The sequence below is a fragment of the Felis catus genome, chromosome A2 (genome assembly GCF_018350175.1).
Source record: "Felis catus isolate Fca126 chromosome A2, F.catus_Fca126_mat1.0, whole genome shotgun sequence".
NCBI lineage: Eukaryota > Metazoa > Chordata > Mammalia > Carnivora > Felidae > Felis > Felis catus.
The window spans coordinates 7,282,714-7,516,965 of record NC_058369.1 but is presented as its reverse complement, the minus strand read 5'-3'; the positions used below and the strand labels follow the sequence as shown (position 1 = coordinate 7,516,965).

The following is a 234,252-nucleotide window of genomic DNA, read 5'->3' as shown; positions in this document are numbered from 1 at the left end:
CCCCTCTTCTCCCGATTTGTTGCTTTTGCTGATTTTTCCACACTGTTCTATCAACCCCACTGTGCACCCAGGCCTGCTTCCCATTTATTTCCTCTTCCAAACCTCCTTAACTCAAGAATGCATATGGTAACACCAATGCTATGTGTTTTCCTCTTCCTGAAAGTCCCTAATTGAGAACACATTTCCCAGCTTGCCTTGCAGTTAGGTTGGGGCACGTGCCTGGGTCTTGGCCAGTAGGATGTGGGTAACCATACAACCTCCTGCTTGATCCCCTGAGTTCTTTCAGTCCGTGACGGCCTCGGAGATCACATCTGTAAGTAAGAGGAGGGTCTCCTATGGAACCAGAAAGAAAGGAGCCACCCTCCCTGAGATACTGCTTGCAGGAATACTACGAGGAGAGGTCCATCAATAACTTGATTGCGTTAGGCCCTGGAGATGTTGAAGGGTTGCTTATTACAGCAGCTATTATTAATTATCCTGACGAACCCAGCAAAGGAATCCAACTTTTACTAAAGGTCAGCATGGAAGCGTGCGTGCACACTGGGAGGTCCCATTGCAACAAGGTCAACAACTTAGAATTTTTTTTTTTAATTTTTTTTCCAACGTTTATTTATTTTTGGGACAGAGAGAGACAGAGCATGAACGGGGGAGGGGCAGAGAGAGAGGGAGACACAGAATTGGAAACAGGCTCCAGGCTCTGAGCCATCAGCCCAGAGCCCGACGCGGGGCTCGAACTCACGGACCCCGCGAGATCGTGACCTGGCTGAAGTCGGACGCTTAACCGACTGCGCCACCCAGGCGCCCCAACAACTTAGAATTTAATATGCAATATCTTTGTTCTTGAAAGTCCCCCCACTGTAAATTTGTCACAGCTGGTATGTTTCCCCACCCCCCCCAGCCTGGATTTCCCACAATTCTGCTGCCCTCCGCCATCTTTCCCTCCCTGACACCTCCCTTGTCTACCCTCTTCACTCCCTTCCTCTAAGGCTGTCTACACTTAGATCAAATTTATCTCACCTTCTGGGGCACCTGGGTGGCTCAGTCGGTTAAGCATCCAACTCTTGATTTTGGCTCAGGTCGTGATCCCAGGGTCGTGGGATCGAGCCCCACGTCCGGCTCCATGCTGGGCATGGAACCTGCTTGAGATTCTCTCTCTCCCTCTGCCCCTCTCCCCCTGCACTCTTTCTCTCTCTCAAAAAAAAATTTTTTTTTAAATCTCACTTTCTTACAAAGAACCATTCACAACATTTCTTGCAGACCACATCTTCACACCCACGCAATCCGTGATTAGCTCAACCAACACTGTTAATAATAAGTGACCACTGATCGACTATCTACATGCCAGGCAGCGTTCATCAAATGTTTCCCCTGGATGAATTTATATATTTTCATCACAACCTTTGAGGAAGGTTCTGTTATCATCCTCGTTTTTTTTAGGTAATGGAACTGGGGAACAGAGAGAGTAAATTGACCAGAGTCTGGAGCTAGAGATTTTGCTAAACAAAAAGCCGTCTTCTCCTTCAGGGGAACTTTCTCCCATTGTTTTAAAAAATGGCATCTAATACACAGCCCAGGGTTTACAAACACAAGTCAGCCCGCTTCTGGTTTCGCAACTCCAGTCCCACCCCTGGTGCAGGTGTTCTGGAAGGGAGGAACAATTAATAATGTAATGAATACTCTTTGATTAGCTAAAAGCTGGTTGAAGAATTAGAATCTCAGCCCTGCTAAATGAAGGTAATTGACAAAGGTGTAAGGAGGGAATTGTGGATCGCATGTGTATTTACCCAGCATCGTGGCCAGCACCCAGGCGGCTGCTGGGAAAACCCCCAGCTGATTTGCATATTCAGTGGCCATAATTAATCACAGCACTTGTGCTTCCTGAGCGCAAGTGTTCTGAACTGGGGGCGGGGCAGGGCGGCCAGTGTGAGAGCCGCCTGTGGCTTCACACATGGTTGTAGGGGGTGGGTGGAGTAGCGGATTTAACCCAGACGCACACGGCGTTGGAAATAGTCATGCTCCGTGACATACACCGACCAAGGGCCCACAGAATCAGACCCTCGTCTTGTCCCGCCCCAGATCCCCAGGCGGACTCAGAGAGGCAGTCCCACGTTATACCCAGCCCTACACCTCCAGCCGGTTCCAGACGTGCTGACACGCATAGCAGGCCACACACACAGTTGCACACACCCAGTTGTGCCTGGACACACAGCCAAAGCCCACATCTCACACACACACACACACACACACGCACGCAGTCATGTTCATAAACCCACACTTAGATGTGCAGCCACACCTGAGCCCCCCGTTGTCAGAATGCGAGCTGCTGCATCCCGGGGTCTGCCAGGCAGGCAGAGGGACACACAGGCCCACACAGGGAGACCTGCCATCAGCACGAACTGCAGGCACGGGCGCAGCTAAACTGACGTCATGCACGTTTCGAGGTCCCCTCCCCCACACCACACATTCATCCATTCGTTGAAGCACCTGCTCTGTGCCAGGTACTATTGTAGGGTCTGGTGATCCAGCAGGGAATAAAACAAGGGTCTGTTTGCCCTCGTGGAGTTTACACTCGAGTGGGGCCAACAGGCAGTAAGCAAATACACAGGTGACACTTCAAGTGGTGCTATGAAGAAAAAGAAGGCAGGGGCGCCTGGGTGGCTCAGGCGGTGAAGCATCAGACTTTGGCTCGGGTCACGATCTCGCGGTTTGTGGGTTCGAGCCCCGTGTCAGGCTCTGTGTTGACAGCTCAGAGCCTAGAACCTGCTTCGGATTCTGTGTCTCCCTCTCTCTCTGCCCCTCCCTTGCTTGCTCTCTCTCTCTCTCTCTCAAAAATAAACATTAAAAAAAAAAAGAAAGAAAAAGAAGGCAGAGAGGAGGACAAGAAAAAGGTGTTCTTTGAGACAGGGTGGTCAGGGAAGGCTGCCTGGAGGAGGCATCCTTGAAGCAGAGGCTCGCACAGAGAGAGGGAGGGTGCTTTGCGACTTCTCACCAACACTGACAACAAGGTACAGATTTACAAACGGGCATGTGCCATGCAAACTTACAAGGGCCTGTCCCCACAAGAGCGGATGTGTGCCCTTGTGTCCAGGGTGCCCCAGACACCAGAGTTTTCTTTGGAGAGTGTGGGCCTGTACCTTAAAGGGACAGGGGAGATCCTAGGGAGACAGCAGAAGCTGAGCAAACAGAGGACCAGATTGATCTTGAGAGGCTGTCCTGTCCGTTCCAAGCTGGTCTCACGTTTATACATGCTTCTCCTCCGCCCTTGGTATATTTCTTACTTGATTTCATTACTTCTGTGTTAAAAAACGTAAAATTTACCATCTTAATCATTTTTAAGTGTACACTTCATTACTGTTAAGTACATTCACATCGCTGTGCGACAGACGGACCTCTAGAAGTTTTTAATCTTGTAAAACTGTATCTCGGTCCCCATTAAACAACTCCCCGCGCCCGTCCCCCCAGCCCCTGGCACCCACCACCTACCTTTAGTGCCTATGATTTCCGCTATTCTAAGGACCTCATACAGGTAGAATTATACAGTATTTGTCTTTTGCGATTGGCTTATTTCACTGAGCATAATGTCCTCAAGGGTCCTTGTAGTATGTCAGAATTTCCCTCTCTTTTAAGGCTGAATACTATTCCTTTGGATGGACATACCACATCTTTTTATCCATCAATAGACACTTGGGTTGCTTCCAACTCTTGGCTGCTGTGAATAATGCTGCTATTGTGAACATGGGTTTGCAAATATCTCTTCAAGACCCTGCTTTCAATTCTTTTGGACCTATACTCGAAATGTGTTTGCATGGGGGTGCGTGGCTGGCTCTGTCAGAAGAGCGTGTGACTCTAGATCGCGGGGCCATGAGTTTGAGCCCCATGTTGGATGTAGAGATTACTAAAAAAAAAAAAAAAATTAATGAGCTTAAAAAAAATTGTTTGCACAGAGGCATGCACCATATGATAAGACGCACGGGTCTTAAGTGTTCTGTGTGATGAATTTTGACGACGGTCTACATGCCCTAAAGAAGATATAGACTGTTTCCAATGCCCCCAGAAAGTTCCTCGTATCCCTTCCCATGACCCCTCCAAGACACCACCTCTTCTTGGGTACGTTTCTAGTGTTACAAAGCCAATGAATGAAACATGGAAGGTGTATGGAGGCAGTGTGGTATCTTGGCTAGAGCCAAGTCCTCTGGTCCGGGTTCAACTTCTTCACTGGGGCAAGCGTGACCTTCACTGTGCCCCACAGTCTCCACAGCTGTGACGACGGGGTGCCCGAGAGCATCTAAACGTCAGGCTGTGTGAGGGTTAATTACTTAAAATAGGTCACTTAGAGCAATGCTCTAAGTCATGCGGCAAGTGCTGTAAAAGTGTTGCCGTTATAAAAAATACACGTGGGGGGAACTTTATGATAAACACGTGCCCACCGCCCACCCTAAAAAATAAAACACTGCACGCACATTTGAAGCTGTTGTACCCATTTCTGCCATCATCTGCCTTTCTTCCCCCCAATTATGGGTAAACGAGTGTGGAGAATTAAGGTGTTTAAAAAATGTGACCAAATATACCTCACATACCCTTTACCCTTTAGCCATTTTTAAGTGTCTCGTCTGGTGGCATTAAGCACGTTCATGCTGTTGGGCACACATCACTGCCATCCGTCTCCAGAACTTTGTCCTTTTCCCACACTGAAGCTCCGTCCCCATTAAACGCGATGCCCCGTTTCTGTCTTCCCTTGAGTGCGGGGATTTCTGTCCTCAAGAGTATTTCCCGGTGTTTACTGCACGCAGGGGGGGCTGTATCCATGGGTGATGCATAGTTTGGCAGGTTTTGAAACTATCTCTGACTGTTACAATGTTGAAGACGCTTTGGCAACTTGCTTTGTTAGCTCAGCCACAGGCTTTGTATCTTCTCCATCTAGACACAAGTATTTCTGCAAGTATTTCTAGTCGTGTCTTTGTAAGTGCTTCCCTCAGCACGGTTATCGGTTATCCGTGGGACTCACAAACTTTTAGGTGCTTTCCATTTTGTTCCTGTTCAAACATCCCAGCACGTGTCTTTGGGCACAAGGATAAACGGGTCTGGGGTGTATGAATATACATGAATGGAAATTCTGGGTTATGGGGAAGGTACGTCTTCAGCTGTCCTGGGTACGATCTTCACACTGGCTGCCCCAACCACACTCTACCCCTTTCCACCCACCAGTCTTCCAAGCTTCCAAGGCTCCCTGTTGGCCCCGAGTTAAAGTACAGGTCTTTGTACCTGGCAGCTCTGGCCTCACTTGTCACCGTCCCTCACCAGGAGAGCTAGCCTCCTGTGCTTTGCTGCCTCAGGGCCTTTGCATCTGCTCTTTTCTCTGCCCACTGAGCCCTGCCAGTTCTTGCTCAGCTTTTGGCTCTGAACCATCCTGCCCCCAGGCCAGATCAGGGCTCTCCAAACATGCTCAGAGAACTCTGCCCATCTGTTCGTGCACCAAACTCTCAATTATTTTAGGGCAGGAACTTTCTTGTTTGTAGCCACAAATCCAGTGCAGGTGAGGCCCGGGGCCAGTGGCGTGTCTCTACTGGTGGATGAATGGAGAAGCCAGGGCTGCGCAGAGACCTGAATTCCAATCCCAGCTCGACCACTTCCTGGCTGTGTGACCTCAGGCTAGAAGCTTAACCTCTCTGAGCCCCTCACTTGCCTCTCCTCTGAAACCCTTCCCAGGGCTGGTGCAGGGGTTGAAGTGAGCCCCAGCCAGGTCTGGCTCAGGGTAGACCCCTCTTGGTAGGAGCTGCTGTGATTCGGAGCCAAGTTCCGGGCCTGTAACCTCAGATTAGGGCCTTGCTTCTTCCTGGCTTGGCAGGGCTGGGAAGCGATGCTGGGTCTCCTTGTCCCGCCAACTCATGCCTCAATTCCCAGGCCGGTAATGGGAACCACATGCGCTGGACACAGGCCCACCCGTCCTCCGTCCCCCCCCTCCTCCCCTAGAGAGGCCTCCTTAGTCATTCTGTCCACCTCCCTCTTCCCACAACCTCATTCCCACGCTGCCCTGGCCTGGGGTTTGCGTGTCAGAGGGTGTCTGTGCAGTGTTGTAGGTCTCTGCGGGTCCCTGTGTGTGTGTGACGGGGTCTGAGGCGTAGGTCTGTGGGCGTGTCTTGTACAAGCTGTCTGCCTCTGTTGTGCGTGTGTGCTTGTGTGTGAACTACCTGCCTACTTTGTGAGTCATCTGGTAGGTTTGCACACGTGTTCCCGTATGAACTGTTGTGCCCGTTTTAGGAACCTCCACACGGGGCTGCGTGGTTGTGGTGCGTCTGTCTTCATGTGGCTAAATTGTGGATTTGTGGGCGATGAGTTGTGGATTTGTGGGTGAACTGCATGTCCATACTGGGGAACTATGTGTGTGAGCTGTGTGCCTGAATGGTGGGGTTTGTGTATTTCTTGTGTTGGGGGTCTGTGTGTGTGTTGGGTCAGGTGTGTTCGGGGGATAATTGTGGCTTCTTGGGTAATTGTGGCTGGTTCCTCTCCGATGTTCTTCCCCCTTCTGACAGCAGATGTGTGTTTCTGTGGGCCCTTGAGCTTGGGATGTGTATATCTGGCTGTGTGTTGCATGTGGTTGTGTGTGCTCGTTCTGGGTGACACCGTTGTGTCTCGGTGTGATGTGCCTGGACCTTGTATCTCAGCACAGTATCCCTGGGTGACTGTGTGCCCATGTCGTGTGTTTGTGTGCCAGTTTGGGCAACTGGGGACAAGTTCCTGTTCCCACAGCTAGGTCGTTCAGTGTGTGTGTATGTGTGTGCATGTGTGGATGCTTATGTGTGTGTGTGCTTATGTGTGGGTATGTTTGCATGCGTGTGCATGTGTGTGTGTTTGTGTGTATGTGTGTGCATGTGTGGGGTGTGTGCATGTGTGGGTGTGTTTGCATGTGTGTGCATGGGTGTGTGTGTATATGTGTGTGTGCTTATGTGGGTATGTTTGCATGTGTGTGCATGTGTGGGTATGTGTGCATGTGCGGGTGCTTATGTGTGTGTGTGTGCTTATGTGTGGGTATGTTTGTATGTGTGTGCTTGTGTGTATGTGTGGGGTGTGTGCATGTGTGGGTGTGTTTGCATGTGTGTGCATGGGTGTGCATGTGTATGTGTGTGTGCTTATGCGTGGGTATGTTTGCATGCATGTGCGGGTGCTTATGTGTGTGTGTGTGGTTATTTGTGGGTATGTGTTCATGCGTGTGCATGTGTGGGTGTGCGTGTGTGTGTGCCTGCCCGTGTGTGTGTCTGCGTGAAGCCTGGAAGGGAGGGAGTCCCAGTGCTGGCAGAAGCTCCCCAGTGAGAAATGCCCAACAAAAGGAAAGAATGGGGCTGAACCATGGAGGCAGCCTGCAGGGAGCCCCCATGGATGAGGGCTGACCTCAGGAGCCTCTCCTGGGACAAGGAAGGAGGGCTGTGCTCCATTCTGTGCGAGCACTTGGAGGTGTGGGATTGGGAGCCCTGGACCTGGAGGGCATTGGAACGACCCCCGTGAAGATGCATGGGCTTGGAAGGCCAAGATGCAATGCTTGACTCCCCTGGGAGGGGCCAGGCCTTCTCGACGCCATGTGAAGACCACAGGGTCTGGCCCAGGTATCCCCTTGCAACCGCAGCATAAAGAACCTCATGTCAGCAGGCGCCTGGAGGGTCAGTTGGTTGAGCATCCGACTTCGGCTCAGGTCATGATCTCACGGTTCCTGAGTTCAAGCCCTACATCAGGCTCTGCGCTGACAGCTCGGAGCCTGGAGCCTGCTTCGGATTCTGTGTCTCCCTCTCTCTCTCTGCCCCTCCCCTGCTCTCTCTCTCTCTCAAAAACAAAATAAACATTAAAAAATAAGTTAAAAAAGAACTTCATGTCTGGAGTCAGACATGAACCGAATTGTGGTCTTAGCTCTGCTGTACGTCCTCTCTGTGGCCTTCATACAGTGTCTTAAGCTCTCTGAACCTCAATCTCTCCATCTGAAAAGTGGGACAGAGGCAGATGATGTCAGTGTCTTGCCCATATCCCCTTGGCCGTGACACGTTCCTCTGCACACTTCTGCCAGCCTCAGGGCTCAGTCCACATACTGGCCAGGCCAGAAATGCCGAAGAGTGGGCACCCCTGGGGACAGCCCTCCCCCAGTGACATGCAGGACCTGGAGAACAAACGGCCACCTCCCTTGCCCTCAAGCAGGACAACTGCGAGGAACAGATTCCACACTCTCTCCCAAGGGTCCCCAGCAGGACTGACCTTCGGTTGCCTGTGTGGATTTGACAAGAAAGGAAAGACGCACAACAAATAACCCAGTTTTGGAGATGAGAAATGGAGAAAGACAGAATCTTGATGATGTCCCAGGACCCCTGGATCCAGCCATGCCTGAATCCAACTACCCCTGGATTTTTTTTTTCCGTGTGAGCTGATATTCTTTTTTTTGTTGTTAAGACAGTTCTAGCTGCCTTTCTGCTACTTGCTACCAAAGGACCTCTGAGTAATAAATATACAGAGGGATCCGCAAGAGCAAAGGCATGTGTAGACACGCATGGCATAGATTCTTTCACTCATTAACTTCTTGATCATCTCCGTGTCAGGCCCTGTGCAGGGGGAAAACAAAGCTCTGGATGTTTCTTCCTCTGGCTAGACTCAGGAAGGGTCGCAGTAAAGACAATGGCCGCCCAGGCACCAATTAGGAAAAGCCAATGGTGAGCTGGTGAGAGCTGGCAGGGACCAAATGCTCCTTCGTCCTGCCTCCATACATCGTGGAGGGCAGACTTTGCCCAGAGCCAGACCCTGAGTCACCTGGTCCAGCGGTTTTGCCGCATGAGGTCTCTCAAGAAGCTGATCTGTCTTCACTGGTGGTCCACAGTCCTGATCACTACTCTGACCACACAGGAAGGTAGACACCATGCTCATCATAGCATTGACCGTGGTGCTGACCTTGAAGTTGACAACAGTGCAACCAGGACGCTGAGTCTGAGCCTGATCAGGACGTGACCTGATCATAATTTTGACCTCGGCACGGCCAGGTCACTGTCCAAAGCAAGGTCAGAACAATGACTACAGCATGACCAGGACAGTGATTGTGACCCTGAGGACATTCAGCCAGGAAACTGACCATCACGCTGACAACAACACAACCAGGAATGACCCGTAGAGACCACAGAACTGACCACAATGCTGACCCCAGTAGAACCAGGATGCTGATGGCAGCACAGATCCCAGTTCAATAGGACATTGACCACAGTGTGATCAGGACAGATTGCTAGTGACCACAGCTGTGGCCGTGACCACAGCATTGAATGTATTGGGCAGGGTCCAGTGAGAAAAACAAAGCTCACACCAGGTGGTTCAGCAACAAACTTTCACATGGGGATTTAGCCACAGAGACGTTAGTTAAGCTTTTTTTAAAGAGTAAATGGGAGAAGTGGATTGATTCTAGAGTGAGTAGCAAGCCACCATGTTCCCAAGAGCTGAAGTAACTGAAGGGACGAAGTAGTTAGCAGAGTCCAGAACCTGCCACCACCTGATAGGAGTTGAACCACCAAGGGGACTCCGGTCCCAGTGGGGCTGAGACCACAGAGGAGACACAACAGCCACTGCCAGAAACACTGAAAGGAGGGAGAGGGGGAGAAATACTCTGGCTTCTTCCCACCCCCACTCCCCACCCCATTGGCTGAGCCTCGCGGGATGCAAGGGAGCCTGGGAAATGTAGTTTGCAGAGGCCACACCCCTGAAACAGCAGAGCTGGGGAAGGAGGGGCAATGGACCTAAGGACATACTGACCAATGTCAACTGCATAGCACAGGCCATGCTTGACCATGACAATGACATGAGCCCAGAGGATGTTGTTCATGGTCCTGAAACAGCTCTAACAAGGGCACCACTCTGTAGTAAGGGGACGTGCAGGGCCTCCCCTCCCCCCACTGTTAACCACAGCCCGCACTCGGTCAAAAACTTATAGGTTCCACTAACCAACAACATCCCTTTTCTTCTCTACACCTACTGCGGGCTTGGCCTGAGTTGTCAGCAAAGGGCAATTTCCCATTGTTATTTTTTTTTAAGTCTATTTATTTATTTTGAGAGAGAGAGAGAGAGAGAGAGAGAGAGCAGCATGCAAGCAGGGGAGGGGCAGAGAGAGAGGGAGAGAGAGAATCCCAAGCAGGCTCCACACTATCAGCTTGAAGCAGGACACAAGGTTGGAACTCGTGAACTGTGAAATCCTGACCTGAGCCTAAATCAAGGTTCCGGCACTCAAACGACTGAGCCACCTAGGCACCCCAGCAATCTCCCATTTGGGAAAGCAGGTAGAGGGATGGATGGGATATGGGATGCCTTCCCTGACTCGGATTCTGTTCTGTGTCCCACACCCCATGGCCAATTTCCTCAACTCCATGCTTCACTGTGGTAACGTTCTCAGGGGATTGAGGGCCGGTTGGGGGCTCTATCTTAAGGGTCACAGATGTCTCCCTACAACTCCATGAGGAAACAGGTCTCCTGAGAGAAGGAAAGCTCTTTGGTCACATGGCCAAGACGTGACAGGACCAGGGTCAAACCCCTGTCCATTGGACACCATCCTCTTTCTTGCTTTGACAAAAGCACCCATAGCGTGTTATCTGCCTGGCATACGGTAGGGTCAGAGAAGTGCCAGGCCTCCCCACCCCTCTGTTATAGCTGATTCCTCTGTAACCTGACGGGCTTGCTCCCCAACCCCCCCCACCCCCACCAAAAAAGCCTCTGACAAGGAAGGGAAGGAAGACGACTGCGACTGTGACTGCGGAGAAGAGGGGGGGAGAGGCAGAGAAAGGCTGGAGCCTGGACCAGGACGCCCTTCATATGCAAATGGCTTCTCGTTGGAGGCGCGTGAATATTTTGATCCTCTCGGGATCTGGGGATCTGGTCTCCCATCTTGGGCCATGGAAAGGGGGGTGAGAAACTCTCAGGTGTGGCAGGGGAGGGGGACTTTGAGGAAGAGGGGCCTGGAAAATGGGTGGGAGGGGGAGAGTGAAAACAAGGTACCCCGCTTTGGGGGCCAGCCCCCCCCTTGGCCATCCCCAGCGGCCGCAGGTCTAACGGTCTCCCTGTTTTTGTCTCTCACTCCTCCTTCCATCTCCGTTCCACCTCCCTTGTCCCGGCAGTGACCCCCTTCCCTCAACGTCCCATTTCACAGGCTCTGCCTCAGTTTCTCTGTTGATTCTTGAGTTCTTTAAGGAGGGGGCCTCTCACGTTCTCTTCTTGGTTGTCAGGCCTTCCTCTTACTCCCCCCGCCCCTTGACCCCCATCCCACCCCTGTTTTCAACGTGGGAAATGTCCTGGGAGGGTGAAATTTACAAACACGTGACGGAACCCCCTCCCCCATCCCCGTGACCCTCCCCCATCGGGCCTAGGGGACTGCGGGGCCTGGTCCCCAGCTCTCCTCCCCAGTGCCAGCTCCTCCCCCTTCCCCGCCCCCAGACCCACGCTGGGTCCGCGCCCGCAGACGAGCTGGGGGCGGGGCGGGGGGCGGAGCCCGCAACAAAGACTAGGAGCGCGCGAGGGGGGGCGGGGGTGGGGCGGAATCCCGGCCGCCGGCGAGGCGGGGGAGGCGGCGGCGAGGGTCGCCCCGGCCGGGCGGGCGGGGTCGCGCGAGGTGGCGGTCCCCGCGCCCAGGCGCCGCTAGCGCGGGCGGGGGGACGGGACGCCGGGCCGGGGGCGCGTCATGTGGCCGCTCACGGTCCCGCCGCCGCCGCCGCCGCTGCTGCTGCTGCTGCTGCTGTGCTCAGGCCTCGCCGGACAGGTAGGGGCCTGGCGGGCAGGTGCAGGCGCGAGGGGCTCCAGGAGGGGAGAGGGTCCGAGCGGGTCCCGGCAGAAACGCGATTTGGGGGCTCCATAAGCCCCCCCGGGGCTGAGAGGGGCGGGGGTCGCAGCGGGGGAGGGGCTGGACGTGCACCCCTGCTTGGGGGGGAAGAGGGGCTTCACATCCAGCCTCAGGCTGAGATGCCTTGGGGGACAGTGTGACCCCAGCTTCAGGGCTCTCAACCTCTCATTGCCCCGGAGCCCACACCCGCCATCTCACTGGGGCTGAGTGGGGTTGCAAGGGCAACTTCAGGGGGCCTTGGGGTGGTGCTTACCCCACACTTCCCCCGTTACGGCAGGAGGTGCCCGAATTCTGCAGCCGCCCCCCCCACTCCTCACCTGAACCCCCAGTGTGGGGAAGGGGGCGGGACTCACGTGTGAGTGACTGACGGGGACGTGTGTGAGGTGTTGGGGGGCTGCTGGGTAAACGTGTGTGTCTGTGTCACGGCTGGGTGTGACTGAGAGTTTGTGGGTTGGGCTGTGCGCGAGTTGGGGGTGTGATGGGAGAGGGTGTTTGTACGTGACGGGGGGTCTGTGTGTGACAGCGGGAGGCTGTGGCCGGAGGGTTGATGTGACTGTGGGAGGCTTGGGAGCCTGTCACCTGGAGTTGTGTGTCCGTGTGACTGGTGTATGGGAGCGAGCGAGGACTGTGTTCATCCCGGCGGTATTTGGGCCACTGAGCTGTGTGCGAAGGTCTGTGTGTGTCCCCACGATTCCGTCCATCTGCCTGGGGGTCGTACAAAATGTGCGTGAGCAGGTGTGTGGCCGTGGAAGAGTCTGGGGTGACAGTGTGCTATTCTGCGCCTTTGAGTGAATCACTGTAAAAGGGGAGAGAAGGGGCGCCTGGGGGGTTCGGTCAGTTGAGCGTCCGGCTTCGGCTCAGGTGATGATCTCGCGGTTGGCGAGTTCGAGCCCCGCGTCGGGCTCTGTGCTGACAGCTCAGAGCCTGGAGCCTGCCTCGGATTCTGTGTCTCCCTCTCTCTCTGCCCCTCCCCCGCTCGTGCTTTGTGTCTCTCTCTCTCTCTCAAAAAAAAAAAAAAAACAAAAAAAAAACCATTAAATTTTTTAAAGGGGAGTGAAGAGCAGGGGGTGTGTGTGCAAACGTGTGCATCCGTGCGTGTGTGCGTGTGCGCGCGCGCTGGTGCCTTGTGCACTCCCTTCATGCTTTCACAGAAAGAAGCAAGCCTTCCTCTCCATAGTACCCCCATCTCTCCGGCAGGTTTGAGGGGCCTTGCAAAATGTGGGGGGGGGGTCCCGGTTTTCTTCGGCTATCGGGAAACCTCGTTCCTCCTCCATCTTGGAGGTGGGAGCCCCCTCAGGTTCTCAGATCTGTAGGAGCTCAGAGGGAAGCCAGAGTCTGAAATAACAATGATAATACAGCTAACGTTTATTAAGTGTTTATTATGTGCCGGGCGCTGTTTCAAGCACACAACCGGAGCGAAGGCGTTGAACCCCCCTGGCACCTCCTAGAGCACGCTAGTACTGCCTCCGTTTTACAGATGGGGAAACTGAGGCACAGAAGAGTGAAGTCATTATGTCGAGCTCAGATAGCTAGGAGTGGCAGAGCCAGGATTGAACCAAGGCAGTCCGGTTCCTGAGCCCACACATTTACCTTCTTGTTAAATAATTCACTCCATGGGTGTAGACAGCGGCTATGTCGAAACTAGAAGAGTTTTTTTTTAAGGTAGAAGCTCCGAGGGAAAATAGTGCTGTACCTTCTCTTTCCTGGTCAAGAGAAGAAAGGACTCAGACCCTTATCCCCACCCCAGGGGGCGTTGTGAAGGGTGGAGGCCAGACTCTAAATAGGATCTTCAGACAACTAGGAAAGGTTGTGGGGTCCCAGGGACCCACATCCTGGCTGGGTACGGAAGCGTGCTCAGTGCCTGGCTTCAGTCCGCACACGGTAGATACTCAATTGATATGTCAGCCAGAGAGAAGTAGAGAGAGACCAAAAGAGGCATAAGGGTGAGAGAATGCTGGTTAAAAATACACCAGGAGTGAAGGTGAATTTGGCTTCCAAGAAGGATCCTGGGGAACCACCACCTCGGGATTCTCCCGCACCCCTGCTAGCCCCTGGGGAACTTTAGATTTCTTGACCTGTCGCCAAGGTCGGCTAGGGGCGCAGGAGAGTGCAGTGAAAGGTGCTTGGGGGGGGGGGGTTAAGTTTACAGACCCCAGAATGGGGAGGGACTAACATGGGGATTCTTGGAGGCGGGGCCAAAGGGGGCTGCGTGGGGGCGGGACCAGACTGGGTTAGGAAGGCGGGGCTAAACGATGGGTGGAGCGGAGCTAGACTGAGGTTATCGGTTGGGGCCGGTGGGGGGGGTCCTGCAGCTGGTTGCAGTGCCTCCAGGCGGCCACCATGGGCACTACAGCGTCATATACTGGTCTCTGCCCCTCGCTGCCCACCCAGCCTGGCGCCCCAGAGAAGGAAGGGCCCTGAAGAATGAATGCTCTGTCCCCTCTCCACCTCCCCCACCATTTCTCCCCATAGCCCCCTTCTCAGTCCCTGATGGCCCCTGGGCTCCATGAATCCAGGCTAGAAATCCTTCATGTGTCCATCCAATCAACAGATAGGAGTAAGCACTGGGGATATAGCCATGGACCAAGTTATCAAATCCCTGCCCTCCTGGAGCTGATCTTGTGACACGAGAGACAGGCAAGAACTGAACAAATATATAATACAGTGTCAACAATGAAATGAATATGTAAAATGCAACTGGCATGAAGAATAATGCATCGGATGAAGGGGATGAAAGAGTGATGGTGTGGGTGGCTATCTGAGCAGGTGTGGTCCAAGATAGTGTCTCTAAGGAGGCGGTACTTGAGGTGACCCCTGAGGGAGGTGAGAGAGGATGCTTTCTGAGTACCCAGGGGAACAGCATTCAAGGCAGACGGAACAGCAAGTATGAAGGCCCTGATGGGAGAACACCCTGGGATGTTTGAGGAGCAGCAAGGAGGCTGGTGTGTCTGGAGAGGAGTAAGTGGAGGGGAAGGGGCAGGGGGAGGTGGTGGTGGTGGTGGTGATGAGGCCAGGGAAGCCAGGAGGGGGCAGACCAAGTGGGAACTTGTGGGCGGTAGACAGGAGTTAAGATGTGACTGTGAGAACAGGAGAATGGCCCCTGTCAGAGGAGCCATCCATCCATCCATCCATCCATCCATCCAGGGTCTGTTCATGTGTTCTGGGTCCGGCCTGTGAATGCTCTGGAGACTACCAGATAGCTTTCCCTGTGAGAAAGAGGCCCACTTCCTAACACCTGGGGAGTCCTCCCTAAGATCTAGCTATATTCTTGGCCACTGTCTGGGTTTGAAGTCATTTCTTCCCCGGGGTCCCCATAGGATGGGAGGGGGGGAGTAGTTCAGTTTGTACTGCAGACCTCAGGGCCTTCGCACTTGCCATTTCCTCTGCCTGTGACACCGTTCCCTCCCTCTCCTTCTGTTTAAATGATACCTCCTCCGAGAGGCCCACCCTGACCAACCATCTAAAATGACCTTCCCGTGGCCCCTCTCTGAGCTGTTACTCCTCTTTTTCTTCATAGCCTGTCACTACCTCTCCACTCATTGTCTGTCTCCCCCTCGAGCGGCAGCTCATCAGGGGCCAGTGGGCTTTGTTGCATCTCCAGTGCCTACAACAGAGCCTGGCACACAGTAGGTGCTCAACAAATATCTGTTAAAATAGAAACTTGAGTGACTGGATGGATGAATGTCCCTCCTCCTCCCACAGGATCTCTTTCTTTCGGAAACAGTGGGACTCTTGTACCAAAGGAGGGGTGAGGGAACAACTATCCCCTCGGGCCATCCTGTATCCATTTCAAGTCAACCACTGCTCTTGGATCGGAGGCATCAGGAAAACCCATCTTCTTTATCTGTGCCTCAAATTCCACCATTATAGGGCACCACTGTTTGGGGTTAACACGCTGTTCTCCTGGGCTCCTTTAGCAAATGGAAATGTCCGGTGCTCGCTTAGGCAGCACATATACTAGAAAATGTAAATGTCCCAGGTAGAAGGCAGCAAAAGGAGGTCTTGAGGGCACTCAGAAAATAAGTGAATTGGACATTTTCTTCCTGGGGAAGAGTGGGGTCAAGCCTGGGCCCAAGATGAAAGAGCTGGGCTGCCACCTAGTGGTGAAATGAGGTTTGTGCAGAGATTCTGTGTCCCCGTGGCCATGGTGAAGGTGTGCAGGCAGATGTCCCGGTGTGTGTAACTGCCCTGGCCAACTGAGGTGTCAGTGCAACTGAGGCACTAGTCTCAGGTGCAGAACTGTAGGGGGTGCCCCCCAAGAAGTCAGAAACCAAGATAAATAATATCTTAAGAAAATCAAAATTGATGTAAAAAAACATCTGTGATACAAAAATGTCAAAGTTGTAAATAAACGTGGGAACTAACCCTGCACTTGAAGGACTCAGCTCTCACTTGTCTCACTCTGCCCTTGGCTCTATAGGAGTTCATCTGGTGTGTGTGTGTCTGTTTCAGAACAACGTCCTTGGCATTGACCAAGCTGGGCATAGGGACATGCGTGTGCCATAATCACATCCGTGGATATGTGTTCACAGTGACTCTTTTCATATGGGCTGACCATGTGCACATGTATGGATTTCTCACGAGCCTGGCATCAGGTGTGGGCCGTGGCTTTGTGTCCCTGCAATTCAGTGTCAGGGCCTTGGAGGCAGTCACTTGCTGTTTTCACGTATTCGTGCACTCACGTGTTCATTTAGAAAGCGTTCATTTGGGGGCGCCTGGGTGGCGCAGTCGGTTGAGCGTCCGACTTCAGCTCAGGTCATGATCTCGCGGTCCGGGAGTTCGAGCCCCGCGTCAGGCTCTGGGCTGATGGGCTCAGAGCCTGAAGCCTGTTTCCGATTCTGTGTCTCCCTCTCTCTCTGCCCCTCCCCCGTTCATGCTCTGTCTCTCTCTGTTCCAAAAATAAATAAAAAACGTTGAAAAAAATTAAAAAAAAAAGAAAGAAAGAAAGCGTTCATTTGGAGTCTTCTGTATTTTGAGCCTCCCACTGGACACCAAGGTCTGGATGATGGTTTGAGCCCTCACGGGGTGGGATGTGGAAGATTTAGCTTCTCTGAAGCTGAGTCTAGCTGTGCTGGGGAGAAGGGAGTTGTGACAGGAGCAGGAGAACTCGTTCCCGTGTTTCGGGAACTCTTGTCCGAGAATGCGGATATGTCTTTGTGCTGAGTGGGAGGCTGGCGTATCGCACAACTTCATCCATCCGCAGCTCAGCCGCAAACCAACGAGAAGCCAGGAAGAACAGAGACGAGTGAGAACAGATTCCATGGAGTCTGTGTGCAGAAGCTTATTTGTGTTGCTTCTGGGAGCCCCCGGAGGCTCTCGGTGCCTGTTGACTCCTACTTTACACGTAGTTCTAGCAACCCCGGACAGCTCGCATCGAAGCCCTGCTTAGCAGACGAGGAGACAGGGAGTCACAGCGTGAGAAGAAAGAAACCAAAAGGCAAAGACAATTGAAGCCATTGGAAGAAATGGCAAATAGCCCCTTGCCTTTTGGGCCCTGAAAAAGTTCGGGTTGTTTCCAAGAAAAATACATGATAAACCTGATTCTTTCTCTTCCTAAAATCTGTATTAATTCCCGTGTGAAAGACACCAGGCGAGCCACTGGGCATGTGGAAGGGTGTGACACAGCCCATTGTGGGGGTAGTTTTCAGGATTAAGGAAGTGTGTGTGTGTGTGTGTGTGTGTGTGTGTGTGTGTGTCTTTCGTTTTTTTTTTTTTTAATTATGGCAAAATACACAGAACATAAAATTTACCGTCTGAGCCATTTTTATGTTACTTAAAAAAATTTTTTTTAGCCTGTTTATTTATTTTGAGAGAGAGAGAGAGCATGAGTGGGGAAGGGGCAGAGAGAGAGGGAGAGAACGAATCCCAAGCAGGCTCCACGCCGTCAGTGCGAGGCCTGCTGTGGGCTTCGATTTCATGAACCCACGATCCATGACTCAAGCCAAAAATCAAGAGCTGGATGGATGCCTGAGCGACTTAGCCACCCAGGCGCCCCTCCGCCATTTTTAAATGTGCGGTCCCCTAGTAGCGTTAGGTCTGTTCACATGGTTGTACGACCGTCCCCACCATCTGTCTTCAGAACTCTTTTCGTCTCCCAAGACTGAAATTCTCCGTCTTAAACAACTCCTCATTTGGGGCGCCTGGGTGGCGCAGTCGGTTAAGCGTCCGACTTCAGCCAGGTCACGATCTCGCGGTCCGTGAGTTCAAGCCCCGCGTCGGGCTCTGGGCTGATGGCTCAGAGCCTGGAGCCTGTTTCCGATTCTGTGTCTCCCTCTCTCTCTGCCCCTCCCCCGTTCATGCTCTGTCTCTCTCTGTCCCAAAAATAAATAAACGTTGAAAAAAAAATTTTTTTAAACAACTCCTCATTCCCCTCTCCCCCAGCCCCTGTGAACCCCCTTCTGCTTCCTGTCTCTATGAATTTGATGACTCTAGGTACTTCATGTAAGTGGAACCAGGAGATATTTGTCTTTTTGTGAATGGCTTCTTTCCTCGTGTCAGACCTCCCTCCTTTTCTAAGGCTGAATGCTGTTCCACTGCATGGATTTATCACATTTGGTCTTGCCGATTGTGCTTCGATAGACATTTGGATTGCTGTTGTGCATAGTGCTGCTGTGACGTCGGGTGCAAATATTTCTTCGAGACCTTGCTTCTAACTCTCGGGTGTGTACCCAGAGGTGGGATTGCTGGCTCATATGATAATAACATGTTTACTTTTCTGAGGAGCGAGAAGTTTCCCACAGCGGCTGCGCCATTTTAAATACCCACCAACAGTGCACGAGGGTTCCGGTCTGTCCACTTCCTCGCCAGTGTTGTCGTCCCCACTTGACTTTTTGACTTCAGCCCATCCTGATGGGCTGTGATGTGACCTCTCATTTTGGCTTTGATTTCCATTTCGTGAAGAGTTAGTGGGGCGCCTGGGTGGCTCAGTCGGTTGATGGTCCATCTTCGGCTCAGGTCATGATCCCACGGTTCGTGGGTTCGGGCCCCGTGTCGGGCTCTGTGCTGACATCTCAGAGCCTGGAGCCTGCTTCGGATTCTGTGTCTCCCTTTCTCTCTCTCCGTCCCTCCCCTGCTCACGATCTGTCTCTACCTCTCAAATATAAAATGAACATTAAAAAAACTTTTTAAAGAGTTAGTGATGTTGGGCTTTTTCTTATGTGTTTATTTTTGTTTGTATAGCTTCCATTTGTCCATTTTTTATGAAAAACTTTTTTTATACTTGGGAGAGAGAGCAGGGCTGGGGCAGAGAAAGAGAGGGAGACAGAGGGTCTGAAGCAGGCTCTGGGCTGAGAGTAGAGAGCCCGATGCAGGGTTCGAACTCAGGAACTTTGAGATCATGACCCGAGCCGAAGTCAGATGCTCAACTGCTCCACCGACTGAGTCACCCAGGGACCCCTCCTTTGCCCATTTTTGAAACCAGGCTGTCTGTTTTTCTTTTGGTTCAGTAAAAGGTTTTAAAGCCAGGAATGAGACGGGGCTGGATTTGTGTGAGGGCCAGAGCCTCTGGCTATCACGCGGAAGACACTGGAGTGGGAGAGTAAAGGCATGAAGACAGGATCACCTCAGGAGCCGACAGGGCCTGAAGCCCACTGGTGGCAGCCAGAGGCCGAGCGGAACCAACACTTGGGCCATGTTGTGCCTCTCGCTGTCTGGGGTCTGAGGTCCTTGACAGGGACAGACGTCTCCTTCCCAGCCACCTCCTGGAGAATTCTGAGCCAGGCGGGAAAGCAGAGATGACGGGAAGGGTGTGGGGCTCTGAGTCTTCCAAGGAGAAGGGGAGACATGTTTCAACACCATTTCCAAACACTTGTCACCGGACCCAACGCTGAAGGCGGGCACAGGCTAGAAGATGGATGCCGTTTGTGTTCTGAGGCATGCAAAGCCGTGTATGTGTGGACGTGAATCCGTGCCTTTCTCAAGGGTGCCTGAGTACCGTGGGGGCCAGGATGGCCTCGACAGAGGGCACGTGGCTGACTGCAAAGGACGCTTAGTTTTGCTTGGTTTGCGTAATTTGCTCTTCTACCGGAACGTTCTATCATGTTTACCTGCTGCACCTCAAACAGGGATGGAACTTATGTTTTCATACTTGATACCTGAATTCATATATTTGAGTATGTTTTCTTTTTATTTTTTAAGTTTATTTATTTTGAGAGAGACAGAGGCAGCGTGAGTGGGGGAGGGGGAGAGGGCGGGAGAGAGAGAGAATCCCAAGCAGGCTCCACGCTGCCAGCACTGAGCCCGATGTGGGGCTCGAATTCAGGAAACCGCAAGATCGTGACCTCAGCCAAAACCAAGAGTCAGACGCTGAACCGACTGAGCCACCCAGGCGCCCCTGAGTAAATTTTCTTCTTGACGGAAATCCTATCTACAGAGCAATACACAAATCACAAAGGTGCAGCTTGATAAACTGTCTTCAAGCGACGTGGTGCTCACCGGCACCAGGTAAAGAACTAGAACTTTTCAAGTGTCCAGAAGTCCCTTCGTGTTCCTTCTGGCTGCCACCTGTTCCCCAAGAGTTACCGCTAAGCTAACGTCTCTCACAATTGCACGGGTTTGGCTAGCTTTATAACCTTTTTTTTTTTTTAATGTTATTTTATTTTTGAGACAGAGAGAACAAGAGAGAGAGAGCAAGAGAGAGAGAGCGTGCACATGAGTGTGAGAGGGGACAGAGAATCCCAAGCAGGCTCCGTGCTAACAGCACAGAGTCCAGATGCGGGGCCCGAACTCACGAACCATGAGACCATGATGTGAGCCGAAGCCGGTCGCTTCACCTACTGAGCCACCCAGGCGCCCCGGCCAGCTTTATAACTTGAAGGCATGAAATATGTAGTTTTGGGGGCCCGGCTTCTTTTGCTTAACATTATGTTTGTAAAGATTCCACATATTACTGTTTTGTTTTCGTTGCCTGTTTTCGTCACTTGATGACATTCTACTATGTGACTCTCCCATGATAGATTCGTTGTACTGTTTCTGGGCATTTGGGCTGGCGAAGTTTCTGGCTGACACGAAAGGTGTGGCTATAAATATTCTGACGCTGTCTTTGGTGAACGCTCATTCGCATTTCCATTGGGTATTAGTAAATACTGATTGACGCATTGAGTCGTTGCAGGGCTGGGTGTCTCCAAGCCTGTGGTCACACTTTTGTTGACCGAACAAGATGTCGCCTAGTTTTATGTATGTTTCTGTTTAAAAAACACCTTGTTTCTTTCTTTTTTAAAATTTTTTAACGTTTTTTATTTATTTTTAAGACAAAGAGAGACAGAGCATGAACGGGGGAGGGGCAGAGAGAGAGGGAGACACAGAATCGGAAGCAGGCTCCAGGCTCTGAGCCGTCAGCCCAGAGCCCGACGCGGGGCTCGAACCCACGGACCGCGAGATCGTGACCTGAGCTGAAGTTGGACGCCCAACTGACTGAGCCACCCAGGCGCCCCACACCTTGTTTCTTATATATTGTTGATTCATTACGTCTGACTTAGGCTCCGGTCACGGGAGCCTCCGGTCATGGTTCGTGAGTTCGGGCCCCGCATCAGGCTCTGCGCTGAGAGTGCAGAGCCTGCTTGGGATTTTCTCTCCCTCTCTCTCTCTCTCTGCCCCTCCCTGCTTGTGTGCATTCTCTCTCTCAAAAATAAATATATACACTTTTTTTTTTTTTAAACAGAGCTAAAACAGGAAGGCAGAGTATGGTCGTATTGGACTTCATTTGGGAACCCGTGTGTTGCTGACTCCATTTTTGCCCCTGTGGGCATGTCCATGAATGACCACCAAAGCCCCAGGAGTATCAATGTGGGGGTTACAAATAAGTTGTCATGAGTTGGTGAGTTTGCCAATATGGAATCTGCAAATGATGAGTCTCAACTGTATACAATGAGGAGAAGAATTGCTGAGTTGTAGGAATGTGTGTGTGTGTGTGTCCAGATTTTGTATCCGTGTCTGTATCTATCTATCCATATCTTACATAAATTAAAATTAAGATATGAGTGGGGCGCCTGGCTGGCTCAGTCAATAGAGCATGTGACTCTTGATCTTGGGGTTGTGGGTTTGAGCCCATGTTGGGTGTACAGATTACTTTAAAAACTCTTTAGAAGAATGGGGCACCTGGGTGGCTCAGTGGGTTAAGCATCCGACTCTTGGTTTCAGCTCAGGTCCTGATCTCATGGTTCATGGGTTTGAGCCCCACGTCGGGCTCTGTGCTGACAGCTCAGAGCCTGGAGCCTGCTTTGGACTCTGGTCTCCCTCTCTCTGCCCCTCTCTGCCCCTCCCCCACTCACACTCTTGTCACTCTTTCAAAAATGAATAAAGATTCAAAAAATCTTTTAAAAAAATTGAGTTTTCTGTTGTATATAAGGATTGCAAATCTCTTCTCCTACTCTGTGGCTTGTTTTTTCATTCTCTTAATGGAGTTTTGATCAATGGGCTTTCTCAACTTTTAATGTTATTTTATTTTAGAGAGAGAGAGAGAGGGAGAGAACGTGCGAGTGGGGGAGGGACAGAGGGAGAGAATCCCAAGCAGGCTCCACGTTCAATGCCAACCGGATATGGGGCAATCCCATGACCCTGGGATCATGACTCAAGCCAAAATCAAGAATTGGACGCCACCCAGGTGCCCCAGAATTTCTTAATTCTAATGTAGTTCAAATAATATTTCCCCTCTTTAAAGTTAGTGCTTGCTAGTGTCCTGTTTTAGAAATCTTTGCCTACCCTCAAAGTAATGAAGATATTCTTCTACATTTTCTTCTAAAAGATTTTGTGTTTACCTTTCACATTTAGATGTACAATCTATACGGAATTGAGTTTTGCACAGGATGTGAGGTAGGGATCAGCATTTATTCTTTCCCCTGTGAATAGACCCAGTTGACCGTGCACCATGTAAACTCTGGAGCTTGACTGTCTGGTGTAGTATCCTGGGGGCCTTTGGGAAATATCTTAGCATCTCAGTGCCTCTGTTTCCTCATTTTAAAAATGGGAATTATAATCCTATCTAGTCTTGTAATCCTGTCTACTTCTACTCAGTGATAGTCTGAGGGCTAAGTGAGTTATGACATGTAAATTCCTGCAAATGATACCTAGTACACGATAAAGTACTCAACAAGCCTTAGCAACCACTGTTAGTGTTTCTGACCGTTGTGAACTCTTCCCCTCCTGAGAATCTTCAGGTGAAGGGAAAAAACATTTCTTTCTGTAGCTCCTGGTCCTGGTGCACTCAACTTGCTCTAATGGTATACCATGGACTGAGAGTCCTATAAACCACAGACATTTATTTCTCACAGTTCTGAAGGCTGGAAGTTCCAGATCAAAGAGCTGGCAGATTTGATGTCTTCTCGTTCTGTCCTTACACGGTGGGAGGGAGAGAGAGCTCTCCGAGTCTCTTCTATAAGGACACCAATTCATTCATGGGGGCCCCACCTCATGACCTAATCAGCTCCCAAAGGCCCCTCTCCAAATACCGTCACATTGGGGGTTAGGTTTCAACATAGGACTTTGGGGCGGGGGACATAACTATTCAACCTGTAGTACTCTCCAACACAGTGCTTAGAGTGAGAATGATGATGGAGAAGAAGGGATACTTTCTGGAGATATTTCTGCATCAAGATCAGGGGGCATTGGTGCTGGTTTGGATGGAGTAGGGAAGGAGAAGGAAGGTTCATGGGGGCACAGACTATACTTTTGGGTTGTTTTAATATTTATTTGTTAATTTTTTTTAAATTTTTTTTTCAACGTTTATTTATTTTTGGGACAGAGAGAGAGCATGAACGGGGGAGGGGCAGAGAGAGAGGGAGACACAGAATCGGAAACAGGCTCCAGGCTCTGAGCCATCAGCCCAGAGCCCGACGTGGGGCTCGAACTCACGGACCACGAGATCGTGACCTGGCTGGAGTCGGACGCTTAACCGACTGCGCCACCCAGGCGCCCCTATTTGTTAATCTTTTTAATGTTTATTTGTTTTTGAAGGAAAAAGAGACAGAGTGTGAGTGGGGGAGGGGCAGAGAGAGACAGAGACAGAGAATCTGAAGCTGGCTTCAGGCTGTCAGCATGGGGTCCGGTGCAGGGCTTGAACCCACAAACTGTGAGCTCATGACCTGAGCCGAAGTCGGACGCTTCACCAACTGAGCCACTCAGGCGCCTCGATAGTTTCTAACTGTGGATCTATTTGGGCCAGGACCAGGGTGAGGCAAGCAAGGAAGCTGGGGCACAAAATTTAAGGACTCATTCTGACATCAGCACAACTGTAGGGCACCTCAGGGAGAGGGCTTGCAGGGGAAATTTAAGAATGCCCTCTTAACAGTTTACATGCCATGAAATCTACCTGTTTCAGTGTGCAATTCGGCGACTTTTTAGTAAATGTGTGGAGTTGTGCAAACGTCACCCCAAGCCAGTTTTAGGACATTTCCGTCACCCCAAAAAGATCCCTCATGCCCATTTGCAGTCCATCCCCCCTCCCACCCCCAGTTCCAGACAGTCACTAATCTAACTTCTGCCTCTGTTGATTCGCCTTTTCTGGACAGTGTGTGTGTAGATGGAACCATACAAAACACGGTTTTTGTATCTGGTTTCTTTCACTTAGCAATATTTTCTTTTTAATTTATTTTAATTAATTTTTTGAGAGAGAGAGAGAGAGAGAGTGCTTGCACTCATGAGCAGGGAGGGACAGAGGGAGAGAGAGAATCTCAAGCAGGCTTCACGCTCAGCACAGTGCCTGATGGAGGGAGCTCGTTCTCACAACCGTGAGATCACGACCTGAACTGAAATCAAGATTGGATGCTTAGCTGGCTGAGCCACCCAGGTGCCCCAGCAAAATATTTTTGAGGCTCATCCACGCTGTAGTGTATATCTGTAGTTTGTTCCTTTTTATTGCTGAGTAACATTCCCTTGTATGGGCGTACCACAATTTTTTAATCCATTCGCTAGTTGATGGGCATTTGGATAGCTTCGTTCACGATGGAAAATACTTGCGTGAATATTCACATACAAGTCTTTCCATGGACGTATGCCCTTATTTCTCTCGGGCAGACGGAATTGTTGGGTCTTATGGTAAGCTTCTGTTTAATGTGTTAAGAGACTGCTAAATTGTTTCTCAAAGTGGTCGTAACATTTTATATTCCCACTAGCAATGGGTTCCCATTTCTCCACATCATCACCAGCACTGCCTGTCTTTCTGATTGAGTTTTTGCTGGTGGGTGTCGTGCAGTTAGTTCTGTGAGAGACAAATGGAAATGCCCACGAAGCTGATGGGCAGAGGGGTCTGAACTCCAGTTGGAGAGCTGAGCTGTAGATATACCTTTGGGAGCCTCAGCCACGGGTTCATTTAGTCAGTCAGTCAACAACATTTTTTTGAGCACCTGCTATACACGTGCCAAGCACTATTCTAAGCCCTGGGGTTTCGTTGTGAAAAATACAGGCACGTAGGTGCCCTTGTGAAGTTGAAAGTCTTATGGACAAGACAGATCATAACAAAAGTAACGTCCCGTGGTGATCAGTGCTGTTCAAGAAAATAGAGCAGAGTAAGGGACAGAGAGTGGTGTGGACTCATATCATCAATGAGGTGGCCAGGGACGGTCTTTTCAGAGTGGCCGTGTCACTCAGAGTTCAGTGAGGGAAACGAAGCACTCTAGGTGTTTTCAAAAGAGGAAATTCAATACAGGGAATTGGTTAAGTGTAAGATGGAAGAGTTGAGAAGCCGAACTGATGGGATGATCAGGGAATCCAGCAATAAGCCACAGCACAAGGCTGCTTAAGGGACCCGATAAATGGGTGTTGTGGTGAGGAAGGAGCTCTTGTGTGGTTGTGGGACCATGGAGGGGGTGTGGCCACTGTAAGAACACACCACAACCCCAAGCAGAAAGAGAGGGGAGAAATACCTTGGCCTCTCCCCTCCTCCCTCCCCTCCAGTCTCCTTTCAGTGCCTCCCTTTGGGTGAACCTAACAGGAAACCAGTGTGCAAGGGAACCTGGGAAATGTAGTTCTCTGGAGAAAGGTAGGGCATGGCTCTGACCCACAGAATAATAAAGCAGAGATATAAATGAAGTAAAGAGGCAGCTATATGCGTATCTGTGGTAATAACGTTCTGGGTAAAGTAGAGAGCAAGCAGGGCACAGCAGGTACAAAGGTCCTGAGGTGGGAGTATGCCAGATAGAACCAAGACTTTGCGAGTGGGGGGTGATGATCCAGGCCCAGTATACAGAATGAGAGGAGTGGGGACCCAGGACAAGACCCCGTGAGTTGCAGACATTTAGGGAGAAGGCAGGAGACAGAGAGGTGGGGGCAGAACTAGGAAATAATAAAGTGTCTCCGAAATCAAAAGAGAAATTACTTTTAAGAAAGAGGGAATGATCCGTGAAGACTAACCTGTGAGACTAAATGAGGCTGTGGGACTGGCAAATCGGAAGGCCGCCGCTGCCTTCAGTGAAAGGAGTTTGGAAACATTCAGGAGGTAGGAGGTGAGGGAGTGGAGGCAGCAGATGCAGATGGGAGTGTAGACCACTCCCTGGAGAAGCTTGACAGCAAGGAGCTAGGGTAGTTTCCCACAGTACCCATGGTGAGAGAGTGAGAGGGTTATCAGTGGGTTCCAAATCCTCTAAGCTGGGAGACCTTGGAGCCCAGTGGTTTTGGAGTCTGAAATCAGACACACCTGGGTTCAAACTCTGGGCCCCCTATTTACCTGCTGGGTCACCTTGAGCTGGTCCCCTCTCCTCTCTGAGCCCAGTTTCCTCACCTGCAAATAGGGAGGTTGCAGCCGGTGCTCAGCCAGCACATTTGCAAAGCGTTCAGCACTTGTAAATGTGAGCTGTAGTACAAGGAGGCAAGGACACATCTCATTTTTTAGAGCTTATCATCAGTCGCAAATAATAACAATGGCAGCGACTGCTTATGAAACACCATGTCCCAGACACCCTGCAAAGTACTTTAGAAGCCCGTCTTCCCCCTCCGGACCCCACTTTCCTGCAGCTGGCTCTCCTCCAACCACACTGGCCTGTTCCTTGAATACTTGTGTTCCTGCCCCAGGGCCTTTGCACTTGCTGTTCTTGTCTGGCACTCTTCCCTCGGATATCCCAATGGCTCCCTCCCTCACCTTCTTCAAGTTTCTGCCCAAGTGTCACTCCGCAACCCTCCTGGCTAAAGTTTACTCTCCTATTTGGTCTGGATGCCCCTTCCTCCCCATAGCCTATATATTTTACTTTCCCCTCTCCTATCTCGTCAGTCTCACCCCATGTAAAGTTCAGCAGCTCCACAAAGACGGGCATTTTTTATCTGTTGTTCACAGTGCCTTGCACATAGTAGATGTTCAATAAATCTTTCACTTGACTCTCAGGACACCCTAGCCCTTTACCACCACCCACATTGCAGGTGAGGAAACTGAGGCGGAGAGGTCTTTGCTGGAGGTCACAGAGGGTCAGCACCTGCCTCTCCGTGTTAAGCTCAGAAAGAAGGGCAGTTCAAGCCCCCTACCCCCTTGCTCAGCGCTTGTCCCTCGGCGAGCCCTCGGCGAGCGGCCACGGCCGGGAAAGGCCTGAGTCATCGCCGCCTCCAGACGGCGGCGGCCGCGGGCTGCGGGCGACGGCGGCGGTGGCGGTGGCGGCGGCCGGGGCGGCGGCGCGAGGTGATGCGGGGACGCCGGGAGGGGGCGTGAGCGCAGGGAAAACAGAGGAAATTAAAACCCGCCGGGCGCTCCTCGCGGCCGCCTCGCCACCCCCGCGGCAGGCTGGTGCGTGGGCGGGTGGGGGCGGCTCTGCACTCCCCCACCGCGGAGGGGGCGCACCCCCGAGCCCCGGGGCCGCGAGGCAGGTGCGAAGTCTCAGTTCCCCGCCCCCACCCGAGTTCAAGTTGCGAGCGGAGACCCGCCGGGGACTTGCCTGCACGGGGCCGGCTCCTCGCTCTCAGCCGCCCCGGGTTACGATGCCGCCCCTCGGTGCGGGGGGGAAATCCTCCCGCTGCCGGGGTGACCCCCACCCCCGCCACCACTGCCGCACCTCCATCCCAGCATTCGCGTCTACCGGCTCCGGACCCGCCACTCTGGGCTTCCCTGGTCCCGAAAGCCCCGAGGGGTCCCCAGAGTGGTACCGGGGGAGCCCCTTCCCCTGGAGCGAGGAGACCCTGGGCTGCCCGTTCACGGGCGCGCCCTAGTCTCGCCCCCACGGGCCCCCGACGCCTGCACTCCCGGGTCCCAGCGAGCCGGGGTCGGCGTCCTCACCGTAGGAGGGTGGGGACTTGTGACTCCGGCCCCCTGCCAGCCTCTGGGGGGGGGGGGCAGGGCGCTGGTGGGGGCCGCGCGCTGAGCCCCGGAGGGGTGCGTGGGGGCCGAGGGCTCGGAAAGGGGCGGTGCGCCCAGGGTGGCCCCGGAGTGCCTCGGGGGGCGGCTGGGGGGGGGCGGGGGGCGGGAACACCGCTGGGGGGCGGGGCTGGGAATGCCGCGGCGGTGGGGGTGGGGCAGGTGGGGAACGCCGCCGCGGGGGGCCCCCTCCCGCCGCGGGGCGGGAAGGGGGGGGGCGGGAGCGGTCCCGGCGGGGCGGCGGCGCGGCCTGGGGAGGGCGGGGGGTGGTGGGGGGGAAGTCTGGGCGCCCCCCGCCCCCGCCGGGCTCCGGGCAGGAGCCGTGTGACGTCACGGCGGCTGGAAGTGCCCGGCGCGGAGGCGCGGGAGGGGGTGGGGGGGGGGGTGGCCGAGCCGGCGCTTTATAAGCGGAGCCCGCCAGGCGCGCGGAGCCGCAGCCCGCGTCCCCGAGCCCCCCGGCCGGCCCCGGCCCCGGCCCCCCAGCTCGCGCTCGCGCCTCCGGGGCGGCTGGGCGGCGAGGGACGGAGCGCCAGGCGGCGGGCCGGAGAAGGGACGCGCGGCGGGCGGCCGCGGGGCATGAGGCGGGGGCGCGATGTCGGTGCCGCTGCTCAAGATCGGGGCCGTGCTGAGCACCATGGCCATGGTCACCAACTGGATGTCGCAGACGCTGCCCTCGCTCGTGGGGCTCAACGGCACCGTGTCCCGCGCGGGCGCCTCCGAGAAAATCGTGAGTGGCCGCCGCGCGGGGGGCGCTCCCGGGGGGGCGTGGTGCCCGCGCCGCCGCCGCCGCCGCCGCGGCCGCCGCCGCAGCCCCCGGGGGCCCCCGCCCCCCCCACCCCCAGCTTCCTTGCGCGCCCGGCCGGGGGCGCCCTCCCGGGGGGGCTGGGGGCGGGACGCGGAGAAGCCCCGGGACCCCCAGCCGCCTCCGCGCCGCTTAGTCTTGTTATTATTATGACCGCTTCCCATTAGCAGTGAGCAGTGTCCGAGCGCCAACGGTGTGCCGGGCTCGCTCGGCCCGGGGCGGAGGCGGCGAGGGCTGCGGAACCGAGCCCGGTCCGGCCGAGTGGGGCGGAGCGGGAGCGGAGGTTCCGGGGGCCCGGGAGGGACCTTGCCTCTGAATGCGGGAGCCGCGGGCTCTCCGGGTGTCTCCACCTTCCGGATCTCTCCACCTTCCGGATCTCTGCCTGTCTGTGCATCTCTGAGTCGTCCCGTCTCCCTCTCTGTCTTTTTCTGCCTCTCTCTGTCCATTCTTTTGCCTCTGGTTTGCCTCTCTCTGTCTCTCCCTGTCTGTGTCTATCTCTGTTGCGCTGTCTCTGACTTTGTACCTATCTCTTTTTTTTTCTTTTTCTCTCCCCCGCACCCCCGCCACCCCGCATCTCCTTTCTGGTTACCTGCTTCACCATGTGCTGAATATTTATCCCCAGAACTCGCACTCTCTAGGAGGCAGACGGGTCTCAGACTTGGGGGGGCGCCGGAGCGAAGGCTGACAGTGCCCCAGAAGCACGGGACTGCCCCTTCCCTCATCCCATTCTATCCTCCTCTGTCCCCTTCATCCTCCAGCTTCCCTGGCCACAGAGCTTTTGGGAGGGGTGGGTGGCAGGGAGACTCCATCGTGATCACTCCCGGTGTTCCTGGTGACCTGGGGAGAGGGGTCAGCCTCCGCTACAAACTTCCCTCAGCCTCGTCCAGACTTGGTCCTCCCCTCCCATCTCTTCCCCTCTTCAGTCTGTTTGCGGGACCCCTCCCAGTAGGTGGGACTGGGATGCATGGAGCTCCCTCTCCTGCTCACTGTTTCCTTAACTTCGCCAGCTCCCCCGTTCAGCCCCCAGTGGCCTCCACACCACGTCCTTCTTTCCCCTTGTGGAAAAGAAAAGAAGTCTTTGCTCCCAAGGGTTGAAGGCAAGTGGAGATCGGGGTGCCGTGCCCTATGCCCAGGCTGTGCCCAGCTCCTGGGGGGGGGGGGAGGGTGCAGTGGCACCAGGCTTGGCACCGGTGAGGGCTTTCAGTCCGAATCCTCGGAACTGAAGCCAGCGTGTGAAAGTGTCTTTCTGCGTGTGTCTCACATTGAGGGATATTATGTGAGTATATCCTGGAGCGTCTTATCCAGGCCTGAGTTTTGGTGTGTGAACAGTGCTGTGTGCGAATTGAGGGAGGAAGTTTATGAGCTTTGCCAGCGTGAAGGTCCACGTGGATCTTCCTGTGTGTGTGGAGGTGTGTCCCAGAATGCGTGTGAGTGTGTCCCTGAGTGAGTGTGTCTGGGTGTGGATGTGCCTAAGTGTGTGTCTGCAGTCTGTGTCCCAGACTCTGGGTTGCGTGTGCCCATGCGAGTTTGGACACGTGAGTCTGTGACAGCTCTCTTGCTCTTGCCTTCTGAGGGGGAAGAGAGGTGGTGTCTCATTGAAATCAGAAACCAGATTCCCCTCCTCCACCTTCAGAGAACATGAGTCTGTGTGAACGTGTGCGTGTAACATGGGCAGCATCCGGTGTGTGGGGAATGTGTGTGTAAGTGTGGAAGACTATGTCTCTAAGTTACGATTTTGTGTATTGCATGTGTCTGTGCACCTGTAAGTGTAGACACGTGTGTCTTTAGAAGTGTGTGCACATATGTGGAAGCGTGTACCTATGAACGGTGTTCGTGCCTGCCTTGTATGCCTGTGGGTGGATTCCCGTGTGAACCGTGTGTTTTCTGTAAGTGTGTGTGTGTGTGTGTGTGTGCACACGTGTACCCAAATAGACCTGGTCTCCATTCTGGCCCGTCTATAGCTAATGGGACCACAATCCACTGCTTCCGTGAAATCACCTGCTGAAAGGTAGTGTTTCCTCCCTCCACGATCCCCTCTCATCGTCCCTCAGTCTCACTAAGCCTTGCCGCAAGCGCTCTGTGGAGTGAGGTGCCGGGGGACTTAGGGGAGGACCGGGGAGGGCACGGTCACCTGAGAGCACTCTGGAAAGCATCCTGGGAGTCTGGTAGACTGAGGTTGGAATCCACTCTCAGCCTTCTTGTTCTATGACTTGCTCGTGACTCTGGGCGCCCGTGACTTCACCACTCGGAGCTGCGGTATCCCAGATATAAAATGGGAATGATAATTCCTACCTGACAGGACTGTTGACAGATCTACAGTCCAGCTCGCCACCCATCCATCCTTCCATCTGTTTCTTCTTCATCCATCCATCCATCCATTTTGTTTATTCAGCAAAACTATTGATTGCCTCCTCTATGTCAAGCATGTTTATGCCTAAAAGCCCCAGGTCAGTGGCTGACAGAGTAGATAATCAGTTAGTGATAGGACTCTAAGTCAAACACATCTGGGTTCGAATTCTGGCCCTGGGCTTTACTACCAGTATGCCCTTGGGGGAAATTATTTAATCTCTCTAATCTTCAATATCCTCATTAGTCAAGGAGAATCTTAGAGTCCCCATTAGACCCTAGGATCCATGAGGACCCACGGACGACATCATTAGTGAACCCTAAGGCCCGATGCACAGTAGGCCTACGATAAGTATTTGTCAAGTGACTGAACCAACAATCACATCTTCGTTAGGATTCATGGATTCCACCTTCAAATGGACACAAATGGCTGGGTGCATGGTAGGTGTTCAGTAAGGAGGAGTTGCTTGTCGTTGTAGCCAAGCACATTGGAGGCACAGGATAAATATTTGTCAGGTGTCTAGATCAAGAATCCACCCTCCTAAGGACTGAGGGGAACATTTGAGATGCTCCATGAGAAGGAGTTGTAGAAAAGTGTAGACCACCAACATGGTTTAACTGAACCCAGGTAGCGAAATCCCCAGTCGTAAGGCAGAAGATTGGATGCTGATTTTGACTTGATAAAGGGCCTCAGTGGTGAGGTGGGGGTGAGCCCAGACCCTCTGGCCATTCTCATCTCGGGCTCCCCCTCCCCGATTCGTTCTGGAGAGGCAGCTTAGCATTCTTTTTAAGAATTCTAAGGGTGCTGTTCCAGGCCATTTCTGGAAGGATGCAGGGAGGAAGCTGCCACCACCACTACTCCCTTTGGCCATCTCTCAGCCATAAACCATCCCCGTGGGATGGGAGCCTTCAGCGGAATGACTTCTCACCTGGGGGTTGTAAATCCAGAACCAGACTAAGAACTGTCAGCCCCTTGCCAGCGGCTGCTGTCATTACTGCACCCGAAGACAGTTACCTGGATCTTCTATGTTATGTCCTTGCCCATCCACTCACCGCTCTTTAAGGGCTGGAAAAAGGAAGGGGAGAGAAGAGTTGTTCTGTGTGGGGAAGACCCTTTTCCCCATGGGAGGAATGGGGAGGGTCTAAGCAGCCATCCGCAAGAGGCTCTTTGAGGACTTCCTGCCAAGAACCAAAGCTCAGAATGCGTGTCTTTCCTTGACAGTTTCCCGTGGGGGTGGGGAGTGGGGGGAAGGCCCCAGATACTTTGTATCAGTCAGGACAGGTCAAGTTACACTGTGGTAACAAGCAGCTGCAGTTCTCAGTGGTTTGATACAACATAGATGTATTTCTCCCTGGCACTATGTATCCATGGTTGGCTGGAGAACTTTGTCCATAGTAGTCATTCAGGGACCTGGGACGTTGGAGGCTCTGTGGCGACATGATCATTGAAACAGAAAAAGGTAGGCGCAGCAAGCCCCCATCAGGTCTTAAAGCTCTACCCTGGAATGTTACTTTTGCTCACATTTCATTGGTCAACACAGGTGACATGCCTAACTTCAAAGAGGGTGGGAAGTGTGGTCCTACCATGACCAGAACAGAGAGGAGTAGGCAGATATTTGTGAACAGCCATAAATAGTACCCCAGCCTGCTCATCCTTCCCCCCTCTTATCCTAAGTAACAAGAATTCTTAGAGGGTACCTCCATTGGTTCGTTCGCCCATTTATTTAACAAATACTTACTGAGCATGTACAATGTGCTAGGCACTATTCTAGGTGCCTGGGATATAACAGTGAACAAAACAGACAGATATCCTTGTCCTCAGGGCACTGGCATTCTAGAGCAGGGACAGGGAGAAATAAATAAGTATATAGATAAATCTTTATTTTAGATGGTGATACATGTACTATGAAGAAGCATAGAGCAGTATAGGGGGAGTGGAGTGTGATAGGGGATTATTGTAGATGGAGTGACCTTTCTGAGTGGGTGGCAGTTGAGCAAAGATCTGAAGAAATTGTGAGAGGGCTCGTATCTAAAGAAAGAGAGTTACAAGTAGAGGGAAGAGCAAGTGCAAAGGCCCTGGGGTGGGCATATGCCTGACATGTTGGAGAAACTGAGGAAACCAGTGGCCGAAGCAGAGTGAGCTAAAGGGGAGATGAGGGCAGGGAGGTGGGGAGATGGAGGCGGTGTAGGGTGGGGAGGGCAGGGAAGTGGGGGAGCCTTGTAGGGATTTTACATTTCACTTGTAACTCCTCATGCTTTCCTCTCCTCTGTTGTGCTTTTAACTTTCTAATATACTCCACATACTTGACTTTTTTATCTTGTTGTCTGGCTCACTGCCCCCCCCCCCATAATGTCAGCTCCCCAAGGGCAGGGATTTTTTTAATTAATTTTTAAAAAATTTTTATTAACTGTTGAGGTGACTGGGAGGCTCAGTTGGCTAAGCATCTGACTTCGACTCAGGTCATGATCTCACAGTTCGTGAGTTCGAGCTCCACCTCCAGTGCTGGCAGCTTAGATCCTGGAGGCTGCTTCAGATTCTCTCTCTCTCTCTCTCTCTCTCTCTCTCTCTCTCTCTCTCTCTCAAAAATAAATAAACATTAAAACAATTTTTAATTTTTGTTAACTGTCGTAGCCCTGGTGCCCTGCATAGAGTCTAACAGCAGTAGATATTCAATAAATGGGATCCCAGGGAGAGTTCTGAGCAGAAGAGGGACAGGCCTTGGCTCAGGTGTTCAGTTTCCCTCTGGCCCCTGGGAAGAGGGAAGACTACGGGGGATGAAGGCAGGAGCCAGAAGACTGGGGAGCAGGCCACTGCACTGGTCCAGGTGAGTGATGATGGGGACTGGACCAGGATAGGGGCCAGTGGGGTGGAGAAACGTAGGCATATTGTGGATTTGGCCCCCACCTCCCATATTTACCTGCTCCTAAACTGTGGACTTCCAATTTCTGCTCAAACGCTTCGGAGTGTGAGGGAATATTTATTGAGCTCCTACTTTGCGCTGGGAAGGGTCCCAGACTATGGGATGTAGAGATGAATAACATCTCTGGCTTCAATCAGTTTGCAGCCTCCTCAGTACTTGTGACACAACATGGTCTGTGTGGTGAGAAGACTATTTCTGGAATGTTATGGGGGTTGCAGAGGAGGGCACTGAAACCAGCCAGGGTGTGCAATGGAGCTATTCTGGAGGTGGTGATACTCAAATCGAGTCTTACAGTTGAGAAGGAATTGGCCAGGTGAAGACAGAGCGAGAAGGAACAGCATGAACAAAGTCTTAGAGGTCATGGGCGTCCTGGTGAGCAGGGAGAGACCAAGGAGTTCAGAGTTCCTGGAGACAAATGTGCCAGGTTGGGAGGAGTGTGGCCAGAAGGGTCCATGTCACAAAGGGAAGGAAGGGATATCTGGAGGGGGTTAGAGCAGAAAAGGTGTACGAAGTTGCCTGTTTCACTTCTAAAAAGACCCGTAATCATTAGAAAATCCTTCTAGATTGTGTGTGTGAAATTTGCCTCCTCTGAACTTTTGCCCACCTCACTGGAACCAAATCTAAACCGCTTCCCCTGGTCGAACTTATTAAGCCTCAGTTTCTTCATCCATAAAATGGGGATAATGGTGGAATGTTCCATATAACGCTGTGCTCAGTAGGGTACCTGACATACGGAAGGTGCCTATAAAGGTTGGTTATTGTAATGATTATCGCTAGTATTACAAGACCACACCTTCCTGAGTCAGGTCTTGGACCACTCCTCCATCCCTCTTGTGTTCCTGCCTCTGGAACTTTGCATTTGCTGTGCCACCCTCCGGGAACCTCCTCTAGCCTGCTCAGGTCCGGGCTCAAATGTCACCTCCTCAGAGAGACCTCCTTTGACCACCCCAGCTAAAATGTCCCCACACTGCTATTTGGACCTGTTCTATTTTCTGCCCAGCACTCATAATTATCTGAAATCATCTTGGTAATTGTTTGCCACCAACAGAATAGAAGTGCCATGCAAGCACTTTGTTCCTTTTGTTTATCACTGGGATCTTCTCATTTAGGGCTGTAGGTACTTCCTGAATGGTCTCCGTTCTTTCTGCCCCCGTGGGACAGCCCCCCTTTCTGCCCCCTTCTTCATCCTGATGACACCTCTGAACTTTGATGACTATTTCTGTGATTCCTGAGTCTTTTCCAGTGGATCGGAAGCATCTGTTTCTTAAAGCTTCTTTTCATGTGTCCTTGTTTCTCAATCCTTCTCTGTTTGGATGGATGTCCAATGAATGTGCACTTTGCCAACTTCCCACATAAAGATATGGGGTAGTCTTGCCACCAGAGAGCACAGTCATTCCCAACCAGCAATCACTGAGTCCCTCTCTATGCCAAGTCCTGTGCGGGGGGTGGGGGGGCTGGGAATAGAGCAATGAACAAGGGAGACTGTCGCTTCCCTCTTAAAACTTCATAGGGAGACATTGTGAATGTGGAAGTGGTGCAAATGGCTGTGTAATCACAGTTTGTTACGGGTCATGAAGGAGAAGATATGGAGCCATGAAGGCATGTAATTGGGAAGGGGTGGTCAGGGAAGGCTTCTCTGAAGAGGTGACATTTGCCCTGAGACATGAAGGATGAGTAAGAGTTGGGCAGAGACAAAGCTGGTAAGGTGGAGGGAGAGAGGCCAAGAGAACAGGGTGTGTGAAGGTGTCGGGGTGGGGACGGTAAGTGGTGTGTCTGAGGATGTGGTGACATAGGTAGAAGCCTTAGCCCACTAGGTGTTCCTGACCACCGCCCTAGACCCGGTCTACCTGGGTCTGACGCCAACGTAAGAAATGGTTTGAGGTGCAGCCTTTGCCTATCCCGTCAGCACCATGGACAGCCACTAAGGGAGGGTGGTCTAGGCCTTGGGGCCACTTGAGTGTGGCTAAAATAGTCTTCTTCTTCCAGAGGGATGCTCTGGTTTCTGCCTCTTGGTGTCTTTCGTGCCCCCAGCATCATTCTCCCCTCTGACTCTGGGCAGCTGACGCCTTTGTGAAGCAACAGTGGGGAGCAGTCCCAAGGCTGGGCAAGGAAGAAAAGCAGCCATCTGGGGGAGGTCCGGGCGCTTTAAGAGAGTTTGATGTGGGGTTGGGTCTGTCTGTGTGTGGGAGTAAAGATGCTACCACCTATGGGGGCAGGCTGGTTCCCGATCTTGTTTTTTTTTTTTAATTTTTTTAAACTCATTTTTAGTTTATTTATTTATTCTGAGAGAGAGAGCAAGAGCCAGGGAGAGGCAGAGAGAGAGCGCGAGAGAGGGTCCCGAGCTGTCAGCTTGATCTCACGAAGCATGAGATCGTGACCTGAGCCGAAACCAAGAGTCGGACGCTTGACCAACTGAGCCACCCAGGCACCTCTGATGCTTCATTGCTGTTAAATTCTGTCTTTTGAGTCTCTGCTTCTGCATTCTCTTTCTTGTATCTTTGTCTTATTAACTGTATTCCCCTCTCTCTGTCTTAACTGTGTATTTACAACACATGGTTGCCATTCAGGAAATGTTTGTTGAGTGGATGTTGGCGATTACCTCTGTCTGCCTGTGTCTCTTTGTCATACTCTGTCTTCTCTCTATGTTTCTGTCGGTCTCTAAGTTCTCTCTGTGTGTCTCTGTCTTTGTCTCTGTGTGTTTCTTTGGTCTCTGATTCTGCCATCTCTGTCTCTTGGCGTCTCTGTCTCTATATCTCTTTCATCCCCATCTCTAGGTCTGTATCTCTCTGTCTGCCTCTGTTTCTCTCTCTCTGGAATCCCATTTCTATATCACCATAGTTGCTGTATCACAATCCAGGACTCTGACAGGGGGTGGGGAAGAGACCAGGATTCTCAGACCTGAGAAGGTTATTGAGACAGGACAGAACCAGAACGAGTGTTGGGTGCGTTCAGGATTCAGTGAGTGGGACAGGATGAGCCAGACCAGCACGAGCCCTTGAAGGCCCCAGAGGGGGCCCGGGGTGTCTGGACCCCTGGGGGGGGGGGTGGTGGGGATTGGAGCCAAGCTTTAATGGGAGTCCAGGGTGGGCTGTGGGTGGGTGCCCAAGCTCCAGGTGAGCCCCTTTCCTCCACCTCCTATTCGTACTCCCCCGCTGCCACCTAGGAGGGCCTCCCTCTAGGACCCAGCCATCAGGCCCCAGCGCTGGCTCCAAGATGGAACAGCTGTCTGGGCTGCAGCTGCGGAAGCTCGTTTTGAACAAGGGAGATGATTGCAGGGGTGATTGGGGGAGGGAGAGAGAAGGGGAGGGTGGCAAGGGCCAAAGAGGAATCAGGCTTGATTGTTCCTGCTGCTGCAGCGGGTACTTTGCCCAAGAGATGGGCAGACCAGGCACGGCAGAAAAAGGCAGAGGGAGGTCTGTCTGCCCAGCCACGGTCCATCTGTCCCCACTTCTGGTCTCCCTGTCGTGAAGTTTCTCCGTCTTCCTGCATTTCAGAGCCTGCCACCCGGCCCTGAGGGTGTTGTTTCAATCTCCCCTTTGCCTGTTGCCCTACCTCCCGCCCCGTGTTTCAGTTTTCTCATCTCTCTCTGCCCGTATCTCCCTGTCTCTCCGCCCGCCACTCCGCCTGGATCTCTGTGTCTCTCTCCGAGCCTCCCCGCCCGTCCCTTGGTGCAGCTGTCATTGTCAGAAGCACGACTAGGGTTCAAGCAGCCCTGTGGATTGCTCTTTCTTTTCTGGTCGTTTCTGCAATACTCAGGGGCTGGAGACAAATAGAGACGGAAAATTCCCAGGAAATGATGGGATCGTGTCCTTCAATAAAGGGATATTTACAAAGATATCTCAATTAGGACTAATTAATTAAATGAGCCACTTCCCCTGCCCTCTCCCCCACCCTGTGGTCCCGAAGCCTCCTGGGAGAGAACCAGCCAATGCGTAGATGGCAGATTCTGGTGCTCAGGCGGTGTCTCAATGTTTAATTTATAACAGCCTTCTCCCCGCCGCCCCATCAATCCATCCGGAAGGGCAAGGTGGCCACGAGTGTGTAGACTCAGGGGCAGAGGCTGGAGACCTGCCAGCTTCCCTGGAGCCTGCTGGGGCGTGTGCCTGTCGGTTGGAGACCCACATGTCGTGTGTGGCACAGTATGTTCGAACGTGACAGGGAATGTCTTCATGGCAGGTATGCCCCTTTGTATAAGGAGAATCGGATGGCTGCTGGTTTTGTCGGGAGCCCATGGGGCATGCTGGAGCAGGTCAGAATGTGTCTCCCACATGGGACTGTCCGAGCATAGCGCGTCTGAGCGTGTCGGGGTGCAACAGGGGCGTGTGGAGCACAACAGAGGATGTGGCCCATGACAGGACCTGCCATAACATGGCTCATGTCCTGTGCTATGAAGGTCTGCACTTACAGGTTAGACATCTATCCCCAAGGGCATGGCAAGATACATCTTGTAGGCCTCCCTGGCAGGAATAGCGGAGCAATGACAATATCTATAGCTTCCAGGAGGAGCTAGCCAGGGACCCCTTCAGCTATACACTCTGAATCTCCCCAGCCCCTTCAGCACTGGTGGATCAGAAGGGTTGACTTCCAACTCTTATTATTATTATTTTAATGTTTGTTTATTTTTGAGAGAGAGAGAAAGAGAAAGAGGGGGAGGGGCAGACACACACACACACACACACACACACACACGAAATTCTAAGCAGGCTGCAGGCTCTGAGCTGTCAGCACAGAGCCCGACACGGGGCTCAAACCCACGAACCGCGAGACCATGACCTGAGCCGAAGTCAGATGCTTAACCGACCGAGCCACCCACGTGCCCCAATTTCCCCAACTTTTGATGTACTATTTTCACCTCTGTGGCCACCCTTCCCCAGTGCATAGCGTCAGAGTCCCCACTTCCCCCTATTGCTGTAGTCCTACAGTTCCCTTCGGAGTGCTTCTCAGCCTCGCCTCCGCCTGCCCCTTCTCACCCCACACAGAGGAGTTATCAATGAGGAAGGAAAATGTCGCTTCTCAAGTTTTACTTTCTAGTTACAAAGCCCTCAGTATAATGCTCAGCCTGGGATTGGGGCCCTCAGTGTTATGACTAAAAGGATGATTCCATCTTCACATAAAGACAGGTTGGATGATGCAACCCTCAGAGTGATGCCCAACAGGGTAATGCAGCCTTCAGTGTAATGACAAGTCTGTTGATGCAGCCCTCAGTGTAGTACCCTGATGAGTGATGCGGCCTTCAGTACAATGACAGATCTGGAGATGCGGTCTTCTGTGTGAGTGATGCCAGGGTGGTGTAGGGACCATAAACATAGCTCGACAGGCGCTGGCTGGGACACTCGGTGCAGTGAGAAGGAAGAGGAGTTTGCTCATTATAGTGAGTGCATTCTCTGGCTATTCCAGGAGGCCAGGATTCCCCAAAGCTGCTGGCTGTGGCTGGCTCCATTAGCCCTTGTAAGTGGCATGTGACCTCAGCAGGACACCAGGTTTATTAGTAAAGCATAAATTCTGCAGGAATATTTCAGGACTGACTGCAATGCTAATGAGTTAGTCAGGGAGACCTAAGAGTGCGGCTGACAGAATATACACAGATGTCAGTTCCTACTGAGAGAATGTTGATGGATACAGGTAGACACAAACGGACATAGGGAATTAGGAAGAGCATGAGTATTCTTTTAAAAAAATTTTTTTCAGGGACGCCTGGGTGGCTCAGTCGGTTAAGCGTCCGACTTCGGCTGAGGTCATGATCTCGTGGTTTGTGAGTTCGAGCCCCGCGTCGGGCTCTGTGCTGACAGCTCAGAACCTGGAGCCTGCTTCGGATGCTGTGTCTCCCCTCTCTCTCTGCCCCTCCCCCCACTCCTGCTTTGTCTTTCTCGCTCAAAAATAAATAAACATTAAAAAAAATTTTTTTTAATTTAAAGTTAATTTATTTTGAGACAGAGTGGGAGAGGGGCAGAGAGAGAATCCTTTAAAATTTTTTTAAAGTTTATTTAATTTAAAGAGAGAGAGAGACAGAGCGTGAGTCGGGGAGGGGCAGAGAGAGAGGGAGACACAGAAGCTCCAGACTCTGAGCTGTCAGCACAGAGCCCAACACGAGGCTCGAACCCACAGGCTGAGAAATCATGACCTGAACCAAAGTTGGACACTGAGCCACCCAGGCGCCCCTAGAATCCTTTTTTTTAAGTTTATTTATTTATTTTGAGAGAGAGAGAGTGAGAGAGAGAGAAAATCCCAAGCAGGCTCTGCGCTCTCAACACAGAGCCCGACATGGGGCTCGAACTCACCACAAACCATGAGATCATGACCTGAGTTGAAATCAAGAGTCCAGTGCTTAATCAACTGAGCCACCCAGGCACCCCGGGAAAGAGAGAATCCTAAGCAGGCTCTGTGATGTCAGTGCGGAGCCCTACGCGGGGCTCGATCTCACGAACCATGAGATCATGACCTGAGCCGAAACCCACGATCAGGCGCTTAGCTGACTGAGCCACCCAGGTACCCCTGGTATTCTTGAATAGACGCAGATGTGTAAGGTGTGTGGCTTCTGGGTCGACCTGCACATGGGGTCACACAGAAGGTCATGGGTATTTATAGGGAGGTGTTCACCTGGGTGATTTCACACGGTGGCAGAGCTGTTTGTGGGTATAAGTGATATACATTTACATATACGTCTGTAGAGCCACACGTAACCATGAATGCTCGAGGAAAAAGCAAATAGACACAAGTATACCCAGGGTACACGTAAAAAAGAGCAGCTATGCAGATTGACTTGTGGGCTCATGACTTGTTCACAGAACATATGGGAGTAGAACACTTAGGAACGTGTCAGAGTGAAGGGACTGTTCGTGGCCATGGGCGACAGTTGCTGATGCACATACACTTGCACTTGTTCACTGCCGCGCACCAGCATTTGCCTGGATTTTCGCTGCCGTGCACTCTATTATGACTAGTCACAGATGTGTCCAGATGTTCCATGTATGCCCAGAACATAGATGCTCACAGGTGCCTGTAGACACACACAGATGCCCACACAGAGAACTCCTGTGTATCCTAATACCCACATGCTACTATTTAGGGAAGTCAATGACCAATTCTCTCCTCCCCCTTCCAGTTCTCTGGACTGCTGGCAAAGTGAGATCTCAAAGCCAAGACGACTGGCCTTGGAACTGCCCCCAGGCCCTTTTCGGAAGAACAAGGAGGGGAAATCCAGACAGTCACATGGGCACCAGGGTGACCCGGCAATGCCATCCAGGAATAGAGTGCCCTGAGCCCAGCCTCACTCACCAGACGTCTCAACTGAGATTCTCCCCTGCCATCAGAGATAATTATGGTGGCCAGTGCTGACAAAGGGCTTAGAATGCCTGGGACAAGGCAGAGCTCAGTGAATGTTAGGGACCATCATTATCATTGGATAGAATCGTTATTACCATTATGAATATTCGCCTTAAAATGCAAAGAGATCCCGGTTCTTTGTATCCAGTTCCCCAGCCTTTTCTGTCATCCCCCCTGCCTGTCCTGTCCTGGCACCCACAGCAGTGTCCCTCCGGCCTTCCAGCTCCACCTGTTTCTCTCCTGCTCTCGCTTGAGAGAGTCAGTCCTTGAAATCCATGGTTTCCTTTCTCATTGGTTGGCTCTTCCCTGACATCTCTGTTTATTCTTATTTGCCTCTAAGCATCATGGTTTGATCTGTCTGCCTGCCTGGGGTGGGTGGGTGTCAGAGAGTGTGTTTGGAATAGAAAGCCCCTTAAAATGGCCTCGTTTAAGAGGACCTTTAGGTAGGGAATGTAGGGAATCTCACACAACCCAATGCCTGGGGCTCCAGGGCCTTGGAAAGCCATCACTCCCTCACTCACTTATCACTTCAGTCAGCAAATATTTACTGTGCACCTACTATGTGCCGGGTAGATAAGACGGGACACTTGCTCTCATGGAGCTGGCATTTTAGTGACAAGAGACCAGAAACAAGCAAGAAATTGTTATCCTGTAACCGCACTGTGCAGAGAGTTAAAACAGGACGAGGGATAGTGGCAGAGGCAGGGTTACTTTGGACTCAGGAGAGAGTCCCCACTCTCCTGTCCCCCTCCATTCTGGGACCCCCTCGCTCCAGCTCTGGGTTTCTGTAGCCCCTGATCCCCCGGGCACCTTCACCTCCAGGCTCCACAGCATTTATTTATTTATTTATTTATTTATTTATTTATTTATTTTGACAAACACAGAGCACTAGTGGGGGAGGGGCAGAGAGAGAGGGCCAGAGAGAATCCCAAGCAAGTTCCACGCTCAGTGTGGAGCCCATCCTAGAGCTCGATCCCACAACCATGAGATCATGACCTAAGCCAAAATTGAGAGTTGAACACTCACCTGACTGAGCCATCCAGGCGCCCCAGCTCCACACTTTTTAATTGCCTTGACCTCCGTGTTCCAATTCCATCTCCCTCAACTGGAGAACTTGCCTCTTTCAATGTGTATCAGGAATCCACTTGTCCAGTTGGCTGAGACTGGACGCCTCGGGCACCTGGGAACATGTGGTTATGGAGGTGTCTTTCTCAGTAGGGATTTTCAGGTAGGAGCCTTCTTTTGGAAAGAGTACTGGGAGGGGAGGTCATGATAGACACCATCACCTACGCATTCATTCATTCACTGGACAGACTGAGTGAGTGCCCAGAATCCCGGGCACTGTTGTAGGTGCCGAGACGCAGCTGTGAACAGGATAGATCTGTTTCAGTCTTGTCATGTGTATTTTCTACTGGACACACAACAAACACGTAAGCAAACAAATAAACAAGTTCGTGTTGGATAGGCAAGCGCTGTAAAGAAAACAATGAGGAGACGTGAAAGGAAGTAACCAGGGAGCCTCATTTTGTCAGGACGTCTCGGTAGGCTCTCTGGGGAGGTGACATTTTTTTCCATCTTTAATGAGATATAATTGGCACATAACATTGTGTAAGTTTAAGGTATACAACAATGTGATTTTATACACGTGTATATTGTGAAACGATCACCACAGTAGGGTTATAATTACCTTTGTGCGTGCTCGCGCACGTGTGTGTGTGTGTGTGTGTGTGTGTGTGTGTGTGTTTGGTGACACTTCAAGATCTACTCTCTTAGCAACTTTTAAGTATATAACACATCATCGTTAACTATATTCACCATGCTGCACATTAGATCCCCAGAAGTTATTCGTATTATCACTGGAATTTGGGGGGAGGTGACCTTTGAGCAGAGACTTGACAGATGAGAGGGAGTTCGGTCATGGAAAGTGTGCGAGCAGAGCGTCCTGGGAGCATGAGCTAACAAGTGCAAATGCCCTGACATGGGAACAGGTTTGGTGCCTTTCTGGAAAGACAGGGCGTGGGTGGCTTGAGAGAAGGAGGGGATGGGGTTGTACAGGTCAGCAGGGTCCCCTGCAGACAGGGCCTCACAGGCCAAAGAGAGTTATCAGTTTTTATTCTAAATGCAACGTGAAACCGTTGGACAGTGGCAGAGGGGAAGAGTGCCATCATCTGACTCATGTTGTTTAAAGATCCCTCTAACTTCCTTGTTAGGGAATGGGTTTCAGGGAGTGAGGGTGGGAGTGGGGAGATCAGGGAGGAGGTAACTGCAATAGTCCAAGCAAAAGCCAGTGGTGGCTGGGCCAGAATAGAAGCATCCAGAATGGTGAGCAGTGGGCAGATTTGGCATATGTCTTAAGTAGAGCCACCAGGATTGCTGATGGATGATATGTGAGGGATGAGAAAAAGGAACATAGGAAGGGGATGGTAGTTGGAGGGAAACATGAATCCTAAGGAGAATTTCTAAAAGAAGAAGGGACCAGATGTCCTCTGGGTCACCCTGCCCCTTAATAGCCAGGAAGAGATAATGGTCTGCACCCTGTTTTGTGCTCTGTGGAAAGCCAGTGTCTTCCCAAGATTCCCTCCATCCCAGGGGGGACCTGTATTCTCTTGGTCATCCCTTATCTTTGACTTCCTGCTTCTGCTGAATTATTATTCTCCATTTGGCATCTTGTGCCCTTTGGTGTCTGCTCTGACCTTTACATAGACTGAGAGTTCAGTCCTCAAGGTGATGGAGAGCCTCAAATGCCAGGGCAAGACAAGCTTGATCCTGAAAGCAGTTGGGGCCATTTTTCTATCCATGTATTTATTCAACAAGTACTTCTGAGGACCTAATATATACATCACAGGAGAGAAGATGGTGAGCCAAGCAGACAGAGTACATGGGGCTTCCTTCAAAATAGGGAGACAGGTAATGATCCAATATTCACGAATAAATATAAATGGCGGCTGTGATAGCAGCTAGGAGGAAAAGATCCCTGGTGTTATAGGAGCTTCTAGTAAGGGGATCTGATCTAATTTGAAAGGTTGGAGGAAGCAAGAGCTGGGATCTGAATCTGAGAGCAAGGGTGCTCTGGGCAGCGGGAACTGCTTATGCAAAAGCCCTGGGGTGAAAGTATGACAGACTAAAGAAGACCTTGGAGGGGAGAGACTGTGTGGGATGAAAGAAGAGGTAAGTAAAGAGTAGACCCCCAAGGCTTCATTAGTATGTTAAGGAGTTTTGTCTGTATCCTAAGAATAAAGGGAATATACCGATGAGGTTTGGGTTGGGAGGATGTTATGATCAGATGTGCATTGTGAGAGTTCCCTGAGGTTCTCGGGTGTAGAGTGGACTTTCAAGGGAAAGGGTCCATCAAGGTAGACCAGATAGACTTTCTGAAGTGTGAGGGTGGGCCATTTGGACTCAGTTGGACTATTGAGTGATAGACAATCATTCAGTCCATAAAGATGAACAACCATGCATGAACACAAAGTATTGAGGAGGTAAAGTCAACTAGACTTGGTGAGGGAATAAAAATGGGGGAGAGGATAATGCCTGGGCATCTGACTTGGAAGCAGTGGGAGGGGGGATGCTGTGAGGATGATGAGAGTTAAGCTCTGGAGAGGAGATCTTGCATTTCATTTGAGTGTGTTGGGATTGAGATGCTTTCGAGACCTCTGAGGGGGTGGGGCAGGTCAAAGAGTCAGAGGTATAAATGGGTTTGGAGTTCTGAGGACATTTATGCATGCAGGTGGTGATGGAAGCTTGGCAAGGGGAAGTGGCTCTCAACTAGGAGGCAATTTCACACTCAGGAGACATTTGGCAATGTCTGGAGATGTTTCATTGTCACAACTAGGAGGAGGTACTAATGGTGTCTAGTGGGTGGAAGCTGTTAAACATCCTACAGGGCACAGAATTGTTATCCAGCCAAAATATCAACAGTGCTGAGGTTGAGAATCCCTGGTCTAGAGTAACACTCAACGGCTAGGTGGAGGAAGATAAAAAGGAGGTGCGTTGAGGTAGGAAGGAACCATGTAAGCATGTGTCATGGCATCCAAGGGAAGGAAATGTATCAAGAAAGAGAGAGAAGGCAACAGAGTGAAATCCTGTGGAGAGGTCAAGAAAGATGGCGGGCTGAAAAGCATCCATTGGATTTAGAAACATGGAGGCCTTTGGTGGACTTTGCAAGAGTTGTGTTGGCGGTATGATGGGGTCAGAAACGAGATAGGAATGGTGGAGGAGGGAGTTCAGAGAGGGAGGAAATAGAGGCAGTTAGTGTAGGCAACTGGGAAGAGGAGAGAAGTGGGAGACAGATGGAAGGAGGAATCAAGTGAGGCATTTTAGTTTTTTAATAAGGGAGGCTTGAGTTTATTTAAAAACTAATGAGAAAGTTCTGCCTGGGAGGGAGAAGTTGAATATGCAAGGCAAAGACAGGATATTGATTGTATAAGACTCCCAAGACAGAAGAAAAGGGCCAAAACAAGATTAGCTGCATGAACCTTACGATGAAGGACAGCTCCTCCTCTGTTACAGGAGGTAAGGACCAGGAGGGGGAAGAAGTTTGCAAATGATGGCAGGAGAAGAGGGATTCCATGTCATGGCTCTTAATTTCCCTGGGAAATCAGGGAAGGTTGGAGGAGAATAGAGAATGTATAGTCTTTCTGCTTCACCCAGGTTGCCCTGTGATGGTGTGCCGGCCCTCCCCATGGTACACAACCATGAGGAAAGCCTTCTTCAAAGTCCCCTCTTGAACTCCTGGCCTGAGGTGTGACCTCTGAGCCTAGCGAGAGCTCATCTGGGGGAATGTCCAAGTCCAGGATTTATGAGGTAAGACTTGTGATGGGTTGTCGTAAAGTCCCCCATTCTTGAAGATTAATGCTGTTTATAATAGTCCATCAAGAAAGCCTTGTAATAATCCTTGAAGAATACCCATAAAATCCACTTTGATGAATTTTAGATAATGGTTTCAGAAAAATCAAGTCCCCCTACCCTCATTGATCCTGGAGCATGACAGTCAGTTGCAGTGGACATCCATCCCAGAGGCCTGAGCTCCAGGGGGGGGCAGTGCTCCGTGAGTGGGGAGATGCTGAGAAGAGGAACCTTCAGCTAGTAGATTTCTCACCCAATTGTGAAGGTCGAGCTCAGGCAAGGTGAACCCATATACTGAGATAGATCCGGGGGAAACTGAGTTTTGAGATAGACCAGGCTCAACTTGGGTTCCAAGACTGGGGATTAATTCAAGTCCTGGGACAGAACAGGGAGACACCCCTGAGGTCTTAAGATACTCCATGGTTGACTCTGAGACAGATGAGGGTCAGGCCCAAACCCTGGGTAGACAAAGGCTGAACTTGGGTCCAGGGATAGACCAAAGATAAACCTGGTCCCAGGAAACCAGGAACAAATGCAAGTCCTGGGTGAACCAGGGCTACAGTGGAAGCTTGAGGTAGACAAAGCCAAACCCAGGTCCTGGGATAGAGCAGAGCAGAGCTAATGACAACAGAAACGGAAAATAGGCTTATCTTGGGGGAGTTGAATTACACACTCACATCAGGTTTGCCCTGTGGGGATCTCTCTAGTTGTTGGGACACTTCCCTGAAACTGTTGGGTCCCTCTGTGATTAATGCCCATTGCACATGACACGGTGTGTCCCAGGACTAATAAGAGGAAGTGAATTATTTTCCAGTGTAAGGTCATCCTAGGACCCGAGTTTGAGCCAGTGCAGGTGCCTGAGCCCGGAAACACGCTCAGTAGAGCCGACAGCTTGGGAATGCCCAGGGTGGCCGTCCCTGCCTCTATGTTGATGGTGGCCACTCTGATGCAGACTAGAACAATACCTGCATTCCACACAGGCCCGTAACACACAGGGGCTCACACATTCACACTGCGGTAGACACACACACACACACACACACAGCACCAAACCCACGCCTGTGCCTCAAACACACAGCCACATGCCTTGCACGGACATGGACAGTGACACAGCAGCCACACACAGATCCTCGGGCACACATACACGCTCTCGGCTAACCTAGGCAGCACGCTCAGACGCAGCCTCCCACACGATGACATTTTCACATCCGTGAAGCGGCAAGATTCTAGAGGGAGTGTTGTGCTCTGAGAACAGCGCCCCCTGGAGGGTGTGTCGTTCAGTGCCTCGCCTTCCACGTTCACATTCCCCCCCACCCCCCAGGTGCAGTTGAGCACACTCTGACTCATCCCTGCTTTATACACGCATTTGTGTAAGTGCATACACTTGCTCATGCTCACACACTCAGGCTTATAAAGGGCTATGCACAGCTGTGCGTTCTTGGCCACACAGACACAGACGTGCCCCACGTCCATCACACTCATCAAATGAGCTCGTGCTGCATGCAGTTGACGGGGGGGGAGGGGGGGGCGTCTCTGCCTTATGTGGTCATCTGGGGACCCCAGCTGACAGAGGCTTCTCATCAACACGCACTTCCAGGTCATGCACCGGCTCTTAACGCTGTCACCGGGAAGTCACTAATACTCACACGGCGTTGGCTAAAGGGAGTCACGGGGCCACACTGGGGAAGCACAGTTCTATCTGGGCCCGAGAGAGAAGAGGCGGGAAAGTTGTGAACAGTTGTATTGACTGCCCCAGTTTCTAACACGTCTAGAGAGTTACACACTCACACACGCACGCTTGATCTCCTCCCGTATGGACCAGTCTTTATGACCCGCCCCTCTCCTTGGGACCAGGCAGGGGGCCACACATGCCCTCCCCGTGGTTTGCCTGCGGAGCTCCCTTACCTCCTGGCACATCTGAGGGGCCTGCCCCTCCCTCCTGAGCTGGGGGTCCCAGGGTAACGAGTTTCCAAGCCAGAGCTGAGAAAACAGCGCAGACACCTTCTCTGCCCCCGGAGTGGGCGGTATTTTTCCACAGACACTGGGAAAGAATAATAATAGGCATTGGGAGATCTCTGTATTGGCTGAGAACCTTCCTCGTTTTGCCAGCTGCCGCTTGGAAGGGGAGCCCCGAGGGGAGAAGGCAAATCCAGAGAGACCCCCGTTCTCCCCACCCGCGTGTCCTCCCAATGCCACGGGAGACCCTCTCCTTCCCCTCACGGTCCACCCACTCCTCCTTTCGACTACTTAAATATTCCGAGGCAGGAAGCTCATGAATATTTATAGGGGCCTGGCAGTGAGAGAGATAAAAAAAAAAAAAAAACATTCGGAATTTATGAACCAAGATCCGTCTATAAATAACAGGCCTGTGGCTGATGGGGTTCTTCCCTCACCCACCAATTTCCTTTAAGTTCAGTTCCAACCCCAGCCAAGCCTCCCAGAGCTACCCCTCCACACACGCACGCACACCGCCTGGCTATGGGTGCACAAATCTCCGTCCTCCAGGACACTGTCACACACACATACTCACACAGCAAGGACGCAGACGCGCGTTTGCACCTGCCTGCGGTCTGGCCCACTGCCCCCCTTCCACACACAGACACTCACATGCAAAATCTGCTTGAACGTGTCCGGGGCGGCCTCCTGTGTTCACATTCAGGCAGATACAGCCCCTCGGGCTCAGACCAGCACACACAGTCGCACACACCATAGAAACGCCCACGCTCCCAGCTCCTGGGCCTTCCCATGGCTTCCCTCTGGGCCTTGGTTTCCTCGTCTGCGTAAGGGGAACACTGAGAGTCACTGCCTCCTAGGGTGGCCGTGCAGAATTTAAAAAACTCACAAGCCAAATACCAAGTACCTGTTGTGTGTAAGGTGCTATTGTAGGTGCGGGCGACCCAGCAGTGAACAAAAACAGATAAAAATCATCCCTGCCTGGCATTCTGGAGGGAAGAATGATGGCACACGAAATCAGCGCACAGATGAGGTAGTGTGTCAGAAGTTGGTAAGGTAGAGAGGGGGTGGGTAATGCTGAGACACTTATAGTTTTGACTGGTGGGGGAGCCGTCCGGGAAGGGCTCTGGAAACAATGACATTTGAGTAAAGATTTGGAGGAGGCGGAAGGACATTCCAAAGGAATAGCCAGTCTTGAGACTTGAGATAGAAGAAGCGGGCTTGAGGTGTCGCAGGAACAGGGAGGAGACTCCTGTGACTGGAGCAGAGGGAGGGAGGGGGAGAGAGGGGTAGGGGGACAGGGCAGGGAGGGGACGGGCCCTGTGGGCAGTGGTGAGGATTTGGGCTTTTACTCAGGGGAGGTGGGAGCCATGGAGGGTTCTGAACAGAGGAAGCATATGGCCTGACTCAGCTGCTCACAGACACCCTCTGGCTGCTGCGGAGCGAGGGTGGCCGCAGGGGGACCAAGGCAGAGGCGACTGCCCTGGGGAGATGAGATGGGGACAAGGGAGAAGGGAGTAGATTCTGACTGTAAAGCTGTAAGAGAAAGAGGTAATTAAAGCTGTCTCTAAGCGAATGCATTCAATAATTTGTTCTTTAATTCCAGAAATGTTTATTGGGCACGTACTATGTCCCAGGCCCTGTTCTGGTTGGAGAACACAGCGATAAACATCCCTGCCCTTGGGGAACTGACGGTATCTTGGGGGAGACACGCAAGAAGCAAGATACATTTTAATGTAGGATCGAGGGGTAGTACATTTTATGTGCAAATTGTAGCAGAGCGAGCCTTGCAGAGCGATGGGGGCTGCCCGTGGAGATCGGCCGTACTGGGCAGGATTCGGGATGCATTTCGAAGCGAGAGCCGCTCTCAGGATTGGCAGGCGGATTGCATGTGTAGGTGGCAATGACAGAACTTAGTGCCTGGGTGTGAATGTGAGCTTGCGAGGGACACCCACGTAAATGCCCTCTTACGTTGCATGTTCATTGTTTGCCCCCGTCTTAGGTTGGGTTCCTGAGAAGCAGAACCTGAGACGGGAGTTTGGAGCATATGGTTAATTGTGGGTGGAGGGTGAGGAAAGTAGAAGCGGGCAGGGGATGGGGGTCTCAGGTACCTTCCAGGCTCGGCCTGCTCCATGGGGGCGGAGGTCCCTCTGGAATATAAATTGGACCACTGTAGCAATGGTATCAGTTCCGTTTTGGCTGCTCCTGGGGGTAGGGAACCCCTCCCATGCCTCTCCAGGGTGTGGTGACTCCCAAAAGCCAAGGGCAGGTCTCCAGAAAAGGTCACAGGTGCTAGCTGGGAGCTCCCACTCAGCACATGCAGGGTGGGTGTGCCCAGTGAGATCGGGGCAGAGGCCCAAGAACATCTCCTGTACCCCCAAGGCTCCAACGAACAGGGTCACAGGAGCACCAGCCATTTATGCCAATCATAGTGCGGATGTCTGTTCTCAGCTCTCTCGGGATGAAAATCAGGCCAACTTGGCACTGGGGCTCCCCTGATACAGCTGAGATCCTTTCTGGATTCATGAACTGCGGAGACTCAGCCTTCCGCTTCCTGGACTTGCCTGGGAATGGCAGAAGGGAACTGAGAAGAAGAGACGCTGCCCCGAAACAGGTCGGAATAGCTCATTTAATTCCCCCCACAGTCCTCTCGAAAGACGCTGCTATTGTACCCACTTTGCAGATGTGGAAGCGGATGCGCAGAGAAGTTAAGTCACTTGCCCAAGGCCACACAGCTAGCAAGCAGAGGAGCCAGGACTTGAACTCAGGCTTTTAGGCTCCGAGGTTTGTGTGCTTCCAAGCTACACTCAACTGCCTTAGGCCCCATGACTCCTTCAAAACCCAGAGCCCTCGTATCCATCCTGGGAAGGAAGGAGGAGAAGGGAGGTGAGCCCGAGAGAATGGAATAGAGGGTGTGAGCGGAGTGGAGGAGAAAGAGGTCCCATGGGAGACTCGGAGTATGCAGGAGGCATTTGTTCATCCGTCCGTTCGTTCGTTCATTCATTCATTCATTCACGTCCTGATGAGGCCTGCCTACTCTGTCCAGCTTGTGCTGGTATTGGGGCCACAGCAGGAAAGTAGACCAGCCCTGCCCTTACGGACCGCACCGCCTAATAGGACACAGACACACCCACCCGGGCAAGGAAAGGTATAAAGTATAGGAACCTTTTGAGAGGGAAGGGGTAGGGAATGATGGAGGCACACACAGGAGGGGTCCATGATCTGTCTTCAGGGACAGAGAAGCTTCCCGGAGGTGGCGATGTTTGCTCTCAGCCTTGAAAGATGCACAGAGTTGGGAGAGTCGTAGGGTCACCTGTTGGAGAGTAACAGAGTAGAAACACCAGCATCTGTATAACCCCACAGACCTGAGTTTGCGGTTCTAGCTCCACCACCTAATACATGAAGAAGCAGCATTGTAAAAAACAAAAGAAACTGTAGAAATGTTTATTGAGCACTTACTCTGTGCCAAGTGCTGTTCTAGGCACCGGGGACATGGTAGTGACCAAGATATGAGGTGTTTGTGCTTGTATGTTTGCTTCCTCGTGGAAAGGAGCCATACCAGCCAACAAATTATATATAGCATGGTGTCTGCCATGAGAAGTGCCAGACAGGGAGATGAGGACCGAAAAGGGCTTCTTTAAGGAGGTAATCAGGGAGTGCTTCCCTGAGGTGGTGACTTTTAAACTTGGCTCTTAACTATGGACAAGGAGGATTCAGCATTATCACTGTTCCTTCAGACTTACTGTGGGGCATGAAATGGGACAGTTGACTTAGGCAAGTGCTCTGTAAGTTTGTAGCTTGGTAGTTAAGACAACTTTAGGGAGAGGCAGCATGGGGCCATAGTCCTGTGGGCTTGTTATTTACCTGGTGTCCCTTGGATCTGCTCCTTGCCCTTCCTTTGTTCTCTGTATTGCGGGACAGTTGACCCCTGAAAACTACATCTCCCAAGTTCCCTTGCTCACTGGCTTCCTGTTGGGTTCAGCCAATGGGAGGCTGTGGTGGCAGTTGGAGGTGGGAGGAAGAGAGAAGCCAGAGGATTTCTCCCCCTGTTTCTTTGCTTCGGGCGGTGGCTTTGTCTCGTCCCTGGGTCCAGCTCCCGGCTGCCATCCACTCAGGCAACCACAATTCCTGCTTGGTGGTCCCTGCTCCTGGGCTCTGGTAACACCCCTCCTCCTTTTGCCCCTGCTAACCCTGAAGTTTCTCGCATTTACTCTTTTTTATATCATTTCGCTTTCCCCACTTCCTCTTTCAGCCTTTCTGGCTCCTCTGTATCACACTTGCCCTGTTGTATTCCCTCAATGGAACCATCTAGCGTGGCCTCTGTTCCCCCTCTGTTCCACAGCAGTCTCTGCCACTTGACTCTTCCTCCCCAACCTTCAGTTTATAACAGCCTGACACCACACAGCTGTTGTGAGATGAATGGGGACAATACTCTCAGTAGCTGAGCCTACACGGTCCCCACTGTGTAGGGTTTGAAGCTGTGCACACGGACACTCATTTACGTCCACAACAATCCGACGAGGTGGGTGCTACTGTTAGCCCTGTTTTACAGATGGGGAAACCGAGGCACAGTGAGGTTCAAGTCACTTGCTCAGGGTCACATGGCTAGGAAGTGGCACGAGGGGGGGTCCCTCACACAAGCATTATGCATGTAGAGTGCTTGGCACACAGGCAGTGCCTGGCAAGGCTGATGACAATAATAATCATTACATGTGGAGCTGGTCTCTGGTTAGTACCGAGGCTGGAGGTGATGCTGGAATGCCACCTGGGACGGACACCACAATGCATGCTGATTGAAGGCTCTTCTGGGACTGGCCACCTGGCAGAACAGTCTTCAGGATCCTGCTGGCTCTCGTCCCAGACCTGGAAGAGAAGGGGCAAAGGGCCTCTCTCCGGCAGCTTTGGCTGGGAGCAGCTGCTCGACGCTTAGCTGGGATCGATTTCCCTTCAAGTGGCCCATTCTCGCTAACAAAGGGCTCCGGTGACCCCGGTGGCTGTCGCTGCCCCCTCCCCTCTGAGAGGGGGACGTGTCTCCCGGCTAGAGCTGTTTTCTGTCTTTGAGATTCATTTCTTTGAGAGCCCTGGAAAACTCACAACGATGGGCCAAGTCAGCCTTCCGATGTGCTCATCTGGTGAATTTCTCTGCCTCTCTGTCTTGCTCTGGCCAGTCCGTCCTCCATGATGTTCCTGACCAGATCCTTTCCCTACTCACACATGGTTATGGGCTGAACCGTGTCCCCCCCACCCCAGACTCTCTCTCCTCTGCCCCCCTGTCTCCTGTGGCTGCCGTCATTGGCCAGGCTCCATTGAATGCTGGAGGGCAGGGGATTCTGGGAGGTGAGGGCTGGAGAGGTTAGCCTCCCAGAGCACAGAGAGGAAGGAGGAGTGGGGCGAGAGGATCCGGAGAGACCAGCAGAACACCCAGCTCACCTCCCGCCTCCCAACTTGAGCTTCGGCACCTCATTGAACAAGTTTCAAGTGTGCCACACGTCTTCCTACCAGAGTGGAACTGACACGAGGGTGGGGATCTTTGTCCCATTTGCTGCTGTGTCTCCAGTGCCTACAGCGTGCCCAGCACATAACAGGTGCTCAGTAAATACTGGTGGGATGCACAGTTGCTCTCTCCCCTCCAGGTCTTTGCCCACACTGTTCCCTCTGCCTGGAACCCCCTCACTCACCCTGCGGAATCCTGCCCATTCATACTATTTAGCTTTGGCTTCTTCCAGAAGGCTGTCCCTGAACCCTCAAAACCAGGCTCCATAGCCAACCAGCCTCTGCTTACAGCACCCTGTACTGCCCCCAGCATGGCACTCGCCAAACTGTTTTATAATCGCCCCTTCACTTGTCTCTCAAATATTTTAGCTCACTTACCCCTCAAAACACCAACATTGTCATCACCTCCCTCCCCTTTGAGAGATAAACAGACTGAGGCTCAGAGAGGGTGAGTAATTTGCCCAAGGTAACACAGGGCCAGGATTTAAATGCAGACTGTCTGGTCCTCAGATACTGAGCTGCCTTTTTGTGTTCCCTGTCAGCACCTATTCGCTTATTTTTATTCTATGATCAATTTCATTGCACTCGTGTATTACATTGCCTGTGTTAAGCCATTCGAATATATTAACAACAATCTCAATAACATCTCACTACCATTCTTTTCTTTTAAGTTTATTTTGAGAGAGAGAGAGAGAAAGAGCAGGCAGGGGCGGGGCAGAGAGAGAGGGAGAGAATCCCAAGCAGGCTCCACACTGTCAGCACAGAGCCTGATGAGGGGCTTGAACTCACGAGCCGTGAGATCATGACCTGAGCCCAAACCAAGAGTCAGATGCTTAACCGACTGAGACGTCCAGGCGCCCACATCACTGCTATTCTTAACCCCATATTACAGATGGGGAAATGGAAGCTCGGGGTGGTTGAGTCACGTGCCCAAAGTCACGCAACAAAGCTGGAACTTCTACTCAAGTGACCGGCTCCAGAGTCAGAGCCTTCAACGACTATGTTCTGTGGCCTCACTTTGGCTGGAGGAATCGAATGCCTTTGCGACTCACTCTTTGAAACCCCGGAATGTGTGTCAGAGATGCAACCAAGTGGCAAAGGGTCTGAACCCCGCATTAACTTGCCGCCCGCAGGGACATACACGGAGCCCGTGGAACTGGGTTTTCAGGCAGTCCCGGCACCTGGCTGCCCCTGTGAGTTATTAGCTGGCAGGTTGGTCCCTTGTCACCTCCCGGCCACGCTCTCCAACCTTCAAGGTTTCCTCCCTCCAGCCCCCACCTGGGAGCCTCGCAGCAAACACCTCCATTTTGTGCAGGGGCGTCCCTGGCGGTGGCATGAAATGTCTCAGCCAGCCACGGAAGATAAATTTCCCCCACGACGACCTTTTCCACGCGCCGACGGATTGATTTCAGAAATCCATCCCCGGCCAATGTGCCGAGCCCCAGCCCCCGCCGCGGGCGCTGATGGCTGCAAATTTATGCCCAGTCCAGAAATTGAATTCCTGTAAGTCGAGGGAAGTGTCGGAAAAGCTCACCCAGGCTCATTTTTACTTCTGACAAACTTCAGGCGAGAGATTAAACCCCAGCCAGTGTCTTCCAGCAGCAGGGGCTGTGGTGGCGGGGAAATGACCTCGATGGGGGCATTTTTCTCCCATCCCTGCTTTCAGCTTGGCCTGCCAGGGCTGAGGAATAAAAAGCAGTCAGACCCCCAGGCCTGGGCGGTTAAAGGGAATTTCCATCTCTGCCCTGCTGATGTTAGAAAAGGGGCATGCTCTGTGTACCCGAAGGCAGGCCCCTGGGTCCCCATGGCAAATACTGAACCGTTCAGAGGGATGGGAAAGAAAGCTTCTAATTCGTCTCCATCACCAGCCAGCCTCCTGCACCAGCTCCTGAGGCTGGCTCAGTCTCGGCAACTTTGTGGTTTTTTTTTTTTTTAATGTTTCTCCATTTACTTTTGAGAGAGAGAGAGAGAGACAGAGCGTGAGAGGGGGAGGGATACAGAGAGAAAGGAAGACACGGAATCTGAAGCAGGCTCCAGGCTCCGAACTGTCAGCACAGAGCCCGACGTAAAGCTCGAACTCACGGAACCGTGAGATCATGATCCGAGCCGAAGTCAGCCGCTTAACTGACTGAGCCACCTAGCCACGTGTGAAATTCTAATTAAGCTTCCTGGGCCTGGGACCGAGAGGACATCAAAGTGTGGATGATTCGCCCCAACCCCCCACCCTGCCCCTGCCAGAGACCCAAAAGCCGGGGAGGGAGAAGCAGAGAAATCGAGTGACAGATCCGGGAAGGAAGAAACCCAGCCTGCTATAAAGATCTCTCTCACTTGCCTTGAAAAACGAGACATCTGATGCAAATGTAGCCGCTTCTATTTGGTACAAAACCCCCTAAATATTAAAGAAATAGATCCTTGATGTCTACAAAGAAAGGATCAAAAAGGAACCCTTCTGAAGAGAGAAGAGCTTTTATTTCGCTCTGAACTTTTCTACATCTAGCCTCTGGCAGAGATGCCTACAGAACACGGGGTGTGGGAGAATAAAGAAATGATTGCCATTCATGTATTCATTCATTTAGGAAGTGTCTGTGAAGCAGCTACTGTGTGCCAGGCATCGGGCTGTGTGCCAGGAAACCACAGGGAGAAATCAGGACCCGGTTTCTGCCCTTCAAAGCACAGGGGCATGTGCAAAGTCCTTGACCACTAGTCCTCAAAACTGGCAAGGTCCTGAGAAACAGGGAAAGACCGAGAAACTATCACAGAACGGAGGAGATGAAGGAGCTGTGATAACTAAATACAACGTGAGACTCTGGGCCAGAAAAAGGACATGAGTGGAAAAACTAGGGAAATCCAATAAAGCCTGGAGTTTAGTTGTAGTGACACACCAGGGTTGTCTCCTTCGTTGTGACAGGTGAACCGTGGGTATGTAAAAGGTTAGCATCGGAGGGAATTGGGTGGGTGGCGGGCATATGGAAGCTGTCTGTCCTATCTTCACAACTTTGCTGTCAATCTAACATTATTCCAAAATAAAAAAAAAATTAAAACTAAGTCAGCAGGGGACATGGAACTATTCTAGAACATTGCTGGTTCTGTGGGTTGATATAAAAGTTCCTACCGACTGGGCACACACTATATGCCAGGCACTGTGGTTGACTCTTGACATGTACTAACTCCTTGTCCTGATGACAACTGTGTGAGGCCTGGCTTTTATGATCACAGTGTTTAGATGAGAAAGCAGAGAGGTTAAGGAAGGCACAGAAGGATTGGGCTACTTGCCCCAAGCCGCACAAAAAGGAACAGATTAGAATTTGGACTGAAGCAGCCTGTGTTGTAAAACTCTATGACTGCCTGTATTAACGTACTAACTGTATTACATGTATTAACTGAGCAGCTATTATTCTCTTCAGGGTCTGACTAAAGAAACAAATCTTTGAGGGATTTTATGGATTTTAATATGGGGAATTGTTTACAAACATGGTGCAAGAGATGCGAAACTAAACAAGGGATGGAGATGAAACCCAGAGATTAACAACAGCAGACAGCCTCTATCCCCCAGGACTTGACGTCAAGTAGAAAAGGTGATACAAACAGAGCTTGGGAGTGGAACTGTTGGCGGAAGCTTAAGCCACAGAGGAGATGTAGCTATGGCTATAACACAGGAGGCAGCAAGGGGGGAAATACCCCTGCTTATCCCTTTGTCCCGCCCTCAGATCATCCATGAATTCCTTCCATTGGCTGCATCTTCCTGGAAGCCAGAGGGCAAGGCAGTGTGGGAAATGTAGTTCCCAACCATACAGAGCAGGGGCAGTCATCAAGCAGCTTACGCTTAAGTGTGTTTGTGTGTGTGTGTGTGTGTGTGTGTGTGCGCGCACACACACACGTGCGTGCACTCAAGAGTCAGAGGACATTTTTAATCTCCATTTTACAAGTGACAGAGGCCAAGTGATCTGCTTAAGAACTCACAAAAACTCAGGGGAGGCTGAGAATTCATCCAGGCTTGACGGGGCAGGACTAGTGACTAGCTTTATATGGAGGGCACCTGGAGCTATGCAGGGTTCAGTGTGGAGGTGACCTGTTGAAAGCCAGCTCTGGCTTCTCTGGGGAGAATGGATCAGAGGTATAAGTCTTGAGGCCAAGCTTCTATGGAGGGAGAGACTTTTCTTCCCTGAGCATAGTGACTAAGCAAGTATTTGAGAGTCTGAGAGGCCAGCATCCAGATGCGAGCTTGGATACTTACCAGCCCTGTGAGTTTGGACATCTGACTTTCCTCTCTGTGCCTCAGTTGTTCCATCTGTAAAATGGATCTGGTGTTAGTGCCTACCTCATTGCATGAGGGGAGGCTATAAGACTTCGTTTTTGTAAAGCAGCTTAGACGAATGTCTTAGTCTGTCCGGGCTGTATAACACAGGTAGTATAGATGCGGGGCTTAAGCAACCAACAGTTACTTGTCCCAGTTCTGGAGGCTGGGAAGTCCATCAAGGTGCCGGCGGATTCGGTGTCTGATGAGAGCCAGATTCCTGGCTCATAGCATCTTCACGTGGTGGGAGGGATAAGGGAACTCTCTGGGGTCTCTTATCAGGGCACCGATCTCCCTCCCATAGGGCTCACCTTCAAATACCTTCACACTGGGGGTTAGGTTTCAACACATGAATTTTAGGGAGACAGAGAGACGTTCAGCCCATAGCAAAGGGCACGCTCTACAAGAGTTAAATAAACTATGAAACCTCAGTGGCTGCTCCTCTCCTTCATCCATTCCACGATTTAAATCCCATCTCTCTACAGGCAGCATCCAAATGCACATCTCAGACCAGACTCTTGATTGCCACCCCCCCATCTGCCCCTCCCCCTGCCACAGACCCCCTTCTCCAGCCTTCTCCATCTCAGTAAATGACACCCCCACCACCCACCCTGTTGTTCGGCTCCCCCATTTTCCTTCCACACTCAGCAAATCCTGTGAGCTCTGACTTGTCTGTCCCCATGACATCTACCCTGGGGAAGGCGCTCATCATGGCTCACCTGAACAACTGTGCAGTGAGCAGCAAGTTCAAAGGCCCTGGGGTGATAAAGACTCAGGAGTCATTGAGGATCTGAAAGGAGGCCTGTGAAACTCAGCAGGCTTAGGAGGGAGTTGGTTCCCTCCCAGAAAGCCCTCTTCAACTAGGGTGTTCTTGAGTGTTGGGGGCGGGGTGGAAGGGACTTACAGTTTCTCAAAGCAAGCTTCTCTGATGACTGGCATGACCCTTGTATGAGAACTTGTAGCCTTGATGCAAACCTCTGTCCATAAGCCCTACTTTTAGGACTGTCTGCAGGGATTCATGGTGGTTCCAGCACAGTCTGGGCCACACTCGGAGGGACGGAGCTGAGTTTGTAAATACTTGCACAATGCAAGCCTTCCTTGGACTTGAGTGGGGGAGGTCAGTCGAACGGAGAGACCTGTGTCTCTTCCTGTATTTCCCAAGAAAGTCTATGTCATTGATTACTGGTCCACACTGGCACTATGATGGCAGAGCCCGAGACGTCCTGGAACATAAGTCCTGGCTTGACAGGGGCTCCAGGGGTGCTGAGGGCCTCCTGCCAAGGCTTGGGGGCCTTCCGAGGGTAAGACGTTGTGCTGTGCTGCCGGCTCGGATAGCCTCTCAGGACAAGGCGGGTTAACTGCATTGAGAGTGAGTGAATGAATGAATGAGCTCATAGTCACCACCAGCCACAGGCTGTCACCGGCAAAGCCCCAGCTGCTTAGGCTGCGGAGACCCAGTTGGCATAGGTGAGCTGATAATGTCCTTAACACCTGTCACGCTTATCACTCAGGGGGGGCATTTGCCCAATACCTTGGGGTCTGACAGGAGCAGTCTGCTATTATCTCAAGCCCTTCAAAGGGACGTGGCCCCTGTCATGGCTCAGACGCGGCAGACAGGCATGTCCCTGATTATTCATCACGGCCCTTCTGCCATCGCGGCCATCAGGGAGAAGCCATGCCTGCTTCTGAGCCTGCCCGGTGTCTCTCTCCAGCCTGACATCACAAGATCCCTGATCCCTCCCTAGGACAGACGGAAGCTAGTTTGGTGGCAGAAGGGGGAATGGATGGTGGACCTATCAAGAAGTTTGCTCTCTGTCCCGCTGGCCAACCACTGTCCGATTATCCAACGAACATTCAGTGTGGCCGGCCCGGGGGATGCAGTTGATGACAAAGCAGACAGAATTCCCCACCCCCATGCCGGTTCCCGTGCAGGGGCAGAGGCAGGCTTTGGGCTAGTGGTCACGCCCGTGAGGTCCTAATGGCCATCGGGCTCAGGCCCTGAAGCAGGACTGAGAAGGTGCGACGTGGAGGTGTAGACCGTGGAGTCAGATGGCCTGCGTTTGAAGCCCAGGACAGTACAAGAGACTGTGACGCTCTGGGGAAGAGATTTGAACCCTCTGCCCCAGTTTCTTCCCCTTACCAAAGGCAGAGAACGGCAGTGCCTGCTGGTCACCTACTTACAAAGTCCCTAGAACGACGCTCGACATAGAGTAAGAAGCAGAAATGTTAGGGAAAGCCAGCCCAGGATGCCTTGAGAGGTGGGTGACATGGGGCAGGGACAGCGAGACTGCTTTTGGAAGAGACATTTATGCGACAGCCCCAGGAACGGGAAGAGTTAGCCCGGCTGTGAGATGGGGCAAGAGTGTTGACGGCAGAGGGTGCCGCCAGGGCGAAGGCCTGGAGGCGGGAAAAGCAGGTGTTCGGGCAAGACCAGAGGACGGGCCAGAGACAACGGCCGTGTCACCTTGTTGCTTGCTGGCGTAGGAGATGCTCCAGGACAGGGGGCCGACTGAGCCACATGGGGATGAGGACGGAGCAAGTGTCTCTGCCCATCTTCCATGAGGCTCACTCCTCTCCAACATCGGCCTTTCAACTCTTCATCATCCTGCAGCCTCCGCCCCAGCTCCACGGGACTTTCCCGGGTTCTTCCGGATCATCTCGGTTCAGTGCCTGCATCAAGGTCAGACCATTTTGACTTCAGGAAGCTAGCAAATTGGCTTTAGAGTCATGAGGGTAATAATAATAAGGGCAAATACATAGCACTTACTATGTGCCGATGACTGTTAACCAGTTGCTCGCACAAAAAGCATGAATTCATTGACGCTTCCCACGAGCCCTATGAGGTAGGTACAATTACCGTGTCCATTTTCCAGATGAGGAAGCAGAGGCTGTGCATTTAACAGAGGTTAAATGACTTGCCCAGGCCAGACAACAAGCGAGTGGCCAAGTCAGGACATAGACCCAGGCAGCCTGACCCCCGGACTCTGCGGTCAACCACCGGGCTCTTCTCTACCATCTGAGTGGGAGTAAGAAACAGCCAAAGGAAATGAGTTGTTTCTGGATAAGTTTTGTTTTCTTTTTTTTTTTTTAAGATTTTATATTTTTTTAAGTAATCTCTACACCCAACACGGGACTCGAACTCACAACCCCGAGATCAAAAGTTGCATGCTCCATGGACTGAGCCAGCCGGGCGCCCCTGTCGTGAGGTTTTTTAACTGGAAAAATATGCAATGTGATATTAGTTTCAGGTGCGCAACAAAGCGATCTGATGATTCTATACATTATGCAGTGCTCACCCCGAGAAGTATAGTCCCCATCTGTCCCCGTCCCACGTTGTTACAATATATTGACTACATTCCCTGTGCTGTACTTTTCATCCCTGTGACTTATTTATTTTAAAACTGCAAGTTTGTGCCTCTTAATCCCTTCACCTATTTTGCCCACCCCCCCTTCCCCCCCCCCCCCCCCCCGCTCCTCCCCAGTGTAAGAATGTTGTCTGGAAAGATCCTGGTGCCATCACAGGGACTCCTTTTTGGGAGGATCGTGGGAGAGATCCTTGCCTGTTCTTGGGACCGAAAATAGTTAAGCTCGCTGCTAAGCAGCTGGTGTGCTTTTGTTTCAGGACACTGGGAACCGCATAAATGACCAGCTTTCCCTTTTTGAGCTGGCTGCTAAGGAACCTAGAGCCAAATTTATGGCTTGACCATATGCTGGCTGTTCGGGTTTTAAAGGGATGAGTTTTTCTTAGCCTAATTTTTGGCTCTGTCTACCTCCTCACTTTTCTCTTTCTTCCTCGTCTCCGTTGCAAAAAAAAAAAAAAAAGGGGGGGGGTGGGGTGGGGGGGAGGAGGTTGAAAAATCTTTCCAAGACCAATATGTGCTCGCTGTAGGAAACTTAGAAGATAAAATCAATCTGAAGATGACGATAAAAATCCCCGCTGATCTCCTGTTTTCACGGCTGCATAGTATTCCCTCCTGCGCATACACCTTACGTTTTGAAATCAAGCCCCCTGCCCTCAAAGAACTGCAGGGAGAAAATTCTAGGTGTCCAGTTTTAAACAGCGCTTTAATGAGCATCGTTGCAGCAGTCATGTGCTTGTCCACACGGTTTCCCTGGGCCAAATTCTTAGACTCGGATTGGCTGGGTTAAATACACAAGGAGAAACCTGGAGGCTGTCGCTCTGGATTGGCAGACGGCCCTCCAGAAACATCTAATTCCTACTCTCCTATCTAATTGGAGCTATCGTGTGGTGGTTTACATACCCTCGTAAACCACTTGCAGTCCCTCTCTGGAACAAGGCAGGGTACAAATAAATATATATGCCCCAAGCCACTTCTGCCTCCTGATTAAATTACCCAGCCTCAAATGCAATAATATCCTTGTCTTATTAAGAGGCAGCCGCTAGCTCTGTTCCTGTTGGGTAAACCCCGGTAGCCAGTGCTCCACGGATGGCTGGCCCGGGATCCTGTAAGCGATCCTTCCGCCCCTGGAAGAGCCAGGAATTGTTTTTGAACCAAGATGTAAGTGGCAGAGCCGTAGGCCGCGATGATGAGCCAGGGTGTGACAGCGAGAGGAATTTTTCCTGCGTGTCAATCCTGGACCTGTCACGGGGGACTGCTGCTTTAATTGGGGCACAGCATCCTTGGTGAAAAAAATCGCAGCCAGAAAAGACGATTTGAGAAGCGGCTCCTTGAGCGCATAGCTTACCCGCTTAGAGCCCATTAGCAGGAATATTAAACTCAGTACCAGCAGCTCGGCCAAGAGAGCAGCTGGCTTCTCCAGTACATTTGCCCCCGCAGTGGTGAGACAGGCCGCCTGACTGGAGGTTTCTGTACCTGGACGGTTCCTGGGCTCGCACACCTGCTGTTATAAGCATTTTTCTTAGGGCAGGCCCTTCTCTACCCCTACGACTGTGCCCTCCACAAGTTCATGACCGAGGTTCTGAGCTAAACCCAGTCTGAGAGAGCTGGCCTGCGGACTCTCCAACAAGGAGCCTTCCAGGACTCCAGTGGGTCCCGGGGACATGAACTTGACTGCGTATTTGAACTTGAACCCGCCAGGCAAAAGTCCGGGTCTCTGCTGTGCGGAGGTTTGGCAGCCGAGCCTCAGGCATTTAATTACATTGCTGCAGAGAACATTTCAGCGAGGTGCGTCCAGCGCAGACAATTATTTTAGGAAAGCCGTGGAGGCCTTCCCTCCTTGCCACTTAAATCTTGCTTCTCTTTTAGAATTCAGTATTTCATATGTTGAGAGAAAATGGCTTGTTTGCTTCAAAGGACACACTAGGAATTGCAGAAAGGAGATGTTAATTATGTTGAACCGGCTGCTTTGTCTCTGCACAAATGAGAATCTTAGGAGGGGGGTGTTGTCCAAATGGCTTGGGGATCAGAGCCAGGGGAACATGGATGGGGGTGCTTAGTCTCAAGTCCTTCCTTCCTTCCTTCCTTCCTTCCTTCCTTCCTTCCTTCCTTCCTTTCTTTTCTTGTTTCATTGTAAAGAACTAGACTTGTCATGAAAGGAGACAAGGCTAGTTTCACATTCTCCTGGAACCAAGGGACAAGGTGTTCTTGGATCGCCCTTCCGGTCCTAGGTCAGGCTCCCTGCAGAAGCAGAGCTGGTGGGGAGGAGTTGAGCGTTAAGTATCCACCTGGGGGGTGATACCGGGAGGAACCAGTAGGAGAAGTGAGCCGGGAAGTGAAGGACTCCCGTGCAGGGTGAGCTAAGGAACAGGGTGTCCCCGTGGGCACCGGGGACACAGCCCTGGAAAGCTGTCTGCGGCATGCATCTCAGAGCTCTCCTACGGGACAGGCCAGAGGGCTACTGGTCTCTATCACTGGCTCCTATGTGTGGCCTCGTTGGGGACTGCTGGGTGGGAGGGGCTTCTGCTGCGTGCCCAGTGCAAAGGCAGAGCAGGCTGGGACTTACATACAGAGGAAGCCTTTGCAGTGGGGGATTCTGGTGTTTCTGTAGTTAAGGCCTGGGAGGCTTGAGTGTTGGCTTCCCGCCCCCCCCCCCCCCGCAATCATACCTGCATGCAAGGAAGGCTGGGTGACTTCACTGCTCCATGGGGGAGGCGTGGACTGTTAAAAAGGGGAGTTCCCCCCAGGGGCGCCTGGGTGGCCCAGTCGCTTAAGCATCTGACTTTGGCTCAGGTCACGATCTTGTGGTTCGTGGGTTCGAGCCCTGCGTCGGGCTCTGTGCCAACAGCTTGGAGCCTGGAGTCCGCTTCAGATTCTGTGTCTCCCTCTCTCTCTGCCCCTCCCCTGCCTGCTCTCTGTCTCTCTCTTAAAAAATAAATTAACATTTAAAAAATTTAAAACTAAATAAACATTCAAAAAGGGGGACCCCCCCCAACCTCAAAAAGCGTGTACATAAATAAGGCACAAAGAATATCTAATTACAATCATTTCAGATGGCGTTTATGAATGGCTTACTTTTCTTATAAATTAGTGGGGGAGTCAGGCTCATCTGTACAATTACATCAGTCGCTCACTTTACAATAAGCTTTAAAAACAAAAAAGACTTCACTGAGTGGGAGAGAAAAAGGTGGGCTATTAGCTGGTGTCTCCAAGATTGCTCGTAACTCACGGTCTGGCTTATCTCTGCTACGGCTCGTGGGAACAGCTTCTGTGGGGCGATCAGTTAACCGCTGTCCAAATGAACAATTATTGTGAGGCTTTGTTTCTCTGTAAAACACTGGGGTTTTATGAGGACTTTTTCCGGGTATGTAGGAACGCATCCTGGATAGGACCACAGTCTTTCATTTCCCACCTCTCCGGCTACCACCCGTCCTTGTTCGCCGGGACCGATGCAGTCTCATTTGCCCTGGTCTTCGGCCCTGGCCCCCCCGTCTGTCCCCAGCAACCGCCCCCCCCCAACCACCTGTGTCTGTGAACACCTGAGTCAGGTGACATCCCTTCTCGTTCAGAACCCTCTGTGGCTCCCACCTCACTCAGAGGAAAAACCAAAGTCTTCCCCGCCAACCCACAGGTCCTGAAGATGCGGTCCTGCCCCCTCCCTGCTCTCACCCCCCTACTCACCACCTTTCGCACTCTGCTTCAGCCACGCCAGCCTTTTCCGTGTGCCCCGAACCTACCAGGCGTGGCCGTGCCTCAGGGCCTTTGCACTTGTTCTTATCTCTGCCTGGGACCTCCTTCCTGAGATATCTGCATGGCTCGTCCCTCACCGGCTTCAGGTCTTGACTCAAATGACACGTTGTTGGAGCCACCCTGACGTTGCAGATTCCCTGTATGGCACTCATCACCCTTTAAATATTTGGCATTTACTTGCCTATTTCTGTCTTTGTCTAATGTAAGCTCCTAGAAGAGCTTTTGTGTTTGGGCATTTTGTTTACTGCTGTGTTTTCAGTATCCAGAATGGAGCCTGACACACAGTAGGAGCTTAACAAGTGTTTGGTCGAACAAAGGAGACCGTACTTCCCTGATGAAAACAAAAAGATTGGGGCTTGTGACTAAGTCTGGTATGTTCTGGTGAAACTCCAGGGGGCCTGATCTGGGGGCCACCATGTTCCATCCTGTGATCACTCACTTCTTTTCGAACCCTGTTGCTCAAACACGTCCAGATATTGATTTGAATTTGTGGTGTCAAAAGTGTCCCCTGTCCTTTCGTTTTCCCCTGGCTCACTCTGAATGTCCCTTCTCTGAGGTACCTCCTCTGAAATCCCAGCCTGACGAAGACCCCCGTTACTTCCTGCACTTTCTTTGGAGCATTGACTGCAGTGAGTGGTTCCAGAAGTATCCGTGGATTTTCATGTTTGATGTCTGTTTCCTCCATCCATGGACAACGGACCAGATATGTTTTCTTTACCCCTCTTTTCCTAGCCCTATCCCAGACCCTATGCCAGGCCTAAAATAGGCACTCACTAGGTATTTTCTAATAAGTGTAGAAAATTTTGTAGTTCCCTGAAGCACATTAGCATTTCAAAGGCTCTGATAAGTCCTGCATCAAAGGAACACGTTTCACGGAGCAACACACAAATTTATTTGATAACTGAGCACGCCTGGAAAGATTGCTAGTGTTCTGAAGGAGCATGGCTCAGGAAACGCAGCCGTGCCTGATCCCTGAATTATATGAGCATCATAAATTGACCTGAAATTTATTTTTTTTTTCCGTTTAAAAAAAAATTTTTTGAACTTTTTTTATTTTGTTTTTGAGAGACAGAGAGAGAGAGAGAGAGAGACAGAGCAGGAGTGGGGGAGGGGCAAGAGAGAGAGGGAACACCAAATCCGAAGCAGGCTGCAGGCTCTGAGCTGTCAGCACAGAGCCCGACGTGGGGCTTGAACTCAGAAACTGCGAGATCATGACCTGAACTTGAAGTCAGACGCTTAGCCGACTGAGCCACCCAGGCGCCCCAACCTGAAGTTTAATTTAGGAGTCTGAAGTGATGCCTTCTATTCAAGGGCTCGGAAGTCTCTGTGAGGATTCTGTCGCCCTCTCGCCATTACCTTATCTGGGCTTCTCAGGAGCAGGGGTGGAGGGTGGGGATGACAACAGTATACCCAGAGTCCGTGTGTCACAGTGGGCTGGGAAAGCAGAGAGGGAGCTCCAGGTTTGGGGATCAGTACAAGTGGGTCTGCGTCCCACTGACGGTTATGGAGGCAGTGCTGTGTGTATGCGAACACGTGTGCGAGGATGAATTCCTGTCTTGTGGAAGGGCTCGAATCCCACAACTCCTTGCCGCGTTCCTGAACCGCCCCCCCCCATACCTGTCTCATCATCTGGCAAATGGGTTTCCTTGAGGAGGGATTGAGATCACATGCACCAGGCGCTCAGCATGTGGTCCAGCACATTCCAGGGCATCTGTCGTTTCCCTGGGTCCCCTTTCTCCCCCAGCATGGGCCGGGGGAATCCCCTATCGGGCTCCTGCTCTCTGACCCCCCGACTTCCCTGCAGACCCTCTTCCAGAGCCCAGAGGAGGGCTGGCAGCTCTACACCTCGGCCCAGGCGCCCGACGGGAAATGCATCTGCACGGCTGTGATCCCCGCGCAGAGCACCTGCTCCCGCGATGGCAGGAGCCGGGAGCTGCGGCAGCTGATGGGGAAGGTAAGAGCAGACCGTGAAAAGCGCTCGGGTCCCACCCTGCCCTCGGCCCCCGTCCAGGTCAGCTGGGGCCAGATCCAGCCGTCCAGATTGTTCAGAGCTGGTGGATAACCCGGCTGCCCTCCAGGTGGATATTTTCTTCTTTGGAGGCGAAGCTGAGCGTTGCGTGGGGAGGCAGCATCCGAGTCACCAGACTCGCCTGCTAAAAAAGTGTCTTGTGTGTCCCTTGGGGAGGGGTCTCACCCTCCAACCCCAAGAGGTTTATGTAAGATTCTATCCCCTTGTGATTGGGGCTGATATAAAACAGTCCCCATTCAACCTCCCCCGCCCCCAGGACGCTCTGATGCCCTTTAGGGACTGACTGCTGTCCCTTGATAGTATCCAGCTGAACTGCTCACTAGTCAGCTCCGATGTCAGTGTTGAAAGGGACCAGCTACCTCTCGTCATCACCCTATAGACGAGGAAGCTGAGGGTTTCGTAGAGAACGGAAGAGACCCTGGTCAGCACTGGAGTCTCCCGGCCACTAACCCTGCAGGATCCTGGCCCTGCCCGCGACACTGGAACTGCCCTCCCCGCCAGTTTGGGACATCCGTGTGGCATCCCCTGATTGTTGACGATGGCTCTAAAAACGTTCTGTGGCGTCGGGGTGGGCGTCAGGCTGTTAGGTTTCTGAGACCTTCCAAGTGTCATGTGAACAAGGGGTTCAGGAGAGTCTGTGTGTTGTGACAAGCAGCCAGGATCGTCTCTGAGTTCACCTTAGGCAGGGAGAAGTGGGAGCTGGGGGTCCTCATTCTGGGTTAGGAGAGGCTGGGGCAAGGGAAGCTGGAAAGTACTTGCTGAGCGTCTAGTTTAGGCCAGCGCCGGGCCCCGCTGATTTAGCTGTGGACAAGCTAGACGCGGGGCCTGCCTGTGAGGACCCCACCTGAAGGAGGCAGAGGGCTGGAGCTTCGAGTCTGTGAGAGGAAAGGGGGCTGGTGGCCGCAGTGGGAGGACATGAAGAGGAGGCAGGTGAGGAGGGGGGACCAGCCCGCAGGGCCCGCAGGGGAGGGTGATCCCGTGTTCCTTTCGCAAAGCTCCCTCTGGCTGCCGGGTGAAGAACTGACTGCTGGGGGCCACAGTGCAAGCAGGGAGATGGGGAGGCAGGGAGGCAGGGGAGAGAGGTGGGAGCTGACGGATCGCCTGGGCGTGTCATTGGGAGGTTGCCGGTAAGAGCAGGGGAGGCCGTTGCCTGGGTGTTTGGCCTCTGGCTCCGTCAGGCCCGGTCTGTGGCATCTCAGGGGGGCTGGGAGGACAGGAGTCTGGCTCTCCCTAACCCTCCCAAGCTCCTAGGTCCAGAACGTCTCCCAGTCCATGGAGGTCCTTGAGCTGCGGACGTACCGTGACCTCCAGTACGTGCGCAGCATGGAGACCCTCATGCGAAGCCTGGACGCACGACTCCGGGCAGCCGATGGGTCCCTCTCGGCCAAGAGCTTCCAGGTGGGTCCTTCTGGGTCAGGTCAGGAGCCAAGGAAAGAATTGGGATCAGCGCCCATTACTTCTGAGAGTAGTCATGTCTGAGGAGGACCAAGGGTAGGCTGGGATCTAGGGTCTAGTAGGGACCAAACGTCAAGAGCCAGGGATGCATCAAAGATAAGGGGTGAGGGGGTGCCTGGGTGGCTCAGTCGTTTAAGTGTCCGACTCTCGGCTCAGGACATGATCTCGTTTTGTGAGTTCGAGCCCCGCATCGGGCTCTGTGCTGATGGCACGGAGCCTTCTTGGGATTCTCTCTCTTTTCCTCTCTGTCGCTCCCCTGCTCATGCATGTGAGCTCTCTCTCTCTCTCTCTCTCTCTCTCTCTCTCTCTCTCAAAAATAAATAAATAAATAAATAAGGCGTGAAGCTATGGGTCAAAGGTTGGGGTCAGGTCTGGGTCAAAGGTCAGGGGCTAGGATCAGTGAGGGTTCCGTGTTGGCGGGCAGGAACTGAAGGACAGGATGTCGGAGCTGCTGCCCCTGAGCTCAGTCCTGGAGCAGTACAAGGCGGACACGCGGACCATCGTGCGCCTGCGGGAGGAAGTGCGGAATCTCTCCAGCAGCCTTGCTGCCATCCAGGAGGAGATGGGTGCCTATGGCTACGAGGACTTGCAGCGGCGGGTGATGGCCCTGGAGGCCAGGCTCCATGCCTGCGCCCAGAAGCTGGGTATGCCTTGACCCTTGACTTTGACCCCTGACTTGCACGCCCAACCCTAATGCCACCCGTGTGCCCAGAAGCTGGACACGGTTTTGACCTCCAACTTCTGAACTTTGACCTTTGACTTCCCTACCCAAGGCCCAAAATAGACCCAGAAACTGGAAATGGCCCTGACTCTTGACTTCCAGTCTCTAACCCTCAACCTGACTCCATCTTGGGACCAGATTTCTGGATCCTCCCTCAGGCCTGGTCCCAGCTCTTCCCGGTTTGATCGAACCGCACTGTCCTTGCCCTGCCTCTTCCCATTCTCCACCCTCATCGGCCCTGTTCCTGCCTCCCAGGCTGTGGGAAGCTGACTGGGGTCAGTAACCCTATCACCGTTCGGGCCATGGGATCCCGCTTCGGCTCCTGGATGACCGACACGATGGCCCCCAGTGCGGACAGCCGGGTGAGTGACTGTGCCCACCCCAGGGGTCAGAGCCTGCGGAGACAGCCTGTGACCACCCACAGGTGCCCAGCAATTCCACACCAATTCTTCTCTTGTAGCCTCAAGTGTCGTAAGATCTCCGGGGCCCTTGACCCTCCCCTTGACTGTCTCGTAACCATCAGGTGACCAAGGGCCTTCCAGCCCTGAAAATCGCCAAGTCTGTTGACCTTTGGACTTCTGGTGGCCCCCATGGTCACGACTGCCTATCACCTCTGACCCATTAACCGGAACCATCCATTAACTGCCCTAGTGACTGATACCGGTCACGAGGTGGCCACTGAGTGTCCCGGATGAGAGGTGGTGAACAGCCAGTGCCTCACGATGATCACTGGCCTCCCAGGGATTATGGAGGTCCAACCGAGGGGTTAGGAGGTTGGGATGGGGAATCACACTTGGATGTGCATCCCGCTGCCACTAATTCTTAGAGAGCCTTGGGCAGGTTCCTTAAGGTCTCTGAGCCTCGATTTCCTTATCTTCAAAATGGTCGTGATGCCGTTGGCATTAAGGGTTTTAAAGTGCTTATTAGCCCAGCAGTCTGCCCCAGGGAGGGCCATCTCGTGGCTACAGGGGTTGCCCACCGGCAGTGAGCGCAACTGACCTCATCACCCGAGGGCTGTCCGGTAACCGCTCACCGTCCCGTCTCCGATGACCGGTGAATTCCTGGGCCCCGAGAGTCACCAGGGGCTGCAACTTCCCCTGATCCTTAGGTAGCAAACACCATCCACTCGGTGTCTGTCTTAAGACCGGTGGCGGGTCCCGACCGAACGATCCTGCTACTGGGGCTCTGAGGGGTCATGAAGGGTCACCGGACATCCCACGGCTGACTGATGGCCACTCAGCGACTGCTGATCCCTAATGACCGTGGGTGGTTCCCGTGTGGTTGCTGGGGCCTTCGGGTCCCTGGCGGTGGTCCCGCAGCGACCAGCGGCTCTCTCGTAGGTCTGGTACATGGATGGCTACTACAAGGGCCGGCGGGTCCTGGAGTTCCGCACTCTGGGAGACTTCATCAAAGGCCAGAACTTTATCCAGCACCTACTGCCCCAGCCGTGGGCGGGCACGGGCCACGTGGTATACAACGGCTCCCTGTTCTACAACAAGTACCAGAGCAACGTGGTGGTCAAGTACCACTTCCGCTCGCGCTCTGTGCTGGTGCAGAGGAGCCTCCCGGGGGCCGGCTACAACAACACCTTCCCCTACTCCTGGGGCGGCTTCTCGGACATGGACTTCATGGTGGACGAGAGCGGGCTCTGGGCCGTCTACACCACCAACCAGAACGCGGGCAACATCGTGGTCAGCCGGCTGGACCCGCACACCCTCGAGGTCGTGCGGTCCTGGGACACCGGCTACCCCAAGCGCAGCGCTGGCGAGGCCTTCATGATCTGTGGCGTGCTCTACGTGACCAACTCCCACCTGGCCGGGGCCAAGGTCTACTTCGCCTACTTCACCAACACGTCCAGTTACGAGTACACGGACGTGCCCTTCCACAACCAGTACTCCCACATCTCCATGCTGGATTACAACCCCCGGGAGCGGGCCCTCTACACCTGGAACAACGGCCACCAGGTGCTCTACAACGTCACCCTCTTCCACGTCATCAGCACCGCCGGGGACCCCTAGGGGCCGCGGCGGCTCAGGCTGCCACACGAGGGCCGGGGCCCTTCTACCCCACCCGTGTCCCTTACTCTTTGTCTCCGTCCTGCCCTCGCTCTCCCCTGTCCCGTACGTTTTTTTCCTCTCCCTCCCGTTTGGCCGGGCTTTCCTTCTCTGCCTCCCCGTTTCTCTTAGTGCATCCTGTCTGTGTCTTTTCTCCTTTGTTGGTCTCGAATTTTGATCCTTCACTCTTTCTGCCTTTTTATTAGTGTCCGTCTCTTTTCATTGATCTGACTCTCCAGTTCTTTCCCTGTCTGCCTCTCTGTCTCTCTCTTCCTTCTTCCCCTCCCTCCTTGTTTCCCACTCCTTCCCCACTCCCTCACTCCATGCCCCGCCTCCCTGCCCCCCACTAAGAGTTGAGTGCATGGATCGGTTTCTTTTTTTATTTACACTCGTTCTTCCCGGGTTGCTGGAATAAACGGGACCTTTGACATTTGATGCTTTCGTTGCTCTGTTGTGTCCAGACGGGGCAGAGGAGGCCAGGTGGAGGGAGGCTCAGCCCCAGCCTGGAGACCCATCCCAGCTGGGCCCCCCTGTGTCCCATGCCACAAGCTGTCTGTCCCAAGCCCAGCCTCGGGGTGCGGCAGAAGGGGGGCACGGCTGGGCGAGCCCTTTGGGAAGACGGGCGAAGAGACCCCCATCCAAAGTTGCTTTGTTCGAAAACAATTTGTTTCAAAGCAATTTGATTCAAACAACCGAGAATTCTATCACAAAGATGAAAACAGGCCTCGGATGAATATTCTCCATCACTGGTTTTGCATCACTGAGCCATCTGGCAACTTTTTAAATGTGTGTGTGTGTGTGTGTGTGTGTGAGAGAGAGAGAGAGAGAGAGAGAGAGAGCGAGCGAGAGAGGGAGAGAGATTTTTTTTTTTAACAATTTGGCTGCTTTTAAGAATTTGGGTATGAGAGAGTGGGACACAATAGTATTTTTCCTTTTCTCTTTTTGCTTTGTGATTTCAAAATCATTTTACATGAGTTGCACCTGTTCCTAGTTCACTGAAAAAAAGAAACAGCCTGAAGGCGCACTGGGTACCTTCAGCCGACACACCCACACCCTACACCTGGAGCCCATTTACCTGGTGGGGGCTGGGGTATCGATGGGCCTAGAGCTCCTGGAGGGAAGGATGGGAAAAGCTAGGAAGTACGGGAGGCAGGAAGGTTCATGAGAGGGAGTTGAAGAGGTCGGAGAAGCAGAGGCCCATTCCTTAGGAGCCTTGGTAATGTGACTAAGGGTGGGGGCGCCGGGGGAGGTGTTGGGGGGTGGCGTGCACAGAAGGGAAAGAACAGATGAGGGCTTTATTTTAGCCAGATCCCTGGTGGCCGAGGTGAGACAGACTGCAGGAGAGGGTAGAGTCACCTCTGGGGCGGGTGATTGGGAACAAAGGTCGTGCTGACCACCACCCCACGTTCGCCCCACCACACGGCCCCCACTGAAGCCAGGGAGGAATATTACGCAAAGAGCCCCCACAGGCCTAGATCCCAGCCCACCGGGACCACGGAGGAGGCGAAACCGCTCTTCTGGGAGCTACCCCCCACCCCCATCTCTAATTAATGACCTCTGATTAAATCATCTCCGCTCCATGCTGCCATCTCCGGGAACTCGGGACACAGGGCCATGCTGCGAATGAAACCAATGAATAATAAATGGGACTGCCTAATGCACTCATTTAAAACCAATTTTTAAAGAAATCTTCAAGAAAAGCAATTAATTTCCATTTAAATTGACAAGTTTGACATTGAAAAAGAACTGATTCCCAGATAAGCCCACGGAGAGGCGCTTTGTACCTGCTTAAAAAAAAAAAAAACAAAAAAATCACAAAAAAAAACACAGGGCTGGGACACTTAGGTCCCCTGAGCCCCCGCCCCCATACATTGATTTGGAGGCAAATCCCTCAGATAGCTCACAGTGGGGGCGGGCAGAAGTTCATTGGTCTCTCCAACTCCCAAAGTAAGGTTGGGATTGAGGGCTGCTGAGTCTCTGTCCCAAACACACACAAACCTGGAACCGGGCACAGAATACCGGGCGGGCCGTGGGTGTCTGTCCCGTCGGTACGCCTGTCCTCCGAGTGATGCCCAGAGCGCCTGGCGCCCTCTCCCCCTGTCACACACAGAGGCAGGCCCCAGCACTCCTGCCGCTTGTTTGTAGCTTTTGTGCCAACCAAGGTAGGGCAGGAGAGGAATACCCCTCCTCCCCAGACCAGGCCAGGATCTGTGTGCCTTAGGCTGCCTGCTGCCAACTCTGGCTTTCCCCCTCCGGACGTGTGCCTGGCCACCCTGGAGAAGCTTCGTAGCCCATCTCGTGGCAGTGCCCGCGTCACCCTGAGTTGAGGTGACCTACTCCGGCCCTGCCACATGGCCACAGAAGCAGGAGCTGGTGCCTGTGGCAGGAGAGTGGAAACCACCCCCGTCCCCAGGGCATTTGGGGCGGGGAAATGCCCAACTAAAGGGCCAGGAGGGACGAATGCACCTTCGTCGTTCCCAGAAGGCCTGGGATTTACAGCCCCACCTGCAGGCAGGAGGCAGCGGGTGGGAATGTGCAGCAGGTGAGGGGAGCCACAGCCTGACACTGAGCCGACTCCGGGCACGTTTACTTAACAGCCATATTCTTTTGTTTGGACAAAGGGAGGAGGAGGTCCACGGAGGGGAGTGGTCACATCCAGTTGGGGGGACTCCCAGTGTCACCCAGGACACACACCTAGGGATAACTAGAGTCACATGGCCACACACACACACACACACACACGCGCCCAAAGTAACAGAGAATGCCACAAAGACCATTTCCCTGCCAACCCCACCCAGGAAAACACATCACACTCCCCAGCGGTGTCTCAACCCACCCCCTCTCCACACCCTCCCCCCTGCCCCGCCCTCTTTCCTGCCCCTTCCCAGAGGCTCTGCTGTCTCAGTGGGGTGGGGGTGGGGGTGGGTGAGCCCTCCGGGACCCCACAAAATTGTTGGTGCAAACGAGGGACGGGCTGCTGCCTGCCTCGTGGCCCCCGCAGGCGATGTTAAGATTCTGCTTGGAGGTGCAGCCAGCCCGCCGGCTCCCCCCACAGCCTGCCAGAGCCGAGGAAACCCATTAAACCTTCCTAATGACACTCTGGCAGGCAGTGAGCAGAGAGCGATCGCTCCAGAAACCAGCCAGATGGGAGTTGGCCCAGGTGACTGTTTATGAGACACAGTCTCGGGGGCCTCCCTTGGGGTCAGTAGGGCTGGGCAGGCCTTTATTTTGCTCAGGTCCCCGAGCCCTGCTAGCCTGCCATCCCCCACCCCCCGATCCGGACTGGTTCCCATTAACTGAGGGGGCAGAGTGGGTGAAACCCACAAACCCCCTGAATGAACTGGGCCCCCAGCCTAGGCCCTGGCACAGGGGCAGCTGTGAGGTGATGGAAACCAGGGGGCCACACCCGCAGGCCACCGGGCAGGTGCGTCCACCTGATGTGCCACAGGGATCCCCTCTGCTCCCAAGACAGCCTTTTACCCACGGTCCAGTCCAGGGACGCCCTCCTCCAGAGGGCCGGGCGGGACGCCCGCTCTCAGAGGTGCCCGGCAGTGGCCCTTCTCCCTTCCCGCCGGTTCCGTGTTGCTAAGGTAACAACATCTGAGGAGGAGGCAGGACCCAGGAACAACCTGCCAGAAGCATTTGCGGTAACAGGGAAGCAGGCATCAGGGTGCTGGATGTAATCTGTTCTATTTAGGAGCGGCCTGTGGAGGGTATGGGGGTGTGTGTGTGTGGAGGGCACCCAGCGCAGTGGGGGCGGGAGGCTTCAGTCTGGCTCTCCAAGGATCCCCTGCAGATCCCCAGCTCCACCTGGGTCTGCTGCATGCAGAGATGTGGGGCCAGTGCACTGCTCTTGCCTTCTAGAACATTCTTGAACACCCGAGTTCGAGGACCACTGGCGCTGACTGGTGTCTTCCCCGCTAGGAGCCCCCGGGGCCCAGGATGAAGAGGAGCTTCTCAGGGAGGAAATGCAGCTTGGACACTAGGGACGGCGGAACAGGACTGCCACTCCGACAGCTGCCCCCTCGCCTCAGCGGGGAGGGAACGAGACACAGGACAGCAGAGCAGTGGTTCCAAGTTTAATGGAGGGCAAGGGGGGTGCTGCACTGATGCTCAGCGAGGCCCCAAGGCGGCTGGGCGGCCCGGGCCCCAAGTGGAGCATGTGCTTTTTGCAATTGAATAGAGGAACATAGCATAACCAGAAACAACCGGGGGCCTCCTGCCCCCATCCTGGACTTGGGTCGGGGGACGCAGGGGGCAGCTCAGCTGACTAGGCCTTCTCTTTGGGACGGGTCACCCCCACCCCTTCTGTCTGGGAGCCTCCCCACGCAGCCGCCCTTCTCAAGTCAATTCCTAAAGGGGAGAGGAGTCTCGCAGGGACAGCCCCAACTGGGGGCAGAGAGGGAGCCCCCAGTGGTGAAGAGCTCCCCCACCCCCGGCCATTTTGGGAACAATAAATACTGTGACATTAGCAGGGAGGGGCACCTGGTGGCCAGCAGGGAGCAGCAGGGTCCGTGGGCCCAACCACCCGTCTAGCCCCGCCCTACCCTGCAGGCCGGGCCTGGGCCACCCACACCCCTCACTCCGTGCGCAGGATGATGTGGATGCCGGAATCCGTGAACACGGGCCCGCTCATCTCCCCCGTCCGCAGTGCAAAGGAGGCGTCTTCAAACGGCTTCTGCATCTGACCTGGGGAAGCGTGAGGGATGGGGCGTGGGGGTCAAGACATGGCCGCGGGCCACGACCGGGCAGGGCGGGCAGATGGGGCTCCCACCTGCGCCGAGCCTCCTGCTCATCCATCACGCGGTTTACGGCCCTGTCACTGTGGGGCGGCAGGGCCATTAAGAAGCCCCAGGAAGCCTGAGGACAGCATGAAGGATGGCAGGCAGAGGTGCTGCTGTGCACTCAGAGACACATTTCAGTGATGAACTCACCTCCCTGGGCCCCCCGATCCCAGCCCCCGCCACATCATCTGTCCTGCCTGCCTTGGCTCACAGCCCCTTGCCGACACCGCCCCCCTCCCGCCTCACCCCATCTCTGGCCCGGCCCTGATGCTCTGCAGACCCCAGTATGGAGGGGGAGAGGAGGAACAGGAGGGGGTGGTGGCTGATCTCCTCTGTTCCTCCCGTTGCACTGCCTGAGCCAGACAGGCCTAAAGCCAGGGCTGCTACCCTCCCCTCACCCTCCTCCCTTCTCTCCTGCTGTCCCCACTCCTGAAGGTGGTGTTGGGAGGGGCATTCTAGGGGACAGGCCCTGGGGCGCTCAGGGGACTCAGCCTTATACCCCCAACAGGAGGAGAGTACCTACCTTACTGGGTCCCTGATGGGGACAACTGCACAGAGACACGCAGACCGACCCCTCCACCCCAGGACTGAAGGACACCAGGCAGGAGGCTCTGTGGCCCAGCCACCCCCAAGCAGGGCAACCACTGAAGCTTGAGGGATTGTGCTGCCACCTGGTGGAGCCTCAAGGCTTCTGCAGCAGGGACCGCCCCTCCCAACCTCTACCTGGCTAGGGGACCCCCACTGATGGGACAGAAGCCCCCCCAGAGCTCGGCAGTGCCCATTCCTTGCGCACCTCTGCTGAAGGCACCCAGGTCTCCCCTGGCCTTGGCCGAGCTGCAGTCGCTGAACTGTGAGGCCAGAGATTCAAAGTCTTCCTCTCCTGACTTGATCTTCTGGATGTAGCCTGTAGACACACACGAAACGGGGACACACAGGGAGACGGCACGTCAAAGGCAGGCTGGGACGAGGTGGAGGGCTCCAGATGGAGGGCGGCATGCAACCCCTGCCCTACCTTGCACACATGCACATGTGAACACTGGCCTCACACACATCCACGAACGCCTCCCCACCCCCGACGTGTGTGCAGTCACACTGTCCAAGAAACGGTGCCTTCCACATGTGTGCACACCCTGGCCCTGCAGTGGCCTCGACAGCCATGCTGGGCTCGCCCCCATTCTTCCACCCCCGCTGTCACTTCCACCGCCTCCCCCCACAAACAGGACATGAACACAGCATGACCTCTTCCTACCCTGCACACATACATGGGGGAGGACAGCAGAAGGCTGGGCTGACATTGAAGAGAGATGCTGGGACCCAGGCTCCCCCTCCCACCCAGTCCAAGATCCCCCGGGGGCAGGGATGGGGAAACTTTCTAGAGACTTTTAGGAGAAAGGGAGGAGCCCGGGGGACCAGGCCAGCTCTGCCACAGGAGCCAGCTAACTCCTCAGCCCCTGGGCCTCAGTTGTCCAATGTATAGAAAGCGGGATGAAGGTCCAGGCTGCTCACTGGGGCATTGTGAAGAGACCACAAGGCAGCTTAGGTGGGACACGTGTTGTTCACGTTGACTATGGCCCCAGAGGTGGCTGACACAGTTCCCCCAGCTGCCCCTAAAGGATGTGTTGGCACCAGGCATTGGATTCACCCTCTGTGGGGTGTGAACTGTCCCCACTGGGCGCCGACTCTCCCTGCGGGGAGAGGGAGGCCGGGGGCAGCACAGCGCACCTGGGTGACTCACGTGTGGGGTGCAGAGCGCGCGGGAGGACTGTGTGTGCACCGTGGGGAGGAGCCCCCAGTCGCTGTGCAGTCCAGGCAGGAGCTCCTGCAGCCAGAAGCCATCCCTTCCTCCCCTAAATGCCTCCCTCCTGCTCCAACCAGCTGGCCTGGCACATGAGTGAGTGCTCCTGCTAGTCTGGTCCCTGCATCACCACCACCCCCCACCCCACCGCGGGTGCAGCCACTGGGCGGGGCCCCCAGGACATCCAGCCCCAGACCACCAGAATGGCCCTTCACCTCGAGCTGCTCCCACGTGGCTTCCCTGACAGCTACTCTCCTGGGGACATTCCACACACCCACCCAGCCCACACCGCAGGTGAGGATCACCTGTCCTACCTGCCAGTGCGTTTCTGAACACCACGGTGACACTCCCTCCACTGATCCTGTCTGAGCGCCAGAGACACTGCTGATTAATCTCTCTCTCGTGCACTGAAGCCGAGACCCAGGCAGGGCCATCTGCCTGACGCTGAGCTAGCGCAGACTTTGCGAGGACCACGACCAAAATACACAACCATGACCACACACGTATCATTCCATCTTGCTGCACGTCAAGGCAGCGACCGTGTCCTGGAACCTGATCTGCCTGGCTGCTTCCACGGCTGTCCCCACCACCCTGCCTGTCCCGTGTTCCTGTCACTCTCGTCATGTCCTGACCATCCCTTTGCCTCTGAACCATTAGCCACTTTCCGGCAGGCCACGGCGACACACAGCACGGTGCCCGGCACGGGGACCTTGACAAATGTCACTTGCTGTCACAATTCTCCCTTCTGTGAGGGCTGTGCATCCCAGTGAGAACGCTACCCCTATTTCTGTCCGATCTGCCCATCCCCGGTCTCCCTCGCCCGCACGTCTCAGTCTGGTCCGGCCGTCAGTGTGGTACGCTGCCTGGTCAGAAAGGCTCGCCGATGTCACACAAGCCCCACCCCCTGGAGGCTGTGGTGGCCTCTGCCTGTACCGCCCTGGTGTGGTCGAACACGTCCCTGGGGCGGCTAGGGGGCCCCCTGTGCCAGCTGTGTCCATCCGTGATCCAAGCTGAACCGGACGTCACGAACACAGGCCTCCTTCTGAATTCCCTGGACTTCTGCTGATCGTTCCTTGCCTCACCTGGGCAGCCTCAAGATTCTGCCTCCTTTCCTTTCTGTGTGGACCCCAATACGCTGGCCGGAGAATCCTGAGCGCGGTGCTCCCCGCTGTACCTGCCTGCCTCCGGGAAGCATAACTGTCCGCACAGGCCCCGCACCTGCAGGGCCAGGCCCAGCCCCCCGGCCCAGGGCGAGCCCCTCCTTGCCACATCCTCCAGCAGCTGGGGCCGGGAGTCAGCAGGGATCCCGGAGACTAGACGGCCTGGCCAAGGTACACATACGCTGAAAGCGGCCTAAAAATCTAATAAAAGGCAAGCTTTTACCCGCCACCATTCACAGCACCCAAATCTTTCCCTGGCCAACCAACTCTCAGAAAACATTCTGCTTGGACAGGAGCCTTAAGTGACTTAAAAACAAAACAAAACAAAACAGGGGCGCCTGGGTGGCTCTGTCGGTTAAGCGTCCGACTTCAGCTCAGGTCATGATCTCACGGTCCGTGAGTTCGAGCCCCGCGTCGGGCTCTGTGCTGACAGCTCGGAGCCTGGAGCCTGCTTCGGATTCTGTGTCTCCCTCTCTGTCTCTGCTCCTCCCCTGCTCGTGCTCTGTCTTTCAACAATAAGTAAATGTTAAACAAAAAAATTAAAAACAAAACACTCCTTTCCAATCTCCCCTTTCTAGAAGTTGACCTTCAGGAGTCTGGCCCACAAGCCAAGATGCGAGGGAACCCTCAGAACCCTGTGCATCCCCTCAGCTCAGTATTACCCCATCCCCCATGACGCCCCTCCCAGTCCTGCCCTGCCCCCAGCACCTCAAGGCCTTTGCTTAATGGTCTCCTCCTGTCTGCTGTCCTCTGGCCTCACTGAGGAGCCTTTCCTAAGACCCCCACTGCATGAGGAAGCCTCCGTGCGTTTACCAATGTCCTGTCTGTGGTCTGTCAGTCACCTCATACTGAGAGGGCAGGGCTGGGTTGGCCTTGCTCACTGCTGGGTTCCCAGTTCCCAGCTCTGTGCCCAGAACAGGTGCTAATGCTGAAGAAATTCATGAATAAATGAGACAGAAACAGGCCACGGGGAAGGAGGGACAGGGATCCCCCTCAGCTCTTCAGGCAGAAATGCTGGAACCTCGTGTCTTTTTTTTGTGCATCTCAGTTCCAAATGCTCAAGAGGGTGAAAAGGAAACCCTCCCCTGCCCGCCTGGCAACGCCCTGGCCTAACCTGCCCACATCAACACCCCTCACCAAGACGGCACCCATCCAAAGGGGCTCCAGTTGAGAGCGAGGCAGACCCAGGGGCAGCCTCTCAAGGACCTCCCAGTCTGGAGTGGGGAACTTCCACCTGCTTCAGGAAGGGCAGATCAGGAGCCCCGGAAACCGTGTGCACGACAGCAGGGCACCTGTCGCTGCTGACAGATCACGGGCTGGCCGGCTCAGTGCGTCTCTGAGGCTAAGGAGGGTAAACTCTGGACCCCAACTGTTGCATTCAGACCTCAGCTCTTCCCATCCTGAGCTCTGTGACCCTCTGTGGGGGTGACTGCCTCTCGGAGCCTTACTTGCCTGGCCCGTAAAATGGGCTGATTACAGCAGCTCCCACCAGAAGGGCTACCAGGAGGGGTAGTTACTGCTGGAACAGTGGCTGGGGTGAAGCAAGCCTGACAGTTACTACTTGTCAGTCCATATGTCAGGGACTGAATTGTGTCCCCCCAAATTCATATGTTGAAGCTTCAACCCCCAATGTGACTGTATTTGGAGATGGGCCTTCATGCAAGTAATTAAGGTTAAATGAAGTCACAGGGGAGGCCCCTGATCCCATAGGATTAGTGTCCTTATAAGAAGAGACACCAGAGAGCTCCGTCTCTCTCTCCACACGTGCACACGCCAAGGAAAGGCCACATGAGCGCGCGGCGAGAAGGCAATTGTCTCCAAGCCAGGAAGAGTCTTTGCCAGAAACTGGATTGGCCAGAACCTTCATCTCAGGGGTGCCTGGGCGGCTCAGTCAGTTGAGTGTCTGATTTCAGCTCAGGTCATGATCTCACAGTTTGTGGGTTCAAGCCCCGCACTGGGCTCTGTGCTGACAGCTTAGAGCCCGGAGCCTGCTTCAAATTCTGTGTCTCCCTCTCTCTCTGCTAACGCTCTTTCTCAAAAATAAACAAACATTGGGGCGCCTGGGTGGCTCAGTCGGTTGGGCGTCCGACTTCGGCTCAGGTCATGATCTCGCAGTCTGTGAGTTTGAGCCCCGCGTCGGGCTCTGTGCTGACAGCTCAGAGCCTGGAGCCTGTTTTGGATTCTGTGTCTCCCTCTCTCTCTGACCTTCCCCCGTTCATGCTCTGTCTCTCTCTGTCTCAAAAATGAATAAATGTTAAAAAAAAAAATTTAATTAAAAAAAATAAACAAACATTAAAAAAAAAAAAGAAAAAAAAAAAAACCTTCGTCCCAGACTTCCAGCCCCAGAACTATGGCAAATAAATACCTAGTCTGTGGTATTCTGTTAGAACACCCCGAGCTAATACACCATAATCATTTAGGTGAAAGTGAGTGAATAATGGGGTGGCCTCTGACTCTAAAAAGGTTCAGGGACAAACTAGGGAAGGGGCCTGGACAGAGAAAAAGGTGACAGGATTAGGTCTGCTGTCCCAAAAGACCCAAGATCCAGAAGGAGGAGCCCAGGGAGGCCAGAGACCCAGCCTGAAGCCAGCACCCACCCCACACCTAACTAATCCATTACCCAGTCCTCCTGATTCTGCCTTCTCAACTCTCCAGAATCTGCTCCCGTCACCCCTCCCTGGCCCGTGAGGTCACACTGCTCGGAGCTGCAGGGCCCCCAGGCCATCCATGCAGGTACATGCAGCCAGCCCCTGCAATACTCCTGAGTCACTGACCTTGTGTGGGGACACTAGGTCAAAGGTGCTCACTGACCCTCAGACCCCGGGTGTGAGTATGTTTGAGGGGACTGCTGCTCACACCGGGGCCTCCCTGGGACCCTCAGGGACGGGGAGCAGGTGGAGAGGGCTTCTCCACAGCCCAGCCTCCTTACACAAGGACACTGGCAATGACAGGCAGCTGGTCCTCAGATCCCTGACAGGGCCTGGCCGTAGCCCAGCAGCTGCAGTGGAGCCGACGCTGGGAAAAGGTGCCTCAGCAGAAAATGCGCACACTGGTTCTTACTGCGGGCAGCCCGTCCCCTCGGGGCAGTGGGGGAGCGCCGGATCTAAATGGGTACTGGTGAGAGTCAACCCCAAATCCTGATCTCCTGATCACCCGGACCGAGCCCAGGACGCAGGGAACATCCACCTTCACGAAGAGAAAACCGGGCCCCGACACCCCAAGCTTGCTGACACGGCACACCCGAGCGTCTGGTTACGAAGCGCACCGCGGCCTGGGCCATCTCACTGCGCTCTCCTAACGACCCCCCGGGAGCCTGTGCCAGCCCCCCCCCCCCGCTCCAAGACGCCGAGTCAGCAGGCCAGGGTCACCGGAGGGTCTGCACGCTGAGCGCACCAGGCTCCCGAGCCCCTGCCTAGACCTCCGCGCCCGGCCACGCGTGCCCGAGTGACAGGGGTCGTGTGGGGACAGCAAGCGCCAGGCACTGAGCCCAGTGCTCTGCTGGGCAGTCAGCTGCCGGCCCCTGGATCTCAGGCCATCCTGTCTCCATTCTACAGATGATGCAGCTGAGGCTCAGAGAATAAAGACACTTGCTCAAGGCCTCACAGCTGGCACCAGGCTCCATCTCCGTGTGACTCCGGGACGGGCCACACTGCTTCTGACCTTACCCTACTCCCACCCAACTAATCCGTTACCCAGTCCTCCTGATTCTGCCTTCTCAACTCTCCAGAATCTGCTCCCCTCACCGCTCCCTGGCCCAGCAGGTCACACTGCTCGGAGCTGCAGGGCCCCCAGGCCATCCGCGCAGGTACGTGCAGCCAGCCCCTGCTAACACCCCCGAGTCTGCGCCAACTTAAGGTTAGGCCCCAGAGCCCGGCTACTTCCTGGGAGCACCTCCCAGTTACCCCTTTGCCAAGGCCTAAGCTGACCTCAGCACCCCCACCCCCACTCCCACCACAGTATCAGCCCACCAGGCACACACTCATCCCTCCTGGAGACGGGGAGGCACCCTCACCTGCCCCTCCTAGGCAGTCCCCAGGGTGTGACAGCCTTCCTTCCAAGCTGCGCTCAGATCTCCCCGTGCCCACCTGCCTCAGCCTCCTGCCATCTCTCGCCAGGATCGTCCCAAGGGTCTCCCTCTCTGGCCTGGGTGCTCTGCTGAACCTGGACCCTCTCACAGTTGCCCCCAACAGCTCTTCCTCGGGCTCCTCAGATTTCAGGAGTCCCTCCCCGGACTGCGCCCCTTCCTGAGTCCCCTCCGCCAGTGGTGGCACCTCCTGTCACTCGATCTCCAAATGCCTATTACCTCTTGCCCACTCTCGTGGCTCCAAAAGCCTCAGGACAGGGACCATTTGAGCTGGGAGGACTCGAGAAGTCCCCTCGTGATTCTCTGGGCTTTCCCCACCTACTTCCTCTGCTTCCCCTGAGGCGGGCAGACCCCCCCTCATCGCTCACTGCTAGACCCAACCAGCTGGGCTCCGGGCACCCCCGGCCTCCCGGGCCCTTCACCCTCCAGCCACACAGCTCTCTCCTGAAAGCAAAGCGTCACAGGCCCAGCCCCCAGGCACATGGAGCCGTGTGTTTCCTGCCGTCTCCAGAAAGGACCCAAACTCTTCAACTCATTCAGAGCCCTCCTCAACCTGGCTGGGACATGCCCTTGAAGGGTCTTTCCCCAGAGTCCTGGCTACAGCCTTGCCCTAGGCCTTTACTTCTGCCATTTCCTCTGCTAGGAATCCTTCTCGCTTCCTGCTGCTTCCTGAAACAATGCTGTGAGCAGGGACTCTAGGCCAGGCTGTGTGTTGAACGCTGGGAATATGGTGGGAAGAAAGCCAGTCCCTGCCTTCACGGAGCTCAGTCCAGATTCTGTGCATGAACTCTGCTTCTCTCTATAATGCTGAGGTAGGAGGCTCACAGGGGCCATGCATGGATCGTGCTAGACACCGTGGGGGGGGGGGGGGGGTGCGTGGGTTTGGGTAAGTAATATCCTATAGGCCAAATACTGGGATGGGATAGTAAAACAGCCAATACTGACCAAGTGTGCACTTGGCCAGGCCTGGGCTAATAACAACCACCCTAATGACCGCCAGCAACTAGAGAACATTTCCTGGACACCAGGAACTGTTATTCAGGCTTTACTGCATTAGGTCAGAGTGCTCACAACTACCCTAGGAGATAGGTTCAATGGTCAAAATACTCATTTTACAAGTCAAAAGACAGGTTCAGAGATGTTAAGTAACTTTCTCAAAGTCACAGAGCCAGGGCTGGGGCAGAGCCAGATGGGAACCCGGGCTGTCTGGGTCTGGGTAAGGCACTGGTTATATGGGGTAAGAGCAGCCCAGGAGGGGTCTGGGGTCTGCGGTGGCAGAGCCTGGATGGATGATAAAACCACACGCGAGATCCAGACCGGCACCACCCAAAAGAACTTGCCGTAAGGATAGAAATGTTTTCTATCTGCGCTAAGATGGCAGCCGCTGGCCACATGTGGCTACTGAACACCTGAAGTGCAGCCAGTGTGAGGAATAGTCTCTAATATTAGTTTTAATTAATTTAAGTGAAAACAGCCTTGTGTGGGGAGTGGCGGCCATACCCAGCAGCTCTACACCAGGGTTTACAACTTATGGCCCCTAATGAGCTAAGTTCTGCTTTTGTAAATAAAGTTTTATTGGCACATACACAGCCGTTTGTTTACATATTATCTCAAGCTGCTATCAGTTACAAAGCAGAGCCGTATGCCTATAAAACCTAAACTATTTATTACCTGACCTTTTAAGAGAAAGTCTGTCTGCTCACTACTGCTTAGACCATGGAGGAACCATGGAACAGAGACAGGAACAGCCTCTTCTCTCAGGGCAGAATTAATTAACCAAAGTCTGCCAGCAAGTTCTAAGCTGCTACCTTTCCAACCTCTCTCCTGACCCACCCACATATGTGCCCCAGAACCCTGATCGATGACATTACCAGCAACAATAACTCCCACTGGCCAAGGGCCCACCGTGCACCAAACACTCTCACCTCACTGAATCCTCACCATGGGCCTCAGAGGCAGGTGTGTGACGGTGCCCATTTTACAGAGGTGAAAACTGAGTCTCAAAGGAGGTTGCACAAGTCCCCCAAGGTCACAGAGCTTATGGGGCATGGCTACCATCTGAACCCGGGTCTGCAAGACCCCAAGGCTGGGCCCTCCCTTCCTAACCTGGCTCACCCTCCCAATGCCAGAGAGAAAGAAAAAGGAGAGACAGCTGGGTGGGCGAGGCTCAGGTCGGGTACAGGCACTTCTGTGTCAGCCAACGCTGACGGCTGAATTAGCTGGGGTGATTTCCACAAGGCCAGCTCTGGCCCCCAAGGAGCGGAGACCCCTCCACCCTCCACACCCCCCCCCCAACCCGTTTCCAGCCCTGGTCACCATTAATCAGCTCCAGGGCCTCCTCCTTGGTCCTGGTGATCTTCTCCTGCCGCCAGGACGAGGGCCGCCGTGACTGGCTGTGCTTGACGAGCAGGTGTGAGCATCGGACCCTGGTGGGCTCGCCCTGTCCATTTTTGCCGCCGCTGCTGCTGTTGCCACTCGGCCGCTCCCACTGGCTGGCGTTAGTGATGTGATTAAAGTAGTACACCCTGCCTGGAGTGGGGGGGGGGGGGGGGGGGGAGGAATTCAGCTGGGACCCGCTCACAGGACGCCACCCTGAGGCCAAGATAAGGGACTGGCCGATGGGATGCCTTCATGCAGCAAATCCACTGTGTCCTACACCACGTGCCACTGGCCCCCCAGGGAGCTAACATTCTAGGTGGGGGCAGAGAGGCACCAGACAAGCAAATAAGACAACATCACAACTTTAGTTATTGGTAACTTCAGGGAGGAAAATAACCCAGGGTGACAGAAGAGAGGAAGCCAGGGGGACACGGAGCGGATCGGAGCACGTACTCGGCAGCCAGACTGCCTGTCCAAATCTGGCTCTGTCACTCGCTGGATGAACTCCCCTCCCCGGGCCTCCACGTTCTCAACGCATAAAATGGAGACACCGGTACCCGCCTGTCGGGCTGTTCGAAGGGAATGAGTTCGCATCTGTAACATGCTCAGGATAGTGGCCGGTACACCTGAAGAGTGTGATAGCTATAACCTCCATTTTAGAGACGACAAAAACGAGGCCTCCCTTTCCCCATCTTTGGTAACGCTTCCTGAGTATAAACTCTGCTCCAGGAACACCGGGTTGGAGGCAGAAATTACACCCAGGGTGTCAAACACAAAAGCTCTCTTCTTAATCCGTACTCAGTGCACAGTGCTGCACAACTAGGGACCGGCACGGCTGGGGGCCAGACATTACCCAGGGCCTGAGGAGCATGAAGGAGTGAAGGCTGCAAAGAAGAAGACTGAAGTAGGACCCAGTAGAGCCCAGGCACCATTCCGGGGGCTGACATTTTGCCTGGGCTGCGTGGACAACTTGCACCTTGCACCAGGAAGAGCTGAATGTCACCCCTGAGGAAGACCATCAGGGAGGGAGGGGGCAGGCAGAAAAGGCAAGAGAGGGGGCCCAGAACTGGGCCGAGCATCAGATTCATCACGAGGTTGCAGCCACAGAGCGGGGCTGGAGCAGGCTGGGTGAGAGCTGAGCCACTGACCGACTCTAAAACCTTGGCAACGGCCTCTATCCCCCCCGAACCTTGGTTTTCTCATCTGAAAAGAGGGAGTGAAGCGAAAGAATAAGGACATAACTTCATGGGGTTAATGTGGAGAATAGTGATGGTACACGTGAAGCGGTCACCAGAGTGCCTGGCATTCAATTAACAGAAATAACTGTGACTGCAATTTTTATGGGTTATGGAGGCGGTGCAGTGAAATGCTGGGCCTGATCCTCAGGAGTTTGCGGTGACAAGGGCAGGGGGCTCTGCAGTCAGACTGACTGGGTTCTAATCTAGCCCCTGCCCCCCTGGAATGAATGACCTTGGGTGAGTTCCTTAAGTTTCCCGACCTCAGTTTCCTCACCTGCAAAATGGGGATAGTAACTACCTACCTCCTACAGTTGTGGTCATTCAGAGAGCGAGAGAGAGAACACACTTAAAACACCTGGCACAATGCTGGACGGTGAGATGAACGCGCCCTGTTATTGATATTATTATTGTGGATAAGCCTGAAATCGGGCTCCCAGCCCAGGGACCATCCTGAGGCAGAACACCACCGAGAGGATATCGCAGACTCAGCATTAGGTGGGTATGGCAGGAATAGGCTGTGCACCCGAGGCCGAGCACCACCCTGGAGCCACGCCCTGAGCATGGGGTTGGGGTGTCCTTCCCCAGGAGTGTCCCCCGGGCCCAGCGGGGTGCACAGGCGTTCCCCGGGGACGTCAGGTGCATTAGGCCAAAAGGTGTCAGCCGGATGGGCAGGGCTAGGGCCATCACCCGGGGGACTGTTCCGGAATCACGGGCCCTTTACCCCCCCGGCAGCGCGCAGGGTCTCTCCGGGCCCGCCCCTTGCCTCAGTTTCCTCCGGCATCCCCGCTCCAGAGGTTCGCAGCCCCCACGGGGCGGGCCCGGGCCGTTACCCTGGGAAGACGCGGAGAAGCCAAGACCCCACGGGAATCGGGCGGCGGCGCTGCGCCCGAGGGGCGAGCTCGAGCCCTGCTTCCGCGGGCCCGCGCGGCCCCGCCCCAGCCCCGACCCCCGCGGCACCTGAGCTGCGGCTCATGCGCTTCTCCCAGCCGGGCGGCAGCTTCTCTTCGTCCGCCATCTTCCCTCCTGCCGCAGCGCCCGCTCCGCCTCCGCCGCACCGCCTATGCCGCCCGCGCCCACCCACCGCCGCCGCCGATTGGCTCGGAGCTCCTCGCATCGGGGCCTGGCGACGATGCTCATTGGGCACCCCAACGGTCCGGAGAAGTGTTCTGGCCTCCTATTGGGTAGCACCAAGACTGGGCGGATCCTCCCCTCATTTTACCTGGGTCCCGCCCCCGTACGGCCTCACCTCGGTCCCGCCCCCTTCCTCACTCGGCCCCTAACTGGTAGAGAAGGGAAAGGAGCCCGTCCTTCTCAACGCCCTTTGGCGAGCTACAAAGAAGTCCCGACCCCATCTTTTGCGTCCTTCGCCACAGGCCCCATCCGATTGGTCCCTGCGTCAGTATCCCGCCTTCCTAAACCGTTCCCGCAACCCCCCATGCGGAAGTGCCTGGGTGGTTTGGGGGTGACGGCAGCCCACGAGGTGTTTGAAAGAGTTGGTGCTGCCTTAGTTGTTGCCATAGCGACGTGGTCGCCTTGGTGATGAGCCGCGAAGAACCCAGAAGCCTAAATTTGGCTCCTCCATCCTCCCTCTACCCACCTGCTTTCTCCAGATGTCCAAAACTATCTTCCCACCTCTCTCTCTCTCTCTCTCTTTTTTTTTGGGGGGGGGGGGGGGGCAAGGCTAACCCTGTCCGATGCCACTGACCCAAACATCTTCTACTTCCTTTGGAACCTACTTTACTTAGGTCCTTGCCTCTCAGTCTGGCTCTTGCCTCTGTCCTGGGTGACTGGTGGGTGTTGGCATTACCACTTAGCTAGGGACACAGGAGGACCCGCCGATAGGAGGATGGTGAGCTTGGTTTGAATCCATTTAAAGTTGAGTGTGCACCTGTGGGACACTGAGGAAGTGCCTGAGGACGGGCTGGAGACAGATATGAGAGGCACAGACACCAACAGGGAAGAGTACGATGATAGTTCATCTGGAACTAGACCCATGTGACCATTAAAAAGAATGGGGCGCAGTGATATGAAATACAGGGAAATATGTCTACAAGGAACCTGAGACAGGATGTAGTAGGTTAAGAGCATTGAGCCAGATTACTTTGGTTCAAAGCCCAGCCCTCCATTTGCTATCACCTTGAACAAATTACTTAACCTCTGTGCTTCAGCTTCTCCATATGCAAATGAGGATAAGAAATAATATCAGGGGTGCCTGGGCGGTTCAGTCGGTTAAGCATCCAACTTGATTTTGGCTCAGGTCATGATCTCATGGCTCATGGAATTGAACCCCACGTCTGGCTCTACAATGAGCATGGAGTCTACCTAAAAATCTGTCTCTCTCAAAAAAAGAGATGATTTTCAACTTAGTGCAGAGTTGCAAAAATAGTGTAGATTTTTCATATACTCTTTACCCAGCCATCTCTTATATTAACATCTTACATAATAATAGAACAGAGGTAGGGCACCTGACTGGCTTAGTCGATGGAGCATGTGACTCTTGCTCTTGGGGTCATGAATTCAAACCCCACATTGTGTATAGAGTTTGCTTAAAAATAAAATCTTTAAAAAAGTAAATAATGAAACAGAGATCACCAGGGGTGATTTTGTTCCCCAGGGGACATTTGACAAGGTCTTAAGACATTTGGGGTTGTCACAAATGGTAGGGAGGGAGATGCTACTGGCATTTCGTAGGTAGAAGCCAAGGATGTTGTTTAACATTCTACAAGGCACAGCATCCTCAACAAAGAATTATCCAGCCCCAATGTCAACTGTGCCAAAGCTGAGAAACCCTGCCTTAGAATAATGATCAAACATTTGTAAATACAATTGGAAATCAACATTAGTACAATACCATTAATTAAACTAAACTCCAGAAAAGAATTTCCCCAGCTTTCCCAGGATCCACATTGTCATGTCTCCTTAGTTTCCTCCAGTACATAACATGTAGGTCTTCTCTTGTCTTTCATGACCTTTGATACTTTCAAAAAGCAGAATGTCCCTCATTCTGATATTTTGTGGTAATAGGGTTTGTCTGATATTTTTCTCATGATCTGATTGAGGCTATGTGTTATTGGGAAGGATATCCAGGGACAATGTGCCCTTCTCAGTGCATCATACCAGGTGATCAATGATGTTGCAGTGTATTACTAGTTGCATTAAGGCATCTTTTGCTGCAAAACAAATTATCCCACAATTTAGTGGATTCACACTAATATTATTTCAGTTTCTATGGGTCAGGAATCCAGGCACAGTTTAGCTGGTGTCAGCAGAAAAGGCTGTGGTCTCATCTGAAGGCTTGACTGGAGCAGGATCTACTCCCAAGCTCCTTCATGTGGTTGCCTGAAGGATTTAGTTACTGAGGGGATGACAGACTGAAGAAGAGTTCCTCACTAGCTATTGGCTAAGGGCCTCTCCGTAAGGCAGCTGGCTTTCATCAATGAGCAAGTGAGAAAGCAAGAGAGCAGGCAAAACAGAAACCACAGTCTCTTTGCAACTTAATCTCAGAAGTGATATCCCATCACTTTTGCCATGTTCTATTTGTCAGAAGCTAGGTCTGGTCTATGCTCAAGAGGAAAGGGTTACACAAAGATGTGAATACTGGGACAAGAGGATCATTAGGACCATCTTAGATAAGTCTGCCTACCATTCGTGATGTTATTAACTTTGATTGATTGGCTAAGGCAACTATTTTCCTTTTCGTAATGAATTACTTTTTGGGAGATACTTTGAGACTGTGCAAATATCCTACTTCTGCTTAAACTTTTGCCCACCAATCTTAGCATCTATTGGTGTTTCTGGTCTACAGTAGTTCTTACTATGGTGATTTATTTCCCTTTTTCCTTCTACATTTAACTGGAATCTTTTTGTAATAAAGAGTTGTTCCAGGGCACCTGGGTGGCTCACTCAGTTGAGCATCAGACTTCGGCTCAGGTCATGATCTCATGGTCTGTGAGTTCGAGCCCCGCGTCAGGCCCTGGGCTGACAGCTCAGAGCCTGGAGCCTGCTTCAGATTCTGTGTCTCCCTCTCTCTCTGCCCCGCCCCTGCTCATGCTGTGTCTCTCTGTCAAAAATAAACATTTAAAAAAATTTTTTTTAAATAAAAGAGTTGTCCCTTCTCCCCATTTACATATTAAATTATTAAAAAAATTTTTTTAATGTTTATTTAGTTTTGAGAGAGACAGAATGTGAGTGGGGGAGGGGCAGAGAGAGAGGGAGACACAGAGTCTGAAGCAAGGTCCAGGCTCTACACTGTCAGCACAGAGCCCGATGTGGGGCTCGAATCCGCAAACCGTGATATCATGACCTGAGCCAAAGTCGGATGCTTAACTGACTGAGCCACCCAGGCGCCCCTATATATTCAATTATTTATTGATACCAGCATGGGCTCAAAGATATTTGTTTTCTTCTGTTTATAGTCCGATACTATCATTATTTTGTTGTGCACATTGTTCCAAATTTGGCCACTGGGAGCTCTTTCACAGGTTGGCTTCTGTGCCCTTTCTACATGCTCTCATCCTTTTTATTTGAGCACTTCCTACCTCCTGGCACCACAAGATATTCCAGGCTCAGCTTGTATATTCTCTGTCCCAGCTCTGGAACCAATCACTTCTGCAAGCCTTGGTTCCTTTCATTGGAGAATGGTATTTAGAAACCAAGATCTAGGTGCTGGGTATGTCCATTGCTACTGGGGTGTCACTCATTTGGGCCCAAGTGGATAAAGCAAGGAAATATATGTGTATACATAGGTATCTGCACACTAAACTACAAACATGAGTCCATACTGCTGCTTCCCACTCTAATCCAGCCTCGCAGGGCTGGATTATTCTATCTCCTTCCGTCCCACCTTGTTTGTAACTTCTTTCTCCAGCAGTGAGAAATCTGGCTTTCACTATCTACAATATATTTCTTTACCCCTCTGTTCCACCCTGTGTTTATGTATGTTCAAAAGTCGTTCCAGAATTGCTCAGTCACAATGCTGTGAGGAATTTATTTAACTAGAGTACAGTGTTTGTGTATAATTGTTTTTGTCTTTAGCCTTACAGTATCCAGTCAAATGCTTTTTCCGAAGTTGTTTGGGTCAGCTCCTTTCTCCTCACCCCTTTAGGTGTAGTCATGTGATTCACTTATAATACAGGCTGCATTCCATCTTTCCTCCTACATCTTGAGTGACAAATGCAAAGTCCTGCAGCCACAGTTCCAGACAGGGGAGTTCCATCATCACAAATCCCTCCTACTGCCTTTTTGTGTAAAAAAAGCAAAACAAGCAGATATCGGTAAAAAAAAAAAACAAACTAATGAAGAATGAGATAATTTATATAGAAAGGTGAAAACTAAAGCATAAAAAACAAAGCTACTGGGGTGTCCAGCTGGCTCGGTCAGTGGAGCATGTGACTTGATCTCGGGGTCATGAGTTTGAATACCACGTTGGGTATAAAGCCTACTTAACAAAAAAATAAAGCACTGAAGAGTGTATATCACAGAACACATAATTATCCCAATTGTATAAAAACTACAGGTTGTATTTCAGATTTCTGGATTCACTCAAATATGTTAACAATTGTTACTGGCGGGAGGGGTGCTGTTGAGAAATAAGAAACTTAGGGGTGCCTGGGTGGCTCAATGGGTTAAGCGTCTGACTTCGGCTCAGGTCATGATCTTGTGGTTTGTGAGTTCGAGCCCTGCATCAGGCTCTGTGCAGACAGCCCAGAGGCTGGAGCCTGCTTCGGATTCTGTGTCTCCCCCTCTCTTTGTCCCTCCCATGCTCATGCTCTGTCTCTCTCAATAATAAGATGTTAAAAAAACCCTTAATTTTTAACAAAACATTTGGATTGTTTTTACAAGCCAATATCAGCAGTCATCTTTTAGCTATCAATTTTTAAAAATTTTTTCTTAATGTTTATTTTTTGAGAGAGAGACAGAGACAGAGCCCAAGTGGGAGAGGGCAGAGAGAAAGGGAGACACAGAATCTGAAGCAGGCTGCAGGCTCTGAGCTGTCAGCACAGAGCCCAATGCAGGGCTCAAACCCACAGGCCATGAGATCATGACCTAAGCTGATGTCGGACACTTAACTGACTGAGCCACCCAGGCACCCCTCAGCAGTCATCTTTTAAAAATAAAATTGGAAGTTTTATAAATGCATTGGAAAAGACCTGACCTCAGGAGAGAGAATGGGGCTAAAAGGGTTTTATTTTCAGCCTGTACTTTTCTAGCGGATTTGAAATTAACAAACAACCACCTTGTCAAAGTCTGATATGTTTAAAAACCTTATTGGGCTTTTTTTTTAAATGTTTATTTATTTTTGAGAGAGAGAGAGAGAGAGTGTGTGTCTGTGTGTGTGTGTGTGTGAGTGGGAGAGGAGCAGAGAGATGGAGGGAGACACAGAATCTGAAACAGGTTCCAGGCTCTGAGCTGTCAGCATGGAGCTGGAGGCTGGGCTCGAACTCAGGACTGGCGAGATAATGACCTAGGCCGAAGTCAGACGCTTAACCGACAGAGCCACCCAGGCAACTCAGGTTTGTTTCTAAATAAACAAATATGGGGAGAGACAACTCTAAGAGTAGGAAGAACAAGGTATCAGGAAACAGAAATGTGTTGTTGTTTGTTTATTTTTGAGAGTGCGTGTGGCCAGGGCGGGGGGGGGGGGGGGGGGGGGGGGGAGGGGGAGGGGGGAGGGAAAGAATCCCAACAGGGGGCCAAAATCAAGGGTCAGATGCTTAATCGACTGAGCTACCCAGGTGCCCCAGGAAATAGTTATTTCTGATGTCAGGAGGGAGGGGAGTCCTAAGAAGGGAAGTGTCTAATGGAGACCAAGGCGAGATCATCCTCCATGAACTACAGGCCAGCAAAACAGGCGGCTGGCAGGTCCACCTCCCAAGAAGCTTGGTAATGAAATGAAGGGAGGAGGCAGAAGACTGGGTGGAATTTAGGGGGAGGGGAGGAGCAGTAGGCTAGACTCGGACATGTTAACGTACTGCAGAAAATCACCCAGGTCCATAAGAGTGGGGAAAAGGGACAGGGCAAGTTTCTGGGTGAAGCTCCTGAAAAAGGATCCAGAATGCAGCTCTGGGGAAGGGCCAACATCGACCTGGGATCTGTGGCCCAGGGAACACAGATGGGGTGTTTGGTGTCCTGTCTACTCATACCTGGGGGAAGGCTGGAGACAGGTGACAACACTTTGTGCCAGACATCCGCTATTTTAACTGCACTGTCTCTGAGATGTGGGTGCCATCATGGTGCTCCTTTTTAGAGCAGGAAACCTCGAATCGAAGAGGCGGACTTCCCCAAATCCCACCACTAATGACCAAAGTTCAGCCCCTGCCACACTCTGTCCTCTGGGATTTCAAAAGTTCAGGACCTGTGGATGCTCAACCCTGCTTTAGCTCATCTACATTTCACAATGAAGTAAACACTCTCAGTTCGAGTTTGGATAAGGAAATGAAGGCTTCGAGAAGTTAACTACTCTGCTCAGGATCACTCTTGGTGGCAGAGCCAGGATTCCAACCATAGGTGGTCTCAATCCGGAACCCGTATTCCTTACTACTACATCCAGTGTCCTTACCCAGACACTTGCTAATCTATTAGGATGACAATAATCCCACGACCTCTTACACAGACCCATGGCAAAACCCAGAGCTGCGGGTTGGGTCACACCCTGTTGATCCTGAACTCTCACCGAGCAGCTGCATAGAAAGTAGAGTGACAACCAGATGTCAACCCTCCCCATGTTAGATAAGGCCTCGCTCAAAGAGGACAACAATGATGCAACTTCTAATATTTTATTAACAGGAGTTTTTAAAAACAAGCATCCATACCAGTGTGGGGATGAGGGTGGGAGCAGAGAGGAAACAGGAGGGGAGGGATGGGCAGCAGGAAGGAATTCTGTTCTATTGGTAATAAAGCTCCAGGTTCATCCCATCGTGGATTTCATCTGAAGTGAAGGTGTTAAGGAATTCTCACTGTGGGTTCCAGCTCCACCCCCCTCATCTTGCACACATGGGTCAGAGTGGCCTGAGGGCCCAAGAAAGGCATTTTGAACCGGGTCATTTTGATTTGGAAAGAATCCAAACCATTAAAAAAAAAAAAAAAAAGAAAGAGAAAGAAAGAAAGAAAGAAAGAAAGAAAGAAAGAAAGAAAGAAAGAAAGAAAAAAGAAAAGAAAAAAAGAAAAAAAGAAAGAAAGAAAGAAAGAAAGAAAGAAAGAAAGAAAGAAAGAAAGAAAAAAGAAGAAAGAAAAAAAGTTGATGCTCCTTTTGCACCATAAACATGCCTGAGTCTCACTCCATCCTGGCCTCCTGTCCACACTCAGGTAGAGTTCAGTAAGAAACATGTTGACCTTCAAGTGTCTTCTAAGCCAAGTCAAAATATTTCACCACCCACCCTCCTCCCCCCAAAAAATAATTACATGGCTCCCATTTTCGAAATGCTTACCATGTGCTGCGCACTAAGTTAAACGTTTTATGCGCACGATCGCACATAGATTCCAGCACGGAACAAAGAGAACCAAGTCGGGTATGCAGACCCTTCCTCAAGAAGTCACACAAAGGATACAGTCCCCCAGGGACACATGGTCCTTAAAAATCGTGTACCTGTGGGATAGAAACCTTTTAGACAGAAGCCTAAGGTGGCTTTTCATACTAGAGGCAAGCCGAGGAAACCCTGCCCAAGCAAAGGGCTGCCTGCAGGGCTCTGGAACCCAAACCTCTGGACTGATCCTGTCCAGCGCCCAGCTCTACCACTGTACTTACCACTTCTTCAGGACGATCTTGTTCCAACGGGTGCCAGTTTGGGCTGCGATTAGCTTCTTAAGGTCCCCGATGGTGTCATCAGTGCTGGGCGCAGAGGAGTTAAGGAAAATGGAAGGGGGAGGTAGAACGTGGAAGAGGACATTCCAGGGCTGAATGCAATCTACCAGGACCCCATCCGCCCCCTCCCCCAGGAAAGTCCCCCTACAACACAGACTGAGGTGCCCCAGGAACCACTGCCTCTCGGCCGCCTGTGGATACTTGCACTTAACGCGGACCTTCTTCCCTAGACGGTCGTTGCAAACAACCTCGATCATCCTGTCTGGAGCTACACAGGGCGCGGGGTGGAAGGCAGCAGAGTCAGGGCTTCAGGGGTCTCCCAGGACCCAAGACCCCGGGTTTGGGCTCTATGTTCACCCCTCAACCTCCCAGATCCGTGTCCTCCCGGGCCTCCCAGTCTCAGGACCGCGGACCCCAGGGAGCCGCGCCTCCCCTCTTCAGGTCGCCCGAAGGCCCGGCCTCGCCTCTCGCAGGGGCACAGACCCTTGATGGCCGGGTCCCACCAGCTTTCCCCAACTGCGGACCTCTCTACCTGGCCCCTGACCTCGAAACGCTTGGAATCCGCCGACGCCACAATCTCCTCTCTCGAAGGCGGAACCCCGGTCAGAGTCGGAAGCGGAAGTGAGCAACCGGAAGCGTAGGTCCGTGCTCCCTGCTCAACATCCCTACGACTTCTTTCCGGTCCCAGGCGCAGGGTGGGTTTGCGGTTCCCAGGAGCGGTGCAGGGTCCCAAGGCTGGGTAGGGGGCACCTGCCGTGGGTGCGTGGGGCCCCGTCGGCGTCCCGGCCCGTGCCTGGTCGGGGAAGGGGCGTGGAAGGAAAGCCAGAGGTCAGGGGCCGGCGCCCAGCTCGCTGGAAGCCGTCGGTTGGGGCCCCTTAGATGTGGGGAGACGCCGTCTTGTGTGGCTTCTGGTAGGAACATGGGGCGGGCGGGGGGGCTCGGGGGACATCCCGTGGGGGTAGTGACCTCCCGTTTTTGAGCCCGACGAAGCCTCTTAATTGCAGCTTCGGGGCTATGGGGAGCCTGGGTCGAGTCATGCGGTCACCTCGTCTGGCCTCTTCGCTCACCCCTCCGTTTGGCTATCGCTCCTGACCCCCCCCTCCCACCCCACCCCCCCAAGACACCTGGGCGCAGACCGCAGTCAGTAAGCAGAAACGCCGCCTGATCTCGTCCTGGACGCCAGCACTTAGAATGGAGTCCAGGTTGCACGCCAGCCTGTCAACACCGGCAAGTAAACTGAAAACGGCACAAGGGCAAAACCACCCACGTTTGTGTCTTCAAGAAAGGACGCTCCCGCCCTGCAGACAGCAATTTGTACCAGATCTCAGCCTTGCCTTTCAGTCTCGAAGAAGCCCCTGGACTGGTCTGATTCCCCAGAGCTGGTGGGACAGGGGGTACCCTTCTCTGAGTTCGAGCAAACAGCTGCCAATGGAACTGGTCAACCGTTCTTTCTTGGCAGACAGGGTTTTCCCAGTTTGGTGACCCTGGAGGCATTCGCCCTGAAAATGAGCCACCACTTCTGATTTGCCCAATCCACCTTCTCAGACTGGGCTATGAGATTAGGTGGGAGACGTGAGAGGTCATCCTGTGGAAAGGGCAGATGCTCTATGACCCTGTGTGGGGCTGACCTGGTGTAGGGAGCTGGCCCAGGAGGTCCTACCACAAACACTAGGTTCAGGGGCCTTTCTGCTCAGAGCTTTGACCTGTCATTCCTCTGAGAGCCCTTCTGAGTGCGCTTGAGAGGGGAGGGACTCTGAATGGAAAACTTACTCAGATTGGAGACACAGGCTTTGGATTTAGATGAGTCAAAACCTCAACATTACCGCTTTATATTACACTGTATGATCTCAAGGAATACAGTTACCCACACTTATTCTTATGTTCCGCATCTATGGAAAGGGGATAGCAATTCCCAGCCTGGGATTGTAGTAAGAATGGGTCTTGGACCAGCCTCTGACAGTCCTTTACGAATTTACACAAGGGGCACCTGGGTGGCTCAGCCGGTTAAGCTTTTGACTTAGGCTCAGGTCATGATCTTGAGGTTCCCGCATGGTGACAAACTTCAAAAATAAACTTCAAAACTTCAAAAGTAAACATTTTATTTTTTTTTTAAATTTTTTAAACATTTATTTATTTTTGAGACAGAGAGAGCATGAACAGGGGAGGGTCAGAGAAAGAGGGAGACACAGAATCTGAAACAGGCTCCAGGCTCTGAGCTGTCAGCACAGAGCCCGACGCGGGGCTCAAACCCACAGACCGCGAGATCATGACCTGAGCCAAAGTCGGACGCTTAACCGACTGAGCCACCCAGGCGCCCCAAAAATAAACATTTAAAAAAAAAGAGTGAGACACATAATAAATCGTGTGTGCATTTTTTTAATTTTAATTTTTTGCTACTATGAACAATGCTGTCTAAGCATTTGTGTCCTTTTTTTTTTTTTAATGTTTATTTTTGAGAGATAGAGCATGAGCAGAGGAGGGGTAGAGAGAGAAGGAGACACAGAATCTGAAGCAGGCTCCAGGCTCTGAGCTGTCAGCACAGAGCCCGACATGGGGCTTGAACTCATGGACTGCGAGATCATGACCTGAGCCAAAGTCGGACACTTAACCGACTGAGCCACCCAGGCGCCCCCCCCCTTTTTTTAAATTAAATAAACGTTTATTTACTTAGAGAGAGAGAAAGGGCAAGCAGGGGAGGGGCAGAGAGAGAATACCCCAAGTAGGTTCTGCACTGTCAGCATAGAGCTCGATGCGGTGCTCGATCTCATGAACACGAGATCATGACCTGAGCCGAAGTCAAGAGTCAGATGCTCAACTGACCGAGCTGCCCAGGTACCCCAACACCCTTTGCTTTTTAAAGCAAACAATATCGGGGCGCCTGGGTGGCTCAGTCGGTTGAGCATCTGACTTCGGCTCAGGTCATGATCTCGTAGTTTGTGAGTTCGAGTCCCGTGTCGGGCTCTGTGCTGACAGCTCAGAGCCTGGAGCCTGCTTCAGATTCTCTGTCTCCCTCTCCCTCTGCCCCTCCCCTGCTCATGCTCTGTCTCTCTCTGTCTCAAAAATAAATAAAACATTAAAAAAAAAGGTTACAAAAAATAAAGCAAACAATATCCTGGAGATTGTTCCAAATAGCACTGAAAGACCTGCCTTTTTTTTTTTTTTTTTTTTTTTTTAGCAATTTGAGATCCTAGACATGGGATTGTTGAGTCCAATAGAGGCTGCAATCTGATATTGCTAAATTGCCTTTGAGAGTTTGAATCAAGTCTGCCCTTTCTGCAGGGTTGAAAGAGTCCGTTTCCTTACACCAAGGCCAGTGTGGGTATTTTCTGTCTTCTTCATCTTTTTTAAGCTGATAGATGGAAACATTGTGTTTTACTTTTATTATTATTATTTTTTTTAGTGTGTGTTTATTTTTGAGAGAGAGAGAGACAGAGCATGAGTAGGGGAGGGTCAGAGAGAGAGGGAGACACAGAATCTGAAGCAGGCTCCGGGCTCCGAGCTGTCAGCACAGAGCCCGACGCAGGGCTTGAACTCACAGACCACGAGATCATGACCTGAGCCGAAGTCAGATGCTCAATCGACTGAGCCACCCAGGTGCCCCATACTTTGTATTTATTTATGGATAAGTGTGAGCATACAGATGTATTATTTTTTAGCTTTACTGAAGTACAGTTGATAGGCAAAATTGCACACATTTAATATTTACATCTTAATAAGTTTTGCATGTTTTAAAATTTTTTAATGTTTATGTATTTTTTAAAGTTATTTATATTTAGGGGCACCTGGGTGGCTCAGTCAGTTAAGCGTCCAACTTTGGCTCAAGTCTTGATCTCATGGTTCATGAGTTCGAGCCCCACATAGGGCTCTCTGCTGTCAGCACAGACCCACTTGAGATTCTCTATCTCCCTCTTTCTCTGAGCCTCCCCCGCTTGTGGATGCGCACGCTGCTTGTGCACTCTCTCCGCCTTCCCCAAAATAAACATTAAAAGAGTTTATTTTTAATAATCTCTACACCCATTTTAGGGCTCAAACTCAAGACCCTGAGATTGAAAGTCACATGCTCTTCCAACTGAACCAGCCAGGAGCCCCTATTTTGCATTCAAAAAAAAATTTTTTTTAAGTTTATTTTGAAAGCGAGAAAGCGTGAGTAGGGGAAGGGAGAAAGAGAGGAAAGATCGAGAATCCAAGCAGGCTTGGTGCCATCAGAGTGGAGCCTGACAAGGGGCTCGAACTCATGAACCAAAATATGACCTGAGCCGAAGTCAGTGCTTAACGGACTCACCACCTAAGTGCCCCATGCATTCCTTTTTAAAACAGTTTTCAATGGGGCGCCTGGGTGGCTCAGTCGGTTGAGTGACCGAGTGACCAACTGCGGCTCATATCATGATCTCACAGCTCAGGTCATGATCTCTTAGCTCAGGGGTTCAAGCCCCGTGTTGGGCTCTGTGCTGACAGCTCAGAGCCTGCAGCCTGCTTAGGATTCTGTGTCTCCCTCTCTCTGCCCCTAACCCACTCGCATTCTGTCTCTGTTTCTCTCAAAAATAAACAAACATTAAAAAAATTTTTTTTAAACAGTTTTCAACATCTCCAATTTCTGCACCTGTGTGTATGTATTGAAAACATTTATTGCCATTATAGGCTCTTGGGGATGTGATTTAGCAAAACCTCAAAATTAAATTTCACATGCCCCTTTGACCCATCAAACCAGCTCCTGGTTATTTATCCAATAAAAATAAAAACATGGGATATATGTGTACACGTACATACGTATATAAAATAACGGCTAGCTCCAATATTGTTTGTGGTAACAAATCTGGAACAACTTGAATACTCCTCAATACAGGAATGTTTGAATGAAATTCACTGCCCTTATGAATTGCTAATTTAAAAATGAGTGAGGGGCGCCTGGGTCGCTCAGTCAAACATCTGACTTTGGCTCAGGTCATAATCTCGCGGTCTGGTCCGTGAGTTCGAGCCCCACAGTGGACTCTGTGCCGACAGCTCGGAGCCTGGAACCTGCTTCAGATTCTGTGTCCCCCTCTCTCTCTGCTCCTCCTCCACTGGCACTGTGTCTCTCTCTGTCTCTCAAAAATGAATAAACGTTACAAAAAAAAGTTTAAAAATGAGTGACGGGGTACCTGACTGGCTCAATCAGTGGAGCATGTGACCCTTGATCTCGGGGTTATGGTTTCAAGTCCCACGTTTGGTGTAGCGATTACCTGAAAATAAAATCTTAAAAAAAAAAAAAAAAGCGTGATATGGGTCACCTGGATGGCTCAGTCGGTAGAGCATGTGACTCTTGATCTCAGAGTCGTGAGTTCAAGCCCCATGTTAGGCATGGAACCTACTTAAAATTACAAAATTTAAAATGTATCTCCAGGTTGTAAATTTAGGACCCACGTTGGGTGTAGCGATTGCTTAAAGTATTAAAGGGGGCACTTGGGTGGTTCAGTTGGTTAAACATCAGACTCTTGATTTCGGCTCAGCTCATGATCTCAAGGTTTGTGAGATTGAGCCCCGTGTTGGACTCTCTTCTGACAGCACAGAGCCTGCTTGGGATTCTCTCTCTCCCTTGCTCTCTGCTTCTCCCCTGCTCTTTCTTACGTGCATGCACTCTCTCTCTCTCAAAATAAATAAATTAAAAAAAACAATAAAACATAATCCTAGGCGCGCCTGGGGAGCTCAGTTGGTTAAACATCTGACTCTTGATTTCCACTCAGGTCATGAACTCACGTTGTGGGATGAAGCCAGGCATCTGGGCAACATGCTGGGCTTGGAGCCTGCTTGAGATTCTCTCTCTCTGCCCCGCCCCCACAGAAGCACGCTCTCAAAAACAAATTAAAAAAAAAATTATGTTTTTATTTTTGAGAGAGAGACAATGAGAGTGGGGGAAGGGCAGAGAGAGAGGCAGAGGAGACAATCTGAAGCAGGTTCCAGGCCCTGAGCTGTCAGCGCAAAGCCCCACCCGGAGCTTGAACTCACGCACTGCGAGATCATGACCTGAGCCGAAGTCAGACGCCCATTTACTGAGTCACCCAGGTGCTCCCAAAATGAATGTTTTAGAAGTGAATGATATACAGTTGGTGGGAGTGTCAACTCCCCCTCTGTGGAGAACAACTTAGCACTATCAGAACGAAAAATTGAACACACCCTTTAACAAGCTGTTTCAGTTCTACAAATTTATTCATGTTCATAGGCATCAAAAAGCATTACTAGGTTTAAAAACAAGCTAGGGCTTCGCTCTCCTTTAGGCCAGCCGCTGGTCGTCCCGCCCCAACCCCGCGGTCAAGGCGCCCCAATGCTTGAGCGCGCCTTCTGGGCTTGGTCTTGGGGTCTGTAAGCCCGGCGCTCCCAAGACTCGCCGCGCTCCGGGCCCGTCACCGCACTTAACGCCCACCCGGGGCCGCCAGTCAACAACCGAGCCACTTTTTCCAGGCTGGATCCCAGTCCCCAGCCCCGCCTCGAGCCTTGTTCCCGCCCTTAATCCCGCTCCGTGGTTTAGTTCCAGCCCCTAGCTCATCCCTGGGTCTCCCGTCACCGCCCCAGGCTTGCTCTCGGGTCCCTAGTCACTGCCCCGTTAAGCCTCCGGGCTCTGCCCTAACCTCAGCCCCGCCCACAGCCTTGTCCCCGCCCCTGACCCCGCCTCCGGGTGCGTCACCGCCTCAGCCACGCCTTCCGGGCTCAGGCCTGGTTCCCAGCTTGTCCCCTGCGCTCCATCCAGATAGTGGGCGGGTCTGTCGCCGGGGCCCAACCCTGTCCCCGCGAGAGAAAAGCTGAAACTCTCCGCCGGCTGCTGGAGGCGGCGGCCTCCGCCTTGCCGGCACCCCCAGCCACCCGCCGCCTGCTGGCCCCCGGAGGGTGAGATCGTGAATCCCCTTACAGCCACAAGCGGAAGTGCGTGTCGGCGGGATCATGGCGACTTTGGCGGACCTGCCGGACTCGGTCCTGTTAGAGATCTTCTCTTACCTCCCCGTCCGGGATCGAATTCGCATCTCCAGGTGCGGCCCCGCCCCGCGGGTGGGGGGAAGAGCCGGGCGGGGGGAGCCCCCGGAGATGCGAATCCGGTCCCCGGGGGGCCGCGGTTAGTTTTTTAACGGCGGGTCCCCTCCCCCCAGGGTTTGTCACCGCTGGAAGAGGCTGGTGGACGACCGGTGGCTCTGGCGACACGTCGACCTGACTCTGTACACGGTACACGGGGTCGACCGGGCGGGCATGGGCCGCGGTGGGGTCTCTGGGCCGCAAGGACCGCTCCTTGCACCCTAGAGTTCGAGCTTGGCAGTCCAGGGTGCATCCCGGCAGCGTCCCTTAGCTGCCCTTCGGTGACCTCCTGGCCTGTTTCCCCATTTCCAAAATGAGGATAGCCAAGATCGTTCAGGGAGCTTAGAGCAGTGTCCGGCGTACGGTGAGCCTATGACAAATGCCTCTTGATTACATTAGCCGTTGATGAGTTTTTCTGGAGAAATCATTCTCCAGATTCAACTTAATTTCCAGAATTTATTTACTGAGTATTGCAACTGAACCTTTTCCACGTTTTCCCATTTGCATTGTATTTTTCTTGTTTTCTTATGAACTATTTCAACAATACAGAGAAATGTATAGAGGATAATCTGAAACAACTATGTACTTACCACCTAGATTTAACCCATTTTAACCTTTAGTCATTTTCTTTTTTTTTAAGTTTATTTAGTTTGAGAGAACAGAGCGAGCAGGGGAGGGCAGAGGGAGAGAGAGGGAGAGAGAATTCCAAGCAGGCTCTGCACTCTGAGCGTGGAGCCCAACCTGGGGCTCAAACCCACGAACGTGGGATCATGACCTAAGCTGAAATCAAGAGTCCAATGCTTAAAGGACTGCGCCACACAGGCGCCCCAAACTTTTGGTCATTTTTGCTGCAGATCGTGTGAGACATACCTGCAAAGACTTATGTATATGCATATGCATACATCATTTATAGATGTATTCACTGCATTTTTTGAAACCCTTCTCAGAGGTAACCACTATTATAAAATGGATTTGTAGTGTTCCTTTCATGTTTTTATTTACTTCCTGTGTGACTACCCATAAGCAATATTCAATTTTGTTAATGTGTTTCTAAAGTTGAAATAATGCTGTTCTGTCTAGGTAATTAAATGCTATTTATTATATATCCACCGATGGCTTTATTTACACAACATTGCTTTTGACACATGTAAATCTAGCTCATTCCTTTCAACTTGTTAAGTGAATATACCACAATTTGTTTACCTGTTTTCCTGTTGACAGACCTTTAGGTTATTTCCAACTTTTTACTCTCACAAACAGAGTTATAAAATAGTGTCAAACTTCACTGTGTATATGAATCACCTGAAGATCTTGTTAAAATGCTGATTCTGGGGCACCTGGCTGGCTGATTCAGTAGAGTATGTGACTCTTGATCTCGGGATTGTGAGTTCAGGCCCCATGTTGGGTGTAGAGATTACTTAAGAATAAAAATCTTAAAAAATAATTTAAGAAAATAATAAAATGCTGATTCTGATTCAGTGAGCTGGGTGGGGCCCCAGATTCTGATATTCTAACAGCCCCTCAGGTTTTATGCTATGCACAAATTTTACACTATGCAGTTTCTTTTTTCTCTCTTCTTTCTTGTTTTATGTTTATTTTTTGAGAGAGAGCGTGCAAGCAGGGGAGGGGCAGAGAGAGAATCCAAAGCAGGCTCCATCCTTGCTATCAGCACAGAGGCTGATGTGGGGCTCAAACCGTTGAACTGTGACACCATGACCTGAGCTGAAGTGGACACTCAATGGAGCCACCCAGGCACCCCTACCGTCTTTTTTAAAAAAGGTTAAATGCACATACAATGAAATGCAAGGTGCTTCCACTTACATTTTGTTTGTTTTGCAGTAATTAACTTCCTGGGGTTAAGTTTTGCAGTTTTCACCGTTACTAGGTTGTGATTTTTGTTATTATTTTTTTATGCTTATTTATTTTTGAGAGAGAGAGAGAGCAGGGGAGGGGCAGAGAGAGGGAGACACAGAATCTGAATCAGGCTCTAGGCTTCAAGCTGTCAGCACAGAGCCCAATGTGGGGCTTGAACTCACGAACTGTGAGATCATGACCTGAGCTGAAGTTGGACGCTTAACCGACTGAGCCACCTAGATGCCCCTATTATTATTATTTTTAAGATGGCTTTGATTTACTCTGGACAGTTGTAGCCTTTTTCAGTTGGGCTCTGTGTTGCTTATTCCTAGTGGCAGTGGCCACGAAGAAAGGGATAAATGCTGGTGACTTGTTCTGCTTTCTTACTTACAAGGACCCCACTCTCTTGCTGAAGACAGATCTGTTATGATCTTCCCTTTTCTCTCAGTGCTTTTGTTCAAACCTAGAAGTCAAAACGATGGGGTTCACTTGGCCTGTTACTCCTGGGGAGGTGCACGGTGAGGTGAGGCTGGCAGGGGTCGGGCAGAAGCCCAGGGGAGCACTAGTGCCCCAGCTGGGGCTGGTCCGTCTCCAGGCAGGCAGGGGCCTTGGGATAGTCTCCGTATCTCTCACCCTGTCACCCCCGCCTCTGGCTCTTACAGATGCGGCCTAAAGTCATGTGGCACCTCCTTCGCCGCTATATGGCATCCCGGCTCCGTTCCCTGCGGGTGGGCGGCTACCTGTTCTCAGGCTCCCAGGCCCCCCGGCTGTCCCCCGCCTTGATGAGGGCCCTGGGCCAGAAGTGCCCTAACCTGAAGCGTCTCTGCCTGCACGTGGCTGACCTGAGCATGGTGCCCATCACCAGCCTGCCCTGCACCCTGAGGACCCTGGAGCTGCACAGCTGTGAGATCTCCATGGCCTGGCTCCTCAAGGAGCAGGACCCCACCGTGCTGCCCTTGCTCGAGTGCATCGTGCTGGACCGGGTCCCTGCCTTCCGTGATGAGCACCTGCAGGGCCTGACGCGCTTCCGCGCCCTGCGGTCGCTGGTGCTGGGCGGTACCTACCGAGTGACCGAGACAGGGCTGGATGCGGGCCTCCAGGAGCTGGGCTACCTGCAGAGGCTGGAGGTGCTGGGCTGCACCCTCTCAGCTGACAGCACCCTCCTGGCCGTCAGTCGCCACCTCCGAGATGTGCGGAAGATCCGGCTGACCGTGAGGGGCCTCTCTGCCCCCGGCCTGTCCGTCTTGGAGGGCATGCCAGCCCTGGAGAGTCTGTGCTTGCTGGGCCCTCTCATCACCCCAGAAATGCCTTCCCCGGCTGAAATCCTCTCTTCCTGCCTCGCCATGCCCAAGCTCAGGGTCCTTGAGCTGCAGGGGCTGGGGTGGGAGGATCAGGAGGCCGAGAGGATCCTGTGTAAGGGGCTGCCCCACTGTATGGTCATCGTCAGGGCCTGCCCCAAAGAGTCCATGGACTGGTGGATGTGACTGCACCACCCATCCATGTTGGCTTTCATGGGTGAGCCCCAGACCCTCTGGACAGCACCTTGCAGAGGGCCCGTAGCCAGGTTGAGAGAGCCCAAAGCCACAAGGTAGAACGAAGGCCTTGGGGCCTCCGGACAGTTGGAATCCCTGTTTGCCAGTTGTTTGGCCTCTGTGACATCAGCCAGCTTCTCGGAGGGCCTATCCCCACATCTGGAAGTGGGGAAGATCATAGCTACCTCATGGTTATGTCGCGAAGCCTTACTCTTTACCAGCCCCTGGGCCAAAAAGGTCCTCGACGATGGGTCATTCTCAGGAACAGAATGGATACAGCAGGGTGGGGTTAAGAGTTAGGGGGAGCTGAGGGCCAGGGCCCCTTTAGGAGGCCTGGCAAGACTATCTATGCATGTGCACCCCCATGCTGACACGCCATTGATACACGAGGGATGCGATGAGAAAGCCCAGGAAGACTTCTGCTTTGACGATTGAAAGTGTCAGTGAAGGTTCTCAGTTGTACTTTCGGTATTTTGGTATTCTATATTTTCAAATTTTTCCACAATATATATTATTTTGCTATTAAAGAAAAATAATTTTTTTTTCCCAAAAGCATTTGGTTTATTCATTCAACAAACATTTCTTGCCTGCCCACTATTTTGCAAGCACTGGTCGAAGCCCTGGGGCCGCAGCAGTGAACAAAACAAGACCTGAGCAGATGGCAGGGTCGACCTCCAGGTGAACACATTGATGGGATGGTCTTAGAGACTGGGACAATTAAAAACATTTTTTTAATGTTTATTTATTTTTGAGAGAGAGAGAGAGAGAGACAGTGTGTGAGCAGATGAGGGGCACAGATGCAGATGAGGAGCAGAGAGGGAGACAGAATTTGAAGCAGGCTCCTGGAGCCTGGAGCTGAGCTGTCGGCACAGCGCCCGACGTGGGGCCCGAAATCCCAGACCGCAAGATCACAACCTGAGCCGAAGTCGGAAGCTTCGCTGACTGAGCCACCCGGGCGCCCTGAGACTGAGACGATTTTGAAGTAGGCTCACATGATGGAGGTGCCTGTGCCTGGTGGAGTGGGTGGGGCAAGCCTCTCAAGTTTGGAGGCCTGAGGGGTGAGGAGGAACCCCCTCTGGGAAGTGCGGGGGGAGAAAGAAGGCCAAGACACTGGCGGAGATAGGGATGAGTTTGACCTCTTTCAAGATCAGGAAGGAGATCTGCGTGGCTGAGGGAGGAAGAGGTGAGCAATAGGAAGCGAAGTCAGCTGATGGGGTGAGGTTGGAGGGTCCCCACAGGTGGCACAGGCTTTAGGGGGTCAGAAAGCAGCAACTCCTTTTCCTGCCCGTTGAGTCTGAGCCACTTGAAAGATGCAGGTGGCAGGCCGATAGTGATCAGGAGATGAGTGTCGCTTCTGACCCGAGCTGGGGAGGAGGGCGTGTATGAACACGACAGGATCACCACCTGCCCACTGGCCCAGCCTGCCTGCTCTGTGGTGGGCCAGAGCCAGAAGAGAAGATGGGGTTGAGCTGATACCCTTGGTTCCTTGTTCCAAGCTCACTTCTCAGAGGACCTGGCTGTCTCTCTCATGCTTTCCCACTAGGGGGTGGAGGAGAAATTCTCCATCTGGCCATCTGAAGACTATGGTTCGAGTGCTCCTCCAGTGTGGCCACGGTGAGTGTCTACCTATCCCGTGCTGATCAAATCTGGCAGCTCCAGGCCAGGGCACCTGGGGGACTAGATTGTTCCAGGCTGGGGCACTGGTACTGAAGAGGTGTCTTTCTCCCGGTCTCACCCGATTGCAGTGACCCCTTTCTGGGCTTAGCTCGGAGGGCTGGTAGGGTTATGGCAGAGCCTGACCACCGCCTTCGTGACCAGGGGCCAGGGGCTTGAGGATGCCCTCTGTTATGAAATGTACCTGAGATCTGTTTTAATCACACATGGTGGGGGCGCCCGGGTGGCTCAGTGAGTTGAGTGGCCAACTTCAACTCAGGTCATGATCTCACGGTTCGCGGGTTCAAACCCGGCGTCGGGCTCCGTGCTCACAGCTCAGAGCCAGGAGCCTGCTTCAGATTCTGGGCCTCCCTCTCTCTCTGCACCTCCCCCACTCATGCTCTGCCTCCTTCTCTCAAAAATAAATAAACATAAAAAAATCTTTTTTCAAAAATCACGTACGGCGATGGACACGGAGACACGTGTCTTTGGAAGAAAACTTTATTACAGTAAAACCTTGGTTTGCGAGCACAGTTTGTCCTGGAAACATGCTTGTAATCCAAAGCATTTGTATATCAAAGCGAATTTCCCCAGAAGAATGGAAACTCAGATGATTCATTCCACAACCCAAAAATATTTATATAAAAATGATTACAATACTGTAATATAATACAAAATAGTAAAGAAAATGCAAAATATAAATAAAAAAATAAATTAACCTGCACTTACCTTTGAAAACCTTCATGGCTGGTGTGAGGGAGACAAGAGAGAGGAGGGTGATTGTGTAGGACGACCGACTTTCACTATCACTAATGGAATCACTGCTCTTGGCTCCATGGAATCTTCTTCTTGTGCAACTTTAACAAGGAACTTAGCCAATGACACTTGCTTTTGCCTCCTTCTGAGGATTTCGCCGAGATGTGGCATCGCATTGTCATTAAGCAGATTCCTCGCTCCAATTGCTACAGCCTTATTCGGGTGGTGCTTTTCTACAAAATCTTGCACGGTTTCCCACGTTTTACACGTCTCCCTAATCTCATTGGGGGTGAGGGATTCCTCCGCCTTTTCCTCCTCCTCCTCCTCCTCCTCTGCAGACGAGATCTCATCCATAACCTCTTGCTGTTGCTTGCAATGCGGATCCATCAGCCATCAGTGGTCAGCTCCTGGCCATGTTCCTCCACCAGCTCTTGAATGACATCCTCATTCGCCTCCGGTCCCCCCCTTGGTCTTCCCCAAGGACACAATTTCATCGACCACCGGTGGCTCCAGTTCATGAGCAAGCCCCTCTAAGTCATATCTAAGAACACAATCAGGCCACAGTTTTCTCCAGGCAGAATTGAGGGTTCTCTTGGTGATCCCATCCCAGGCTCTGTCGATGATCTTGAGGCAGTTCACGATGTGGAAATGATTTTTCCAAAACTCTTGGAGGGTGAGGCTTGTTCCTTGGGCCACCTCGAAGCATTGCTGGAATAGTGCTTTAGTGTAAAGATTTTTTAAAGTTCGCAACGACCTGCTGATCCATGGGCTAGAGGACTGGAGTGGTGTTGGGAGGAAGGAACTTGACCTTAATGAACTTGAATTCCTCTAGTAAGTCATCGTCGAAGCCTGGAGGATGAGGAGGGGCATTATCCGTAACCAGCAAGGCTTTGGGTGGCAGATTCTTTCCTAAAAGGTACAGTACTTGTGATTCCCAAGAGGAGGGAATGTCTCACAGAGCCATTATGGGGAAAAACCATAATGGGGTCCATAGGAGGCGGGAGAAATAGGAGGGAAGCACAGGCGTGAGCCTTTCTTATGGTTTTTGCAGGAAGAAATAGGCGAGGCAGGGTAGGCAAGCTGAACAAGCTTAGAATTGGCTACTTTGAATACTTTTGGTGGGCTCTAGGCTCTAGAGGCCGTTCCTAGTTGTCTGTTACTTGGCCCTGGCGTGATTTAGGGCAGAGGAAATATTGGCTTGCTGTGTTAGGGGTGAGATAACAGAGGTAGTTGGATTGGCTGGTTTGCATATGAAAGTGTGCTCGAAAGCAAGTTGTTTCCTATCTCTAGGAATTACCCAACCCTCAGAGGGGTGGTCCTGAGCCAGGTTTGCAAGGCCCTAAGGTGTCAAAGCATCACAAAATATAGAAAATTAAAAAGAGGATGAATACACCCTCCATTGGAAGTAAAGGGCAATCGCAAGAACTAACATTTCTCGAGTGTGTATTTTGTATCAGGTACTATGCTCAGTCCTTCATGCATGGACTTTTACCCGCAGCCCAGTGAGGAAGGTACAGAGGAGGAAACTGAGGCACAGAGAAGTTAAGTTGCCCAAAGTCACACAACTAGAGAAGTAGCAGAACTGAGTAATCTTAGCCTACAGTCCTAACCATTAGGCAAAACTGCCTAGCTGATAGGTAGCAGTTCTAAAAGCCTGGCCCAACAGTTGTGCCCCATCAGGGAACAAAGACTAGACATATAAATTTTTGTGTAGCTCTACTGAGGTATAATTCATAGCAATAAGCAGCACATATTTAGGTGCATAATTTGATCAGTTTTGACACATGTGTATCTTGTCTTTTACTCATTATGATGATTTTAGGATTTATCCAAGCTCTTGTAGGAATCAAAACTTTGTTCCTGAGTAGTATTCCATCATGTGACTATAATAGCATAATTTGTTACCCATTCACCTTTGATGGATATTTGTGTTAAAGCACATATATCTTGTTAAAATAATTTTTTCTGATATAACAAATAATATATGCCTGTGAAGAATTTTAACAGTACAGAAAGGGTACCTCTTTCTAATCCCAGGCCCCAGAGGAAATCACTGTGAGAAGTTTGAGGTAGCCTTCTAGAATTTTGTCTACTATTGGGAGTTTGGAGAAAAATCAAAGACATTAAAAACCATTTTTTTTAATGTTTATTTTGAGAGAGAGAGAGAACGCAAGGGAGGAGTATGAACTCATGAACTGTGAGATCATGACCTGAGCCAAAGTTGGATGCTTAACCAACTGAGCCACCCAGGCACCCCACCCTGCCTTTTCTCCCTCTTTCTTTTTTTTTTTTTTAAAAATTTTTTTTTTCAACGTTTATTTATTTTTTGGGGGACAGAGAGAGACAGAGCATGAACGGGGGAGGGGCAGAGAGAGAGGGAGACACAGAATCGGAAACAGGCTCCAGGCTCCGAGCCATCAGCCCAGAGCCCGACGCGGGGCTCAAACTCACGGACCGCGAGATCGTGACCTGGCTGAAGTCGGACGCTTAACCGACTGCGCCACCCAGGCGCCCCTTTTCTCCCTCTTTCAATAACCCTTTTGAATGAAGTCTCTTTACCAATGTCCAGAATTATTTTTCACAATGATAAAGAAACAAAAATCCCTTGGGTCATTTTTGACTCTTTATTCTAAAACTACACAAATCCATTAGCAGATAGCCATTGGCTCTGCCTTAATTTTAGCACCAGAGTGGATTCCACTCCCTCCATTCTCCCCAGCCACCTTTGTCCAGCCATCTCCATCTGTCACTGGGATTATTGCCTTAACTTTCTAATGGTCCTCGCTGATTCTATCTTTTCTTCCCTAGAGTCACACAAAAGACGAAGAGAATTTCATTTTATTTATTTAAAGTTTTTTAAATGTTTATTTATTTTTGAAGGAGAGAGAGACAGAGCATGAATGGCGGAGGGGCAGAGAGAGAGGGAGACACAGAATCCGAAGCAGGCTCCAGGCTCTGAGCTGTCAGCACAGAGCCCGACGCGGGGCTCGAACTCACGGACCGCGAGATCGTGACCTGAGCCGAAGTCGGACACTCAACCAGCTGAGCCACCCAGGCGCCCCAAAGAGAGTTTTAAAAATAGACATCAGGTCATGTTGCTCCTGGAGCTCAAAACTCTTCAGGGGCTCCTCCATTGCTCTCAAGGTAACACCCACAATTCTTAGAGTTGCTCGGATGGCCTTGTATGATCTGACTTCATTGCTTCTCTGACTTCACTTCCAATTAGTCTCCAACCTGCCCGACTCACTTCAAACATTTTAGACACTGGACTTCTGATGTTGCCTACTTTTTAAAAGTTTATTTATTTTGAAGGAGAGGGAGAGAAAGAGAGAGAGAGAGAGAGAGAGAGAGAGAGAGAGAGAGAGAGAGAATCCCAAGCAGGGTCTGCACTGTCAGTACAGAGCCTGATGCAGGACTCGAACTCAGAAACTGTGAGATCATGACCTAAGCCATAATCAAGAGTCGGATGCTTAACTGACTGAAATACCCAGGTGCCCCTCTGCTGTTGTTTTAGAGGCCAAACCTCTCCTACCTCAGGACCTTTGCACTTGTTCATTCTCCAGAAACTCACACTCATTCCCTGAATTCCTCCAACCAGATGGCTGGGGGGTGTACATGGTTCTGGGCCTTAGTTTTCTCATCTGTCAAACTATTCTTTCTCTTTACCTCAAACACCAGGCAGATATAACCAAAGGTATAGTGGGAAGGGAAAATGCTTTTCAAAGTGAGAACTGTTGGGGTGTCTGGGTGGCTCCCTTGGTTAAGCGACCGACTCTTGATTTCGGCTCAGGTCACCATCTCTCTGTTGGTGGGATGGAGTCCCACGAGGGGCTCTGCACCGACAGCACGGATCCTGGTTGGGATTCTCTCTTACTCTCTCTCTGCCCTTCCCCTGCTCTCTCTGTCTCTCAGAAATAAATAAATCAACATTTAATGTGAGAACTGTTGACCTTAAAAAAAAACTTGCTTTTATCAGCAAAAGATGGGCTTATTTAGGAACAGCAAAAATTTGCAACCCCAGGCCCAGGCAAACCATGGCAAAACCATAGGTAAGTCCCCACAATAAAGGAAGGTAGCTCTTTTTATAGAGGAAAAAGGGGGAGTGGGGAGGGGCTTTTATAAATTAAAAGTGCATTGGAATAAATTGGGAGTTTGAAGTATAGTGGCTTCTCATTGGCTGAGCTGTTGCTGGGGGAGGAAAAAGCTTCCTTCCTCTTGCTGGGATACTAAAGGAGTACTTACTTACAAGGTCCCTCTCTTCCTGTTGGACCTACAATTGACTAGTGCTGGGCATGAAAGCTCTCCCTGCTGGTCTCCCAACTCCATTCTAAATGAGGTTTCCTTTTATTAGTTTTCACAAACCTTTCCAATAGGGAAGTAAAGTTTTATAGTTGGTTTCAAGAGCTACTTGAGATAGAGTGTAATACCCTCAATCACCAGAAGATGGCAGCACGTCACCGGATTAGCTATGTAGATCATTGTACCCTCACAATATAGGAATTAGGAGACGTTGCTAGTATTTATACACCTCGTCACCCTTCATAAATGGAAGGAATGTATACTTGTCGGGCATCTACTGTATGGGCTGGATACTCTTATTTACATTTGTGACTTAAGTCAGAGCACGTCCCCCATCTCTCAGAACTCCCCCAAAACAATCAAATGGGAAATGAAACAAAAAATTAAATGTATATATATAGTGCCTAGGAGTAAACCTAACTGAAAGACAACCCACTGAAGAAGAAAATTTAAAAACGTTAAGGCCCTAAGGAAGGAACGGAATGAATGGAGGTGTGATCCACTTTGTGGACTGACAGATACTTTTGTGAACCTGGTGTTCTGTCACAGAGTCTTGGAAGGAATGACAAAAGAAGCAAGAAAAGCTTTTATTGGGCATCCTGAGGACGGGCCCACCGAGCGTGAGGCCCGCCCAAGCCCTGCCCTCACACCTGGTTCTCATCCGGTGTCCGCCCCCTGAGCCCGGAAGCCCCCTTAGCCCTGCCCACAACGCACTACGCTTACCCTCAAGCTCCGCCTTCTAGGATTGGTCTTCACCCCCCCCCCGCCACGCCCCCAAGGCCTTGTCTCAGGCCAGGCCACGCCCCCAGACACTGTCCCCGCCCCTGCCCCGCCCACTAGTCCTCGTACTCCTTCCTGGCTGGGCGGATTCAAGACCCTTGCCTACCCGCTGGCTTCTTCAAGCTCTGCTTCCTCCGACTCCGCTGGGCGGGAGCCCGGGGGACCCGCGCCATCTCGGCTCACAAAATCGGAAGCAGAAGTGTCTGTCAGCCGGGGCGCCGCCGCAGGCTGCCTCGCTTCTGGGGCATATGGGGGCGCCCAGCTCTGGTGTCGCCTGGTGGGTCTGGCCCGAAAGATCCGGGGCCAAAGGGCAGGGCCGGTCAGTCCCTTGCGGCGCGTTTTCCGAGACTTCCGGATCCAGCGCTCTTCCCGGCAGGCGGGGGCCGGGTTGCTCTGGTGTGGTGGAAGTAATGGGTCCAGATGACTCTGGACCTCAGTTTTCTCATCTGCTGCTCCTTCCGTCTCCCCGCTGCTCCTTCTCCCCCTTCGCCCCAAGCACTAGGCTGATGTTATAACCCAAAAGTATAGTGGGACAGGAAAAGGGCTTTTCTTTTCTTTTTAAAAGAGAACTTTTATTTTAATTTTTTAATTGAAAAAAACTGTTAATTTTTTAAAATTTACATCCAAGTTGGCTAACATGTAGTGTAATAATGATTTCCGAAGTAGAATTGAGTGATTCATCACTTACATATAACACCCAGAGCTCATGCCAACAAATGTCCTCCTTAGTGCCCCTTGCCCTTTAATGAGAACTTTTAAAAGGACATGAGCATGGATGATCTTAAAAACATGTTGTATGAAAAGAAGCCTTGCTCCAGTGTATATATGATTCTATTTAATGTTTATGTAACTTTTTGAGAGAGAGACAGAGCGCGGGGGGGGGGGGGGGGCAGAGAGACAGGAAGACACAGAATTGGAAGCAGGCTCCAGGCTCTGAGCTGTCAGCACAGAACCCAGTGTGGGGGGGTTTTAACCCATGAGCAGTGAGATCATGACCTAAGCTGAAGTTGGACGCTTAACCGACAGAGCCACCCTGGCACCCCAAAAGTTCTTAAAAATTTAAACTATAGGGGGCACTTGGCTGGCTCAGTTTGTGTAACATGCAACTCTTGATCTTGGGGTTGTGAGTTTGAGCCCCATGTTGGGTATAGAGATTACTTAAAAATAAAATCTTTAATGATAAATAAAATCTTAAAAAATAAAATAAAATTTAAACTATAAATTTGTTTCCTTTTGTGAAAATAAAGGGCAACCTCACTAAAATGGAGTCAGGAGGCCAGAAGGGATAGGTCTAACTCTACTACTCCATGTTAACTACAGGAAGAACTGTCACAAGCCCCAACAGGGAATGATGTACATTGTGTCTCATGCAAGAAATTGATTACCCAGGCAACTCAGCAGATGGGAAACTCCTCATCACTCTCAACTCTTGCTTTTGTCTGTCAGTCAGACTGATTCAAAACAACCCCTCCCAACTTACTCTTTTCCTTGAAATAACATTCCTCTACTTTGTTGGGCTATACTATGGTTTTTGCCATTGTTTGCTTGTCCCAAATTGTAATTGTTGGCAATTCTTGAATAAACCTATACTTTGCTAGTAAAATAATTTTTAAGGTCAACTTTTTTTTGGTATTTCTTATTTTAAAAAATTTAATGTTTATTATTTTGGGGAGAGAGGGCAGGGCAGAGAGAGAGGGAGAGACAAAATCTGAAGGAGGATCCAGGCTCTGAGCTCTCAGCACAGAGCCCTACATGGGGCTTGAGCTCATGGATGGTAAGATCATGACCTGAGCCAAAGTCAGACTCTTAACCGAGCCACCCAGGAGCCCCTTTTTAAGAGGTTTAAAAAGAAATGATTGAATGAATCTCTACAGGATTCAGTTTGTAAACATCCTATAAATAGTACATTCCAATGTGGCACTCACATAGGAAATGTTTTCTTGTATGTTTGTTTTACCATCTGTCTTCCTCCCCAGTTGAAAAAAGAGTTCTGTGAAGGCAGGACTTGAATAAATGAAAGGAAAAGCATTATTAAGGGAAGTGATGGTTGGGGCATTTGGCTGGCTCAGTCACAAGAGCATGCGACTCCTGATCTTGGGCTCCTGAGTTCAATACCCCACGTTGTGTGTTGAGATTACTTACACACATAAAAACTTCAATAAAAACAAAAAGTGATGGTGACCACACAAAACCAGCAAGTGAAATATATAAAAGATCTAAACATGTTCATACTTAATGAAAGTCTAAAAATGCTTCACTATTTGCCATATAAAAACGGAAAGATTTAAAACATAAGGCCAACGGTCCCAAGACTACTACAGAAATGTACAAGTTCAAAGGTAATACCAAAAACTTCTGGGAAGGGGCAAAGAAGTTTTTAAAGAATAGTGAAAAGGATGTATCAGGTATCAACTGCTTCATAACAAAGCACCTCCAAGCTTAGTACATCCTTGAACCCCGCTGCAGGAACTCAGAGAACAGCATTTTTTGATTGGGAGCTGCCTGACTGGTCCGAGGTGGGCGCGAGGCTCGGTCCAACCGACTCTGTACCGTTCTGGTCCCGCGCCGAAGTCCGTGCCCTCGGCCTCGGCGCCGCTAAGTCCTGCCGGAGCCTTCCTTCCACCTTTAGGCCCCGAGACCGGAAGTGGAGTGCTTGGGACCTGAGCAGCGGCCAACTTCCCTTTACGGGTTTTCTCTTTATTTGCCTGCGGCACAGAAGAGCGGCTGCAGGTGCGAGGTCGGAGCTAGAGCTGGGAGAAGGGCCTCTGGGGAGTGGGTCTTGACTACGGCGAGGATGCGAGGCTCGCGGAAGGCGGGGTCTTGGTCAGGGTGGGCAAACGGGGCCTCTCGGAGGCGGGCCTCTGTGGGGTGCGTGGCCGGCGGGGGCGTGGTCTCGGTGGGGGCGGGGCCCTGGCGGGGGGGCGGGGACTGAGTGGGCGGCCGCGCGCCCCGGCAGGGGCTGGGTCTCGCGAGCGTGGAGATCAACGGACGTTGGTCGCTTCTCAGGGTCCTTCCGACCTTCTGAACTGGGGGTGTCGGTTGGGGCGGGAGTGAGAGGTGTTGGTGAAATCTACTTCCCGGGTGTCCCCTTCTGCCTTCGTTATACGGGAGAATTTCACTTGTGGCTTTTGTGAGAATTGCTGAGGTGAGAATATCTTAAACTTAATTTTGGTGAATTACGTTTGATAAATTCATTTGGGAAAATGCTTTCTCAGGATTCTAAGCGTGAGGGTCAATAAAAAAGTGTAATGAAGAAAATGAAATAAGTGAAAATTAAGTAACAAGCCTTACAATTAAAGTTATTCATTTATGTACTTGGCAAATCAGCTACACCTCTCCTCCAAGGGCCTGCCCTCGCGGTCGAGTTTTATTTTTTATTTTTTTAAAGGTTTTGTATTTTTTTTAAGTTTGTTTAGTTGAGATAGAGAGAGAGCGAGAGCGCGCGCGTCTGTGCGGACGTGGGGGGAAGCGGGCAGAGAGCCTGATGCGGGGCTTGAACTCAGGAGCCGTGAGATCGTGACCTGAGCCTAAGGCAGGAGTCCAGCGCTTAAAGGGACTGAGCCATCCAGGCTCCCCTGGGAAGAGGGTAGACTCTTGATTTAAAAAGCTCTTCCCTTGGTTGGAAAGAAGGCAAAAGTCACTCTGATCCGTGAGATTAGCTGTGTGCGGAGGTGACGCCTCAGCTACGTGCATTATGTTTGTTTGCGCTTGACTGTTTTTTTTTCTTTTTTTTTTTTTTCCAATGTTTTTATTTATTTTTGGGACAGAGAGAGACAGAGCATGAACGGGGGTGGGGCAGAGAGAGAAGGAGACACAGAATCGGAAACAGGCTCCAGGCTCTGAGCCATCAGCCCAGAGCCCGACGCCGGGCTCGAACTCACGGACCGCGAGATCGTGACCTGGCTGAAGTCAGACGCTTAACCGACTGCGCCACCCAGGCGCCCCGCTTGACTGTTTTTCTTGATTACACAAGTGATGCATGGGTATGTTGTTTTTGTTAACATTCAAATAATTCAGAAACTATAGTAAGAATGTTAGCGGTTCCCTTCACACTCTCCCTGCCAAGTGCACATAAAATACAATGTCCTGCTTTGTAGGCCTCCAGTGTTACTGATGGCAGTGTGGCCTTGCCGTATTTTTTTTTTTTTTAATTGTGGTCAAATGTACATATCATAAAAATTTCCCTTTAACCTTTTTTGAGGGTACTGTTCATTGGCGTGAAGTACAATCACATTATTGTGCGACCGTTACCACCACGCATCTTCAAAATTTTTCATTTTCCCCAAATGAAACTGTTCTCATTAAAAAGAAATAACGCCCCATGGGGCGCCTGGGTGGCTCAGTTGGTTAAGCATCCGACTTCGGCTCAGGTCATGATCTCACAGTCCGTGGGTTCGAGTCCGGCGTCGGGCTCTGTGCTGACAGCTCAGAGCCTGGAGCTTGTTTCAGATTCTGTGTCTCCCTCTCTCTCTGCTCCTTCCCCACTCACGCTCTGTCTCAGAAATAAAAACATTTTTAAAAAATTAAAAAAAGAAACAAAAAACTTCCCGTAACCCTAACTCCCAGCCCCTGGTAATCTCTATTCTATTTTCTTTCTCTCTAAACTGGACTATTGTTGGTACCTCATATAAGTGGAATCGTGCAATATCGTTCTTTTGTGTCTAGATTATTTCACTTAGCGTAATGTTCTAAAATACACGCGTGTTGTAGCATGTATCAGGATTTTATTCCTTTGTAAGGTTGAATAATATTATATTTATATATTCATTATAGACATAGTTTATATATGTTTATATTTTGCATATTTTATATTTTGTTATATTTTTATATATTTCATATTATATAGTTAACATGTTTTGCATATTTTACATTTTTGTATATTCACATTTTGTATATATTTTATAATTTATATTGTAAAATGAACTTATATTTAATATAGATGTAGTATGTAAATATATTTTCTATGCACTTACATTTATTTACACTAGAGTTTTATATAATATAATATATAACTATAACATTATTCAACCTTAAGTGTATACATTTTGTTTTTCTGTTCATTTGGGTTGTCCACCTTTTGGCTTTTGTGAATCATGCCACTACGAACATTGGTTTACAAATATCTCTTCAAGTTTCTGCTTTCAGTCCTTTTGGATATATACTCAGAAGTGGAATTACTGGATCATATGGTAATTCGATATTAAGCTTTTTGAGGAACCACAACACTATTCTCTACAGTGGCTGTACCATTTCACATTACCATCAGCAATGAGTAAGGGTTATAATTTCTCCATATCCTCACCAACACATTTTTATTTATTTATTTTTTATTGAAAATTTTTTTAGTGTGTGTTTATTTTTGAGAGAGAGAGAGAGAGAGCAAGCAGGGGAGGGGCAGAGAGAGAGGGAGACATAGAGTCTGAAGCAGGCTCCAGGCTTCAAGCTGTCAACACAGAGCCTGACACAGGGCTCAAACCCACAGACCGTGAGATCATGACTTGAGCTGAAGTTGGACGCTTAACTGACTGAGCCACCCAGGTGCCCCTATTTTTATTTTTTTGGTAATAGCTATCCTAATAGATATGAAGTAGCATTTCCTTATGGGTTTGATTTGCATTTCCCTGATGATTAATGATGTTGAACATCTTGTTATGTGCTTATTGACCATATGTATGTCTTTATTTTAATGTTTATTTATTTTGAGAGAGAGAGCCCAAGTGGGGTAGGGGCAGAGAGAGAGGGGAGAGAGAGAATCCCCTCTGCACTCTCAGTGCAGAGTCTGACATGGGGCTCAAATTCACAAACCATGAGATCATGACCTGAGCTGAAACCGAGTCCGACACTTAACTGACTGAGCCACCCAGGCGCCCCTATATGCCTTCTTTGGAGAAATATCTGTTCAAGTCCTTTGCCTGACAGTCATTTTCTTTTTTTTTATTAAAAAATTTTTTTTCAATGTTTATTTTTGAGAGACAGAGACAGAGTGTGAGTAGGGAAGGGGCAGAGAGAGAGGGAGATACAGAATTCAAAGCAGGCTCCAGACTTTGTGCTCTGAGCTGTCAGCACAGAGCCTGACACGGAGCTCGAACCCACGAACTGTCAGATCATGACCTGGGCCGAAGTTGGATGCCCAACCGACTGAGCCACCCAGGCGCCCCTGCCTAAGAGTCATTTTTAATGCATGTATATACCTTTCTGCATATACATATTTTATAAATTATGTAAATATATTTATACTTTACCTTCAGATCTATATTAGTTTTTGTTTTAAACACCATAATCATTTCCCACAGTATGAATATATGATAATTATTTGGGCCCTTGCTATAATGTAATGTATATTTCAATTGGTTCCAGTTTTTACCTATTATAAACAGTTTTTAATGAACAAGCTTGAACACACACACATGTATCTATCTATCTATCTATCTATCTGCACAGATGCCAGAGTTTCTCTTGGCTCTGGTCCTACAAGTTGCTAGTTGAAAGCATAGGACTATTTAAAATTTTAGTAGACATAAATTCCAATATCCCAGCACACTCCCAACTATCAGTGGCCTCTAGTCATCCTTTGTCATCTGTGGCTAAGACAGTTTTTCTAGCCAGTGCCAAGGGATTGGTGGTCTGAACTTGGAACCCAGATAAGTTATCCCCTAGAAGCCCTCCCTTGGCCTGCTGGTCTACCTAGTTTTGAAATTATTCCTGCCAACCCACATTCCCACAAACTAAACAATAGGTCTTGATATACTTCTTACAAAAAGATTGCCCCCAAAGTCTCAATTCCCCCAAAAGCCTCTCTAAGGGGGAGCATATCTTGTGGGAGTTGCCCTGCCCTAGGAGGAAATTTCCCTTCCTTTCCTGAGCCCTCCAGCTGTCCATCCCTTCCTCTATTGCCATGATGTGGGAGACAGTGGTCAGATGGATAGACGTACTCCCTCTCTGTGCTCCCTAGTTCCTTAGTGCCTGGGCTCTCTGTTGCTATATAACCCCTCCCCCTTCTTTTTAATAGTTTATTTATTTATTTTGAGAGAAAGAAAGAACACACAAGCAGGGGAGGAGCAGAGAGAGAGGGAGAGAGAGAATCTCAAGCAGGCTGTGCACTGCCAGTGCAGAGCCCAGTGTTGGGCTTGAACCCACGAACTGTGGGATCATGACTTGAGCTGAAGTCAAGAGTCAGCTGCTTAACCATCTGAGCCACCCCTTCTGATTTGATGGGAAAATATGCCATACGTAAAATATGTTAAATGTTCTGTGTATCTGTAAGGTATATTGTATATGATATATACATATTAATTTTCACATATTATACAAAATATATGTGTTTTCCTGTAAAACTTCACCTTGAACAATTTGCCACATTTTTTTTTTGTTTCAACTTTTTACTTAAATTCTAGTTAGTTAACATATAGTGTAATATTGGTTTCAGGAGTAGAATTTAGTAATTTATCACTTACAGGGGTGCCTGGGTGGCTCAGTTGGTTAAGCATCTGACTTTGGCTCAGGCCAATGATCTCGCAGTTTGTGAGTTTGAGCCCCGCATCGGGCTCTGTGCTGACAGCTCAGAGCCTGGAGCCTGCTTCGGATTCTGTGTCTCCCCCTCTCTCTGCCCCTCCCATGCTCATGCTCTGTCTCTCTCTGTCTCTTAATAATTAATGTTAAAAAAGTAATTTATCACTTACAGCTAACACCCAGTGCTCATCACTAGTGCCCTCCTTAATATCCATCACCCATTTAGCCCATCCCTTGCCCAATTCCCTCACCAACCCTCAGTTTGTTCTCTATAGTTGAGTCTCTTATGGTTTGCTTCCCTCTCTTTTTTCCCCCTTCCCTTATGTTCATCTCTTGTTTTCTTAAATTCCACATATGAGTGAAATCACATGGTATTTGTCATTCTCTGATTGACTTCTTTCACTTAGCATAATACATTCTAGCTCCATCCATGTCACTGCAAATAGCAAGATTTCATTCAATTTGATGACTGAGTAATATTCCATTGTACATGTATACCATATCTTCTTTATCCATTCATCAGTTGATAGACAATTGGGCTCTTTCCATAATTTGACTATTGTTGATAATGCTGCTGTAAACATTGGGGTGCATGTGTCCCTTTGAATCAGTATTTTTGTATCCTTTGGGTAAATACCAAGTAATGCAATTGCTGGGTCATAGGGTAGTTCTATTTTTATTTAAAAAAATTTTTTTGAAGCTTATTTACTTATTTTGAGAGAGAAAGCATGTGAGTGGGGGGGAGGGGCAAAGGGAAACTGAGAGAATCTTAAGCAGGCTCCACACTCATTGCCAAGCCCCATGGGGGGGCTTGATCCTGCAAACCTAGGATCATGAACTGAGCCAAAATCAAGAGTCTGATGCTCAACTGCTCAGCTCAGCCAACTGAGCCACCCAGACAGCCTGAGTTTGATGTTTTTTTTAAATAGATTTTGGATACTAATCCTTTTTCAGATATGTCATTTGTGGGGCACCTGGGTGGCTCAGTTGGTTAAACGACTGACTCTTGATTTCAGCTCAGGTCATGATCTCACAGTTTGTGAGATTGAGGCGCCCCGCCCAACCCCCGTTGGGCTCTGTGCTAACAGCAAGGAGTCTGTTTGGGATGTTTTCCCTGCCTCTCTCTCTCTCTCTCTCTCTCTCTCTCTCTCTCTCTGTCTCTGCCTTTCTCTCTCTCTCTTTTTGAGAGAGAGAGGCTACAAGTGAGCGAGGGGCAGAGAGAGGGAGGGAGGGAGGGAGGGAGGGAGAGAGGGAGAGAGAGAGAGAGAGAGAGAGAGAGAGAAAAGTGTGGCTCACCCAAAGCAGGGCTCGTGCTCACCTGATGCAGGGCTCGGAATCACTAACTGTGGAGTCATGACCTGAGCTGAAGTTCGATGCTTAACTGACTGAGCCACCCAGGTGCCCCCCCCTCTCTCTCAAAATTAATAAACTGAAAAAAAGATATGTCACTTGCAGATATCTTCTCCCATTTTGTAGGTTGGCTTTTAGTTTTGTTGACCATTTCCTTCACTGTGCAGAGGCTTTTTATCTTGTTGAAGTCCCAACAGTTCATGTTTGCTTTTGTTCCCCTTGCCTTCAGTGACCTATGTAGTAAGAAGTTGCTCCGGCCCAGGTCAAAGAGGTTGCTGCTGGTTTTCTCCTCTAGGAGTTCGATGGCTTCCAGTCTCACATTTAGGTCTTCCACCCATTTTGAATTTATTTTTGTGTATGGTGGAAGAAAGTGGTCCAGTTTCATTCTTCCTGCATGTCACTGTCCAGCTTTCCCAAAATCATCTGTTGAAGAAACTGTCGAATTTGCCTTTTCTTAATCTTTCCCTCTTAGGGTGATAGCACCACCACCTATCCAGTTTAGTGGTTTTGTAAGGAGAGACCATTGCTGTAGGCAGAATACTCCCATCCTAAACACTGGCACTAAAGAGCTTTTCTTTTATAGGAAAGAATTTACAAGACTGTGGGAAGTGGGATGAGTGGGTGGGGTGATAGGATAGTTGGTCAGGGAGGTCAGCTGATTGTCGGGGAGGGGCTGTAGAGGGTTGATCTGAGTCCCTGTGCTCAGGGGTGAGTTCAGGAGGAGAGAAGTGTGGCTGAAGTTTAGTGAACTCAAATTCAGAGGCATTTTATCTAAGTAGTTTAGTGGGGACAAACAGTGGAGCTACTCATTCATGAGACAAAGGTGGGAATTTGGACGGTCTGTGCCTGGCATTGTCAAAGGTAAACAAGGGGTCATCATCCTGCCCTATCTAAGTCATGCAGGGAAGGGTGTTTCGTTGTATTCGGGCATTTCCCAGAACACAAAAAGGGCTGGGGAATTTCTTGCCCATCACAGTTTTCCAGGAGCACAGGGTTTGGGTGTGAAGCTTGACATTGTGAGTATAAAAACCTTCTGTGGTTTCTCTAAGTTCTCAAAACTGGCTATACATCTCCCCCTCTTCTCACTTTTCATCCCAATCTAACTCTAGCAGATCCTTTGACATTTCCTTCAATATGTGTACAATCATCTCTTCTGCTCCCAAGGAGTCCCCATTCTCACCTGGACCCTGCTGTTGCCCCTTACCATCCACCCCCACTTTTACTGTTGCTTTCCCTGTTCTGTCCTATGAACAGCTGCCAGTATGATCTTTTTTTTTATTTTTCACTTAAAAAAATTTAAATCCAACTTAGTTAACATATAATGTAATAATAATTTCAGGAATAGAATTTAGTAATTCATCACTTACATATAATACCCAGTGCTCATCCCAACAAGTGTCCTCCTTAATGCCCCTCACCGCTGTAGCCCAGCCCTCCTCCCAACATCTCCCCCAGAAACCCTTAGTTTGTTCTCTGTATTTAAGAGTCTCTTGGGGCACGTGGGTGGCTCAGTTGGTTAAGCGTCCCACTTCGGCTCAGGTCATGATCTCAGTCTGTGAGTTCGAGCCCCTCGTCAGGCTCTGTGCTGACCGCTCAGAGCCTGGGGCCTGCTTTGGATTCTGTGTCTCCCTCTCTCTCTGTCCCTCCCACACTCGCACTCAAAAGTAAAATAAAAACATAAAAAAGTAAAATAAAAACATAAAAAAAAACAATGCTAATATCATCCTCAATGGGGAAAAACTGAGAGCTTTCCCCCTAAGGTCAGGAACAAGACAGGGTTGTCCACTCTCACCACTGTTATTCAACACAGTATTGGAAGTCTTAGCCTCAGCAATCAGACAACACAAAGAAATAAAAGGCATCCAGATCGGCCAGGAGGAGGTCAAACTTTCACTCTTTGAAGGTGACATGATACTCCATATGGAAAGCCCAAAAGATTCCACCAAAAACCTGCTGAAACTGATCCATGAATTCAGCAAAGTCGCAGGATATAAAATCAATGCACAGAAATCGGTTGCATTTCTATATACCAACAATGAAGCAACAGAAAGAGAAATCAAGGAATCGATCCCATTTACAATTGCAGCAAAAGCCATAAAATACCTAGGAATAAATCTAACCAAAGAGGTGAAAAATGTATACCCTGAAAACTATAGAAAGCTTATGACAGAAATTGAAGAAAATACACACAAAATGGAAAAATATTCCATGCTCCTGGATGGGAAGACCAAATATTGTTAAAATGCCGATATGACCCAAAGCAATCTACATATTCAATGCAATACCTATTAAAATAACACCAGCATTCTTCACAGAGCTAGAACAAACAATCCTAAACTTTGTAGGGAACCCATACCCATATCCTTTGTGTGGAACTTTGTAAAGACCCCCAAATAGCCAAAGCAATCCTGAAAAGGAAACCCAAAGCTGGAGGCATCACAATCCTGGACTTCAAGCTGTATTACAAAGCAGTAATCATGAAGACAGTATGGTACTGGCACAAAAACAGACACTCAGATCAATGGGACAGAATAAAGAACCCAGAAATGGACCCACAAACATATGGCCAACTAATCTTTGACAGAGCAGAAAACAATATCCAATGGAATAAAGACAGTCTCTTCGGCAAATGGTGCTGGGAAAACTGGACAGCGACATGCATAAGAATGAACCTGGACCACTTTCTTACACCATACACAAAAATAAACTCAAAATGGATGAAAGACCTAAATGGAAGACAGGAAGGCATCAAATCCGAGAGGAGAAAGCAGGTAAAAGTGTCTTCAACCTCGGCCGCAGCAACTTCTTACTCGACACCTCTCCGGAAGCAAGGGAAACAAAAGCAAAAATGAACTATTGGGACTGCATCAAAATAAAAAGCTTCTGCACAGCAAAGGAAACAATCAGCAAAACTAAAAGGCAACCAACAGAATGGGAGAAGATATTTGCAAATGACATATCAGACAAAGGGTTAGCATCCAAAATCCATAAAGAACTTCTCAAACTCAACACCCAAAAAACAACTAACCCAGTGAAGAAATGGGCAAAAGACATGAAGAGACACTTCTCCAAAGAAGACATCCAGAGGGCCAACCGACACGTGAAAAGATGTTCAGCGTCACTCATCATCAGGGAAATACACATCAAAACCACAGTGAGATACCACCTCACACCTGTCAGAATGGCTAACATTAACAACTCGGGCAACAACAGATGTTGGCGAGGATGTGGAGAAAGAGGATCTCCTTTGCATTGCTGGTGGGAATGCAGGCTGGTGCAGCCACTCTAGAAAACAGTCTGAAGGTTCCTCAAAAAATGAAAAATAGAACTACCTTATGACCCAGCCATTGCACTACTAGGTATTTATCTAAGGGATACAGGTATGCTGTTTCGAAGGGACACATGCACCCCAGTGTTTATAGCAGCACTATCAACAATAGCCAAAGTATGGAAAGAGCCCAAATGTTCATCGATGGATGAATGGATAAAGAAGATGTGGTATATATATATACAATGGAGTATTACTTGGCAATCAAAAAGAATGAAATCTTGCCATTTGCAACTATGTGGATGGAACTAGAGGGTATTATGCTAAGCAAAATTAGAGAAAGACAAATATCATAGGACTTCATCATGAGGACTCAAAGATACAAAACAGGTGAACATAAGGGAAAGGAAGCAAGAATAACGTAAAAACAGGGAGGGGGCCAAAACATAAGAGACTTAAATATGGAGAGCAAACAGAGGGTTGCTGGAGGGGTTGTGAGAGGGGGATGGGCTAAATAGGTAAGGGGCATTAAGGAATCTACTCCTGAAATCGTTGTGCTATATGCTAACTAACTTGAATGTAAATTACAAAAAAAAAAATAGTAATAATAATAACAATAAATTTCAAAAAAGTCTCATATAGTTTGTCCCCCTTGCTAGTATGTTCTTTAAAAATATAAATAGGAATAGAAAATTCTTACAAAACTCCTGCTAGCCTGCCAGTCACAAGGTATAAATCCAGATTGGATCTAGGCTTGTTTGCCCTGATCTTGACCAGGCTCCTGGCCCCTCTGCCACCCTCTCCCATCACTCTCCTCTCTAGACACCCAGGTCACAAGCTCCAGCCACACCTGCACGGGCTTTCCTCCCTGTTGAGCATCTGCATGGAGCTAGATCACCACCGCCCCCCCCCTTTGCCCCCCCCCCCACTTTCATTTTCCTGAGACCCTTTTCCTCCAGGGCTTCCAAAGGTCAGGACAAGGTGGGAGTGGAGCCCCAGGAGCCCCCAGTCTGCCTGCATTAGGGTTGGGGCCTTTAGGGTTTGAGATGTTTGAGGTATAGAACTACATTATACCTTGTATTCTTTTTATTAACTTGGGCAATTGACTTGGTAAACTTCTCTGAACTTGAGTACCCTCAACATCACAGGAGGTTGCAAGCCTTCCTCATGGACAGCAAGGCCCCCAGGCCTCTTTCCTGGTTGTGAGAGACAGGATTGCCATGGCCTCTTAGGAAACCCGTGTGCCTGCAGGCATTTGCTTTGTTTGTGTGTGAGGTCATGGGTCATGTGATACAGCCTCCAGGCAGGTGCTAGCTGGAGTCTAGGGCATGGCCAGCTTCTCACATCCTTTTGTCCTCTCAAGTCCACCTGTCTCCAGGAAGGAAATGTGGAGGCTGAAGTGATGGCTCCAGGGTTGCTGACAACCTGGTCATAGGTAATCATATTAAATCAAAATCCTCCTTGGAGTGCTTGGGTGGCTCAGTCAGTTAAGCGGCCAAGTCTTGATTTTGGCTCATGATTCATGGTCTTGAGTTTGATCCCCATTTCAGGCTTGCGCTGACAGCACAGAGCCTGTTGGGATTCTCTCTCTTCCTCTCCCTGCCCCTCCCCTGCTCATGCACACACACATTCTCTCTCTCTCTCTCTCTCTCAAAATAAGTAAATAAACATAAAAAATTCCCCTCATTCCAATGTGACATCTCCTTCCCTGAGTTTGGCTGTGTCTCCTTTTGTGGCCTGGAGCCTTCCAACCTGACCAGGACTTGTCTTCATACTCCTCAGGACCATTAGCCTCTAATGAATGGTGGTGGCTAAGGGACTTCCCAGAGAACGCTCAGTATTTGTGAATGTTTTTCAGCGCCCGTTCATACTAGCTCAATAGTCACTTCAGAGCTTCAGAGCTATGGCAGAAAACCAAGGAAAGGCTATGTGCTGACTTTGTCTCAGGAATTCATGGAGACATAATTCATTCGTTTACTGAGTATTTGTCCCAGGCCTCCATAGGCTCAGGGCTGTGTGGTGTCTCGCCTAGGGGACCCAGGCTGGATGAGATCACAGACTAGTTGCACAGAGAAAAGTTCAACCCCTTGTTGAAGAGCTAATAAATCAATGAGGCCAGATGAGATTGCTGAGGATATGCGAGTGGAGAGAGACGAGAGGTGAGGAATTGCCCCTGCCCCATCTGAATGTCCCATTCCTTGGTCTTCTGGGGCCATCCTCCTCACACCCCACCTTCCTGGGACACTGATAGAGATGGGCCTTGGCTGAGCCCAAATGTGTGTGATGTTTCAGGATTCAGCGACCTTTGTGGAAGTAGCAGTGGACTTCCCCAAGGAGGAGTGGGCACCACTGGACCCTGCTCAGAAAATCTTGCATAGAGACATGATGTTGGACAACTATAGGAGCCTGGCCTCAGTCAGCCTAATCTCTTCATTCATAGGTTTCTGCTGCAAATATTTCTTCAGCACCTGTTACATTCCAGGAACTATTCTTGGTCTTGGGAAAAGAGTAGTGAAGAGGGAGATGTGGCCCACTCTTGAGGAGTGACAGGGTACAGCAGGAGTGGCCACACTTTTCCTTAAAAGGCCAGAGAGGAAATATTTTCAGCGTAGTGGGCCATAGTGTTTCTGTTGTAGCTACACACAATGATGCAATGCTACCAATGTAGTGGCCAGTGTAGTGCGGAATGTACACAAACAGGCAGAGCCATGTTCCAGTGAAACTATCTTTACAAAAGCAGGTGGCTAACCCCTGGGGTCTAGTCACTAGTCCATACTCTAGCATCTTCCCCTTGAGAATGGAGATTCATTTCTTACGCCAACCTTATTTTTTTCATGTTTAGAAGCTTTGGTGTGGCTCTGAGCTCGGGTCTGAGGATCCCCAGTCCCTCCAGGGCACGACGTGAGGTAGTTTGTTTGGGTCCTGGGTACCATCATCACTGCCCATGGGGCCACACATGCCCGTCCTCTGAAAGTGGTGGTCCCACTCTGAGGGGAGGTTGCCTTTTCACCCTGCACGTTCCGCCTGATGTGTCTTTCTCTGTGTACAGGGTATCATTTCCATAAACCCAACCTGCTCACCCATAAGGAGCTGAGGACCAAGAAGAGGAGAGTTCTAATTGTCCAAGAAACCCGTTCAGGTGAGCCTCAGGCAAAAGGAACTCTATTTAGGAAATTTCTAAAATGTCATGATTTTTTTTAATTGAAGTATAGTTGACACACAGCGTTACATTAGTTTCAGGCGTACAACACAGTTATTGGACAGCAAGTTTATATGTTATACTGTGTTCACCACAAGTGTAGCTACCATCTGTCACCATACACCACTATTACAATGTCATCTAAAATATTCTCTTGTTTGGGGACTCCTGGGTGGCTCAGACAGTTAAGCGTCCGACTTTGGCTCAGGTCATGATCTCGCGGTCTGTGAGTTTGTGCCCCGGGTTGGGCTCTGTGCTGACAGCTCAGAGCTGGAGTCTGCTTCAGATTCTGTGTCTCCCTCTCCTGCCCCTCCCCTGCTCTTTCTCTGTCTCTCTCTCAAAAATAAACATTAAAAAAATTTTTTTTAATGTTATCTTGTCATAAATCATCTCAGGCCACTTGGGATGAGTTTCGTCTTGAGGCTTTGGCTTCCCTTCCTCTCCTCCCTTTTCCCCTCCACTTTCTATGGCTTCTAGAGAAAACTCTGCCCTGCTTCCTTTCTTCAGAACATTTCCACTTTTGTAAATAAAGTTTTATTGGAACACAGGCCTACCAATTTGTCCATTTGTCTACTTTCCCCAAGCTTGGCTTGCCCCATAGTGCCCTCTACCAGACTGTTAGGAGCCCTCTCTTTCCTGCCAAATTATTTCTTAGCATTTCCATACCTTGTTTCTGTCATTGTCAAATTGTTCATATTGCTGAAATCCTTAAAAGTATGTCTTTAACTGTTGGGGCATTCTTTCCTGTCACATTGACTTCTCATGTTTGGAGTCAGTCTACAGTCTATGAAAAAAAGCTACATGGGCCTGGCTCTTTGTTTTTGTCTGTTTTTAAGAGTTTTTTTTTTTTTATGTTTTATTATTTTTTATTTGAGAGAGAGACGGAGACAGAGAGTGAGCAGGGGAGGAAAGAGAGACAGAGATAGAATCTGAAGCAGGCTCCAGACTTCGAGCTGTCAGCACAAGGCCTGATGAGGGGCTCGAACTCAACAAGCAGTGAGATCATGACCTGAGCTGAAGTCGGATGCTTGACCGACTGATCCACCCAGACGCCCCTTAAGAGTTTATTTAAGTAATCTCTGCACCTAGCATGGGGCTTGAACTCACAACCCAGAGGTCAAGAGTTGCATGTTCTACCAACTGAGCCAGCCAGGAACCCCCCCCCCTTTTTAAAAAATAATTTATTTATTTTTAAATTTACATCCAAATTAGTTAGCATATAGTGCAACAGTGATTTCAGGAGTAGATTCCTTAATGCCCCTTACCCATTTAGCCCAACCCTCCTCCCACAACCCCTCCAGCAACCCTGTGTTTGTTCTCTATATTTAAGAGTCTCTTATGTTTTGGCCCCCTCCCTGTTTTTACGTTATTCTTGCTTCCCTTCCCTTATGTTCATCTGTTTTGTATCTTTAGTCCTCATGAGTGAAGTCCTATGATATTTGTCTTTCTCTGACTAATTTTGCTTAGCATAATACCCTCTAGTTCCATCCACATAGTTGCAAATGGCAAGATTTCATTCTTTTTGATTGCCAAGTAATACTCCATTGTGTTCATGTGCGTGTGTGTGTGTGTGCGTATACCACATCTTCATCCATTCATCCATCAATGGACATTTGAGCTCTTTCCATACTTTGGCTATTGTTGATAGTGCTGCTATAAACACTGGGGTGCATGTGTCCCTTCGAAACAGCATACCTGTATCCCTTAGATAAATACCTAGTAGTGCAATGGCTGGGTCATAAGGTAGTTCTATTTTTCATTTTTTGAGGAACCTTCAGACTGTTTTCTAGAGTGGCTGCACCAGCCTGCATTCCCACCAGCAATGCAAAGGAGATCCTCTTTCTCCACATCCTCGCCAACATCTGTTGTTGCCCGAGTTGTTAATGTTAGCCATTCTGACAGGTGTGAGGTGGTATCTCACTGTGGTTTTGATGTGTATTTCCCTGATGATGAGTGACGCTGAACATCTTTTCATGTGTCGGTTGGCCCTCTGGATGTCTTCTTTGGAGAAGTGTCTCTTCATGTCTTTTGCCCATTTCTTCACTGGGTTAGTTGTTTTTTGGGTGTTGAGTTTGAGAAGTTCTTTATGGATTTTGGATGCTAACCCTTTGTCTGATATGTCATTTGCAAATATCTTCTCCCATTCCATCGGTTGCCTTTTAGTTTTGCTGATTGTTTCCTTTGCTGTGCAGAAGCTTTTTATTTTGATGCAGTCCCAATAGTTCATTTTTGCTTTTGTTTCCCTTGCTTCCGGAGAGGTGTCGAGTAAGAAGTTGCTGCGGCCGAGGTTGAAGACACTTTTACCTGCTTTCTCCTCTCGGATTTGATGCCTTCCTGTCTTCCATTTAGGTCTTTCATCCATTTTGAGTTTATTTTTGTGTATGGTGTAAGAAAGTGGTCCAGGTTCATTCTTCTGCATGTCGCTGTCCAGTTTTCCCAGCACCATTTGCCAAAGACGCTGTCTTTATTCCATTGGATATTGTTTTCTGCTCTGTCAAAGATTAGTTGGCCATATGTTTGTGGGTCCATTTCTGGGTTCTTTATTCTGTCCCATTGATCTGAGTGTCTGTTTTTGTGCCAGTACCATACTGTCTTCATGATTACAGCTTTGTAATACAGCTTGAAGTCCAGGATTGTGATGCCTCCAGCTTTGGGTTTCCTTTTCAGGATTGCTTTGGCTATTTGGGGGTCTTTACAAAGTTCCACACAAAGGATATGGGTATGGGTTCCCTACAAAGTTTAGGATTGTTTGTTCTAGCTCTGTGAAGAATTCTGGTGTTATTTTAATAGGTATTGCATTGAATATGTAGATTGCTTTGGGTCACGTCAGCATTTTAACAATATTTGGTCTTTCCATCCAGGAGCATGGAATATTTTTCCATTTTGTGTGTATTTTCTTCAATTTCTGTCATAAGCTTTCTATAGTTTTCAGGGTATACATTTTTCACCTCTTTGGTTAGATTTATTCCTAGGTATTTTATGGCTTTTGCTGCAATTGTAAATGGGATCGATTCCTTGATTTCTCTTTCTGTTGCTTCATTGTTGGTGTATAGAAATGCAACCGATTTCTGTGCATTGATTTTATATCCTGCGACTTTGCTGAATTCATGGATCAGTTTCAGCAGGTTTTTGGTGGAATCTTTTGGGCTTTCCATATGGAGTATCATGTCACCCTCAAAGAGTGAAAAGTTTGACCTCCTCCTGGCCGATCTGGATGCCTTTTATTTCTTTGTGTTGTCTGATTACTGAGGCTAAGACTTGCAATACTATGTTGATAACAGTGGCAAGAGTGGACATCCCTATCTTGTTCCTGACCTTAGGGGTAAAGCTCTTAGATTTTCCCCATTGAGGATATTAGCTTTGGGTCTTTCATATATGGTTTATGATCTCAAGGTATGATCCTTCTATCCCTACTTTGAGGGATTTTATCAAGAAAGAATGCTGTATTTGGTCAAATGCTTTGTCTGCATCTATTGAGAGGGTCATGTGGTTCTTGTCCTTACTTTTATTGATGTGATGAATCACATTGATTGTTTTGTGGATATTGAACCTGAATCCCAGGTATAAATCCCATTTGGTTGTGGTGAATAATTTTTTTAATGTATTGTTGGATCCAGTTGGCTAATACCTTGTTGAGGAATTTTGCATCCTGTTCAGGGAAATTGGTCTATAGTTCTCCTTTTTAGTTGGGTCTTTGTCTGGTTTTGGAATCAAGGTAATGCTGGCTTCATAGAAAGAGTTTGGAAGTTTTCCTTCCATTTCTATTTTTTGGAACAGCTTCAAGAGAATAGGTGTTAACTCTTCCTTAAATGTTTGGTAGAAATCCCCTGGAAAGCCATCTGGCCTTGGACTCTTGTTTTTTGGGAGATTTTTGATTACTAATTCGATTTCTTTACTATTTACGAGTCTGTTCAAATTTTCTATTTCTTCCTCTTTCAGTTTTGGTAGTTTATATGTTTCTAGGATTTCTCTATTTCTTCCAGGTTGCCCGTTTTATTGGTGTATAATTGCGCACAATATTCTCTTATTATTGTTTTTATTTCTGCTGTGTTGGTTGTGATCTCTCCCTTTCATTCTTGATTTTATTTATTTGGGCCCTTTACTTTTTCTTTTGGATCAAATTGGCTAAGGGTTTATCAATTTTGTTAATTCTTTCAAAGAACCAGCTCTGGTTTCATTGATCTATTCTACTGTTTTTTGGTTTTGATAGCATTGATTTCAGCTCTAATCTTTATTATTAACTATCTTCTTCTGGTTTTGGGTTTTATTTGCTGTTGTTTTTCCAGTTCTTTGAGGTGTAAGGTTAGGTTGTATATCTGAGACCTTTCTTCCTTTTTTAGGAAGGCCTGGATTGCTATTTTATACTTCTCTCTTATGACTGCCTTTGTTGCGTCCCAGAGGTTTTGGGCTGTGGTGTTATCACTTTCATTGGCCTCCATGTATTTTTTAATTTCCTCTTTAATTTCCTGGTTAGCCCATTCATTCTTTAGTAGAATGTTCTTTAGTCTCCAAGTATTTATCTTTCCACATTTTTTCTTGTGGTTGATTTCGAGTTTCACAGCCTTGTGTTCTGAAAATATGCATGATATGTCTCGATCTTTTTGTACTTTTTGAGGGCTGGTTTGTGTCCCAGTATGTGATCTCTTCTGGAGAAAGTTCCATGTGCCCTGGAGAAGAATGTGAATTCCGCTGCTTTAGGATGAAATGTTCTGAATATATCTGTAAGTCCATCCAGTCCAGTGTGTCATTCAAAGCCATTGTTTCCTTTTTGATTTTCTGTTTAGATATCTGTTACTGTAACTGGGGTGTTGAATTTCCCTACTATTATGGTATTATCAATGAGTTTCTTTATGATTGTGATTAATTGATCTATGTATTTGGGTGCTTCCAAAATGTTTACATTGTTAGATCCTCTTGTTGGATAGACCCCTTAATTATGATATAACGCCCTTCTTCATCTCTTGTTACAACTCTTTATTTTAAAGTCTACATCATCTGATATAAGTATGGCTACTCCAGCTTTCTTTTGGCAACCATTAGCATGATATATGGCTCTCCATCCCTTACTTTTAATCTGAAGGTGTCTTTAGGTCTAAAGTGGGTCTCTTGTAAATAGCATATAGATGGATCTTGTTTTCTTATCCATTCTGTTACCCTGTGTCTTTTGATTGGAGCAGTTAGTCCATTGACGTTTAGAGTGAGTACTGAAAAATGTGAATCTATTGCTATTATGTTGTCTGTAGAGTTGGAGTTTCTGATGGTGTTCTCTGGTCCTTTCTAGTCTTTGTTGCTTTGGTGTCTCTCTCTCTCTCTCTCTCTCTCTCTCTTTTTTTTTTTTTTTTTTTTTTTTTTGTCTTTTCTCCCCTCAGAGAGTCCCCCTTAAAATTTCTTGCAGGGCTGGTTTAGTGGTCACGAACTCCTTTAATTTTTGTTTGGGAAACTTTGTCTCCTGCTATTTTGAATGACAGCCTTGCTGGATAAACAATTCTTGCCTGCATATTTTTCTGATTCAACACATTGAATATATCCTGCCATTCTTTCCTAGCCTGCCCAGTTTCTGTGTGTAGGTCTGCTGCAAACCTGATCTGTCTTCCCTTGTAGGTTAAGGACTTTTTTTCCCTTGCTGCTTTCATGAGTCTTTCCTTGCCTGAGTATTTTGTAGGTTTGACTAGATATGCCTTTTTGATGGTGTTTTTGTTGAATCTAATGGGAGTCCTCTGTGCTTCCTGGATTTTGATGTCTGTGTCTTTCCCCAGGTTAGGAAAGTTTTCTGCTATGATTTGCTCACATAACCCTTCAACCCCTTTTTCTCTCTCTTCATCTCTGGGACCCTTATGATTCTGATGTTGTTCCTTTTTAATAAGTCACTGATTTCTCTAATTCTTAAATTGTGCTCTTTTGCCTTAGTCTCGCCTTTTTTTCCTGCTTCATTGTTCTCCATAAGTTTGTCCTCTATATCTCTGATTCACTGTTCTACCTCATCCATCCTTGCCACCGTGGCATCCCTTTGAGATTGCAGCTCAGTTATAGCATTTTTTATTTCATCCTGACTAGCTTTTTACTTCTTTTATCTCCTCAGAAAGGGATTCTCATCTATTTTCAACCCCAGCTAGTATTCTTATTATCACTATTCTAAATTCTGGTTCAGACATCTTGCATGTATCTGTGTTGGTTAATTCCCTGACTGTCATTTCTTCCTGTTCTTTCTTTTTGGGTGAATTCCTTCGTTTTATCATTTTGAAGGAATGAAAAGAATTAATAAGGTAAAACAAATTAAAATTAAAAAATTAAAAGCAACACAAAAAAAATCAAAGGATGCTAGATCCTAGGTGTGTTTTGGTCTGGTTGTTGAAAGGAGCTTGATAGATTAGAGAAAAAAGGGAAGGATAAGAAAAGAAAGGAAAAAAGAGGAAAATGTTTGAAAATTTGAAAAAAATGAATACAACGAAATAGAATAAAATGAAATGAAGTAAAATGAATTTGAAAAATTTACAAAAAAGTAAAAAATATATTAGAAAAAAAACATTTTTAATAATGGAAAATAAAAATACATTTTTTCTCTTTCTGTATTCAAGAATAAGAAAAGAAAAATTAAAAAAACTGACTAGATGGACCAGCAAACAGACAAATAGGATTGAAATTACATTGGTTTCCCCTAGAAGTCAAACTATGAAGCCCTTTATAGTCCATAAACTAAGCAGGAGAGACTTGTGGTGTTCCTGAAGAGCAAGGTTGGCCCAGATGGGCGGGGCTTAGTGTAATGGCTCCGTTCTCCATTAGATGGCACTGCTTAGCTTACTGGGGTGGATTGTTGTGGTGCATGCACCACAGGAGGGGTGAAAATGGCGCATGAACAGGAGGGGGTGAAAGTGGCGTCGCCCAGCTACCCAGTCTCCACTATCAGAATTCTGTGCTTTCCCGACCGGCAATCACTCACCCTTTCTTTGTCTCTGGCTTCTGTCCAATTCCTGCTTTTACACTGTCCTTGACCAATCCATCAGGCTGCCAGGTGGCACCTCCGTCCTGAGTTTTATCTCATATGGGGCTGTGTTTCCCAGCCCCTCACTTCTGAGGGACTGTGGCTTTGACCTGCTCAGACCTTCTGGGGGAGGGTCTCACTGAGGAATGGCCAGTGCACAGCTGCCCCCAGGAACGTTCACAGGACCATGCTGCTGCCAATGCCCAGAGACTGCAGCTGGGTGCCAGTCTGCCCCAGAAAAAGTTCACACAATCATGTAGCAGCAGCATTTCGGGGATTATGGTAAATTACAACACACATGTGGCACCAGGTTTCCCCCTTAATGTCCTTTTTCCAACACCAGCAAATGTGGTTGTTCTCCAGGGCCTGCTAGGACCTTTGCCTGTGGGGTGGCCACACAGCCTCTACTAAATGTCCTCCCACCAGGGGAACTGCCCCTCCTCATGTGGCCCAAGAATCTCCTGGACTCCACTCCACTCCTGGGGATTCGCCCTTCCTACCAGAGCACTGCCAGGTAATGAGCTGGAGTTTCAGACTCTTTGCTCCCCCTATTTATAGAGTGTTAATGGAATTTAAACCCTCTGCTTTCTCCTATCTCCCTTTTTTGTTCAGTCCCTTGTGTACTCTTTCTTTTCTCATCTGCTCTTTTCGGGCATGGGGGTGGGTTCCCATACTCTCCTCCCATGTCTGTCCTCTCTCCACGAGCAAAAACAGCTCCCTGCCGTCTGTGGCTTCTCTCTCCCCCCAGTTCACCTCTCTGCTCTGTGTACCTGTTGAGTTCTGTGGTTCAGGTTGTGTTAATCCTCAAGTCAGTTTTCTAGGTGTGCAGGATGGTTTTAGTGTTGACCTGGCTGCATTTCAGGGAGGAGAGGTGCAAAAAAAACTTGCATGCCCTTCCACCATCTTGGCCCCTCTTTTTTTTTTTTTTTTAATGTATTGGTTTATTTTGTTCTTTTTTAAAAATCTATTTTGTTCTTTTTTTTTTTTTTTTTTTTTTAGTTTAGTTATTTTGAGAGAAAGAGCGCAGGATAGGGACAGAGAGAGAAGGAGAGAGCGAGAATCCCAAGCAGATTCTGTACTGCCAGAGCAGAGCCTGGTGTGGGGCTTGAATTCATGAAGTGTGAGATCATGACCTGAGACAATGTCAGGAGTTGGATGCTTAACCGAGTGAGCCAACCAGGCACCCTTCTTTGTTTTTGTTTCTAAAAATTTTTTTAATGTTTATTTATTGTGTGTGTGTGTGTGTGTGTGTGTGTGTGTGTGAGAAAGAGAGAGAGGCGGGGGGGTGGGGGGGTGGGGCATGAACAGGGGAGGAACAGAGAGAAAGGGAAACACAGAATCTGAAGCAGACTCCAGGCTCTGAACTGTCAGCACAGAGCCCAATACAGGGCTGGAACTCATGAACCATAATATCATGACCTGAGCTGAATTCGGATGCTTAATCGACTGAACCACCCAGGTGCCCCACATTTTTGTTTTTAATCACCTTTACCTCACAATTTATTTCTCTAAAAAAAATATCTGTCCTCCTCTCCCCCGTTAATTTCAGATCAAAAGTTTCAACTTAAAGCCAAAGAGACCACTGCAAAGCAGAATAAACTTTGGGAAAAACTTCTGTCAGGAAAAGGGTAAGGCTCCCGAACGCCTCTCTCTTGAGGGTGCATTGCTGGTTCTCTGCTGGGGTTGCTGTGACACAGAAGAGCATAACCACCAGGGGAGACACTTGGGACCAATGACCTTCACCCAGAAGACGTTGTTTCTGAGTCAGAGAGTCTCTGAGTATCATGAATTTGCAGAACATTCTAAACCAATTTCAGTATTTATTTGTGGAGAGTTCCCACAGGTAAACATATCCATTAATACGACTTAGTGAATGTTGACACATAATTCAGTTTTTGTTTAAAATTAAAAAAAAAATGTTTATTTATGTTTGAGAGACAGAGTGTTAGAGGGGGAGAGGCAGAAAGAGAGGGAGACACAGAATCTGAAGCAGGCTCCAGGCTCCAAGCTGTCAGCACAGAGCCCGATGTGGGGCTCTAACTCACGAACTATGAGATCATGACCTGAGTGAAGTCAGATGCCCAACCAACTGAGCCACTCAGGTGCCCCAGTTTTTGTTTAAGTAATTATCAGGAAAAATATACATGAGAAGCTTCCATTCTGGACCTTGTGGCAGAGCACTCACCTTACTTAAAATTCAAAAGAACTTGAACAGAGCAGAAGCCGTACATAAGCCCTGGAAATGGCAGCACTTTCTAATGTAGGCATTTGCTTTTTTTACAGTGCAGACTTTCATGGGGTGGGGGGAGTCTCCATGAGTGCATTGAGAGTGAGAAAGCCTTTAGTTACAACTTATCCCTTAACCAACAGGCACCAACTCAACCTGGAGAGATTCCCCATGAATGTAGTCTATGTGGTAAAACCATCAGAAGGAATTCTAACCTTGTTTCACCCAAGAGAAATTACATAGGAGAGAAATGAAATGAATGTAAAGAATGTGGGAGAGTGTTTAGTTATCCTTCATCCCTTAGGACACATGTGTGATCTCAGGCTGGCAAGAAACCCTATGACGGTTTTCAGTGTGGGAAAGCTTTGGGTCCTCATTCGTCCTTTATAACACATTTGTGAACTCCCACTGGAGAGAAACTGTATGACTGCAACCAACGTGGGAATTTCTTCAGATCCAGCTTGAGTCCTTGCTGTTCTTAAGAGGATGCACAATTGGAAGAAACTGTATAAATGCAATGACTGTAGAAAGGCCTTCATCAGGAGCAATGACCTGACCGTGCATAAGTGAGTGCACGCCAAGAGGGACTGTGTGATGACTATGGCAAAGCCTTTGGCAGGAAATTCCATCTGGGGGCGCACAGGAGAGTCCATAGTGGGGAGAAGCTTGACTGTTGCAGCAACTGTGGGAAAGCCTTCAATAGGAGCTCTAGCCTGACTACCCACAAGAGGGCACTACTTGGCAATACAAAGAAATGAAGTTTTGGTACATGCTACAACATGGATGGACTTTGAAAACATTATGCTCAGTGAAAGAAACCAGTCACAAAGGACTGCATATTGTATGATTCCATTTATTTGGAATATCCAGAATAGGCAAAGCCATAGAGGCAGATAGCAGGATTGTGTTTGCTTGGGCTGGGGGTGGCAACCTCATTTAATAGACATGAAGGATCTTGTTGGTTTTGACAGTAACGTTCTAAAACGGGTCTGTGCTGATAGTTACACAACTCAGTGAGTTCACTAAAAATCATTTGAATTTTAAAATGATGCGCCTTATGATATGAAACTATATCTCACTAAACTGTATCTGTTATAAAAGGAGATGCCATTGGACGTGCATTTTGATAACTCTAGTACAGTCTCCATTGTGGTAGGATATATCCATAATATGTAGCTTTTGAGTTACCCTTGCAATTTTGACATTGTTTGTAGGGGACAGTAATAATATCTTTTCTCAAATGATGTGGGAGTTCAGTTGATGAATCCTTTTTTGGAATGGATGAATGATTGAAGAGTGTGACCCTTTTTAACTCATTTACTGGGATTCAGATGGGCTTTTTATTTAGTTTGACATTGTCATCTTTTTCAGAGTCTGCCTCCTTTTACTCAGTAGTTTCGATGCTGCACTGTCTAATTTGGTTCTTTCCCTTGTGTTCTTTAGAAGTCTTTTTGGACTTTTTATGAGAACTTGAATTGGTTTCTTTCATAGGCATTGGATACTTCAAACTAAATCAGGCTGTAAGGTTTCTGGAGAAGGGCTGGCGGTGTACTATCTTGCTGGTCCTCATAGATAATTGTCTTTGTTATGTTGAGTTTGGCTTGTAGCAAACTTGCTCTACTCTTATTCTGATAACTGATGCGTAGATCTTTTGAGGTTTTCTGTAGATAATCTTATCTACTAATACAGGCAGAATTCTTTTGCTCCTTTTCAATCCTTATTCTTTTCTTATGATTTTGTTGCCTGACTCTCTCTGGCTGTGGCTTGAACCCTATTGACTAGAAGAAGTCCTAGGAACTCTTTTCTTCTTCTTGATCTTAAAGGGCATTTTTTCTCATATTTCATCTTTTAAGTGTGGTGTTCTCTATAACATTTTTGTAGATAACTTTACTAGGATGAGAGAGTTTATTTTGTTATCTAAGGTGTTGGCCTTCTTTCTCATGAACAGATGTTGGATTTTATGTTTGTTCGGCTTCCCCTGAGATGGTAATATTTGTTTACTGATGTATTTCAAAACCTCTAGAACAATGGTAGGCAATGGACACATAATAGGCACTCAATAAGTATTTGTTGAATGAATGAATGAATACATGTAACATTTCTAACATGTTTGTGGAGTAAATTACTTCAGTTTATTTTTCACTGTGAAATTAACTGCATTCCTGGATAACATATCTGTCACACATCATTGTTCCTAGTTTCCTTTTTTTTTTTTTTTTTTCCTAGTTTTCTAATATGATAGGATTTCTGCATCTTTGAGTGAGATTGCCTGCAGGTTTTCTTTCTCCTGTCATCCTTTTGTTATTGTTATTACAAGGTTACAGTGATGTGGTAGCCTCATAGTATTAGTTGGGAAAATTCCCCAAGTCCATTCCTTCACTTAGATTCACCAGTTGTCAACATTTTTTGACAGTTATAGCTTTGTGTGTGTGTGTGTGTGTGTGTGTGTGTGTGTGTGTGTTTGCGTGTGTATAATTTTATTTTATGGTTGAGCTTTTACAGACATAAGACTCCTTTAACATTTATCCTAAGAACAAAGACATTGTCAGGAACTCAAATTCCTACTTACAGGCTAACAAATTAGCCTGCCACAGTTTCATGGATGTTGGCCAAAGACACCAGACTTCTGGATCAGAGATCAAGGACTTTGTTACAGCACAGCAGCCAGTATAAGCTTCATGTTGCCATCAATTCCTCTTGACTCTCAAGACCCACAGGGGAGACATGAAGTGGATTTGTCTGAGGAACCCCAAGCTTTTCTAAGGAGCTGCAAACAAACCTTCTTGTTCTTTGCCCCAGAAGGAGACATTATCTTTATTACACTGAACAACAAAAAGTCTGCCCCCGTCTATGGATATTATATAAACATCCTTGAAGACATAGTACAGAACAGAGTAAGATGTGCAAACATGAGCTGCCCATGGAGAATTGCCTTCCCACAGACATTTTCCTCCATAATCAAAATATTAATATAGTCATGAAATTTAACATTAACAAAATAATGTTACTGGCACACAAACTATAATTAAATCTCTCCCATCCCACAAATACCCTTTATTGAGGATTTGGAGCATAATTTTGTTATAAAAATGGTTTTAAGAAATCTTAATTGTGAAGTTCTGGGATAAAAGACACTTAATGGAGTCATCTGGCAAAAGTCACTTTGCTCAACTCAAAAGAATCAGGGCAGGAACTGTATACCTGCACAGAAAGTCATATTTTTTTCACAGAAGAAGGTGTGAAAGCCTTCATAAGCACTCATTCTTGTGTGAAGCATGTGAGGGCCCAATGGAGGGAGGTCCTGTTAGGATAATGAATATGGAGGGTCTTCGAGTGTGGATCTTCACTTACTGTTCACAAGAGAACTCGTTCTGAGAGAGACCGAGGCCATATCCATTTGTGAACAGGAGATTGCCATTGTGCTGCATTCTTAAGGTGGCCCCTAGCTCATTAATTTGTTTTTTCTTTCATAATATATATACCCAAGAATACTCATATCCCTCTAAATGCCCTCTAGATTATTGAACAAGTTGTGATAGTTAATATTTTTATTTATTATGGCTCAGTTGTAAATACCGTCTCATTTCCATTTTGACAACTTCTTGGACTCATGGGCTGCTCAGGAATATGTTTCCAAGATGCAGTGCCAGTTCTTAGTTGCCTTTTCATTTCCCATCTGATGGCTTTGTGGTCAGAGTCCGTGATCTGTAGGATATGGATTCTTTGGCATTTGTTGGGACTTTCTCTCTGGTCTGGGGCGGCAGACACTGCTGGCTGCCTCTACATCCATTCTCCCCATTCTTCTTCCTCTCACAACTTGGATTTTGCTCAACTTGTTATTGTTCACTGTAAAAACAAAACCAACCAAACGAAAACAAAACCCAACAAGCACTCTCTCTTAGTCTTTCTTTTTTTAGTTTATTTTTATTTTTTTAAATGTTTGTTTGTTTATTTATTCATTTTTAAATGTTTATTTTTGAGACAGACAGAGCGTGAGCAGGGGAGGGGCAGAGAGAGAGGGAGACATAGAATCTGAAGCAGCAGAATCTATGCTGAGCTGTCAGCATAGAGCCTGATGCGGGGCTCGAACCCAGGAACCATTGAGATCATGACATAGCCAAAGTTGGATGCTTAACCGACTGAGCCACCCAGGCGCCTCTCTCTCTTAGTCTTTTTTGAAGGAATAGTCATGTCCCAGAGCCCTGGCCCGTGGCAGGTAGGCAGTCACTGGCGCAGCTTCTAGGAGAGCTCTTAAAAAGGCGACAGTCCCATCTTGTTATTTTCACTTTTTGTTCATGGTCCTTCCTCCTCCATTCTGCCTAGAAACGAGATACAGTGCTTGGAGTTGGAAGGAGGTTACTCTGTAACCGGTAGGCAGAAACTACAGGTAGAGATGGTGCATCTAGAACGCAAGACTCCTTGCTTCCCAGGGGTTTCTTTGAGTGGCTGTAGCAGCCGTGAACTGCTTATTTCTAGACTTATGTAATGTGAGAAGAAGAAAGATTCTTTAAAAAGAAAAAGTGAGATTGTAGTTTTGTGGCAGAGGAGCTATCAGGAATATTTTATTTTATTTTATTTTATTTTTTGTTTTGTTTTGTTTTGGTTAATGTTTGTTTATTTTTGAGAGAAAGAGCATGAATGGGGGAGGGGCAGAGAGAGAAGGAGACACGGAATCGGAAGCAGGCTCCAGGCTCTGAGCTGGCAGCTCAGAGTCCGACGTGGGGCTCAAACCCATGAACCATTGAGATCATGACCTGAGCAGAAGTCAGGCACTTAGCCAACTGAGTCACCCAGGTGCCCCAGGAACTTTTTATTACTCTTAGTTAGTTTTCATTACTCCCAGCTGAGTATGGTTATTCCTGGTGTGGCGGCCATGAGAACCTGCCCCTTAGATAGCCTCCTAGGGGCTTAGTTGGCTGATGGCCCTGGTTGCTACCCATCCCAGGACCTACCTCTGGTGTTGTGCTAAGACTGCTCCTAGCAGTGAGTAAGCTTGGCAGGAGGAATCATGTAAGCCCTTCCTGTGGGTGGTAAGTCTCTAGTCTTCTAGTGATGTCTGTGGCTCAAGAACCCCTCACTGGCTTGGCCCAAACTTGGCCAGACTGTGCTGAGGTCTGAGACCCCCTACGCAGTCCTCCTTGGCTCTTCTCCCTTTTTTTCTGACTGAATTTGACAATAAATATCAAAATATCAATGTAAGTCCTTGAGGACCTTGTCAAAGTTGATTCTTTGGTCTGCCCACAGAAGCCTGATTGAAATGGATTTGGGACAAAGTGGGAGAAAAATTGGAGACAGTAAGGAGAAAGATTTTTTAATCTTAAAAAATTATTTATTTAATTGAATTTAATATTAATAATTTAATCTCATTAATAGTTTGTTAATTAAGTATTATTAATAAAGCCATGCCAGTTTCCTTTTGTTGGTATTTGTTATGTATGTCTCCATTTTTCTCATTTTTTTTTAAATTTTTTTTTTCAACGTTTATTTATTTTTGGGACAGAGAGAGACAGAGCATGAACGGGGGAGGGGCAGAGAGAGAGGGAGACACAGAATCGGAAACAGGCTCCAGGCTCTGAGCCATCAGCCCAGAGCCTGACGCGGGGCTCGAACTCACGGACCGCGAGATCGTGACCCGGCTGAAGTCGGACACTTAACCGACTGCGCCACCCAGGCGCCCCTCCATTTTTCTCATTTAAACTTCAGTGTACTTAAGTTTTAGATGTGTCTCTTGTAAATAGGATGTAGCTGGATTAAAAAAAAAATCCAATCTGAAAATATCTTTTGGTTTGTCAACCAATCTCATTTTTTATTGTCATATCTAGTATGTTGGATTAATTTCTGCTACCTTAATAGTTGTAATTTCTATTCTGTATTTGTCTTTGAAAAAATTGGAAATAGAAAAGATTTGATGAAAATATATACACACCGTTAAAAAAGAGTAAATTTGTAGCCATCAACCAAGCCAAGAGAGAGAAGATTGCTGTGCCTCAGAAGTCTCATGTATGGGATCTTCATGAATTTTCTCAAGATGAAATAACTATTGTGATTCTGAATTTATTAATTTCTTATGTGACAACACATTGCCATGGGTTGGGAGAAGGATAACATGGGTTAGAAGGAAACAAAGGTCAGTGAAACCAGAAGCTGGTTCTTTGAAAGAATTAACAAAATTGATACACCACTAGCCAGTTTGATCCAAAAGAAAAAGGAAAGGACCCAAATAAATAAAATCAAGAATGAAAGAGGAGAGATCACAACAAACACAGCAGAAATATAAACAATAATAAGAGATTATTATGGGCAACTATATGCCAATAAAATGGGCAATCTGGAAGAAATGGACAAATTCCTAGAAACATATTAATTACCAAAACTGAAAGAGGAAAAATAAGAAAAAATTTTTAAAAAATCAGCTGAAATAGGAAGAAATAGAAAATTTGAACAGACCCATAACCAGTAAAGAAATCAAATTAGTAATCAAAAATCTCCCAAAAAACAAGAGTCCAGGGCCAGATGGCTTTCCAGGGGAATTCTACCAAACATTTAAGGAAGAGTTAACACCTATTCTCTTGAAGCTGTTCCAAAAAATAGAAATGGAAGGAAAATTTCCAAACTCTTTCTATGAAGCCAGCATTACCTTGATTCCAAAACCAGACAAAGACCCCATTAAAAAGAACTATAGACCAGTTTCCCTGATGAACATGGACGCAAAATTCCTCAACAAGGTATTAGCCAACTGGATCCAACAATACATTAAAAATTTATTCACCACAACCAAGTGGGATTTATACCTGGGATTCAGGGCTGGTTCAATATTCACAAAACAATCAATGTGATTCATCACATCAATAAAAGTAAGGACAAGAACCACATGGCCCTCTCAATATGCAGACAAAGCATTTGACCAAATACAGCATTCTTTCTTGATAAAATCCCTCAAAGTAGGGATAGAAGGATCATACCTTGAGATCATAAACCATATATGAAAGACCCAACGCTAATATCATCCTCAATGGGGAAAAACTGAGAGCTTTACCCTAAGGTCAGGAACCAGACAGGGATGTCCACTCTTGCCACTGTTAATCAATATAGTATTGGAAGTCTTAGCCTCAGTAATCAGACAACACAAAGAAATAAAAGGCATCCAGATCAGCCAGGAGGAGGTCAAACTTTAACTCTTTGCAGATGATGGATTCCACCAAAAATCTGCTAGAACTGATCCATGAATTCAGCAAAGTTTCAGATTATAAAATCAATGGACAGAAATCGGTTGCATTCCTATACACCAATGATGAAGCAACAGAAAGAGAAATCAAGGAATCAATCCCATTTACAATTGCAGCAAAAGCCATAAATTACCTAGGAATGAATCTAACCAAAGAGGTGAAAAATGTATACACTGAAAACTATAGAAAGCTTATGACAGAAATTGAAGAAGACACAAAAACATGGAAAAATATTCCATGCTTCTGGATAGGAAGACCAAATATTGTTAAAATGTTGATACTACCCAAAACAATCTACATATTCAATGCCATACCTATCAAAATAACACCAGCATTCTTCACAGAGCTAGAACAAACAATCCTAAAATTTGTGCGGAACCAGAAAATACCCCAAGTAGCCAAAGCAATCTTGAAAAAGAAAACCAAAGCAGGAGGCATCACAATCCCAGACTTGAAGCTATACTACAAAGCTGTAATCATGAAGACAGTATGGTACTGGCACAAAAACAGACACTCAGATCAATGGGACAGAATAAAGAACCCAGAAATGGACCCACAAACGTATGGCCAACTAATCTTTGACAAAGCAGGAAAGAATACCCAATGGAATAAAGACAGCCTTTTCAGCAAGTGGTGCTAGGAAAACTGGACAGCGGCATGCAGAAGAATGAACCTGGACCACTTTCTTACACCATACACAAAAATAAATGGATTTTAGTTTAATGTTTAATTTATCAGTAAATTAATTAAAGATATTGGCAAGGATGCAGAGAAAGAAGATCTCTTTTGCACTGCTGATGGGAATGCAAACTGGTGCAGCTACTCTGGAAAAACAGTCTGGAGATTCCTCAAAAAATTAAAAATAGAACTACGCTACAATCCAGCAATTTCACTACTAGATATTTATCCAAGGGATACAGGTACGCTCTTTTGAAGGGGCAGATGCACCCCAGTGTTTATAACAGCACTATCAACAATAGCCAAGGTATGGGAAGGGCCCAAATGTCCATCGATGGATGAATGGATAAAGAAGATGTGGTGTATACATACAGTGGAATATTACTTGGCAATCAAAAGGAATGAAATCTTGCCATTTGCAACTACGTGGATGAACTAGAGGGTATTATTGCTAAGCAAAATTAGTCAGAGAAAGACAAATGTATGACTTCAGTCATATGAGGGCTTTAAGACACAGAACAGATGAACACAAGGGAAGGGAAACAAAAATAATGTAAAAAAAAGGAGAGGGACAAAACATAAGAAACTTAAATGTGGAGAACAAACAGAGGGTTGCTGGAGGGGTTGTGAGAGGGGGATGGGCTAAGTGGGTAAGGGGCATTAAGGAATCTACTCCTGAAATCATTGTTGTACTATATGCTAACTAACTTGGATGTAAATTTTAAAAAGAAAAATTAAAAAAAAAAAAAAAAAAAGAAAGGGTTTCTTGGTGGAGATGGAATTTTTCTGTATCCTGATTGTGAGCATGGTTACTTGAAGCTATCTGTATATGTGATAAAATGTCACAGGGGCGCCTGGATGGCTCAGTTGGTTAAGCGTCCAACTTCGGCTCAGGTCATGATCTCACAGTCCGTGAGTTCGAGCCCCGTGTCGGGCTCTGTGCTGACAGCTCAGAGCCTGGATCCTGCTTCAGATTCTGTGTCTCCTTCTCTCTCTGACCCTCCCTCGTTCATGCTCTCTCTCTGTCCCAAAAATAAATAAACATTAAAAATAAAATAAAATGTCACAGTACTTGATCACTCATATATTACCTACAGAACTGTATTGTCTCCCTGCCCCCATAAAAGAAAAGAGTACAAATAACAATAGGTAAGATGCAGATGAGGTCTGTACCTGAATTAATAGTATTGTAGCAATGCCAGTGTCCTGGTTTAAAGAATGTACTGTGGTTATGTTAAGATATTACCATTGGGGGAAGCTGGGTGAAGAGTACATGGGAACTCTGTACTATTTTTCAACTTCTTGTGGTTCTGATACTATTTCAAAATAAAGTTACTAAAAAAAGATCAAGGAAAGAAAAACACTATGTAAGTGAATAACATCTTTATATATTTTCATGTGACCTACTTTTGCTCACACATTTTTGGCATTTATTTATGTGTCACATATAGTTGTAATTAATTTATTTAGTTGCTATGTAAGGGACTTTTTGTATGAATATACCACAGCTTATTTATCCAGTGTAGAGTGGATAGACTTCTTTGGGTTGCTTGCAGCTTTTATCCATTATGAATAATGCTGCTGTAAACATTCTTGCACATCTCCCATTGCACATACATATAAATGAGTCTAAAAGTGAACTCAGGCGCCTGGGTGGCTCAGTTGGTTAAGCATCTGTCTTCGGCTCAGCTCATGATCTCAAGGTTTGTGAGTCTGGGACCCCCATAAGATGATCTTGAGCCCTGCTTTGGGTGACCCCCCCTTCTCTCTTCTCTCTACCTCTCTTTCTCTGCCCCTCGCTCACTTGTTACCTCTCTCTCTCTCTCTCTCTCTCTCTCTCTCTCTCTCTCTCTCTGTCTAAAATAAATAAATAAATAAACAAGTTCACTGGCTATAGAATCTGTATGCTAAAATTTGTTTTTATGTTTTATGTGTTTTGTTTTTTTGCATTTTATATTTTAGAGTAGTTAAGAAATGGTATCTTGGGGCGCCTAGGTGGCTCAGTCAGTTAAGCATCTGACTTTGGCTCAGGTCATGATCTCACGGTCTGTGAGTTCGAGCCCTGTGTCGGGGTCTGTGCTGACAGCTCAGAGCCTGGAGCCTGCTTCAGATTCTGTGTCTCCCTCTCTCTCTCTGACCCTCCCCCGTTCATGCTCTGTCTCTCTCTGTCTCAAAAATAAATAAACGTTAAAAAAATAAAAAAAAAATGGTATCTCATTGTTCTGATTTGTATTTGGCTGATTATTATTCATAATGGGTATTTTTTATAATACTGGCTGTTTGGAATTTCCCCTTGGGAATTACCTGTACATGTTTTTGATGATTTTTCTTTGTATCTTTGTTATTTCCCCATGATGTTTAGAACTATGATATCTTTGTTACCAATTTTTACTCTTGTTTGTAAATGTCTCTTTATCATGTCTTGATGGCAGAGATTCTGAATTTTAGTCAGATTTATTAGTCTTTTCCTTAATGGTGAAGGTTTTTTTTTTTTTTTTTTTTTTTTTTTTTTTTTTTACGTTTATTTATTTCTGAGAGACAGAGCATGAGCAGGAGAGGGACAAGAGAGAGAGGGAGACACAGAATCCGAAGCAAGCTCCAGGCTCTGAGCTGTCAGCACAGAGCCTGACACGGGGCTCGAACCCATGAACTTTGAGATCATGACCTGAGCCAAACTCAGACGCCGGACTGACTGAACCAGCCAGGCGCCCCAATGATAAAGGTTTTTGTGCTCTGTTTAAGAAGTCCTTCCCAAACAACTGATTATAAATGTATTTGGTTTCAGTGTCTTCATTTTTTGAAGTTCAGTTTCACATTTAAATTCTCAATCCATTTGTTTTTGTTTGTGACAGAGCATGACAAGTTTATTGATAGGGTTTTAGATTCCTATTGCAACTAATCTTTAAGAAGTGACCACTTTGGGGCGCCTGGTGGCTCAGTCAGTTAAGCGTCTGACTTCAGCTCAGGTCATGATCTCACGGCTTGTGGGTTTGAGCCCCACGTTGGCTTCTGTGCTGACAGGTCAGAGCCTGGAGCCTGCTTCGGATTCTGTGTCTCCGTCTGTCTCTTGCCTTCCCCTGCTTGCACTCTGTCTCTCTCTCTCTCAAAAATAAAGAAACATTACAAAAATTAAAAATTTAAAAATGACCACTTGTTAGTTTTGGTGCAGTATCAAAGAAGACTGTCCACAGTTATCTCAAGAGGCTGTAAAAATACACTTCTCTTTTCATCTGTGTGTCTCTGTGAAGCTAAATTCCTTCATATACTCAAATTAAAACAAATCACAACAGATTGATTGTAGAAGCAAATATGAGAATACAGCTGTTTATATCTGTTAAGCAGACACTAAAGACATGCAAAAATATCAAATAGTGCAATTATTCTGTCTGAATTTTCTGGTTTGGAAAATATTATTTTTTCAAAATAAAAATGTTATTTATGTTTACATGTAATGGTTTATTATTTTTTATCAGATGAGTAGTTTTACTCATTTACTCATTTTTTAAAACTCCACTTTAACATTATTGATGTTTAACACTGTTTAAAAAGATCTGAGCAGAACCTTAAGAAATGAGAGAAACTTATTTTCTCATTTTACAGAAATGAGAGAAACTTATTTTGGAAGAGTGGGTAAAGAGATCAAGACAAGATCGCAGGTCTAAGCATCAACTGAAACAGTGTCAAACTTCATAAGTAAATACAATTCAGGGGTGCCTGGGTGGTTCAGTCCGTTAAGTGTCAGACTCTTAGTTTCGGCTCAGGTCATGATCTCATGGTTCGTGGGTTTGACCCCTGAATCGGGCTATGTGCTGGCAGCAGGGAGCCTGCTTGGGATTCTCTCTCCTATCTCTCTACCCCTCCCCTTCTTGCACATGCCCACTCTCCTAAAATAGATAAACATTTAAAAATAAATATGTAAATATAATTCATTAGTAAAGTAGAATATATAAAAATACAAAATGGCTTTTGCTCAGTCGGTTGAGTGTTTGACTCTTGATTTCAGTTCAGGTCAAGATCCCAGGGTGGTGGGATTGAGCCGGGGCCTCTTGCTGAGTGTGGAGCCTGCTTGAAATTCTCCCTCTCTTGGGGCACCTGGGTGGCTCACTTGGTTAAGCATCTGACCTTGGCTCAGGTCATGACCATCTCTCAGCTCATGAGTTCGAGCCCCTTGTTGGGCTCTGTGCTGACAGCTCAGAGCCTGGAGCCTGCTTCACATTGTGTCTCCCTCTCTCTCTTCCCCTCACCCACTCAACTCTGTCTCTCAAAAATAAACATTAAAAAAAATTTTTTTTTAAAGATTCTCCCTGTCTTTGCATCTGCCCCTCTTTCCCACTCGCACTCTCTCTCTCAAATTTAAAAATATATTTAAGATATTTAAAAATACCAAAATGGTTTTTCTATCACCTTGTTGGATATGTTAAAAAATAACAGAAAAGAGAAGGTATCACATGTTGAGATATAAAATTAGACCTGAAATTAGATGAAAGAACATAATTTCTTAGGAATAATCAGGGAAAAGTATATTAATACTGGGACACTATTTTCCTCCCATCAGGATGGCAAATATTCTTATTTTTAAAAAATATTTTATTTATTTTTAAGTAAGCTCTAGGCCCATCATAGGGATTGAACTTACAGCCCTGAGATCGAGTCACATGCTCCACCAACTGAGCCAGCCAGGCATCCCAGAATGGCAAATATTTTTAAAATTCAATGATAGGCAAGTATGTAAGAAAACTGACACCTTATTACACAAATAGGAGCGAGTATCAATGGTAACAACCACTTTGGAGGATAATTATATGTATTTTATTTTATATATTAATTTTTTTAGAGAGCGTGCCAGCAGGGGAGAGGGGCAGGAGGGAGAAAAAAAAGAATCTTTAGCAGGCTTCATGCCCAGCATTGGAGCCCAACGCAGAGCTCAATCTCATGACTGTGAGATCATGACTTGAGCTGAAATCAGGAGTCAAATGCTTAACTGACTGAGCCACCCAGGTGCCCCTAGATGTATTTGAAAAATAAAAAACAGCATACCCAGTGACTTAGCACTTCCCCTCTTTGTTTCTATGTCTAGAAACACATACACAAGTACCACAAGGATATCTATTTATGTATCTATCTCTGTATCTGTCATCTATCATTGTATCTATCTATCTATTATCTATCTCATCTATCATATTAGTTATGGTAACTCCAGCTGCTGAAGCAGATAAGCCCTAACGTCCAGTGACGTGTAGATATATGGTGATATGTGGATTAATTATGACTATAGTTTTTGTATTCTTTATAATATTCTGAACATGGAATTGATAGGATTTTGTGGTAGATTATGTGTGGGATATGAGAAAAAGAAAAGGTTGAAAGGTGGCCCCAAGGATTTCAGCTTGAACAACTACAATAATGGAATTGTCACTTATTGAAATGAAGTAAAGCAAAAAAAAAAAAAAAAAAAAAAAAAAAAAAAAGAAATGAAAAGAAAAGAAATGAAGGAAAGCAGGAACAAGTATTGGGGGAAATCATGAATTCCGTGTTGGCCGTCTCAAAATTAGGATGGCCATCACACAAGGTAGTGGAGATGTTAAGTAGGCATTTTGGGCACCTGCCGAAGTTTGAACACTATCCCAACTCAATCATAATATAATTAAAAAAAAACAAAACACTTTTTATTTTGGAACAATTTTAGACTCAATAGTGTTGCTTCAAAACCTCCTTGGGAGCTTCCTGGGTGAAATCTGAAACCAGCCCCTTTACCCTAAGGTGGAGAAAGACAAAAATAGAGGCAAACGATTCCAGACTGGTAGGTGGCAAGTTTTTTTAAGTTTATTTATTTAAGCAATCTCTACATCCAACGTGGGGCTCGAACTCATGACCCCAAGACCAAGAGTTAGGTGGCAAAGGAATTTACCTAAGAGGCTTGTTTTAGGCAGCCTCAAGACAAGTAGTTTGCAGCACCTGCCTGTCAAATCTTAAAAGTTTATATAGAGGCCTTAACGGGTTCAGACGTGTATACCTTCTTGGTAGTTTCAACACCACATTTCTGTCTCAAGGCTATATCCTTGGGGCAGCTTCTGGGAATGGGGAAAACAAGTGGAACATGCATCGCAAGGACAAGGGAAAGGGTGAGGAGCCTCCAACTGCCCAAGCCCAGCTCTTGGGTCAACCAGTGGTCACATCTTGATGACCTCACCTAACAAAGAGAAATTACAAAATTAGTACACCTAGCTTCCCTTAACAACAACATCTTACATAACCATGGTGCAATAATCAAAACAAAGGCGTTGACATTGGCATAATATTATTAGACTATAGACCATATTCACATTTCACCAGTAGAATGATTTTTATTTAATAATTCTATTAAATGATTCATTTAATTGAAGACCTGTTACTGAAACCCATGTTAGGCTGCCTGTCGCTTGAAAAGCCAATACTCAAGAGATGAGTTTTGATTGGAAAGGAATATGAGCTTTATTCAGGAGGCTAAGCTACCTGGGGAGAAGGTGGACTCTTGTCCAAAGGCCAACTCTGAGGTTCTTGCCTGGCCCAAGGGTTTTTAAAAGAATTTAGGGCAGTTAATCAGTAAAGGGAGTACAGTGGTCCGTAATATTTTGTCATGTGCAGACTCAATGGTACCAGCTACAGATGTTTTCTCAGTGCTTGGAGATTGTGCCAGGGGGTCTGGTTCTTTAGTGCCCAACGATTATGCAGGGGGGTCTAGTTCCTTGGTGCCCATGCGTGGTGCAGGAGGGTCTGGCGACATTTAGAAGTACTCTGTTCTTTCTAGGAAAGAATGCATGTATTGTGTATCTATAGATACACAAAGAAAGGTTAACCAATCATGTGAGCTAAGGCTGCTTGCTAAAGCTTAAAGACTACTAAGTTGGCCAGAGGGCCCCAGGCAGCTTCAGGTACAGGGCCAAAATATTTTCAGTTCAATCCAGAACAAGGCAGAATTGCCCATATATTCCATGCTTATTCAACACTGCTTTCCAGATTCTGGTTCCTGCAAATAACCTCTATAAATAGTGGGAAAAAAGAGACCAAGATTATCTCTATCTTTAGTTATGGTTTATGTATAGAAGCACAAAATATTCTGTTTTAAAACTTAGCATCAATTTTCTCAGGAGCACTCATCACAAGACAACACCTCACATACACATCCAACCTCCTCCACACACAAGCTTCATGTAGAAATAAATATGGGGAAAACTTCCATTCTCAATAGGGAGAAGAGATTTCAAAATATTAGAAATACAACAAGAAATGGACAAGATACACATATACAGATTATCAAGTACAATGAAAAAAGATCTGAACAAGTGAAAATAATTACTGGATGAGAAGATTTATATAAAGAAAGAAAGACCAGTTCTCCTAAGACTAACATATAAATGTAAAACAATAACTAAATGATTTCAAATTTTACTTGAGAAATAAATGCCAGAGATCAGCCAAGAATCTATTAAATAAAGACTTGTCTTAATGGTGTTCAATAACCCAATGGTGAAGCAAGATGACTGTGAGACCAGACTGCCTAAGACTGAATCAAGTGTAAGCTCTCTGTGCATAAGTTTGTTTTTTAATTGTAACTTGAGGATGAGAGGAGCAGCATTTTGTAGAGTAGCTCTGAGGGTAAATAATTTAATATGTGAAGCAACATTCGTCATCCCTATAACTGTTGTAAACAGATATTAAAAATTACAAAACTACTGCAACCAAAGCAACATATAAGCCACCCATCTGGAGGAGCACAGAGTTCCATTTCCATGTCACACTACATACCTAAATATCTACTGTTATAAAGGTTTCAAACTATAAGAAAATTAGGAAAATATTTTCATAACCTAGAGTTTGGACACCCTTTTGATAGCACAATAATTTATTCAGAAACTATAAAGGACAGACAAATTTCACTACACAAATATTGAGTATTTTGTATGACTTAAGATTCTATAAAGTTAAATCAACAGAAGCCTAAGAAATCATTGGACAGAATTCAGCGCATTTTCACAATAAAGTCTCCTCCCAGTTCAAGGATAAAAATTACTTTCTTTCACCTGTTAAAGGTCATTGACATTCCCACCCCACTACAAATATAATTAATGGAGAAACTTTAGAACCATTGCTTTATACATCAAAAACAAGACAAGGATGCCACCTAATCACTGCTATTACTCAACCTATTATTAGAAATTCTGACCAACCCATAAGCCAGGAAAATGAAATGAGGTACAATTATTGGCAGAAAAGAAAAATACATTAAAATAGATTATTGTTTACAGTTATTTAGGCCATTTAAAAATCCAAGAAAATCAACAAATTATTAGAACTAATGTTTGTCAAGGTGGCTAGACTCATGATAAACACATAAAAATACCATTATTCTATTAATCATATAATTAATCAATGTGAAATGCATACATACACATACATGCAAGAAGCATCCAGGAATGACTAGCCAAAACTGCAAAAAGCAAACACTTGAAGCACATTTTAAGAAAAACGAATGAAGGGAAAGGTGTAACATTTTGCGGGTTGCCAAGCTTGCCACTACGAACATGGCCGGTCATGGTATAGGGCTGTAGATACAAGTGGGAAGAAAAAGAAATAACTTTGCGGGGACAAAGCCCCGCCTCCAAGTGGTTGTGAACCCCGAGTCAGGCCACGCCTCTGGCCTGGTCGCACCACTGTGTTCAGCTAGGTTCTCAAAGGAGGAGCGTAGAATTCCCGCGCCCTAATTAGTAGGCAGTGGGCCTCACCCCTTCTTTCCTTGGGATCGGAAGCGGAAGTGTGCTCTCCTGGGACGCAGCGGCTCTACGGAAGTTCCCCCCCCCCGCGTGCGGGGGCGGGGCCGACTAAACTGGCTTCCGGTCTGTCCCCCGCTCTTCTGGAACGGAAGTGGGGTAGGGCGTCGGGCCGACGTGGTAAGCGCGGGGTCAAACTGCGAGTCTGGTCTCGTTGCCACGCGAGGCTTCCGGCGAATAACTGGCCTGCCTTTGGTGGGAAGGAAAACGCGCTACTTCCGCTCAGGCGCGGGAGGCGCGGTCGGTGCATCCTGGCTTCTCTGCGGATGTGGGCGGGTTCTGGTGAGAGTTGAGCGGACTGCACCCGGGCGCCCCAATCCCTCTTTGGGTGAGGAGGTAAATCCGTGACATTTCTTTCATCCAGCGGTAGCTTCCCAGGATCACTATGAAGAGAGAGGCTGGTTTCTTGGAAACACTCATGTTTTTTTCCAGAGTCCGGATTCGTTTTATCGTAAGACGATTTTGTTTGGGACCAAATGGATTCTCCCCTGCCTGCCCCCCGCCAACTTTTTATTTTGAAAACTTTCAAAAGTTGAAAGAATATATATACCCTTCACCTGGACCTATCAACTGTTAACCCTTTGCCACCTCCTAGTTTACATTTTTCCCCCCTGCTGAATCATTTGAAACTTAAGTTGAAGACATTATGACAGACACGTAAATGCTTTCATGTGCATCTCCTACGAATATGGGTGTTCTCCTTAACCACATTATGTCTATTCCACTTAGAAAAAATTTAAGAAATGGCTCAGTTGTTTAAGGGTCCAACTCCTGATTTCAACTCAGGTCATGATCTCATGGTTCGCGAGTTCAAGCCCCACATTGGGCTCCATGCTGACAGCGTGGAGCCTGCTTGGGATTCTCTCCCTCTCTCTCTGCCCCTCTTCTGCTTGTGCACTCTCTCTCTTTCTCTCTCTCAAAGTAAATAAACTTTATTTTAAAAAGTCTTGAATCGAAAATGAAAACACCTACCAAAACTTATGAGTTGAAGCAAATGCAGGTATAAGAAGGAATTTTCTAGCAATAAAAGCCTACATTAAGAAAAAAAGGGGGGCATCTGGTGGCTCAGTCAGTTAAGTGCTGGCTCAGGTCATGATCTCACGGTTTGTGAGTTCCAGCCGCGTCAGGCTCTGTGCCGACAGTGTAGAGCGTGGAGCCTGCTTCAGATTCTGGGTCTTTGCCTCTCTCTGTCCCTTCCCCGCCACATACACACTCTTTCTCGAAACTAAATGAACATTAAAAAAAATAGGATGGGGCGCCTGGGTGGCGCAGTCGGTTAAGGGTCCGACTTCAGCCAGGTCACGATCTCGCGGTCCGTGAGTTCGAGCCTCGCATGGGGCTCTGGGCTGATGGCTCGGAACCTGGAGCCTGTTTCCGATTCTGTGTCTCCCTCTCTCTCTGCCCCTCCCCCGTTCATGCTCTGTCTCTCTCTGTCCCAAAAATAAATAAAAAACGTTGAAAAAAAATTAAAAAAAAATAGGTAAGTTGAACTTAATCAAAACCACAAGCTTTTTAAGACACGTTTTATTTATTTAAGCAACCTCTACACCCAACATGGGGCTCAAACTCACAAACGCAAGATCAAGAGTCGCACAGCCTACTGACTGAGCCAGCCAGGCACCCCTGAAAATCACAAACTTCTGTGCGTCAAAGGACAATAACGAGAGTGAAAAGACCACCCAAAGAATGGGAGAAATAATTGCAAATCATGTATCTGATAAGGTGCTAACATCCAGAATCGATAAAGAACTACCACTCAACAACAAAAAACAGCAACCCAACTAAAATGGGGGAAAGGACTTTGTTTTTAAAATTTTTTAATGTTTACTTTTGAGAAAGAGACGCAGCGTGGGCAGGAGAGGGGCAGAGAGAGAGGGAGACACAGAATTCCAAGCAGGCTCCAGGCTCTGAGCTGTTGGCACAAAGCCGGATGCAGGGCTCGAACGCACGAACCGGTGAGATCACAACCTGAGCTGAAGTCGGACACTTGACGGACTGAGCCTCTCAGGTGCCCCTGGGAAAGGACTCAAATAGACATTTCTCCAGAGAAGATCTACACGTGACCAAGTACCTGAAAGTACATGAGAAGATGTCCAATATCAGTAATCATTAGGGAAATGCAAATGAAAACCACAATGAAATACCGCTTCATCCCCCCCACCCCCTTAGGATGGCTATTATCCAAGAACCAGAAAATAACACATGCTGGTGAGGATGTGGGGAAACTGGAACTCTTGCACGTTGCTGGTGGGAATGTGGAGTGGTGCAACTGCTGTGGAAAACAGCAAGGAGTTTCCTCAAATCATTCAACAGAGAACTAACTGTATGACCCATCAATTCCACTTCTGGGTATCTATCTAAAGGAGCTGAAGTCAGGGGCGCCTGGGTGGCGCAGTCGGTTAAGCGTCCGACTTCAGCCAGGTCACGATCTCGCGGTCCGTGAGTTCGAGCCCCGCGTCGGGCTCTGGGCTGATGGCTCGGAGCCTGGAGTCTGTTTCCGATTCTGTGTCTCCCTCTCTCTCTGCCCCTCCCCCGTTCATGCTCTGTCTCTCTCTGTCCCAAAAATAAATAAACGTTGAAAAAAAAATTTTTAAAGGCGCTGAAGTCAGGGACTTGAATAGATATTTGCGCGCCAGGGTTCACAGCAACATTGTTCACAGTTCCAAATGCGAAATTCTTACACTTTCAGTTGTTTTAAACTTAGTTCGAACAAGGAGATATTTTAGCCATTCAAAGCCTTCCTGCTTTGCACACACACCGCAGTTATGCCCCAAGTCTAACAGCTGCAGATAAGATAAATCCTGGGGCTATAACTACCCCCAAGCTGCTGCTACCCTTCCGAACTTTCTGACCCAGGGACTTCCCACTAGCTGCTAAGCAACATAGCCTAGACACAGAAACCCCCTCTGTGATCACCTCCTACAGTAGGAGTTGGCCCCCTCCCTTTCTGGGTAGTGGCTTTCACGCTATAGCTTCCGTATTTTCTCATACCTGAGGGACTTTCTCCACGAGAAAACCTGCCGAAGTTCTGCCCAAAGAAAGCTTTTGTGTGGTACTGCCACCTCATGATCATTTCCTTTTCCCGAATCACCCCGGAAATGACGGGAATACCCTACATATGTGTATGGCTCCTCCCTCTCGCTCCCCCCCCCCCCCCATGCGCGCACACATATATTTAGATTCCTAATCCTTTGGACTTTATTTTTGTGAGTGGTGTGAAGGATAGATGTAATTTTATCTTGGCACCACTCATTAAACCACTCATTTCTGTCCCAGTGATCTGAAATACCACCGTTATGAATTACATTTCCGCGTTTTGAGGTTGATTTCCAGATATTCCATTTGATTGAAGCTGTTTCCTATTCATGTGCCAGTTCCACAGTTTTAATTGTAGTGGCTTTATAGTTTGTTTTAGTGTCAGTAGGGCTTCATCACTTGTTTTCAGTGTCTTCTTAGACATCATCATGTATGTATGTTCTTCCACATAAATGGTAGTATCAATTTGCCTAACTCCATTAAAAAAAAAAAGCTTATTGGCATTTTTATTAGGTTTATGTTACATTTCTGAATTAACCTGGGGAGAATTGATATCTTTATGATGTCAAGCCACTTTATCAAAGAATGAGGGATGTTTTTCCTTTTGTTCAAGTCCATTTATGTCTCTCTAGATTATGTTAAAAGTTCCTTATATGGGTTTTATACATTGCTTATTTAATCCAAAGCTTTCTGGTGGTGTTTTTTTTTTCCTATTATAAATGAGGTTTTCTCTATCATTATATCACCTTACTGGTTATTGATTAACTGGAGGCTTTTCATGTCCTGCTAACTTACTAAATTCTTTTATTGTTTACATTAGTCTTATCATTAGTTCTCTAGAGATTTCCATGAACAGTATCATATCATCTGCAAAAAGAGATAGTTTTACTTCATTTGCAGTTCTTATGTTTATTAGTTTCTCCCCAATGTCACCAGTGCACACTCAGACACACATATACATACACATGTGCATGCACACACACACACACTGTTATAAATATAGCCAATCATCTTAAGAAAGTATTCATTAGTTTCTATTTTTTGAGTGCTTATATCAAAAATGGGTGTTGAATTTTGTCAAAGGCTTCATCAGCATCTATGGAGATAATCATATGATTTGTTTTCTTAGATGTATTGATATGGTATATTATTTAATGACTTTCTTTTAAAAATTTTTTGAGAGAGAGAGCAAGCTAGTGGGTAAGTGGGGGAGAAAGAGAGACAGAGAGAGAGAATATCTCAGGAAGGCTCCACACTCAGCATGGAGCCTGATGGAGGGCTCGATCGCACAACCCCATGATCATGACCTGAGCCAAAATCAAGAGTTGAACAGTCAGCTGATGCAGATACCAGGTGCTAATGGATTTCTTAATAATTAAACTTTTAATTTCTAGAGCAAATTCCACTTGCTCAAGGTTTATTATTTTCTTAGTGGTTTTGTATTCTTTTTGCTAATATTTAACATAGCTCATTTGAATCAATATAAGTGATATGGCTTTGTAATTTTCTACTTTTGTATCCTATCAGGTTTTATATGAATGTTATCTCATTAAAGGAATGAGGAAGTTTTTCTTCATTCTCATTGCTTTTAAACAACTTATGGACTACCTTGAGTATATGAACTTTGAAGGTTTGGTATAATTCTGTATCTGAAACATCTGGGCTTGGGTGCCTGGGTGGCTCAGTAGGTTAAATGTCTAACCAACTCAGGTCATGATCTTGCAGTCTGTGAGTTTGAGCCCTGCGTCGGCTCTGTGCTGACAGCTCAGGGCCTGGAGCCTGCTTCTGATTCTGTGTCTCCCTCTCTCACTGCCCCTTCCCCACTCATGCTCTGTTTCTCTGTCTCTCTCTCAAAAGTGAATAAATGTTAAAAGAAAAAATTTAAAGTATCCAGGCTCGCATTTCCAGTCCACTGATGCTTGATGAGAGTACCAAAACAATTCAGTAGAGGAACAAATAGTCTTTTCGACAAATGGTGCTGGGACAACTCGATAGCTACACACAAAATAATGAAGCTCGTTGTCTACCTCATTCCATATTTGAAAATTACTCAAAATGGATCAAAGAACTAACTGTAAGAGCTCAAATAATAAAACTCTTAGAAGGAAATATAGTAGTATATCTTTAGTAATCTTGGATTTGACAGTGGTTTGTTAAATTTCACACCCAAAGCATAAGCAACCAAAGAAAAATAGACAAGCTGGCACTTAATCAAAATTAAACTGTTTTGTACTTCAGAGGACCCCATAAATAAGTGAAAAGACAACCTATTGAATGGGAGAAAAAATTTGAAAATTCTACATCTGCAAAGGGACCAACATCTGGAAAACATAAAGAACTCTTAGAGTTCAATAATAAAATGATAAATAACACAATTAAAAATAGTTGAGGATTTGAATGGACATTTCTTCAAGTAAGACATACAAATGGCTAATAAGAACATGCAAAGATACTCAATATCCACTCGTCATCAGGGAAATTAAAATGAAAACTACAATGAAACAGTACTTCACACCAACTAGGATGGCTACATGTTTTAAAAAACAAAAAACAATACTAAGTGTTGGCAAGGATGAGGAGAACTTGGAACACTCACACACTGCAGGTGAGATTGTAAATGGTGCAACCACTTTGGAAAATAGCCAGGCAGTTACCCCAAGGGTTAAACTTAGTGTTTAATATGACCCAGCAGTTCCAGTCCTAGGCATATACCCAAAAGAAATGAAAACATGTCCACATAAAAACTTGCACAACAATATTTCATAGCATTATTCAAAACGGCCAAAGAGTGAAAACAACCCACATGTTCACCAACTGATAGGAATGTTATTCATCAGTCAAAAAGAATGAAATACTGGGGCACCTGGGTGGCTCAGTTGGAAGAGCATGAAACTCTTGATCTGGGCGTCATGAGTTCAAGCCTCATGTTGGTGTAAAGGTTTACTTAAGTTAATAAGTAAATAAATAAACTTAATAAAATACTGATAAATGCTACAGTATAGATTAACCTTGAAAAGTTTATGCTATGTGTAAGAAATCTGTCACAAAAGACCACATAGTTTTTAAAACTTATGTGAAATCATCAAATAGGCAAATCTATAGAGACAATAAATAAATTAATAGCTGCTTAGGGATGGGATGGGGAGCTGGGGATGGTGAAATTGTTCTCAAACTGATTGTGGCAATGGTTTCACAACTCTGTGAATATAATAACCACTGAATATACACTTTGGGTGAATTGTGGGCATCTGGGTGGCTCAGTTGGTTAAGCGTCTGACTTTGGTTCAGGTCTCCTGGTTCCTCAGTTCAAGCCCCACATTGGGCTCTCTGCTGTCAGCTCAGAATCTGCTTTGGATCCTGTCTCCCTCTCTCTCTGCCCCTCCCCCTCTGTGCTCTCTCTCAAAAATAAATATTTTAAAAAGTAAACGGATGAATTATATGTGAATTCTGTCTCAATAAAGCTGTTGCCACCCCCACTCAACCAAAAACCAATCCATCTGGGCTTGATGCTCTTTGGTAGTGTAAATTCCTATATAATTTTCTAGGTTGGGTTACACTGATATTCTATTTCTAGGTTTTTTTGTTTATCTTTTAGCTTGGAATTTATTTTTTATTATCTCACTTTTAAGGATACATTTAGGAATATGAATTTTCCTCTGATCACTGTTCAAAAAATATCCCATGTTATTTTTAAATGTTATTTTTTAATGTGTTTTGATTATTATGTTTGAAAGAGACAGGGTGCGAATGGGGGAGGGGCAGAGAGAGAGGAAGACACAGAATCTGAAGGAGGCTCCAAGCTGTCAGCACAGAGCCTGATGTGGGCTTGAACCCACGTACCGTGAGATCATGACCTGATTCAAAGTCTGACACTTAACCCTTAACCCAATGAGCCACCCAGGCGCCCCCCCCCGCCATGTTATTTTTAATAGCCAAAAAAAGTGGAAATAACCCAATGTCCTTTAACTATTGAGTGGATAAATTGTGACACACCCATACAGTGGAATACTATTCAGTAAGAAAAAGAAATAAAGACTGGTACACACTACAACATGGATGAACCTTGATAACATTATGGAAGTCAAAGAAGGCCAGACACAAAGACCACATGTTGTAATATTCTGTTTACATGAAATGTCAGAATAGGCAAATCCCCAGAGACAAAAACCAAAACAAACAAACAAACAAAACCCCAAACTACATTGTTGCTTTGGGCTGGGGGAGTGGGGGTGGTGAGGTGGGAAGATTATGGCTCAGAGGGTACTGGGTTTCCTTTTGTGATTATGAAAATGTACTAAAATTGATTGTGGTGATGGATACACAACTCTGACTATACTATGGTACATTTTAAATGGGTTAATTATGTGCTATGAGGATTCCACCTTAAAGCTGAAGGTCAGAGAGAGGGCTGATGAGCTGGGAGCTCATTTTACGGGCTAGCAGGCTCATCTTTATAAATATGCAGAGCGCCGCCTGGGGCTGAACCAACAAGGAGAAAGTCTTGAAGAAGAGAGCATTTCAAGAGCTTCCGTGGCCCGGAACTGGGGGCAAACCCCGCCCACCGTGTCCGTGCCGCTTCTAACTCGGTCCCCTGCCCTCGGACATCCCAGCGTTGCGCCTCGGACGTGGTGGGTGCGACAGCCAGCTCGGGACCCAGCTCCAGCCCGCTCCCCAGACATCCGCAAGCAGCGGCTGCCACCCGGGACCCAACCCCTCTGCTCTTGAGGCCCCGTCCCGTACGCTGACCTCGTGGCGGAAACCGGAAGCGGAAGTGCTAATCGGAAACCGACTCACTTCGAGCTCCGCCCCGCTTCTAATGCGTTGGCTCCGCGGAGGTTTCGAGCTTCCGCGACTGGCAGGGAATCGCGGGTACGCCGCGCCCCAGGGACCGCGGCCGCCCGGGTCCGTCCCAGAGCCTCGGTCGGCTCCGCCCGCGCGGGTGGGCGTCGGGGCCGCGGCTCGGGGTCCCGGGTGGAGGCAGGGCCTTCTCTCTGCCCGCTGTGAGCCCCTCTGCGAAAGCTGCCAGAACAAACCGTGTCCTTTCTCCAGAGGACAAACGTGTACGCGGTTGTGGAAAACGGCCGCAGCGCCCCCTTCTCTCCGACGTGGCGATTGCGGTGCGTTCCGGTGGGGACTGGACGGAAATGCTCTGGCTGTGGCCACCCGTTACTGAAATGTGATGAATTGTTCAGGTGTTACCTTGCTGTACATTGACCAGTTGTTAGTATTTAGCATGGGTAGTGTACCTTCTCTACATCTCTCTCCGTGTGTAGAGTTAAATGTTTGTGGTAACCTCTTTGAAAGTAAGGAGGTGGAAATAAGTTGCAGGCATATTTGATCTTTAGCATCGGATTAATTGCCTCCCATGTAACAACAAAGGAGTTATGTAAAAACTCCTGTAAATTAATACCCGAAGTGAGAAATGAACAAGAGGTTTGCATAGGCCCTTCCATTAAAAACAAAGACAAAAACAGATGGGCAACGAATATATAAAGAGGTGCTCGATGTCATTAGCAACCAGGGATTTGCAAATAAAAACCGCAGTGTGATACTACTGCACACACTGAATGGCTAAAAGTAAAACTGAAAAGGGAAAAACAGTGCCCGGTATTGGTTGAGATGTTCGTAGACTGCTAGTGGAAACACATTTTTAAAGTATATCAACTAAATATGATCTGGTGGTGACACCAGTGATGCACACACGTGGCCACCAATTGAACATAAACACTATATGTAACATCATTATTTGAAATATCCCTCGCTTGGAAGTAACTGAAAGTGGATCAAGGGATGAGCCGATGACTTGTGGCGTGTATTTTTTGTGGCATACTCAAAATGAGCAAAGAGAAGGAACGCAGAGGTAACCCCTTGGATGAAGCTCACAAGCAATGTCCGATGAAAGAAGCCAGACGCAAAAGATTGCAGGCTGTTAGATACCTTTTCTTTAAAATTCTCTCTCTCAAAAGTAAATAAACATTTAAAAAGTTAGAAAAAAAATGGGGTGCCTGAGTGGCTCAGTCAGTCAAGCGCCTGACTCTTGATTTTGGCTCAGGTCATGATCTCATGGTTTGTGAGATTGAGCGCCACGTTGGGCTCTGTGCTGACAGCTCAGAGCCTGCCTGGCATTCTCTGTCTCTGCCTCTTCTCTGCCCCTCCCTCCGTCTCTCTCTCTTTCTCAAAAATAAATACGCATTAAAAAAAATTAAATAAAAATTCAAAAATAGGCAGTACGCTGCCGAGTGTTAACTGTCAGGATAGTGGTTGCAGTTGGGAAGCGTGGAGTTAGAGACTTGGAAAAGAGACAAGGAATATGTCTGAGATGCTGGTTATGGAAATATTCTATTTCTCAACCTGGAATGATGTTACATGGGGCTGTTCATTTCTGAATACTTCATTGACATTTTTATTCATGATTGCCTCCCTTAGTCATATGTATGCTGTAATTCCATAAAAGAAGTTTAAGAAATGGAACTAAGGGCGCTGCTTGATAAAGTTGAGCAAGGAATATAGAAGTAGAAGAAAATATACTGGGAGCCTGGGTGACTCCGTTGGTTAAGCATCAGACTTCAGCTCAGGTCAGGATCTCACGGTTCGTGAGTTTGCACATCCGTTGAGCTTGAGCCCCATTTCAGGTGAGCACGAGCCCCAGCAGGGTAAGCCCTGCTTCTGTCCCCTCTCTCTCTCAAAAAGAAGGAGGAGGAGGAGGAGGAGGAGGAGGAGAGGGAGAAGAAGAAAATGTACTGAAAGGGTGAATAAAAATAAAACCAATACTTAATGGAGAAAAGTAGAACTGAACAGCAATATGAAAAGGCAAAAAGATGCACAATATTTTTGTGTACTAGTCTTTGGTTAATTGTGAGAAAATATGGAAAGCCTTCAGTTTCGACATAAAAACAACGATGTGTTTCCGACACTGTTGGAGTGGCTAACATTAGAAATGTCTTTCGAGTTTTTCTAAAATCACAATATTCAGTTTCGGATGTCCATCTGTTTATTACCTCCATTGCCCCATTTAATTGTGAGATCCCCAAGAACTGTTCCCTCCTCATTGCCTCATACCTGGCCTCGCTTAAAGAAGGTCCTTACTGAATATTAGCTGACTGCATGAAGCAGTAAGAGACAGAAGGAGGTGAAGGTTCCAAATCCAGCCAAGCTCCAGCAGTGGGTACTCAGAGGGACTTCTGATTGCATAAAAACTTTTGTATTTCTCATCTCCATTATGCCCAGCAGAGGGTGTGGACGGAGTATTATTAAATGGTAGTTATTTACACCCAATTTGGAGTGTTGTTCTAACAATGAAAGGAGATTATATATGTACAACTACTAATAATAGTAAATAGCAGTTGATAATATTTGTATGATAGGGTATTAGACGGTTTTTAACGGCTGTCACGTGTTTTCATCTGCACAGATATGGCTAAAGAGTGATGGTTGATGATTGAGGAAAAATGTCTGATGTTTAATGATGGATGTTGTGAACCAGTTAGCCAGGTACTCCAGTGTATGAAGAGAAATTGAGATCAACGTCTTAAACTCAAAAGCTCCTCTGAAGTGGTCTGAGCAAGAGATGGAATATTCTGGAAACTCTATCAGATTCACAGGATGGCAGCCCTTGATGTGAATCAGGTGGGTGGTGAGTCCTTGCTGATGCTTCTTTCCAAATTTGTTTGCTTCATGTAGTTCCTTCCCAAATGGCAGAGCCAGCACTCGGGGCTGAGTGATCATGCGGTGGACCATATAAGCGTGACTGAAATGAGCAGAGTGTGTGTAAGTCAGGTTTCTGGGATTTGAGATGCAGGAAGGTGTGTGTGTGTGTGCGCGCGCGCGTGTGTGTGTGCTTTTTCAGGGGGTAACATATTCACGAATTCTGTTGTGTCAAACAGCTCTGCCTCACTGTAATTTGCATAACTCAAGATGGAATTAAAAAAAATGTTTATTTATTTTGAGAGAGAGAGCACCCATGTGCACGTGCGGGGCAAGGGCAGGGAAAGAGAGAGAGAATGAGAATATCCCAAGCAGACTGCGTGGAGCCTGACCCGAGGCTCGATCTCCTAACTGTGAGATCATGACCTGAGCCGAAATCAAGAGTTGGATGCTCAACTGACTGAGCCACCCAGGTGCCCGTAAGATGGAATTTTTAACCTGTATCTCGTGGGTAGCAAGATCCAGAAAACCATCGTCTTGCTCCACGTAACTCAGTCATATGGAATTAGCGTGTTTGGTGTGTGTTCTGTGCATGGTGTGGACCGTTCGTAGGCATGTGGTTATTGGAATTGGATTGGCTTCAGAGCTCATGGCCTTCTCTCTGAGGTCATCTTTCTTGGGACCTTTTCTGTCTTTAGAGGAAAGGAAACTCGAAGAGGCAAGGATGGTGGCTGGGTTACTGATGGATTCTTCTCAGGTAAGTAGAAAGTTGACCTTTCTTCAGAATGTCCTGTTTCTCTCTGTGGTAGCCATATCTTCTTGTAATGTCCCCAGGCTTTTTATAGCAATTAATGGCCCTGCTTAAGGAATGAGTCCCAGGTAAATGTCTCCAGGACTCATGCCATCTCAGAATACATAGGGATTATACTGGATGTGATTCTTTTATCTCCGTATTCATTAATTCTTTCTGATGCTTGGTCATGCTTGTTGGCTTACCATTCCGCTGAGTGTTATGATAGATACTGAGGAATGATATGAAGGTGTCTAATCTCATGGAATGCATGTGTTACTGTGGAAATAATTCATCTCTTAGTAGATTTTACAGAGTGTTACAGTGTGCTCAGTGCTAACCGCAGCCTATAAATAGAGGAGGAAAATAAAGCAAGAAGCGCCCACAATAAAGTTGTGGTAACATAAGTTTCATCACATGTCAGACATGCCGGTAAATCCACATGACTGGCTGTGATCACCAGGCACGTCTATAGCTGGAGAGCAGACGAGGTCTGGGCCCGAGAGTGCTGTAGGCTTCTGGTCTACCTTCCTCAGTCCTTCATCTTTCTGAGAACCTCAAAGAAGATGCTAGTTCGCTGAAGGCAGCATGTGTCTGACGGTTTAGCACTTAGTGACCTTTGAGTATGTAGCTGTGGACTTTACCCAGGAGGAGTGGACTTTGTTGGATCAAACACAGATTGCTCTCTACAGAGATGTGATGTTGGAGAACTACCAGAACCTCATCACACTAGGTAAGCATCGTTTCTTCACTGAACCCCTTATGAAAAAAATGTTTCTTAAGTACCTTTGCTGTCAAATGGGAAGACTGTGGTAAACAAGACAGACATAATCCCTGGCCTCAGGGGCCTCACTCTCTGGAGGATTCCCTGTGCAAATGAAGATCTGTCTAGATAAATGATACTCTTTTAGGGACTGAAAACCTTAAGACTTAAAAAAAATTTTTTTTTATTAACATTCATTTTTGAGAGACAGAGACAGAGCGTGAACGGGGGAGGAGCAGAGAGAGGGAGACCCAGACTCCAAAGAAGACTCCAGGCTCTGAGCCTGACACGGGGCTCGAATTCACAAACCGTGAGATCATGACCTGAGCCGAAGTTGGATGCTTAATCGACTGAGCCACCCAGGCACCCCATTAAAACCTTAAGACTTTACTTTATTTTATTACTTTTTTTTCAGTTTTTATTTTAATTTCATTATAGTTAACATACAGTGTTAGTTTCAGGTATACAATATAGTGATTCAGCATTTCCGCATAGTACCCCATGCTCATTACAACAAGTGTACTCCTTAATCCCCATCACCTATTTAACCCAACCCTCCTACTCCCCTCCCCTCAGGTAATCATCAGTTTGTTCCCTATAATTAAGAGTCTGCTTCTTGATTTGCCTCTGTTTTTCCCCCCTAGTTTGTTTGTTTTTTTTTTTTTATTTAATTTTTTTTTTTAATTTACATCCAAATTAGTTAGCATATAGTGCAACAGTGATTTCAGGAGTAGATTCCTTAGTGCCCCTGACCCATTTAGCTCATCACCCCCCCACACCCCCTCCAGTAACCCTCTGTTTGTTCTCCATATTTATGAGTCTGTTCTGTTTTGTCCCCTCCCTGTTTTTATATTATTTTTGTTTCCCTTCCCTTATGTTCATCTGTTTTGTCTCTTAAAGTCCTCATATGAGTGAAGTCCTATGATATTTATCTTTTTCTGACTAATTTCACTTAGCATAATACCCTCCAGTTCCATCTAAGTAGTTGCAAATAGCAAGATTTCATTCTTTTTGATTGCCGAGTAAGACTCCATTGTGTGTGTGTGTGTGTGTGTGTGTGTGTGTGTATGTGTATATATATATATATATATATATATATATATATATATATATCCCACATCTTCTTTATCCATTCATCTGTTGATGGACATTTGGGCTCTTTCCATACTTTGGCTATTGTTGATAGTGCTGCTATAAACACTGGGGTGCATGTGCCCCTTCGAAACAGCACACCTGTATCCGGTGGATAAATGCCTAGTAGTGCAATTGCTGGGTCATAGGGTAGTTCTATTTTTCATTTTTTGAGGAACCTCCAGACTGTTTTCCAGAGTGGCTGCACCAGCTTGCATTCTCACCAGCAGTGCAAAAGAGATCCTTTCTCTTTGCACCCTCACCAACATCTGTTGTTGCCTGAGTTGTTAATGTTAGCAATTCTGATGGGTGTGAGGTGGTATCTCATTGTGGTTTTGATTTGTATTTCCCTGATGATGAGTGATGTTGAGCATCTTTTCATGTATCTGTTGGCCATCTGGATGTCTTCTTTGGAGAAGTGTCTATTCATGTCTTTTGCCCATTTCTTCACTGGATTAGTTGTTTTTTGGGTGTTGAGTTTGAGAAGTTCTTTATAGATTTTGGATACTAACCCTTTATCTGATATGTCGTTTGCAAATATCTTCTCCCATTCTGTCGGTTGCCTTTTAGTTTTGCAAAACTTTAAGACTTAAGATGTGTATGAGGCCGGATGTGATTTTCAGGTCTTAAAGTTCTCTAGTCTTTTGAGGGCACAAAGAATGTACTTCGATTTTTTTAATGTTTTTTAATGTTTTTATTTATTTTTGAGACAGAGACAGAGCATGAGCAGGGAAGGGGCAGAGAGAGAGGGAGACACAGAATCTGAAGCAGGCTCCAGGCTCTGAGCTGTCACCACAGAGCCTGATATGGGGCTCGAACTCATGGACTGTGAGATCATGACCTGAGCTGAAGTCGGATGCTTAACCGACTGAGCCACCCAGACGTCCCTGTACTTCAATTTTTGTTCCTTTTAGAATAGTTTTATTGCATTGATTTAAAATTTCATGTGATGATTTTGCAGTTTATAAAGTGAGACTTCACCATCTTCAGAAACCGTGAAGGCTAAAATGTTGGTTCCTATCCAAAGACCTGCATTTCGTGTCTTTCAGGGTTCTCTTTATGTATTTTTCCCTTAAGCAGGATACAAATCATGCAAACCTGATCCCAGCTCTGCATTGGAAGGAGCAGAATTGCTGAGGACAGGAGGGAGAGGAGTTCTGCAGGGTAAGTTCATGATACGGTTTTGTGCAGAGCGATGCCAGTCTAGGAAAGGCACGGTCCATTTGGAAATGCCACTTGGCAAGCTTTCGGAGGTCTACCCTTTTTCAGAGAAGGCTGAACGAAGCCACTTCGTTTCTGAGTTTGCTCAGGAACCTTTAACTCCCTTTACCTTTAAATTTCCATTGATGTCAACCTTCTTCTGTTCTCTCAGAAAGACCTGTCTGGCTCATTTGAAAATTTGATTACTTGCAGATAGGTCTTTTTACAGTACTTTCTATTTTGTTTCCTGACTCTCTCAGTGTTTTTTGTTTACCGTCAGCCTTAGTTTTCCTGAGTATTAAGCTTTGTAAATTGCCTGCAGTTTCGACCCCATACTCTTATGATTGCCAGACTTCTCTAACACACTGCCCTCTGTGTAGTCCCAAGTTCCCTTTTTTCAACCTTTTTGTCTTGTTCCACTCATATTTAGATACAAGTATGTGCCATATGTTTTTTTTCTGTTTGGATAAAATACACAAATGAACCATTTTGGTGAGTGTGATTTATCGGTACTGAGTACATTCACAGTGGTGTGCAACCACCAGCTCTTTTTAGTTCCGAAATACTTTCGCTTAAAAAGGAAACCCTGTAACCAATCAGCAGGCAGCCTCCGTTCAGCCCTACCCCCAGCCCCTGCAACCACTAATCTACTTTCTATTTACAGGTGTACCTATTCCGTACATATCTAGTAAAATCATACAGAATTCAATTTCATGGCAATGTGCGGGGGCATATGGTCCTTTTATGTTTAACTTGTTAAGAATTACCGAACTATTTTATATAGAGGCTGTACCGTACTATATTCCCTCGGACAGTGTGGAAGTTACTCCACATTCTTGCTATCATCACTTATTTCCTTTTTTTCTTTTCTGTTTTTTAAATCTTTTTAAAACTTTTACTCATTTTGGGGCACCTGGGTGGCTCAGCCAGTTAAGCATGCGACTTCAGCTCAGGTCATGATCTCACAGCTCATGAGTTCTAGCCCCACATCAGGCTCTGTGCTGACAGCTAGGAGACTGGAACCTGCTTCGGATTCTGGGTCTCCCTCACTCTCTGCCCCTCCCCCACTCATACTCTATATCTTTGTCTCTCTCTCTCTCTCTCTCTCTCTCTCTCTCTCTCTCTCTCTCAAAAATAAACATTAAAAAAATTTACTTATTTTGAGAAAGAGAGAGAGAGTGCACGTGCACGAGCTGGGGAGGGGCAGAAAGTGAGGGAGAGAGAGAATCCCAGGCAGGCTCTGCGCTGTCAGCACAGAGCCCCACCTGGGGCTCAAACTCATGAGCCGTAAGATCATGACCTGAGCTGAAATCAAGAGTCGGATGCTTAGCCGACTGAGCCACCCGGGTGCCCCATCTTCTTTTTTTGTTTTAATAGTAACCATCCTAGAGTATGCAGTGGTGTCTTACCGTGGTTTTGATGTGCATTTCCCTAAAACAAATGATGTTGAACGTCTTATCCTGTGCTTGTTGACCATTTCTGTGTCTTTGGAGAAATGCTGATTCAAGTTCTTTGCCCCTTTTTTACCCTGTGTTGTTTATTGTTGTTGACGTGCAGGAGTTCTTTCTGGCCTCTCATAGCGGGCCCAAAGCACATGTATGATTTGCATGTTTTTTCTCCATTTTGGGGATATCGTTGTGTTCTTTTTGATAGTGTTTTTTGATGCACAACAGTTTTAATTTGGTGGGGTCCCATTTATCTTTGTTTTCTTTGGTGCTTTTTCATATCTTACAAAGATTAGACACTGTCAGATCCAAGGTTCTAAAGATTTACCGCCTTGCTTTCTTCTACGATTTTTAAAATAGTTTTAGCCTTTACATTAGGTTTTTGGTCCATTTTTACTTTATTTTTTTTTTATTAAAAATTTTTTTTTACATTTATTTATTTTTGAGAGACAGAGTGAGACAGAGCACTAGTGGGGGAGGGGCAGGGGGTGGTGAGACACAATCCAAAGCAGACGCCAGGCTCTGAGCTGTCAGCACGGAGCCCAACGTGGGGCTGGAGTTCACAGACCGAGAGATCATGACCTGAGCTGAAGTCAGACGCTAAACCGGCTGAGCCACCCAGGCGCCCCAGATTTTTGATCCATTTTGAGTGAATTTGTGTATATGGTCTGAATCAGGGGTCTGCTTTGATTCTTCTGCATAGAGCTATCCAGGTATCCTAGCACTAGGTGTTGAAGAGACTATTCTTTCCCCCATTAAATTGTCCTGGCACACTGTTGAGAGTATGTTTTTTGTTTTTTCTTTTTCTGGATTCATGTTTATGTCTATCCTTTTGCCTGTACCACCTTTTTTTTTTTTTTTTTTTGAGTTATTTATTTTAGAGAAAGAGTTTGCAAGCAAGAGCGCACACAAAAGGGGGAGGGGCAGAGAGAGAGAAAGGGAGACAGAATCCAAAGCAGGCTCCAGGCTCTGAGCTGTCAGCACAGAGCCTGACGCGGGGCTCGAACTCAGGAACCATGAGATCATGACCTGGGTTGAAGCTGGGTGCTTAACCAGCTGGGCCACCCGGGTGCCCCTGTACCACCCATTTTTGATCCTGTACTTTTTAGTTCTTTTGGTTCTTTAAAAAAAAGAATTTGTTTTAACATTTATTCATTTTTGAGAGAGAGAGAGAAGGAGAGAGAGAAAGAGAGACAAAGTATGAGTGGGGGAGGGGCAGAGAGAGAGGAAGACAGAATCCAAAGCAGGCTCCAGGCTCCAAGCTGTCAGCACAGAGCCCATCATGGGGCTCGAACCCACGAACTTTGAGATCATGACCCAAGCTGAGGTCCGACACTTCATCAACTGAGTCACCCAGGTGCCCGTCTTTTGATTCTTTTTAGTTTCTGTCTCTTATTGATAATTTCTTTAGCGAAACATAATTCTTCTAGTTTCCTATAGTTCTTTGTCCATGGTTTCTGTTAGCTAGGTGTGTTGAAACAAATGGATTTAAGTTTGTTACTAAGTCCAGTGCTTTGGCTTTTAGGAGCAATTTTTTTTTTTTTTTTAATTTTAGAGAGAGTAAATGAGCAAGGGAGAGAGGCACAGGGGGAAAGAGAAAGAGAGAGAGAAAGAGAAAGAAAGAGAAAATCCCAAGCAGGCTCCACACTCAGCACAGAGCCCAACACGGGGCTCAATCCCACAACCCTGGGATCATGACATGAGCCGAAATCAAGAGTCAGATGCTCAGCTGACTGAGCCACCCAGGAGCCCTAGGAACATAAATTCTAGATATCATAATGCAGCTGTTTGAAAATCTGATTCACCCCTCTCCCAGGGTTTGCTGTTGCTGCTTGTTGTGTATTGTTGATGTTTGCTTAGTGGCTTTTATAAATTATTTTTGTATGTTCTGCATTTCTTTTCAGTGCTGTCTCTGAAATCTGTCTTCTGTTAATTTAGTGGTCACTAAACTAGAGTGACAGAAATTCCTTAAATGCCCGGAGCCAAGAGAAGAAAACTAAAAATGTTCTTTTGGTTTTTGTTGATGGGCTGTGTGTTGGGCCACTCCTTTGGTGTTTAGCTAGGCCGTCTACAACTCTTCCTTAGTCTTCCGTCCCTGCTGGAGTGGATCCTGACGATCAGCCAGAGGTTGATCTTTGGATCCTCTTTGGATCCTCTCACCCTTTCCCAGCATGCATCCAGCCCCAGGTGTGCTTATGGACTTCTTGATTCTCTGGTAAACACTCGAGCTTTTAAAGCCCTATTCAGGGGCACGTGGGTGGCTCAGTTGGTTAAGCATCTGACTTAGGTCATGATCTCACAGTTTGTGAGTTCAAGACCCGAATCAGGCTCTGTGCTGACAGCTTGGAGCCTGAAGCCTGCTTCAGATTCTGTGTCCCTCTCTCTCTGCCCCTCCCCTGCTGTGCTCTCTCTCCTTCAAAATAAACATTAAGAAAATAATAAAATAAAGCCCCTATTCACGCACATATCAACATTTCCGGTCTGTGCCTTCTAAGGCCTTTCAGGCTATGTTTTGTTTATCCCAAATGCTCTCCCTTTCCTCGGGCTGCTCTAGGCAATATTTTGGCTCTAGACATCTTCATCAGAAGTTGTCTGAGTAGCGCCTGAGTGGCACAGTTGGTTGAGCATCCGACCTTGGCTCAGGTCATGATCTCATGGTTCGTGGGTTCGAGCCCCGCATTGGGCTCTGTGCTGACAGCTCAGAGCCTGGAGCCTGCTTCTAATTCTGTGTCCCCTTTTCTCTCCTGCCCATCCCTGCTTGTGCTCTGTCTCTGTTTTTCAAAAATGAATAAAAATTTTAAAAAATTAAAAAAAAAGTTGTCTGAGATGCTGCCTTGTTCCTGGAACTCTCTGAGTTGGGTGATACAATGCCACACCCTTGCGGCGGTGATACTCTAGGAAGCTGCCAGAAAGATCGAAGCACCCAGTGGTTCCTCTTTGAGAACAAGGTCCATAGCGCTCCTTTGATCCCTCGCAACTTGCTCAAGGATGCATCCTGTTGTCTACACGGCTGGAGCTGATTGGAAGAGTGGGGATGGTAGGTGGGTAATTAAAATGCCTCAGCACTCACTTGATGAATTTATTTTTTATTTTTTTAACATTTGTTTATTTTTGAGAGAGAGAGAGAGAGCGAGCACAGGGGAAGGGCAGAGGGAGAAGGAGACACAGAATCTGAAACAGACTCCAGGCTCTGAGCTGTCAGCACAGAGCCCGATGCTGGGCTTGAACCAACAAACCATGATATCATGACCTGAGCCGAAGTCAGATGCTCAACCAACTGAGCCACCCAGGCGCCCTTCTTGATGAGCTGAATTATAGCTGCTTCTTCCATCAGTGCTCCCTTTGTGAATGTACATTTTTTACTAGATTTCAAACTGCTGTGATAGTTTATTTTGATAGTTTTTGTAAGCTTGTTGGTTTTCTGGTGGGAAGGAGCCCTGGAATTCCCTCCTCCGCCATATTTTGTGGCATCAGTCCATGTGCTTTTTTTTTTTTAATTTTTTTTTCAACGTTTATTTATTTTTGGGACAGAGAGAGACAGAGCATGAACGGGGGAGGGGCAGAGAGAGAGGGAGACACAGAATCGGAAACAGGCTCCAGGCTCTGAGCCATCAGCCCAGAGCCTGACGCGGGGCTCGAACTCCCGGACCCCGAGATCGTGACCTGGCTGAAGTCGGACGCTTAACCGACTGCGCCACCCAGGCGCCCCCGTCAGTCCATGTGCTTTTAAACAATTTTATCCCAGAATTTTTCGCCAAGACTATATTGTCCCACTTTTTTCCAGAAGTGGATTTGCAACTCCAAACCAAAGGTTCCACACCCCTTCGTGAGATTCCTTGGGAAAAAACACCAAATGGAATACAGTTGGTAAGATCTCCAAAAGTATTTCCTTTCCCCACATCAGGGCCAGAAGTACAAAATCCGGGAGAATGATATGAAATAAATGTCGTTTACCCAAAGAAAGCAGAATCTGTGAAGATTCTTTGAATATCAGGAACTCGAGGAGCACGCCAAACCTATTTCACACCTGTTTCTCCTAGGAGATCCACATATACACAGCTCAGGTGTTCAGTTTTTGATACACAGGGATTTAGTTGGAATAATTTAGGTTTTAAATGATGTAGTATGGGTAATTACCGGGGTAACTGTGTAAGATACTGTGAAAGTAGAGGATATAATGCAGGGTCCTAGCCTCAGAGTCTGTCTGTTCAGCTTAAAATAACTCAAAAATAGGGCAGGATCTCTGTACACTTAAATGGAAAAACAAAAAACCAAAGCCTTCAATTATGATGTTTCCAATATATAAAAGTTGTGATGAGGGGAGAAGTTCTTTCATAATGAGCGTGAAAAAGTCTTTAGTTGTCATTTAAACCCTAATCAGCAGGAGAGAAGCAGTGTTGGGCAAGACGAGACGATTCTAACCTGTGTCGAAGAGTGTTTAGTGGACACTCACGACTCACATTAGACAGGAAACTTCTAGGGGTAATGAGAATGGAGAAGCCTTTGAAATGAACTTTATTTGTACTTTGCTCAAAGAAATCCCTGTCGGAGAGAAAACTGAGAGGGTTCAACACGATAAAGCTTTTGGCTAGCTCTCAGACCTTACTGGGCACACGAAAACTCAGACACAAGGGAAAGACATTGTCGGAGAACTTTTGTTAATCAGTCATCCCATAAGGTACATGTGAGACACCACACTGGAGAGAAGCCATATGAATGTAAAGACTGCGGGAAAGCCTTCACTCATTCCTCATACCGTACGGGTCACAGAAGAACTCAGAGCAGAAAAAAGCCCTCTGTATGTGTGGAATGTGGGAAAGCCTTTACTCGATCCACAGGACTTCTTTTACACATGTGAAGTCGCACTGGAGAGAAACTACACGAATGTAAGGAATGTGGAAAAGCCTTTAATGATTCTTCACTGCTCAGTCAGCACGTAAGGTCGCACATCAGAGAGAAGCCATATGAAGGCAGGCAGTGTGGGAAAGCTTTCACTCAGTCATCGGGCCTTACCACACATTTAAGAACTCACACTGGAGAGAAGACCTATGCTCGTAAAGAATGTGGGAAAGCCTTCAGATACTTCACGTGCTTTAACTTGCACGTGCGAACTCACTCTGGAGAGAAACCGTATGAATGTAGGGAATGTGGGAAAACCTCCACTCAGTCTTCAGCACTTGAGAAACACCTGCAAATGTTCCTCAGACCTTAGTATTCACATCTTTTTAAAGTTTTTTAACGTTTATTTATTTTTGAGAGACGGAGTGTGAGCAGGGGAGGGGCAGAAAGAGACAGGGAGACACAGAATGTAAAACAGGCTCCAGGCTCTGAGCTGTCAGCACAGAGCCCAACGTGGGACTCAAACTCACAAACCACAAGATCATGACCTGAGCCGAAGTGCGACGCCTAACTGACTGAGCCACGCAGGAGCCCCTTTCGTATTCACATCTAAACTCATTTGGATAAAGAACCTTATGAAATTAAAGAATGTGAGGCCGCTTTACTCATTTATCATCCTTACGTGATAGGAACTTCCCTGGGGCAGAATTCCCATTCGTATAATGTATGTGGGAGAGCAGTAATTGTTCATACCTTACAGAACATGTAAGAACTCACACTTGAGAGAACCCTACAGTTACAAGGAGTGTGGGAGAGTCTTTGTTGCTGTTGTGCTAACATTAATTTTACGTACCTAAAATTTCTGTAAAACTCAGGAGCACCTGCCTGGCTCAGTTGGTAGAGCATGTGACTCTTGATCTCGGATTATGTAAAAATAACTAAGAGGGGCGCCTGGGTGGCTCAGTTGGTTAAGCACCTGACTCTTGATTTTGGCTTAGGTCATGATCTCACAGTTGTGAAATGAGCCCCACATCATCAGGCTCTGTGCTGTGCATGGAGCCCGCTTGAGATTCTCCCTCTCCCTCTCTGCCCCTCCCATTAGCATGTGCAGTAAATAAATAAATAAATAAATAAATAAATAAATAAGAGATTACTGTAAAACTCATGTGAAGGTAAGAATGAGATACCGCTTAAAATATGTTCCCATGCTTTGATAGCACATAGCTCACTCTAGGGATTGGCCATCTGTATGTAAGAAATGTGGGGAAAACCTTAGTGCTGAGGCCTTAATATCCACCTGAGACTTCATACTGGCATCAAACCCTACAAATGTAAAAGACAACAGGAAGACTTACAGTAATTTTAAGAACTCAACATGTAAAAACTCAACAGTGGAGAGATTTCTATACATACGAGGAATATGGGAAAACCTTCAGAAACTCTTGATTGCTTCATATGCAAGAAGACTCATGACTGTGAGAAGTGCTGAAAATTGTTCAGGTGTCAATGAGTAAGTCATAACATGCAGTGGAGAGAAACCCTCTGATGGTAAGATGAATGCGGGAAAACTTTACTTCTGCCCCATAAGCGAATCTTTGATAATCTCACAGAGGCAGCAAATGTTATGAATCTCACAGAGGCAGCAAAGGGAAATGCCTGTGTGTGTGTGTGTGTGTGTGTGTGTGTGTGTGTGTGTGTGTGGTTTTTGGCTTTTGACCTTTAGTAAAAAATGATAATCCATAGTGGAGAGAAACTGGTTATCGGGTTCATGGGAAATGGCGTATCCATCTTATAAATCTTAATCTGTGTGTGAAAACCCACCCTGGAAAGAAGCTGAATGAATGTAAAGTTGTGGGAATGATTTTTGGTAAATACACATCCCTTAAGAGCTCATGAGTGCTCGGGGCGCCTGGGTGGCTCTGTCAGTTAAGTGTTGGACTTCAGCTCAGGTCAGGATCTCACGGCTCATGGGTTCAAGCCCCGTGTCAGGCACTGTGCTGATAGTGTGGAATTGGCTTCTGATCCTCTCTCTTTGTCTCTCTCTCTGTCCCTCCCTGCAGTCCTGTGTGCTCTCTCTCTCAAAAAATAAACATTTAAAAAATAAAGACACTCTAGAGAATTTCTGCAATATCATACTCATTTCATATAATGGTGTTTTCATTATGGTTCACCTCTAAAGACTTCCCTATATAAGTCTTCAGTGAATTACGAGATATTTGGAAGTTTAATTGGCAATGTAAGAGCATTTTGTAAATGTTTTTAGGTAGTGCTTTCTAGTATATTTGCAAGTGGGTTATAAAATGGGCTCTTTATATATATCCTTATTTGGTTATTTATAGGAAAATTCTCTCTGGCTTTGTATGGCAAGTAGTATCTAGTCATCTCAATATTCTTTGTCCTTTGGTCCCTTATAAATAGAATCCAGATTATCTCCAGGCATATAGTTAAAAAAATATTCCTACTTCTCAGGGTTCCTTGGGTTTATGGGAAGACTTATTTCATAGTCCTGGCTAGTGAGAAGTAGGCAGAAGTCATCAGTGTGGATTCTGGGAAAGCTGTTAAAAAGGGGATAGTCTCCAATGGCTTTTTCTCTTCAATGATTGGCCTCCATTCTTTCTCTTTCCTTCCTGGAAATCAGGTACATTTCTGGAGTTTAGGTGATATGTTGTGTACTATGAGGACAAAAGCTACAGATAATGTGGAATGGCTGAAAAACACAAGAGATGCCTTCCCCTCCTGGTATCATTGCTCAGCCATTGGATCTGTTTGTGTGTAGACTTCTTGGTACATGAGAAGACAAAGCTCATCAGGCTGAGCACCTATGTTTCAGTCATCAGTGTATAGGCGGCACTTAAAACCATTAGGTTAGATCATTTCACCTGAGGATTGGCAAGCCCTGGGACACTTTGGCAGTTGGGATCATGGGAGGAAGTAGCAAGTGAATTGAGAAGTAGGATCCCATGGAACAGGAGTAGATTAAGATTGGTGTCTTAATCCATTAATCCAAAGCAAGGAGCAGTGACTTGCTCAACTATACCAAATGCTGATTGGGGGAGTTAAATGAGGATGGGATTTAACCATAAAAGCCATTGGTGACCTTTTCAAAAGCTGACTTTGTGGAACAGGGTGTGCCAAAGTCTTCTTGGAATAGATTTCTGAGAAATTTGTATATGCGTTGTCCATCCTGTTCTGCTCTGTCCATTCTATCCTGAATAAAGGTAAGTGCTTCTCTTTGACCTCACAATCTATACCTTAATATTCCAGCTTTACAATGTGTTATGAATTTACTATTGCTGCTGTAACAAATCACCAAATGATGTCATAAGTCAACAAAAATTTTACTAGCTTACAGTTTTGGAGATCAGAACTCTGAAAAGGGTCTCACTGAGCTAAAATCAATATGTTAACAGGACTGGAGGCTCTTGGGGTGAATCTGTTTCCTTGCTTTTTCCAGCTTCTAGATGCCTCACACTTTCCTTTCTTGGTGGATCTTTTTTTACTTCTTAAAGGGCAGCAACTTCAGTCCAAGTCTGTCTCATGCTGCCATCTCTTTGACTCTTCTGCTGTACCTCCTCCTGTTTTTTTTTTTTTTTAAGTAAACTCTACTCTCCCCCCAACCCCCACCATGTGGGGCTCAAAATCACAACTCCAAGATCAAGTGTTGTTATGCTCTCCCAAGTGAGACAGCCAGGTGCACCGCCTATGCTACATTATTTTAATGTGACTTTTTAATGTGACTCTGTGACTTTATTCTTTCTGTTCTAATTTTACAGACGGAGAGAGTGGGGGGGGGAGGGGCAGAAGGAGAGAGAGAGAGAGAGAGAGAGAGAGAGAGAGAGAGAGAGAGAGAGAGAATCCTGAGCAGAGTCCATGCTCAGCATGGAGCCTGATGTGGGGCTCCATCCCATGACCCCGAGATCATGACCAGAGCTGAAATCAAGAGTCAGATGCTCAACTGACTGTGCCACCCAGGTGCCCCTGATATTTTCCACTCTCAAATTTTGTAGTTCTAGCATGCAAACAGAAAATTGTGTGAAGATCCTTAAGTGCTGGTAATAAGTACAAAATAGTGGGTCCATATGTATCCACCTTCCAGATAAATAAGGTAGAAGATTGCCTTACCCATGTGAGTCTTCCTTCTTGCATCACCTTCTTCCGTTCAGGAGGAAACCATTGTTTTTGGACATTGGCTTAGCTGTTGTATTCATCATATTTTTAATTTTCTGTGTATTATATTGCTTTAACATCTTTGGGGTCTTGCTGCCTGGCGAGAGATGACTGCCCCTCCCAAGACTAGCTAATTTGTTTTTTTGACATAAATTGTTTATTAGGTAAGAATTTTACAAATGTTAGATTAGCAGTAATAATGGAGCTGGAGAGTATTGGGTCCACTGCCTGCCACCCGGTGAGAACCATTAATAGTAAGGTGGAACTTGTCACCTTTTCCAAGGCCACGGCTCTTGCCCCTGCAGATGTTGGCCTTCCCATCTCCCTATGCTTGTGGACTGGTTTGGTGATCAACTGGGTGTCAGGGTTTCTCGATAACTTATGGAACGGATCAATGAGGATAAACGCAAAAGAATTAGTATGTGGAATCTTTGCCAACCCAGTAAGAATTCAAGACTCTCAGAGCCCCCACAGTGGGATTCAGCTCTCTATTCTGCAATAGACTGAAGGCGTTGGGCAAAATTTGGCTGGTTAACACCATGGTGGACAGACTTGCCATAGGTTGCACCCTTAGAAACTGGGCCACTGTGTCGCACACAAATCCAATATAGGACATGGCTTGGCTTTGTACCCCAGTCTGCATGCTTTATCACGCTGGGTTGGGCGGGGGGCCCTGTGAAGCTCAGAGAGCTGGTAGAACTGTCAGCAGTGCACCCTGAGAAGAAAGCACATTACATCAGATTGCTTCTTCCTCCATAGCTCCTGGATATACAGTACTGTATATCAAAGTGAGTTTCCCCATAAGAAATCATGGAGACTCAGATGATTCATTCCACAACCCAAAAATATTCCTATAAAAATGACTGTAATACTGTAATATAATACAGAATGATAAAGAAGATGCAAAATATAAAGAAAAATAAATTAACCTGGATTTAACTTTGAAAGCCTTCTTGGCTGGTGTGAGGGAGGCAAGAGAGGAGGGTTATTGTGTAGGAATGACTTTCACTATTATGGGTGTTGACTATAGTACTGTATTAATGAACTCTTGTCATATACTGTATTTAATGTAACTGGCAATAGGACAGCAGAGGAAAGGGTCCATGTCTGCAGGCAGGCTGACCTAGAATGGAGCAAAGCATTCCCATCCCAAGCTTACTCTTGTGTAGAAAAGCAAAGAACTGTCTATAGGTGCTTTGAAGTGACAAAAACTACACTAGTGCCAATTGTGGGCATCTTCCAGTGTTCTGAACAATCACTGATTTCTGCCAAACACCTCACCTGGGACTGAGCATTGGAGCATGGGAGACAATCACCCACAATCCCGCAGAGAGAAGGAGAGAGAACCTTTGGCTCATTTGTGATCATGTGATGTTTGGCGTGATGCACTACTTGTATTGCAAGGCATTGCTCATTTATCAAGTTAAAACGTATTAGAAAGGTTTGCTCCTCGGGGCGCCTGGGTGGCGCAGTCGGTTGGGCGTCCGACTTCAGCCAGGTCACGATCTCGCGGTCCGTGAGTTCGAGCCCCGCGTCGGGCTCTGGGCTGATGGCTCAGAGCCTGGAGCCTGTTTCCGATTCTGTGTCTCCCTCTCTCTCTGCCCCTCCCCCGTTCATGCTCTGTCTCTCTCTGTCCCAAAAATAAATAAAAACGTTGAAAAAAAATATAAAAATAAAAAATAGAAAGGTTTGCTCCTCTTGCGGAACACTCAAAGAACAAGTTACTCACAATCCAAGGTTTTGCTGTCCTTGTAAGTGCCATCTTGGTTTACCTTTCAGCTAATGACTGTCTCCAGAGGGAAAGGCAGGACTAGCTAATCCTTAAAGATGATAAATAACTTCCTTGGAAGCTCACCTTTCATATGCAGACCAACCACTCCAGAGCCCATACTCCAATAACCTCCTTTATCTTAACTGCCACACTCGGATCCAATATTCCTCCTGCCCTAAATCAACCTAGGGCTAGGTAGCAGGCCACTCCTATGATCCAGAGCCCCCTGGAATTACTCAAATGACATAATGTTTAGCTTTACCTTGGTCTGTCTTGCCTTTCCTGCAGGGACCCCCAACACAGCTCTGACCTATGCTTTCCTTTCACTCCTGTTTCTGCCTCCTGACCTGGTGCTTCCCTATGTGATCCTGTGTTAGCTGGTGTGCCCCCTTGGGACTGTGCATGATAAACTTTCAGTGGCATTAACCTGTGTTACCATCCAGTCACCTTTATAATTTAAGACCCCAAAACAAATCATTTGGCACAAGGTGACTCAGTGTTTTAGTGGGGTGCATGCCTCTAGGCTGCTCTTGGCTCACTGACTACACCAAACAGCAAGTTCTGCCTGAGAGTAGTACTGGCTCCTGGTGAACTTGCACTTTGGCCTTTACTGCCTTGTGCTGTGTCTGCACGTCCTTTCATGGTTTTCCAACCTAAATGGTGGTAAGAGATTGATCCCAGATTCTTGCTTTGTATAGTTACTATGATTGGGTGTATGAGAGGCCCCCGGTCAACATTTTATTAATGACAAAGATGTTCTACTGGATGAGAAATCACAGAAGCATCTAGGGACAATTGGCATATATTAAGAGAGGCACAGTGAAGGCCTCCTGGAGAGTGGGAAGCACAGAGTGGTTATCCTCAGGCTACTGTGACGGTGCTGAGACCGGTCCACTAGCCTGAAATCAGTGCCATTAGAGCACCACCAAGGAGGCCTTAGGAGCCAGGCATTGAACCCCAAGTGGTGGCCCTTTGTGAGAAATCTACTTTGATGGACAAGTAGGTCTGATGTGAATATGTGTTCCACTGACAGGCCATTAAAAGCTGTTGACTGTCCTTGGGAATTGTGACCCTTGGGAAACACTCATCCACTTGACTTGCTGGGGTGCCTGGGTGGCTCAGTTGGTTAAGTGTCTGACTTCGGCTCAGGTCATGATCTCACTGTTCCTGAGTTTAAGACCTGCGTCGGGCTCTGGGCAGACAGCTTGGAGCCTGGAGCCTGTTTCAGATTGTGTGTCTTCCTCTCTGTCTCTTCCCCTCCTCTGCTCGTGCTCTGTCTCTCTCTCAAAAATAAATAAACATTAAAAAAATTTTTTTTGACTTGAAATTTGGCCAGACCCATCTCATTCATCAGTAGTTAGGTGGAGGGGGCCTACCCTATGGATAACCCTGGCTTTCAAAAATGTATATGCTGCTTTAAAGGCAAATCCCTTTGATGATGTTTTCTTTGCTTCTATCACAACTTTTTCTTAGTGGGAAAAAGAAAAGATCCCATCCATGGAGACTGGTGGCACAATGTGTAATGAAAAAGAGGGGGGGGGGGTGCATTTTTTTTTTTTTTTTTTTTTTTTTTTTTGCTTCCCTAAGACCTTTGAGGAGGTTTCTCAGCTCACATGAGGATGTCAATCTCCTGGTCAGTGTATGTGGGCACTCCCGAGTGCTGCTGCTGACCGGCATGCTAAAAAGCATTCTCCCGCAAACCAAATTATCACAAAATCTGGATTCTGCCATTATTTTTCTCTTGGATTTAGATCTCAGGCCCTCTGAAGTTGATAGGGATAGCCTAGAAAGAGAGGCTGATGGTCACAACGGGGGCCACTCAGGACCACCACAGGAGCTTATCAGGTAAATACCTTTTTGTGGTTTTTAAGTTCTTTTTTTAATGTTTATTTATTTATTTTGAGGGAGAGAGAGAGAGGGAGGGGCAAAGGGAGAGGAAGAGAGATAATCCAAAGCAGGGCTCGATCCTATGAACTGTGAGATCATTACTTGAGCTGAAATCAAGAGTCAGACGGACGCTTAACTGACTGAGCCACACAGGTGCCCCATTTTTTCTTTTTTTTTAAGGGAAACAATCATTGTCAGGAGACTAAATGGAAAAAAAAAAGTAAAGATTGCAGCTTTTTGGGGAAGCACTCTCTGCCCCCCAAAAAGAGATCTTTAAATTTTATGTACAGAGCAAGTTCCAGGTATAGAAACCATAGTGCTCTTAGATTACTTATTGATTTAAAAAAAAATTTTTTTTTAACGTTTTATTTATTTTTGAGACAGAGAGAGACAGAGCATGAACGGGGAAGGGGCAGAGAGAGAGGGAGACACAGAATCGGAAGCAGGCTCCAGGCTCTGAGCCATCAGCCCAGAGCCTGACGCGGGGCTCGAACTCAAAGACCGCGAGATCGTGACCTGGCTGAAGTCGGACGCTTAACCGACTGCGCCACCCAGGCGCCCAGATTACTTATTGATTTTAAAAACAACAAATCCCTAGGTTCGGGGGAGAAAATAAAAGGTAAATAAATAAAAAATGTTTAGACATAATATTGTAATATAGAATTGAAATAAATTCTATAATCATTAAAACAAAGTCCCATTATTAGGTCCAATTAGAATTCCAAAATGTGTATATTAAAATTTCATATACTGGGGCGCCTGGGTGGCTTGGTTGGGTGACTGACTTCGGCTCAGGTCATGATCTTACAGTTTGTGGGTTCGAGCCCCGCGTCGGACTCTGTGCTGACAGCTCAGAGCCTGGAGCCTGTTTCGGATTCTGTGTCTCCTCCTCTCTCTGCTCCTCCCCTGCTTACACTCTGTGTCTCTCTGTCTCAATAATAAACTTTAAAAAAAATTAAAAAAATTTTTCATATACTAAGAATTTATATAACTTGGTTATATATGTAATAATCAAATGTATGATCACTATGTGGTAGAATTTATATACTCAAAAAATATGTAAGAAAAAGATAAAAGGGACATTGATTGGCTTTTGTGCCTCTTCAACGTAATTTCTAAATTAACATTTGCTAAAATGCACTAGTTGAAAAAGCTTCACAGACTTAATCAGTACTGTGGCTCAAACATAGTTATACCTGGGGATCACACTGAATGTAAACATTGTATCCATTATAATCTTTAAAAAGTAATTAAAAATAGAGGATTAATAGGTATGCCTCACTTGAACTGTAGTCTTGCCTGAATTTCCCTAATACCTACCTATTGCCCTAAAATGTATCATCTTGGATATATCTATGACAACAATAAATAATAAATGTAAATTAAGGTAACTCTTTGGCACTTACAAGTTTTGTTGATGAGATAGGACCCTGTGAATTCTTTGTTAAAATAATATGGCCCAACGTAAGTTACAACAAGGCCACCAAGGATTAAAACTCCTATAAACCCCATTACTAAAGAGGTGTTTATCTCCATTGCTTCAAAATTAAATAACCCAGTTTTGCCTTTTCTTAAAACTAAAAATAAGTGCATAAGTAGGTAAATCCATCCATCCATCCATCCATCCATCCATCCGTCCATCCATCTATCCCTTGGCTACCTGGGTAGTAAACAGTAATGAGAGTTCATGGACTATATGAATTCCACTGCTAACCATCATATGTGATGGGGCACAGTAGAATGTTACCAATTTCCATCTCTTAACCAGGATGTTGCTAATAAAAAATAGGACTCCATGGGGCTCCTGGAATGTTCAGTCTGTTAAGCATCCAACTCTTGGTTTCAGCTCAGGTCATGATCTCACAGTTTGTGAGTTCAAGCCCCACCTCGGGCTCTGTGCTGACAGTGTAGAGCCTGGTCGGGATTCTCTCTCCCTCTCTCTCTGCCCCTCCCCTGCTCTCTTCTCTTTCTCTCAAAATAAATAAATAAACTTAAGGATCCTGAGAAACATTGCACCCGGCCAAATCTCAGGCAGTCATCTTGGCTCTGGATATCCTGGTGAATAAATGTTTATTATGAACTGTTGAGCCATTGCCTAAAAATTGACCTCTTCAGGGCCAAGAACTCTGGGAATCTCTTGCCTCACAGATACCTAAATTACATATCTCTGCATGTATTGGAGGCCACAATACACAGTCTTGTCGGGTCACTCCGCATTTCCTTTGATGTTATTGACATTACTAATAGTAACCAAGGCACACATTTCATTTCTCAAAATACACAGTTTGATGGGGCATCTGGGCAGCTCAGTCAGCTAAGAGTCCGACTCTAGCTCAAGGCATGATCTCACAGTTCATGGGTTTGAGCCCCGCATCAGGCTCTCCCACAGAGCCTGCTTCAGATCCTCTGTCTCCCTCTCTCTCTGCCCCTCCCAGCTTGTGCTCTCTCTCACTCCCAAAAATAAATAAGTAAACATTAAAGAAAATACACAATTCAAGGCTCTTCGAAAGGACATTGGTTAAAACTTTTATGTCCCTGATGGCTTACAGATAGCCAGTTTAATTGGAAGATAGAATGATCTAGTCCTTGCATTGTGCAGTTCTTTTTTATTATCAGGAAGTTGTGGGGGATCATTTATATTTGTGTATCAGGTTTTGGGGTTTTGTTTGTTTTTTGGTTCTCCAAGAATACTTGGTCACTTTTTTAAAATGTTTTTTAACATTTATTTATTTTTGAGAGATAGACTGTGAGTAGGGGAGGGGCAGAGGGAGGGGGAGACACAGCATCCAAAGCAGGCTCCAGGCTGTGAGCTGTCAGCACAGAGCCAGATGTGGGGCTTGAACCCAGGAACCGTGAGATCATGACCTGAGCCGAAGTCGGGCACTTAACTGGCTGAACCCCCAGGCGCCCCTACTTGGTCACTTTTGATTAGACATTTGCTGAATCTAAATCATTTTTAGAATTGTAGTATTTTTTAATTAATTAAAAAAATTTATTTTAGAGAGAGGGAGAAAGAATGCAAGGAGGGAAGAGGGGCAGAGGGAGAGTGAGAGAATCTTAAGCAGGCTCCATGCACAATGCAGAGCCTGATTTGGGGCTTGATCCCACAACCCTGGGATCATGACCTGAGCCAAACTCAAGAGTTAGGTGCTCAACTGAGCTACCCAAGTGCCCAAGAATTGCAGTATTTTTTGTATCGGACTTTCCAATCCAAGACCAAGATGATTCTCCCCATTTAAGTTTTCTTAAAAGGGGTTCAATATTTTGTAATTTTCTCCCCACAAAAGCTGTGCAGGGTTTTAGATCTAGTGTTAAGCATTTAAAAATTTTTCTTAGTATAATTTTATCACACATGTATTTCATACATTTTAATTTAGATTTTCTGATTGTCAGTATACAAAATGCAGGTGGTCTTTATATATTGAAATATATCTAGCAGCCTTGCTAAATTTTCTTTAAAATTCTTATTTTTGGGACGCCTGGGTGGCTCAGTCGGTTAAGCGGCCGACTTCAGCTCAGGTCATGATCTCTCGGTCCGTGAGTTCGAGCCCCGTGTCGGGCTCTGTGCTGACAGCTCAGCCTGGAGCCTCTTTCGGATTCTGTGTCTCCCTCTCTCTGACCCTCCCCTGTTCATGCCCCTGTCTCAAAAATAAAACATTAAAAAAACCAATTTTTTAATTAAAAAAATTCTTATTTTTATGTATTCTTTTGGGTTTCCCACATAGGCAATTGCATCATTTTAACGTTTATTTATTTTTGAGACAGAGAGAGACAGAGCATGAATGGGGAGGGTCAGAGAGAGAGGGAGACACAGACTCTGAAACAGGCTCCAGGCTCTGAGCTGTCAGCACAGAGCCCGACGCGGGGCTCAAACTCACAAACCGCGAGATCATGACCTGAGCCGAAGTCAGCTGCTTAACCGACTGAGCCACCCAGGCGCCCCCAATTGCATCATTTTATTTTATTTATTTATTTTATTTATTTATTTTATTTTTATTTTATTTTTGGGACAGAGAGAGACAGAGCATGAACGGGGGAGGGGCAGAGAGAGAGGGAGACACAGAATCGGAAACAGGCTCCAGGCTCTGAGCCATCAGCCCAGAGCCTGATGCGGGGCTTGAACTCACGGACCGTGAGATCATGACTTGGCTGAAGTCGGACGCTTAACCGACTGCGCCACCCAGGCGTCCCGCATCATTTTAAATAAAGACAGTTTTAATTTTCCACTTCAATCCTTAGATCATTTGTATTTTTTCTTGTTTTACTGACTAAATAAAATCTCCAGAAAAATAATGACTGGAAGTCATTAAATCGGCATACCTCTCGTTAATATCAATGGGATATACATTCCATCTTTACCATTTGCTTTAATGTTGTTATAAGTTTTATCTTTCGTAGTTTAGGGAGGCTTTCTCATGAATGATCACTGAGTTAATTATGTGCATTCCTCTGATTCCTCTGAAATGATGAAATTTGTTCCCTGATCTAATTGAAGTCCTTAGAATTGTGCCTCCCTATGATAGATACCCAGTATTTGAATGAATAAATGTATAAAAGGACTCTTTAAAAAAACAAATGTGGTGAATTGATTGAATTTCCAATGTTAGAGCAACCTTGTAATTCTAGGGAAACACAACTTGGACATAAAGAATTACAATTTTTTAAGTTTATTTATTTTGAGAGAGAGAGAGTGCACACACACACACACACACACACACATATGCATGAGTGGGGGAAGGGCAGAGAGAGGGAGGGAGAGAGAGAATCCCAACCAAGTTCTGTGCCACCAGCTCAGACCCCAGTTTAGGGCTTGAACTCATGAACTGTGAGGTCATGACCTGAGGTGAAACCAAGAATTGGTCGCTCAACCAACTGAGCCACCCAGGCACCCCTGAAGAATTATATTTTTAAATTTCTTTAAAAATTTTTTTTAATGTTTATTTTTGAGAGCGAGAGAGTATGAGAGAGTGGGGGAGGGGCAGAGAGAGAGAGGGAGACAGAGAATCTGAGGCAGGGTCCAGGCTCCAAGCTTGGAGGGGAGGTGTCAGCACAGAGGCTGACACAGGGCTTGAACCCACGAACTGTGAGATCATGACCTGAGCCAAAGTTGAACGTTTAATGACTGAGCCACCCAGATGTCCCATATTTAAAAATTTTTGGAATGTACTCTATGTACTGGTATTTTAGAGGTTTTTGTATGTTTGATTAACATTAGTATGTAATATTCTTTTCTTACTCCATCTGTTTTTTATGTGAACATAGGAGTATTCCCCTACCCTTAAACAAAAATTTTTTTTAACGTTTATTTATTTTTGAGACAGAGAGAGACAGAGCATGAATGGGGGAGGGTAAGAGAGAAGGAGACACAGAATCTGAAACAGGCTCCAGGCTCCGAGCTGTCAGCACAGAGCCTGATGAGTGGCTCGAACTCACAGACTGCGAGATCATGACCTGAGCCAAAATCGGCCGCTTAACCGACTGAGCCACCCAGGCGCCCCACCCCTTTTTAATATTGTATTAATTTAAGTAATCTCTATACCCAACATGGAGCTCAAACTCACCACCAGAAATCAAGTGTCACATGATCTTCTGACAGCTAGCCAGGTGCTTCCCCGTTTTTATAAACTTTAAAAGTATTTCCATATGATCAGAATGGTTTCTTTCATACAAGAGAAAATTCACTGGCTACATTATCTGCATCTGGAGTAGCTGTCACCAGTTATTGTGGTTTGTTTTCTTGGAATGATTTTGAAGCAAGCATCAGATGGTGTTATGTTTTTGAGGACTGCTGTGGTTTCCAGTTTCATCTTAAGTCAGTGTGCGCGAGATGTGTTTTTACAGGAAGTTTCCTATTTCAAAGTTAGACTCAAGATTCAGAATATTTTCTTATAATGAAGTATTTGTGGATTTTGTAAATACTGACTGTTTCCACATTCTGTCTAGTTTATCCATTAGAGACCATAGCATCTTAGTAACAGTCGTTTTAAATTCCCAGGTTGACCATTCCAACATGCCTGCCATCTCTGAGTCTAGTTCTGACGTTTGTACCATCTCTTCAAAATGTATTTTTTCCCTTTAGTGTGTTTTACATTTTTTCCATAGTTGATTATAAACAACTAGGTAAACAAAACTGCCGTAAGTAAGACTTTAGCTATGTGATAGTAGTAAGGTTTGGTGGAAAGGGAAGCACTGTATAGACCTATGAGTAGATCTCATTCTCTGGTGACGTTTTGCCTCTGAATTGTGAATTTCACACGTGGTCCTGTTTTTCTCCCTCTTTGGTGGGATGGGATTGCTGGAGTTGGCTGGAGGTGTTTTCCCTCTCCCACGTGCAGGTTATCTGGGGGTGGAGTTGTGTCTATCCCTTCCTGCAGGTGAGTTAGGCTCCCATAAATCCCCGGCAGGTCAGACTCCGGTTAAATAGTTTCTCGTGAGGGCCGACCTCGTTAAGAAGGTTAGGATGCTCTGGCGTTTAACAACGTGATTCCTTTTACCTTCACCCTTCCAGAAGTTTGAGGGAATTTTTCTCCAATATTTGTGGTGAGAAGCTGCTTGAGCTCCTACAGGTAAAATCCACAAATGGGGGGTGGGGGTGGGATGTGCTGTCAATAACTGGAATTTTTACCTGTCAGATTTGCCTTGCTGGCCTCCACCAATTTGTCTGTTACAGTTCAGTGTTCTCTATTTTGGTACTTGTTGCCATAGAGGTTTGTGGTCATTGGTTTCTATCTAGAATGCTGTGATTCAGTTGCTTGTAATTCTCCAATTTGGGAGGCACTGTTTGCCCTGAAACCCCCATTTCTCTTCTGGGTGTAGAAGAATTTTTGAGGGGCACCTGGGTGGTCCTGTTGGTTAAGCGTCCCAAATTGGAGAGACCTTGTTAAAGTCTCATGAACCATGAGGTTGTGACCTGAGCTGAAGTCAGATGCTTAACCCACTGAGCCACTCGGGTGCCCCTTTTATCCCCCTTTTCTTGCAGGGCAAAGCACAGACCAAGGAGCAAGCCCAGAGTGATTCACAAATTCAAGCACTTACATTACAATGAAAAAAACCCTTACTGTCACGTACTTATACTACACTCTTGTCATACACAAGCCCAAGCTCTGTTGCTCATATAATTGATTGGTTTGGGATTATATTCTGGACATTTTTAATACGTTGACACTCTGGGCCTTTAAATCCTATAGAGAATGCGGTCTCTTTCTTTTACCGGGCAACTGACCAGGTAGAATCAGCTCAAGAGTTTCAGTCTGCATTCTGCGGGTTGTGGTTTCAATGTGAATTTTCACAACCTATGCAGCTTTCTGTATGTCTCTACCTAGAAGCCGTTCTACCTAGAGGGTCATCTAGCTTATGGTCCAGTTCTCAAGGTCTTTGGTGTGTCTCACGGCTGCTACAAGATGTCTTGAAGGCTGCGGTATAAAAAAATGCAGAAAACAAAAACTGGTATTTGTCTCTCTCACTTAAGACTGAGAGCCTGACTACCTACTGCTCGTGCCAAGAGCTGAGGGCATCTTTGGGAACAAGGTCTGTTGTTGCTGATACCTACTTGTGGATTTTCAACTGCATTGAGTCCAGGCCAGGTTATACCAGAGGGGGGAAAACTGGTAAATTTGCTGCCTGTTTGGTGGTACTTTGAAATCTGAGGTTTTTCATCAGTCTACCTGCAATTATTTATTTTTTTTGGATTCCTCAAATAGCTGTTCCAGGCATTGTGTCCAAGCTTTTTATACCTTCCTTCACTCGGTGGGACAGATGAGCCAAATTGTGTTTATTTCATCTTTTCCAAAACTAGAACTAATTTTTCCTGGTTTTGATTTTTCTCTCTCTCTTGATATTTAAAAAAAAATTTTAAATGTTTATTCATTTTTTGAGAGAGAGAGCAAGCAGGGGAGGGACAGAGAGAGAGGGAGACACAGAATCCGAAGCAGGCTCCAAGCTCCAAGCTGTCAGCACAGGGCCCGAGGCGGGACTTGAACTTATGAACTGTGAGATCATGACCTGAGCCAAAGTCAGATGCTTAACCGACTGAGCCACCCAAGTGCCCCTTAACCTTTTTTTTTTTTTTTTTTAGTGATTATTTATTTTTGAGAGAGACAGAGACAGCATGAGTAGGGGAGAGGCAGAGAGAGAGGGAGACACAGCATTAGAAGCAGTCTCCAGGCTCCAAGCTGTCAGCATAGAGCCCGACATGGGGTTTGAACCCATGAACTGCAAGATCATGACCTGAGCTGAAGTTGGATGCTTAACCGACTGAGCCGCCCAGGTGCCCCTAAACTCAAGTCTTTAATCCATTAAAAAAATTTTTTTTAACATTTTTTAAAACATTTTTAACATGAATTTTTTTATTCATTCTTGAGAGACAGAGCATGAGTGGGGGAGAGGCAGAGAGAGAGAGAGAGAAGGAGACCCAGAATCAGAAGCAGGCTCCAGGCTGTCAGCACACAGCTTGACATAAGGCTTGAACCATGAACCGTGAGATCATGACCTGAGCCAAAGTCAGACGCTCAACCGACTGAGCCATCCAGGCGCCCCAAGACTTTAATCCATTTTGAGTTAATTTTTGTATATGGTGTAAGATAGTGGTCCATTTTCACTTTTTTTTTTCTCCGTTTTCACTTCTTCACCCATGCCTGTCCAGTTTTCCCAACACCATCTATAGAAGAGACTGTTCTTTCCCTGTTGTATGTTCTTAATTCCATTGTCATAAATTAATTCACCAAAAATGCATGAGTTTATGTCTGGGCTCTCTATTATGTGCCACTGATGCATGTGTCTATACCATACGTTTTTGTTTTTGTTTTTGTTTTAAGGTTTATTTATTTCTGAGACAGAGACAGAGCATGAGTGGGGGAGGGGCAGAGAGAGAGGAAAACAGAATCTGAAACAGGCTCCAGGCTCTGAGCTGTCAGCACAGAGCCCGATGTGAGGCTCGAGCTCACAGACTGTGAGATCATGACCTGAGCCGAAGTCGGTCACTCAACCAACTGAGCCACCCAGGCGCCCCTACCATACGTATTTTTTTTGATTACTCTAGCTCTGTATAATTTTGATAACAGTTTGAAATCAGAAAGTGTGATACCTCCAGCTTTGTTCTTTTGCCTCATGACTGCTTTGGTTATTCAAGGTCTTCTGTGGTTCCATTCAATTTTTAGGAATGTTTATTCTATTTCTGTGAGAAATGCCATTGGAATTTTGATAGGGATTGCATTGAATCTGTAGATTACTTTGGATAGTATGGATATTTTCCAATCCGTGAGCATGTAATATCTTTCCATTTCTTTGTCTTCAGTGCCTTTCATCACTGTCTTATAGTTTTCACCATACAGGTCTTTCACCTCCCTCATTAAATTTATTCCTAGGTATTTTATTCTTTTTAAAAAAATATTTTATTTTGGGGGCACCTAGGTGGCTCAGTCGGTTGAGCATCCGACTTTGGCTCAGGTCATGATTTCACAGTCTGTGAGTTCGAGCCCCACATCAGGCTCTGTGCTGACAGCTTGGAGCCTGGAGCCTGCTTCAGATTCTGTGTCTCCCTCTATCTCTGCCCCTCCCCTGTTCATGCTCTGTCTCTCTCTGTCTCAAAAATAAATTTAAAAACATTTAAAAAATTAAAAAAAAATTTTATTTTTAAGTAATCTCTACACCCAGTGTGGGGCTCAAACTCACAACGCCAAGATCAAGAGTTGCATGCTTTACTGACTGAGCCAGCCAGGCGCCCCTAGGTAATTTATTCTTTTTGATGCAATTGTGCATGTGACTGTTTTCTTAATTTCTCTAACAATTCATTATTAGTGTGTAGAACACAATAGATTTTTGTATATGTATTTTGCATCCTGCAACTTTACTTAATTCATTTATTAGTTCTAATAGTTTTTTGGTGGAGTCTGTAGGGTTTTCTATACATCCTATCATGTCATCTGCAAATAATGACATTTTTACTTCTTCTGTTCCAGTATTGATGCATTATTTTTTCTTGCTCTGGCTAGGACTTCCAATACTATGTTGAATAAAAGTGATGAGAGTGGGGAGTTGCTGCTTTTTTCCTGATCTTACAGGAAACACTTTCAGCTTTTCCCAGAGTATGATGGTATTTATGGGCTTGTCATAAATTGCCTTTATTATGTTGAGGTACATTCCCTGTATACCCACTTTGTTGACAATTCTTATCATGAATCAGTGTTGGGTTTTATTAAGTGCTTTTTTTTTGCATCTATTAAAATGATCATATGGATTTTTTGTGATTTTTAAATTGATTTTCTTATTTTTTTAATGTTTATTTATTTTTTATTATTTTTTTAACGTTTATTTATTTTTGAGACCGAGAGAGACGGAGCATGAACAGGGGAGGGGCAGAGAGAGAGGGAGACACAGAATCTGAAACGGGCTCCAGGCTCTGAGCTGTCAGCACAGAGCCCGACGCGGGGCTCGAACCCACGGACCGTGAGATCATGACCTGAGCCGAAGTCGGACGCTTAACCGACTGAGCCACCCAGGCGCCCCTTTAATGTTTATTTTTGAGAGAGAGCATGAGTGGGTGAGGGGCAGAGAGAGAGAGGGAGAGGATCTGAAGCGGGCTCTGTGCTGACAGCAGAGAGCCTGATGTGGGGCTTGAACTCAAGAACGGTGAGGTCATGACCTCAGCCAAAGTCACACTTTAGGTGACTGAGCCACCCAGGTGCCCTTTTTTGTGATTTTTTAAAAAGTTTTTAATTTCAGTTACTGTAGTGCTATATTATTTTCAGGTGCACAAGATAGTAATTCATATGCTTTTTACCCTTCATTTTGCTAATGTGGTGTATTATATTGATTTGCAATGTTGAACCATCCTTGCATCCCTAAGAATAAATTCCACTTCATTGTGTAGTAAGATCCTTTGACTATATTGTCAATTTGCTGAAATTTTATTGAAGGATTTTTCATCTTTATTCATCAGGAATATAGGCTTGGAATTTTCTTTTCTTGTGGCACCCTTGTTTGGTTTTGGTATCAAGATAATGTCGGTCTTATAAAGTGAACTTAGAAGTGTTCCCTCCTCTTCTGTCTTGTGTAGGCTTAAGAAGAATTGGAATTCATTCTCCTTTAAGTGTTAGAATTCACTAGTGAAGCCAGCTGATCCTGGACTCTTGTTTGTTGGGATGTTTTTGATTCTTGATTCAATCTTGATCTGTTAGATTTTTAAATTCTTTATGACTCAATCTTGGTAGGTTGTATATTTCTAGGAATTCAACCTTTTTTTTTTTTTTTTCCAGGTTGTCTAATTTGTCGGCATATGATTGTTTATGGTGGTCTCTTAAGAATCTTTGTATTTCTGTGGTATATGTGGTATATTTTGTGGTATATTTTTGTTTCCTCGTCATTTCTTTTTTTTTTTTTTAAGTTTATTTATTTTGAGAGAGGAGAAAGAGAGAGAGAGAGAATCCCAGGCACTGCCCTATCGGCATGAGCAGGATGCAGGGTTTGATCTCATGAACCTGTGAGATCATGACCTGAGCCAAAACCAAGAGACACTTAACCAACTGAGCCACCCAGGTGCCCCTCCTCTTCATTTCTCATTTGAGTCTTTTCTTTTTCTTGATGGGTCTAGCTGAAGGTTTGTCAATTTTGTTTATCTTTCAAAAGAGAGAGCTCTGGGTCTCACTGATCATTTGTATTGTCTTTTTAGTCATTATTTCATGTCTTTCTGCTCTGTTATTTCCTTCCTTATATCACTCAGCCTTCATTTTTTTCTTATTGAGTATAACTATCATACAACATTATACCAGTTGCAAGCATACAACATATTGATTTGACAATTCTGCATATTACTTGATGTGCACCACAATAATTGCAGCTACCATGTGTCATCATACAGTGTTATTACAAATTCTTGACTGTATTCCTCATACTATATATCTCTGTGACTTATTTATTTTATAAGTAGAAGGTTGTATCTCTTAATCTCTTTTATCTGCTTCACCCATCTCCCTTCAAACTCCCCTTCAGCAAACACCTGTTCTCTGTATTTCAGTTTGTTTCTTGTTTTGTTTTTGTTTTTGTATTCCATGTGTAAGTTAGGTCATATGGTATTTCTCTTTCTCTATCTGACTTATTTCACTTAGCATAATGCCTTTAGGTCCATCCATGTTATCACAAATGGCATGATCTCATTTTTTTTTTTTTTTACTGACTTACATTCCATTGTGTGTGTATACAGTTTGTTTTCTGTATTTATGATTCTGATTTTGCTTTTTCATTTTTTTAAAGATTCTATTTATGAGAGAATCATATGATAATTGTCTTTATCAGTATGAGTTATTTTACTTAGCATAATACGATCTGCGTCCATCTATGTTGTCTGAAATGGCACAATCCCATCCTTTTTTTATGGCTGCATAATATTCCATTGTGTATGTATACCTCATTATTTTATCCATTGGTCTATAGATGGGACACTTAGGTTGCTTCCATGTCTTCGCCATTGTAAATAATGCTGCAATAAACATAGGGGTGCACACATCTTTTCAAATTAGTGTTTTAGTTTTCCCTGTGTGGGGAATTCTACCCACTAGTAGAATTATTGGATCATATGGTATTTCTGTTTTTAATTTTTTGAGGAACCTCCATACTGTTTTCCACAATGGCTGTACCAATTTACATTCCTACCAACTATGCACAAGGGTTCCTTTTTCTCCACATTCTCACCAACACTTGTTGTTTCTTGCATTAAAACAATTTTTTTGATGTTTATTTTTTTGAGAGAGAGAGAGTGTGTGAGCAAGGGAGGGGCAGAGAGAGAGGGAGACACAGAATCTGAAGCAGGATTCAGGCTCTGAGCTGTCGGCACAGAGCCGCATGTGGTGCTCGAACTCATGTACCATGAGATCATGACCTGAGCCGAAGTTGGCCGCTTAACTGACTAAGCCACCCAAGTGCCCGTTTCTTGCATTTTTTATTTTAGCCATTCTAACAGGTGTGAGGTGATATTTCATTGTGACTTTGATTTGCATTTCTTTTTTTTTAATGTTTATCTATTTTTGAGAGAGAGAGAGCAAGTGCAAAAGCAGGAGAGGGGCAGAGAGAGAGAGGGAGAGAGAGAGGGAGACACAGAATCTGAAGCAAGCTCCAGGCTCTGAGCTGTCAGCACAAAGCCTGAAGTGGGGCTCAAACTCACGAACTCTGAGATCATGACCAAAATCAGATGCTTAACCAAGTGAGACACCCAGGCATTCTTGATTCACATTTCTTTGATGATTATTGATATTGAACATCTTTTCATGTCTCTGTTGGCCATCTATATATCTTCTTTGGAAACATGTCTATGTCCACTTTTTAAACTTTTTTTTTTTTGAGTGAGAGAGAGAGGATGAGTTGGGTTCCATGCTCAGTGCAGAGCCTGACATGGGTGCAATCCCACAACCCTAGGATCATGACGTGAACCAAAATCAAGAGTCTGATGCTCAACCAGCTGAGCCATCCAGGCACCTCTACTCATTTTTTTTTTTTTAATTTTTTTTTCAACGTTTATTTATTTTTGGGACAGAGAGAGACAGAGCATGAACGGGGGAGGGACAGAGAGAGAGGGAGACACAGAATCGGAAACAGGCTCCAAGCTCTGAGCCATCAGCCCAGAGCCCGACACGGGGCTCGAACTCACGGACCGCGAGATCGTGACCTGGCTGAAGTCGGACGCTTAACCGACTGCGCCACCCAGGCGCCCCATCCTCTACTCATTTTTTAATCAGATTGTTTGGAGTTTTTTGGTGTTGAGCTGTATAAGCTCTTTTTATATTTTTATATTTTTCAACGTTACCTCCTTATCAGATATATCATTTGCAAATATCTTCTCCCATTCCCTAGGTTGCCTTTTATTTTGTTTATCATTCCTTTTGCTGTGCAAAACCTTTTTATTTCATTGTAGTCCCACTAGTTTATTTTTGCTTTTGCTTTCTTTATCCTAAGAGACCTATCCACATGACTCTTGATTTTGGCTCAGGTCATGATCTCATGGTTCATGAGATCGAGCCCCACTAACAGCTTGGGCTTGGGGTTCTCTCTCTCCCTCTCTCTCTCTGCCCCTACCCCGTTTGCACACACACTCTCTCAAATAAACATTAAAAAAAAGCCTCCAGTCTTTAAGCTCCACTAGTTGCAGAAACTCACAAAAATCAGCCCCTCTCATTTTCCTAGCCAATGGCTCTGGGGAAATGTTCTCCCTTGCGTTCCCTTATGTGCTCCTCCTCTCTTGCCCTCTCCCCCTTCTGTGTGATCACAGCATCTGTGATCCATTTCCCCAAACCATGTCTCCCCCCTTCTATCCTCTTCCATGTGGCTTCTTCTCTCCCTTCAGTTGTGGAGTTTATTTGTCAGACTTCAGGTTGATATGTGGGGTATTCAGAATGATTTGGTAGCTACCTAGTTGTGTTTGAAGGACAAAACGAGCTGAGCATCCTCCTGCTATGCTGCCATCTTCTACTAAGGTATACCTTGTTGATTTTTTAAAATGCTTTCTTGGGGTGCCTGGGTGGTTCAGTTGGTTGGGCATCTGCTTCAGCTCAGGTTGAGATCTCACTGTTCATGGGTTCAATCCCCACATTGGGCTCTGTGCTGACAGCCCAGAGCCTGGAGCCTGCTTCAGATTCTGTGTCTCACTCTCTCTCTCTGACTCCCACCCCTGCTGGCACTCTCTCTCTCTCTCTCTCAAAAATAAATAAACATAATTTTTTTTTAAATGCTTCCATTCATTCATTTATCCATTCAAATAATAGGCACCTAATGCAGGTACAGTTCTACATACTTGAATAATTTCAGTGAACAAATATCTTAGAGGAATAAAGGGAATGCATTTAAGAAGTTCAGAAGGCATTCAGGAGAAAGCCTACCCAAACTATGAGAAGTAGGGTAATAGGGTTACTAAAAGCCTTTACAACAACCTACAAAATAAATGGTAAAGATGGAAAGCATATCCCATTAGGATGAAGAAAAACACAAATATGCTGTTTTTACTACTTTCTAGTCATCAATGTACTGGAAGTATTGTTCTATTGGTATCAGGAAAAATATATAAAGTAAGAATTAGTATGGAAAAAAAACCCTGTAATTAGTTATAGATAATATGATTGCCTATGTGTCAAACCAAAACAACACCTAAAAATTAGAATTTTAAAGTTTACTAAGGTAGCTGGATAAAATACACAATCAGAAAAATTAAAAGGTGTAACATTTAAAAGTAAGACAATTACACTACTCACGATATACAAGATATGGAAAAAACTCATGTCCATCTATAGATGAATACATAAGATGTGATATGTATGTATTGTAGAATATTATTCAGCCATAAAAAGAAGGAAATCCTGTTATTTGTAACCACATGGATACACCTGAAGGACATTCTGCTAAGTGAAATAATCCTTACAAAAGGCTAGGTGGGGTGGAAGTAACAGGAAATGTAGATCAAGGGCACAAAATCTCAGTTATGTAGGATGAATAGATTCTGGAGATCTAATGATAGCAAGGTGAATATAAAAGTTTATTAAATGTTAAGAACAAATTGTAAGAAATTGGGCTAGCTTTATCTTTTTTTTCCTTTTGTTTCTTTAAAAAAAAAAAAGAATTGTAAAATATTGAACTCCATTGAAGAAGACATAAATATATAGGAAGAAACACCATGGTTTTTGTAAAGTCCAATACCAGAAACTCAAATTCTCCTTACAATGATTTAGAGATTCAGAGATTCAGCTAACATCTCATCAAAAGTAGACTAAGCATTAGATGAAATTAACAAACTGACATAAAAATATATATGGATCTCCCACAACTAATTATAAATGGGAAAATAAGACTTGTACAAGTAAAAACCAGACACCTACCGTATTTTACCAAAGTAATAAAAACTAACATTAACAATGTTGGAATAAATGACTTCATTGGCTTCTGTCTAGGTGCTATCTTTGATATATATGTCTCTTTTTTGATATCCAGCCAAAGATATAAAACATGAATGTTTTTTATATAAAACATGAAGCTTAAAAAAGAAACAGTTGAAAGATACTCAACAAAGGAAACCGCTGTGTTCTTAAAAATTGTCTATATCATAAAAGGCAAAGTTAAGGAAAATATTTGAAGTTGGTTAAAGTACCATGGCCATTGAAATAAATACATGGCTTTGAACTGAAGGATAAATTTTACCATAAGAACATGAAACAGCTGAAAAAGCAATATGGACTCTAAATCAGATAACACTCTTGTGCTTCAGAAACACCTACTGAAAATATTACGGGGTTAAAGAGGCATGGTGAATGCAACTTACCCTTGAACATTTCAGGAGGAAAATACACGTGTATGAGAAGAAATAGGAGAGCGAGAATGAATGAGCAAGAAGTAGCAAAACTTTAAGAATTAGTGAATCTGAGTAGGTATATTGGAGTCCTTTGTACTAGTCTACCAACTTTTTCTCTAACTCTGCTGTAATTTCCAAATTCTAGCAAAGAACCAAGGAAAGACAGCATTCCTTAAGAATAATGGCACTCCGGAAACCAATTTGACAATAAATTATATTTAATATTAAAAAAAGTAAAAACCAAAACTGCAAAAAAAAAAAAAAGAAAAAAAAAGGAATAATGCCACAAAAAATAGCATTCTCCAGCATTAAGAGACACAGTAAAGTTAGTATAATGAAGGCAAGAGGTAGTCATGCAGAGATGAGTCCCAACTGACCAAAGGAATAAAATACAATCTTCAGAACAGATCCAAATTTATATGGATTTTTCTCCCGATGGCTGATGTTACACTCCAAATCAGTAGAGAAAAGCAAACTTTTTTAAAAATGTTTTTTTTAAACTCACTATATTTATTATTTTTTAATTTAAGGGGAGTCTGGGTGGCTCAGTCAGTTGAACCTCCAATTTCAACTCAGGTCATGGTCTCACAATTCATGACTTTGAGCCCCACACTAGGCTCGCTGCTGTCAGTGCAGAGTCTGGTTTGATCCTCTACCCGGCTCTCTCTGCCCCTCCCTGCTCATGCTCTCTCCCTCCAAATAAATAAACATTAAAAAATAAAGTTTTCATTTAAATTCCAATTAATATACAGTGTAATAGTAGTTTCAGGTGTACAAATAGTGATTCAACAATTCCATACATCACCTGGTGCTCATCACAAGTGCATTACTTAATCCCCATCATCTGTTTCACCCATCTCCCCCCCCCCCCCTCCATTTCCCCTCTGGTAACCATCAGTTTGTTCTCTATAGTTAAGAGTCTGTTTATGGGGTGCCTGGGTGGCTCAGTCAGTTAAGCATCTGACTTCAGCTCAAGTCGTGATCTCTCAATTTGTGGGTTCAAGCCCCACATTGGGCATGTGCTGACAGATCAGTGCCTGGAGCCTGCTTCAGATTCTCTGTCTCCCTCTCTCTCTGCCCCTCCTCCACTTGCACTGTCCCTCTCAAAAATAAACACTAAAAAAAAAAGAGTCTTGCTTTGCCTCTCCTTTTTCTCCCCTTGCTTGTTTGTTTTCTTAAATTATACAGATAAGTGAAATCTGATATTTGGCTGACTTATTTCGCTTAGCATAACACTCTCCAGCTCCATCCATATTGTTGCAAATGGCAAGATTTCATTCCTTTTTATGGCTAGCATTCCATTGTTACAGATGCCACATCTTCTTTATCCATTCATCAATGTACACTTGGGCTGTTTCCATAATTTGGCTATTATAGATAGTGCTGCTATAAACAGAGGTGCATGTGAAATAATACTTTTGTATTCTTTGGGTAAATACCAAGTAGTGTGATCACTGGATCACAGGGTGGTTCTACTTTTAACGTTCTGAGGACCCTCCATAGTGGCTGTACCAGCTCTTCAGACTGGCAGTTTGCATTTCCACCAACAGTGTACAAGAGTTCTCCTTTCTCTGTGTTCTCAGAGAAAGGCAAAATTTTCAATGCACAGTCTTGTGACAATTTTATGTTCATGGTGGATGAGACAAAATTAGACATATTGGTAACAAAAAGAAAAGCCAGTTCTAAATGGATTAAGCACAAGAATGAGAAACAAAAAGTATAAAAAATTTGGGAATTCAGGACAGGTGAACATATTTATGACCACAGAGTAAAAGAAAATTTTGGAAACAAAATTAGCTATGCCCAAATTAAGAAATCTTTCTTTGGGGTGTCTGGGTGGCTCAGTCCATTAAACATCCAACTCTTGATTTCGGCTCAGGGTCGTGAGATCAAGGCACACACAGGGCTCCTCATTGGGTGTGGAGCCTGCTTAAGATTCTCTCTCTTCTCCTTCTCCCCAACTCCCTAGCTCGTGCTCTCTCTTAACAAGAAAAAAAGATATTCTTCTTAAGATACTATATCAAAACTGAAAACACATTAAGTGGAAACTAATGTAATCTTGTTATTCATGAATGAGGAGTACCACATTAACAAAAGACTTCAAAATTATTTTAAAAGAACAACTATTAGAAAAATTAGCCAAAGCTATGACTGGTATTCCAACAAGGAGGAAAACAAATAGCCATAGTACTTGACAAGATGTTCATACCATCAGTAATAGGGAAAGGCAAATTAAACCACAGAGATATTGCACACTTTGGAAAAACATTGTAATTACCTAATAAGTTTGAACACTAATACACAGTGAGTGAATAAAATAACAAAGGAATGACTCCGTAACAAAAGCTTTTATATATAGTTCAAAAATCAACTAAGGAGGCGAAGTACTTTGCTTTGGGATCTATACATAGGTAGTAAAACTTATGAAAAAAGCAAAGAAATGGTAGATTGGTGCCTTGATCTTAATTTCCGAAAGTGACTGAATAAAGACACAGAGAGATTAAAAACACTGAAGGAAAAGTTTACCACAGCCCAAAGGGTAGACAGCATGACTCCCCATGAGGGTTCAGAATTGGTCTGAAGAAAGGAGAAAACACAGGCCATAGTCTTCATTGGGTTTCCACTGAAAGAGCAAGGTAGGGCTGAACAGAATTGGCTAGTTTGACTAATGCCACCAGATTTTGGGTCATAGGCAATGTATCTAGTTTTCTGGTATCTGGCCCTGGGTTGACTTAGGTAGGAGAAATACTGGCTTTGCATGTAAGAGTTAAAGGAGGTTGGGGATATTGGATACTGGATGACTTGGTTTCCACAAGAAAGAAATGTTCTTGATCAAGTTGTTTACTATCTTTAGGGATTAGCCAGACCTGAAGGAGCAGTATCTTCCTGGACAGATTGATCCCTAAAGTGTCAAAGCATCATAAACACAGAGCAAAAGAGAACATGATTAAGGCAACTGATCTTCTGATGGTTCGATAGTAAGGAAACTTTGGGGTGATGGTAGTGGTGATTATCAGAGAGTATGGCTTAAGTTGCCATGGAATACATGGAAAACATTACAGGAGTATAAGAAGTCCTCGTAGGCTAGCCCATAACCAAGGTCTCTACTAAATCTGGTAGGTACTATGTAAAGATATGAAATTATTTTGTGGACTCTAACAATATCTTTGTGGACTTATAAAGTGTGCATTTGACAATATTCAAGGTGGCAAGCTTGGCAGTTACACTGTTGGAGGCCATGAGCTAATGATAATAAAATAGACGTAAAGATTAGTATTTTGTGGTTGGTGATGCAGGGTAGGAGGTCATGGTGGAAAGATGGAGGGCTGCCGTAGAAGGTGCTGGAGAGTGGTCTTCTTCCCACAGGGTTAAGAGGCAGACTAATAGGAGTGAGGTATCTCCTGAAAAAAGTTATTTTTGGAATGACACAGTTTTCTGTCAGATTCCCCTACAAGCATGGCAGTGGGGAGGTATGTTTTGGCAGAATGCAGGTATGACTGGATAATGGGCTAAGCAGACTGCAAGCAGCTCAGAAACAAAACAGTATCAAAAGAAGATCAGCAAAATTGTCCTTTGTCTACTTTCTGCATTAGGAGGGTCAGCCATGGATATTGCTGGTGCAGAAGCTCATGAACTGGGTGAAGTCATTTCTGTTCAGGAGATCTTCAGAGGGAGTGATGTCATCTTAGGCCAGTATCCCTGCCAGCAATGAGATTCTGTGCACGGGTGATGCCATTTGGGATGTGGGCCTGGGGTATCCTTTCCCAGCAGATAACTACTTGGATATGGGTCTCAGCATTTGCTCTTTGGTTGAAACAATAAACTACCTCCAGGGTTTGGGCCTCCAGCCTGTAAAATGAAAGCACCCAGAAGTAATGAGAACAGTGAACAGAAGAATGGCTATGCTTGAAAGATTGTTTTTTATGGAAGTTTAGGCTTAAATATTATATTATCAGTGCTGCCTTGCTTATGAGAGAAGTTATGGTTCATGGGTCCTAAGAGGGTACACACCTTGGATGTGACCTCCAGGCCTTATGTGGTGGGAACAAGATAGAACATTTACAAAGACAGTTTAAAGATCAGGGCAAGACAGAGATCAATTTAGGGGTCCACTTGTCAGACTGCAGTGGTATATCTGTTAAACTCAGTGTGATCTATCCGGGACATGCACGTTTTCTTGGATAGCTTTTCCAGGAGGTTAGTGCTGTGGATTTTGAGAAGTAAGATGTGATCAAACCTATTCCAGTTCTGAATAGGTTCTGAATAGGTTCTACAGCATGGTGACTGCAATTAATACTATTGTACTACACACTTGAAAGTTGTTGACAGAGACTCTTCAATAGTCTCACAACAAAAAAAGAAATAATTATGTGAAGTCATGTGGGTGTTAACTAACACTGTAAGTAATCATTTTGCAACATAGAAGTCTATCAAATCAACATGTGCTCATTAAGCTTACACATTATTACGTATATTAATAAAGCTGGAAGAAAAGTGAAATTACCATATTTGTTAGAAAGTAAACTCCTGTATTAATTCATTCAAATATTTATTATGTACCTACCATGAGCAAGGTGCAGTTTTAAGTATCTGAATTTTATCAGTGAACAAATATGGCCATTTCAGATGATACAGGAAGAATATTTAAATTCATAGGCATACAGTCTCAAACTATGAAATACAGGAATATACTGGCTATTAAAAACAGTGAGAAACCTACAGCAAACAACTGTGAATGATGAAGTGGTAAGAGTGTCCTAGTAGAATTAAGACTGTGTCTGTGTGTGTCTGTGTGTGTGTATTTAATTGAAGCACAGTTGACATACCATGTTATATTAGTTTTAGGGGTAGAATATAGCAATTCAGCAATTCTGTACTGCATACGATGCCAAAGATAACTATAGTTACCATCTGTCCCCCAAATTATGACCATATTATTGACTATATTCTCTGTATTTTTCATTCCCATTGACTTATTTGTAACTATAAATTTAAAGTAGGCTCCACACCCAGTGTGGGGTTTGAACTCATGACCCTGAGGTCAAGAGTCAGATGCTCTACTGAGCCAGCCAGGTGCCCTGTAACTAAAAATTTTAATCTCAATCCCCCCCATGTATCGTGCCCATCTCCCAACATCCTCTGTTCTAGCAACCAATCCGTATTGCGTGTTTATGAAACTTTCTGTTTTGTGTTCACTGATTCCACATGTAAGTGAAATCACTTAATATTTGCCATTCTCTAACTTATCCCACTTAGCAATGTCCTTTAGGTCCATCTGTGCTGTCATGAATGACAAGATTTCATTTTTTATGGCCAAGTAATATTTCATTATGTGTATGTGTGTGTAACACATATACCAAATCTTTTTCCATTCATCTACTGATGGACAGTAAGGTTACATCCATACTTTGGTTACTACAAATAATGCTTCGGTGAACATAGTGGTGCAGATACATTTTAAAATTTTGATCACTTTCCCTGAGTAAATACCCAGCAGTGGAATTACTGGATCATATTAGTTCTATTTTTATTGAATTTTTTGAGAAACCACCATACAATTTTCCACAATGGTTTCACCAATTTATATTCTTACCACCAGTGCACAAGGGCGCTTTTCTTGCCACATCCTTGTCACCACTTAGTATTTCAGTCTTTTTGATTATAGCTATTCTGACTGGTGTGAGGTGATATCTCATTGTGATTTTGGTCTGCATTTCCCTGATGATTACTGATGTTGAGCATTTTTTTTGTGTCTGGTGGCCATCTGTAAGTCTTTAGAAAAATGCCTGTTCAGGGATTCTGCCCATTTTTAAATTAGATTTTTTGTTGTTGTTGAGTTTTAGGAGTTCCTTATACATTTTAAATATTAACCCTGTATGAAATGTCACTTGCAAGTATCTTCTCCCATTCACTAGATTGTCCTTGCATTTTATTGATGGTTTCCTTTACTGTGTGATAGATTTTTAGTTAGATGTAGTCCCAATAATTCATTTTCACTTAATGTTTTTCTTGCCTGGGAGATATATCCAGAAAATCGTTGCTAAGGCCTATGTTCAAGAGATTACTGCCTCTGTTTTCTTTCAGGAGTTTTATGGTTTCAAGTCTCACATTTAGGTCATTAACCCATTTTGAGTTTATGTTTGTGTATGGTGTAAGAACATGGTTATTTCATTCGTTTGCATGTAGCTGTACAGTTTTCCAAACACCATTTTGAAGAGACTGTATTTTCCTCTCTGTATATTCTTGTTATCTTTATTGTACATTAATTGACCACTGAAGTGTGGGTTTGTTTCTGGCCTCTACGTTTTGTTCCTTTGATCTATGTTTCTCGTTTTGTGCCAGTATCATACTGTTTTGATGAGTACAGCTTTGTAGAATAGCTTATAGCCTGGGATTGTGATACTCCAGCTCTGTTCTTTCTCAAGGTTGCTTTGACAATCTTCATGGGATCTTTGTGGTTCCATACAAATTTTAGTATTATTTGTTCCAATTCTGTGAAAAAATACTGTTGGTATTTTCATAGGGATTACAATGAATCTGTAGATTGCTCTGGGTAGTATGGACATTTTAACAATATGAATTCTTCCATGCCATGAGCATGGTCGATCTTTCCATTTCTTTGTTTTATCTTCACAATTTCTTTCATCAATGTCTTATAGTTTTCAGAGTATAGGTCTTTATCCTTCTTGGTTTAACTTATTCCTAGGTATTTTATACTTTTAAAACAAGTTTTTATTAAAATTTCAGTTAACATAGTGATTTATTAGTTCCAATTGCTCAATATAGTGATTCCACAATTCCATATATCACCTGGTGCTCATCACAAGTATACTAATCTCCACTACCTATTTAAACCCATCCCTCCAACCCCATCCCCTCCTCTGGTAACCATCAGTTTGTTCTCTATAGTTAAGAGTCTATTTCTTCATTTGCCTCTCTTTTTCCCTTTGCTTGTTTTATTTCTCAAATCTCACAAGTTAAATCATATGGTACTAAATGATCTCTTTCTCTTATTTTGCAGATTTCATTTTTTTTTTCAACGTTTATTTATTTTTGGGACAGAGAGAGACAGAGCATGAATGGGGGAGGGGCAGAGAGAGAGGGAGACACAGAATCGGAAACAGGCTCCAGGCTCCGAGCCATCAGCCCAGAGCCTGACGCGGGGCTCGAACTCACGGACCGCGAGATCGTGACCTGGCTGAAGTCGGACACTTAACCGGCTGCGCCACCCAGGCGCCCCAACAGATTTCATTTTTAATGGCTGAGAAATATTCCACTGTATATACATATATCACATCTTTTTTTTTTTTTAAGTTTAAAAAACTGGGGTGCCTGGGTGGCTTAGTCAGTTAAGCATCTGACTCTTGGTTTCAGCTCAGGTCATGATCTCACAGTTTGGGAGTTCGAGCCCTGCATTGGGCTCTGTGCTGACAGTGTAGAACCTGCTTGGGATTCTCTCTCTCTCCCCCCCTCACTGCCCCTCTGCTCGCACTGACTGACTGTCTCTCTCTCTTTCCCTCCCTCCTTCTCAATGCCCCTCTGCTTGCACAGTCTGTCTCAAAAAAAAAAAAAAATTTAAAAATTTTAACATAATCTCTACACCCAACATGGGGCTCAAACTCACAATCCTGAGACCAAGAATCACATGCTGTACTACTAAGCCAGCCAGGTACCCCTACACCATGTCTTCTTTATTCATTCATCAGTGGGTGTACATTTGGGCTGTTGCTCTAATTTAGCTACTGTAGATAATGCTGCTATAAACACTGAGGTGCATGAATACCTTTGAGTATTTTTCTATTCTTTGAGTAAATACCTAGTAATGCCAATTGCTGGATTGTAGGGTAGTTCTATTTTTAAGTTTTTTGAGTACTCTCCATGCTGTTTTCCAGAGTGGCTGCACTAGTTTGCATTCCCACCAACAACACAAGAGGGTTCCCCTTTCTCTGCATCCTTGCCAACATCTGTTGTTTCTTGTATTGTTTTTAGCCATTCTGACAGGTGTGAGGTAATATCTCATTGTAGTTTTGATTTGTATTTCCCTTATGATTAGTGATGTTGAGCATCTTGTGCCTTGGCCATCCGTATGTCTCCTTTGGTATTTTATACTTTTGACTCAATTGTAAATGGAATTGGTTTACTTCATTTCTTTTTCTGCTACTTCATTATGAGCACATATAAATGCAAACATATTTCTGTATACTAATTTTGTACCCTGAAACTTGAATGAACTCATTTATTCTAATAGGTTTGGGTGGAACCTTTACAGTTTCCTATATATAGTATATCATCTGTAAATAATTTTACTCTTCTCTAACAATTTGAATGCCTTTTATTTATGTTTCCTGTCGGATTGCTGTGGATAGGACTTCCAGGTAGTACTATGTTGATGAAACAGTGAGGACGATATACTTGTCTTATTCCTGATCTCAGAACTTTGTTTTTCACCATTTAATATGTGACCTGTGGGTTTTTCATATATATAGCCTTTATTACATTATGTTTTCTCTAAACCCACTTTGAGTCTTTAACATGAGCAAATTTTCAGTTTTGTCAGATACTTCTTTTTGCATCTATTGAGATGACCATATTGCTTTTATCTTTTAAATTTTATTTATAATTTACATCAAACTTAGCATATAGTGCAATAATGATTTCAGGAGCAGAATTCAGCGATTCATCCTCTACATGTAACACCTAGTGTGCTCATCCCAACAAGTGTCCTCCTTAATGCCCCCTGCCCATTTATCCCTTCCCCACACACACCCCCAACCCCTCCAGCAACCCTTTGTTCTCTGCATTTAAGAATCTCTTATGTTTTGTCCCCCTCCCCGTTTTTATATTTTTCCTTCCCTTCCCTTATGTTCATCTGTTTTGTATCTTAAATTCCACATATGAGTGAAGTCATATATTTGTATTTCTTTAATTTTGCTTAGCATAATACACGCTAGTTCCATGTTGTTGCAAATGGCAAGATTTCATTATTTTTGATTGCTGGGTAATATTTCATTGTGTATATTTGTGTGTGGGGATATCTATCTATCTATCTATCTCAATCTCACATCTTTATCCATTCATCAGTTGATGGACATTTGGGCTCTTGCCATACTGTGGCTATGGTCGAGATCATGACCTGGGCCAAAGTCGGCCGCCCAACCGACTGAGCCACCCAGGCGCCCCGCATACCTGGAATTTTTAATCACACTTGACCTTGGCAAATTATACTTTTAATGTATTATTTAATTCTCTTTGCTAATAATGAGGATTTTGCATCTATATTCATCAAGGATAATGGCCTATGGTTCACGGGTTTGTTTTGTTAGTGTCTTTGGTTTTCGTATCCAGGTAATGCTGGCTGCTGCCATCATCAGCAGCAGCAATCCTGGCCTTTTATTTATTTTTTTAATGTTTATTCTTGAGAGACAGAGACAGCATGTAAGTGGGGGAGGTTCAGGGAGAAAGAGAGACGCAGAATCTGAAGCAGGCTCCAGGCTCTGAGCTGTCAGCACAGAGCCTGACGTGGGGCTCGAACTCACAAACTGTGAGATCATGACCTGAACTGAAGTCAGACGCTTAAACTGAGCCACCCAGGTGCCCCATTAATGCTGGCATTTTAGAATGAATTTGGAACTTTTCTTTTTTCCTTACTTTTTGGAAGAGTTTTGGAAGGATAGGTATTAACTCTTCTTTATTTAAAAAAAAAAAGGTTATTTATTGGGGTGCCTGGGTGGCTCAGTCGGTTAAGCATCCGACATTAGCTCAGGTCATGATTTCACAGTTCATGAGTTCAAAGCCCCATGTCGGGCTCTGTGCTGACAGCTCAGAGCATGGAACCTGCTTCAGTTTTTGTGTCTCCTTCTCTCTCTGCCCCTCCCCTGCTTGCACTCTGTTTATTCATTCTTGAGAGAAACATTAAAAAAATTTTTTTTAATGGTTATTTATTTAGAGAATATGCATGTGAACGCGAGAATCCCATGCAGGCTCCCGCTCAGCGCAGAGGCTGACATAGGGCTTGATGTCACAACTGTGAGATCATGACCTGAGCTGATACCAAGTCAGTTGCCCAACTGACTGAGTCACCCAAGCGCCCTGAACTCCTCTTCAAATGTTTGGTAGAATTCCCTTGTAAAGCATTCTGGTTCTGGATTTTTGTTTGTTGGGAGTTTTCTGGTTACCAATACAATTCTGTTAGTGTTAATCTCTTCAGATTGCCATTTCTTCCTGACTCAGTCTTGGAAGACATATGTTTCCAGAATTCTATACATGTTTTCTAGGTTATAAAATTTGTTGGCATATAGTATTTCCGGTAAGTCTCTTAATGATCTTTTGTATTTCTGTGGGGCCAGTTGTTACTTCTCGCATTCAATTTCTGATTTTAAGTCCTTTTTCTTGATGAGTCTGGCTAAAGGTTCTTCATTTTTAATTTTTCAAAGAACCAGCTCTTGGTTGTATTGATATTTTCTATTTTTTTAGTCCCTGTTCATTTGTTTCTGCTCTGGTCCTTATTACTCCCTTCCTTCTACCAGCTCTGGGCTTTGCGTTCTTCTTTTCCTAATTGCTTTAGATATGTGATTACATTTATTTGAAATTTTCATTTCTTGAGGTAGGTCTGTATCATTATAAACTTCCCTCTTAGCACTACTCTTACTATGTCCCAAAGATTTTGAAGCATTGTTTCCATTTTTATTTTCTTTGGGTACTTTAAAATTTTCTTCTTTCATTTAATTGACCCAATGCTTGCTTAGTAGCATTGTCAGCCACCACGTTTGTGTTTCTGTACAGTTGCTTTCTTGTAATTACTTACTAATTTTATACCATTGTGGTCAGAAAAGATGTTTGATAGGATTCCAATCTTCTGAAACTTACTGAGACTTGTTTTGTGGCCTAACAGGTGATGTATCTTGGAGAATGTTCCATGTGCACTTGAAAAGAATGTATAGTCTGTTTTTGGATGGACTATTCTGTATACATCTGGCCTAATGTATTATTCAAAGCCACCATTTCCTTAATAATTTTGTCTGGATGATCTATCCATTGATATGTGAGGTGGCAAAGTCCCCTACTGCTGTCATATTACTGTCAATTTCTTTGTTTACGTCTGTTAATATTTATATATTTAGGTGCTCCTATGCCAGGTGCATAGATATTTACAACTGTTATATCCTCTTGCTGAATTGGTATCTTTGCCATTATGTAATGTCCTCCTTTGTCTCATTATAGTGCTTGTTTTAAAGTCTATTTTGCAATGCTACCCCAGCATGTTTCTCTACTGAACATTTGCATGGAACATATTTTTTTTTTTTTCAAAGTAAGTTCTATGTGCAACATGGGGCTCAAAGGCATGACCCCAAGATCCAGAATCACACACGCCACTAACTGAGCCAGCCAGGAGCCTCTGGAACATATTTTTCCACTTCATTTTCAGTCTGAATGTATGTCTAGGTCTGAAGCCTCTTATATGCAATATACAGATGGGTCTTATTCATTCATTCATTCCATTCCATTCCGTTCAGTCACACTATGTCTTCTGATTGGAGCCCTTAGATCATTTGCATTTAAAGTAATTATTGGTAGCTATGTGCTTCCTCCCATTTTGTTGTTTTCTGATTGTTTTTGTAGTTCTTTTACTCTCTTCCCTTGTGATTTCTTTCTACTTAGTGTTATGTTTGGATTCCTTCTTATTTTTTGTGTATCTATAAGTTTTTCCTTGTGATTACCATGAGATTAATATATAGCGTCCTACATATATAGTGGTCTATATTGATGATCAGTTAAGTCCAAACACATTCTAAAAGCAGTAAATTTTTACTCCCCCTTCCCTCATTTTATGTATATGATGTATATATGTACATATACATACGTAAATATATGTATATATTTATGTATGTATATATTTATATGTATATATGTACATATATTTATATATATTTATATATATATGTACATATATTTACGTATGTATATGACATCTTTTGAGTCCTTTGGCTAATGTTTATAGATATAATTGGTATTTTCTGTTTTAACCTCTATACTGGCTTTACAAGTGATAATTATGTTTATTGTATGTTTACTTTTACTTGTTAAAAGTTTTTCCTTTTACTTCTCATTATGTCCTTTTCTTTCCACTCAGAGTTCCCTTTAACATTTCTTCTAAGTACATGTAACTTTTATTTTTGTTGGAAACTCTCTCCTATTCTGAATGATAACCTTGCTGGGTATAGTATTCTTGGTTGTAGGGGGTTTTCCTTTCAGCACCTTGAATGTATTATGCCATTCCTTTCTGGCCTGTAGTTTCTGCTGAAAATCAGCTGATAGCCTCATGGGGTTTCCCTCATATATAATGGTTTTCTCATCTCTTTCTTTAAAAATTCTCTTTAGGGGCGCCTGGGTGGCTCAGTCGGTTAAGCGGCCGACTCTGGCTCAGGTCATGATCTTTCAGTCCGTGAGTTTGAGCCCCGTGTCGGGCTCTGTGCTGACCGCTCAGAACCTGGAGCCTGTTTCAGATTCTGTGTCTCCCTCTCTCTGACCCTCCCCCGTTCATGCTCTGTCTCTCTCTGTCTCAAAAATAAATAAACGTTAAAAAAAAATTAAAAAAAAAATAATAAAAATTCTCTTTATCCTTACTTTTTGCCACAGTAAGTATTACATGTCTTGGTGTGGGCGTTGCTGGGTTCATCTTTTTTGGGGCTCCCTGTCCTTCCTAGACCTTGATGTCTGTTTCATTCCCCAGGTTAGGGAACTTTTCATTCATAATTTCTCCAAATAAGCTTTCTACCTCTGTGTTTCCTTTGGGACCTCTATAATGCAAATGTCTGTACAACTGATGCTGTCTCAGAGCTGTCCTCGTATCTTTTTTTTTTTTTTTAGTTTTTTAAAAAAAGTTTATTTAAGGCGCGCCTGGATGGCTCAATTGGTTGAGCAGCTGACTTCAACTCAGGTCATGATCTCACAGTTCATGAATTCAAGCCCCATATCGGGCTCTGTGCTTAGAGCTCGTAGCCTAGAGCTTGCTTTGGATTCTGTGGGTGTCTCTCTCTCTGCCCCTCCCCTGCTTGTGCCCTGTCTCTCTCTCAAAAATAAACATTAAAAATAAATAAAATTAAAAGGTTTGATGGCCAAGGCATCCATTTCAAAGAGGCATCCACTGGAAAGACGGCTACCAGAGTAAACATATTACCAGCTATATGACTGAAGAGCCAAGCCACCTCTTCTGACTGAAGCCCCTTTATTTTAGAAACACGGTTGATTTCTCTATACTTCAAAATTCCTACTCTTACGTCTGAAATCCACCAATAAAGAATAAGCCTGTGAAACACAGGCCCCCACCCTCAAGTCTGATAAAAGGAGAATGCCAGGCCATTGCATTTTCTCTCTTCTACCTGAGACCCTGCTGTGTGGCCTCAGGTGAGCCGTATAATTTCTAGGTCTTCTTTCTTGATGGTTATTGCTGAAGGGTGCCTTGCAACCCCAAGGGCCAGTCCAACTAGAATATTGGTTATTGAAAGGCTGAGACCAGCACAAAACAACTGGCATAGCCAGCAGGACTGCAGTATTGCCCTTGCAATTAACCGAGGAATATCCTTTACCTTCAGCTTGCTTACTAACCACCTCACTCAGGAGGGTAACAGCATCTGGGAGTGGCATACCACTTGCCAGAGGTCTGCTGCCCTGCTATGTGATTTTGCATCCTGCTTCGCCACTGTCCTGCCAGCGGGTTCTGGCCCATAGGTTGCAGTCATCCAACAATCTCCACAGGGCAGGTGTTCAAGGCCATATGATTTAAAGAAACTACCAGACCATAAGGGCCTTCATGGACTAATACTGTGCATAAGGGTCCTCCCTCCACACCTTAAGGCCAAAGAGAGTTAAGGAGGGTGAACTGGACTACAAGGCTACTGTCCCTGCCCAAGGAGAAGCTCTGAGCTAAAGGCACAAGGAAAGGATTCCTGTAGGTGAGGAGAATGGTACACCTCCATCTGTGACCACAGAACCAGCGGGTCATGCCAGGAGTGTGTATCCTAACACAGAAGAGTGAAACAGCCTTGTAACAGGAAACCACTGGCACCACCAGAAAGAAAATGCAACAGGCGTATGGTTTCTGTGTCACCACTTCACTCTTTGTCTCCTGACCTGTTCCAACTCTGAAAAGGCCTTATTCAAAACTGAGTCTGGACAAGGACTGGCAGACTGATTTTTTAAAAATGTTTACTTATTTATTTGAGAGACAGAAGGAGACAGAGAATCCCAAGCAGGCTCCGCACTGTCAGCCCAGAGCCTGATGCGGGGCTCAAGACTCATGAACTGTGAGATCATGACCTGAGCTGAAATCAAGAGTCGAACATTCAACTGACTGAGCCACCCAGGTGCCCCTGGAGAATTACTTTTTATGGGCCTAATTACAGGCGTTGCACTACTATACTTTATTTGAAGCACTAAACCAATCAATCAAGAGGGACTAAAACTCCCTAGAAGAAAACTTACATTTTCTATCCTTGCCCCTTAACAATGTAAATCTTACCATGCCTTTGAAATGTAAACACCACAGGAGGTAACAGGATCTCTGTGTCTGTGTGTTTATGTATGTCTATGGATCTAGAGGTTTTTTTTTTTTTTTTTCCCTTTCTCTACCTCTTGATAAAATAGCCAAAATTAATTTGTAAAAGAGCTCTATTTAATTAGTTTAAAATTAAGTGCTTATAGGGCACCTGGGTGGCTCAGTTGGTTAAGTGTCTGACTTCGGCTCAGGTCATGATCTCACAGTCCGTGAGTTTGAGCCTCGCGTCAGGCTCTGTGCTGACAGCTCGGAGCCTGGAGCCTGCTTCAGATTCTGTGGCTCCCTCTCTCTCTGCCCCTCCCCTGCTCATGTTCTGTCTCTCTCAAAAATAAACAAAAACATTAAAAAAAACTATTAAAATTAAGTGCTTATGAAGTATTCCTAAAACTCAAGAAATTTAGTTTCTATATGTCATTTCAGTTCACATGACATGGGGTTATTTTGGTAAATAAAACCTAGTTTACATTTGGCTTAATTAAAGCAGGCATGTCTTCAGAGTTATTAGCATTAAATATAATGTAGATAAATAACTTGCAGTCTATCTGGGTTTAATAGTCAAATAAATTCATGCTATCTCTAAAGTGGGGAATCTAAACATAATTGTTGGGAACAAATGTTTAGATAGATGTAAATGGGATAAAAGTTCAGGCGAATTTTTCAGCAATAATTACGTGTTATGGTATGTCTATTTAAAAATAGTTTCCCAGGGCACCTGGGTGGCTCAGTTGGTTAAGTGTCTCACTTCGGCTCAGGTCATGATCTCACGGTTTGTGATTTCAAGCCCCACATCAAGGTCTGCGCTCTCAGCACAGAGTCTGCTTCAGATCCTCTGTCTCCCTCTCTTTGTCCCTCCCTTGCTCGTGCTCTCTCTCTCAAAAAATAAATATTAAAAAAAAAAAAAAAAGTTTTCCAAATCTCTTTGGTAGCTTGAACTTTAAGAGTTTTGCTAAGTTATGGGTGCCTGGTTGGCTCAATTGGTAGAGCATGTGACTCCTGATCTTGGGGTTGTGAGCTGAAGCCCTACGGTGGGGGTAGAGTTTACTTAAAACAAAAACCAGAAAACTTCTGCTTAAGTTAAAATAAATGATGGGAAATTCATTAAATATCTAGATCATCAAGATCATTTCCAAATAAGATAAAATACTGAAACATTAATTACTGAACACCAGCTTATCTACTTTTGGTTTTTCTTTCTTTCTTTTTTTAAATGTTTTGTTTTTGAGAGAGAGAGAGAGAGAGAGGGCAAACACCAGTGGGAGAGGGGCAGAGAGAGAGAGAGGGTGACATAGAATCTGAAGCAGGCTCCAGGTTCTGAGCTGTCAGCACAGACCCTGACCTGGGGTTCAAACTCATGAATTGCGAGATCATGACCTAAGCTGAAGTTGGACGCTCAACTGACTGAGCCACCCAGGTGCCCCTACTTTTGGTTTCTTATTACAGAGAAAGAAGATATTTGGGGCTATTAGTAAACCTGTCTGTGCCACACTGAAAAACTGTGCTATTACAAAGTGTTTTGAGGAAGTATAAGCTTAACTCATAAATTTACCAATCTAAAGAATGCTGGTATACAACAATTTACAACTACTTACTACTTCAAGTTTCTATAAGTATATTAATTTGAATTTTTAACCCATAGAAACCTAATTAAAATTACTAGAAATAATAAAGCAAGGTATGCAAGGAAGGTAGAATGTCTTTGTGTATGAAAGGTATTAGGTATGACAATGCATGTTTGTTAAGGGAAATGAAAATAATTTTGTTTTAAGAAAAAAGAGGGGAGCACCTGGATGGCTCAGTTGGTTGAGCATCTGACTTTGGCTCAGGTCATGATCTCGTGGTTGGTGGGTTTGAGCCCCACATCAGGCTCTGTGCTGACAGCTCAGAGCCTGGAACCTGCTTTGGATTGTGTGTCTCTCTCTGTCCCTCTCTCTCTCTCTCTCTCTCTCTCAAAATAAGTAAACATTTTTGAAAAAATAGAAAATCTGAATGTAAAAAAGATAGTTGTAGAAGGTTTGTGAAAAAGGAATCTTGGGAAAAGAATTTTATGTGTGGTCAAACTGGCTAAGATTGGAGTGGATCTAATTAAAATTGTAAAAAGAATTTTAATATTAAAAAGTACCCTGCTACAAAGTTAGAATTTGGTTTTCATGGATTACTGGTGTGCTCTTGATTAGAGATCACCGAAGTTTTTTGTGCTTTTAGTTTTAAATTTACCTTTTGAAAAAGCATAATTCTATGTTATAAAATAACTTATTGTGCTTCATGTTATCTTTGTCCTTAGGCCTTTGCTTAAGTAAACCTAGTCTTCTCAAGAGCTGAGTTTTGCTCATAAGTAACTTTCTATATTTGGCTCTAAAATCTTTTATTGTCATTTTGGTTAAATGGATAATTAAGTATTGCTTCATAGTGAATTACCTTATTTGACCAACTGTTTTAAAACCTTGTTTTTAAGATTTTATGTTTAATCTCTACACCCAATGTAGGGCTAGAACTCACAACCCTGAATCAAGAGTCATATGCTGTAATAATTGAGCCAGCCAGGCATCCCAAAACCTTTTGATATTTTTGACAAACTTTCCAAAATTCAAATTCTAAGTGAAGTCTTAATGTTGAACTCACCTGGGATTTTTCCAGAGGGCTCCTGGAACACCCCAAAAGATTTGTTCTGTTTCCTTATAAGAGAGAGATTAAACTAATTAGGTTAAATGGTATGTTAACCATATCAAATACATAATAAACCTTCTTAGGTTATACTGTGGGTAAATGTAATTAATACAAGTTATAACAAATACATTATTCAGAAATTGTAAGAAATTCTTAAAAACCTGATATAAACTTGTATGCTATCACTTATAATTCTAGTTATTATCTTAAAATGTGTCACAGAAATAACCAAATTTCCTGATAAATTTAATCAACTTTCATCTGACCTTAAAAATGGCAATGGTTAAAGTCTTCTTTCATTTATACATAGTTACTGTTTTACTGCACTGCTTTGCAAGTGTCTATAAAAGTGGTCATTTTCAAGGAGATTCATGAAAAGGAATTTTTGACAAGTACAGATTTCTAATAACTGTAAGATCCTAAAACTGAACTGGGTAAAAATTTATAGAATTAATGGAAAAAGTGGATTCAAGCCAAACAATAAAAACATGAGGCACTTAATGAACTGTGAGTGTAATTATAATTTTTATGACATTTTATGTAAAACACTGTTATAGTTCCTTCACGTTTTCATTTTTCCAGACTTAAGAAAACCTTTTTCTCTTAACCTATCAGCAACTTGGTAAGATATATACATTTGTGAACAAGGATGAAATATTTACCTTTTTTCTCCATAACTGATTTGTCCAGAATTTGGAAACTCTCAGTGAGCACTTTTATTTTCAGGGCAATATACTTATTTGCGTAGGTTCGTTAAGAATCTATTCCACTTTCACATAATGGGACACAATTGGAAACACTGGTTATTATCACCAAGGCTTTAAGTAGAAAGTCATATTTGAGAATGATACTCATAGATTCAATTACCAGACAGCTTTAAGGAATTAAGATGGACTTTATGGAACCAATAAAGCCCCTCGCAGGGGCACCTGGGTGGTTAAGTCAGTTAAGCATCCGACTTTGGCTCAGGTCATGACCTCACGGTCCATGATTTGAGCCCTGTGTTGGGCTCTGTGCTGACAGCTCAGGGCCTAGAGCCTGCTTTGGATTCTGTGTCTCCCTCACTCTCTCTGTCCCTCCCTCACTCATGCTCTGTCTCCATCTCTCTCTAAAAATAAATAAACATTAAAAAAACTTTTTTAAACAAAACAAGCCCCTTGGGAGAATTGGCCTGGTACCTTGCCTACAAGGCTCCCAGCAGTCTTCCAGGTGAGTAAGGAAGATCACTTTCTGGCAAGCAAAGGAACTTCACCATATTTGGGGGATCTCAAGAAGAGAGGAATTCACCCAAACCTATAGGTATTGCAAGCCAAGTCTATGGCAAGTTCCCGCCTTGGCTTCTTAGCCTGAAGAGGCTTTTAAAAGTTACATCTCAGGGTGCCTGGGTAGCTCAGTTGGTTAAGCATCTGACTCTTGATTTCAGCTCAGGTCATGATCTCACGGCTTGTGGGTTCGAGCCCTACACAGAGCTCTGTGCTGACAGTGTGGAGCCTGCTTGGGATGTTCTCTCTCCCTCTCTCTCTGCCCCTCCTCTGCTCTCTCAAAAGTTCCATCAAAGCAGACTTAAAGGAGCCTATATGGTCAATCAGTATTCTTGCTGCACTTAAATAACCAAGCCAAATTTAATGAGACAAAACTTATTTCACAAATAAATCAGTGTTGTTTTAATTATCTGATACAAATGGGGGTAACTGTTTATAGAGGAAAAAATTGCATTTCAGTAATACACCTCTGTGGGTATCAAATTCTAGTGTTGTTAATTGTCTTTAAGGCTTTGTTTCCTGTCTGTAAACTAGACTGGATACTAAATTCTTTTTGTTTCCTCCAGAATCTGGCTACAACTCTCCAAACGAACATTTCCAACTTTTTCCCCTACCCTTGTAACTTGGAATCATTGAGAAATAAAACTGCCCTTGGCACAAAGCCACATCAGCTAAGGTGAGATAACCTGATAAAAAAGAGAAATCACCACAGCAGCGGGACCATCTTCATACCTGCTGCCATGTGGGCCACTCCGATCACCAGAGACCCTCAAACTGCAGACAAGTAAAATCCATCAGCTTAAATACTGCCTGCCCTCAGTGCATCTGAACATGCGCCAAGTCCGGCATCTAGAAATCTTGACTGGCTACCTTCAGGACCCAAAACTGGGATTACAGTCTACTCCAACCATTAACCTTTTTTATTTTCTTTTGTTTCCACAGAGATGTTTCTTATTAAATACCCAACTGCTTGTACCATATAGGCCTAACTTGGGTAACCCACCTGTATCACTGCCTCCTGAAATAAGACACAAATCTTTAACTGAACTAACCTATTCTCAGGACGAAGAGACTGGTTCAATGAGATATGGAGCATCCATCAACTCAGGACAGGTTTAAACCTACTTATACCATATGGCCTCGAACAATTTAAATAGAACTATCATTCCATTTGTAACTGCGTGGATGGAACTAGAGGGTATTATGCTAAGTGAAATTAGTCAGAGAAAGACAAAAATCATATGACTTCACTCATATGAGGACTTTAAGATACAAAACAGATGAACATAAGAGAAGGGAAGCAAAAATAATATAAAAACAGGGAGGGAGGATGGGCTAAATGGGTAAGGGGCATTAAGGAATCTACTCCTGAAATCATTATTGCACCATATGCTAACTAACTTGGATGTAAAGTAAATAATAAAGGAAACTACAAAAACTCTTAAATGTATACCATGATTAATTTTCATAAAGTGAACAGACCTGTGTGATGATTCTACATGTTGATAGATAGATAGATGATAGATAGATAGATAGATAGATAGAACGATTGAACAATCATTGGGGCAACTGGGTGGCTCAGTTGGTTGAGCAGCTGACTTCAACTCAGGTTATGATCTCGTGGTTTGTGATTTTGAGCCCCATGTTGGGTTCACCGCTGCCAGTGTAGAGCCCGTTCCAGATTCTCTGTCCCCTTCTCTCTCTCTGCCCCTCCCATGCTTGTATTCTCTCTCTCAAAAATAAACATTAAAAAAAAAAAAAAAGAATTCTCATATGACCCAACAATTCAACTTCTGGGAATTTATCCAAATAAATCAAAATCACTAACTGATAAAGATACATGCACCCTCAAGTTCACTGCAGCATTATTTACAACAGCCAAGATATGGGGACAACTTAAGTATTCACTAACAGATGAAGAAATAAGGAAAATGTGGTATATACACAATGGAATACTATTCACTCATAAAAAGAAAGAAATCTTGCCATTTACAATATGAATGGTCTTTGAGGTTTTATGCTAAGTGAAATAAGTAAAAAAAACACAAATACCATCTCACTGGTATGTGGAATCAAAAAAATCGGAACAAAAAACCACAACAAAGTTCAAACATCCAGAGAACAGATTGGTGGTTGCCAGAGGAGGGGGTGGGGGTTGAGTGAAATGGGTGAAAGGGTCAAAAGGTATAAACTTCTAGTTATAAAATAAGTCATGGGAATGGAATATACAGCATGGTGATGATAGTTAATAATACTGTATTTTATATTTCTTTTTTTTTAAGTTTATTTACTTTTGAGAGAGGGAGTGGGGGAGAGGTAGAGAGAGAGAGAGAATCCCAGGCAGGCTCTGTGCCGTCAGCGCAGAGTCTGATGCGGGGCTTGAACCCACAAACTGTGAGACCATGACCCAAGCCGAAATGAAGAGTCAGATGCTTAACTGACTGAACCACCCCGGCGCCTCTGTACTTTATATTTCAAAGTTGCTAAGAGTAAATCCTAAAAGTTCTCATCACACACAAAAAACACAACTTTGTAGCTATATATGGTGATAGATTTTAACTAAACTTAGTGTGGTAGTCATTTCAAAATATATACAAATATTGGATCATTATGTCATATCTGGAACTAATATGTCATATGTCAACCATACCTCGTAAGAAGCCTCTTGTTACATTTCCAAACATACTGAACTTCTCATTGATGAGGGATGTTCTTCACACTCACCCTGAGGAATACCTCTCTCCATTGTCCTCAACTCTTCTTGTTCCAACCATGAGATAAAAGTGTGTTTAAAGAGTTGATAACCTATTCATGGAGAAAGAGATCTTAATGGAAGAGAGACTCATGCAAGAGATAACCAACCTTCCTATGAGTCAGGTGTTTTATTACTCATGACAGCAATAAAATTATTTCAAATGAGATAAAAATGCAAATACAGGGGCGCCTGTCTGGCTCAGTTGAAAGAATGTGTTAACTCTTGAGTTCCGGATCATAGGTCTGAGCCCCACATTGGGTGTAAAGATTACTGAAATAAATAAACTTAAAACAATTTTTTTAATTAAAAAAATGCAAATATACTCTGTACCCTGAAAAGACTGGTTCCCTCTGAGCCTGGAAACCCACATTCAGGCTTATACACACATTTACAACGCACTAACACTTTTATTGAGATAGGAAATAGAGTAAGGGCAACAAAGAGATTTTCACTTTCATAGAGAAACCATTAACCAGTGGTTCCCAAATTTTAGTGTGCATCAGAATCACGTGGACTATTTGTTAAAAACAGATGACTGGGTCCCACTTGCCACCACTGTAACAGATGCCAGTGGAATGTGAGAATGTCCATTTCTAACAGAGACGGTGATGCCGTCTGTCCAAAGACCACATTTTGACAGCACCCACACTGGATTAGAACACATCAGTGAAGCAACTGTGTGTCACTTGTGTTCAGATCTGACATCACCCATCCTGCAACACAATGAGGAAATAATATGTATCTGTTCAACAGCAGGCTATAGGAATAATGGCAGCCTTACCCACCGTACTCAGGTTCTGGGAGTTCTCCATCCAGTACTGCATCTCTGCGTAAGGTTCTCTAAGAGGGGTCCAGAAGAGTCCATTCCTCCAAGGTGAAGTCCACAGGCACATCACCAAAGGTCACTGAATCCTAAATAACCACACATGTAATGGCTTGGATCAAGGAACATCATCAATGTTCACTGGAACAAGGATGAGAGAAACAGTAATACAGAGTTTCAAGGTCTCTCATACTCCCAGGGTCAATGGTTCTAAATATTTTAAATACCTATACTCACTCCAGTCACATGGCTTCAATGGAAACTCTTAAACATGACCTTGTCTCACCACACCTGGACTCGGAGCTCTTTTCTTATTTCCCTCTAATGCAGCACATACCCGAACACACTGTAGACACCTGATACATGGTCGTGAATGGATCAATTCTTTGAGAAAAGCACACCTCCATCTTCCATATCATCTGTGAGGGCACACAATAGATAAAAAAGGTCACCATCATGAGAGTCAAGTTTAGTTAGAACTTACTGAAACGCTCAAATTATTTTCAGAGTATTCCCGTACCACCAATATGAAAGGTTCTATTCTGTGGGGAAATTCAATAGACACTCAGTCTTTGAGTGACTTTAAGAAGCTCTGGAGATCGGTCCACCTGGGAGGAAATGTGTCCATCTGGTGAATACAGATATGTCCTCTTGTACAAGGACATGCTTTTTGCCTAGCCAAGAACAATCTCTCAGCCAGTCAGCCACCATCCTTCCTACTTCTATCTTTTCCTCAGGAAGGCACAAAGAAAACATAGAAGAAAACAAAGAAGCCACGTATACCCAGAGAGGACCATAATTCTCGCATTCACCTGCCTAGAAGTCTTTCTATTCTAGTGTGAAATTCCCAAAACTCTCAAGAAATCTCCTGCAAACACAGACTACTGCTATAGGATGCCAGCGTGGTCTCGTCTCACCTACAACTGAAAAGGGGATAGTGATCCATGCTGCCCGTGAGGAAAAGAGTAAGTCAATTTGACAGGGAAGGAAATTTAAGCCCCGAGAAATGGGACTCATTTTCTGCCCAAAGCAATATAATTAATAAAAAAGTTATGTAGTACCTCTTCCCAATGTACACATATCAGTAAGACGACTTAGAAAACACAGTCGTTGGCCCATTTTGACTCCTCTTTAAAGGGCCAGCAGCACAACTGCTCAGGCCCAGACCATTGTGCAAGGGTGATCTAAAGCTGAGTCTATTAAAAACAAGGGGTATCAACAGGACTTACCAGAGGACAAATCAATGGCTGCCATCCTGTAAGGGTGACGGAATAACTTACCCGACATTCCTTTCTCTGACACCAAGACCATTTCAGCGTATCTTATGAATACAAGTACAGACAGCCATCCCCATGGACACCGGGTAATCTGGAGTCATGTTTTGTATTTACCATTAATCAGTAAATGTTATCAGTCATCAATCGTCATACGTTGGCTCTGTGTAGATGATATATGAGAAACACACTAAAAATGGTATGCCCTATAGCAGTATCAGTAACATCAACTGAGAGAGAGAAAGAGAGAGCAAGCGTGAGCAGGGGAGGGCAGAGAGAGAGGGAGCGAGAGAGTACGAAGCAGGCTCTTTGCTGTCAGCTCAGAGCCCGATGCAGGGCTCGATCTCACAAACTGTGAGATCCTGACCTGAGTGGAAATGGAGTCAGACGCTTAACCAACTGAGCCACCCAGGCAACCCTGAGATAACTTGAATTTTTAATTGTCTTTCAGTGGTAAATTTTGTAAGAAATAAAGAGAAGTATATCTGACCAAATTTAGTGTCCGATGAATTTTGAAGACTGAATTCAAAGTAAAGAATGTCAAATACCTCTAATTCTAAATATTGGTTACATGCTTAAATGATATTTAGGATATATCTGGTAAACGGACACCTGGGTAGCTCAGTTGGTTAAGCATCAGACTACAGCTCAGGTCACGATCTCATGGTTTGTGAGTTTGAGCCCTGTATTAGGCTCTCTGCTGTCAGCACACAGCCTGCTTTGGATCCTCTGTCCCCCTTCCCCTCTGCTCTGTCCCTCCCCCGCTTGCACTGTCTCTCAAAATAAATACAACTTAAAAAAAAAAAAAGAATATATCTGGTAAAATAACATATATTCTTAGAAATAATGACACTTTTGGGGTGCCTGGGTGGCTCAGTCGGTTAAGCAACCGACTTCGGCTCAGGTCACGATCTCACAGTTTGTGGGTTCGAGCCCCACGTCGGGCTCTGTGCTGACAGCTCAAAGCCTGGAGCCTGCTTCAGATTCTGTGTCTCCCTCTCTCTCTCTGCTCCTCCCCAACTTGTGCTCTGTCGCTCTCTCTCTCAAAAATAAACGTTAAAAAAAAATAATGACACTTCTTTCACTGTTTATTGTGGGCACTGAAAACATTTTAATTATATATGATCTACACATTACACTTGCATTAGCCCTGGTCTAGACTGTTGTTAGGCATATGAAAAAAGAAAAAAATGAAATATTTTATTTGGTTGACACACTTAAACTTTTTTCTTAATGGATGCTGCAGAACCTTGAAGCTCTGGGCTTCCTTTTAAGCTCTCATCTCTCAGAACTTATTCCTTTATTCTTTCTATGAATAAGAAATCACATCCCAGTACCCGGCAATGAGCACAAATGAGCACCGTACACAGAAAGTATACTAGACCTTAAAGATCCAACACTCCCTTGGGAAAAGACTAATAATTGATATATCACCTCATAAGTGATATGGGAAAGCAATCGAGCATGCAAGAAACACACACACATACACTACATTGTTGGTTTCTGGGTAAAGACAGAAAAGAGAACCATCGGTTGGTCTACCTTTGATACAAAAAGGTAAGAAAGAGAATGCCAAGGTTTTGACCAAAAACCCCTCAGAATACATTTCAAATACTGTGTACTCTCAACAGTGTCTTGGTGGGAAACACTCAAGTCCATCAGGTCTGTTCCCTCCTTCTTGCCTTGGCAGAGGAGCAATTCCAAATCACACTGTGCCTAACATGTGTCTGTTTTATGAATCTTTTCAGAGAACCCATGTTTTGTATTATTTATCAAATGTATTTCTACAACAGCAGCTAAGGTCAGTCTCATCTAGTTTTTGATGTGAAAATGAAGGTATTAGTCAGGAAAAAAAATGACAGGTGAACTTTGAAATGGGGACACCTACTTGGACCCAGATCAAACGCATGACTAGGAAGCCACAAGACACTGAACCTCTCTTGTCAAGAAGGTAGCTTGTCCCTTAGTTTCTGAGGAGACTAGCCTTCTTCTACTTGACAAAGCTTTGATAATCTCACTTGGTGCAGATACTCGGCAAGGAAATGCTTGTTCTTAAGATCCACCACAACCACTTGCTATGTCTCTAGATTCACAATTAATACAAAATCCCGTGGGACAGGTATAAACTATAAGGTAGAAGACAATAGCTGCAAAAATAACTCCAACTCCACTAACATGCATCATAAAAATCTTGAGGAATATGTGAAAATGGATTTTAGGGTGTTAGACCAAGGAGGATAGAGTATCATGTAAGACAGAGCTGTTTCAAAGACATGGGTGTACATACTAGAAAATTTGGATTTGACATATTAGCTCATGAATTTGGGGATGGCTCTAACAGCTTATTTTGGTAAGATGGTTGAAATTTGGACTCCATGCTGACCTATGGTTAATGATGACGATAAGGCAAAGTTTCCCTGGCGTAACATGAAGGAGCCAATCCTAGAGACAGCAATGTTGCCTGTATATATCACGTGTGGCCTGCACAGACCTCCTTCGTCAATCTATGCTGAAGGCCCAGAAGCCACCCTTTCCTCAAAGGTATTGGGGAACAAGATTAGTAATGCTGATTCTAAATATAGTATCATTACTGGAACAAACGAGCACCAACTCTGGCATCTGGAATGCAGCTACTGATGTAGGTAACGCCCTTTTCTCCATACAAATTTCATAAAATAACTGGAAGCATCTGGTTTTTACCTGGCAAGACCGAGAGTGTACCTCCACAGCACTGGCCCAGGGCTGTGTCCATTCTCCTGTACCCTGCCAAAACACAGTCCTCAAAGGTCTTGACTTTCCACAACACAACACATGGTCCACCATGTGGACATTACGGGGATTGGACCCAATAAAAGTAGCAGATACTTTACACATCTTTATAAAACATGCACAAAGGAGTGGTATACCAACTCAACCAAGTTCAGGGGCAGGTATGTCAAGACAGCCCCACGAGGAATTGGTCCAAGTTACTGTACGTAATGCCTTCTGCTCCCCCCACCAAAAGGCATACCATTTGACAGAGAACTTATTTTTATTTATTTTGAGAGACAGAGAAAGCATGAGTTGGGGAGGGGCAGAGAGAGGGAGAGAGAGAATCTCAAGCAGGCTCCACACTGTCAGTGTGGAGCCCAAGGTGGGGCTCGAACGCACAAACTGAGATCATAATCTGAGCCGAAATCAGATGCTTAACCGACTGAGCCACCCAGGTGCCCCTGACACAACTTCTTGATTAGAGGTAACATATACCACATTTGAATGTACTTTAATACATCTACAGAGTCACCTATAAGGCCTCCAGATTTAAGTGTGACCAGAGTGAGAGCATTCTGCAGCAAGTTCTGGCAGCAGTACAAACTTCTCAAGCACTTAATCCCTGTGAGCCATCATTTCCCAAGGCACTTGAATTGTCCACAGTCAACAGGAAGTTGTTGGTAGTCTCTGGCAACCACGAGAAGGAGATTCGTGGCATAGTCTTGTAGGTTGGAGCAAATCTATGACCTCTTCTACATATACCTACTCTTTTCAGGAACAACTTATGGCTTACCACTAATAAATACATGGTAGAGACTAAATAAGTAACCATGAGACATCAAGTGACCAAGTGGATTTAGTGTCCCATCACGAACTGGGTATTGTCTGACGTGCCTATCTTATGAGACTGGGCACAGGCAGTAGCATTCTATCATCAAATGGAAATGACACATAATGAGAGATCTCAGTATGCCAAAGCATTCGGATTACTGGTATGTACCTACTGCCCTTACAAGTTGATGCACCCAAATCCTCAAGGAGAAAGCAGGCAAAAACCTCTTTGATCTTGGCCACAGCAACTTCTTAGTCAACACGTCTCTGGAGGCAAGGGCAACAAAAGCAAAAATGAACTACTGGGACCTCATCAAAATAAAAAGCTTCTGCACAGTGAAGGAAACAATCAGCAAAACTAAAAGGCAACCGACAGAATGGGAGAAGATATTTGCAAATGATATATCAGATAAAGGGTCAGTATCCAAAATCCATAAAGAACTTATCAAACTCAACACCCAAAAAGCAAATAATCCAGTGAAGAAATGGGCGAAAGACATGAAGAGACACTTCTCCAAAGACGACATCCAGATGGCCAACCGACACATTGGTTGAAAAAATGCTCAACATCACTCATCATCAGGGAAATACAGATCAAAACCACAATGAGATACCACCTCACACCCATCAGAATGGCTAACATTAACAACTCAGGCAACAACAGATGTTGGTGAGGATGCAAAGAGAAAGGATCTCTTTTGCACTGCTGGTGGGAATGCAAACTGGTGCAGCCACTCTGGAAAATAGTGTGGAGATTCCTCAAAAAACTAAAAATAGAACTACCCTATGACCCACCAATTGCACTACTAGGCATTTATCCAAGGGATACAGGTGTGCTGTTTCGAAGGGGCACATGCACCCCCATGTTTATAGCAGCACTATCAACAATAGCCAAAGTATGGAAAGAGCCCAAATGTCCATCGATGGATGAATGGATAAAGAAGATGTGGGATATATATACAATGGAGTATTACTCAGCAATCAAAAAGAATGAAATCTTGCCATTTGCAACTATGTGGACGGAACTGGAGGGGATTATGCTAAGAGAAATTAGTCAGTCAGAGAAAGGCAAATATCATATGACCTCACTCATATGAGGATTTTAAGACACAGAACAGATGAACCTAAGGGAAGGGAAACAAAAATAATATAAAAACAGGGACGGGAACAAAACATAAGAGACTCTTAAATATGGAGAACAGAAGGTTGCTGGAGGGGTTGTGGGAGGGGGCATGGGCTAAATGGGTAAGGGGCATTAAGGAATCTACTGGTGAAATCATTAATGCACCATATGCTAACTACTTGGATGTAAATTGAAAAAAAAAAGAAAGAAAACCAAACATTCCAAACACGAAAGATAAGAAAAAAGAAGAAAGTTCCCTCGTTCCTATAAGATTAAAGTCAGATGGCCCTGCGTACACTAGAGTCTTACAGTAAGGTCTGCAGCTTTCTGAAATGTCCTGTCTAATAATTTGCAACCTTTTATGTAAAAGATTTATACAACCCTACACTAAATGTTCCTTTACTGGAGCTACCATGCTTTGGTGAAGACTGTGTATCCCAGGCATCGGGAATAAAACTCTCTTCCTTTTTAAAAAAAAAATTTTTATTTAGAAATTCTAGAAGCTTTGTTCATTTTTGCATCAACAAGTAATTAAAAAAACTCCCAAAAATCAGAAGAGCAGGATCAACTGGCTCCCTGGTGAATTCTAACAAACATTTCGAGAAGAATCAATAACAATCTTTAAATTTTTTTTCTAATGTGTATTTATTTTTGAGACAGAGAGAGACAGAGCATGAGCGGGGGAGGGGCAGAGAGAGAGAGGGAGACACAGAATCCGAAGCAGGCTCCAGGCTCTGAGCTGTCAGCACACAGCGCGATGTGGGGCTCAAACTCGTCAACTGCAAGATCATGACCTGAACCGAAGTCAGATGCTCAACCAACTGAACCACTCAGGTGCCCCTTGAACCCTTTAAACTAGATCTCTCTGCTCCTCCCTCCCCCTCTCTCAAAATAAACATTAAAAAAAGTATTTCTTTAATAATAAATAAATAAAGATAAAACTTATGCATCCTAAAATTCTATCCTGACTCCATACCCTCACTCTTATCCATTCCCAAAGTGGGAGTTAGTGAATTCTATCTATGTTGTAAATGGATTCAAATCATTCCCCTGCTTAGGCACTTCAGAAGTGTCAATGGCCTTAGAATACTGGCTAGACTGCCTTACTCTTTCCCGTGGTCCTGCCCTTGTCCTCTACTCCATCTCTCACCACTCGCTGTCTGTTCACCTTCTCCCAACACTCTTCCATCAGTTCAAGAAATACACTAAGCTCTATTTTGCTCATGAAGTTCCCTCCACCTGACATCCTTCTTACCCACTCTACAAATCCTCACCCCCATTCAAAATCTGCCTAGGTAAATCCTGCTCTGCTTCCCTTCAGAAGTTAAATATCAGTCCCTCCCAGGATGCCTCGGTGGCTCAGTCGGTTAAGCGTCCAACTTTGGCTCAGGTCATGATCCCAAGGTTCATGAGTTTGGGGCTCACTGCTGTCGGTGCAGACACTGCTTCAGATCCTCTGTCCCCTTCTCTCTCTGCCCCTGCCCCCACTTGTGGTTTCTTTCTCAAAAATAAACATTAAAAAATATATAAATATATCCACACACATATATATAATCTGTATCAATCCCTCCCAATAGGTATTACCACCTCATATTGTGCCATTCGTACGTTCCTGTCACAAACTTGCCAGTATTCACTTGAAGTCTGTACTCTCAGATAGACTAGAAGCCGTATGGTGGCAGTACTATGTTTTGATGGCTATTACTTCCCTGTCCCAAGAACACAGTCTAGTTTATTAAAGGAACTCAATGACCCCTTGTGGGATGTGAGACAATTTCTGTAACTACCAAAAATGTTACAGTACAGTACAAAGAAAAGGAAGACAAAAATAGAGTTACACCATAAAAACCACTTAAGTCTCACATAAAATGTTTGCACACACTATAACATAAAACAAAACATTGTACTTCTGCAAAGGCATTTGAGTACTCAGATAAAAACGGACACAATATTCTTTTTGAAACAAGTGCCCAGACAATATAAATAAAATTTCTTCCTTATGTTTCTCCTTAATTTTTAGAAGTTTTAAAAAGGTGATTCACAAACTGACACATGCCACAATAATTTTCTAACAGAATTTATAGTATCCATCTAAAAATATGTACATTTGTCCTTTTTTCTTTTTTTAAGTAGGCTCTGGGCCCAGCATGGAGCCCAACATGGGGCTTAAATTCATGATCCTGAAATCAAGACCTGAGTTGATAACAGGAGATGGCTGCTTAACCAACTGAACCATCCAGGGGGCCCTGTATACTTGCCCTTTGACCAAGAAAACCAACCTGAGCAGCTTACCCTTACCTTGAAACACACCCCCACAAATGTGAAACACTATACACAAAAATTTACTCACACATGTATTAACAGAACTAAAGCAATTGTTAGTGAGTGTCTGGATGACTCATCGTTTGAGCATCTGACTCTTGATTTTGGCTCAGGTTAGGATCTCTGGGTCATGGGACGGAGCCCTGTGTCAGGCTCTTTGATGAGTATAGAGCCTACTTAAGATTCTTTCTCTCCCTCTCCCCCCACGCCACCATGTGCCCCCTCTCTCTCTCTCTAAAAAAAAAAAAAAGTACTTAGAAAGAATACTCAAAAATACTCAGAATCTTATGAGTATCAAAATAAACCCAGGATGCCTGGTTGGCTCAGTTGGTTAAACATCTTTTTTAAAGCATATATACATTAAGTGTAATAATAAATATTATTTAACTTTAGAGTATGATTATGTAATATTACATATATAATATATATTATATTGTATTACTTTAGAAAGAGTGTGATCCAGCCTGGGCATGGAGCCTGATTAAGATTCTCTCCCTCTCCGCCTGGGTGGCTCAGTCAGTTGGTCTTCAGCTCAGGTCATGATCTCACAGTCTGCGGTCTACTATTTCAAGCCCCGCGCTGGGCTCTTGTGCTGACAGCTCAGAGCCTGGAACCTACTTCAGATTCTGTCTCCCTCTCTCTCTGCCCCTCCCCCCTCACACTCTGTCTCTCTCTCTCAAAAATAAATAGACATTAAAAAACAATTTTTTTTTTTAAAGATTCTCTCTCTCTCTTCCTCTGCCCCTCTCCCAAGTGGGCGTGCTTGCACATTCTCTCAAAAAAAAAAGTCACCCCATATGTGACTTTTGTTATTCCAAAGGAAACGTCTATCTTGAAAACAGAGAGCTCTGGTGATCACTAACTTAAGCAGGCAATCAAACTGGGCATCTGAGGAATGGTATAAATTCAAGTCTTCCTGATGGAATGCAATTTGATGTACACAACATCACCTATAGGATATTTGGAAACGATGTTTGAAGCCTCTACATCAGGAACTGGCACACGTTGGTCACAAGGCTGATTGCTAAATAGTTTTCTTGGAACACCTATCCCCATTTGTTGACTCAGATCTATTACTGCCTGAAAACTACAAAGGCAGAGCTGAGTAATTCTGATACCTTATGGCCTCCAGACCATCAAGTAATTACTTTCTAGACCTTTCCAGACAAAAAGTTTGCCACCCTCTGTTCTGGACCCAATTACCAGTTGACAGAAAATACAAGAAATGGAGGAAACATCTAAAAATATTGTGAACAAAAATCAGAATTTTCAAAATGTGTGACTTTCTAAAAGAACACATAAGACTCATAAAGAGCCAATGTAATGCACAAACAAAAAGGAATACAGTAGGTTAAAAAAGATTAAAAGGGGGGCCTGGGTGGCTCAGTCGGTTAAGCCTCTCCAACTTTGGCTCAGGTCATGATCTCACGGTTTGTGGGTTCACGCCCCACACTGGGCTTTCTACAATCGGCACGGAGCCCACTTAGGATCCTCTGTCCCCCACTCTCTCTGCCCCTACCCTACTTGTTCTCTCTCAAAATAAACACACTTAAAAAAAAAAAAAAGACTAAAAGACTGAAATAATCATCATATATAAACTGACTGGGTCTTAGATCCAAAAATCACCAAAAACTTATGTTAGAATAATGTGGGGAAGTTCAGCTTTTACACGGAGCAGATTTAAGAGGCATTTTCATTTTCAATCTTCCTGGGTCAAAGAAAGAACTGTGGTTTTAGCAGGATAACGTCTTTTACAAGATACATTACCAAGTATTTAAAAGAAAAGTATCATGTATGCATTTCATTTTCAACTTACACTCTCATACAGTTCCCGTAAAATGTATTGTTATGCAGAGAGCAAACATGCAAAATGGTCAAAATGGGTGAAACTACTATAACCAACATTCACTGTGCTGGATGATCAAATTCTGTTGAAAGCTTCAGATTTTACAGCACAAAAACTGAGGGCAAAGACCACACTTAGTCCACACATCTTGTTAAGGGTAAACTCGGTCATTCTGGAACCAGCGCTATAAAGCCCATAACGTCTTTTTCTCCTGGAGGCCCTTCTTCTGATAGTTTGTGGGGGAGGCAGGGCCCCAGGACGATCAGAGGACAAGACAGCTGAGCATTCTTACTTTCACCTGGAAGGATGACTTGTGGCTTACACATGTTCGTATTTATCTAGAGAAATATGAACACCCTCGAACCTAACAAGTCTCTTTTCTTTCTACCTGTAGGGGCCGCTCAACAAGAACCGGCAAACACATTCCAAATGCTCGCAAGAAACGTCTTTCTGCATTCTAGAGGAAGGGCCCTTTGAACCAACGCTTCCCCAGGGCTCACCGGGACAGCCAGGAGCGACAGGGCGGTGACCACCGCAGGGCCGGGCCAACCTGACTTGCCCAGCGGAAATTCTCATCCTCCTGGAGAAGAGTCACAAAGGTTACTTAGGAGGAGTTTGAACAAGGAGGCACCGTGGCCGAAAACACTTCGCAGGTGCGCCCTCACCGTTCCTCTCGGCCGGCCCAACGCGGGCGCCAGCGGCCGCGAAGGGGGCGAGCGGAGGGGACCCGGCCTCTTTAAGGAGGCCCCTCGGAGGCCGGGCCACACCTGTCCTTTAACGCCCTCCTTGCGTCCGAACCTTCCTGGCACGCGGCCTCACCGACGACACCAAGCACCGCAAGACGACCAAGAGGAGAGGCTCGGAAAGGCGCTAGGCCACGGGACAAAGACCGCCGCGCGCCAGTGACGCCACTTCCGCTTCCTGCCTCTCGCCGCAAGGGGCGGGGCTCCAGGGCTTGGGCTGCGGCCACGCCCGACGCTTTGAAGGCCGGAAGCGGTAGTGTCGTCACCGGTGGGTGCTGAGGGCCCAGGAGTTGGCCCAGCACGAAGGCAGAGGGCGGGTTCTGGCCCGAGGAAGTCGAATGGGGCTGGAGCCAGGCCCGTTCTGTGTTTAGAAGCCAGAAAGGCAAGGCTGGGGGTGGGGGCGGAGGAGTCGTCCCAGAGGACGCTTTTTTAACAAGTGATTTCTGGGTTTCCCGCCTTGCCTTAAAAATTCTCTTCAAACTCTAGATTACTTACAGATTTTATAATTTTTTTCAAAATGTTTTACGTTCGGTGATATTTTATGAATGTATTTTCGTAGGATAGTAGTGTGGGATAGTGGATCCATTTCTCCCTTCTCTTGAGAAATACAGCCAACTGTAGTATGATCTATTGGTAAACTATCCTTGACCTGCTGATTCGAAATTCCCCTCTTGTTATGTAGTAAATTCCTTTATATACAGCTGTATTTTTATTTCGATTTTTTGTTTTTCAAATCATGCCATAATACGAGCCAGGGTTTCCATACTAAGTTGTGGGACAGCACCAATACCAGGCATGTTTAGTTATTCAGCAACAGTTCTAAAGTTTCTACCATTGTCCTGCGTGATGTGGATTTCAGTGGGTGGTCGTTATGAAGTTAATAAAGGTCCTTTTAAATCCTGATTTATTAGTACATTTATCAAGAATTGTTTATGTGCGTTATCAAGTGTGTTTTACGCATCTCTTCAATGCATAACTGTTTTGGTACTTTCACCTTTAATTTGTTTCTATAAAATACTTCATTTCTGTGTAGCCAAAGGAGTCTTTTTGAAGAAATAATCTCTGGCTTTTTTGCCTTCCCTTAAAAAATTCTCTTCAAACCCTAGACGACATGCAGATTTTCCATTGTCTTCTGAGGTGTATTAGTTTTAATGACATTTTAATGTTTATTCCTCCAAGAATCTATCTTAGTATGTGGTATGGGGTAGTGGGTCCCAAAGATAGCTTACTGTGTAGTATGATCTATTGCTAAACTATCCTTGACATACAATTTGAAATTTCACTTTTTATTAAACAGTGAATTGCTCTATTTACACCTGTTTTGGTTTCTAGACTTCTGTGACAGCAATATATACTTAGAGTCATATCATACTCTTTTTTAACAATGATTTTATACTATGCTTTAGCACTGAATGGCAAAAATATAATGGCAGCTAATGGTTATTACATCTTCCTTCTCAAGGTTCTTCA

The 234,252-nt window shown here is 46.5% G+C and overlaps 5 protein-coding genes and 2 long non-coding RNA genes across 62 annotated transcripts; 4 read left to right on the top strand and 3 right to left on the bottom strand.

The window, feature by feature from the left end:
* The first annotated feature begins 11,609 nt into the window (after positions 1-11,609).
* OLFM2 (olfactomedin 2) lies at positions 11,610-71,880 on the top strand. Of its 2 annotated transcripts, none has more exons than XM_006928398.5 (6): positions 11,610-11,755; positions 66,991-67,140; positions 68,467-68,613; positions 69,095-69,314; positions 69,647-69,753; positions 70,732-71,880. In XM_006928398.5, exons 1-6 carry the CDS (start codon positions 11,678-11,680, stop codon positions 71,407-71,409), a joined length of 1,380 nt encoding a protein of 459 aa, XP_006928460.4. In that variant the 5' UTR covers positions 11,610-11,677; the 3' UTR covers positions 71,410-71,880. The 2 variants fall into 2 exon arrangements, with proteins under 2 accessions (XP_006928460.4, XP_023100845.1); XM_023245077.2 differs by lacking the exon at positions 11,610-11,755 and adding an exon at positions 28,678-28,827.
* A 709-nt stretch (positions 71,881-72,589) lies between these two features.
* Positions 72,590-75,627, top strand: LOC123382115. The gene is made up of 2 exons (XR_006590018.1): positions 72,590-72,661; positions 75,370-75,627. It is a non-coding gene; the product is annotated as an uncharacterized LOC123382115 (long non-coding RNA).
* Positions 75,512-87,985, bottom strand: PIN1 (peptidylprolyl cis/trans isomerase, NIMA-interacting 1). The gene is made up of 4 exons (XM_023245073.2): positions 87,843-87,985; positions 85,585-85,797; positions 77,023-77,133; positions 75,512-76,134 (listed from the first exon to the last, which is right to left on the bottom strand). The coding sequence occupies exons 1-4, from the start codon at positions 87,898-87,900 to the stop codon at positions 76,025-76,027; spliced, it is 492 nt and encodes a 163-aa protein (XP_023100841.1). The 5' UTR covers positions 87,901-87,985; the 3' UTR covers positions 75,512-76,024.
* Positions 87,986-94,644: 6,659 nt separating this feature from the next.
* UBL5 (ubiquitin like 5) lies at positions 94,645-96,371 on the bottom strand. Of its 3 annotated transcripts, none has more exons than XM_003981843.5 (5): positions 96,230-96,371; positions 95,887-95,953; positions 95,629-95,712; positions 95,432-95,469; positions 94,645-94,812 (listed from the first exon to the last, which is right to left on the bottom strand). In XM_003981843.5, the coding sequence occupies exons 2-5, from the start codon at positions 95,940-95,942 to the stop codon at positions 94,769-94,771; spliced, it is 222 nt and encodes a 73-aa protein (XP_003981892.1). In that variant the 5' UTR covers positions 95,943-95,953; positions 96,230-96,371; the 3' UTR covers positions 94,645-94,768. The 3 variants fall into 3 exon arrangements, with proteins under 3 accessions (XP_003981892.1, XP_006928446.1, XP_006928447.1); XM_006928384.5 differs by having other exon boundaries at positions 96,218-96,301; XM_006928385.4 differs by having other exon boundaries at positions 96,210-96,280.
* A 5,295-nt stretch (positions 96,372-101,666) lies between these two features.
* Positions 101,667-106,657, top strand: FBXL12 (F-box and leucine rich repeat protein 12). Its single transcript, XM_023245052.2, has 3 exons — positions 101,667-102,683; positions 102,801-102,873; positions 105,240-106,657. Exons 1-3 carry the CDS (start codon positions 102,598-102,600, stop codon positions 106,059-106,061), a joined length of 981 nt encoding a protein of 326 aa, XP_023100820.1. The 5' UTR covers positions 101,667-102,597; the 3' UTR covers positions 106,062-106,657.
* Positions 106,658-115,379: 8,722 nt separating this feature from the next.
* LOC111557991 (zinc finger protein 846-like) lies at positions 115,380-219,619 on the top strand. Of its 33 annotated transcripts, none has more exons than XM_045045226.1 (10): positions 116,544-116,742; positions 128,774-128,863; positions 136,266-136,416; positions 137,452-137,530; positions 165,288-165,502; positions 166,219-166,277; positions 166,917-167,043; positions 169,285-169,368; positions 183,378-183,471; positions 218,881-219,619. In XM_045045226.1, the coding sequence occupies exons 6-10, from the start codon at positions 166,245-166,247 to the stop codon at positions 218,948-218,950; spliced, it is 408 nt and encodes a 135-aa protein (XP_044901161.1). In that variant the 5' UTR covers positions 116,544-116,742; positions 128,774-128,863; positions 136,266-136,416; positions 137,452-137,530; positions 165,288-165,502; positions 166,219-166,244; the 3' UTR covers positions 218,951-219,619. The 33 variants fall into 33 exon arrangements, 2 of the variants coding, with proteins under 2 accessions (XP_044901161.1, XP_023100775.2); XR_006589958.1 differs by having other exon boundaries at positions 167,003-167,043; XR_006589946.1 differs by having other exon boundaries at positions 166,959-167,043.
* Positions 202,083-232,972, bottom strand: LOC102901514. 21 transcript variants are annotated; one of them, XR_006589976.1, is made up of 8 exons: positions 232,705-232,966; positions 232,540-232,619; positions 225,867-225,929; positions 221,855-223,329; positions 220,965-221,119; positions 217,715-217,821; positions 217,008-217,060; positions 202,083-203,683 (listed from the first exon to the last, which is right to left on the bottom strand). It is a non-coding gene; the product is annotated as an uncharacterized LOC102901514 (long non-coding RNA). The 21 variants fall into 21 exon arrangements; XR_006589996.1 differs by having other exon boundaries at positions 232,807-232,966; XR_006589981.1 differs by lacking the exon at positions 225,867-225,929 and having other exon boundaries at positions 232,838-232,972.
* Positions 232,973-234,252: the final 1,280 nt, after the last annotated feature.

Bases quoted from the DNA above. Each gene is read 5' to 3' on its own strand.
- OLFM2 (XM_023245077.2), top strand. From the start codon at position 28,693: ATGTCGGTGCCGCTGCTCAAGATCGGGGCCGTGCTGAGCACCATGGCC. The intron at 68,614-69,094 runs GTGGGTCCTTCT...GTTGGCGGGCAG, and splicing joins TCTCGGCCAAGAGCTTCCAG to GAACTGAAGGACAGGATGTC. The intron at 69,754-70,731 runs GTGAGTGACTGT...GCTCTCTCGTAG, and splicing joins CCCCCAGTGCGGACAGCCGG to GTCTGGTACATGGATGGCTA.
- PIN1 (XM_023245073.2), bottom strand. From the start codon at position 87,900: ATGGCGGACGAAGAGAAGCTGCCGCCCGGCTGGGAGAAGCGCATGAGC. The intron at 77,134-85,584 runs GTGACCAGGGCT...GTGTGTCTACAG, and splicing joins GGCCCTGGAGCTGATTAATG to GCTACATCCAGAAGATCAAG. The intron at 76,135-77,022 runs GTGCGCAAGGAA...ACGCTTCCCCAG, and splicing joins CCTGGGTGCCTTCAGCAGAG to GTCAGATGCAGAAGCCGTTT.
- UBL5 (XM_003981843.5), bottom strand. From the start codon at position 95,942: ATGATCGAGGTTGTTTGCAACGACCGTCTAGGGAAGAAGGTCCGCGTT. The intron at 95,713-95,886 runs GTATCCACAGGC...CTCTGCGCCCAG, and splicing joins AAGGTCCGCGTTAAGTGCAA to CACTGATGACACCATCGGGG. The intron at 94,813-95,431 runs GTATCCTTTGTG...CCTTCACTTCAG, and splicing joins CCATGTGTCCCTGGGGGACT to ATGAAATCCACGATGGGATG.
- FBXL12 (XM_023245052.2), top strand. From the start codon at position 102,598: ATGGCGACTTTGGCGGACCTGCCGGACTCGGTCCTGTTAGAGATCTTC. The intron at 102,684-102,800 runs GTGCGGCCCCGC...CCCTCCCCCCAG, and splicing joins GATCGAATTCGCATCTCCAG to GGTTTGTCACCGCTGGAAGA. The intron at 102,874-105,239 runs GTACACGGGGTC...TGGCTCTTACAG, and splicing joins TCGACCTGACTCTGTACACG to ATGCGGCCTAAAGTCATGTG.
- LOC111557991 (XM_023245007.2), top strand. From the start codon at position 166,245: ATGGTGGCTGGGTTACTGATGGATTCTTCTCAG. The intron at 166,278-166,916 runs GTAAGTAGAAAG...CTGACGGTTTAG, and splicing joins TACTGATGGATTCTTCTCAG to CACTTAGTGACCTTTGAGTA. The intron at 167,044-169,284 runs GTAAGCATCGTT...TCCCTTAAGCAG, and splicing joins CCAGAACCTCATCACACTAG to GATACAAATCATGCAAACCT.